Consider the following 288,358-nt stretch of genomic DNA (forward strand, 5'->3'; position numbering starts at 1 on the left):
CCGCAAGGGAAATACGCAAAGGTACACAAGGTGGCCGAACAGGAGTCCGATTCAGACGCTAGCAGTAATGAACTGGCTGGCTTAAGCAGTATTGAACTGGCTAGCTTAAGGGTACTCAACGTTGGTAAGGGTGCAGACCTCCAGACAATTTGGGTTACTCTTCAGATAGAAGGAGTCCAAGTAAAAATGGAATTGGACACTGGATCGGCATTGTCGGTCATGAATAAGAAAGATTACAGAAGGTTATTCCAACATATTCCCCTACAGGATACGGAGATTATATTGACAACCTACACGGGGCAGAGAGTGTACCCCATCGGGACAATAAAGGTTGCAGTGGCCAACAAGGGCGAAGGAAGTCAAATAATGGACTTATATGTGCTACCGGAGGGAGGTCCACCACTACTAGGCCGGGAGTGGTTTAGAAACATAAATATGGACTGGCATTCGCTAAAAGCCATAAAGAGTGAGAACTCGGTGCAGATAATCAGCCCAGACTCTAGAACTGATGATGGTAAGACCAACCCATGTGCAAAAGACAAAGTTTCAGCACAGAATTCCACTGAGCAACAACAACATAGTTTAACAGAGAATTCTGAGTCTGTCAAGTCTACTGATATGCACATTTTTGAGGGCCACTGGGCTCGAACTCAACTCCATTTCAAACTACAACAGCAATTAGAACAAATGATTCGCCGTTTTGAGCAAGAGATGAATGAAATAAAAAAGTTCTTTGTTACAGAGTGGGAGAATCTGGAAAGGCAACAGAAGCAACTGATGGAGAAAATGGAGCAGGAGCACACCAACCATCTGCGCGAGGAGGCCGAACGAATCAAAGCTGATTCAGGTTCTGAAGGTGCGTGCCATAATCTGGTGTCAGAAGAGTTAACGGTCAGCCAACTCCTTCATATGCTGAGGGACAAGACTCTGAAATGGGAAAAACTTGAACACGAGCTGCGATCTTCAAAGGGAAGGGGTTCGGAGCTCTCAAAAGTCATTGAGATGGCTGATGTGACGACACAGACTGAAACGACTGCAACAGAGCAGCCATTGGATGCCAAAAGTACGCTGACTCACGTCAATGTAGAACAACAGACCGCTGAAACAGCTGCTCCGGTAGAGGGATTGCATAGTCCGACCAATCAATCTCCAAAGGAAGTTGAAGTATTAAAATCACAAATGAGGTCACTAGTAAACGACTTGCTGAAAGCCCAGAAAAAGCTGGATGCAGAGGTACACATGAAGAAGTCTCTTCAGGAAAGATGTCTGGATTTGGAACAAGAGCTGGCTAACGTCCAGCTGGGTATGGAGGAAATAGACGACCCTCTCACTGGTCTAGCTCAGGACGACACCGAATATTACTATGACCTGGTGGACGACACCGAATATTACTATGACCTGGTGGACGACACCGAATATTACGATGTCCTGTCCTGCCCAGCTTGTAACTTCGACTCCCAAAGTGCAGAAATCATGGAGGAGCACCAAAAATCTACGGAACATCGGGAGAAGCTGGCTCTACGACGGAAACAGGAGGAAGAGAAGGAGGAACTGCGCATGCAGCTGGCAGCTGTGGCAGCTGACAATGGAGCCCAGAGAGTCTCCAAGAAGCAGAAAAGGAAAAGTAAAAACAGAAGATGACCCATCTGAACCATTATCACCTCTACCAGATCACACACGTGGTCCCTCCGAACGGAGCCAAATCAGTTCGGAAGTTCAAGCTGTTAAATCCATGAAAGGACTATTGAATGAGTAACGTGAACCGACTACACCACAGAGATTGAATCTGTGAACTGTTTTCCGCAGAGACTGAATCTGTGATATGTTACGTTAAACATGAAGTTATATATGTATATATGTTATTACGTTATGTTAAATGGGGGGATGACTATAAAGCTAAGAAGGGAGGAGTGTTGTGTATGTAACCTGTTCCACCTTAAGAGAGCTTAAGCCTGTTCCACCTTAAGAGATGTACTACTTTCTCGGGCTGCTGTAGACGTAATACCGGGGGTGAACACACCGGTATATAAGCACTGTGCAGTAATCTTGTATTCAGTATAGTCCCTACCTCCAACCAGTAAAGACCTGTTTGAGTTATACGTTTAAGTCTTTGTGTTAATTGTTCAATAGAATTAGAGGAGCGCAGATATCTCGGGGGGGGGGGCGGTTGTGGGGCTGGAGGAGATTACAGAGATAGGGAGGGCTGAGGCCATGGAGGGATTTGAAAACAAGGATGAGAATTTTGAAATCGAGACTTTGCTTAACCGGGAGCCAATGTAGGTCAGCGCGCACAGGGGTGATGGGTGAACGGGACTTGGTGCGAGTTATGACAGGGACAGCCGAGTTTTGGATGACCTCAAGTTTATGTAGGGTAGAATGTGGGAGGCCAGCCAGGAGTGCGTTGGAATAGTCAAGACTAGAGGTAACAAAGGCATGGTGAGGGTTTCAGCAATGGATGAGTTGAGGCAAGGTCGGAGACGGGCGATGTTACGGAGGTGGAAATAATACGGAGGTGGCCTAACTGAAAGATGAGGTGCTGCTCCTTGAGCTTACATGAGCTTTGTTGGAACAGTGTAGGAGATCGAGGAAGGAGAGGTCAGAGTGGGAGTGGAGCGGAGAATTAAAGTGACAGGTGACAGTGACAGCTTGGGGTCACACTTGTAGACTGAACGGAAGTGTTCCGCAAAGCGGTCACCCAATCTGTGTTTGGTCTCCCCAATGTAGAGGAGACTGCATCATGAGCAGCGAATACAGTATACTAAATTGAAAGAAGTACAAGTAAATCGCTGTTTCACCTGGAAGGAGTGTTTGGGGTCCTGGACGGTGGGAAGGGAGGAGGTAAAAGGGCAGGTGTTGCATCTCCTGCGCTTGCACGGGAAGGTGCCATGGGAAGGGGAGGGGTGTTGGGGGTGATTGAAGAGTGGACCAGGGTGTTGGGGGAGTGGTCCCTTCGGAATGCTGAAAGGGGAAGGGAAGGGAAGATATGTTTGGTGGTGGGATCACGCTGGAGGTGGTGGAAATGGCGGAGGATGATCCATTGAATGTGGAGGCTGGTGGGGTGGAAGGTGAGGACAAGGGGAAGCCTATCATGGTTCTGGATGGAGGGGAAGGGGGGAAAGCAGAAGTGTGGGAAATGGAACAGACTCGGTCGAGGGCCCTGTCAACCACATTAGAGGGGAACCTTCGGTTCAGGAAAAAAGAAGACATATCGGAAGCACTGGTATGGAAGGTGGCATCGTCAGAACAGTTGCAACGGAGAAACTGGGAGAATGGAATAGAGTCCTTACAGGAAGCAGTGTGGGTGGAAGTGTAAAACTAGCTGTGGGAGTCAGTGGGCTTATAGTGGATGTTGGCTGATAGCCTATCCTCAGAAATGGAGACAGAGAAGTCGAGGAAGGGAAGAGTCGGAGATGGACCATGTGAAGGTGGGGGAAGGGTGGAAATTGGAAGTAAAGTTGATGACATTTTCCACTTCAGGGCGAGAGCGGGAAACGGCACTGATACAGTCATCAATGTACCGGAAAAAGAGGTGAGGGAGGGGACTTAAGTAGGACTGTAACAAAGAATGTTGCACATTTCCCACGAAAAGGCAGGCATAGCTAGGACCCATGCTAGTTCCCACAGCAACACCTTTTATTTGGAGGAAATGAGTGGAATCAAAGGAGAAGATGTTCAATGTGACAACAAGTTCAACCAGGCGGAGGAGGATGGTGGTGGATGGGGATTGGTTGGGCCTCTATTCAAGAAGCGGAGCGCCCTCAAGCTGTCCTGGTGGTTGATGGAGGTGTAGAGGGATTAGGCGTCCATGGTGAAAAGGAGGCGGTTAGGGCCAGGAAACTGGAAACTGTTAATGGTGGAGGGTGTCGGTAGGTTGGCTTATGTTCACTTTGAAGTTTGTTGTGTTGAAGGATAATGTGCATTTATGTTGTGTTTTGTTCATGGAGATTATTATAGTCATACAGGAGTGGGTGCACTTATTATGTGTAGCCTTATTCAATTAGGTGATTAATATTGTCATGATCATGTCGTGGCAAAGAAGTCTATGTGCTGTAATGTCTTAGGACGGGTAGAGCATTGAAGAACTTGTCTGTTATTTGAAGGTGGGGTAGAAGGAGTTCAGGCTGTGGTAACAAAGATAGATGAAATACTTCTGTCATCAGTTGTACTCTGATACCTCTTGCAGCAGTCACCGAGGAGTTCTCAGAGTGATAGTCATCCTGATACTCTCCTCCATGTAGTTCTACCTCCAAAGTAACAAGCACAGACCTATGGAAAATACTTATCTCTGGATAACCCACACATATTTAATTTTAAGTATTAACAGTTTGTGGAATATCACAGCTCACTGTCTATTTCAGACTGATACAATAAAGGTTAAGGGGGAGAAATTGGGTGAGTAGCGCCACTTGTTAGCGCCTAAAGAGGCAGGCAGTGGCTGTAGCGCCACTGGCTGCGCCTCCCGCGATATTGAGTTGGGGCGATAATGGTGGCGTTAGCCTTTTGCGCTGTGTTGCCACCGATGACGTCATCGGTGTGCGCAACACCCCATTCGCGCCCCGTTCGCGATATTTGCGCCGTTCGCTACCTGCGCTCGGTTCACGGGGCCTTACTGTGCTGGCAGTGGCGCAAGTTAAGGTGGAGGTGCGGGGCGGCCGCCGAAACTGTCCCCGGCCTCCTGACCCCCACCCCCGCGGCATTGCCGGCTGTTTCCCGAGAGCCCGGCACTTCTCCTCGGTGCCGGGCTCTTTTGCCGGCATTCGCGATCGGGGATCGTGCTGTTGCAGGCCCCTCCCCCTTAACAATGGGAGGAAGGCCTGCAGTACCGCAGCGTGCCGTGCCGCAGCGTGTGGCGCTGCGGCACGTTGCGCTGTGATATTCAGTTTCAGCGCCCTAAGAGGGACGTGGAGCGCCTCGCCCCGTGTCCCTCGAGGGGCAATGAAACTGAATATCTGACGATCGCTGAAGCCTCGAACGCTGCGTTAAATCCTGCGCTCAGGCGGCTTTTGCGCCACTTTGGCGCCCCAACCCAATTTCTAGGCCTAAGTGTTTCATCCTAGGTCCATTAGCCATAATGGACCCCATTCATTTTGAGAACAGCAGTCTCCACACACAAGCGAGAAAATGTAGCCTGTTTTTATTGACATGACCTACTAGTGAATTCCTAAAAGGGAGGAAGTCAGTGTCATAGCCCTTCCTCTGGTTGGGAACACATAGAAAAAGACAAAGGGACAGAGGCAGTCTGGTTTTAAACAGGAGACACCAAGATGTTGGCCTGGGGCTCAGAGCTGGAAGCTAAGATGTTGGAGGTCAGTTTTTGCAGTTAGAAGTTGTCTAGAAAGAAAATTAATGCCAAAAACTAGCATGTCGTAACACAGAAGGAACATGGTGCATGGTTTATTATTTTTTCCCTTATTTTTGAGAGAAGTGAGATAGAGCTAAGTAAGTAGAATTTGATTCAATTGTTACTGCGTATTATATATCAGAATTACAATGGAAACAGGATGTTCAATCCAACCATTCTGTGTTGATAATTTATCCTCGTTTTGAGAGCAGTAATCCTAATCTCAGGTGTTTAGCCTCTCTCTTATAATCCCTTGCGTTTAATCTTGTATCTATGTCCCTTCATTCTAGACCCCTCACTCACTGGAAACAGTCTGCTTATATCTACTCTGGCCCATCCTTTCTGAATTTTAAACAACCCTATCAAATCACTCCATAATCTCCTGTTCTAACAAAAATTGCCTCAAGTTTTCCAAGTCTTCCATCATATCTGCAGTTCCTCATACAGTGAATCTGTGCTGTTCCCTCTCCATTTCCTCAATATTTTATTCATTTGTTTTCTGTTTCATAAAACAGATTAACAATTTGTTACTGGCCTCGTCTCACCAAGTATTTCTCAGTCCGCCTTAGAAAAGATTGGAGACGTACACACAAAAGCATCGGAGAAAGAATATCCGATTCAGATCACAAGTGGGTCCTATTGTTACACCCCTAGGTTATGCTATCATATAATTAAATATTGGGCAGCCGTGGTATAGGTGGGCAGGTGGATGTGTTCAGGGTGTTCAAACATCCCTAAATTTTTTATGATTTTTATTATCAGACCACTCCTTTCAAAAGAATGTGCCTTGGATCACTTGCTGGAACACAGAAACAACAGCTGTTCTAATGGAGCTAGTCAAGTCTGCAATTCAACCAGTGAAAAACAATTAATTAGGCTCAGGTTTTAAATATTCACCAGGATATTGCAGTGAATAGTAACTAGCTAAATGATAGACCAGTGACACATAACCAGTGCTTGGACTTTGTGCTTTAGAATTTTTGTCCAACTGTTAAATTAATAGAAGTAATAATGTTCCTATTTGAAAAATAAATATTTTGAAGTAGTTTTGGTTGGTCTGGGAAGTTCATATCCAAACACCCCCCCAAAAAAATCCTGCCTCCTCTAATGTTGGGCAGCATATGTACACTCTATTCAAAGTAAGACAAAGACACATTTCAATCAGTTATAAGTTACAGAACCAAAGTAGAGTTATGTGGTAGTGTGGCTGAGTGGTCTAAGGTGCTGGATTTAGATTCCAGCCTCCGCAGAAGCGTGGGTTCAAATCCCACTGCTGCCAGATATTGTGGATTACATAAATTTTGCCGCTTCACCAACAGAAGTAAACCAAGCAGGGCGGTTTGCTCCGTATTATTTCACTTCTTCACCGTTTTCTTCATGGAGCTTCATGCTAATCTTTCCCTTTCAGTTGTTATTGAGACACTTGGTCTGATTACAGGAGTGGACAACACCACTGTACTCAAGAGAATATTTGAGGCAGATATGAAACTTGTAGCACATTGTAACAATAGCACTATATATGATGAATCCCTACAGAGGAAGAAAATGAGCTAGGCGCATGGGACCTGTGGAAGATGCTTTAATCATACAAAGACTCCACAAGGCAATGTTGCTTTCTTCTTTATTCAGCAATCTTCACATATGACAAGAGGCTGGCCCACTAGTACCAAGAAGGAAGAGAATAACCCTCTTGGTCTCAATAAAACACACGGGGGTAGAAATGAGTCTGGGCCCATTTTACATTGGATTACATACAATAGGGTATACGGCACAGAAACAGGCCTCGGCCCAACCAGTCCATGTCGGCATCCACTTGAGCCTCCTCCCGTCTTTCCTCATCTCTCAGTATAACCTTCTCCCTTGTATGCTTATCTAGTCTCCCCTTAAAATGTATCTATACCATTCGTTTCAACCATTCTCTGTGGTAGCGAGTTCCACATTCTCACCACTCTCTGGGTAAAGAAGTTTCTTCTGAATTCACGATTTGATTTCTTGGTGACTATCTTATATTGATGGCCTCTAGTTTTGCTCTTCCCCACATGTGGAAACTCTCTCTGTATCCACTCTATCAAAACTTTTCATAATTTTAAAGACCTCTATTAGGTCACCCCTCAGCCTTCCCTTTGCAAGAGGAAAGAGACCCAGCCTGTTCATCCTTTCCTGATAGGAATAATCTCACATTTCTGGTATCATCTTTGTAAATCTTTTTTCTGCAGGAGCAGCATGCACCATACAGAGAGACCCGAGGCCAGCCCATATTTGGGCTTCGGCCACATTTAAATATTCCAGGTGAGCTGCTGGCGTCTGTTATGCCTCCGCAGGCAGCCCGCTCTTCTGCAGGGCTGAATTTAGGACCGCTTGCCTTGCAAGGAGCAGCAGCCCTCAGGAAATCCTGGGAGAGGGGCATTGGGAAGGGGGCAATGGCTGCTGGCAGAAGTACTGTGGATTGGATTCTAGAAAGGAGCACTCATTGCTCAATGAATGGAACCTTTGTTGGTGGCAATTCCTTTACGGATCTAGATTTTGCCCTATTGCCCCTTGAAATCTTTGCAGAGGAAGCTGGTCCCTTGGGCTTGGATAGCAACTCGAAGAAAACTAGACTCCAGCCGCTCAGCAACTTTCTCCAATGTCCACCTAGAGATTGCAGATGAGACTTTGGAATGCGTGGAGTGGTTTATGTATCTGGGATCATTGATCCACAAGTGTGCTGATGCACCAGGCAATGATGGACCTGGACAAGAGGATATGGTCATCACTTCTCCTGCCAACAAAACTTCGCTTGTATAATACGTGCATCACTCCAATTCTCCTATATGCATTGGAGACTTGGATTGTCTCACATGCAGACCAGGAAAGAATTGATGCAGATCAGTGGTATCTTCACACCTTCCACATTCGATTGTGTGATCGTGTTGCCAAGAAGGTCAGTAAGGTAACCTCCCCTAAGTATCACAGGATCAGGCACAAACCTGGCTCGACTGGTCATGTGAAAACTCCAGGGCACTCAGAATTTGTCCTCTGAAGAGTTGGAAACGCTCCCTGAAAGGCCAAGAAATACCTGGCTCTCAAATATTGCAGCTGCCCTCAAGTTCCAGAATATAGGGAGCTTCTCTGCCATGAGGAGAGCGGAGGACTGAGAGAGATGAAGACGTACGATCTAGCAAGCAACACTCTGAAGGAGTGTGCTACAATGACTGATGATTTAGACAGAAATAGAACAGATTATTCCAGTTAAATACTCTGGAGATGCATCCAAATACTTAATTAGCCCTATTGATAACAGCTTCACATTGATTGATTTTATTCAGTGTAATATCAGTAATAACACCCAAATCCTTTTCTTTTTCTACATTTTCCATGAGTGCTTCACCATGTGCATATTCCATACTACCTGGTCCATAGAAACATAGAAGCAGGAGTAGGCCATTCGGCCCCTCGAGCCTGCTCCGCCATTCAATGAGATCGTGGCTGATCATCCAAATTCAGTACCCCGTTCCTGCCTTCTCCCCATACCCCTTGATCCCCCTAGCCTTAAGAAATATATCCAACTCCTTCTTGAATATATCCAATGAATTGGCCTCTACTGCCTTCTGTGGTAGAGAATTCCACAGGTTCACCACTCTGGGTGAAGAAATTCCTCCTCATCTCTGTCCTAAATGGCTTACCCCTTATCCTTAGACTGGTTCTGGACTCCCTGACCATCAGGAACATCCTTCCTGCATCTAGTCTGTCTAGTCCTGTTAGAATTTTATAAGTTTCAGTGAGATCCCCTCATTCTTCTAAACTCCAGCGAGTATAAGCCCAATCGACCCAATCTCTCCTCATACGTCATTCCTGCCATCCCAGGTATCAGCCTGGTGAATCTTCGCTGCACTCCCTCCATGGCAAGAACATCCTTCCTCCGATAAAGTGACCAAAACTGCACACAATACTCAAGATGTGGTCTCACCTAGGCCCTGTACAACTGCAGCAAGACATCCTTGCTCCTGTACTCGAATCCTCTCGCTACAAAGGCCAACATACCATTTGCCTTCTTAACCGCCTGCTGCACCTGCATGCTTACCTTCAGCGACTGGTGCACAAGGACACCCAGGTCTCGTTGCACTTCCCCTTTTCCCAATCTATTGCCATTCAGATAATAATCTGCCTTCCTGTTTTTGACACCAAAGTGGATAACCTTGCATTTATCCACGTTATATTGCATCCGCTATGCTTCTGCCCAATCACCCAACCTGTCCAAATCATCCTGGAGTTTCTTGGCATCCTCCTCGCAGCACACACGCCCACCCAGCTTTGTGTCGTCTGCAAACTTGGAGATATTACATCTAGTTCCCTTGTCTAGATCATTTATATATTGTGAATAGCTGGGGTCCAAGGACCGAAATCTGCGGTACCCCACTAGTCACTGCCTGCCAATCGAAAAAAAAACCGTTTATTCTAACTCTTTGCTTTCAGTCTGCCAACCAGTTCTCTATCCAAGTCAATACCTTGCCCCCAATCCCATGTGCCTTAACTTTACACGCTAATCACTTATGCGGGACCTTATCGAAAGCCTTTTGAAAATCCAAATACACCACATCCACTGGTCCTCCCTCATCTATTTTACCAGTTACATCCTCAAAAAATTCCAGTAGAATGTTATCAATTAGCCTGACACCCATCATCCAAAAGAACGATTTGGTGGTGCCAGAAAATGTTGTTTTACAGGAAGTACCCTCCTCCATCTCATTTATGGATCATGATCAGTGGGAAACCCAGAGAAAGACACCTTTGGAGAACCACTACTCACTCTTGTAGCCATAGTCAGTTCAATAAAGTTGCAAATCAGCTATCCCGTTTAATTAAAGACTAAATGTCATTATGATATGGGTAATCACGTTCTCAAGATTGAAATGTAAACAACTTTGCTGGTTGGAAAAGAACCAACCTGCAGTATTGAGAAAAAAAGACTTGCATTTACAGGAAACTCTCTTTTAACCGGCACCTAAATAACCGGAAATCTCGGTTAACTGGCAAAATTCAGTAGTAGTTTCAGGTAAGTTTGACTTCATATTAGTGGCAGTTCCTGGATCTGTGGCTGTGTAACTGGGGTTCGTGCACTTGTTGCTAAGCAACAGGGACGCTTGGTCTGTAGCCGGAGTTCCTGCACATGTTGCTAAGCAACAGGGAAGCCTGGATTTGTTGCTGTGTACGGAGCTCTTGTCCGTTTTAACTATACCTCTCTGTAATCCGGACTTTTTGATAAACCGGCACCAAATAAAGAGTTTCCTGTATATAGCGCCTTTCATGACCACCAGACGTCCCAAAGCGCTTAACAGCCAACAAAGTACTTTTTGAAGTGTAGTCACTGTTGTAATGTAGGAAACATTATTATAATAAAGGATCTCACCATAGAAGATAGGAGCAGGAGTAGGCCATTCGGCCCCTCGAGCCTGCTCCGCCATTCAATGAGATCATGGCTGATCATCCAAACTCAGTACCGTCCCTGCCTTCTCTCCATATCCCTTTAGCCATAAACCTGCATTTTCTATGACTGCTTTAGGGTTTTCTTAAAATAGAAAGATTCTTTGAAAAGCAGCCGCTTACCATCTTTAATTCACTTTGGGCCTTTTTCTGTACACACACTAGTGAATCTTCTGTGATGATGCTCATGATAAGCCTTTTATAAAAGGAAAGGTCCTTTATACATTGTGAATGCATTATACTGCTGATATACTCTAGATGTGTATCTCTTCAAGAATACGTGTAATTCTATTACACTCTTGAAATGAATGTCTGGGCCAGTTATAGGACAAGATTCACCTCCCGTAGGACTGCTTAGGTGAGTCAGACAGGAAAAATATACCATCTATAAATCCAGAGATCCACAGAAGGATGGAATCTCCACCTACTACTGTGCCTGCCACTAACTCTCTCCCAAATCCCAGGGCTGGAGTTATTTACATAATTGGAGCAGGCTCATACTTGTAGCGGCACAAAACGGTCACCCCCACAGAAGCAGCCAAATGTTGAGTGGCACCTGCCCTGTTGATACGGGGAGCCCAAGGTCCATATCAGGTCAAAAAAGGGCAGCAAATGTAAAGATTTTGGGATACGTTAACTCGGTTTCTCTCTCCACGGATGCTGCCTGACCTGCTGAGTATTTTCAGCATTTTCTGTTCTTAAAGATTTTTTTGGGGGTGCTTTATAGCACAAAAAGAAATGGCAATCAATTCTCCTTGGATCAAATGCCATTTTGCTTTGCCTACTCTGGCCCTACTTGAGGCCTACATCTGCTCCCAGCAGACACAGATCCCAGTGGGCCTTTCAGGGGCACCTCAGGTGGAATTCCTGGGGAAACTCAGGAATACCCTGACATATCTCCAAACTGATGGGAGTGACATAACAAAAGGTGGGCAGATGTGCCTGTCCCTGGAGCGCAATTTTGTTGGTTTCAGTGAATGGAATGGAAAGCTGGCAGATCGGATTTTCACTCCAAATTATGGTCCAAAAACCGCGCCCCTTCTGATTCAGAGAATTGCAGAGTTAATGTGTTATTCGTACACTACAACTTACATTTATATACACTAAAATGGAAGTGTCCATCCCTTTAATTAACAGAATTACTGTTAAGTAAACAATGGATTCATATGGAGGTTAAAAGACAGCTGTTGGTAAATAAATTCCTACAGATGCCAATTAAGAGACTGCAGATATCCTGAAATAAAAGCAGAAAATGCCAGAAACACTCAGCAGGTCTTAAATGGAAAATAGAAGGTGGTTAAATGGCTGAAAAGGTTAGATAGGTGATTGAAGGAAAGTGGAATTAAGGGCAATGGGAACAGAGCAGGCACCTGGGATTAGGACTACTGCTAGTGGAGGATAAACACCAACATGGACTGGTTGGGTCGAATGGCCTGTTACCATCTTGTAATTTCTATGCAAAACTTCTATATTTATTAGGTAGAGATTATGATTTACAGAGCAAAGTCCAACGCAAGAAAATATTTTTTGGTCCATCGAGCCTGTGAATGATTATTCGATCATGGATGCTGGCTCCCCAAATTTAAGTGCAGTTAAAAATAGTGTTCTTCCTACTAAAAGAAATAGGAACTGGTTATCTCTAGCGCAAAAGCAGACAATGAAACAATTCCCATTCCACTTGCACGGCCGTAGATACAACTCCATTTAATTAACATAACCATTAAAATTTATTTAACAATATATTTACATGTATTTACATATTAATCAACAGGTAAATATTAAAATAAACAATGTACACTTTTAGAACTATAATTCAAAAAGCATTTGTGCTGAAAAAATATGTTCTGCTGCAGATTTTTCTTCAGGGTGTGGGGAAAGAAGGGGAGAAGAACAGGACACAGAAGTGAACCTGGTAATGCATGCATTGCATCGTAATTGTAATCTCGAACAGTTGCTGCAATGTAAAAAAAGCAAACCCAAACACATGCCCTAACAAACAAGATCAAACCACAGCACACTACAATCAATATAAAACCAACTATCAATTGCAACTTTGGTCCATTGAAACATTAGACAATTAATGGGCTATACAATCAAAATAACTATATAATTTTCTTTATACATATTTTAAACAATATTGTTAAATACAATGTTATTTACATCTGCGCAATGATATGTATAAAATAACTTATTTAAAACAAAAAAGACAAAATAATACATCTGTGCAGAATTTCCCCCCACCCCAAAAAAACAAACATTCTGTACAGTATTTAAGATCAGAACAGATAATGGTGAAATGAAAAAAGATGGGACTAATTTTTTTTTAAACTAATTTATCTATTCTTTTTAAAATTCAAATAAGTCTTATTCAGAGTACAGTGCTTGCCTCTTCATGGCAGTAAAACAATAAAAGCCCCACGGTGTACTTTATTAGGGTACAACTGCTCATTGGGAAATATAACAGAGCCTAGCTATAACGTGCTACTTGGGAGCCAGCCAAATAGCAGGTTACAGTGAGGAACATGGTATAAGAATCATAGGGAGGTGAGGGAAGAGGGAAAAAGAGTGGAATATCAGCAGGTCTATTAAGTTGCTTTTATATTGCTTTAGTTCCCTGGTAATGCCACTGGCTCCTGACATGTAGGTCTTGTGCAGCTGGTGGCAACATCAAAGCAAGCATATTGGATTCATTAAGGCCAATGACAGAGAACACTTTAAGATCAGGGTCTTCCCAGCTGCCAGCCTCATCAAACGCAGTAAATTACTTTGGTGCTGCACAAGACCTATGCATTGAGAACTGGTGGTTCTACTTCAGTGCTAAACCAATGTAAAGGCAGCTTTAAAGAACCCCAGTCTTCTCTCTCTCAGCCACTTCATTCTCTTTGGTGGGAACAAAATGGCTAACAAGACATCAAGGCCACTCCTTCGTTAACCCATGCTGAGGTTTGTTTGAGCAGTATGGCAAGCTCTACGCTTTGGCTCAGTTTTTCCCGTCTTCAAGATTACCCAACTGAGAATGGTAAACTTGCATAGCTTCTCTAACCTGCCCCACCTTCCAACCAGAAGCTTGAGTCAAGATCAGAATTTGAACTTGTGCCATGCATTTAATGGTCATATGCTCCAAACTTGTAGCTACTGGGATAATGTTTTATAAAACAGTGATACTGAACAAAGTGGCAGCAGCAGAGCAAGATATTGAATAGTGCTGGGAGAATGTTTTGCTTTAAATCACGTTGTGCAGCCATCGTTGCAGAGAATTGGTGTACTGAGCAAATAATGAACATCTATAGCAGAGCAGGTAGCTCAAGAAAGGAGAGTCCAACCTGTAGTCCTCAGGCTGCATGTGGCTCCTGAACCCCAGCAACTTAGTGCCATTTGTGTTTTTTGGTGGTTGTTTGGTGAATTTTGAGAGCCTGGAAGTTTGGAAGGGATTGTTCTCACCAATACTGTCTGACATGTAGATACATTCTAACACCCATCAGCAACTTGAGATGCAAGAAAATTAGTGGAAACACAAATTTAAACTTTCTTTGAGCTCCCTCACCCAAGGTTCCTTCACATGCACTGACTTGGCCCACAAAGACAAACACTTGGACACCCCTGGTTTAAGAGATCGGGAAAGTTTTTGTTTTTTTAAAGTAAGTTGATGAAAGGAGTCTGAAGTGCTCAAAACAATAAGGTGAATAATTTTAAAAGTGCAAGCATGTAAACAGAAAGTTTTTAAATACCATTAATTTTTGATTTTTGAAACATTTACAAAACCGGCAAGTGCTTCTTAATGCAGTAGTTTGTTTTGAATGGAGAGAAATAGATACAGTAATGTAAAGTATGGTATTTTCTTTGAAATTAGATAGACAAATTTAGGTTCTTGTTAGAATGCTATCCAAAAACAGATCTCTATATTTGAAGATGAAAAGCCTATGGTATTAGGAGCCATTGTTGTGTATTATAAATGAGGCAGCACTCGACCTGTGAGTGCTAAGGTGAGGTTCTACTGTACCATGAATTCCTTCTTGGGGACAGAGTATCACTTGTCTATGCCCCTATCACCTTGCAGCTGCCAGCGCTGCTGGTATGAACATAACGTTACATATGCAGCAAATGCCCCCATCTTGTAAACTTTAAAGTACAGGCCGATATTAAGAGTGAATGATACCTATTTATCAGCTACGACTGTTATACTACTGAAATACAGTAGTGGTTTCTGGTAAACAGTGATGGGAAGTCACAGTGCGTTAGTGCTGAATCGCTCATCATTATGCAGGAATGGTACACTGCACCTTCGTTGCCACAAGCACCCGAACCCTCAATTCCTCACTTATCTTCACAGTGCTCTGGAGCCAAATACACAAGCCTGTCTGTAACTGTCCTGTATCATTCAGCAGTGACTGTAACTAAATAATTTATGCACCTGCTTCAAACCTCCAAAACACATGCACAATCATATTGGTGTCAAGTCAAAGTCATCATTGACGTCAACAAGAGGGATGTAAAACTCAGGAATCTCAAAGATGCTCAAAGATTTGTGTGAAGAAGGATCAAGCTCTTGTAGTTTAAGCTGCCACTCTAGTCTTTGCACTGCATTCATTGCTGCAGCTTCGTGCTGCTGTCTCATAAGAAGGCATGTCTGCAATGGATTAATTGAAAAAAATGTTAATTGCAAGGTGAAATTAAAAGGCATCATTTAGAGTACTCAATTAACCAAAGTCTTTGGCCAAAACTTTATTTGAACACTGCATTTTCCAAATTTCTTACAATATGAAATGTTCTGGAAAGACAAGATGATTACTTTAGTTTGGAACTTTGTTCAACTGTCATATCCTTAAATAAATTATCAAGCGTTTATAAATCCTCACTTGTCCCATTCTCTACAGACAAACTTTCCCTCTAGACCCGTATCTCCAACATGTGTAGATATTACGCTGTCTTTGTTTTTCAACATTGAGCACAACTGAGCAAGACTGCGTAAAACGGAACCCAAACCGAACAGTTAAGGCTCAGTGGACAGTGGAGCTCCAATGGAACTTTTAGGTTTGCTGAGAACAAACACTCCGATGATTCATGGTGTTGCAGTAAGCTGCACTGAGGTTCTCTGCCACTGAGTACTAGGAGGCAGGTCTCCATCATCCTCCAGAGTTCCAACCTCAACTAAGCTGAACGGTAACCTGCGATCGCAAATTGAGCCTTCTCCACAGAGAGGGAAGGAAGGAAAGAAAACTGGAATGAGTCTCCAGGCTGTTTACAAAACTCCAAGTGGTCAGTTACACATCACATTACTCTAACTGATCTATAATTTCCAGGTTCATGTCTTACTCTTTCTTTCTTTGAATATTAGGATAACATTTACTATACTTGTGGGGTGGCAGTGCTGATTAAGGAAGACATTGTAGTGTTGGAAAGGGAGGATGTTCTTGAGGGGACAAGGACAGAATCCATTTGGTTAGAGTTGAGGAGCAAAAAGGGTATGATCACGCTATTGGGGGTATTCTATAGGCCTCCAAATAGTGAGAGGGAGGTAGAGGAGAAAATCTGCAGGGAAATCGCAGAGATATGCAAGAGCCATAGAGTGGTGATATTGGGGGACTTTAATTATCCAAATATCAATTGGGATAATGCTAGGGTAAAGGGAAAGGAGGGGGAGGAATTTCTGAAATGTGTTCAGGAGAATTTCCTTGACCAGTATGTTCTTGGCCCAACTAGGAAGGAGGCATTGCTGGAACTGGTGCTGGGGATTGAGGTGGGCCAGGGTGACCAAGTGTCTGTGGGAGAACACTTGGGTACGAGTGGTCATCGTATCATAAGATTTAGATTAGCAATGCAGAGGAGCAAGGTACAATCTAGAGTGGAATTTCTAAACTGGAATAGGGCTAACTTCAATAGGATGCGAAAGGATCCAGCCAGGGTAAAATGGAACCAAAGACTGACAGGAAAAACTGTAATGGAACAACGGGTGATCTTTAAGGAGATGTTCCAAGTACAGGCTAGGTACATTCCAACAAGAGGAAAGGGAACCAAAGCAAGGGCTCCTTGGATGACGAGGGAGATAGAGAAGATGATGAAACAAAAAAAAGAGGGTTTATGATGTCAGGTGAATTCTTCAAGGAGAACCAGACCAATTACAATAAGTTGAGAGGGGAAGTGAAGATGAAAATAAGATTGGCAAAGAGAGAATATGAGAGTAGAACGGTGGTGAACATAAAAGGGAACCCAAAAATCTTCTACCGGCATGTAAACAGTAAGCGGGTAGTAAAAGATGGGGTGGAGCCTATTAGAGACAAAGAAGGTGATAGAAATATGCTTAGAGGTGCAGGGTAAGGCTAGAATATTCAATAAGTAATTTGTATCAGTGTTTACTAAGGAGGTGGATGCTGACAAAATATCAGAAGAAGTGAAAAAGATAGAAGCAATGGAAGGGGTGAAAATTGATAGACAGGATGTACTAGAAAAGCTGGGTATGCTTAGAGTGAACAAGTTGCCTGGTCCAGATGACTTGCATCCCAGGTTGCTAAGGGAATTGGTGGAGGAGATAGCGGAAGGGCTTGCCATAATTTTTCAATCTTCCCTAGATGCAGGGGAAGTGCCTGAGGATTGGAAAGTGGCAAATGTGACACCATTGTTCAAGAAAGTGTGTAAAGACAATCCTACTAACTACAGGCTGGCCAGTTTAACATCAGTGGTGGGTAAAGTTTTAGAAACAATAATCAAGGAAAAAATTAACGGGCATTTGGAGAGGTTTAAGCTAATTAAGGAGAGCCAACACGGATTTGTAAAAGGCAGATCGTGTTTGACTAATCTAATTGAATTTTTTCATGAGGTAACAGAGGATTGATGAAGGGAGTGCAATGGATGTTGTCTACATGGATTTTCGGAAGTCATTTGACAAAGTACCACATAGAAGGCTGATTAACAAAATTGAGGCTCATGGAATAGGTGGGTCAGTGGCAGCTTGGATAAGGAATTGGCTTAAGGACAGAAAACAGCGAGTTGTGGTAAATGGCTGATTTTCAGAATGGAGGATGGTAGACAGTGGTGTTCCCCAAGGGTCAGTGCTAGGCCACTGCTTTTTTTTTGATATACCTGGATATTGGAACACAGTAGAATTTCTAAATTTGCCGATGACACCAAACTTGGGGGTGTGGCAAACAGTGATGATGATATCAATCAACTGAAACAGGACATAGGGCAGATGGAATTTAATACAGAGATGCATTTTGGCAGAAGGAACAGGGAGAGGCAATATACACATAATGGCACAGTTTTAAAGAGTGCGCAGGGACAGAGGGACCTGGGAGTTAATGTGCATAGGTCTCTGAAGGTGGCAGGACATATTGAGAGAGTGGTTAACAAAGCATATGGGATCTTGGGCTTCAAAAATAAATAGAGGTATTGAGTACAAAAGTAGAGAAGATATGCTGAACCTTTATAAAGCGCTGGTTAGGCCACAACTGGAGTATTGCATCCAGTTCTGGTCACCACACTTTAGGAAGGATGTGAAGGCCCTTGAGAGGGTGCAGAGGAGATTTACCAGAATGGTTCCAGGGATGGGGGATCTTAGCTACAAGAACAGGTTGGAGCAGCTGGATTTGTTTTCATTAGAGCAAAGGAGGTTGAGGGGTGATTTGATAGAGGTGTACAAGATTATGACATTTTGGATAGGCTAGACGGGGAAAGGCTGTTCCTACTAGTTGATGGTACAAGGACTAGGGGACACAGATTTAAGGTTTTGGGCAAGAGATACAGGGGGATGTGAGGAAAAACTTTTTTACACAGCGAGTGGTGATGACCTGGAATTTGCTGCTGACGGGCGTGGTGGAAGCGGAGGCACTCAATGTTTTCAAGGGGAGACTGAATAGGCCCTTGAAGGAAATAAACTTGCAGGGCTACGGGGATAGAGCAGGGGAATGGGACTGACTGGATTGCTCTACAGAGAGCCGGCACGGACTCGATGGGCTGAATGGCCTCCTTCTGTGCCGTTATGACTATGACTTCCAGGTATAGCACTCGTGCTTATGGAGCTCCCAGGGTCTTATTTCTCTCTTTAGAGTGTTTTCTGAATAGCTCTTGGTATGAATAGCATTTCATTATTGTGTATTTATTACACCTTATTTAAGTATCTCCTGAAAGAAACTTACCTTTAATTTGTCAAACTTATCATCGACATCCTGCAACCAGGACATAAATTGACGTGCATTGAATCGATCTCTCACCGATGTTTTGTTTTCATCACCCTAAAGCAAAGATTTTACAACATTAATTTGAAAAACAATTTTTCAAGAACATTTAATCAAAACATTCTTTCTTCAATGTTAAAGATACATCTATTTCACACAAATCCCTCCAAAAGCCCAATTTTCCTTTTCACCTGAGGGTCTTGAGGCATATTGTAAACTTCTGCATCCAGAAGCACAGTACAGGCACTAAAAGGCAAAGTCTGATTTGCTAGTGTCCTCGCTGCACGGTAATGGACTCTCATAACTTCCTGCTCATTTGACATAATGAGCTTCTCCTGAAAATAAACACAGATACAACATTCAAAAGAAAGATAATGTAACTGCTCCCTCAGTAATGTAATTATGTACATTTTAACTGTATACTTTGCAATACCAATAAGCTTTTGGGCATTTTTACTGTAGCACAATTTCAACCAACATTAAAGTAGTTAGTGGAAATATTTTGAACCTATCCAGTGTCTGACGAGAGTAATTTGCTAACAGGTTTGGTTAAAAACTTAATGGCCTGGATTTTGTGGTAGAAATAACAAGTGAGGCCATCAGTGCTCACCACTATTAAAAGTGCAAATTGGACAGCAACTTCCGGCGACTGCAACTGTGCAGTTAAACGCAGAAATCAGGAAGTTGTTATCTGAGTTTTCCTGCGCTTCCAAAGGCTGCACTATACTGGTATTTCGCCGAGAGACTCGGCATTGAAACACATGAAATGGGTTGAAGTTGCTGTACTCCCATGATATATACCCACTAAACACTGCCAAACGACCTCTCTGGCACTGAAAATTAACTTTTACAAGTGTGGAGTCTCATTCCTTCAGCTTTTAATTATAGTTGGAGATTTAAAACAAAATAATTTTTAAAAACTTTTTCTTTGTCTCTTATCTCTTAATCCTATTTTTTATTTCTCCCTCTTTATTTAGCTTTCTGTACATGATTTGACATTGAATTAAATATTCTTAACTGACACTTCCTGGTTCAGACTCTGCGCTGCTCATTAACCAGAGTGAAGAATCGTTAAAGAGATACACGGTTGCTTGCCCTGTTCACACAGGTCCCAGATCTCCTGTAGAGGGCGCTGTGCCGAAATGGCTTTCTAATCACAATGCAAAAGCCCATAGAAAGTCTGTGGCAAGTGTAAGTGTAATGAACGGCTGGCGCCCGTCATTCACCGCTGACCGCAAAATCCAGCCCAATGAATTCACAGGTGTAGTTATAGACAGATGTAAGCAGGTATAGCTTCTGGCTTCCCTACGTTGAGTCAAAAGTTTAGAACGCTGTGGCAATCTGTACAAATCCTGCCATGTGTTCAGAAGGACTTTTAATATTTAAGGATATGATTTTCAAGGCCATCCTTTAGGTAGGTTCTAAGGTAGTGTGGTTTATGGCTGGTTCTCAAACAACAGGTTGTAGTGATGGGTTTTAAATATGCATCATTTAAGGCAAAAAAGCTTCAATGCTCAAAAACATAGTCCTTTAAAAAAAAAGTACCCGTTCAATACTATGCTGTAATCGAAGCTTCATTCGAAAAACTTCCTGTTGCCTGAAGAGTTCTTTCAGTGCTTCACACAGTGATGGAGGAGGAGTTATCTAAAAAAACCACAGTATAAGCATAGTGATCAATATTAATGCAAGTGTTGTAACTTAAAACCATTTTATCAATTCATGCTGGTAAAATTCACCAGAAATAATAACACTTTTCTGTTACTCTTCCCCCAACTGATAAATCATATACCATAAGAATCTGGTCTTACTAGATTGAACACTCGCTGCAAATACCGGAAACTGGACATGAATAAAGGAGCAGCATATATTCCATATATATCATTCTAAACATCAAAGGGAAATATCTGTTTCTACATAAGCATTCTCCTGCTCGCCCACTGTAACAGTATTTTCTTTCTTAAAACTGCAGTATACATCCTGGGACCCAAGTTGTATAAAAGTCCACGTGTGTGACCTCATTAAGTTCCACTCCAGTGGCATCATTTAATGGAAAGGCTGGGCTGTTGACCGAATTCACCACTCAATGCCACTAAATATCTCAGTTCACGTGTGGGATTAGCATGTGACATTTTAGCAGAATACATTATAATTACCCTTTAAAGCAAAATAGTTACATTTCGTTTGCAGACTTCATAGTCACACTATCTAGATACCAGTGATAAAACACTACATTGTACAGGTAGACTATCCTTTATCCGAAAACCTCGGGACAAGCCGTGTTTCGGTTTTCGGAAAATTTCGGATTTCAGAAGGTATTTTATAAGACTGGGAAATTTGTCGGGGGGGTCGGCGGAGAAAAGAATATCGGACAGGCCGCTGCAGCTATCGGACGGGCCGCTGTATTGTCGGGTTCACTCTCCCGGTACCTCCTTCACACTGCCCGGCTCGGCCTGCAATCTCCTACCCAGGAGGGAACTCTGTGACCCTCTGCCCTGCTCAGCGTAAGTCGTGCGCCACTCTGGTCATGTCGTGCGCACGACTTACGCTGAACAAAAAGCTTTCGGTTTTTAGAGGTTTTCGGAAGTTCAGATAAAGGATAGTCTACCTGTACCTATTTTATGCCTTTCAAGATATATGTCTCAAAGGGTTAAACATTTTTTGTTAATTTTCAAAGTATAAAGCAATTATCTAAATTTGAAGTTATTATAGTGAATGTTTATAATGTCAGCATCCTGACCTGCTAAACGCTGATCTCAGGTAAAATTAACCATACCCATCATTAATGAATTATAACAGCATGTTCACTTTCTAGTCTTATAGGATTTTTGATATTCTTCAATTGCTTCCTGCACTGCCCTCGCCCAAAATAATGCCATATGTTGAGAAAACTACAATACCTCATTTACTAATGACTCCTGTAGCACTAAGTAAGAGAGCTACAGCCACACACTGAAATTAATACATATACATATACACACAGAAAATTGTATTAGGAAGGACTAACTAGAATTAGGCTTTGCTTTTAGTAAAGCTGTGTGGCCCGAAATCAAGGCAAAATTTTACGTTCTCTAAAGTGGTTTGGCTATGAAAAGGCAGGTCAGAATGTTATCACTACCTATCATCACCTTTTAGAAATGCGACTCTCATATCAACTAAAAGCCCTACACCTTAAAAAAAAAATCAACACCTCTGCAATTACATAGAATTTACAGCACACAAACAGGCCATTCGGCCCAGCTGGTCTATGTCAGTGTATATGCTCCACACACAAGCCTCCTCCCACCCCTCTTCATCTAACCCTATCAGCATATCCTTCTATTCCTTTCTCCCTCATGTACTTATCTAGCTTCCCCTGAAATGTATTTATGCTATTCACCTCAACTAGCAAGTACCATATTCTCACCACTCTCTGGATAAAGAAGTTTCTCCTGAATTCCTTATTGGGTTGATTAGTGACTATCTTGTATTTATGACCTCTAATTTTCATAGAATCATAGAAATTTACAGCACAGAAGGAGGCCATTCAGTCCATTGTGTTTGTGCCAGCCGAAAAAGAGCTATCCCGTCTAATCCCAGTTCCTGGTCCGTAGCCTTGTGGTCCAAGTGCATATCCAAGTACTTTTTAAATGTGCTGAGGGTTTCTGCCTCTACCATCCTTTCAGGCAGTGAGCTCCAGACCCACCACCACCCTCTGGGTGAAAACAGTTCTCCTCAACTCCCCTCTAATCCTTCTACCAATTACTTTAAATCTATGCCCCCTGGTTATTGACCTCACTGCCAAGGGAAATAGGTCCTTCCTATCCACTCTATCTAGACCCCTCATAATTTTATACACCTCAGTTAAATCTCCCCTCAGACTTGTCTGTTCCAAAGAAAAAAACCCAGCCTATCCAATCTTTCCTCATAGCTAAAATTCTCCTTCCTGGCAACATCCATGTAAATTTCTTCTGTACCCTCTCTAGTGCAATCACATCTTTCCTGTAATGTGGTGACCAGAACTGTACGCAGTACTCTAGCTGTGGCCTAACTAGTGTTTTGTACAGTTCAAGCATAAGCTCCCAGCTCTTATATTCTATGCCTTGGCTAATACAAGGAAAGCATCACGTATGCCTTATTAACCACCTTATATACCTTCAGGGATCTGTGGACATGCACTCAAAGGTCTCTCTGTTCCTCTACAATTCTCAGTATTCTACTATTTATTGTTTATTCCCTTGCCTTGTTAGCTCGCCCCAAAAAAGCATTACCTCACACTTCTCTGGATTGAATTCCATTTGTCACTTTTCTGCCCACCTGACCATCCCATTGATAACTTCCTGCAGTCTACAGCTTTCGTCCTCACTATCAACCACACGGCCAATTTTTGTATCATCTGCAAACGTCTTAATCATGCCCCTACATTGAAGTCTAAATTATTGATATATACCACAAAAAGCAAGGGACCTAGTATGGAGCCCTGTGGAACCCCACTGGAAACAGCCTTCCAGTCACAAAAACACCCATCGACCATTACCCTTTGCTTCCTGCCACTGAGCCAATTTTGGATCCAACTTGCTACTTTCCCTTGGATCCCATGGGCTTTTACTTTTCTGACCAGTATGCCATGTGGGACCTTATCAAAAGCCTTGCTAAGATCCATGTAGACTACATCAAATGCACTACCCTCATCAACCCTCCTTGTTACCTCCTCAAAAAGTTCAATCAAGTTAGTCAGACACGATCTTCCCTTAACAAATCCATGCTGACTGTCCTTGATTAATCCGTGTCTTTCTAAATGATGATGATGATGATTTTTGGACTCTCCCAAAAGTGGAAACATTTTCTCTACGTCTACCCTATCAAACCCCTTCATAATTTTAAAAAGACCTCTATTAGGTCATCCCTCAGCCTTCCCTTTTCTAGAGAAACAAGCCCCAGCCTGTTCAGTCTTTCCTGATAGTTATAACCTTTCAGTTCTGGTACCATCCTTGTAAATATTTTTTGCACGTTCTCCAGTGCCTCTATATCCTTTTTGTAATATGGATACCAGAACTGTGCAAAGTACGCAGTGTGGTCTAAACCAAGGTTCTATACAAGTTTCACATAACCTCTCTGCTTTTCAATTCTATTCCTCTATAATTAAACCCCAGTGCTTTGTTCGCAATATACCAAAATAAAGTTAAGAAAAATACAGAAAAATTGTTGATCTTTTGTCAAAAGTTCATTATTCTCCACTGCCTTCAATTTTCTACCCTGATCATTCCACTTCCAAAGACAGCAATTCATGCTGGCTTCTTGTTCCATAAGCTTGAAAACAGTTCTCCTCTAGCATCCCATGTGACCATTTACAGTGTGCAAATATGGCGAAATCAACCACCAAACAGGAACCCGATATCTCCTGGTATCCACACACTTATTTCCAGCAGAGGTTGCCCTCCTCCCTAGCTAAAAGTTGCTTAAGGCAGCCATGTCTCTCACACCGCCGTCCTATGAGATTAACTCATTCAGCACAGATTAGGGTTGAACTAGACACCTTCCTAGCTGCACGACAACAACAACTTGTATTTATACAGAGCCTTTAAACACAGAAACATAGAAGATAGGAGCAGGAGTAGGCCATTCGGCCCCTCGAGCCTGCTCCGCCATTCAATGAGATCATGGCTGATCATCCAAATTCAGTCATAGAGTCATAGAGTTTTACAGCACAGAAAGAGGCCCTTCGGCCCATCGTGTCCGCGCCGCCCATCCATCCCTGTCCAGTCTAATCCCATTTTCCAGCATTTGGTCCATAGCCTTGTATGCAATGGCATTTCAAGTGCTCATCCAAATGCTTCTTGAATGTTGTGAGGGTTCCTGCCTCCACCACCCTTTCAGGCATTGAGTACCACATTCCAACCACCCTCTGGGTGAAAAAGTTCCTCCTCAAATCCCCTCTAAATCTCCTGCCCCTTACCCTGAATCTATGCCCCTTTGTTATTGACCCCCCCACTAAGGGGAAAAGTTCCTCTTTATCTACCCTATCTATGCCCCTCATTATTTTGTACACCTCAATCAGGTCCCCCCTCAGCCTTCTCTGCTCCAAGGAAAACAACTCCAGCCTGTCCAGCCTCTCTTCATAGCTGAGGCGCTCCATCCCAGGTAACATCCTGGTGAATCTTCTCTGCACCCTCTCCAAAGCAATCACATCCTTCCTATAGTGAGGCGACCAGAACTGCACACATTACTCCAGCTGTGGCCTCACCAGCGTTTTGTACAGCTCCATCATAACCTCCCTGCTCTTATATTCTATGCCTCGGCTAATGAAGGCAAGTATCCCATATGCCTTTTTAACCACCTTATCTACCTGCTCCGCTGCCTTCAGGGATCTATGTACATGTACACCAAGGTCCCTCTGACCCTCTGTACTTCCTAGGGTCCTACCACTCATTGTGTATTCCCTTGCCTTATTTGTCCGTCCAAAATGCATCACCTCGCACTTTTCAGGGTTAAATTCCATTTGCCACTTTTCCGCCCATCTGACCAACCCGTTTATATCGTCCTGTAGCCGGAGGCTTTCCTCCTCGCAATTTACCACCCCACCAATTTTCGTGTCATCTGCGAACTTACTGATCATACCTTTTACATTCTCATCCAAATCATTTATGTAGATCACAAACAATAAGGGGCCCAGCACCGATCCCTGAGGTACCCCACTGGACACAGGCTTCCAGTCACAAAAGCAACCTTCGACCATCACCCTCTGCCTCCTGCCACTCAGCCAGTTTAGGATCCAACGCGCCAAGGCACCCTGGATCCCATGGGCTCTTACCTTCTTGACCAGTCTCCTATGCGGGACTTTGTCAAAAGCTTTACTGAAGTCCATGTAAACCACATCCACAGCATTTCCCTCATCCACCCCACTAGTCACCCCCTCGAAAAATTCGATCAGATTTGTTAGACATGATTTACCCTTGACAAAGCCATGCTGACTATCCCCGATTAATCCTTGCCTCTCCAAGTGGAGATTAATTTTGTCCCTCAGAATTTTTTCCAATAATTTCCCCACCACAGATGTTAGACTCACTGGCCTGTAATTCCCTGGTTTATCCCTGCTACCCTTCTTGAATAATGGTACTACGTTAGCTGTTCTCCAGTCCTCTGGTACATCCCCTGTGGCCAGAGAGGTTCTGAAAATTAGTGTCAGAGCCCCTGCAATCTCCTCCCTTGCCTCCCACAGCAGCCTGGGATACATCTCGTCCGGGCCTGGGGATTTATCCACTTTTTGGCCCGCTAAAACCGCTAGCACCTCCTCCCTCTCGATGCTATGTTCAAGTATGTCACAGTCCCCTTGCCCGATTTCTATGTCTGCATCGTCTTTCTCCATAGTGAACACAGATGCAAAAAATTCATTTAAAACCCCGCCTACATCCTCTGGCTCTACACACAGATTGCCACTTTGGTCCCTAATGGGCCCTACCCTTTCCCTGGTTATCCTCTTGCCCTTAATATACTTATAAAACATCTTAGGATTTTCCTTTATTTTGCTCGCCAGTGTTATTTCATGGCCCCTCCTCGCCCTCCTCATTTCTTTTTTAAGTATGCCCCTGCACTTTTTATACTCCTCTAGGGCTTCTTCTGTCTTTAGTCTTTTGTAACTGCCAAAAGCCCCCCTTTTATTTCTAATGCATTTTTGTATATCCCTTGTCATCCAAGGTTCCCTTTGCTTGTTGGTCCCACCCTTGACCTTTACAGGAACATGTTGGCGTTGTACTCTCTCTATTTCCCTTCTGAAAGTCTCCCACTGTTTTGATGTGGATTTTCCTATAAGCAGCTGCTCCCAGTCCACTTTGGCCAGATCCTGCCTTATCATATTAAAATCGGCCTTCCCCCAATTTAGAACCCTTATTTCCGGGCCGTCTTTGTCTTTTTCCATGACCACCTTAAATCTCACCGAATTATGGTCACTGTCGCCAAAATGCTCTCCTACTGACACTTGCACCACTTGCCCGGCTACATTCCCCAGAATTAGGTCCAGTACCGCCCCCTCTCTTGTAGGACTTTCTACATGTTGGCTCAAAAAGCTCTCCTGGATGCACTTTAAGAATTCTGCACCCTCTAAGCCTTTCACACTCTGACTGTCCCAATTTATATTGGGGAAGTTGAAATCCCCCACTATTATTACCCTATTATTTTCGCACTTCTCTGAGATTTGCCTACATATCTGTTCCTCTATCTCCCCGACTGTTTGGGGGCCTATAGTACACTCCCAGCAAAGTGCTTGCCCCCTTTTTGTTTTTAAGTTCTACCCATATGGCCTCATTAGAGGAACCCGCTAATATATCATCCCTCCTTACAGCAGTAATTGACTCCTTAATTAATATTGCAACACCCCCTCCCCTTTGACACCCCCCTCTGTCTCGCCTGAAGATTCTATACCCCGGAATATTGAGCTGCCAGTCCTGACCCTCCCTCAACCATGTCTCCGTGATAGCAACAATATCGTACTCCCATGTGTTCAACAACAACTTCAGTTCATCCACCTTATTTGCAAGACTCCTTGCATTAAAATAAATGCCTTCCAGCCCTGCCATATTCTCTTTTGCCTTCACATATTTGCTCTGCCTTCCCAGCTGACTTGTTTTTCCCTCTGTATTTGGCCGTAAATCACCCCCTACTATAGCTCCACTCTGTACCCCAACCCCCTGCCAAGTTAGTTTAAACCCTCCCCAGCAGTGCTAGCAAACCTCCCCGCAAGGATATTGGTTCCCCCCTGGTTCAGGTGTAAACCGTCCGACTTGTACAAGTCCCACCTTTCCCAGAAGCAGACCCAGTGATCCAGGAAACTAAAGCCCTCCCCCCTGCACCATCCCTTTAGCCACGCATTCATCTGTTCTATCTTCCTATTCCTATACTTACTAGCACATGGCACCGGGAGTAATCCAGAGATTACAACCTTTGAGGTCCTGCTCCTTAATCCTTCACCTAGCTCCCTAAATTCTTGCTGCAGGACCTCATCCCTCTTTTTACCTATGTCGTTGGTACCAATGTGGACCACGACCACTGGCTGTTCTCCCTCCCCCTCCAGAATGCCCTGCAGCCGCTCAGTGACATCCTTGACCCTGGCACCAGGGAGGCAACAAACCATCCTGGATTCACGTCTACGGCCACAGAAACGCCTATCTGTTCCCCTTACTATAGAATCCCCTACCACTATTGCTCTCCCACTCTTTTTCCCCCCTTCCTGGGCAGCAGGAGCACCCCCAGTGCCAGGAAGTTGGCCGCTGCTGCCTTCCCCTGGTGAGTCATCCCCCTCAACAGTATCCAAAGCGGTATACTTGTTTGAAAGGGGGATGTCCGCAGGGGTTCCCTGCACTACCTGCCTGCCTTTGTTGCTCCGCCTGATGGCCACCCCCTGTGCTGCCCTACCCTGAGGCGTGCACAACTCGCTAAACGTGTTATCCACGAGCCTTTCAGCATCGCGCACGCTCCAAAATTCATCCACCCGCAGCTCGAGCGCCGCAATGCGGTCTACAAGTAGCTGCAGCTGGATGCATTTCCCGCACACATGGTCGTCAGGGACACTGGCAGCATCCCTGACTTCCCACATAGAGCAGGAGGAGCAGAGCACGGGTCTGAACTCTCCTGCCATGACTTACCCCTTTAATTACTTTAAAAATTTTATTCAATACCCCAGTTACAGGTATGCTCTAGGGCGCTTTATTTACCAACTATCCCCACTACACCACAGAAATTTAACACCACAGAATTCAAGCTTGTATTGAAAAAAGAGAAATACTCACCAACCAATCACCTACCTGCTCCCTGGTGACGTCACACACTGATTACTTTTTACCTCTCTCCCCGCTGCTGAGTTGGTAAGCCTCGCCTCTCTCCGGTTTTTATACCGGTCTCACCTCGCTGCTCCCGCTGGTCCCGACTGGTCTCGGGCCTCGCCTCTCTCCGGTTTTTATACCGGTCTCACCACGCTGCTCCCGACTGGTCTCGGGCCTCGCTGGTCGCCGGGTTTTCTCCCGAGCTCCTCCTCGCTGCTCCCGCTGGTCCCGGGCCTCGCCTCTCTCCGGTTTTTATACCGGTCTCACCACGCTGCTCCCGACTGGTCTCGGGCCTCGCTGCCTGCCTTCTGCCTTCTCCCCATATCCCTTGATCCCTATAGCCTTAAGAAATATATCCAACTCCTTCTTGAATATATTTAATGAATTGGCCTCAACTGCCTTCTGTGGTAGAGAATTCCACAGGTTCACCACTCTCTGGGTGAAGAAATTCCTCCTCATCTCTGTCCTAAATGGCTTAACCCTTATCCTTAGACTGTGACCCCTGGTTCTGGACTCCCCCGCCATCGGGAACATCCTTCCTGCATCTAGTCTGTCTAGTCCTGTTAGAATTTTATAAGTTTCAATGAGATCCCCTCTCATTCTTCTAAACTCCAGCGAATAGAAGCCCAATCGACCCAATCTCTCCTCATATGTAATTCCTGCCATCCCAGGTATCAGTCTGGTGAATCTTCGCTGCAGTCCCTCCATGGCAAGAACATGCTTCCTCAGATAAGGCGACCAAAACTGCACACAATACTCAAGGTGTGGTCTCACCAAGGCCTTGTACAACTGCAGCAAGACATCCTTGCTCCTGTACTCGAATCTTCTTGCTATGAAGGCCAACATACCATTTGCCTTCTTAACCGCCTGCTGCACCTGCATGCTTACCTTCAGAGACTGGTGCACAAGGGCACCCAGGTCCTTCCTGTTTTTGACACCAAAGTGGATAACCTCGCATTTATTCACATTATACTGCATTTGCCAATCACCCAACCTGTCCAAAAAAATTCCAGTAGATTAGTCAAGCACGATTTACCTTTTGTAAATCCATGTTGACTTTGTCCGATCCTGTCACCGTTTTCCAAGTGCTCTGCTATTACATCTTTTATAATGGACTCTAGCATTTTCCCCACTACCGAGGTCAGGCTTACCAGTCTATAATTCCCCGTTTCCTCTCTACCACCTTTTTTGAATAGTGGGGTTACATTAGCTATCCTCCAATCCATGGGAACTGTTCCAGAGTCTATAGAATTTTGGAAGATGGCCAGCAATGCATCTACTATTTCTAGGGCCACTTCCTTAAGTACCCTAGGATGTAAATGATCAGGCCCTGGGGATTTATCGGCCTTCAGTCCTGTCAATTTCCCTAACACCATTTCCCTACAAATACTGATTTCATTCAGTTCCTCCCTCTCATTAGACCCTATGTTTCCCGACATCTCTGGGAGGTTATTTGTGTCCTCCTTTGTGAACACAGAACCAAAGTATGTATTTAATTGGTCAGCCATTTCTTTGTTCCCCATTATAAATTCCCCTAATTCTGACTGCAAGGGACCCACGCTTGACTTCACCAATCTTTTTCTCTTCACATATCTATAGAAGCTTTTACAGTCAGTTTTTATGTTCCCTGCAAGCTTACTCTCATACTCTTTTCCCCCCCTCTTAATTAATCCCTTTGTCCTCCTTTGCTGAATCCTAAACTGCTCCCAATCCTCAGGTTTGCTGCTTTTTCTGGCCAATTTATAGGTCCTCTCCTTGGACCTTATGCTATCCCTAATTTCCCTTGTTAGCCACGGTTGAGTCACCTTCTTTGTTTTATTTTTATGCCAAACAGGGATGAAGAAATTCTATACTTCATCCATGCGATCTTTAAATGTTTGCCATTGCCTATCCACCGGCAACCCTTTAAGTAATGTTCCCCAATCCATCCTAGCCAGCTTGCGCCTCATACCATCTTTAACATTGCAAAGTTCCTTGGGCTGTTTTACAAGAGCTTCATCAAACAAAATTTGACACCAAGCCACATAAGGTGATAGGGCAGATGAGCTTGGTCAAAAAGGTAGGTTTTCAGGAGCATCTTAAAGGAAGGAGGTGTAGAGAGGCGGAGAGGTTTAGGCAGGGAATTCCAGAGCATAGGGCCTTGGCAGCTGAAGGCACGGCCGCCAATGGTGGAGCAATTAAAATCCGGGATGCTCAAGAGGCCAGAATTAGAGCGCAGATATCTCGGAGGGTTGTAGGAGTTTACAGAGATAGGAAGGAGCGAGACCATGGAGGGATTTGAAAATAAGAATGAGAATTTTAAAATCGAAGCGCTGCTTAACTAGGAGCCAAGGCAGGTCAATGAGCACAGGGGTGATGGGTGAACAGGACTTGGTGCGAATTAGGATACAGGCAGCAAAGTTTTGGATGATCTAAAGTTTTCAGAGGGCAGAATGTGGGAGGCTGGCCAGGGGAGCATTGGAATAGTCAAGTTTAGAGGTAACAAAAGAATGGATGAGGGTTTCAGTCGCAGATGAGCTGAGCAGGGGCGGAGTCGGGCGATGCTCCGGAGGTGGAAATAGGTGGTCTTAGAGATGATGCAGATATGTGGTCGGAAGCTCATCTCGGGGTCAAATATGACACCAAGGTTGCAAATAGTCTGATTCAGCCTCAAACAGTTGCCAGAGAGAGGGATGGAGTCGGTGGCTAGGGAATGGAGTTTGTGGCATGGACAATGGTTTCGGTCTTCCCAATATTCAGTTGGAGGAAATTTCAGACTAGCAGTCTGATGATTTAGAGACAGTGGTGGGGTCGAGAGAGATGGTGGTGGTGAAGTAAAGCTGGGTGTCGTCGGCGTACATGTGGATGAGAAATAGGAGGGGGGCCAAGGATAGATCCAAAGATGTGCAGGTTAGGTTGATTTGGCTATGATAAATTGACCCTTAGTGTTAGGGGATTAAATATGTGGGGTTACGGGAATAGGGTGGGATATGTGTCGGTGCAGGCTCGATGGGCCGAAATGGCCTCTATCTGCACTGTAGATTCTGTGATTCTGTAATCCTTGGGGGACACCAGAGGTAATGGAGTGGGAGCGGGAAGAGAAGCCATTGCAGGTGATTCTCTGGCTATGATTGGATAGATAAGAATGGAACCAGGGAGGGGGAGGCTCCATGAATATCCCCATCCTCAATGATGGTGGAGCCCAGCACATGAGTGCAAAAGACAAGGCTGAAGCTTTTGCAACCATCTTCAGCCAGGAGTGCTGAGTGGATGATCCATATCGGCCAACTCCTGAGGTCCCACCATCACAGAAGCCAGTCTTCAGCCAATTCGATTCACTCCACGTAATATCAAGAAACAGCTGAGGGCACTGGATACAGCAAAGGCTATAGGCCCCGACAACATCCCAGCTATCGTGCTGAAGACTTGTGCTCCAGAACTAGCTGCGCCTCTAGCCAAGCTGTTTCAGTACAGCTACAACACTGGCATCTATTCGACAATGTGGAAAACTGCCCAGGTATGTCCTGTCTACAAAAAGCAGGACAAACCCAACCTGGCCAATTACCGCCCCATCAGTCTACTCTCAATCATCAGCAAAGTGATGGAAGGTGTCATCGACAGTGCTATCAAGCGGCACTTGCTCACCAATAACCTGTTCACTGATGCCCAGTTTGGGTTCCGTCAAGACCACTCGGCTCCCGACCTCATTGTAGTCTTGTTCCAAACATGGACAAAGGAGCTGAATTCCAGGTGAGGCGAGAGTGACTGCCCTCGACATCAAGGCAGCATTTGACCGAGTCTGGCAACAAGGAGCCCTAGTAAAACTGAAGTCAATGGGAATTGGGGGGGAAAACGCCCCACTGGCTGGAGTCATATCTAGCACAAAGGAAGATGGTTGTGGTGGTTGAAGGTGAATCATCACTGCCCCAGGACATCGCTGCAGGAGTTCCTCAGGGCAGTGTCCTAGGCCCAACCATCTTCAGCTGCTTCATCAATGACCTTCCCTCCAATATAAGGTCAGAAATGGGGATGTTCACTGATGACTGCACAGTGTTCAGCGCCATTCACAACTCCTCAGATAATGAAGCAGTCCATGCCCGCATGCAAAAAGACCTGGATGACGTTCAGGCTTGGGCTGATAAGTGGCAGGTAACATTCGCGCCCACAGATGTGCCAGACAATGACTATCTCCAACAACCGAGTTTAACCACCTCCCCTTGACATTCAACGACATTACCATCGCCAAATCCCCCACCATCAACATCCTGGGGGTCACCGTTGACCAGAAATTTAACTGGACCAGCCACATAAATACTGTGGCAACAAGAGCAGGTCAGAGGCTAGGAATTCTGCGGCGAGTGTCTCACCTCCTGACTCCCCAAAGCCTTTCCACCAGCTACAAGGCACAAGTAAAGAGTGTGATGGAATACTCTCCACTTGCCTGGATGAGTGCAGCTCCAACAACATAAGAAGCTCGACACGATCCAGGACAAAGCAGTCTGCTTGATTGGCACCCCACCCACCACCTTAAACATTCACTCCCTCCACCACCGGCGTACTGTGGCTGCAGTGTGTACCATCTACAAGATGCACTGCAGCAACTCACCAAGGCTTCTTCGGCAGCACCTCCTAAACCCACGACCTCTACCACCTAGAAGGACAAGGGCAGCAGGTGCCTGGGAACACCACCGCCTCCAAGTTCCCCTCCAAGTCACACACCATCCAGACTTAGAAGTATATCGCCGATCCTTCATAGTCGCTGGGTGAAAATCCTGGAACTCCCTACCTAACAGTACTGTGGGAGTACCTTCACCACACGGACTGCAGCGGTTCAAGAAGGCAGCTCACCACCACCTTCTCAAGGGCAATTAGGGATGGGCAATAAATGCTAGCCTTGCCAGCGACACCCACATCCCTTAAACGAATAAAGAAAAGTGCAGTCCCACCTAGCTGGACAACAGTGAAGGTGTGTTGGAGGAGGATGGTGTGGTCAACCGTGTCAAAGGTTGAAGACAAGTCGAGAAGGATGAGGATGGATAGTTTACCTTTGTCACAGTCACATAGGATGTCTTTTGTGACTTTGATAAGAGCTGTTTCGGTACAGTGACAGGGGCGGAAACCTGATCGGTAAGAAATCATGCCGAAACTTACACTGGTTTCAACGCTGATCTTGGTGATGAACATTAAAGTTTGAAGCCATCAAACCATCATTAATGCACATTAAGCACAGCATGTTTAAGAAACAATAATTACACAGGCTCTTCTCTTTTTTGATTTAATAGATTCTAATGCCATAAAAACATTCAAAGATAGAGAAAATAGCTATACAACACCAAAAATTGTGACTTCAATCGTGCTATGCCTAAAATTTTGTGCATAAATTTAAGCCGTTTCAAAACTGGAGTAAATGCAGGAAACTCGCATTCTTTTGCATTGGGGTAGAGCGCTGTTAAGTAGCCAAGTGAGGTTTAAGTAGCTGTAACTCTGGAGGGATGCAAATGATCGAGGAAATGTTCATTGTAGCGATGTTTTGGCTGTAAAACTGGCGTCAATCAGTTATCAGTTATATGCGAATAAAACAGCGCAACTCCACTCTTACACCATAGTTACACAGAAACCTTCCAGGAAATTCCAGCCTGGTGCATTTACCTGCTGCGGCTCAGCTTTTCCCAATCAGTCTCTATGTAGTCAACCATGAATGCAACTCAAAGTCCCCAAGTAAACACAGAACGGATTCACAAGTCCATTGTGTGCTCTTGTGAAGTACCATGTGGACAAAATGCAACAGAATCATACAATAGTAAAAGTTAAATTAAGACTTGCATTTATATAGCGCCTTACACGGCCACTGGACGTCTCCGAGTGCTTTACGGCCAACAAAGTTTCTGAAGTGGAGTCACTGTTGTAATGTGGGAAACGCGGCAGTCAATTTGCGCACAGCAAGGTCCCACAAACCGCAATGTGATAATGACCAGATAATGTTTTTGTTATGTTGGTTGAGGGATAAATATTGGCCAGGACACCGGGGATAACTTCCCTACTCTTCTTCGAAATAGGGCCACGGGATCTTTTATGTCCACTTGAGAGATCAGACGGGGCCTCGGTTTGATGTCTCATCCGAAAGACGGCACCTCCGACAGTGCAGCACTCCCTCAGCACTGCACTGGGAGTGTCAGCCTAGCTTTATGTGCTCAAGTCCCTGGAGTGGGACTTGAACCCACAACCTTCTGACTCAGAGGCGAGTGTGCTACCAACTGAGCCACAGCTGACAGTACAGAAGGAGGCCATTCGGCCCATCGAGTCTGCACCGGTTCTTTCGAAGAGCAATCCAGTTAGTCCCACTCTCCCGCTCTTTCCCCATATCCCTGCAATTCTTTATCCTTCAAGTATTTATCCAATTCCCTTTTGAAGGCTACTATTGAATCTGTATCCACTATCCTATCAGGCAGTGCATTCCAAATCCTAACCACTTATTGCTTAAAATTTTTTTCCCTCATGTCATCTTTGGTTCTTTGGACAATCGCCATAAATCTATGCCTTCTGGTTATCGACCCTTCAGCCATTGGAAACAGTTTCTCTTTATTTACTCCATCTAACCCATCATGATTTTAAACACCTCTATCAAATCACCTCTTAGCCCTCTCTGCTGTAAGGAGAACAACCTCAGCTTCTCTAATCTATCCACGTAACTGTATTCCAGTAAATCTCTTTTGTGCCCTCTCCAAAGCCTGTAGCATGAATCTATCATTTATTTATGGGCTAAACTTTCAAATCTTTTTTGAATAAACATTCCAGTAAACACAAACTGATAAATCCTTCATCTGGATCCAAGACTAATCTGGTAAATATTGAACGATACAGAACATGAAATTCAAATAATAAAAGTGCACATTCGCCTTGCCCCTCAGACCCAGTTATATAAGCAGATACATTATGCAGGAGGTAAATCTCACACTCCAACATCAGGGTAGAAATAGAAGGATATTTCAGATGAATAGGTGGCTAGAGGAATGGTGCAAGGGGGAGGGATTCAAATTCCTGGGACATTGGAACCGGTTCTGGGGGAGGTGGGACCAGTACAAACTGGACGGTTTGCACCTGGGCAGGACCGGGACCGATGTCCTAGGGGGAGTGTTTGCTGGTGCTGCTGGGGAGGGTTTAAACTAAAATGGCAGGGGGTTGGGAACCTGTGCAGGGAGACAGAGGAAAGGGAATCAAGGATAGATGCAAAAGACAGGGAGGAGAAAAGCAAAAGTGGAAGTCAGAAAATCAAGGGTGCAAATCAAACATGGCCGCAGTAAATAATAATTCTAAAAGGTCTAAGAGTGTTAAAAAAAACAAGCCTGAAGGCTTTGTGTCTTAATGAGAGGAGCATTCGTAATAAGGTGGATGAATTAGCTGCGCAAATAGATGTAAACGGATATGATGCAATTGGGATTACGGAGACATGGCTCCAGGGTGACCAAGGCTGGGAATTCAACATCCAGGGGTATTCCATATTCAGGAAAGACAGGCAAAAAGGAAAAGGAGGTGGGGTAGCATTGCTGGTTAAAGAGGGGATTAACACAATTGTAAGGAAGGATATTAGCTCTGATGATGTGGAATCTGTATGGGTAGAACTGAGAAATACCAAGGGGCAGAAAACATTAGTGGGAGTTGTATACAGACCCCCAAACAGTAATGCTGACGATTGTTCAGAAACAAGGATGATGTGGAAAGTCTGTGATCAGTATAGTATAATATAAATAGCAGAATTATCCCCAAATTATCTCGGCTACAGAGTTTATAGCATTTACAGAGGTACCACGCAATATGAAATGCCGTTGCTGCTTGTCTGACATCCAATATTGGATGAGAAATTTTCTCCAATTAAATACTGGGAAGACCAAAGTCATTTGCTTCGGTCCCTGCTACAAACTCAGTTCCATAGCCACCGATGCCATCCCTCACTGGCCACTGTCTGAGGCTGAACCAGACTGTTCACAACTTCGGTGTCCTATTTGACTCTGAGCGGAGCTTCTGACCCTCTCCATCACCAAGACTGCCTAATTCCACCTCCATAATATCGCCGATCTCCACCCCTGCCTCAGTCTATCTGCTGCTGAAACCCTCATACATCCTTTTGTTAACTCCAGACTCCACTATTCCAACGTTCTCCCGGCTGGCCTCCCAGCTTCCACCCTCCGCAAACTTGAGCTCGCCCAAAATTCTGCTGCCCGTTGCCTCAAGTTCCGTGCACACATCATCCCTGTGCTCGCTGGCCTACATCGACAGCCGTGCCTTCAGCTGTCTGGGCGCTAAGCTCTGGAATTCCCTCCCTAAACCGCGCCATCTCTCACCACGAACAGGTTCCTTAAAACCTACCTCTTTGATCAGGCTTTTGGTCACCTGTCCTAATATCTCCTTACATGGCTAGGGTCAAATTTTGAATGATGGCACTCCTGTGAAACGCCTAGGGACGTTTTACTAGGATAAAGGTGCTGTATAAATGCAAATTGTTGTTGATTTGCATAGCACCTGGATCCCTAATCTTGTGCATATAAGAATGTTCCCCCCCACCTGATTTCACTTCCTTTTTCCTATTTATTTTTGGTCTTTCTTGCTTGCAAAAATAGAGATTGTTAAAGCCATTCCTCACACCTTTACTAGTGTGTTTCCAAGACATGCAACAGGTTTTATTACACTTGTAACTCCGTAAAGAACTATAGAGAACAGTTTCACATAACAATGGAAGGGAAGGATGTTATTTGAAGATGTTTCACGTCACTCGGGCCATTTCAGGATTTTAACACAGGAGTAATCAATTACTTGCTTCTTGGCTTTTTTTCCCCCTATCAGTATTCCACTTAATGTCACATTAATGGAGCTGTACAATATATATTCTCTCTATGTCCTTCATCAAAACAAAAAGTAAAACACCCACTTTGAGTGTCTGAAGTTCATCTATCTATGCTGCCAACTGAGCAAATAACAACTTGTATTTGTATAGCGCCTTTAACATAGTAAAACGTCCCAAGACGCTGCACAGGAGTACTATAAGACAAAAAATGACACCGAGCCACATAAGGAGATATTAGGGCAGATGACCAAAAGCTTGGTCAAAGAGGTAGGTTTTAAGGAGCGTCTTAAAAGGAGGAAAGGGAGGTAGAGAGGTGGAGAGGTTTAGGGAGGGAATACCAGAGATTCAGGCCTAGGCACGGCTACCAATGGTTGAGCGATTATAATTAGGGATCCTCAAGAGGGCAGAATTAGAGGAGCGCAGATATCTCGGGTGGTTGAGGAGCTGAAGGAGATTACAGAGATAGGGAGGGGCAAGGCCATGGAGGGATTTGGAAACAAGGATGAGAATTTTGAAATCGAGGCGCTGCTTAACCAGGAGCCACTTATAGGTCAACGAGCACAGGGAGTGATGGGTGAACAGGACTTGGTGCGAGTTAGGACACGGGCAGCCGAGTTTTGGACGACCTCAAGTTTATGTAGGACAGAATGTGGGAGGCCAGCCAGGGGTGCATTGGAATAGTTAAGTCTAGAGGTAACAAAGAGGTAACAAGAATGGAACCAGGCGAGTGCAGTCCCACCCAGCTGGACGATGGCGGATACAGGCCAGCATTGCTACCTGAATCAGAAGGTTGTGGCTTCAAGCCCCACTGCTCGAAGAAATGTAGGACCTGATCTGTGAAATGCTTTAAGACACAGGTGAAAGGTACTATATAAATGCAATTTTTCTTTTTTCTATTAAAAAGCATCCTTCTTCATTTAAGGAGCCTGCTTCAGAAGGCCAGGTCCGAGGACTTGCCCGTGCCCAGTTTTTATGGGCAAGGAATGTGCTGCAGGTACAGCACAGGGTGGGACACTTTCTAATGTATTTCAATTATGCAAATTAGTAGCTCTGCCTCATTATTTGCTCAAAAATCACCTGTCGGGAAATGGGACGCCCCACAAATTGACCGAGTATCTAATTTTCTGACCCACACCTGCTGCCCGCGAGACCTTATGTTGCTGGCGGGGCCTTGCAAATCAGTGCTACTGTATTCCAGCACGAGTCAAAACCCTCATCAGGAGAAAAGCAGCAGTGAAGAATTAATGACAATAATATACTGTAGGTGTGACATTACACTATTATCTTATGCTTCAATTTTTCCAACTACATAGAATCTTAAGTTCCCTGTATATTGCCCCCACCCCAACGACAAAAATGGTTTCGGAAGGAACCCTGCAATGTAAAGACACTGCCATCAGTGGGAGCCATTTAGCAATGTTCTTGGACAACATCTTGGGCCCGGCTACAGGTAGACTATGGTTTGAGTGCAGACAAGTTGATTGGGTATTAAAGAAAACTGACTACATCCCGTTATGCAATTCCTTCCAATGGAAGCAGCTAAATGTAAAACATCCATTAAAATCCAACACTAAGGACGAAAGGGTTCACGTTATTCTGTACTCTACTTAAGCACTTTTTGAATAAATAATTCAAGCGAGATTGTTATAGTCAACTTGCAAACTAAGGTTACTGCTTTGAGTCACTTAAAATAACGAGCTCTATAAATTATTTTGAGAGAACACTTACAGTTGGTATGCAAAGCTTGCTCAAAGGGTTTCCATCCAGCAGGTATGATCCAGTGAATGTAACAAATTCATCGTAAAACTGTGGTGCTTGAGGAGTGACACTACATAGCACTTTACGCTTCTCTTCTATTTTCTTTCTAATGTGGAGATATTCATAGTAAGGGTTTGCCTTTTCTGAATGATAAGGTTGAATCTCTTCTAATTTTAAAGAATCTACAATGGCTGCCAGCGACTGCTGAGTCTTTTCCTTAGCCTGCTGCAATGTGGATTTCACTTGCGCAGGATGTGGAACTCGTGACATCTTTCGTTTATGGGGATGGTGCACCTGACCTTCTTCCTCCTCTGGAAACTTAGACTTGCTTTTCACAGGTGTGGAAGATTCGATATCTTTGTCAGACACCGGTGCACAGTTGACAGCAGACTGTTTGATTTGATTGGCTAATAGGTTTGCTCTGTTACGAGTAATCCTCTGAGGAATATCTTGTTCTGCTCGGTCAGCTTCCATTTGCTCATCTGACTCCTCTTTTGTTGACTCGGTGGACTGCCTTCGTTCATCTGGCGCTGCTTCATACATCATTACAGCATCTTGACCAGCAGTCGTAGAAAGTGGAGAAACTTCCATCTCCAATGAGGAATCTTGGTCCTGAGCTTTACTTTCCAAGGACTGAGGTTGGTCACTTACTGAATTTGTGTGTGCATGTTCAGTGGAAGGTATTGCTTCAGGTAGTTCTTCTCTTGGCTCAGACGGCATTTCATCAACTGAGGCTACTGGCATTTTGTCCAATACTGAGCTCTCCTGATTACATGTTGGCTCCTGACTGGTTGAAGTTATATTTTTTGCACTTTCTTCTGTCTTTTCTTGAGATTCAGTTAATATACTCTGCACAGTCCTCGTTTGGTCCACAAGGCTTTCGTTCATATTATTGCTATCCGATAATGCAGTGGATGATGGAGAGAAACTCTCTTCCAACCCTTGCATTTCATCTGGTTTGCAATAATTTGACACATCTTCCACAGTCTTCTGACTTGTAAGGTCAGCATTTATGTCATGAGGAGGATATTTAGCATCCTTCTCATCAGCCATTCCTGCACATTCTGCATGTGGTTTGCATGAACTTGAAGTCTGATCTGTATCTTGCAAAGGTTGAGTTTGTGGTAAATCTTCTTGGGGTGTACACTTTGGCCAAAAGAGCACGTGAGGGGCACTGTCACCGTCTAATGATGACCGCGTACAAGAAGAATTTGAAGAATGTGTAGGTGAAAAATAAGATGGTGCTTCTAGATTTGCCACTTGGGAAGACTCAGTGCAAGGTCTCTGTGGAGACTTAGATACCAGTTCCGATGTCAACTGGTCTGAACATCCCCACTCTGGTGAAACATGTTGTAATGGGCCGAAAATGTTTTTCTCACAAGTTGTCGAAGATGAATACCCATCATTATTACTGTGTGAAGGGACATCAAGCCTATCAGAAGACATTTCCAATGGTTTATCTGGCTGAATATCACCAATCAAACAGTTTAGTTGTGGCTGTACAACAGGCATCTGCTGAGAAGTATTCTGCATTATTACGCTGTTGGGATTTGCATCCTGTGATAAATAATTAGTGCTACTTGGCACAAAGACAGCTGGCGGCGTGGAAACAGAGAGCTGTAGACAGGTAGTACTATTAAATGTGGCCTCTTCAGTGCCACAGTCTGGAAGTGGTTCTGGTCGAGGAGAAGTACAGGCTTGGGGTTGTACTGCTGGTGAAAAACTATATTGTTTTTCACTTGAAAGCGGCAGATTACCTTCAAGTTGCTTGTGGGACAGTTTATCATGTTCATTTGCAACGGCTGGTACACTGCATCTCCGTATATCACCTACTAACCGGCATTCATTCTCGTATCTAGCATTGTCAGCAGAGACTGATCGCAGATAAGATCCTGAAAGTTTACTGGAATATGGCGATTTAAGTCGATCTGGCAAATCAGCTAAAACATCAGAGTCTCGGTCATATACAGCAGGTGATTTGGCACTGGACAGAAATACTGATTGAGAAAAGGAAGACTGAGACTCAGAACCTTCAATAGTGAAATCTGAATCATAGTCTGTTAAAGGTCGTGGCGTTGCTACAGCTGAAGTCTGACAGGAATCTTCTGAACTTGCAACAGAAATCATTGATATAGATCTTGAGGTAAGCCCCGCCCGATCACGTTCTTGTCTGGGAGATGCAGTTAAATTACTTTCACAACTTATGAAAGGTCTTGGTGTATCTGGCAAATTCTGTTTTGCATCAGTGGACAGTGATCTCACATTGTTAACGTCTTTCAGCTGCTTGTCTTTAGAGTGTGCCTCTGATGGATCTGAACTTTTCGATCTAGTAAGCTCTTTGCTAGCCGTTGAACTCTTCAGTTTTTCTCGTTCTTTTATTTTTGTGAGCTCAATGCCAGATCGATGCCTCTGTCGTTCCTTCTCTTTCAGCTTTATCTTCTCTTTGTGCTTTTTGTGCCATTGCTCAATCTCTAAATCCTTTAGACTTAGCATTCTTTCAAAACTGGTCTGCATTAAGTCATCGTTTACTAGTCTCTTCTCTTTTGGCCGCACATCCTTTGCAGCACTAGAGTCTTTAGACTTCAGTTTGTCAGCTTCTGCTTCTTTAAGCTTTGCTTTAACAGTGACATTTACTGGTACCCTCTCTTTTTGTCTGTCTTTTTCCTTCCTTTCTTTCTCTTTTGTTTCAGGAGTTTTAAGAAAGTCCTCTTTGATTTTATCCTTTGAGGAAAATAGTTTATCATGTGATGCTTTGCAGCTCTCAACAGTGCTGCGTTTCTTCTCCTCTTGTAAGTGCTTGGAGTTTGACACAGGGTCACCCTCTCTTTCCCTGGATTTCTCTTTCTTCTTCTCTTTTTCTAGATCTCTGTCTTTTTCTTTGACTTTAGCTTTGTCAGCTTTACTAGGAGTGACGTCTTGAGAGTCTTTTTCAGATAATTTAGCCTTCTTCTCAGTAGCATGCTTTTCTTTTTCCACTTTGTCCTTCATCCCACTGGAATGACGTTCCCTTTCACCTTTTTCTCTCTCATGTTTCTTCTCCAGTTTTTCTTTACTCTTTTCTTTCTCCTCAGGTTTTTTGACCGAGAATATATTCTTCAATTTATCATTTTCCCGGTGGATCTTTTCTGCAGTGGAATACAAGTTACTAGATCGATCTTTTTCTTTTGTTCTCTCTCCAGTGTCTTGTAATTTACTAAGTGTTTTTTCCTGCGATTTTTCATGGAGCTCGGATTTCTCTTTCTCCAATTTATTTTCGTGTTTTATTTTCTTCTCTCTATCAGAATATTTTTTCTCTAACTTTTCCAAGTCCCTCTCTTTAGTCGGGGACTTTTTTTCACTTTTCTCTTTGTTTTCCTTCTTCTCTCTATCTGGAGTATCAGGTTTGTCTTTCTCTGTACCTTTTTCTTTCTCAAATAACTCGGTATGCTCTTTCTTCACAAAGACACTTGAGTAAATTGAGTCGTCTTTGTCCGCAAGTACAATTTCCTTTCTTTCTTCCAGATTTGTAAGTTTAATTTCTTTTTCTTCTTTAGAGTGCTTTTCCTTTTTATTCTTTTTAGACTTTTCCTTCTCTCTGTCCTCTTTGGAAGATTTTTCTTCCTTACAATACTTCTCCTTTGTTTTCTCTTCTTTAATTGGAGTTTTATCTTTCAGTGACTTTTCTGATAGGACTAAATCAGAGGTTTCATCTTTGAGCGTTTCATTAGTGTCATCGTTTTTGAAGAAGTTCTCTTTCCAGTATTCTCTATCAAACTCAGGATATACTTTTTCACCCTCTTTTTGTCTGTGTTTTCCCTTTTCATTTTCATGTTCTTTTTTAATTTTGTTTTTCTCTTTATCTTTATGCTTTAGTTTATGCTTTTTTATAACTTTGCCATCCTTGTCAGTCTTCTTAAACACCTCTTCCACGTTATCAAACATGCCGGTCTCCTCCTCTTTGCTTCTCTGTCCAGACTTTTCGCCAAATTCTACATGCAGGTCCTTTTTGCGATGTTTAGTCTTTGTTTTGTACTTAAAAGACTTATTGCTGGAACTCTCAGAGGTGTAGTCGGAGTCTGTAAGGTGATCAAATCGCACAACTTCAGATTGAAAAGACATGTCTGAGGCTCCTGATGATGGGCCAGTTTTGGCATTTTCCTGTTTAAGTGGTTTTGCTCGTTTTTCACTTAACCCACATGTTTGCTTAGGTGACTTGGCAGTTGAAAGGTGGAATTGATGACCTGAAGAATCATCTTTCATACATAAAGACTTTCTGAATGAATCCTCCTCTCTTGTACGGTCTAATGAGTCCAAACCAGAGCAAGTGGAGAAAAGCATCAATTTAGCATTTTCCTTCTCTTCTTTCTCCTGCTTGAACTCCTGGTTCTCTTTGTTTTTACTTTGTTTCTTCATTTTCTTCTTCCCTTTTCCCTTCTCTTTCTGTTCAACAGTAACCAGGTTTTCTTTCTTAGTCCTTACATCAGATTTACTGCTATCTGGAACATCCAGAGAGCTTGTTGAACAAGTTTTTTTCTCTTGATGTATCTCGTCATCTGAGCTTTCAGAGCTAGATGAAACAAGAACTCTTGGCGATTTCTGCTTTTTAATTTTGAATGGTTTCTGCAATTCTAGCTTTGGTGGTGTTAAATAGCTGCTGTTCTCTTTCACAATGCTCTTTTTACCATCCTTTCTTCGAATCCTTTTCTGATCTACAAGCTTGCCCATTTCTTCCTCCTCTTCATCATCTTCCTCATCATCCTTGAATTCATATTCATCTAGGGCAGATGACGCAACTGATTTGCAGGGTGTCAATTGTTGGTTAGGATCAGTTTTTAATTCTTTTTCTACTTCAGAATCATCCACATTGTCATCCACACTGGACGGATTCACAGAAGGTAACTCTTCAGATTCTAGAAGAAAGTACAAAAAAATGAAGTTTACAGCAGGAAATTACACATTTTTCAAGTCCTATTGCAAAAATGTTCTAATGGTACTCACGGTATAACGACATATGAAACAATGTTTGTAAGATCACAGTAAGCCCCAATTAGGCATATTCCTATTATGTGCTTTTTTTTTACAAATGCCAAATGTTCCAATATTCATGTCTGTAAAGGATTATGTAATCAGTGTAAAAACCATAATCATTCAACAAACCCAAAGTTACATTATCAGGTACGTGTGCGTATAAAGAAAGAGTATGGGAGTTGCAATATTAGAGACCATACCACTAGAATGTGAGAACTTAAATAGTGAAGTGGTATACAAAGGGAATCCCTTTGGATTGACTATTAACAAGGGATCAGTCACACTACTGGAAGTGTACTATAGAGCAGTGGAGAGGAAATTGTGGATTAACTTTGTAGACAAATTAGCAATTGAGATAATGTAGATTTTAATTATTCAAAATTATACTGGCATATGGAAAATGTTTGTAGCGAGATAGGGGAGTTTTTTTTCTTTGCAGTGTGTTTAGGACTGTTTTTTCAGTCAATAGGTTGAAACTCCAGTGAGAAAAGAAGCACTATATTATCTGGTTCTGCATAATGATTACCTTAAAGGAGAGAAACACTTGGGAAGCAGTGATCATAAAATAATTAGGTTCAGTGTAAGAAGAGGGAAAAAAAATGAGGACAAGGGTAGCTACAGGAAGAAAGCAAATTAAGTGAGATTAAAAAGTGATCTTTTCTGGACTGAATGGAAGGAAAATTGGTAAATAGATCCACAGATTAGCAATGGTAAATATTTAAATAGGAGATAGAAAGTGTATATATTATGTACAGCCTGGTAATGAAAAAAAGAGTATGTTAAAGAATGGTTTTCCATAGATGAAGAGATTGGGCCGGCTGTTAGTTAAAACATTTTCTGCACCCTTCAGCTCAAATTTTTTGCGCCGTAACTTGCTGGAAGTGCAACCTGATAACGGCGTGGCCATAGCAATGGGGTTCTGGGAGCTTAATGAATGGCGGGACCAACACTCGCTCTCTTTAACCAATGAGATTTAATGATTAAGAAAGAAACAGAGCAACGACAGAGAAGAGGGTGAATTAGAGTCAAATCAGGTACAGAAAGAGAAATAGAGGGAAAGAAAGATTGGACAGAGAGAGAGAGAGAGAGAGAGAGAGAGAGAGAGAGAGAGAGAGAGAGAGAGGGGAAAAAAGAGACAGAAAGGAAAAACACATTTTAAATTTGACAATTATAGAATCTCTAACAACAATTGACTACATGCAGAAATGAAACTGAACAGTTTAAATTGTTTCCTTTTTAGGCCAGAGAGGTTGATTGGGATTGCATGAACAATGATGATGTTGTTAAAAACGTAACTACACTCAAGTTCCAGCCCCAACTTTCTGCGGTAAGTTTAATGGTCAATTAATGTGCAAATCCAGCAAGTTCTTAAAAATAACAGGGAGGCTAAGGGCAAGATGCCATTTGTGTGAAGCAACGGCATAAATCGAACAGCAAGTTCTGGAGATTCGCAACTCAGGGCGTATTTCTCAATCCTTTGAACTTGCTGGCCGAATTGTGCATTACTAACAGTGTGTGTGTCGTTAACACACCGTTCTTTTTCCAGCGAGATCCAGCCCATAAGGTCAGATCAAATTAGAAACTAAAAACAGCATGCATTATCTTTTGTCAAAATGCTTTTTTGTCTGTTTTTTGTTTTTCATACAGACCCCAGCATCTGCAACATTTGACCCCTTGTGACCCCATCTCATTGTTCTTTGATGTAATGTTTTCCTGACTAACCTGTTTGGACACCATTCACACCTTTGATCGCTGTGATTATCTCTCTGCCGAGGTGTGATAAATGGCAGTTAGAAAGATTACCTGTAAACATCTGACATTATTCTCTGACTATATAAGCTGTGTCTTTATGCATCTCTCCACTTCACCTGACGAAGGAGCAGCGCTCCGAAAGCTTGGTGATTTCAAATAAAACGGTTGGACTATAACCTGGTGTTGTGTGACTTCTTACATTTGTCCACCCCAGTCCAACTCCGGCATCTCCACACCACACCTTAAATAGTAAGATTTTAAATGGAGTAGAGAAGCAGATGGACCTTGATGTCAGATACACGGATATTAAAGGTTGCAGAGCAAGCAGATAAGATCACGCAAAAGATAAATGGAATCCATATAACTACAAAAGTTGACAACTCCAAAGTGTCTCTGAATATAAGCAGATAGCATGTGAAAAGCAATTACACTAAAAGTGCAGTGGGACATGGCTTGTAGATATAACCAACATCCCTTGACTTGTATTGGAGGAATAAACAGAAGAGACTGAACCAGCAGGAGGGGGGCAAAAGATTCCAGAAAAGTAGGGGGAGGGGGAAGAAACAGATGATGGAAGGCGGCATTGGTTACAAAATTCTTGTCCATAGTATGAGAATTTACAGTTCTGTAAATTACAACTTCTCTCATAACTTTGGAACTACTGAAATAATACAAAAGCAAAATACTGGGGATGCTGTAAATCTGAAATAAAAACAGAAAATGCTGGAAATACTTTAATTCTCCGCTCCACTCCCACTCTGACCTCTGTCCTTGGCATCTTACACTGTTCCAACAAAGCTCAACGCAAGCTCGAGGAACAGCACCTCATCTTTCGATTCGGCACTTTACTGTCTTCTGCACTCAACATCGAGTTCAACAATTTCAGACCATAACCTCTGCCCCTATTTTTTCCAGATGGCAGCTGTTGATGATTCTATCATTCTCATTTACACCTCTTCTAGATCTATCTTTTGTTTCTTTACCTGTCCCATTACCATCCCCTTTTGCTTTGTACAATCAAACCTTTTGTCAGTTAATCACTCCTGCCTTCCCCCCCTATCACAGACCTTCCCTTTTGTTCTTTCCACCCCTCCCACCCTTTCCCTGCCCCATGCACTTGTTTAAAATCTGTTACATCTCTAACTTTTTCCATTTGTGATAAAATGTCATTGACCCGAAACCTTAACTCTGTTTCTCTCTCCACAGATGCTGCCTGACCGGTTGAGTATTTCCAGCATGTTCTGTTTTTATTACTACTGAAATAATATTGACAGAAGGAAGCCAAAGGGGCAGGAGAGCAAAGATTTCCTAAACCAGCTGACTTTAGTGAATCCTTTGGAGATGAAAAATTGAGATTTCGGAGCTATTATTTTCCCCCAAAAGTGTTATCTGTAGACTACAAGACTTAAGATTTGTATTCTAGTTTTACTGCCAGCATTAAATAGAATTGAATGTATTCTCTTGTGAAATGTAATACATTTAACTGGAATATACAGGTAGAAGTCACTTAATATTATGAATAACTAGATTTATACTATGCTTCTACAATGCCAAAACTGCACAGAAAGGCTAGGATGTTGATTTTAAAAGGCTATCTCATAACCTGTACAACTGTCATCCTCCTCATCATCAGAAAGAGGAAGCTCCCCTTTCAGCAGCTGCTCCATTGCAGCTGAATCAGCCACATCCACAGGACGCTCTCCACGGTGATTCATCTGATACGCATCCCCACCATTGCGTAAAAGCAGTTTCACAATCTAGAGAGAAAGATATTAGGGTGAAAAGTTGAAAATTGCTGTTCCTACATACAAAGTTAACAGGCTTAGCGAAATTACGCTTTAAAGCAGTGTGGGAATACTATAAAGCTGAGCAAACCGTCAATCTTGGGAGTGTTTTGGGGCAGAAGTTTGTGTTCAAAATGTATTGTACTGATCACTTCTGAAAGGAAGATAGTGATGACTGGCGAGCCACATAACCTATATACTCCTGGAAGTTTTCTGATACTTTCACAACAAAGGTCAAAAGTAATTAGCAACTTGTATGCAGACTGTTTACTCCAACAATAATGCCCTTTGCTCACTGGAGTAGTATTGCCGAGATGGATGATTAAAGAACAAGCCATATGCCCACTTATGGTGTATGGCTAGTGAGAAAGAGGAAAATGAAATAGTAAATCTATATAATTTAAAGCCTTCCATTTAGTACATATTCATTGTATCACATCTTTCAAAAAAGTGGCAAATTGACTGTGGTCTCAGATGTCAAAAGTACTCCACTCTAGATGTCACACACACAGAGCAAACGTTGCGATTGGTTCAAATAAATGGTATGTATTAAGTTTCCAAATATCTGACTTATTAGGAATAAATCAAAAGGTATCAATGAGGAATGAGCAATCAACAGAAAACTGAGCAATCAAATCCATATTTTGTTTCAAAGCTACCATTCATAAATTAAACCACAAAAGCCACAAAACCAACTAATCAAATTGTTCAAATAATTTGTTCACATTGGTTTGGATCTTCCTTCTTCAATCAGGTCAATGTAAATAACTACAATTAACGTTTTTTGAATATAACAAACACAGAAAAATTACCCAATTCAGGGGAAAGGAAAAAACATCACTATATTTATCCATAAAATAAGTTAATTAATGTCAGAAAATGTCTAAGAGGTTTTCCCCAATAGGTGCGCTCTTGTTAATCTGTGTCTGTCTGTTAGAATACTCCAGCTGCTGTGGACAAATTCAATGGGGTCGATTTTAGTTCAGGTGCGGGGAATTGGCGGTTTCCCCGAATTTAGTGATTCCGACACGATTGTAAATGGGTCTGTGAGATTGATGCAAAATTAACACAATTGGCCAATTGATTTCCAGCATGTGGGAAGCCTTGGCAATTGAGTATTTCCAGTCAAAGTCGCAGAATATGACATCATCATTGCTGCTGCTTTTAAGGTCCAAAGCAAGCCTTGCTTCCTCTGCAGGCTTCCAACCTTCAACATTAAGATGGCACAGGAGCCTGCAGGAGGAACGGCCAGATCTGCGCCCAAATTTGATGAGGCTTCACTACAGGCATTACTGGATGGTGCTAGGGCCCACAGGGAGGTCCTCTTCCCTTCTTCAGGGAGGAAGAGGCCTCCCAGTCAGACCAAGGCTGTGTGGCTAGAGGTGGCAGGTCAAGTCAACTGCTTGGGGCTCACACGAAGAATGTGGTTGCAGTGCAGGAAAAGATTCCATGACCTTCTTCGCACTGGAAAAGTAAGTACTGTATGATGTTTCCATCACCCTCAATCTGATCCCCATTGCCTTTCCGCACCAGCACTCAGCAATCTCTTCCTGCACATCCCACTAGACACTCACATCCATGCACCCTTACCCATTCCCTCTCTCTCTATGCTCACATTCACAGAACTATGCCACCATGCAGCCCTCACACTCCCTCTCACTCTGATGCTTTGAACACAACTGACAACACACGGCGGGCCCTTGGTATTGCAACCTCACTCCATCTTTGTCTCCTTCTAAGTATCTATGCTATGCAATCTCTGCACTCACTCCTTCATTCTCAGTCAACCTCCATTTGTCTCCCACATTGCAGGAAAAGAGAGCTCACAACAGGAGAGAGCGAGCCAAGACAGGAGGAGGGCCGCCCTCATTAGCCCAGCTCACCCCCTGGGAGGAAGGCGTCCTGGAGATTGCCGGGGCTGACCAAGATGTGGACGTTGGGGAAGGACAGGCAGGAGCATCCCCGCAAGCTGGTGACAGAATAGTTTTCCATCTCTCTCATTGGCATTGCATGAGTCGCTGATAATGATTCTGAAGCTACATCATATGGACTTATGATCATCTGCAAAATGCAATGTGCATGTAACCTTGGCATCACATCTCTAACTTTTTCCTTCACTCCCCCACAGGACCATCAAGAGCCCCCGTCCCCACTCTGCAGGAGAAAGAGTCTGAGCAGCCAGACTCCTCAGAGGAATCTGCAACCTCTGAGGGCGCAGCGTCATCAGAAATAAGCGCACCCAGCATCAGCGCAGACACTCACACCTCGGTGGGACCTTCGGGACATAGAGTAGAGTTGCCACCTGGTGTATCACAGCTCACAAGTGAGCATCAGCAGATTATGGAGGCAGGGACAGCAGTGGAGAGTCCTCGTCGGAGGGCGCAGGACTCTGCCAGCTCAGCTCAGCAGCATGTCGACCCTCTGCCTCCTGGGTCCAGCCGTAAGATCAGAGGTGATGGAACTCCAGGTACAGATGCAGGAGTCTCTGGCAGGTTTTGTCTCTAGGGTCGCTGAGAGTGTGGAGCGAATGGAGGAGTCCATTGCGAACATGAGCAGAGCCTTTGTGGAGTCATTGGCACATGAGCGCATCAACACGGAAAGGATGGCTACCTACGTGGAAATGATTGCTGCCTCCATGGTAAGGCTGGCTACGGTAGAGGAGAGGAGGGCTACGGCCATGGAGGTGGTTAGTCGCCAGGGTATGGAAAACATGGTGAGTGTTCCGAATAGAATGACATCTCTTGAGGAGCGACGGGCATCTATTGAACAGAGAAACCAGACCTTCATGGAAGTCCTTCCGAGTAGGACTGCCATTGCAGATACGGGTCCCCATGGCCCCCTGATGTGCAGCAAGCTGCTCTCTAGCCACTTGCAGGCACTGAAGGGGACCTGACCCATGAGAGGGAGGTTGGTGGCAGACCTCAAGGAAGTGGGGGCTCCTCTCCAAGCGCTCACACTTCCATGCCACTGCAGAGCCCTCGGTCAGAGCCCCGCCGGAGTACACACCAAATGGAGATAGAGGTCTCAGCCCCTGCACAGCCACAGGAGCAGCAGACTGCTGGCAAGCCCTCACAGGCTCGCCATCCCAGAGGACGCCCACAAAAGGTGTCGAGACAGGAGCAGCAGGAAAGTGAGCATGGGGCCTCCACATCTGCTGAAGCCACAGGGGAACCACTACATAGGAGCACGCGCAAGAGGAAAATAAACCACAAATAGTCACAAGGGTAGTCACTTGGGTGAAATGCTGTGTATTTTGTGGAAATGCCATCAGATGTGCGTTTTTCATAAAAATTCTGATGGCAACTTCTGCAGTTGTGGCGTGTGTCATTTCGCGAATGGGGCTGGAGGTCCTCTAATGCCAAGAGGGGAAGGAAAAAAAGGCCTCCCATGCTTCTGGTAGGTGCCTCAGTTGAGGAAGCGCTGAGTGAGGGTGGCGAGAGGGGTCTCGCAGGAGGTCACACTGGAGATGGGTGTCAGGCTCCAAACTTCCACAGCTGTGGTTATGCCTTCTAAAAGTTCCCCCAGACCCGAGACAACAAAGTCCTGCCACCTGCAAATGATGACTGATCAAATATCCTCTTTAATGTTGGACCTGCAGCTGATAGTCAGCAAGCCAATAGTGTTCACGCCAGGTTTCACAGGAGTCATCCCCACCAGGCGCGTTTTACGTGGGAAAATGGTTAAACAGGCAAGGGCCTGTTAAAATGGGATTATAAAGACCAATCAGTGCTGTTTAAGGGCCCTAAAGACCAGTCCCGCCTGTTGCAGGTGGGACTGATTCGGGTCAGACACACCTAGGTTAAAATGGCGTGGAGGCGGGAACTAGGCTGGGGGGTTGGGAGGGGTCACGACCCCCAGGTTTTGTGATTTGAACCCCCCGCACGCCTAAAAGCCCGCCTCACGGCCCAATGAAAATCAAGGCCAATGTGTCTGAGACAGATGGAATTTGGAAGGCAAAGTTCTCACCCTGCTACCAGCCCCCGAGTTACAGTATGACAATCCAATAAAAAAAGGAATGGGGAGTTCAATCTCCTGTGGAGAAATTCTACGCATGCGAGAGAGATGCATCATGGGAGTTGTGGTCCTCATCCTGCTCCTATGGAATTACAGTATGTATAGTGTACTGTGACAAACCAGGCAGAAAATTCACAACATACTGCAAGGTGTAAGTGGTGCAAAAAAATTATTTATATAACAAGTGTTTTATACAGGTTTAGCCACTAATCAAGAATTCTGAGCTAACATTGCTGTTTGAGATAGGATTGTGTGTGTGTCTGGGAGTGAACAATATTTGCACCTGGGCCAGAGGGGAATGCTGATTAGGTGCTTTCACGCTGACTCAGACATTGCGGCCGGAGTCTGCCAGCCAGAGACCATGGGGAATGGTCTGTGCCGTAAAACTCTATGACCACTTGGTCAGGTGGTCATTGGAAACTTGACTATGGGGAAGAACCTACCTGGGTAGTGTAAGCGGATGATAGCTTCAGTAAGGGTTACAAATCCACCATGAACAGTAAAGAGGAGAAAAAAATCTCTGCTATAAAAATTATGAAAAAATATTTTAAGGAGAGAAGAACTAATGAAGTCCTTGTAGCTCAAGTAAATACAGAAAATCCAATGTGGGCGGCAGAGAAAAATGTTCAATATTTTTTACTGTAAAATACTGAAAATAAGAGGTTTTGGGAGAAAAGAACAAAGTTACATGCATCTTAAGCAAGTTTTCTAAACTAGCAGGTAAATAGGATTACAAATAGCAGATCTGCAAGGCCTGTATCTTTCAGCATCAGTCAGGTATGTAATAGCTTTATCTTCAGTCAGTCAGTTGTTGTATTGTTTTAAATAACTGGCTTTATTGCAGCAATGGGCTGTAACATAATGCAATATTCTTACGTTTTGGCTGAAGCAGGATTGCAGTAAACATCAAAAACAACACTAGAGGTCCCACACCGCCCGTACGCAATGCCTTGGATAGTGACCAGCTTCCTTTAAAAGTTCTTATGGTTATCAAAGTGACACTGAAAACCAAAATCCAGAAACTGTCTGTTCAGTTTCACCTTTTAAGGAACTGTCCTACTATTTCACAACACACTTAGTGTAAAATCATGAAAAATTAAACTACTAAAGCAACAACCTACTCATGTCCGAAAAAGTCATTATAGATTTTACGAGATATATAATGACGATGGGGGAGGCAGAATCAATGATCATTGGAGCTCCATCAATCCTTCTCCATATACAATATTCAAATTTAAGTTCCAGTGCTTTCCAATTTAAAGTCCAGTATTAACTTCATGCAACATAATAAATGGCTCATAAATCATAGTACATACATCTCTGTGTCCATTGCTTGCAGCATCATGCAATGGAGTATCATTATCAAGTCCCTGGGTGTTCACATCTGCTCCTGCTTGTATCAGCTGTTTAGCAACTTCATAGTAACCCAAGTTGCAGGCTTCATGTAGTGGGGTCCAGCCTTAGGTAACATGGGAAACAAGCAAAAAAAAAAACCACAATTATTGATTTCTACCTACTTTAATGGATAAAAAAAATTAAACTGAAAGTTCCTTGTCTCAATCACTGACTTCCAGAATCCAATGCTATGCATGAAATAAATTCTAATTATTTAACTCGAAGAATAATGGCAAAGATTACAAAAAATTATTTATTATTTAACCTGTGCAATGGATATTTTTGAGTGGAGAGAAATATTTACAACACATAGGATGCCATTTGGCCTGTTGCACGTGTTAGCTCTTAAACTGGACCTGCCTACTCTAATCCCATTTCCCTGTACTTCGCCATAACTTTTTAAATTTTCTTTTTCAAATATCTCTCCAATTTAATTTTAAATGCTGTTTATAGGCTCTGCTTCATTAGCTACCTGTGGCGAAGCATTTCATATTCTAATAAATCTTTGTGAAACAAATTCTTCTAAGCACCCCCTTTATTCTTGTGATAATCCAGAGTCTGAGCCCCTTGGTGCTAAATTCACCAACCATAGAAATATCTTTTATTTTAAAAACCCCAAATGCGTCACACTATCACTCAAACACATTTTGTTATTACTTTTGTACTCATATTGTCCATCAAAAACTTTAAAAAAAAACCTTGTTCCCCAAATATTCCTACTTAATTTCTTTCATTTATTCTGATTCCTTTAGCATCTGTAGATAAAATCAGTCTCCATTTCACTTGTGGGGGAGGAAGAGAGAAGAAACATTAGGGACAAAGTCAGTTTAAGATGTTTTAAAGCTTTTAACATCACAATACTAGCCACATGACCATTTCCCAACTCATGTATAAAGGAACAGATCGAGAAATTATACAACGCTCCATATTCCTTTGGTTCTGGTGCAATGGGAGGATGGAAGCATAAAGCCTACAAATAATTGTCAGAGGTCAACCACTGAGATTCAGAATCTCTGGGACTTGTGGTCAGACTGCAGCCACTCTGGAATCAAAAGTCCTAATGAAGGAGTACTTCAATGGCTGGGGAAGTATTTTTTAATCTTTCCTCTCTGATTCATATAACTACAACATTATTTGGGTAAAGACTCCTCAGGCTTTACCACTGGAGGTTTGGCTATACTCCTGACGACCAGAAGGGGTTGAGGAATAGTTCCAAATAGAATCACCAGCTGAACAAAACTCTTCAGGCATCTGCGCTCTCAATCTGGAAGTTGGATTACATCCACTCCGCAATGGGTCCTTGAGTAAACATAAAAGAAACATAACTGTGGGAGAATTAAATTCTCCAGTAGCCTGCAGAGGAGATGTCCAGGAAAGAAAGGAGGCCTAAAACTTTTCCTTCAAAAGAAATTCCAAGCCCATCTCGGCGATCGGTTTGCAGTGGAGATGCCCCGTTCTGTGCACCACCTATTTCAAGCCTGGGAGAGCACTCGGTGTTGGCCAATACCACCTGCTACCTGGATGCATTATGAATACATTGGCCCAGAAATTCAGCTCTCCACAGGCGAGTATGCACGGGGTACTCACCCGTAGGCCCAATGGAAATGCTGGTTTCCTGCATGCACTGCGCATGCGCGGGAAACCAGCACTTCCGATCCTCTGAACGAAGGGGTTCAGAGGTCGAATGCGCGCGCAGGGGAGGCTGCGCGTGCGCTTTGAACTTAGTTTTTTTTTTTTTTGCAGGTTTTCACACGAGGTTAAGCCTGCAGGATTTACACATTTAAAAAGCAGGCGTAAGGCCTGCTTTTTACAAGTGGTCAATTTATTAAAATTAAAACTTTTTTCCACAGGTTTATTATTTTTAAATACTTTAAAGCAAGGTAAGTTTATTTTTAGCCCCATTTTTATATAAAATTATTTTTTTCAAAAATTTAAATTGTTTAAAATAGTTATTTAATGTAATTTATAGTTTATTTAAAAAGTGTGATGTTTTAAAAAAATTTATTTGAAGGTTTACTGCTATTTTGGGGCCCGTAGTATTCATAAGTTTTCACAGGTCTTCCTGTTAATCTTATGAATGGGCTTTTCCCTCCTCCGATTGGCTGGCCATGGCTCATGTGATCCCAGGAGACGCATTGCACTAACTACGCCCCTGGGACACGCAAGCACAGCGCGCCGGCAGCTGGGCCAGGCCCCGGAGCGGAATTCCACGGGGCCCTAGAGCTCAACTGCCGGCGCGCAAGGTAAGTGCAGGTCGGGGGCTTGCACCCGCGGGAAGCCCCCGACCCGAATTTCTGGGCCAATAAGTTCTATAAGTGCTTGAGGGGAGGGGTGAGCATTTCCATTGCTGTTTTGCATCCAAAGGGTGCTTCTTTTTTTTCCAACAGTCAATGCAGATATGAATTTCACTAATGCTGACTGGAAAAAAGCCACCTCCAAATCACAATCAGAGGAACTAATGGAGTTCACACCATTGGACAAGTCCTACATACAGTGCATTCTCATTACTGCCACAATACAGCAAATCAGGCTTAAAGAGTGTGACACCGAGGATGAGCCACCTGTGCCCAGAAGCCTGGGCAATGCCTGCATTAGTGTTTGGGATGAAGTTCAATGGTGCCAAATCATAGATTGGTGGAGCACCCAAAGAAATGAAGCCAATTACTACTGGCAGGATAAAAGTGAATTCATGCATCCCTGGTTGATGCTAGCTCAAAAAAGCAATCCTCCTATTACAGGGAAACAGGGTGGTTGCTCTCGGTAGGATCTACAGCAAGAAAGACTTTCAAGCCCTTTGGATTTAAGCACTTTACCAAGAATGCTAGGACACTCAGTCGCCAATGGCTACTGTGTCGCGGTACACTTGTTAAAGTGCTTAAATTCAAAGGCCTTGGACACAACATAAACAAACTTCTGAATAAAAATGGGTAGAATGTACTGTGAAAAAATGTACTGTTCTTTAGCTGAAGAGAATGCAACAACTCTCTAAAATGCATGAGCTGATGTTAGAAAACTTCCAACAAGGAAAGAACAGGTGCAACAGCCCAGATAAAGTGCTGCGTGGGAAGGGCACGTGAATGATGTCAGGTCAAAAACAAGTCTTCAAGGGATTGTAGGGTCCTTAGAGACTATTTCCCCAATCAGCCATTCAGGTTTACTTTTGTTGAAAGATGCAGGAATGAAGAAGTTGATTTAAATATTTAACATTTATGGTTTAATACTTTATGGGGACATTGTATTCAATTTTAGATCAGCTTCTGCATTAGTGACAAATATTGGAGTGTCTGCTGTCTTTCATGCACGATAACATCTCCATCACACAATTTACAATAGTGAAATTCTATAACCCGATTTAAATCTGGAAAATTAACTTACCATTTAGTTGTGCTTAAATTGGTTATACTATTTTACCTAATTCCATTTACATTAGCAACAATGTAACAGACAACACATCTCTGACCAAGACTTGCCCCACCCCTCCTCTGAATATTTGCCAACTTCCTCACCCAGCCACCTCCTAAAAGGAGCTGGTTGTTCTCCATTACCTTTCACAAATAGCCATTACTCAAGTGAGCGCTTGGCAGGCTGCTTTGTCATGGGAGCAGCACAAGCAATTCTGATCCTATCCTCATCCACGTGCACTTCCCAGCAGGAATCTGTATTATGAGCAATGGGAACACTGGCTGATTTGTTTGCTCCCTAACAAAGGGGCACAGAGGTCAAATGCTACTCTGATTGAGATCAGCTAACTCAACACAGACCAGAAATTGAACTTGGGATCTTCCAGCCATGCATGGCTCAGCTACTACGGAGATAAACTCGCTGAGACATCAGAGGAAACCAAAGCCTCTAACCAACCATCAAGTAATAAGGGTGAACTAACAAACAAAATGCCAAAAAATCCTCACTTCTTTCAGTACAACCTCAAAGTCAGATATCGACATACCAGCAAAATCTTTGACATTAACATCAGCACCCTGACCGATGAGCTCTTTGACTTGCTTGGTTTCACCACGAATGGCTGCCATGTGTAATGGCGTTTCTCCTCGCTCATTTCGTTTATTAACTTTGTCTTTTTGTCTGGATGAGGAGCTTGGAGTCTTTTTCTGTCCTGGTGTTGCCTGAGATGGGTGGTTCGGAGTAGAATCTAATAAAGAGAATAAATTAAAACGTCTGTTCAGTTACTGTGGTAAATTGTGGCAATGTGTCAAACTGTCCAAATCTAAGTTTATTCCAACAGACAGGTTTGACTTTATACATGATACACAAAAAAGCATGAAGCATGTAGCTGTGCAGTCATTTTCTTACAAAAGTGTACAATTTCCTTGCTCCCTCTTACCAAATTGCTTTCTCCCTACATCTTCAGTATTGCTGACCAAGAGGATGAGCGACCGACTTCCACCAATACTGCTCTAAAACTACCTTCAGAGAGATTGAGAATTCAGTGCAATGAGGAATGAGATGCAAATCACATTTCATCACTGACAGACTACATTCTACCTCACCACTGTATTTTATTTTAAATATAAAAAGACTGCACTGAAACAGCTGTTTAAAGAAAACATTGAAATTTCCACTGATGATCTTTCTAAAATCAAGAGAATTTAAGGACTAAACTGTGTGTCTGTTAAAGGCCATAATATGGAAATCCATAATTATGAGTATGCAACTTCATATACATTGTTGGTTTGGATGGTCAATATGGATATGTAATGAATGCACAAAGAGAAAATAAGTGTGTAAAGGCAGGGGTGGGGAAAAGAGTGAGAGAAGCAACAAGACAGGAACACAATAACTATAGAATGGCTTTCTTAAACAATGTTGTTTTTGAAAACTGAAATATCAGGTACTAACGGTGCTGCAAGTTAGCATGCTATCCTGTCACTTCTGGAAACCAGGTTCAAATCCAGTTCAGGCTGATGGCATAAAAGTCTCTTCCCTCTGCCGGTTGTAAAGCTCTCCGGCGGAATGAGCTTGTGCAGTTTCTGGCAACACGTGCCATAGCACAAAACTTCTCCGTTAGCTTCCACAATGTTGGCTTCCTGAGCCATTCACACTAGAAAGGCGCTGAACTTTTGAAAAAGATGAATTATTCATGAGCACCATTCTTAATCACTATTTAGTGACCCCACTGGAAAAGTGTGAAAACTGGTGAGGAAGTACTGGGCTCAGCTGTGACACCCCCCGCCCTCCGGGTTTCACAGTTGAGCCCAGTACTTTTGGCAAGGTATCAAGAGTCCATGACTTTAGAATGGGGGAGGGGTGGGGGAGAAAAATAACGGCCCAATATTTAGCAATCTCACTGGAAGGAGCCTTAATGATGGTTGACCTGGGAAATGGGGGGTGGGGGGGATGCAGCATCAGGATCTGCTACTGGGATAGGGTAGAGAGAGAGTTACAGTGCACCTTTAACTTGTTAACCTAGACTGTCTGATGTGGAAATCTGCTGCCCAAAATGGAAAAAGCATTCCAACGGTCAGCAGTGGTATAACCCAGTTATCACAAACATACATAACAGTCCACATACTATTTAGATGTTAAGGACCAGAAATAATATTACCCCTTATATCTTTAAAATGTGCTGCCAAAATGGTGACTCCAAATAATATGAATCCTCCAACCATTATGTTTTTATAGTGACCCTGATGTGCTGCACGTTCCAATTTATAGCAGTACATTGTCTCATGAAAAACCAAATTAGTGTAGGGGCCTGGGCACAAGTCCTTATTTGGATATACCATACTGTCAAATTCAGAATTATGGGAAACCCTTATTACTGCACTGGTATGTGCAAGTGGTTCCAGCTGTTAGAAGACATTTCTTCCTAAAACAAAAAAGATCCATTTAATGTTTCTATCTGATGGGTCATTGCAAGACATATTGCCATTCTATCATAGGTGGGAGCTTTGACCAACTCACTTAAGGGCCACCACAATGAGAGTGAAGTTAAACAGGTCTCGCTTTCTGCATTTACTTTGCAGGGGCAGCAGACCCTAATCTAACTGAAGATTTGTGTGTGCCACTTGCTGTGCTCTTTTACTGTAAAGGTACCATAGCCCTCATTATTCTAACTAGCTCTGCATGACCAAAAATCTCACAGTAGTGTTTATCAGAGGGCAAGTTGAAAGACACCCTACCATATGATAATACACATTTATGCTATTTCTCACTACTGCAGCTGCAAATCTTACTCTATATCAGTGACCAGTTCTTGCTCTATACCAAAAGGTGCTATTTTATTCATTTCAGGATTTGTTTTATTTGATGAAAGATCAAGGGAATAAAAACATGTTCTGTCACCCCACATATGACAAAAGGAGAAAAGAAATACTCCAGAGATATGTAATGTTTCACTAAGTAAAGTGCTCCACCTTGTGGTTTAGCCAAGAGCCAGTGGAAGTCTTTTGTTGAGGAGCATCAAATTTGAATAATGGTTGAGACAGAGAATTCGTTTTTGCCTACGACTCTACAGAAGTTTATTCCATTTATTGATCATTCTGTGGAAGAACATTCTGAAATCAGTCATAATTTTGCCTTTTACTAGTTTGAACCTGTATCCACTTCTGCTACAGTCATGGTTTAGTTCGAAGCATTGTTCTGGATCTACCTTTCTATACAGTTTATTACCTTGCATACCTTTATATCACCTTTCAGTTGCCTGTCAAAGCTGAAAAGCCCAAGTTTCTTCATTCTTTGCTTCTAACTCAGTCCTCTTGACACCAGGAATCAGTGTCATGGCTCTTCTCTAAACTGGTGCTGGGGTTTGAATATCGCCCTAATTTCACAGTGACCAGAACTAGATGCAGTTCTCAAGGTATGGTTGACCAAAGCATGTCTCCCTTTGACTTTCTTTTAGATATATAGTTCAGCATTCCTTGTTTTAATCATTGCTACTTCAGTGACTGGCTAGGCTGGATCTGGTAAAGCACTGGATTTATCCCGAATTCATTCTGAGCTACTTTAACACCAATCAATACGAGGACTTGCACTGCTCATTTTTCGTTCTTTCTGCAGTGCCTTGCAGTTGTCCATATTAAATGTTATCTGCCACGGTTTGCCCACTTACATATCTTTGATCGTCATTTTGTAGTTCCCAAATTACTGTCTCATATTTAACTGCCCCTCCTAGTTTGGTAATGGCTGCAAATTTACATTAAGTTTCTGAATCCTTGTTGTTAACACATATTAGAAACCGTATCATAGCCTCGAACAACTTACCCGTCGCTTCCTATTCCCTCAGCTAATGTCTTATCCAGTCCCAAGTTTTACCCTGCATCCCACTGCTTTAAGCTTAAATAGTAGCCTGTGTCAAATGCTTTGTGAAAGTTAAGTATACCACATCTTATGGCTTTCCACAGTTCACTAAGGAAGTCACTTCCTCAAATTCTAACATTTTATATTTAACCCCATGGAACAGGTTTACATGCATTTTGACATGTAAATGAGCTTAGGACGGTGTTTAAACCAGTTGTAACACCTTCCCCAGTCCCAGTTCCTTTCAAAGACATAAAACCATTATCCCTTTTTAAGGGCCCCAACTGCTGCCTCTCATGCCCTGACATCCTTATTCAGTGACCGAGAAAAATGGACTGCAAGTTACTAGCTAGCCGAAAGAGAAACCAGTTACTGGCGGAAGATGTGAAGTGTGAGACCAGCCTACCATTAGAAAGTGCAACCAAGAGTGGGATATTGTTTTTCCTACAGATGCAATTAATGTTGCACTGTGATCAGACAAGTGGGCGTGACTACGATCACAGGTTCCAGTTCTACCAGGGCTCATCAAAGGCACAAGTAAAATGTTTAATGCATTAATTAAGTACTGTTAACAGAATTGCTAATGTTGCTACTGTACGCCGACTATAATTTTACCATCATTCTGGCAACGATTGCTTTTTATTAGAACCAAAGTTGACTATTTTGCCTGTTTTTTCAGCTGGCTTGAAGGTGCACTGGGGAAATTAATTCCCTAAATTTGATAAGAGAAAATTACAAAAAGAATGCATCCATATGTGAAAAACAAGAAATGTAACAAGATCAAGGCAAAAACAATTGATTAATAATCTAAGCAGAATTACTTTACCAGGAAACAACAGCAGTGAGGACAGTCTGAACTGAAGTCAGTTGAGGACTGCTGACCTACTTATAATTACTTATATATCAGAAGTTTAACCTTCCTCCTTCTTTATACCTCCACATACAAAGGAGAATCTGTGGAAAACTATGATTTTGGGGTGGGGTGGTGGGGAGAGATTAAAATACCATCAGGGACAATGTCCCTCTTAAGTTTCACACTTGAAGTCAAGTAATCTCCCACCAGCTCTGCGGACTCTCAGCCTTATTTATACAGCAACAGGCAAAGATCCTCATGCCTGTTGAAAGCACCGGTCTGACCTGGTCCATTAAGCTTGACCCTTACCAACATGATGTAACCTAGATGCACCATCAATCTCATCCCCCCCCTCTCCCCCTGAAGTCATGCAATTTCCTGGGAGGCGCAAATAACAGAAGGAAAAAAAATAGACCAATTTAGGAAATACTCGGAAATTCCACTGATCAATTATTGTTGATTTGATCAATAATCATCAATGTCAAGTTATCTTGATTCTTAAATAAATATAAAAGTTGAAGAAGATCAAACATTACAGGTCTGTAAAAATAGACTCCCTTCCCCCCACCCCCATACAAAACAAAAAAGACATCAAGACCACTCCAAGCAATAGCACATCAGAAAGAGAGACTATGATTGGCCTTATGTAAACTTTGTACGTGAAGGTTGATAAAAGAATGAGCAAGACTATGCCTCTGGTTAGTAATCTAGAGTTCTTCCTCATTTATTCAATTTCACCATACAAACAGGAAGTATACCACAATAGCATATAATACTGGAGGATAGTCTCCAGCATTACTAGACACCCTGAGGCCAACATAGACAGCTGGAGCACCAAAACACATATCCTTGAGTAGATAAATCAGAAAAGTGATGCTTTGAAAAAACATGAAAACTGCCCTAAGTAGGGTCCTTGGAAATATCCATCACTGAAACCCATACTATCCAATTAGATTACCTCAGCAATTTATATAATCCCAGTCAAACACAAGCTTTTAAGGGCAACATACCAGATTTGCCTATGAACTGAAAGATGGCTTTCTCTGTAAAGAATCCTGTAAGCTTAATTTATGCTCAGTGCAGTATGCAGTCTGAGAAGCAACACAGTGACAATAATCACTACCAGTCCCCCAACCAAATCCTACAAATGAAATGAGCTTGGAAGAGAAATATCCTATAAGAGGCTGAATGGTTATCTCTTGGATTTTTTGACATATATTGGCATTGATTAACTGTTGCCAAAACAAAAAGTAGCTCTGGGTTGGTGTTCAAGTCTATCTGTGTGGGTATTCAAGCTAGTACCAGGGAAACTGTCTCCAGTGAAGCAGAAAGCTGTGATAGTGGAAATTAAGCACATCATCTGGGCTTCGGCTGACATATTGGACGCCTTCCGTTGGCATCGGCATCAGTCCATGCTGGATGAGAGCGCTCCAGAGTCTGTATTGTGCCTGGAGGACATCTACATTGGTTGCTACTGGTTCCAAGGTCCACTCAAAAACTGAAGCACACCTCAGTAACCAAATGTTGGAGGATGTTGTGTATGCTGTCTTAGTGCCTTCTCCTCCAATACACAGGTTTCCATGGAATGGCACTTAAGTGGTACACAAAGTTCAGCTAAGCATTCCTAGAATATTCGATTTCCCACTGACTTGGGATTGAAGCAGCTTGTACAAAGTCTTCCATGCATCTAGATGAACTGAATTTGGAGACGTTAAAGGTCAGGATTCCTTTCCAGTAATTTTGGTGAACTCTATGAGCACAGGAACTGAGTTTTGAACAAACCTGATGAGCTAAAATAGTGATTGAATGAAGGAACCAGGACAAACTTTGTAGGTTCTCAATACCAGAACGATTCTGTGGCAATGTGAACATATTCTGAAGCTTAATATTGGTTTGAGGCAAGAAACAAAATCTGTATTACCACATAGCTCCAAAAAACAATGGTGCCAATTGGGCAGCAACTAACTTAAAAAAGATAAAATAAAACTGCAAAGAAAATCACAGAAAATGGTAAAAACCACGAAGCAACTGCAGAATTAATGAGAAAACAAATTTAAAAATCAAAAACACAGAGGAACTCACAAATTTTGTTCCTTTGTACAGCAAAACAGGTCAGCTATCTGTTGTGAGGTGGAGCATCAAAGCTAGGCTGAGATTCAACAGAGTAGGGAGGAAAAGCGCCTGACCTGAAATGTGAAAATACGAAAGGACACTGGCCCCAAAAATGATGCCCCCATGGGTTATTAGAGAGAATTTTTATTTGTACACGGAGGTTGACTGACTGAGGAAGAATCAATATTAGAATAGATAAAAGGGCAACAGAAAATCTGAATGTACATAATCAGAAAAGGGCATTTTTTCAGTTGTGTAAGACATAGATGAAGTGTTAATAACTAAGATAGGAGTCTAGATTTTTTCCCTTCCAAATACCACTTGTTTTTGGTAATAATGGAGTAAACTGGGGTGGCCCGCCTCCTGCCCAAACCTCATTTTATAAAATAGCCACTGGAGTTTTCCTTTGTCCGCCTTGCTGTATGCAAATGATGAGGCATGGGCTTGGACCAACGTTCCATTTCTGTCAGCCATCGTCTCTGCTTCCCCAGGAATAATGCCTGTATCGAAGAAGTGTTTGAAGTCTTTTGGTGGCAGGAGCCAGGCTGAAAATATGAATAAATCGAAGTCCTCCTTCAGTTGTTGATTCTTCTCTCTGCTGTTTCCTATCTCTTTCTGAAGGATTATTCTAAGTAGGCTTTTGTTTTGCAAGTTTTTCCTGTTTTACTGAACTACTGGCCTGCCCCTTTAAAGCAGTAGCAGCGAGTGAAACAGGATATCCCTCCCACACGGTAGTCATTTGGTCTTAAGAATCTATAATGTACGAAAACGATAGCTTGCATTATGAAAAAAAACTCAAGGAATTATTTTCAAGACTCTTGCACTAGATGGAATAAACCCTAAAATCCTCCAGAAAAGGTCTACTCGGTAAAACATCAGTTAAGCTCCCGCTACTGAAACTGCTGATTCATAATGAGGCGCGGTTCCACAGCTAACAGCAGCTCTCTAGTGTCTGACAAGTGGCATTCTTCACCTGTGAATTTAGACCACGAGTTTCTGCTGGCAATTCAATCATGACAAATCATAGCAACTGCTGCCTAAGGAACAGTACCCCAGTGAGGGAATCAGCACCTTCAGAAGAGAAGGAAGAACATTGGAGAGAAATTAAATAAAGCAAACATGGGTGGTTTCTTTTCTACACATGTTCTCAATATTAATGTGCTGTTAAGATTCAGAATGCCGGCATTAGATCCAATTTAGCAAGCTTATAATGGAAAATCTCTATGTACTTGCATGAAGGATCACTTTCAGTTAAACTTTAGTTCAAAAGTATTTGAAGAGTTTTGCATATTTTCCACAGCACTTCATGTTTGCCAATTTCAAAAAAGTACGATTAGCTTTGCATTATTATTGGCTATTCTAAACTTTAAAAAAAATCGTCACTGTTTATTATAAATTCTCTCGCTCCTTAGGAGCTCATAAATATTACACAATTATACAACTTAACAAGAAAAAAAATTATGGTTGGTATGACCTGGACTGTTATCTCTTGCAGTCATCTGCATCACTAGAGCCATCTGTTGACGTTCCGATAGTGGATACCCAATAAGTATGCCGCCAAGTGTGGCCTTGCAAATGGGAACAGATTTTTTGTTTCCAGGCTCCTTTTTCATTTTCTTTTTCTCAGGACCTTCCTTTTCTAAAAAAATGGAGTAAGTTACTTTTTTATATCTATTTCTAAAGCCTCACGCATCATTTCCACAGCTTAATTTGCTACAATCATTTATTAATGCACGATTTAAAAAAGCAATAGATGAAAATCACTCAACAATTCAAAATCACCTTTCCCGGGAGAAGATGCCTAGTCTACACTCAGCATCTGTCCAGCAGTTCACTATGTAGGGAGCTATGGGTATGGACCCATGTCCCATCATTCCATATTGCAGCATTGCTGAGAGGGGCCCTTGAGGAAGATAAAGTTTGGGATTGTGGCTCTTGACAAAGCTTTTAAGAAAGACAGCCCTCGCACCATGATCTGAATAGCTAACAGAGCAGACAATACAAGTTTGATGGTTTGAGATTTCAAATCTTGCCAACTGAAATGTATTAAAAAAAAATAAACAAGTCTCAAGTGAACAAATTACTTACAATACAAATTTCAGATTAAGCACACCATTTTATTCAGCACAACCTCCTCTGCATCAATGGAAGCAAATTAGAAACAAATTACTTTTTGGATTTTGGAGATGTTTTACAGTACTTTACAATCTTCCATTTGAGCTGTGGAATCTCCAAGGAGACTGAGGAAAATAAAGTCATATACTGGACTATACCATCAACTTACATATAATTAGGTTTACTGGGCACTTCCTTAGAAAGGCAATATGTATATTAATTTTGAAACTGTAATTTCAAAGAATTTAGGTATAATGCAATTCAGAAATGTGCCAATTTTAACTGCCATTTCCAACCTCCAATTCAAATAGTAATAATTATAGCTGAAGTTAAGCATAAAAATTACTTTAAGCTTTATTTTTTTTTAAAAAGCTGAATTCTGAAGCATTTCCAAAAATCAACTTTACACAATGACTCAATCTTTTAATTACACTACTTAGACAAAATATTTGAAAACATTTCATAGAATCATAGAATGGTTACAGCGTGGAAGGCGGCCATTCGGCCCATCCCGGCTCCTTGCAAGAGCACCTCAGCTAGTCCCACTCACCCGCCCTTTCCTCGTAGCCCTGTTTAGACTGTATGGTTAGCAGTAGTTACTGCTATAACAATCTATTATGGTCACCATCAGGAAACTCTCCTGGAATTTTTTCTATTTAATTTAGCTAAGATTGGTAAAAATGAGAGGACAAGTGCTGCTTCTCCCTTTAAAGTTTGCTCTCTCGTGTTGGCAGCAGCACGGCGAGCTGTAATTGTCCATAAATGCCCAGTTGAAGTATAACTTGCAGGTTTCGGGGTAATAGTAAAAAAATGACCGAGTTAGGATAACTTGACGTGAGCAAAAAGCATCATTGGTTAACTAGGTGGTACCGCGTGCTCCAAACATCTCTTTGCAGGGCAGAAAGCCTGAGCTGAGCAAGATAAGACAGCTAGTGTAGTGATTAACTGTATTCCTGTAGACAGCAGAGCCTTAGATGAGAATTGTATCACATGACTTCAGGAATGTACAATTAACTGTATCACATGACTTCAGGGGTGTACAAGTTTAAAATAGTTAAGCGAGGTTACCATGGATACAGAGGTATAGCGGAAGAGTGGCAAATGGAGAAACCTTGAAGAGATGAGGCCTACTGTCTGTACTACAGAACCAAACAAAGCCAGTTTTAGACATTTCTTAAACAAGTAGAGTAGCACACGGTGTTGCGGATGCCTTGTAGCCTGTGGCCAAAGTAGGTGTGTTATAGAAGGTGGCATAAAAAGAAAGTATACTGGTGTAATGTAGTCAGCTGGAACGGAAGAGTTTAAACTCAGGGTGTCCAAGGTTCCACCCAGCAGGCTGGCTGCAACCAGGAATGCAGGCACGCATCACTTGCATGTGTATTTGATTGATACATCAATGTAATATATTTCTTTAGTAAAATTGCTGAAACTAGCCTCTCGGACCTATTAATTAATGAGGTTAGCTCAAGTGGCTATATTCTTACATAACTCAGTTTCCATGGTAGAGCTGATTCACCTGTCCTCCCAAATGGGAGAAGGGGAAGTGCAAAGAGACCTGGGTGTTCTTGTGCATCAGTCGCTGAAGGTAAGCATGCAGGTGCAGCAGGCGGTTAAAGAAGGCAAATGGTATGTTGGCCTTCGTAGCAAGAGGGTTCGAGTACAAGAACAAGGATGTCTTGCTGCAGTTGTACAGGGCCTTGGTGAGACCGCACCTTGAGTATTGTGTGCAGTTTTGGTCACCTTACCGGAGGAAGGACGTTCTTGCCATGGAGGGAGTGCAGCGAAGATTCACCAGGCTGATACCTGGGATGGCAGGAATGACGTACGAGGAGAGATTGTGTCAACTGGCCTTATACTCACTGGAGACTGGAGTTTAGAAGATTGAGAGGGGATCTCATCGAAACCTATAAAATTCTGTCAGACCTGGACAGACTAGATGCAGAAAGGATGTTTCTGATGGCCGGGGAGTCCAGAACCAGGGGTCATAGTCTAAGGATAAGGGGTAAGCCATTTAGGACTGAAATGAGGAGGAATTTCTTCACCCAGAGAGTGGTGAACCTGTGGAATTCTCTGCCACAGAGGGCGGTGGAGGCCAGTTCATTAAGTATATTCAAGAAAGAGTTGGATATATTTCTTAAGGCTAAAGGGGTCAAGGGATATGGGGAGAAGGCAGGGACAGGGTACTGAATTTGGATGATCAGCCATGATCTCAGTGAATGGCGGAGCGGGCTCGAAGGGCCTACTCCTGCTCCTATCTTCTATGTTTCTATGCAACAGCAGAGACTGGTGGAACCAGCCATTTGAAGGTGTTCTACAATTTTTTTTTTTTTTTTTTTTGAATTGGGTCAAAAATACCATTAGAGCTGGAGATTTGAACTAGATGAGCTGCTTCTTTGTAGTCTACGTAGAACACAATTAAACAGGTCAATTCCTTTACAGTGCTTTATCTGAGCAGCAAGTGGGACTGACCATAGAATGCTGCTGTCAGACTGAAGCACACGATTGACTGAGAACTCAAAAAGGTAAACTAATGTCACAAAGAGTAAATATTAACGTAGAATTGGACATATTTTTTTCCAGTAACAGTTATTGGAGGAAGGGGAAGCGAAGCATTCACAAAAGTTAACAGCATTTACCAGAGTATGTCCTATAAGGTGGTATTAATCGTTCTCCCCAGGTTTCACTCGAGTGTCCTGGATCTGAATCTAAAGAGCAAGAGAAACAGAAAATGCAGAGAGTAAGAAAAATGTTTAACATTTAAATCACGTCCTTAGCAAAGGAAACCCTGTACTCTTTAATAAACTAGTGTCATTAGGAACTTCTAGCTTGATGGCAGTCTATTCAAAAACATTTTCTTCAAGATCTTGAACAACATTTTTGTGAGCTTTTAAATAGAGACTTGCATGTACACATTTTCAAATGATTACAGCCTAAGCAAGTACCAAAAATCCTTCCCTTGTCCAGCACGACGACAATATCACTGCAAACACCAACCAAAACTACTTGAGAGTTTGCCTCGGAGAGCCTGGCATCATTTTGGAGGAACTAAATTCTGTCCATCCACACTGATAATCAAATATATAATTATTTTTATTTGTTGAAGGATAAAGTTCTGAAAACTTCAAGCTAGTTAATTGAAGGAATTAAAAACAAGCTTGTGCAGTATTTTTCTTTAGCTCAGAGCTCTTTCTACCCCCCCCACCCAAGGTCAAATTACATTGTTTAAAAACATGTGTGCGCCTGTGAAGTCTATTTATAGATCCTTGCAGACCAACATTTCAGAAACTAAAATTTCCAGTCACGTGATTCTGTTAAGTGGAATGTCCACAACTGGCCAACGAGCAAAATTAGGTCATGTGACTCAAAACCAAGATAAAAGGGACTTTCCCTTCTGTATTAATAACATTTGTACAGCTGAACTAGAAAATGAGTTCTGCTTTATATTTAGACGGTCTAAAAAGTATGTTACCATGCAACATTTGTGCCATATTGGGAAAAATAACAGATGTTGATATAAATTATTTAGAACTATTTTCTCTACTGGATTCTACACTATGAAAATGAGCTCACAACCCTGGTAGCACCTGACAAACTACCAAGTTTTCTTGAAGTAGCTCTGAAAATATCTTTCAGTCTCTGACTAGCTCAGCCATTCTTATGGGGAAGGGAAAACAGGAATTATGAGTACGTGTGTTCATACGTTACAACAACAGTAACTACACTTCAAAAAAAAAAGTACTTCATTGGCTTTAAAGCACTTTGGGACATCCGGTGGTCATGAAAGACGCCATATAAATGCAAGTCTGTCTTTCTTTTGTGCAAAGGCCCATGTGTACCACGTGCCAACCATGAGCAGAAGCATTGTAGCTGCAAGTCAGTTTGGCTCAGAAGGTTGTGGGTTTGAGCTCCGAACGAAAGCTGACACCTTAGCGTAGCACTGAGGGAGTGTTGCTTTGCCAGAAGTGCAGTCTTTCAGAGAAGACATTAAACAGAATTTCATTTGTTCCCTCCATTCCCTCCCTCCTGTGACAGTGTGTCAAGTGTCGTCACAGCAAGAACAGAAGACAATCAACATGAAAAGGCAATTCAATCCATGGAGCCTGCTCTTTCCCACAGAGCACACAGTTTGTTCTAACAGGGGCTCTCCCAGACAATCTATCCAAGAAGATAAAACTCTTATAATTTATCCCAAACACTTCCCCTTCATGCTGTCCAAATGTCCCACTGTCTGAGGCTGAACCAGACTGTCCACAACGGTTCTATTTGGCCACGAGCTTCCAACCCCGTTTCTAATATCGCCCGTTTCCGCCCCTGCCTCAGCCCATCTGCTGCCGAAACCCATCTCCATGTTTTTGTTACCTCGACCCTTCCGTTCCGTTCCAATACACTCTTGGCCAGCCTCCCATCTTCCACCTTCTGTAAACTTGTTAATCCAAAACTCTGCTGTCCTAACTCGCACCAAGTCCCATTCACCCATCACCCCGGTACTTACCTACCTACATTGGCCTCCGGTCCAGCAACACCTAGAATTCAAAGTCCTCATCCTTCGGTTTAAATCCCTCCATGGCCTCGTCCCTCCTCATCTCTGTAACCTCTTCCAGCCCTACAAGCGTCCGACAACTTTACGCTCCTCCAATTCTGGCCTCTAGCGCATCCCCGATTTCCTTTGCTGAACCATTGACTGCCATGCCATCAGCTGTCTAGGCCCCAAGCTCTAAAATTCCCTCCCTAAACCTCTCCGCCTCGCTTTCCTCCTTTAAGACACTCCTTAAAATCTACCTCTTTCCTGTCCTAATAGCTCATGTGGCTCGGTGTCAAATTTTGTTTCATAACGCTCCTGTGAAGCACCTTGGGCCGTTTTACTATGTTAAAGGCACTACATAAATACAAGTTGTTGTTGTTGTCCCAATGCCCCAAGGTAATAGCCAACATTATCATTTTATTTTCAAATAATGTTATGAAGGAACACAGTTTTGGTTCAATAGATCATTTGTGCCAAATGTCAAAATTACAATGTACTTTTAGTAAGTAGTTAAAAAGCCTAATTTTTACTTCCCTATTTTCTCATCTCTCCCACGCAAACCTATAGGGCTGGAATTTGCAGTCGGAGGCTTACCTCCAGATTACGCCGCCAACCCCCAAAAAATACAAACCTACCTGCTGGCTTCCAGGCTTCGGAGAATTTGGGACCTGGGCCTGCAGGCGTATGCCTGCGTAAAGGCCCACGGATCCCAGGAGGTTCAGAATTGTTCCTGCAATCACATGGGCCAGGTTCTCCCATCAGAAAGGAGGATTCCATTGCTGTCATTCCCAAACGGTATCCCCTCATGACAAGCAATGGAATCCCCAAATAATTAAAGAATTTACACAATTCAAATCAAAATAAATGTTTCCATTTTCACATTTAATTAAAGGTCCCTTTAATGAAACATTTATAATAAAAAAAAAAATTTTTGAAAAATAATTTTAAATATTTTAATCCAGGCCAAAATTTACAAACTAATTTTAAATGTTTGTGGTTGATTTTTTATTATTAAATTTAACATTTATATTAACCCATACGCTGGTGGAAGCAGGCCCTACGTCTGCTTTTACCAGGCGTAAGGGTTTCGTGGGCATTTGCTGCACCAGTGAAAGTGATTTTACTTTCGGTTCGGAGGATCTGTCAAAGCGAACCTTGACCGATCGCAAGTTTCAGGTTTTCGCGCATGCGGAAACCCAGAGCTTGCGGGGCCTTTTACAAGGCTTCCAACGGCATACGTTGTGCGAACACAGTAATCAGCCCCATAAAAGGGGAAGTGCAACGAGACCTGGGTGTCCTTGTGCACCAGTCGCTGAAGGTAAGCATGCAGGTGCAGCAGGCGGTTAAGAAGGCAAATGGTATGTTGGCCTTCGTAGCGAGAGGGTTCGAGTACAGTGTGGTAAACCACTTTTATCGTTCACTATCGTTACACTATAGTTATCACTGTTATATCGTTACTCTATGGTTATCACTGTTCACACTGTTGTATCACTATACGAGGTCGCCTCTTGTCACGCTGTTATACCTGGGCTGACCACTGCTGACTCCGCCCACGGCTCCACCTACCTGCCCAGGTATAAAGGTGGTCGACTGGCTGGTACTCCTCCTTGTTGGATCCGATCACCCACGAGGGTGGGCTCTGTTATTTAGCCAATAAAAACCTATAGTTACTTTCTTAACTCGTCGCTTTTCATTGGATAAATTGATAGGTATATCAATTTTATTGGCTAAATTTTAAAATGTCGTTACTTGAGCAGCCAAACGACCAGCCAGACGCCCAGCTACAACAGCCACAGCAGCCGGCTTGGCTGCGAGCCCTCCGACCACCGTACCTGGATCTAAACCCACAGGCAGCAAACTCAGCCCTCGACTTCGAACACTGGCTGAGCTGTTTCGAGTCCTACCTGGGAGAATCCGGCGTGCCTCAGAAATCCAAGCTAAGAGTTCTGACCGCCCAAGTGAGCCCTAAAGTATTCGCACTCATTCGGGACCTTAAAACATACGAGGACACCATCAACCGGCTGAAACGACAGTACCAGAGCCCGGTAAATTCCATGTATGCCAGACACCTCCTAAGATCCCGCCCGCAACAACCAGGAGAGTCTGTAGATGAATTTTTACAGGCGCTACAAGCACTCGGCAGGGACTGTAACTTTAAAGCGGTAACGGCGGCAGAAAATACTGAAGACAATGTCCGCGATGCCTTCGTGAAAGGCCTGCGGTCCGACTACTCACGGCAAAGACTGCTTGAAGCAAAGGACCTCGACCTGGACAAAGCTGCAGCCCTCGCTCGCTCCCTAGAAGTGGCCCATCGGGACCTCGAGGCATATTCCAGGTACTGTAATTTGCGACCCTGGGACTCGGGACCGACCCCGACCGCAATACCCCCCGCAGCACCCCCCCGGGACCTACCTCAGCGTCGGCGTCCCGGACCCGATCGGGACCGCCACCCCCGGTACCGGCTGCGACATCGGACCCCCGCGATCGGGCCGCCGGCTGCTTCTTCTGCGGCCAGGTGAAACACCCGAGGGCGCGCTGCCCAGCCAGAAACGCGACCTGCTCGAGCTGCCTGAAGAAAGGCCACTTTGCAAAGGCCGGCAGAGGGAGATCAACAGAGGCCAGCAGTGCCTCATGCGAGCTGTGGGGGCGGCCATCTTCCATCAAGGCCACAGAGGCCAGCATCCCCACATGTGAGCCATGGGGCGGCCATCTTTGATCCAGGCAACCGACACCAGCAGTGCCTCATGTGAGTTGTGGCGGCAGCCATCTTCTCCGCCATTTTGTCCAACCTCGTGGGCGCCACCATTTTACCCACCACGCTCGACCGCCACCGTGCCTCCAGACCCGACCACCGCCTCACCCGCAGACGACAGCAACTCGCTCAGCTATACACTAGCCTCCGTCACACTGGACCAAGCCCGCCCGCACCACCTGTCCAAGTCCATGATGGACATCAAAGTAAACGGCCACGCCACGACCTGCCTGCCTGTTCGACAGCGGAAGCACGGAGAGTTTCATCCACCCAGACACGGTGAGCCACTACTCCCTCACGGTCCGGCCAACGCGCAACCGGATCTCGATGGCATCGAGGTGCCACGCCACAGACATCAGCGGCTACTGTGTTGTGACCCTGTCGGTTAAGGGCACGGAGTATAAAAATTTTAAACTCCTCGTCCTGTCCTCGCGCTGCCATCCTACTAGGTCTAGACTTCCAATCCCACCTCCAAAGCGTCACGCTAGCATACGGCGGACCCCTCCCCCCACTCACAGTCGACAACCAACAGATTTTAAACCGCCCACCGCGTAACACCTGCGGCCTATCCACCCTCAAGGTCCCGCCACCTTCCCTGTTCGCCAACCTCACCCCCGACTGCAAACCCGTCGCTACCAAGAGCAGGCGGTACAGCGCCGGGGACAGAGCTTTCATTAGCTCCGAGGTGCAGCGTCTCCTGAAGGAGGGCATCATCGAGGGGAGCACCAGCCCCTGGCGTGCCCAGGTCGTGGTCGTTAAGACCGGCAATAAAAACCGCCTGGTCATCGACTACAGCCAGACCATAAACAGGTACACCCAGCTGGACGCATACCCCCTTCCCCGCATATCTGATATGGTCAATCAGATCGCACAATACCGAGTATTCTCGACCATCGACCTTAAGTCGGCCTACCACCAACTCCCTATCCGCCCTGAGGACCGCCAGTATACCGCCTTCGAGGCGAATGGCCGCCTCTACCACTTCCTTAGGGTCCCCTTCGGCGTCACCAACGGGGTTTCGGTCTTCCAAAGGGAGATGGACCGGATGGTTGACCAGAACGGGCTGCACGCCACGTTCCCCTACCTAGATAACGTCACCATCTGCGGCCGCGACCGGCAGGACCATGATGTTAATCTGGAGAGATTCCTCCGTACGGCCCAACGGCTGAACCTCACCTACAATAAGGAGAAATGTGTGTTTAACACCTCGCGCCTTGCTATCCTCGGCTGTGTAGTAGAGAACGGAGTCATCGGCCCCGACCCCGAAAGAATGCGCCCCCTCATGGAGCTACCCCTCCCCCACCGTCCAAAGGCACTAAAGAGAACCCTGGGGCTCTTCGCCTACTATGCCCAATGGGTGCCCAATTATGCGGACAAAGCCAGACCCCTCATGAAGTCCACATCCTTCCCCCTTACGGAGGAAGCGTGCGCAGCCTTCTCCCTCATTAAGGGAGACATTGCCAAGGCCACAATGCACGCAGTGGATGAGTCCATCCCCTTCCAAGTGGAGAGCGACGCATCCGACTTCGCCCTAGCCGCTACCCTTAACCAGGAGGGGAGACCGGTGGCCTTCTTCTCAAGGACCCTACAGGGCCCTGAGATCCGACACTCGTCGGTCGAGAAGGAGGCCCAGGCGATTGTGGAGGCGGTACGACGCTGGAGGCATTACCTGGCAGGCAAACGATTTACCCTCCTCACCGACCAGCGTTCGGTCGCTTTTATGTTTAATAACAAGCTGAGGGGCAAAATCAAGAATGACAAGATCTTGAGGTGGAGAATCGAGCTCTCCACCTATGATTATGATATCTTGTACCGGCCAGGTAAGCTGAACGAACCCCCTGATGCTCTTTCACGAATTACATGCGCCAGCGCGCAAATTGATAGACTTCAGACCCTCCACAACGACCTCTGCCACCCCGGAGTCACCAGACTTTACCACTTCATTAAGGCCCGCAACCTGCCCTACTCCATCGAGGAGGTCAGGACCATGACCAGGAACTGCCAGACCTGTGCCGAGTGCAAACCGCACTTCTTTAGGCCGGACAGAGCAAGCCTGATCAAGGCCACCCGCCCCTTCGAGCGCCTGAGCATCGACTTTAAGGGGCCCCTCCCGTCCTCTGACCGCAATGTGTACTTCCTCAACATTGTTGATGAGTACTCCCCGTTTCCCCTTTGCCTTCCCCTGCCCAGACATGACCAGTACCACGGTCATTAAATGCCTGAACGACCTCTTCGCCTTGTTCGGGTTCCCAAACTATATACATAGTGACCGGGGCTCCTCCTTCATGAGCGAGGAACTCCGTCAGTTCCTACTAGCGTGAGGTATTGCTGCAAGCAGGACCACCAGCTACAACCCCCGAGGGAACGGGCAGGTGGAAAGAGAGACCGCGACGGTATGGAAGGCCGTCCTCTTAGCCTTAAAGTCTAAGGGCCTCCCAACTTCCTGCTGGCAGGAAGTCCTCCCGGCAGCGCTGCATTCCATCCGGTCACTACTGTGCACGGCCATTAACGCCACCCCCCACGAACGAATGTTTGGTTTCCCCAGGAAGTCGACTACAGGAACCACGCTACCAACCTGGCTGACCTCTCCGGGGCCCGTCCTGCTGCGAAAGCATGTGAGGGCCCATAAAACGGACTCCCATGTCGAGAGGGTGAACCTCCTGCACGCCAACCCCCAGTACGCCTATGTGGCATACCCAGACGGGCGGGAGGACACAGTCTCCTTACGAGACCTCGCACCCTCGGGCACTCCTGAGACACCACCGTTACCACCCCCCCCCCCCCCCCAATGCCGACGGCATGCCGGAACCCCACGAGCCTTCGCCGACCACGCAGACACCAGCATTAACACCGGATAATGCAACACCGCCGCTGCGACGATCAGAAAGGCTTACGAGGCCTCCGGACAGACTGACATACCAGAACTGGTAGTACACTTCACCCCGCCGGACTCAAATCTAAACAAGGGGTGAATGTGGAAAACCACTTTTATCGTTACACTATAGTTATCACTGTTATATCGTTACTCTATGGTTATCACTGTTCACACTGTTGTATCACTATACGAGGTCGCCTCTTGTCACGCTGTTATGCCTGGGCTGACCACTGCTGACTCCGCCCACGGCTCCACCTACCTGCCCAGGTATAAAGGTGGTCGACTGGCTGGTACTCCTCCTTGTTGGATCCAATCACCCACGAGGGTGGGCTCTGTTATTTAGCCAATAAAAACCTATAGTTACTTTCTTAACTCGTCGCTTTTCATTGGATAAATTGATAGGTATATCATACAGGAACAAGGATGTCTTGCTGCAGTTGTACAGGGCCTTGGTGAGACCACACCTTGAGTACTGTGTGCAGTTTTGGTCACCTTATCTGAGGAAGGATGCACTTGCCATGGAGGGAGTGCAGCAAAGATTCACCAGGCTGATACCTGGGATGGCAGGAATGATGTATGAGGAGAGATTGGGTCGATTGGGCTTATACTCACTGGAGTTTAGAAGAATGAGAGGGGATCTCATTGAAACTTATAAAATTCTAACAGGACTAGACAGACTAGATGCAGGAAGGATGTGCCCGATGGCCGGGGAGTCCAGAACCAGGGGTCACAGTCTAAGGATAAAGGGGTAAGCCATTTAGGACAGAGATGAGGAGGAATTTCTTCACCCAGAGAGTGGTGAACCTGTGGAATTCTCTACCACTAAAGGCAGTAGAGGCCAATTCATTAAATATAGTCAAGGAGTTAGATATATTTCTTAAGGCTAAAGGGATCAAGGGATATGGGGAGAAAGCAGGGACAGGGTACTGAATTTGGATAATCAGCCATGATCTCATTGAATGGCGGAGCAGGCTCGAGGGGCCGAATGGCCTACTCCTATCTTCTATGTTTCTTCTATGTAAAATCCAGGCCATTAACTCTCCACATTCATACTACTCTCAGGTCAGGATAGGTGATGGTTCAGCCCACAGATTTAGTCAGTGCTACTTTGTGGGTTACTCGAGAGAAAGTATACGAGTACTGCATAGAGCTCCCCTCACCTACACTACTTGCTCAAGACAGGAAAACCTCATTTTCCTGCAATGCCTATGACTTAGGCAATGATGGCAGAAATTGGCCTGGTTTCTTGCTGCTCTTGTTATAAGAACATAAGAAATAGGAACAGGAGTAGGCCATTTGACTCTTCGAGCCTGCTCTGCCATTCACTAAGATTATGGCTGATCTTCTACCTCATCTCCACTTTCCTGCACTCACCTACACTACTTGCTCAAGACAGGAAAACCTCATTTTCCTGCAATGCCTATGACTTAGGCAATGATGGCAGAAATTGGCCTGGTTTCTTGCTGCTCTTGTTATAAGAACATAAGAAATAGGAACAGGAGTAGGCCATTTGACTCTTCGAGCCTGCTCTGCCATTCACTAAGATTATGGCTGATCTTCTACCTCATCTCCACTTTCCTGCACTATCTCCATATCCCTTGATTCCCTTAATATTCAAAAATCTATCGATCTCTGTCTTGAATATACTCAACAACTGAGCCTCCACAGCCCTCTGGGGTAGAGAATTCCAAAGATTCACCACCCTCTAAGTGAACAAATGTCTCCTCATCTCAGTCCTAAATGGCCGACCCCTTATTCTGAGACTGTGACCCCTGGTTCCAGACTCCCCAGCCAGGGGAAACATCCTCCCTGCATCTGTTGTCAAGCCCTGTAAGAATTTTGTGTTTCAATAAGATCACCTCTCATTCTTCTAAGCTCTAGACAATATAGGCCTAGTCTACTCAATCTCTCCTCAAAGGACACTCCCCCTTCCATCCCAGGAACCAGTCTGGTGAACCTTCGATGCACTCCCCCTATGGCAAGTATATCCTTCCTTAGGTAAGGAGACCAAAACTGTACAAAATACTCCAGGTGTGGTCTCACCAGAGCCCTATATAATTGCAGTAAGACATCTTTACTCTTATACTCAAATCCTCTTGTAATTAAGGCCAACATACCATTTGCTTTCCTAATTGCTTGCTGTACCTGCATGTTAACTTTCAGTGATTCGTGTACAAGGACACCCAGGTCCCTCTGAACACCAACATTTCCCAATCTCACCATTTAAAAAACTCTGCTTTTCTATTTTTCCTACTAAAGTGGATAACTTCACATTTATTCAGTGACCCCTGTTGGATTCCAGGTCAGGACAAGACACACTAACTGTGATTCCCTGCCAAGGAAGAACAGCTCACTGATTATTCCTTTACCACCCAAGTGTCCTTGATGGAGCATTCCCTCTCAGCTCTGTGACCATCTCTCCAAAAACTCCCTGTTCGAATAACTCCAGTCGAGCAACAGTTCTCATAGCACTGAAACAGGCCCAAAATCACGAGTGGTACCCTCTATGATTGTACTGTGGTGCATTTTGTCCCCTCTTTTCTTTGACCTTTCACCAGTGTTCAATATGGGTGCCTCATGTCATCCATCTCTAATGACTCGCCTCTTTCTACTAGCTCCATGGGAGTGCTCATGCACAGTCCCACCTATCCAAACACAACCAGTGCAACTCCCGAAATGGTTTCTCTTCGCATCCCAACACTGCCACTTGTCCCTCAAGAATCTATCCATGGCCCCCTCCTACTTCTTAGCTACATGCTGCTCTTTGACATCATCCTCCACAGGCATGGGGTCAGCTTTCACATGTACACAGATGACACAGCTCTACATAGAGTCATAACAGCACAGGAGGCCATTTGGCCCATTGAGTCCGTGCCGGCTCTCTGTAGAGCAATCCAGAGGGTTTTGCAGTCGGGAAGGGACTGGGGGAGCACTATTTAAAGGCGACCGCATCCTGCCTTTTTTGTCGGCGAAATTTTTGTACCTGAGTGAGAGAAACACTGCAGGAGATATTCAAAGCTGTGTTGAGGAGTTTTGGGTACTGAGCAGCACTTTACAGGTTCTTTCTGATTTGATCTTCCTTGCATCGATTTAGAAGAGACTATGGGGGCTGCACTCTGAGCTCTTTCCCTGGGCCTCTCCATTGTTCTTTCCAACAGATTTGATGTACAGGTCTCTCCAGGTCGAGATTTAAGGCTGCAATGAGCAGGGTGTGGATGGAGAGCAAGATTGACCCTCCTCTTTAAGAACTGGCCGGCGCCATTGTGTCTGTGTTCCATTGTTGACTGACATCACATGAGCTTCGTCAACGCCTCGCTCTACGGCCTTTGTGCCTTAAGACGGGTGTGTAGCGCCTGATTTAGCGCTCCAATCATCTCCGGGGGCGATAAAAGCCAAGTTAACCTTTGCGCCCGGCCGATAATTGCACCCCAAATGGGGCGATACTGAATTTCTCCCCAAGTGTCTCCGCTTCCACCACTTCAGTCGGCAGGTCCTCGCCACTCACTGCGTAAAAAGGTTTTTCCTCACATCCTCCTGTATCTCTTGTCCAAAATCTTAAATCTGTGTCCCCTAGTCCTTGTACCATCAACTAGTGGGAAGTCTATTCCTGTCTAGCCTATCCAAACCTACCAAAATCTTGTACACCTCTATCAAATCACCCCTCAACCTCCTTTGCTCTAATGAAAACAAATCCAGCTTCTCCAACCTGTCTTTGTAGCAAAGATCCCCCATCCCCAGAACCATTCTGGTAAATCTCCTCTGCACCCTCTCAAGTGCCTTCACATCCTTCCTAAAGTGTGGTGACCAGAACTGGATGCAATACTCCAGTTGTGGCCTAACCAGCGCTTTATAAAGGTTCAGCATAACTTCTCTACTTTTGTACTCAATACCTCTATTTATGAAGCCCAAAATCCCATATGGTTTGCTAACCACTCTCTCACTATGTCCTGCCACCTTCAGGGACCTATGCACATTAACTCCTAGGTCCCTCTGTCCCTGTACACTCTTTAAAACGGTGCCATTAAGTGTATATTGCCTCTCCCTGTTCCTTCTGCCAAAATGCATCACCTGACACTTCCCTGTATTAAATTCCATCTGCCACTTGTCTGCCCGCCTTTCTATGTCCTGTTGCAGTCGATTGGTATCATCTCCACCACTTTTCTCGCCCACTTGATTGCCTCAGTTTTATCAGACTGCTTGTCCTAGATTAGTCACAATTCTTTCCTGCTCATCAGTAAGAACAAGGACAGCTTCTTTGACTCCTGCTACAGACTCCAGCCCCCTCCCTGCCTACACTCTCAGGCTTAACCAGACTATTGACAATCTTCGTGTCCTATTCAACTCAATGTTAAAACCAAGCTGAATTTTAAACCCCACATCCTAACCATTACCTAGATAGTGATGATAGTTTCACCTCACAACATTGCCCCCACCCCATCATTGTCATTTAGCTATCAGGACTCTTGTAGCATTCTCTAGTAGTATACAGTCTCATAAGCAGGTTTCAGTTAAGCACAGTACAGCTTCCTAATTAAGCCAGGAAGGCAACTACATTGCTGCAATTTAGTTATTTTTATTTTGCTGAACAATATAACACTATAAATCTGCATATAATCAGATATTACACAAAAGCAGTTTGCTTGGATTTGTTTGCCTCTGAATCAGTCCTGACTTGAAGTCAGGAGCGAGCTGGAGTTCAACATTTGCAGAGGAGGCAAGGTTAGACTTTGGAAAATTCTAATTGGAGCTCGATTTAAGAGCATAACAATTGGCTGTCAAAAGCATTGTATTTTTGGGGAAATTGAATGACTTTCACAATAAATTTGATGTATAGAGCTACACCAGTCTGATTTCTGACAAGCTATAAATATCAAACATTTCAATCAATCATTGTCATATTGTTAAAACACAGCTTGTAATGGAGCAAAACAAAGACATTTCATTTCACATCCAGTACTTTGTAAAGAGATGTTCGTTTTAATATAGCGACCCATCTGAAAAACTGAACATATTTAATAAATTGTATGCATTAACTTGGGTCAGAGAATACATTTTCCCCAATAACTTGTTGAATTTCACTTCAAAATTCAAATTATTTTAAGAGTGGAAGAAGGAGATATAAAAAGAAAAAAAGAAATTTTGGAGACACAGGTGTAACTTTATGACTGCACTTCCAGTAGGAAGCTACGCTGGCTGGGAGTGTACATCAGAAATTTTGGAACATTCTATGCATGGTTTTCCCGATACTGTAATTAAGTGGTTGGAAAATCATGCACATGTGCCTGAATTTCTAATATGCACAGCCAGCAGGCGAAGCTCCTTGCCATATGTGCCTGGTCTTAAAAGGACCCCCATATGTGGCTAAAGCTATACTTGATGTACTGTAATAACAAGTGATACTAATTCTGGGTGCTCAAAGGTGGAAAATTATATAATTACTAAGATTAACACCCCTCACCTTAATAAGTACCCACTTCCCCCCACAAAAAAAGATGTTTTCTACTTTTCACAGCATGCTTCAACCAAACTGTACTTGACTAATTCTGGTTGCATTGATCTCACTATATAGATTTTACCACATCTTTGCTTATTAATACAGAAATTTCTGAACTAAGATTTTCAAGCTTTATCATTTTTGTGAAACACATTTAGCAACTGTAACCGTCGCACAAGTTGAGAATCAAGGTTTCAGAGCCTAGTCACAGAAACTGCACCAAGATGGTTTCCCTGCCAAACATGAGCGCAGTAACTGTTTGTTAAAATGTCAAGTGAACAAATTGTTTTTACTGAAATTAAATATGGAGGAAGTACTTTTCAATCAACATTAGAGGATAAGCTCCTGCAAGGCATTGCTCTGAAGGTTCTTTTGGCACCTATTCAAACATTCTTTTATGTTTACCTTTTATTTATAATGATCTCCCTCTGATGTATTTTGCCTCCCCCACCAGTGTTTCCTGCCCAAGTTTCTCAATTGCTTTATTTCTAGATGAGATTGAACTGTACCTTACTGTATGGATGTTTAATTATTTTCATATTTCTTTAAACCACTAACAAAACTGGCCCATCTATTCCAAATCAACTGTAGTTCACAGATATGACAGCACAGCAAGTCTGTATCCTATACTATGCCATGGACAGTCTCTAAAATAGGGTTAAACTGCACATCTTTCACATTTAAAATGGCAGCCTTATTAAGGTTAAAAAAAAGTGTACGAAACAGGGAATTTTCTCCCTTGTTCCAACTCCTTACAAAAGACCATGCAAAATTTACACCGTTATGGACCTTCCCAATGTATTTAATCTTCTGGCAAGACAGGCAAATAGAGGCTACACAAAAATTTCTCAACTCCCCAGTAGATAGCTAAGGAAAAGTCCAGAATATCTAAGCAACTCTAAAACATACAAAAAGAAAATACTGCAAATGCTGGAAATCTGAAATAAAAACAGAAAATGCTGGAGATACTCAGCAGGTCAGGCAGCATCTGTGAAGAGAGAAACAGTGTTAACGTTTCAGGTCGATGACCTTTTGTCAGAACTGGAAAAAAGCAGGAAATGGAACAGATTCTTAAGCGAGTGTAGGGGCTGGGAAAGGGGGGAGGGGATGAAAGAACAAAAGGGAAGGTCTGTGATAGGATAGAAGACAAGAGAGGTTAAGAGACATTAAGAGATATTCAAGGCAAAAGGAGATGGTAATGGGACAGGTTAAGAAACAGAAGATGGCTCTAGATAATGTGTGAATTGCGCTGGCAGAATGAAAGACAGCTGCCATGTGGGAGAGAAGAAAAAAAAGAGTGGATAAAAAATATATAGGATAGGGGCCGAGGTTATGATCTGAAATTGTTGAACTCTGTCGAGTCCAGAAGGCTGTAAAGTGCCTAATCGAAAGATGAGGTCCTGTTCCTCGAGCTTACACTGAGCTTCAGTGGAACAGTGTAAGAGACCGAGGACGGTGAGGTCTGAGTGGGGGTGGAGCGGTGAATTAAAGTGACAAGCGACCGGAAGCTCGGGGTCCTCCTTACGGACTGAACGGAGGTGTTCCGCAAGCGGTCACCCGATCTGCGTTTGGTCTCCCCAATGTAGAGGAGACCACATCGTGAGCAGCGAATACTGTATACTAAATTGCAAGAAGTACAAGTAAATCGCTGTTTCACTTGGAAGGGGTGTTTGGGGCCCTGGACAGTGGGCAGGTATAAGGGCAGGTGTTGCATCTCCTGCGCTTGCACGGGAAATTGCCGGGTGTAGGGAAAGGGGTGTTGGGGGTGATAGAGGAGTGGACCAGGGTGTCGCGGAGGGAACGGTCCCTTCGGAATGCTGAAAGGGGAGGTGAGGGGAAGATGTGTTTGGTGGTGGGATCACACTGGAGGTGGCGGAAAATGATCGGTTGAATGTGGAGGCTGGTGGGGTGAAAGGTAAGGACAAGGGGAACATACAATATTGGTGGCCCCTATTCCAAACTTGGGTGCTCCTCCCAGCATATAGGTAAGTCACAGAATCACAGAAACCCCACAGTGCAGATAGAGGCCATTTCGGCCCATCGACACATATCCCACCCGATCCCCGTAACCCCACGTATTTAATCCCCCTAACACTAAGGGTCAATTTATCATAGCCAATCAACGTAACCCGCACATCTTTGGACTGTGGGAGGAAACCGGAGCACAGCTATGTTTATTCTTACAATTGTCCATTTGTTCTTAAATGGATATGTCTCCACTTTCTTTTTGGAAAAGGAGTCTGTCAGAGTAACTAATTGCATTAGTTGAGTCTATTCTGTGGCAAAACAAGTTCCTTTTAATTTTTAGTCTAGCTAAATGCTGTAGTCATCCTTTAGTTCTATGCTAAAAGTTAGTTCTCCCATGAAAACAATGAGTTCTGTGACCTTCGCAGCCTTCAACATGTCACAGTGTAGGCTTTCAACTGCTGATTAAACACAACCCTGGACAAACATTTTGTGCAGAACATCACCTGACATGACTTCACAAAATTCTGGTTTAGTATCAGGACGACAAGTGATCATCATTGTACACTATCCCCATTTACAGGTTTCATTGAACTGGAACTTCATAAAAGGTCAAGGGCACTGCTGGACATAACATCTGCTGCCTTAATTTAGTAGTTTAAAAAATAAAAGTGGCGACTGAGACACGTTGGTTGTTTGCATTGGCAACATTTAATATTTAGTGATCGGTCAGTATACTAATCTGCCTTTTAACAAGCTGCGCAGAGGACTGGGAGAGACAGTTACAGTTAGAAATAATACAGAATTAGGTGGGATCATAGAAAATACAAAGAGATCTAAAGTTAGGTTTGAGTGCATGTGCATAAAGTTGGTGGGCTGCAGGTGCAAATATTCACATGGGAATATAATGTCGTGGCAATAACGAAGACCTGGCTCAAAAAAGGGAGGATTGGCTGCTTAATATTCCTGGGTACAAGTTATTCAGAAAAGACAGGGAAGGGAAAAAAAAAGCAGTGGAAGCAGTTTTGATTAAGGAAAATATTACAGTGCTAGAGAGAATGTCCTTGACAGACAAAATATATTTGGTTGGAGTTAAGAAACAATAAAGGAGCTATTACACTACTTGGTGTATTTTATAGGCCACCAAATAGTGGGATGGAGATGGAGGAGCAGATTTGCAAAGAAATTACGGAGAGGTGCAAGAACTAAAGAGTAGTGATAATGGGAGACTTTAACTACCTCAATATTGAATGGGGCAGTGATTGTGTTAAGGGTAGAGAAAAGGGAGGAATTTCTGAAGTGTGTTCAGGAGAATTTTCTTGATCTGTATGTTTTCTGCCCAACAAGGAAGGAGGCATTGCTGGATCTAGTCCTGGGAAATGAAGTGGTTCAAGTGGAGAATGTCAGTTGGGAAGCATCTCGGGAACAGTGATCATAATATCGTAAGGTTTAGATTAGTTATGGAGAAGGACAAGGAGCAATCAGAATAAAAATACTTAACAGGAGGGGGGCTAATTTCAGCAAATTGAGGAGGGATCTGGCCCAGGTAAATTGGAGTCAAAGACTGGCAGGCAGAAAAGTAATGGCGCAATGGGCAGCCTTTAAAGAGGAGATGGTTCGGGTACAGTCTAGGTACATTCTCACAAGGGGGAAGGGGAGGACAACCAAAGCAAGAGTTTCCTGGATGACAAAGGAGTTAAGAGAGTAGGACGAAGCAGTAAAAAGGGGCATATGACAGATGTTAGCCTGATAATACAAGGGAGAATCAGGCTAAATATAAACAGTACAGAGAAGTGAAAAAGGAAATAAGAGGAACAGTACGAGAATAGATTGATGACTAACATAAAAGGGGATCCAAAGGTCTTCTATACACATTAACAGTAAAAAAGTTGCTGTAGGAGTGGTGGGGCCGATGAGGGACCAAAAGGGAGATCTTTTGGCGGAGTCAAAAGGGATGGCTGAGGTACTAAGTGAGTACTTTGCATCGGAGTTTACCAAAGAAGGGGACATTGGCAAACGAGGAGGTTGCCTGGATATTGGATGAGATAAAAATGGATAAAGGGGAGGTACTAGAAAGGCTGTCAGTATTTAAAGTGGATAAGTTACCAGGTCCGGATGGAATTTTCCTAGGTTGAGGGGGGGGGGGGGGGGGGGGGAAAGGGTAAAAATTGTGGAATCTTCCAATCCTCCTTAGACACAAGGGTGTTGCCAGAGTACTGGAGGATTGCAAATGTTACACCCTTGTTCAAAAAGGGGAGAAGGATAAACCTGGCAATTACAGGCCAGTCAGATTTATCGTCAATGGTGGGGAAACTTTTAGAAACAATAATTCGGGAGAAAATTAACAGCCATTTGGATAAGTATGGAATAATAAAGGAGAGCCAGCACGAATTTGATAAGGGCAAATTATGTTTGACTAACTTGATTGAGGTTTTTTTGATGAAGTAACAGAGGGTGGATGAGGGTGTATATGAACTTTCAAGAGGCAGTTGGTAAAATACCACATTTTAGGCTTGCTAGCAAAATTGAAGCCCAAGGGATAAAAGGGGCAGTAGCAGAAAGGATACAAGATTGACTAAGGGATAGAAAACAGACAGCTGTGGTGAATGGCTGTTTTTCCAGACTGGAGGGTGCTATACAGTGAAGTTCCTCAAGGTTCAGTACTAGGACCACTGCGATACATTAATGTCTTAGACTTTGGGGTACAGGGCACAATTTCAAAATTGGAAATGACGCAAAACTTGGAAGTGTAGTAAACAGTGAAGAAGATAGTAATAGACTTCAAGGGGACAGACGGGCTGGTGGAATGAGTGGACACATGGCAGATGAAATTCAACGCAGAAAAGCGAGAGGTGATACATTTTGGTAGGTAGGAAGAATGAGGAGAGACAATACAAGCTAAATGGTATAATTTTAAAGGGGGTGCAAGAACAGAGACCTGGGGTGTTTGTGCACAAATATTTGAAGGTGGTAGGACAGGTTAAAACAGTTAATAAAGCATATGGGATCCTGGGCTTTATAAATAGAGGCATAGAGTACAAAAGCCAGGAAGTTATGCTAAACCTATATAAAACACTAGTTCGGCCCCAGCTGGAGTAGTGTGTCCAATTCTGGGAACCACACTTTAGGAAGGATGTGAAGGCTTTATGGGAGGGTACAGAAGTGATTTACTAGAATGGTGCCAGGGATGAGGGATTACAGCTACGTGGATAGATTAGAGAAGCTGGTTGCTCTCCTTCGAGCAGAGGAGGCTAAGAGGAGATTTGATAGAGGTGTTTAAAATCATGAAGGGATAGAGTAAATAGAGAAAAACTGTTTCCAATGGCTGATGGGTCAATAACTAGAGGGCACAGATTTAAGGCGATTGTCCAAAGAACCAGAGGCGACATGAGGAAAAACATTTTTCTTTACGGAACGAGTAGTTACGATTTGGAATAACAACAGAAAATGCTGGAAAAACTCAGCAGGTCAGGCAACATCCGTGGAGAGAAATTTGAGTTGACGTTTCGGGTTGGACCCTTCTTCAAAACTGGAAAGAAAAGAAACTAGATCGGAGGCAGGGCTGCGATCGGACAAAAGAATAAAAGAAACAAAAGAAGTAAAAGAGATTAGAAGCTAGACGAGATGGTAATAGGCTGGGATTAGGTGTAAAGTGTACTGGCAGGGCAAAAGATAGCTGCCAGGTGTGAGAGAGAAACAAAAGGAAAAGGGGGGGGGGGGGGGGGGAAAAGGAGTGGAACAATTACAAGAGAAAATGAAATGGGGGCCGAGCTATGATCTGAAATTGTTGAACTCGATATTGAGTCCGGAAGGCTGCAGACTGCCTAATCGGAAGATGAGGTGCTGTTCCTCGAGTTTACGTTGAGCTTCCGTGGAACAATACAAGAGGCCAAGGACGGTGAGGTCCGAGTGGGAATGGAGCGGTGATTAAAATGACAGGCGACCGGAAGCTCGGGGTCACCCTCACGGACTGAACGGAGGTGTTCCGCAAAGCGGTCACCCAATCTGCGTTTGGTCTCCCCAATGTAGAGGAGACCGCATCGTGAGCAGCGAATACAGTATACTAGATTGCGAGAAGTACAAGTAACGATTTGGAATGCATGACCGATAGGGTGGTGGATACAGATTCAATAGTAGCCTTCAAAACAGAATTGGATAAACACCTGAAAGAGAAAAAAATTACAGGGATATGGGGAAAGAGCAGGGGAGTGGAACAAAATGGATTGCTCTTTGAAACATAGAAAAATAAGAGTAGGCCATGCGGCACCTCGAGCCTGCTCCGCCATTCAATGTGATCATGGCTGATCCTCTATCTCAATACCATATTCCTGCTCTCTCCCCACACCCCTTGATGCCTTGTGTCTAGAAATCTATCTATCTCCTTCTTAAATATATTCAGTGACTTGGCCTCCACAGCCTTCTGTGGTAGAGAATTCCACAGGTTCACCACCCACTGAGTGAAGAAATTTCTCCTCATCTCAGTCCTAAATGTCCTACCCCGTATCTTGAGACTGTGACCCCTCGTTCTAGACCCCCCACCACCACCACCCCGAGCCAGGGGAAACATCTTCCCTGCATCCAGTCTGTCTAGCCCGGTCAGAATTTTATACATTTCAATGAGATCCCCTCTCATTCTTCTAAACTCTAGTGAGTACAGGCCTAGTCGACCCAATCTCTCCTCATACGACAGTCCGGCCATCCCAGGAATCAGTCTGGTGAACCTTCACTGCACTCCCTCTATGGCAAGCATATCCTTTTTTAAGGTAAAGAGACCAAAACTTCACAGTACTCCAGGTGTGGTCTCACCTAGGCCCTGTACAACTGTAGCAAGACATCCTTGCTTCTGTACTCAAATCCTCTTGCAATGAAGGCCAACATACCATTTGTCTTCCGAACTGCTTGCTGCACCTGCATGTTTACTTTCAGTGACTGGTGTACAAGGACACCCAGGTCCCTCTGTACATCAGCATTTCCCAATCTATCACCATTTAAATAATACTCTGCCTTTCTGTTTTTCCTACCAAAGTGGATAACTTCACATTTATCCACGTTATCCTGCATTTGCCCACTCACTCAACTTGTCTAAATCACCTTGAAGCCTCTTTGCATCCTCCTCACAACCCCACCTAGTTTCGTGTCGCATTGATATATATATATATATATATATATGAATAGCTGGGGCCCAAGCACTGATCCCTGCAGTACCCCACTAGTCACTGCCTGCCACCCCGAAAAAGACCCATTTATTCCTATTCTCTATTTCCTGTCTGTTAACCAATTTTCAATCCATGCCAGTATATTACCCCCAATCCCATGTGCTTTAATTTTGCTCACTAACCTCTTATGAGACTTTATCAAAGGCCTTCTGAAAATCCAAATACACCACATCCACTGGTTCTCCCTTATCTATTCTACCAGTTACATCCTCAAAAAACTCCAGTAGGTTTGTCAAACACGATTTCCCTTTCATAAATCTATATTGACTTTGTCGAATCCCGTTGATATTTTCTAAGTGTCCTGTTATCACATCCTTTATAATAGACTCTAGCGTTTTCCCTACTACTGATGTTAGGCTAGCTGGTCTGTAGTTCCTGGTTTTCTCTCTTCCTTCCTTCTTTAAATAGTGAGGTTACGTTTGCCACCCTCCAATCTGCAGGAACTGTTCCATAATCTATAGAATTTTGGAAGATGACAGCCAATGCATCCCTTCCTTCTTAGGCAGTCCCTCGCAGCCGAGGATGACTTGCTTCCACATTAAAATTGAGTTCTCAGGTGACTGATGAGTCCAATGCGGGACCTACAGTCTCTGCCACAGGTGGGACAGATGGTGGTTGAAAGGGCGGGTGGGTGGGGTGCTTGGGTTGACGTGCGCTCCTTCCGCCTGGCTTCCGCTTGCTCCTGACGAAGAGACTCGAGGTATTCGGCGCCTTCCCGGATGCTTCTCCTCCACTTTGTGCAGTCTTGGGCCAGGGATTCCCAGGTATCGGTGGGGATGTTACACTTTCTCAAGGAGGCTTTGAGGGTGTCCTCGAAGCGTTTCCTCTGCTCACCTGGGGCTCTCTTGCCGTGTCGGAGCTCAGAGTACAGTGCTTGTTTTGGGAGTCTCGTATCGGGCATGCGGACAATGTGACCCGTCCATCGGAGCTGATCGAGCGTGGTCAAAGCTTGGATGCTGGGGATGTTGGCCTGAGCGAGAACACGGACATTGGTGCGCCTATCCTGCCAATGGATTTGCAGGATCTTGCGGAGGCAGCATTGGTGGTACCTCTCCAGTGCTTTGAGGTGCCTGCTGTACATGGTCCATGTCTCTGAGGCATACAGGAGGGCAGGTATTACTGCTGCTCTGTAGACCATGAGCTTGGTGCCGGGTTTGCGGTCCTGGTCTTCAAACACTCTCTTCCTCAGGCGACTGAAGGCTGCACTGGCACACTGAAAGCAGTGTTGGACTTAGTCATTGACGTCTGCCCTTGTTGACAGTAGGCTCCCGAGGTATGGAAAGTGGTCTACGTTGTCCAAGGCCTTGTCATGGATTTTGATAATTGGCAGGCAGGTTGGTAGATGACCTTTGTTTTACGGATGTTTAGTGTAAGGCCCGTGCTCTCGTACGCTTCGGTGAAGGTGTTAACGATGGTTCGGAGTTCCGACCAATGCATCCACTATTTTCATGGCTACCTCTTTCAGTACTCTGGGATGCAAATTATCAGGCCCTGGGGATTTATCAACTTTCAGTCCCATTAATTTCTCCAGCACTATGTTTTTACTAATACTAATTTCCTTTAATTCCTCCTTCTCACTAGACCCTTGGTTCCCTAGCATTTCTGGGAAGTTATTTGTGTCTCTTCCTTGAAGACAGAACCAAGTATTTGTTTAATTGCTCTGCCATTTCCTTGTTCCCCATTATAAATTCTCCCATTTCTGACTGTAAGGGACCTACATTTGTCTTCACTAATCTTTTTCTTTTTACATACTTGTAGAAGCTTTTATAATCTGCTTTTATGTTCCTTGCAAGTTTACTCTCATTCTATTTTTCCCCTCTTAATCAATCTCTTGGTCCTTTTTTGCTGAACTCTAAACTGCTCCCAATCCTCAAAGAGCCGGCGCAGAATCAATGGGCTGAATGGTCTCCTTCTGTGCTGTACTATTCTATGATTCTATGAAATAGACCAGAAGGCATGCCTGAGGCCCTGAGAGAGGGGCATTTCTGTGTGCTTGTGCATGTGCAGGAGAGGTGCACAGTGAAGGCATTTCTAACACATCATGGGTAACTTTAGCAATTTTTGTTTTTAATACTTGTGTTTAAAATTTTACTTGTGGGTTATCTAACTGAGTGAGGTGGGAACCAATGTGGACGGTCAAAACTGTATGGGAAATAAATGACAGCAATTTTATTGGTTGCTTTGTGGGGTTTGCAAATTGTTCATTGGCTAGTGTAAAATTAGTTTCACAAATCTAGGAGTTTAAAAAACAAATGAATCAGACATTTGAGCCAATCACCTTGACTCCCACCCTATGGGCATGGCACACATTTCCCCACAAACTATAGTCATTTTTTGCTATATGGATGCAAAACCTTTAATTATATATTGAAGATTGAGATTATATACACTAGTATGCACATTATAAAAACTCCCTGCTTTCTATACATTACAGTTTAGGCTACACATTACCATTAATATCTCACTCATGGTTCAGTGCATAATATGTTGGGTCACGCATATATTCTCCCGTCTCTACCAGACTGAAATGTCAAACATGATTGACTACTGGATTATAAATCCTGTTCAAATTGCTATTAAATTACAGACATAAAATAGTTGGCAATGATAACCTCAGTAGAATTTGCTAATAAAATAACCATGAGAGTGAAAATAATATTTTGTGAAGTGAGTTCATAAGGTGGTATGTGCTGAAAAATCGATGGTTGATAATGATGTTAACATTATTAAGATAAAGTTTTTACATGAAGATTTTTAGGCAGATCTGTACTTTGATAAACTTCCAAGGATTAAGCTGCAATTGTTGTGCCGGAAAGAAAAAATGTTTACACCTCCCCAAACCACAATCCCTTTCGGGTCTGGTTATTTTGCATTCCAGAAGATGACAACCATAAGTAATTGTAGCTACCTCAGTAGTTACAACATTCTTTCTGAAAGAAATTGCAAATGAGTTCTTTATTGCATTAATGCATTCATACGGTCACATTAGTAATTTCTCAAATAGTTCTTCATATGCTTTTAGCAGTGCTAAAAGAAAAATGTTCAAACAAATGTAAAAAATGAAAATGTTACACCTTTTTGAAAACAGCATGGATAAATAGATTCATTCTTTAAATATCCATTTATTGCTAAATGAGTCCTGTTTAGTTGCCTGTTGAACACACAAATTACCATGGAATCAGAACAGTGTTTCCACATGCTGGAAGACACCGAGGACACAATAAGGTACTATATTTTTGATTACGCCTCGGTGGAGTGCTTTGAGACGTTTTTCTACAGGTGTTATATAAATGCAAGTCATTGTTGTAGCTGTACACAAACACAATTTTTGTTTGTTTGTAGGTATAACTTGCAGGTATATACCAATACACAGAAAATCTACAATCTACCATGGGCCCACGAATGACAATGGGGAGGGGGGAAAGAGATGAAGTTCAGGAGAGGGAAGCTGAATGCATAGATCAGATTCAACTATTTCACACAAGAGTGTGGTGAATATTTGGGAGGCAATCAAGAGTGCATACATCACTTCTTATAAGAGGGAGGCAGTTGTGCATTTGGCTGGAAAATCATTAGACAGATTATAAGTAGTGAAATACTGTTTAGAATTTTGGGGCTGGCCACATGGACTAAACTCTTTTCCAGTACTTTACATTGCTCTGTTCCTAAGCTGTGTGTCCACAAACATAACTGGATGTTTTTTCTATTCTTCACAGTACACAAAAATTCTGAGGTATAATAATTTAAATCATCACATTCCTTCATCAAACAGTTTAAAAGGGATTGATTTACCTGTCTCGGATTCCCTCTGCTCACTCCTAGATGGACTAACAGTGAAAGGAAGTTTACGTTTCATAGAAGCTTTCTCTTTCACTTCTTTTTCCAATTCACTGCGGTCTATTTTAGGTGTCCTGTTGTAGGATGAAACCTTCTCTTTATTCTAAAAAGAGATAAGATAAAGATATTAATAGCAGAATATCAACAAGCGACAGTCTTGTTCATCAAATGCTATGGAAATTTAAACTTTATGGGGATAGAAATAATATGAAGGATAAAAACTGCTCTCTCTGGGAATGCGGAGGTTGGGGATGGAATTAAACGGGAAATTAGAGACGCATGCAATAAGGGTACAGCAGTTATCATGGGTGACTTTAATCTAACCAAATTAGTAACAATATACTGTGGAGGAGGAATACCTAGAGTGTATACGGGATGGTTTCCTGGACCAATCTGTCGAGGAACCAACTAGAGATCAGGCCATCTTAGACTGGGTATTATGTAATGAGAAAGGATTAATTAGCAATCCTGTTGTGCGAGGCCCCTTGGGGAGGAGCGATCATAATATGGTAGAATTCTTCATTAAGATGGAGAGTGAAGTAGTTGACTCAGAGACTAGGGTCCTGAATTTAAATAAAGGAAACTACGATGGTATGAGGCGCGAGTTGGCTAGGATGGATTGGGGAACGTTACTTAAAGGGTTGACGGTGAATAGGCAATGGCAAACATTTAAAGATCGCATGGATGAACTACAGAATTTGTTCATCCCCGTTTGGCATAAAAATAAAACAAAAAAGGTGACTCAACCATGGCTAACAAGGGAAATTAGGGATAGCATAAGATCCAAGGAGAGGACATATAATTTGGCCAGAAAAAGCAGCAAACTTGAGGATTGGGAGCAGTTTAGGATTCAGCAAAGGAGGACAAAGGGATTAATTAAGAGGGGGGAAATAGATTATGAGAGTAAGCTTGCAGGGAACATAAAAACTGACGGTAAAAGCTTCTATAGATATGTGAAGAGCAAAAGATTGGTGAAGTCAAGCATAGGTCCCTTGCAGTCAGAATCAGGGGAATTTATAATGGGGAACAAATAAATGGCAGAGCAATTAAATACATACATTGGTTGTCTTCAGAAAGGAGGACACAAAACCTCCCAGAGATGTCGGGGAACATAGGGTCTAATGAGAGGGAGGAATTGAATGAAATCAGTATTTGTAGGGAAATGGTATTAGGGAAATTGACGGGATTGAAGGCCGATAAATCCCCAGGGCCTGATAATCTACATCCTAGGGTACTTAAGGAAGTGGTCCTAGAAATAGTAGATGCATTGCTGGTCATCTTCCAAAATTCTATAGACTCTGGAACAGTTCCCATGGATTGGAGGATAGCTAATGTAACCCCACTATTTAAAAAAGGTGGTAGAGAGAAAACTGGGAATTATAAGTCTGACATCGGTAGTGGGGAAAATGTTAGAGTCCACAATAAAAGATGTAATAGCAGAGCACTTGGAAAACAGTGACAGGATCGGACAAAGTCAACATGGATTTACAAAAGGTAAATCGTGCTTGACTAATCTACTGGAATTTTTTGAGGATGTAACTGGCAGAACAGATAAGGGAGAACCAGTGGCTGTGGTGTATTTGGACTTTCAGAAAGCTTTCGATAAGGTCCTGCATAAGAGGTTAGCGTGCAAAGTTAAAGTACACGGGATTGGGGGTAAGGTACTGTCTTGGATAGAGAACTGGTTGGCAGACAGGAAGCAAAGAGTTGGAATAAATGGGTCTTTTTCTGAGTGGCAGGCAGTGACTAGTGGGGTACCGCAGGGATCGGTGCTAAGACCCTAGACGAGGGAACTAGATGTAATATCTCCAAGTTTGCAGATGACACAAAGCTGGGTGGGCGTGTGTGCTGTGAGGAGGATGCAGAGAAACTCCAGTATGATTTGGACAGGTTGGGTGATTATACTGCATTTGCCATGCATCTGCCCAATGTGGATAAATGTGAGGTTATCCACTTCGGTGGCAAAAACAGGAAGACAGATTATCTGAACGGCAATAGATTGGGAGAAGGGGAAGTGCAACGAGACCTGGGTGTCCTTGTGCACCAGTCGCTGAAGGTAAGCATGCAGATGCAGCAGGCAGTTAAGAAGGCAAATGGTATGTTGGCCTTCATAGCGAGAGGATTAGAGTACAGGAACAAGGATGTCTTGCTGCAGTTGTACAGGGCCTTGGTGAGACCACACCTTGTGTATTGTGTGCAGTTTTGGTCACCTTATCTGAGGAAGGATGTTGTTGCCATGGAGAGAGTGCAGCGAAGATTCACCAGACTGATACCTGGGATGGCAGGAATGACGTATGAGAAGAGATTGGGTCGATTGGGCTTATATTCACTAGAGTTTAGATGAATGAGAGGGGATCTCATTGAAACTTATAAAATTCTAACAGGACTAGACAGACTAGATGCAGGAAGGATGTTCCCAATGGTGGGGGAGTCCAGAACCAGAGGTCACAGTCTAATGATAAGGGGTAAGACATTTAGGACGGAGATGAGGAGGAATTTCTTTACCCAGAGAGTGGTGAACCTGTGGAATTCTCTACCACAGAAGGCAGTTGAGGCCAATTCATTAAATATATTCAAGAAGGAGTTAAGATATATTTCTTAAGGCTAAAGGGATCAAGGGATATGGGGAGAAAGCAGGGACGGGGTACTGAATTTGGATGATCAGCCATGATCTCATTAAATGGCGGAACAGGCTCGAAGGGCCGAATGACCTACTCCTGCTCCTATCTTCTATGTTTCTATGTTACTCGTTCTGATTAAAATCCTCAACTATTCCAAATTACTCTGCATTATAAGTGAACTAATGGCAAATTCTCCAACCCAACTTAATCAACTTCTTTGAAAACCCCCTATAGGAGGCAGTTAGTGTGTGGCGAAGGTTGGATTAAGGGACATTTGTCTTTGCCTCTTTTGCATGAGGTGTTCACAAATTCTATTACTGGCCTCTGCATTGGGTAGTCTTCTATTTTGCTGGCGTGCTTTTCACTATGCTGTCTGGTACATAGACCTTTTAATATGGCTTCCTTCCTGCTACTTTCAAGTCCAATTCGCCTAGGGATGGCTTTCCTACCTGGGAAAGGACATTTGAATGCCAGCATGTAGGTGTGGGGCGTTCTTGATTAACAATGCCACGATTGGCTTGAATTGGCCAATGCATTATATAAGGGGCCAGTATTGCTTCTTCCAGTTCCCTACTGTTGCACTGGTGGCCCAGTGATTGCCCACAAACAGGAATGCAAATTTCCTGCTTGGTGTCTGCATGGTCTAATCACAAAATGATACCTGTAATTACAGTCAAGTATATTAAATATGTGGACACCCAGATCGAGAGGTCCCACCACCCCCCCTTCCCCCTCATGACTCCAATTGCTTGGATTCCTTTTTTTTTTTTTATTTTTTTAAAAGAGATCCTTTGGGAGAAAAAGGGTTTTGTTCTAGATTGGTGACTTCCTGTACTTATAACAACATCTCATGGATTTACTAAGGACAAATAAAGAGATTCTTCCAGAATAATACATGGTACTTGATAAGGTTTACTTAATAAAATGTTTTAACAGCCTGACAGCATAGCAAGTGCCACTGCTGCTGTGGTATTCAATTTTTTGTCAAGAGGTATCATTGTAATTAATTTCCATGTTATATAAATGCAAGTTGTTGTTGTTGAAATTCTTCCTGTAGTACTCCGCTGGTGGAACTATATTGTTGGTGAGAGTGAGTGTAGGGGAGTGAGTGATTAAAAAGAGGAAAAAAATGAAAAAAAGCAAATAGGATTCTGTATACAGGGAATTCAATATAAAAGAAAGCACATGGGGTTGAATTTGTTAAGCCACAGTTGGGAGTATTTCTTGCAATTCTCAGCACTTGATTAAGGAAAAGACATCGGAGCTATGTAAAGTGTACAGCCAAGATTTACTAGAATACAAGGAATGAAAAGTTAGTTATAAAGAAAGGCGTGTGCCTTTCACAGGAACAGAGAAGGTTCTTGTTTATTCTGGGACAGATTAATATTTTTACTTAACTCCGCAAATAATAGTCTTGCATCATCAAAAAGAAAAACTTGCATTTATATCGTGCCTTTCACGACTCCAGGAAGACCCAAAGTGTTTTACAGGCAATGAAGTATTTTTGAAGTGCAGTCACTGTTGAAATGCAAGAAACGCAGCAGCCAATTTGCACACAGCAAGCTCCCATAAACAGCAATGTGATAATGACCAGATAATCTGTTTCAGTGATGTTGATTGAGGAATAAATATTGGCCAGGACACTGGGGATAACTCCCCTGCTCTTCTTCAAAATAGTGCCATAGGATCTTTTATGGCCAGCTGAGAGAGCAGACAGGGCCTCGGCTGATCACTTTATCCACAAGTGCAGCACTTCCTCAACACTGCACTGGAGTCAGCCTAGATTTTTGAACTCAAGGCTCTGGAGTGGAAATTGAACTCACAACCTTATGACTCAGAGGCGAGTCCTTCCCACTGAGCCACAGCTGACACTTCCCAAACAGCTGATGCCCCTTTCCCATGAAACAAACTACCTCACGCCGCCCTCCCCGGGTCTAACAGAGGTTTTCAAAATTATGATAGTTTTTGAGAAAGTAGATAATGAAAAATGGGTTCTAATGGCTGGCAAATTGGTAAAGACGGGACATAAACTCAGGATTGTCACTAGTAAAATGAAGGAGGAATTTAGGAGATTTTTTTCCCCAGAGAGGATGATTAGAACATGCAGTGCTTTACAGAAGTGGCTACAGAGACAGAAACTAAATCACTTAGGGAATTGGATAAGTATTTGAAAAGGAAAAATATAAAAGGAAACAGGGAAAGGACAGAAAAATGGGATATCAAATCATATAACTAACAACACAGAAGGAGAACATTTAGCCCAATGCACCTGTATTGATGCACCTCGTCAGCTGGAACTATCCACATGAATCCCATTCGAGTAGTTGGCTCCAGTTGAAGAGCTAGCAAAAGGCCTATGTGCAATGTACTGATTACTCTTCTGTGTTGTCATTTCTAAAGCTATGAAAACTGCATTCTCAAAAAAAATTTGGAGGGTGGAAAGGGAAGCTCGCAATGCAATCACAAGAAAATTAGTACGTTCCTCGAGAGTAACTGAACTAGTGAGTTTAAAATGAGGACCAGCAATATTAACACAAACACTGGCTCTTAACCAATAACCCACTAAAAACTTTCAGCATTAGGTGATTCATGGCATAACAGACATTTATGTTTCAGCCAGCCGATTCTTTTTGATCTCTGAAGGAAACAAGATGTGCATGATGGAAATGGCTGACTAACCCGACGAGAGAGTTTCCTTGTTGGCAAAAAAATTAAAAGAAATTTAACATGAAAAAAGTGTATTGCAAACAAAAAGTACTCCCTCTAGACTTTCCTTTCCCTTTAATGTAATGGCACAATTGAGAACAACAACTATTTTTATCCTATGGATTTTACCGTCTGATTTTTATATCATTGATGGCCGGCACAGACACGATGGGCTGAAGGGCTTCTTTCGGTGCTGTATAACTATGGCCTAGAAAGTCGGTGGGCTGCACCACCAGTTAGCGCCTAAAGAGGGCACTCAGTGGCTTTAGCGCCACTGGCCACGCCTCCCGCGATATTTAGCTGGGGCGCTAATGGCGGCATTAGCCTGTTGCGCTGCGCCGCCACCGATGACGTCATCGGCGTGCGCAGCGCCCCGATCTCGATATTCGGTAGTGCCCGCCTCTGTAGCGCCATTCACAAATCGCGCGGCCTACCTGTGGCGGCAGTGGCGCAAATTAAGGTGGAGGTGCGGGGTGGCCGTTTTTTTCGGCGGCCGCCTGCCAGCACCTCCATCCCCGGCCTCCTGCTCTCCCACCACGGCAGTGCCGGCTGTTTTCCGAGAGCCCGGCACCACTTCTCGGTGCCGGGCTCTTTTGCCGGCACTCGCGATCTCTGATCACGCTGGTGCAGGCCCCTCCCCCTTAAGAATGGGAGGAAGGCCTGCAGTACCGCAGCGCGCCGTGCTGCTGCGGCACGTTGTGCTGCGATATTCAGTTTCAGCGCCCTAAGAGGGACGCGGAGCGCCTCGAGCCTCGCCCCGTGTCCCTCTTGGGGCGTTCAAGCTGAATTTCCGGCGGTCGCAACTGCTCCGATCGCTGCGCTAATTCCGGCGCCCAGGCGAGCTTGGCGCCCCGTTTGCGGCTCCACCGAATTTCTCCCCCTATGACTCTATATCAACTTTTTTTTAGTTGCAATTTTATTTGCAAGAGTTAAGTAAAAATATTAATCTGTCCCAGGAGGAACAGAACACTGGGATGTTGAGTTGCAGAAGGTGCAAACAGTAGTTACAGAAGGGAAAGGCAAGTCAGAAGCTAGAATTGCTCCCTCAGAGCATGCCCACAATCAACAACCTGAGCTTCATGGAGAAAGCTGAATGGAAAACCGCCACAAAAATAAACCACACAAACATACTCTATTCAAAGAGCATTAAGTATATACACTAGTTTTGCAACAAGGGGCAACGTGAAAACAGACTCTTTTCCCAAATTGAGACACTTTTATACATGAGACTTGTGCAGGTCTCGAGACAAATACAATTGTGTAGTTCGGACAATGGGCACACGTGATTTCTTTTTAAAGCATAAAAATTAAAACGTTTCAGTGCAATTTTTGCATTACATAGCAAAAACGACTAGCAAGGGAAAAATACAAAAAGCACAGCAGGGTCCCACAAACAGTAATGAGATAAATGACCAGTTAATCTATTTTGGTGGCCTTGGTTGAGGAATAAATGTTGGCCAAGCCACCCCTGTGAACGCCCCTGCTCTTCTTTGAATAGTTCCATGCAATCTTTCACAAAAACCTAGACAGGGCCTCAGTTTAACATCGCATCCTAAAGATGACACCTTTGATGATGTAGCACCCTTTCAGTACTGCACTGAAGTTTCACACTAGATTATATGCACTTCTAAAATATCACACAGTTAGTTTGTCCCATGGGAAAGGAAAGTCAAGGTGCTAATTCAACACCAACTTGCATTTATATAGCATCTTTAATGTAGTAAAAATGCAAGTTCTTTCTTTCTAAAACACCCCAAGGTGCTTCACAGGAGTGTAATCAGACAAAAATATTCATGTGGGTCCATAATTCTGCCACTGTGATACGGGAGCTGGCTCATGGCTGTGGGCCAGCTCTCTCCTGCAATCCAAACTAAACAAATACTAATGTAAAAGCAGCTACTCTTGGCCAATAAACCACATATCTTAATATAGAATGCATCAAACATTAGAAATTTATTACTCCTTTACCATGGGAGTCTACTTCAAGAAAATTTATTACACTGCACTGGGTTTAAAAAAATACAAATTATACATTAAAAAAAAATAATACAAATTATAAATTTTAAAAGGGTGTTAAAATTGTGCTTTTTCCAATTAGAATTATTTTAGTTGCAAAATTTTAGTACTGTATTTTGTAACTCATAATTTGCATTAAAATTTCTGTTTCTATTGCACAATAGACTGGCTAAGGAGACTCGACCATTGTTCAAATGTTCAGCAGCTTAACTCAGGATTACAATGACTTCTGTTACTTTGCCAGGAGGAAGTACGGGCTGAAGAAAATAAGGAAGCCGGGTAACAACAAAACCAGCAGGTGTGGCTGAGACCAGGGCAGCATCACCAATTTGGTGTTTTTCCAAACTTGTGTGTGTCGAATCTCCTGCAAATATGTACTGTACACACATTCTCAGGTACCCCATGTCCTCACTTCTGAAAGACAGCATCAGCTACCAAAAAGAAAACAGTACAGATAATAAGAAAAAGCTGCAACTGCTGGAAATCTGAAACACAAAATGCTGGAAATATGTAGCAGGCCCTTCAACATCTGTAAAGACAAAAGATCAGGTTAACGCGCCTTACAAGGAATCTACACAAAATGTTAACCCTGTCTTTTTTCGTTACACAAACTGATGAACGTACTATGTACTTCCAGCATTTTATTATTTTATTAAGTTTATAGCAGGAGTGCATTCCATGGAGACAGCAGGCCACATAAATGTTGAAATCAATGTTCCCATTAATTTACATTATTCTCACGCTGTGGATACACATGGGTCCAGGTGTTCCAATTAAAGGATTTATCCACCAATTAAGTAACTGCACTAAGAAAATCCTTATCCTAAACTTCAAAGCCTTGATAATGTAGACAAGACAAACTAGTGAGCTGTAACAAAGCGCAAATGGAACTAAATCGCTGACAAATTTGCGGGCAAGCGGATTATAGTTTGGACACCCAGATATAAAGCAACAAAAATGGAGATAGTAAGTTAGCAAATAAATAGATAACTAACATCCCAAAAATAACAGACGGAAAGAAATCTCTTTTTGGAACCGGTTTGAAAACCTATGCACGAATATGGAGGAATGTACAGAACATCATGACACCGAAATGTAAGCAGCCACCTTTAAATCTGTTCTGTTGCTTTCCACTTCCTCCACTATCTCCAAGCATCTTCAGTCAAAAGTGGCAAGAGGACAATTCTACTCCGCATCTTGCCAAGGACCCGCACCATCAGAGACGATAGCGTCCAGCCAATTTGGCTTACTCCACGTGACATTAAAAGGCAGCCGATTGCACTGGACAACAAAGGCTATGGGCCCCAATAACATCTCAGCTGTAGTGTTGAAGACTTGTGCACCAGAACGAGCTGGCTGCCTAGCCAAGCTATTCCAGTGCCGTTATGCCACCAACATCCACTACACATTGTGGAAATTGCCCAGGTGCATCTTATCCACCAAAATCAGAACAAATCTAACCTGGCCATTTATCATTCTATCAACCTCCTCCCAATTATCAGCAAACTGTTTGAAGAAGTAATCAATAGTTTATTTTTAATTTATTCATTCAAGGGATGTGGGCATCGCTGGCAGCACCAGCATTTATTGCCCATCCCTCATTTCCCTCAAGAAGGCAGTAGCGAGCTGCCTTCTTGAACCGCTGCAGTCCCTGTGGTGAATGTGCTCCCTCAGTGCTGTTAGTTAGGGAGTTCCAGGATTTTGACCCAGCGATGAAGGAACAGCGATATACTTCCAAGTCAGGATAGTGTGTAACTCGGAGGGGAACTTGAAGATGGTGGTGTTCCCATGCGCCTGCTGCCTTGTCCTTCTAGGTGGTAAAGGTCACGGGTTTGGGAGGCACTATTGAAGAAGCTTGGTGAGTTGCTGCAATGTGTACCATCTACAAGATGCATTACAACCATGTTGCACTGGTGGTGGAGGGAGTGAATGTTTAAAGGTGATAGATGAGGTGCCGATCAAGTGGGCTGTTTCATCATAGAATGGTTACAGCAGGAGGCCAGTCGAGTCTGTGCCGGCTCTCTGCAAGAGCACTTCAGCTAGTCCCACTCCCCCGCCCTTTCCCTGTAGCCCTTCAATTTTTTTTTCCTTCAGATACTTATTCAATTCCCTTTTGAAAGCCACAACTGAATCTGCCTCCACCACCCCTTCAGGCAGTGCATTCCAGATCCTAACCACTCGCTGCGTAAAAATGTTTTTCCTCATGTCGCCTTTGGTCCTTCTGCCAATCACATTAAATCTGTGTCCTCTGGTTCTTCAGCCTTCTGCCAATGGGAGCAGTTTCTCTCTATCTACTCTGTCTAGATCCCTCATGATTTTGAACACCTCTATCAAATCTCCTCTCAACCTTCTCTGCTCTAAGGAGAACAACCCCAGCTTCTCTAGTCTATCCACGTAACTGAAGTCCCTCATCCCTGGAACCATTCTTGTAAATCTTTTCTGCACCCTCTCTAAGGCCTTCACATCCTTCCTAAAGTGTGGTGCCCAGAATTGGACACAATACTCCAGTTGAGGTCGAACCAATGTTTTATAATGGTTCATCATAACTTCCGTGCTTTTGTACTCTATGCCTCTATTTATGAAGCCCAGGAACCAGTATGCTTTTTTCACCACTTTCTCAACCTGCCCAGCCCACCTTGTCCTGGAGTGTTGTTGGAGCCCAGATTTACTATACACAGTGTGATTATAAAACCAGCTACGGTATGGTCACAAAATGTACAGGCCCCAGCACAATTTGGTATTTCATAGTAAGCCATTTAGTTGGACATGTTGAGCATCAAATCCACTAAGACTCCAAGGTCTTTTGCAACTTCATCTTTAGCTGGGAGCATGCGCTTCACCCATTTTCCATGTGCAGTACTTTATACTTGTCCACATTAAATTTCATCAGCCATTGTTCTGCCCGCTTATTTATTTTGTCCAACCCGTTCAGTAATCTGAGCTACCTCCTCGAGTTGGGCACGTCTATTAGCAGGTCTTCCCGTGGGGTACTCTGACTTCTGCCATTCATTTAATTTTGGCTCTTCGAGTTGGCAGATCCTGATTTTGAAAATGTACATATTCTGCCTTAGGTGAGGATTTTGTTCCAAACCCCACCCAGCTAGACTTTAGTAGGATTCATAATCCAGCATATTAACAGCAAAAACCAACATCGATGGGATGTAACCAACTGTCACTTTGCTGCCCGCAATGGCTTAGTACCTCCAGCAACCACTAAACCTGTTTCATAAGGCAACGGTTTACAAAATCAACAGAAATTTTCTCTTTCTAAATGGGAGGGGAAAGGAATTCTGTATATTGCATCAAACTTGCAAGCTGTCACTGACGAGGTAACAGTCAAACCTATAAAGATAAATCTAAGAATGCAAGACTCTAAAATGTATATTTTTTTTCCTTGCTTGACTTCGATAAGATGATTTTCTTCTCACCTGTGTCGATGGGTCACTTGCTCAGATTCAACTTGCCAATAGAAAGAGGTCTTCAAAATTATGAAAGGTTTTGATAGAGTGGATAGAGAGAATATTTCCACTTGTGGGGAAGGGCATAACTAGAGGCCATCAATATAAGATAGTCACCAAGAAATCCAATAGGGAATTCAGAAGAAACTTCTTTACCCAGAGAGTGGTGAGAATGTGGAACTTGCTACCACAGGGAGTGGTTGAAGTGAATAGTATAGATGCCTTTAAGGGGAGGCTAGACAAGCATATGAGGGAAAAGGGAATAGAGGGTTATGTTGATAGATTTAGATAAGGAAAGATGGGAGGAGGCTCGTGTGATCAAGTACTCATCACCTGATTGGGTACAGCAACAACAACATTCACTCAAGAAGCTTGACACCATCCAGGACAAAGTAGTCTGCTCGAGTGGCTCTCCGCCACTGAAATCTATTAACCACCTCCTCTGCCACTGCCGTACTACGGTTGCAGCATGTTCCATCTACAGCAAGGGTGTCAAACATGCCGAATCCGACCCTTGGTGTGTTGAGCTTAGGAATGGGACATGGATCTCCTGGGCGCTGCTTCTAAGCTCCATGTAAACTACGTGCTGCAGCAGCCGCCCGCCATCCTGCTCAGTTATGTCAGGGTTGACTAGAAACAGGACCAGCTGACTGAGGAGAGGAGAGAGAGGGGGAAGAGAGAGAGGGGGAGAGGGGAAAGAGGGGGGGAGGGAGAGAGAGAGAAGTGTGGAGTTGGGTTGGGCTGGAAGAGGGTGAAGGGATTAGGGTGAGGAGATTAAGACTGGGGGTGGGGTGGGATGGGGGAAGAGAGGAAGAGGTTGACAGGAGTCTGGGGTGTTGGGGGAGATTGGGACTTGGTTGAGGGGTGCCAGGCAAAGAGGACTGAGAATGGAGTGGGGCCCAGCATTTCCTGCAGAGCCAGGAATAGCAGCAACGTAATGACTGGGAACGGCGCTGAGAAAGGGGCGAGGTGAAACCTGGGGACTTTACTGTGGGTAAACAGTGAAAGACTGTTTCCACTGGTTGGTCAATAGGGAACAAAGGTATAGAGATTGCGGATTCTCATGCCCTGATTTTACATTGTAAGCTCTAACTGCCACAGTTCATGTCGGGCTAGGAGAGGAGGGGGAGAAGCACACAAAACAGCTGCAATCTGCAGCCCTACTCCCTCGGCTCCTCCAAATCCCCAAAACATTCCCGGGCTTGACACGCCTTGCTCAGAATTTCGCAGTTTGTAGCAAGGCCTGAAGCTCATCTTAAATTGGGTCTCAGGCCTCATTTTAATAATAGAGGTGAGCTGTTAGCTTCTGTCATGCCTCAGCTCTCCCAACATTGGGGATCAGATTTGGGCCTACCTGCATACTTCAGCGATAGCAATGGCACCAGAGACCCGGGAATGGCACTATAACTCCACCACGAGGAATAAAAGTGCCGCTACTTGGGGATCTCGGAACAGAGTTTGACTTCTAATTTGGCAGCCTTATTTCTGGAACATGCGTGTAGGGCAGCACATATTAAATGTGCAGTTTTCCCATGCCATTTGCTCTGAAATGCGCTTAGCAGGAGTGTGTTGTCACGCTGACATTAGAATTTTGCACACATGCAGTGACTCAGAATTGGCTTCGGAATTGCAAAGAAAAATCAAACGTGTGTGAAAATTGAGTCCACATGACTGGTGTGAAAACAATGATGAACTGGTCTCACGTTGTAATGTACTTCCATACACAATATCTTGGCCTCCCTGGAAAGATTCAAGACAAACCATATCTGGTCCTAAAACTACAATATCTGTTTAGTTCCAAAATGTAGAATGCAGTAAATTTAGCATTTTGAATATTTTGTCCTTAGTGCCAAAAACATCAGTGGAAACTAGCATGGAAGAAATAGAATAGCGTGTCTAACTATGTGATGGACATGAATTCAACTCCCTTACACAGTCAAAACTCATAATTCCTGCCAGATGACTGTTCTTCTCAGCCCAATAAGGCAATCAACACTCAACAACTGAAATTCAAATATTCCAAGCACATAGAATCAGACGAAAAAGGATACTGTGTTAATTCTAACAACTCTTTCTTTTTAAAATGGCTATTGAGAATGAGACTTCATGTGCAAAGTTCTTTCCTGAGATAGGAAATTCAAATTAATATAGTCAAATGGTAATCCAGGTCTGCAAATCTAAAAAGCAAATTTTAATTATTAATAAAATCCAAAAATATTCCTAGTTTTAGTAGGGGATTGTACATATGCAAAGGCAGTTGTGCAAACCTATTATTTACAATAAGATGCCACTTTAAAGCACGTCTTACCTTTCTTCCAGTCTGTTTTTCAACCATGTTGCTGTTGCATTCAGAACTTTCAGTCTGTGCTGTTCTGGAAGACCCAGATTTGGGCATTTTACAGCTTTTGTTCCTTTCTCCTCAGCTGCCTGTTTCAGGCAACAATATGGTCATCCTTTATCTGAAGAAACAGAAGTAGTAAAAGGTATTTTTCATACTGCATTCACAGCCTCAGAAGCGCAATTGACTTTCTTTAGATTAACTGGTGTCAGACACATGACATCCATCACCATGCTGAAAATGAATAAATCTGAACTATTAACTAGGTTATTAGTGAATTGGAACGATTAACTAGGTTAATAGTGAATCGGAACTATTGACATTTGCCTGAGAAGGAGTGGGCACACCTTCCCTGCAGGGACTTATCCCACTTACCCAAGCCCAGTAAATCAAGGCTGACAAGTGGCAAGTAACATTCGCACCACACAAGTGCCAGGCAATGACCATCTCCAACAAGCGAGACTCTAACCATCTCCCCATGACATTCAATGGCATTACCATCGCTGAATCCCCCACTATCAACATCCTGGGGGTTACCATTGATCAGAAACTGAACTGGACCAGCCAACTAAACACTGTGGCTACAAGAGCAGGCCAGAGGCTGGGAATTCTGCGGCGAGTGTCTCACCTCCTGACTCCCCAAAGCCTTTCCACCATCTACAAGGCACAAGTCAGGAGTGTGATGGAATGCTCTCCACTTGCCTGGATGAGTGCAGCTCCAACAACACTCAAGAAGCTCGACACCATTCAGGATAAAGCAGCCCGCTTGATTGGCACTCCATCCACCACCTTCAACATTCACGCCCTCCACCACCGGCGCACTGTGGCTGCAGTGTGTACCATCTACAAGATGCACTCAGCAACTCGCCAAAGCTCCTTCAACAGCACCTTCCAAACCCGCGACCTCTACCACTTAGAAGGACAAGGGCAGCAGACGCATGGGAACATCACCACCTACAAGTTCCCCTCCAAGCCACGCACCACCCTGACTTGGACCTGTATCGCCGTTCCTTCACTGTCGCTGGGCCAAAATCCTGGAACTCCCTTCCTAACAGCATTGTGGGTGTACCTACACCATATGGACTGCAGCGGTTCAAGGCGGCTCACCACCATCTTCTCAAGGGCAATTAGGGATGGGCACTAAATGCAGGCCTAGCCAGCGACGCCCACATCCCATCAATGAATAAAAAAAAATAAAAAAAATGCAGGCTGGCAAGAATCAAACCTTAGGGACTCCCAAGTATGTTTAGAAATACACCTGTTTAATTGGGTAAAACCAAAGCAGCCTAAACAGCACTGAGCATTGGTACGGTTCTCACAACTTGTTTAACTATTCCACCCCATCCATTAGGCCGCTGATTTACAAGATTGTCCGGAGCCGAGTAGGAAGAATTCTAGCTCCCAGTGACAAGTCTAACCCTCAAGATCCAAATGAACTACATCAGCTAGTCAATTATCAAATGTGCCTAGAGCACAGCAGACTGGGCTGGCTCAGGTATTAATTACTGAGTGAACCACAACAGATCAATCTGGTTCCAATCTCCCTTTACCAGGCTCCAACTTGACCCTGCTTACCATCTTCCTCCACCCCTCCCAAGCAAGAAAGTCATTATGACCCTTTATACCTTTTGCCACAAATCCACCTTAGTGCTTGGTCTTCAATCTCTTGCATGCCTCAGTCTTAAAGAAGGAGCTCTGTTTGGACGTGCACTTGGATGTCACAAGCTTAAATCTACAATGGGACGCGAGTCATTGAAGAGAAACAACAATGAGCGGAGCATCCCTCTCCCTTGCTGAGTGCTGTCCTGAAGAACTGTGTCCAATCCAAACTTGGCATCCACCAGAACCATCAATTAGAGATATGAGTCCTGAGCCCAAGCTACCTGATACTTCAAACGGTTCCCTCCTCAGGTACTGTCCATTTCCCTGTCAAAACTGCCATTATCACCCTATCTTCAAACCCCCACCCACCACCTTTATTGCCCCATCTCCAACGCCCTTAAACGCGCCATCTCCACCCAGATTTTTGCCCCTTCCACAGCACCAAAATGCTACTAACCAAAGTCACAAATGGCATTTTCTGTGACCAACACTTAGAATATCTTGCAGTGGCCCAAATGGTTGGGATATCCCAGCTTACTTTGCTCCAGCATTTTGGCTCGAGAGCGAATATGGAGAAAATGCTGAAGTTTCAAAACTATACCTAGGTAAGGGACTGGCTAGGAGACCCACAACCCAATATGCAAGGCCCTATTGTGGACTGGTCATGATAACATGTAAAGAACCAGACATTTACAGATAAGAGAGAACAATAACAATTAAGATGTTGCGTAAACAGCTCAGCTTGGCAGGATACCGAGTACATGCAGCGCAAGGTAGCCGAACAGTATAAGGGTAGAACTTAGCCTCTCCAAAAGATAGTGTGCTCTCATGGACAGTCTGAAGTCTTTTCACCTTAACTGTAGCCCGCAAAAGATTACAAATCTGATCAGCTTGAACTTCGTGGAGGAAACAGGTTGTATTAATTGCTGGTCATTTAATGTAATAATGTAGAACAGTTGTAGAAGGACAATACTGTTGTTATTAGTCAATGTATTTTAAAGCTTGTTGTTTAAAACCACTCGGTCCTGAATCACGCGGAGCTTATTGTTACAGGACTAACAACCTTTTGCTGTGACTGTAACCATGGGAAATCCACCAAAAAACACCGTTGCACATTATCCCTCATTTGCCTGACCTCTATCCAACCTTTGACATAATTAACCACATTTCCAATGGCTCTCCTCCATTGTTCAGCTTGTTCTCCGTCTTAGCTATCTGATAGTAGCCAGAGCACTTCTACCAATGGATTTTCTTCCCACCCTTGCACCACCACCTTGGAAGTCCTTCAAGGATCTTTCTTTTACGCCCTCATCTACATGGTGACATAATTTGCAAACATTAGACTAAGCCTCCACATGTAAACTGATGATGCCCACCTCTATCTCTCTCAACTCCTTCACTGCCTGTGCTGTTAGACGGTTTGTCCAATATCCAGTCTTGGATGAGCCATAAATTTCTCCAGCTAAACATTAGGAAGACCAAAGCCAGTGTCTTCGGCCCCCCACCACAAACTCTATACCCTTACAAACAACTCCATCCCCTTACCCAGACACTCAGAGGCTCAACCCAAGTGTTTGTAACCTCGGAGTCCTATCCGACCCCAAGCAGAGCTTCTGACCCCATAACTACAAAGTCTGCCCAACTCAGCTTATTTGCTGTCGAAAACCTTAAATATGCCTTAGTCACCCCACAGACTTGCTTATTCCAATGGTTTCCTGGCCAGCTTCCCATCCTCCACCCTCTGTAAATTTCAGCTCGCCAAAACTCTGCTGCCAGCATCCTATCCCACACCAAGTGCCGCTTACCCATCACCCTTATCCTTGCTGACGTATTTTGGCTCCTGGTCCTCCAACACAAAGTTAAAATTCTCATTCTTGTGTCCAAAGCCCTACATGGCTTCACCCTGTCCTATCTTAACCCCCAACCCTTGCCCCCTCTTAAGCTTTCTCTTGTACATCCCTTCCTCCACACGATTACATCCCTTCCTCCACACGCTTACTCTGCTTTTAATATTAGCAGTTTGTTTGAACATGTTGGATAACAAACAAACCAGTTACTTTATGCACGAAATAAAGTATATTTTAGAAAAAAATGACGGCGGCACATTGTAGACACATTTATTGACGTTATGGTTTGACAAAACACTGAAAAACTGCGTATTCATGCCATATTAATGCCATTGCTGTCGATACATACTATAAGAGCAATTAAGCTGACAGTAGGAGAAACAGCATTCGTGGGATACCACAGAAATTAATTTATGCTCAGCCACTGTAAGTGTGCAGCTAATCAGGGACTTCATATCTTGATTGCAAATGCTAGTTTATTTGCAGGTTAGGTGCCACCCAAAAATAAACAACTGCCAACCCAAATAGTTTATGTATTCAAGGTGGGTAGGAAAGTTCCCCAGTTATACAACTATAGAAAGAATCATTAAAGGAAAGGAATTCTTGGCAAGTAAAATCAAGGAAAACCCAAAGATGTTTTATAAATATATTAAGAGTAAGAGGATAACTAAAGAAAGGGTAGGGCCTATTAGAGATCATGAGGGTAATGTGTGTGTGGAGGCGGGAGACGTCGATAGGGTTCTTAATGAATACTTTGTGTCTGTTTTCACAAAGGAGAGGGGCGAAGCAGACATTGCTATCGGGGGGGGGGGGGGGGAGGAGCGTGAAATATTAGATGAAATAAACATAGTGAGAGAGGAAGTATTAAGGGGTTTAGCAGTTTTAAAAGTGGATAAATCCCCAGGCCCGGATGAAATGTATCCCAGGCTGTTAAGCGAAGTAAAAGAGGAAATAGCAGAGGCCCTGACCATCATTTTTCAATCCTCTCTGGCTTCAGGTGTGGTGCCAGAGGACAAGAGGACTGCTAATGTGGTACCCTTGTTTAAAAAGAGAGAAAAGGATAGACCGAGTAATTACAGGCCAGTCAGCCTAACCTCGGTGGTGGGAAAATTATTGGAAAGAATTCTGAAGGACAGGATAAATCTTCATTTAGAAAGACACGGATTAATCAAGGATAGTCAGCATGGATTTGTTAAGGGAAGGTCATGTGTGACAAACTTGATTGAATTTTTTTTTGAGGAGATAACAAGGAGGGTGGATGAGGTTAGTGCATTTGATGTAGCATATATGGACTTTAGCAAGGCTTCTGATAAGGTTCCACATGGCAGACTGGTCACAAAGTTAAAAGTCCATGGGATCCAGGGCAAGTGTCAAGTTGAATTCAAAACTGGCTCGGAGGCAGGAAGCAGAGGGTAATGGCTGATGGGTGTTTTTGTGACTGGAAGGCTGTTTCCAGTGGGGTTCCGCAGGGCTCAGTACTAGGTCCCTTGCTTTTTGTGGTAAATATCAATGATCTAGACTTGATTATAGGGGGTATGAGTAAGAAGTTTGCAGATGATACTAAAATCGGCTGTGTGGTTGATACTGAAGAAGGAAGCTGTAGACTGCAGGAAGATATCAATAAATTGGTCAGGTGAGCAGAACAGTGGCAAATGGAATTCAATCCGGAAAAGTGTGAGGTAATGCATTTGGGGAGGGCTAACAAGGAAAGAGAATACACATTAAATGGTAGGACACCGAGTAGTGTAGAGGAACAAAGGGACTTTAGAGTGCAGGTCCACAGATCCCTGAAGGTAGCAGGCCAGGTAGATAAGGCAGTTAAGGCGGCATACGGATTGCTTGCCTTTATTAGCCGTGGCATAGAATACAAGAGCAGGGGGGGGGTTATGCTTCAACTGTATAAAACACTAGTTAGGCCTCAGCTAGAGTACTGCGTGCAGTTCTGGTCACCACATTACAGGAAAGATGTGATTGCACTAGAGAGGGTACAGAGGAGATTTACAAGGATGCTGCCGGAAGTAGAGAATCTTAGCTATGAGGAAAGACTGGATAGGTTGGGTTTGTTTTCTTTGGAGCAGAGGAGGCTGAGAGGAGACCTTATTGAGGTGTATCAAATTGTGAGGGACCTAGATAAAGTGGATAGAAAGGATCTTTACAATCTATATTAACGATTTGGAGGAGGGGACCAAGTGCAACATATCCAAGTTTGCCGACGATACAAAGATGGGAGGGAAAGCAGTGAGTGAGGAGGACATAAAAAACCTGCAAAAGGACATAGACAGGCTAAGTGAGTGGGCAGAAATTTGGCAGATGGAATATAATGTTGGGAAGTGTGAGGTTATGCACTTTGGCAGAAAAAAATCAAAGAGCAAGTTATTATCTAAATGGAGAGAAACTGCTAAGTGCTACAGTACAAAGGGATCTGGGGGTCCTGGTGCATGAAACACAGAAGATTAGTATGCAGGTACAGCAGGTGATCAGGAAGGCCAATGGAATCTTGGCTTTTATTGCAAGGGGGATGGAGTATAAAAGCAGGGAAGTCTTGCTTCAGTTATACAGGGTATTGGTGAGGCCACACCTGGAATACTGTGTACAGTTTTGGTTTCCATATTTAAGAAAAGATATACTTGCTCTCGAGGCAGTTCAGAGAAGGTTCACTCGGTTGATTCCGGAGATGAGGGGGTTGACTTATGAGGAAGGGTTGAGTAGGTTGGGCCTCTACTCATTGGAATTCAGAAGAATGAGAGGCGATCTTATCGAAACATATAAGATTGCGAGGGGGCTTGATCGGGTGGATGCGGGGAGGATGTTTCCACTGATGGGTGAGACTAGAACTAGGGGGCATAATCTTAGAATAAGGGGCTGCCCTTTCAAAACTGAGATGGAGGAGAAACTTCTTCACTCAGAGGGTAGCGAATCTATGGAATTTGCTACCTCAGAGCTGTGGAAGCTGCGACATTAAATAAATTTAAAACGGAGATAGACAGTTTCCTAGCTGATAAGGGAATTAGGAGTTACGGGGAGCGGGCAGGGAAGTGGACGTGAGTCTAGATTCGGATCAGCCATGATCCTATTGAATGGCGGAGCAGGTCCGAGGGGCCGCATGGCCTACTCCTGCTCCTACTTCTTATGTTTATCTATTTCCCTTAGTAGAGGGGTCAAAAACCAGGGGGCACAGATTTAAAGTAATTGGTGGAAGGTTTAGCGGGGATTTGAGGGGAAATTTCTTCACCCAGAGGGTTGTGGGGGTCTGGAACTCACTGCCTGAAAGGGTGGTAGAGACAGAAACCCTAACCACATTTAAAAAGTGCACTTGGGATGCTGTAACCTGCAGGGCTACGAACCAAGAGTTGGGAAGTGGGATTAGGTTGGCTAGCTCTTTGTTGGCCCGCGCGGACATGATGGGCCGAAATGGCCTCCTTCCATGCTGTGGCATTCTAGGGAACGACTTGTATTTATCAGTCTCAGGTTACCCCAAAGCACTTTCCAGCCAATGAAGTACTTTTGAGTGTAGTCACTGCTGTAATGAAACGTGGCAGCCAACTTTCGCACTGCAGGGTCCCACAAACAGCAATGAGATACATGAGCAGACAATTTTATTTTCGTGATGTTGATTGAGGGATAAATATTAGCCAGGACACCGGGAGAACTCCCCCTGCTCTTCTGCGGATAGTGCTGTAGGATCTTTCACATCCACCCGAGAGGACAGACTGGTCCTCGGTTTAATATCTTATCCGAAAGATGGCACCTCCGACAGTGTAGCACTCTTTCAGTACTGCACTGGAGTGTCAGCCTCAATTATATGCTCAAGCCTCTGGAGTGTCACTTGAAAGAGAGCTACGCACTGAGCCAAAGCTGGCACTACAGCACTTAAATAAAACTTTCATTGTGGGTTATGAAAAAGAGAACCCAAATGGCAGAATGAGCTACATAGTTGAACACCTCTCATTCCCACAGTATATTAATATACTGAATAATTGAGGGAAAGATAAAGGGCGCCTAAAAATACACTGCAACAGACATTGAAAATGGCAATACGAGGCTTCAAGGACAAAATCTGTAAGGTCATTCATCCAGTCCAGTTCAGGTAGCTCCCTTCAAGAACTTAAAGCAAATATAATGATTGTATTTGCTGGAATCTACTAAGAAACTATTAGGAAGAATTAAACACCATTGCAAAATAAGTCCTATTAAACCTTTAGTATGGCTGCAGTATGTATATATTGTATAGCATACCATAGCACCGGCTGCAATGCAAATTTAAATATGCAATCACAACTTTCATGTATGGGCATGGACCTTTCAAAATGTCTGGGGAACTACATTGCTGGTGGGCCACAGCCAGAAAAAATATTGGACGCTACGGTTGGCTGGACTGCTGGAGAATACATATGCGGCACAATGGTGTAAGTAAATATGCTAAAAAGTCTTCAATTATTTACAGGTGAAGTTTTTATTTTAACAGCTTCTATCAAAGGCTGATTTCAGTTCAGATTTCATATACCAATTGCTTTCTCTTATTATGCTGTTAGGTAGGGAGTTCTAGGATTTTGACCCAGCGAAGATTAAGGAACAGCGATATACATTTCTTTGCAGCAAACTTCTTGGTTTCTGTTCATCCAGACTTGAGAATGTCTTTGCATGAAGTATATTGTCCCGTTCCTTGCTTCTCCTCCCAACATGCATTACCTGACACCTATTAACATTAAAACGCATCTTTCATCCGTTTGCCCATTTCATTACTTGCTCACCGAAATGTTTCCGCAGATTAGTTTTGAATTTACCCCCTTCAAGCGCAGGCTGTGTCCTCTGGTTCTGCTGTTCTGAGCAAGGTGAAACAGCTGGTCATGGTTTACATTATCTAGTCGCTTTAGAATCCTAAAAACAGCCATCATATCACCTCTTAACAATCTCTTTTCCAGTGAGATGTCGTCCAATTTATTGCCCTAATACAATCTCCTCCATCATTCTGTTTGTTCTCTTCTGTATCCTTTCAATAACTACAATATCCTTTTTGTACTGTGGCAACACACGATTCCAAGTGTCGTCGCACCAATGATTTATAAAGTGGCAGGACTACCTCACTATTTCAACTCAATATTGACCTTTTAATATATCCTAACATCCGATTTGCTTATGACACATGCTTCTTCCTCCATAAGGAATTACCAATGATATTAAGCAAGGAAAGGGTGCAAACATTATCATGGAATCATAGAATCGTATAGCACAAAAGGTGGCCATTTTGCCCATAGTGCCTGTGCCAGCTCTTCAAAAGAGCTATCCAATTAGTCCCACGCCCTTGCTCTTGCCCCAAGAGCTCTGCATATTTTTCCTTCGAGTATCTATCCAATTCTGATCCAATATTGAATCTGCTTCCATCATCCTTTCAGGCAGTGGATTCCAGGTCATAATAACTCGCCTAATCACTCCTCTGGTTCTTTTGGCAATTACTTTAAATCTGTGTCCTCTGATAACTGACCCTCCTCCCCTTAACTTTCTCTGCTCTAAAGAGAACAATCCCAGCTTCTCTAGTCTCTCCACATAACTGAAGTCCCTCATACCTGGTACCATTTGAATAAATCTCCTCTTCAAGCATTCCAAAGTGTTTACCTATTTCCTAAAGCGTGGTGCCCAGTACTCCAGCTGAGGCCTAACCAGCAATTTATAAAGGCTTAGCATACTTGCCTTGCTTTTGTACTCTATGCCTCTATTTATAAAGCCCAGGATCCCATATGCTTTTTTAACAGCATCAACTTGTCCTGTCACCTTCAAAGATTTGTGTGTGAACCCCCATGTCTTTGTTCCTGAAATTCCTTTAAAATTGTACCATTTAGTTTATATTGCCTATCTTCATTCTTCCTTTCAAAATGAATCACGATACACGTCTCTGCGTTAAATTTCATGTACCATTTCACCAATCTACCCGTGTCGTCATGAAGTCTGCTGCTATCCATCTCGCTGTTTGCGAGAATGTCTGAGCTTTGTGTCCTCATCAAACTTTGAAATTATGCCCATCATACCTAAAGAGCAGTGGTCCTAATACCGACCCCTGGGGGACACCACTGTACACTTTCCTCTAGACTGAAAAACTGTTCACCACTACTCTCTGCTTTCTGTGCCAGTCAATTATGTATCCTCGCAGCCACTGCCGTTTTAATCCCATGGGCTTTAATTTTGCTAACAAGTCTATTATGTGGACCTTATCAAAACATCTTTTGAAAGTCCATATACACAACACCAACCACACTACCCTCATCAACCCTCTCTTACTTCATCAAAGCACTCAATTAAATTTGTCAGATACAATTCGTCTTTAACAAATCCGTGCTGTCTGTTATTTATTAACCCATTTTTTTCCAAGTGACAATTAATTTTGTCCCGGATTATGATCTCTAGAAGTTCCCCCACCATCGACGTTAGGCTGGTCGGCCTGTAGTTACCCCTCTTCACCCCAGCCCCACTTTTTTTTTAAATATAAACAGGGGTGTAACATTTGCGATTTTCTGGTACCACTCCCATATGCAACAAGGATTGAAAGATTGTGGCCAGAGCCTCCGCTAGTTCCACCTGTACTTTCCTAAGCAACTTGGGATGCATCCTATCCGGACCGGGTGACTGAGCACTACCAACCTTTTAAGTACCTCCCCTTTATCTATTTTTATCCTATCCAATTTTTCTCCCCTCCTCCTTACTGTGACATTGGCAGATTTTGTGAAGACTTATGCAACATACTCATTTCGTACCTCAGCCATGCCAAATATAATTTAACCGAGTACATGAAGTTCAATGAAGGATAGAGGCCAGGCCGTTAAGCCACAGGACTCCATACCAAGATTGTTACAATTCAAGTACAGTGAGGCTGTGCCAACAGCAGTCGGAGACAGGCTCATAACTTCACTCACATTTAGCTGTGGCTGCATGCCAATCATTTTTCACCCTAGAGCTGCAGAAGCTAACTATGACCTCTGTAAAATGGAGAGATCTGAAAGATTGGGGACTGGAAAGTGCACGGCATCTCAGTGTGTTCTTGCCACACACAGATTTGTGCCAATGGACACATGCCTTGAAGCTCAATTTTAAGGATGCAAAAATAAAAGAAATGGAGTTTGGTGCAGTGACGACGATCTAAAGGACGTGTTAAAGATGCAGGTTAAAATCAGGACTTTTAAGGAGGCCTAGATATAGCGAGAAATTATAAAATTAATCTGGAGCCATTTCCGGTCTGAATTCTAGAAAAATTATTACTCTTCAAAGTAGAGATAACCTCAGCAAAATACTTTCATTCACATAGCGACCGTAACATAGTAAACCGTCCCACGGCAATTCACAGGAACGTAAACAGACAAACAATTGGCACCAACCCAAAGGAGACAACATTGGGACAGGAGAACAAAAGCTTGGCCCAAGAGCTGAAGTTTATGAAGGGTAGAAGATGGGTAGCCGGCCAGGAGAGTCTTGGTACCGCCAGACTCGACTATTCCAAGAGAAAAGTGGAGGCGCGGAGAGGTTTAGGGAGGGAATTACAGGTCTTGGGGCCGAGGCAGCTGAAGGCACGGCCGTCAATGGTGGGCGAAGGAAGTCGGGAATGCACAAGAGGCCAGAATTGGAGGGATGCAGAGTTCTCAGAATGTGGTCAGCTGGAGGTGGTTACGGAGATAGCGAGAGGCATGGAATACAAGAATGAGAATGTTAAATTCGAGGCGTTGGCGGATCAGGAGCCATTGTAGCACAGGGGTAATGGGTGAATGGGACTTGGTGCGAGTTAGATTAAGGGCAGCAGAGTTTTAGATGAGCTCAAGTTTATGAAGGGTAGAAGATGGGTAGCTGGCCAGGAGAGTATTGGAATAGTCGAGTCTGGAGGTAACAAAAGCAAGGAAGTTTCATAGCAAATGGGTTGGGGCTGAGGCCGAGAATGGCAATATTACGGAGGCGGTCTTGGTAATGGAGGGGGCACGGGGTCTGAAGCTCAGCTCAAAGTCAAATAGAGCGCAGACGCTGTGAACAGTCTTGTTCAGCCCGAGACAGTGACCATGGAGGGGGATGGAATCGCTGGCTAGGGAATGGAGTTTGTGGCGTGGGGGAGGGGCAAAGACAATGGCTTTGGTGTTCCCAATGTTTAATTGGAAGAAATTTCTGCTCGTCCAGTAGTGGATTTGGACAAGCAGCCTGACAACACAAAGGCAAGAGGGGTCAAGAGAGGTGATGGAAAGGTAGAGATGGGGGGTCACCAGCATACACTTGGAACCAGACGTTGTGTTTTCAGCTGATGTCGCAGAGGGGCAGCATTAAGAAAAATAGGAGAAGGATCAAGGATACATCCTTGGGGGACTCCAGAGTTAAGGATGTAGGGGTGGGAAGAGAATCCATTGTAGGAGATTCTCTGGCTACGACTGGATAGAGAATATTAGGAGAGGGAAGCCCCACTCAGCTGGACAACGGAGGATTGTTGGAGGAGGATAACGTGGTCAACAGTGTTGAAGGCAGTAGACAGGTCGAGAAGGATGAGCAGGGATAGTGCACCATGATCACAGTCACATACTATGTCATTTATGACTGATTGAGGCCATTTCAGTGCTGTGGCAGGGGCGGAAACCTGATTGGAGGTGTTCAAACAAACAGAGTTGCTCTATGGAAACATGAGGCAACAACATGTTCAAAGGCTTTGGACAGGAAAGGGAGGTTGGAGATCGGGTGATAGTTTGCAAGGACAGAGGGGTCAAAGGTAGGTTAATGAGGAGGGGCTTGATGGTGATAGATTTGAAAAAGGGGTGGGGAGGACAGCACCAGAGGAGAGGGAACCGTTTCCAATATCAGCAACACAGAACCATGAGATTTTTTTAATAGCTATTTTCAAATCTGTCAGTGATCACAGGGTTAAAATAAAAACAAGAATAGGCCTCAGCCAGTTAAGCAAAAGAAAATTCCCCACTCTGAAGTAGATAGAAATATCCTACTGTGAAGATCGACAGAAACATTTAGTACAAGCAACTTGCCACGTGCAAGAGGGGATAAGTGTCTGCTCGGCTCAGTGGCATTCTCACTTCTGAGTCAGAGAGCTGTGGGTTCAAGCCCCACTCTAGGATTTGAGCATAAGCTAGGCTGACACGTCACTGCAGTACACAAGCAGCATACAATGTCTGAAGGGTCATCTTTCAGCTGTGATGATAAACTGAGGCCCTGTCTGCATATTCAGGTGGACATAAAAGATTGCATGGCACTTTCTCCTCGTGTCCTGGTCAATATTCACCCATAAATCACCACCACCTTGCTCATCTTACTGCGGTTTGCTGTTGTCAAACTGGTTGCTGCTTTTGCCTGCAAAATAGTGACTACAGCTCAAAAGTAATTCAGTGGCTATGAAGCTACAGTGGCAGAAGGTAATCTGGAATAGGAAGGGTTCCTACTTCATGATTAATACCTAGTGACCCCAGCTGGAAAGCTTACATATTTGTGTGGATATCAGGTGAAAACAGGATCAGCCTAGCTGTGATTCTCCCAAGTCGAATAGCATGCCAACACTCATTACCGAAGCTCACACAAGGTGGTGCCTTTGGTTGAGGTATTAGAGGGTCATTGTCACCCGTAGTATTGTATCTTACCAAGTAGTTCAAATCTTCAGTAGATTAAGAGGAGAATGCCAAGCAGAGGAAAACTATTAAGAAATACAAAGAACAAAAAAGAGGGACATAAGGCTATTTTGGAGCATGCAATTTCCTTTTAAAAAAGAGAACTTATGGACTCTGCTTCAACAATGCAGCAGACAATTCCAAACATGAACCACCTGTGATTTTTTTTCCCGCCCTCCCACTTTAATTTTTGTGATTAACTTAACTATGTGCCCTTTTGTTACTGTTTCACTGACTACTGGAAACAATCCATTACCTTATCATAATAACTCTTCATAAAAGATGTCTTCACGATTAGGTCACCCTTAATGTCCTCAGCTCTAGTGAAAAAGCAGGTCATTGATGTGCAGGCTCTATGCAAACATCCCTCAGCAGAAAAATGTTCTTGCATCTACAAAATGTTTTTGTTAATGATATTTATCCTTCAATCAAGTGATCCAGAGTTCTGCTTTACACTGACAACTGATGTGTATATACTGATGCTGTGCCACCTTCACTATGGAATACAGCTTAATTCAAATAATCGACGTTTTTAAGCGCCAAATTCACACTTTGCTGTGATATTTATGTTGCTTAATTCAAATTATTGGATAATTCCATTTTTCTTTGAAGGGCAAGAAAGGACTTCAAATTATCAGAAATAGATCATCAGCCGCCAACCTCCTCTGCTTGACCTTCAACGGCATTACTATTGACTGGAAGCTTGTCTGGACTAGCCCTATCAATACAGAGACTACAAGCAGGACAAAGGTTAGATACTCTGAAATAAGTGACTCACCTCCTGAACCTTTAAAGTCTTTCCACTATCTAGAAGGCTCAAATCAGGAGTGTGATGGAAACTCAGCACTCGCCTGGACAAATGCAGCTGGAGCAACATTCAAGGTTCTCAACATCATCCAGGACAGAGCAGTCCACCTGATTAATGCTCCTGCTACTGGAATCAATATCAAACTCCTCTGTACTGTAGCTGCAGTATTTACTGTCTGCAAAATGTACTGCAGCAACTCACCAAGGTTACTTTGACACAGCTTCCAGCTTTATAACCGGGGTCAAGCAAGGCTGTGTCATCGCACCAACGCTCTTCTCGATCTTCCTTGCTGCAATGCTCCATCTCACCCTCGGTAAGCTCCCCACTGGAGTGGAGCTAATTTACAGAACAAACGTGAAACTGTTCAACCTCCGTCGCCTCCAGTCCAGATCCAAGGTCGTCCCATCCTCTGTCGTCGAATTACAGTATGCAGATGACGCTTGCGTCTGCGCTCACTTGGAGGTCGAACTCCAAACCATCGTCAACACCTTCACCGAAGCGTACGAGAGCATGGGCCTTACACTAAATATCCGTAAGACAAAGGTCCTCTACCTGCCTTCGCCACACGGTACTGTCCCCCGATTATCAAAATCCACGACAAGGCCTTGGACAACGTGGACCACTTTCCATACCTCGGGAGCCTACTGTCAACGACGAAGTCCAACATTGCCTTCAGTGTGCCAGTGCAGTCTTCGGTCGCCTGAGGAAGAGAGTGTTTGAAGACCAGGACCTCAAACCCGGCACTAAGCTCATGGTCTACAGAGCAGCAGTGATACCCGCCCTGCTGTATGCCTCAGAGACATGGACCATGTACAGCAGGCACCTCAAAGCACTGGAGAGGTAACACCAACGCTGCCTCCGCAAGATCCTGCAAATCCATTGGCAGGATAGGCGCACCAACGTCAGTGTTCTTGCTCAGGCCAACATCCCCAGCATCGAAGCTTTGACCATGCTCGATCAGCTCCGCTGGACGGGTCACATTGTCCGCATGCCCGATACGAGACTCCCAAAACAAGCGCTCTACTCAGAGCTACGGCACGGCAAGTGAGCCCCAGGTGGGCAGAGGAAACGCTTCAAGGACACCCTCAAAGCCTCCATGAAAAAGTGTAACATCCCCACCGACACCTGGGAATCCCTGGCCCAAGACCGCAGAAATTGGAGGAGAAGCATCCGGGAAGGCACAAACACCTCGAGTCTCTTCGCCGGGAGCAAGCGGAAGCCAAGCGCAGGCAGCACAAGGAGCGCACATCAACCCAAGCACCCCACCCACCCGCCCCTTCAACCACCGTCTGCCCCACCTGTGACAGAGACTGTAGGTCCCGCATTGGACTCATCAGTCACCTGAGAACTCATTTTTAATGTGGAAGCAAGTCATCCTCAGTTCTGAGGGACTGCCTAAGAAGATGACTGCAGCAACTCACCAAGGTTACATTGACACAGCTTCCAGCTTTATAACTTCCACCACCGAGAAAGATAAGAGCAGAAAAATCTTGGGAACTAGGAAGTGATGATATTCCCAAGTAACACACCACCCTGACTTGGGCATATACCGCCATTCTTTCATTGTTGCTAGGTTAAAATCCTGGAATTCCCTGCATAACACCATTATAAGAGCATCAACAACTTTCAATTATATAGCGCCTTTAACATAGTAAAATGTCCCAAGGCGCCTCACAGAAGCATGATCAAACAAAATTTGACACCGAGCCACACAGGAAGCTATTAGGACAGGACAGGGGACCAAAAGCTTGGCCAAAGAGGTGGATTTTAAGGAGTGTCTTAAAGGAGGAGTGGTAGAAGGCAGAGAGGTTTAGAGAGGGAATTCCAGAGCTTAGGGCCTAGGCAGCTGAAGGCATGGCCACCAATGCTGGAGCAATTAAAATCGGGGATGCACAAGACACCAGAATTGGAGGAGCGCAGAGATCTCATGGAGTTTTAGGAGATTTCAGAGATAGGGAGTGGCAAGGCCATGGAAGGATTTGAAAACAAGGATGATAATTTTAAAATCAAGGCGTTGCTGGACCGGGAGCCAATGTAGGTAAGTGAGCACAGGTGTGATGGCTGAACGGGACTTGGTGCGAGTTAGGATATGAGCAGAGAGTTTTGGATGAGCGGAAGTTTATGGCGGGTGGAAGATGGGAGGTCAGCCAGGGGAACATTGGAATGGTCAAGTCTAGAGGTAACAAAGGCATGGAGGAGCGGAGGCAGGAGCAGAGTCAGGTGATGGTATGGAGGTAGAAACCAGCACAAGGACTGAAGTGACTCAATGAGAAGGCTAGTCACCACCTTCGCAGGGCAACTCGGGATAGGCAATAAATATAGCTTCCCTAGTATCGCCCATATCTTTCTGAAATTCTTCATGTACTACTTGTCCCATTGGATTTCTGCTGAAAAACACAACATACTGGGATACAAAAAACATTCCCATTTGGGAAATAATGCACAGTATGAAAATACATCACTAGGATGATAATAAACAATATAACTACTACTCAGTCCTAAAATAAAAAAACAGACCAACAATCCACTGCAAGTCCATTCTTTCATTCCATCACCACAACAAACTCAAAACCAGAAATATAGGGAGGTTTTCGGGTTCCAGAATGTGGGTTAGTGATATGCCCCAAGAATGTGTGCTGGAACTGTTGTATTTTCCACTTATATAAAAGTTCATAGCATAAGTGGTATCAAAGTTTCCTAATGATAACAAATAAGGAGGCACAGTAAACGGTTAGGAAGATATAGATAGGTGGGTATACATGAAGCAGGTGCAGATAAATGTGTAGTACATTTTGGAAAAAAGTGAAAGCAAGTATGGTCTGTGTGGCAAGATTCTTAAGAGTGGAAGAACAAAGGCAAAGACATCCAGGATTGCTGATATACAGGTCTTTAAAACGGTGGGAGTACAGGTAGAAAAGGCAAGTGGGGTTCTGGGTTTTAGAAATAGGGACATTGAATACACAAGCCATGACTTTGATTTGTTACAGGAAGAATAAACAATGAAGTTAGAAGAAATCGTTCCATACAGAAGGTTATTAGAACAAGCATTGCTTTATCATAAGTGGCTATTGAGGTAGAAAGAATAACCTCTTTTAAAGAGAACTGGATGAGCATTTGAAAAAGAACTTGAGGTTACAGGGAAATGGAATTAAGAGTCGACAGCTCCAGCTGAAGGGCTTACAATTGCCCAAGTGCTATGCATCAAATAAGAACATAAAAAAAGAGCAGTAGGAGGCCATTCGGCCCCTCGAGCCTGCTCCACCATTCAATAAGATCATGGCTGATCTTCTACCTCATCTCCACTTTCCTGCACTATCCCCATATCCCTTGATTCCCTTAATATTTAAAAGTCTATCGATCTCTGTCTTGAATATACCCAATGACTGAGCCTCCACAGCCCTCTGGGGTAGAGAATTCCAAAGATTCACCACCCTTTGAGTGAAGAGATTTCTCCTCATCTCAGTCCTAAATGGCTGACCCCTTATTCTGAGACTGTGACCCCTGGTTCTAGACTCCCCAGCCAGGGAAACACCCTCCCTGCATCTATCCTGACAAACCCGTTAAGAATTTTGTATGTTTCAATGAGATCCCCTCTCATCCTTCTAAACTCCAGAGAATATAGGCCTAGTCTACTCAATCTGTCCTCATAGGACAATCCCCCCATTCCAGGAACTAGTCTGGTGAACCTTCATTGCACTCCCTCTATGGCAAGTATATCCTTCCTTAAGTAAGGAGACCAAAACTGTACACAATACTCCAGGTGTGGTCTCACCAGGGCCCTATATAATTGCAGTAAAACATCTTGGCCCAGAAATTCGGTGGGCTGCGCCACCAGTTAGCGCCTAAAGAGGGCACTCAGTGGCTTTAGAGCCACTGCCCACACCTCCCGCGATATTTAGCTGGGGCGCTAATGGCGGCGTTAGCCTGTTGCGCTGTGTCGCCACCGATGACGTCATCGGTGTGCGCAGCGCCCCGCTACCGCCCCGATCTCGATATTCGGTAGCGCCCGCCTCTGTAGCGCCGTTCGCTAGTCGCACCCGGTTCACGGGGCCTACCAGTGGCGCAAATTAAGGTGGAGGTGCGGGGCGGACGTTTTTTCCAGCGGCCGCCTGCCAGCACCTCCGTCCCCGGCCTCCTGATCTCCCCCCCCCACGGCAGTGCCGGCTGTTTTCCGAGAGCCTGGCACTTCTCCTCGGTGCCGGGCTCTTTTGCCGGCACTCGCGATCTCCGGTCGCGCTGGTGCAGGCCCCTCCCCCTTAAGAATGGGAGGAAGGCCTGCAGTACCGCAGCGCGCCGTGCCACAGCATGTGGTGCTGCAGCACGCTGCACTGTGATATTCAGTTTCAGCGCCTAAGAGGGACGCGGAGCGCCTCGAGCCTCGCCCCGTGTCCCTCTTGGGGCATTCAAGCTGAATTTCCGGTGGTCGCAACTGCTCCGATCGCTGCGCTAATTCCGGCGCCCAGGCGAGCTTGGCGCCCCGTTTGCGGCCCCACCGAATTTCTCCCCCCTTTACTCTTGTACTCAAATCCTCTTGTAATAAAGGCCAACATACCATTTGCTTTCTTAATTGCTTGCTGTACCTGCATGTTAACTTTCAGTGATTTGTGTACAAGGACATCCAGGTCACTCTGAACACCAACATTTCCCAATCTCTCACCATTTAAAATATACTCTACTTTTCTATTTTTCCTACCAAAGTGGATAACTTCACATTATATTCCATTTGCCATGTTCTTGCCCACTCACTTAGCCTTGCTATATCCCCTTGAAGCCTCTTTGCATCCTCCTCACAACTTACATTCCCACCCAGCTTTGTATCATCAGCAAACTTGGATATATTACATTTGGTCCCCTCATCCAAATCATTGATATAGATTGTGAATAGCTGAGGCCCAAGCACTGATCCTTGCGGTACCCCACTAGTTACAGCCTGCCAACCCGAAAATGACCCGTTTATTCCTACTCTCTGTTAACCAATCCTCAATCCACGCTAGTATATTACCCCCAATCCCATGAGTCCTAATTTTGTTTAATAACCTCTTCTGTGGCACCTTATCGAATGCCTTCTGAAAATACAAATACTCCAGATCCACTGGTTCACACTCATCTATTCTGCTAGCTACAACCTCAAAAAACTAAGACTTGTCAAACATTATTTCCCTTTCATAAATCAGTGTTGACTCTGCCCAATCCTATTTTTTTCCTAAGTGCCTTGTTACCATGTCCTTAATAATAGATTCTAGCATTTTCCCTACTACTGATGTCAGGCTAACTGGTCTGTAGTTCCCCATTTTCTCTCTCCCTACTTTATTAAATAGTGGGGTTACATTTGCTACCTTCCAATTCGGGGGGAAGCGTTCCGGACTCGATGGAATTTTGGAAGATGACAACCAATGCATCCACTATCTCTATAGCCACCTCTTTCAAAACCTTAGGATGTAGGCCATCGGGTCCAGGGGATTTATCGGCTTTCAGTCCCATTAATTTCTCCAGTACTATTTTTTTACTAATACTAATTTCTTTCAGTTCTTCATTCTCGCTAGATCCTTGGTTCTCCACTATTTCCAGGAGGTTTTTTGCATCTTCTTCCGTGAAGACAGACACAAAGTATTTGTTTAATTTCTCTGCCATTTCCTTATTCCCCATTATAATTTCTCCTGTCTCAGCCTGTAAGGGACTCACATTTACTTTTGCTAACTTTTCTTTTTACATATCTATAGAAGCTTTTACAGTCTGTTTTTATGTCTCCTGCTAGTTTACTCTCATATTCTATTTTCCCTTTCTTTATCAAATTCTTGGTCCTCCTTTGCTGAATTCTAAAATCCTCCCAATCCTTAGGCCTACTGCTCTTTTTGGCAACATAAGCCTCTTCCTTTGATCCAATACTATCTTTAACTTTTCTTGTTAGCCATGGTTGGACCACTTTTCCCGTAGGGTTTCTGTACCTTATAGGAATGTATATTTGTTGTAAATTATGCATTAATTCTTTAAATGCTAGCCATTGCTTGTCTACCGTCATACCTTTTAATGTAGTTTCCCAATCTACCTTAGCCAACTCGCACTTCATACCTACACAGTTTGCTTCGTTTGGATTTAAGACCCCAGTTTCGGATTTAACTAAATCACTTTCAAACTTAATATAAAATTCTATCATTATGGTCACTCTTCCCCAAGGGCCCCTTTACTACAAGGTTATTAATTTTTTTTATTCATTCCTGGGATGTGGGCGTCGCTGGCAAGGCCAGCATTTATTGCCTATCCCTAATTGCCCTCGAGAAGGTGGTGGTGTGCCGCCGCCATAAACCGCTGCAGTCCGTGTGGTGAAGGTACTCCCACAGTGCTGGTAGGGAGTGAGTGCCAGGATTTTAACCCAGCGACGATGAAGGAATGGTGATATATTTTTAAGTCAGGATGGTGTGTAACTTGGAGGGGAGTTTGCAAGGATGGTGTTCCCATGCGCCTGCTGCCCTTGCCCTTCTAGGTGGTTGAGGTTGCGGGTTTGGGAGGTGCTGCCGAAGAAGCCATGGCGAGTTGCTGCAGTGCATCTTGTAGATGGTACACACTGCAGCCACGGTACGCCGGTGGTGGAGTGCCAATCAAGCGGGCTGCTTTGTCCTGGATGATGTCAAGCTTCTAGAGTGTTGTTGGAGTTGCACTCATCCAGGCAAGTGGAGAGAATTAACCCTTTCTCATTGCACAATACAAGATCTAAAATAGCCTGTTCCCTAGTTGGTTCCGCAACATGCGGATCTGGAAAACTATCTTGCATACATTCCACGAATTTGTCCTCTACACTATTACTGCAAATTTGACTTGCCCAGTCTATATGTAGATTAAAGTCCCCAATGATTACTGTATACCCTTGTTACATACGCCTCTAATTTCCTGATTTATACTCTGCCCTACATTACAACTACTGTTTGGGGGCCTATAAACAACTCCCACCAATGTTTTCTGTCCCTTGCTGTTTCTTAGCTTCACCCAAACTGATTCTATTTCTTGATTTTCGGATCTAAGATCCTTTCTCTGTACTGTCTTTATCCCATCCTTTATCAGGGATACCCCTCCTCCTTTTCCATTTTGCCTATCTCTTCTAAAAGTTAAGTATCCTGGAATATTTAGTTCCCAACCATGGTCACTTTGCAATCACGTCTCCGTAATGGCTATTAGATCAATTTCTATCTCTGTTATTAATTCATCTATTTTTGTTGCGAATGCTTCGCGTATTCAGATATAGTGCCTTTAGCTTTGGCTTTTTTCTATTTTTCCCTGATGTCACCTTAGTCACTGATGCCCGATTACCTTTGTTACTCTGTCTGTCCCTTCTTGACCCACACTGCTTATTTTTACCCAAAACTCTGTTCTGCTCTAGAGCCTTGACAGTTCTTTTGCTGCTTTTAAATTTGCTCTTTCCTGAATCCTTCCACCCCCGCTTCATTAGTTTAAAGCCCTGTCTACTGCCCTAGTTATTCGATTCACCAGGACACGAAGTGGAGCCCGACCCAACGGAATAGCTCCCTCTTTCCCCAGTATCGGTGCCATGAAGCAAAAGCCCCGCCTCCCGTACCACTCTGAGCCACGCATTTAACCACCTAATCTGCTTATTCCTATGCCAATTGGCGCGTGGCTCAGGTAACAATCCAGAGATTATTACCTTTGAGGTTCTGCTTTTTAATTTGGACCCCAACTCCTCAAACTCTCTCAGCAGAACCTCATTTCTAGTTCTATCTATGTTGTTGGTTCCCACGACAACTGGATCCTCCCCATCCCACTCCAAGTTCTTCTCCAGCAGCGAGGAGATGTCTTTAACCCTGGCACTGGGTTATGGGTTACTGTGTTGTAATTTTTATGATTCTATGAATACTGCAATGTACACACGTGGGAGTATTCAGTTGCTTGCTGGTTTATGAAACCATATCACTTGATACTAGGAGAGTAGTTTCATGACAATTTTCTAGCAAGTAGAAAAATGCTGCAGTTACTCCCATAACTTGAGAGCCTCCTACAAAGCTGCTGCCCTGTTAATTACTTGGTCTATTAGAAGAAATTCTAAAGAAAAATTTGAAACAACTATCTTTGTAAATGCACAGAAAGGTTTTACACGAATTTCTTTTGCCAGCACTTGTGCAATGGACAAGCTAAGTAAGGAGGAAACCACTACAGCTGCATCCTTTTTAACATACTATCTCTATAGCCACCTCTTTCAAAACCTTAGGATGTAGGCCATCGGGTCCAGGGGATTTATCGGCTTTGAACTTGAACTTGGCAACAGAACTTTATTTATCTGGCTCTTGGACCCAGGGATTAAGTAGGTTTGGGCTAATTTAGAGGTTCAATCACTAACTATACAAAACAGGAATATTGGATCTGTACATGTTTACACAGCTCCGACACTTTTTGTATAGTAAATGGAATATTGATGAAGGATTAGCACGGCAAAATATAGACTCCCACACACATTACATCACGTGCCTGCCTGCTCATGGAAGAACTGCATAATACAATATTTGAGGACTGAACATCTACTGGGTTCTGTTAACCAATTATTTTATTACTTTGCTAAGAAGCTTAAAAGAATTAAAGCACAAAATTCACTGAAGATAGTAGGATAAAGCTCCTTTTACTTTGCCTCTACAATGTGCTGTAGCAGTGACTTCAGATAGCACCTTTACTGTACCAATGTGACCTTTGTATTTACTCAATCATTTTAACTTGTCAGTAAGGTTACCAATTAATGGCAAATTAGCAGTTTATGTTGTGGGCCCACCCCACTCTCAAAGTTTGAGACTACCCAAACTAATTTTATTGGTGCAGCCAGCCTGCCAGCAGAGAGAGAAGCCTCTCATACCATCAATCAGGGTTAAATCTGAACCCTAATCTCAAGAGCTGATTGGATGAGTTATAACCCACTACAAAACCCAATTCCCAAGAACAGATTTCTTAAACCAGAAAATTAGAAATTAATACTCATGCCAGGAGCTTTGGGCAGTGGAAAGACGCGACTGTTGATAAATAAAAAAAAGATGGAAAATGTTTATGTAAGTAGAACAAATGTTGTTAAATCAGACAGAAATGTTATCCAAAGTACAAAGAGAGAGAAAGCACATACTGACAAAATGCTCAAAGTTCAAAACAGTATTCACAAAACCTTTCTGCAACAAGCATAGGTGGTTTTAGAATGTAGGTTATGGCACGGGCACAAATAGGATTTAACGACTATTTGTGCAAAAATGGGTTTTTGGTATTTTATTGCTCATATACATTTTTCACTCATTCAATGCTGGCAGAACACTATTTCAGACACAGAGGAGCTGTATGGTTTAACATTAGCTTAATTAAGGCTTGTAAACTGAAGGCATTGATGGAATGCTTGCCCTTTGAACTCTCCAGCAGCAGGGTCCATTTTATCAGCAAAGTTACAAACCATGCATGGATATATTAAAACATAGTTCTCAGTTAGTGTGGCACTACATTCAAGAACTGGCAGAATAGCCTACTTGTTCAAAAACCTGATTACATGATCGCAGTTCTGATGTAAAACTAAGCAGATTGCTGAAGCGGCAGTGGGTTAGAAGAGAGGGAGGAGGGAGGGAGGAAACAGAGAAAATGAGGGAACAACTAGATATACCAACAGATATTCCACAATGCTGATAAGAGTAAGCTCCAAGATAGAATAAGGGAATCTTACAGCACAGGAGGAGGCCATTCAGCCCGTCATGCCTGTGCCGGAACTTTGAAAGAACTGTCCAATTTAGTCCCACACCCCAGCCTTTCCCCCCATAACCCTGCAAATTAGTCTTCAAGTACATGTCCAACTGCCCTTTCAGGCAGTACGTTCCAGATCTCAACCCCCTGTGTGAAGACATTTTTCCTCATTGCCCCTCTAGTTCTTTTGCCAATTATTTTAAATCGATGACCTTTGGTTACCGACCCACTTGCCAGGGGAAAGTTTCGCCCTACTCGCTCTATCAAAACTCCTCAATGTTTAATACCTCTATTAGGTCTCCCCTTAACCTTCTCTGCTCTAAGCAGAACAATTCCAGCTTCTCCAACCTCTCCACATAATTGAAGTCCCTCATCCCTGGTATCATCCTAGTAAACCTCCTCTGTACCCTCTCCAAGGCCTTGACATCCTTCGTAAAGTGTGGTGCCCAGAATTGAACACAATACTCCAGCTGAGGCCTAACCAGAGATTTGTAAAGTTTTAGCATGACTTCCTTGATTTTGCATGTACAAAGCCAAGCATCCCATACACTTTAACTGCCTTACTTGCCTTGCCACCTTCAAAGATTTGTGACTATGCGCCCCCAGGTCCCTCTGTTCTTGCACCCCCTCAAAATAGCACCAAAATAGTACTGCTTCTCCATGTTTCTCCCAAAGTGCATCACTTCACACTTACCCACGTTAAATTGCATCTGCCATATGTTCACCAGTGTCCATATGTCCTCCTGAGGTCTGTTACTATCCTGCTCTCTACTTACTATCACGTTGCCAAGTTTTGTACCATCCGCAAACTTCTAAATTGTATTCCCTACACCCAAGTTCAGGTCATTTATATACAAGAAAATAAATGGTCCCAATGCTGACTCTTGGGAGACCCCACTGCACACTTCTCTCTAGTCAGAAAAACATCCATTCACCACTACTTTCTGCCTCCTATCCCCGAGTCAAATTATGTACCCAAGTTACCACCGTCCCTTTAACACCATGTGTGTCTATTTTCCGAATAAGTCTGTTATGTGGTACTTTATCAAATGTCTTTTGATAAATTCTGAGTTCTTTGATGATGTAACAGAATCAGGTTAGTCAGAAATAAGTTGCCTTAACAAATCCATGCTGGCTGTCTCTTATTAACCCATGCTTCTCCAAGTGAGAATTCATTTTGTCCTTGACAATGGTCTCTACTTGTTTTCCCACCACTGACGTGAAGGCTGATTGGCCTATAGTTACCAGGTTTATTCCTCTCCCCTTCTTGAACAACTGTTATTTTGTAAGGAATTTTGCAGATTGGAAAGTGATGCAAGTTTTAGAACTGTCTCGTATTAAATGGCTGGCTATTTATTAAAAATGTGCGATTGCTAAAATCAATCAAGTTTACAGACATTCTGACCAAATAAGGCCAGAAGGGTTTGACCTGAAACATTGACTCTGTTTCTCTCTCCTCGGTGCTGCCTGACCTGCTGAGTGTTTCCAGCATTTGCTGCAGTTATTTATGGTATTACTACTGTTTGGAAAGATTTTCTCTATGTTGAAACTGATTGGCTTGCTTTCTGTTTTAAAAAACAATCTTTTGTTTTCCACCCAAAGATTGACACAGAAATTTGCAAAAAGACAGTGTGGTGGACAAACCGTATGCTGGATATCACAGAATCACAGAAACCTCACAGTGCAGATAGAGGCCATTTCGGCCCATCGAGCCTGCACCGACACATATCCCACCTGATCCCCATAACCCCTACACCAACACCAACACATATCCCACCCTATCCCCGTAACCCCACGTATTTAATCCCCCTAACGCTAAGGGTCAACTTTATCATAGCCAATCAACCTAACCCGCACATCTTTGGATGATACAGGGATGTTTCTGAATTTACTCACTGTATTCTAGAAAAAGATCCACTGGCCAAAGAAGAAATATTTTCATGATTTTCAAGTTTAATTAGTTGGCGGTAACAGACATACCACTATAACCTAAACCTTCTCCCAGCATATCCTCTCCTAATGGCTGTTGGGAAGTGCACTGGTTATTGTAGAACCATTCAGCATTTGAGTTAGTCAAACTTAGCCAGAGTGGCATTTCAGGTGCTGTAATTGCCTTTGGCAACCCTGGGCTTGGGAGGAAGTGGAAAGACTAGGAAGGAGCCAACTTGGGTACCTGCTCCTGTTTGCTACCCAGTAGCTCTTCCTGAAAAGTACGGTATGGACACTGGGAGAGGATAGGATCATCAGGCTATTGAACTGTGAGAGCCTCAGCTATACTGACCCTCAACACACAACGACTAGGTTCAGCCACTTAGGAAGGGTACCAGAGGATGGCAAAGTCACTACCTTTAAACAAGAGAAAGCCTAGTCATGCCCCCATGACCTTCAATTACACCATTAGCACCAAGTTCCCACCATCAACATCTTGGGAATCACTATTGACCAGCAGCTTAACTGGACCAGCCATATAAACACCATGGCTGCAAGAGCATAGAAACATAGAAGATAGGAGCAGGAGTAGGCAATTCGGCCCCTCGAGCCTGCTCCGCCATTCAATGCGATCATGGCTGATCATCCAAACTGATCATCCAAACTCAGTACCCTGTCCCTGCCTTCTCCCCATATCCCTTTAGCCTTAAGAAATATATCCAACTGCTTCTTGAATATATTTAATGAATTGGCCTCTACTGCCTTCTGTGGTAGAGAATTCCACAGGTTCACCACTCTCTGGGTGAAGAAATTCCTCCTCATCTCAGTCCTAAATGACTTACCCCTTATCCTTAGACTGTGACCCCTGGTTCTGGACTCCCCGACCATCAGGAACATCCTTCCTGCATCTAGTCTGTCCAGTCCTGTCAGAATTTTATAAGTTTCAATGAGATCCCCTCTCATTCTTCTAAACTCCAGCGAGTATAAGCCCAATCGATCCAATCTCTCCTCTTACGTCATTCCTGCCATCCCAGGTATCAGCCTGGTGAATCTTCGCTGCACTCCCTCCATGGCAAGAACATCCTTCCTCAGATAAGGTGACCAAAACTGCACACAATACTCAAGATGTGGTCTCACCAAGGCCCTGTACAACTGCAGCAAGACATCCTTGTTCCTGTACTCAAACCCTCTCGCTACGAAGGCCAACATACCATTTGCCTTCTTAACCGCCTGCTGCACCTGCATGCTTACCGTCAGCGACTGGTGCACAAGGACACCCAGGTCTCGTTGCACTTCCTTCTCCCAATCTATTGCCGTTCAGATAATAATCTGCCTTCCTGTTTTTGCCACCAAAGTGGATAACCTCGCAATTATCCATGTTATATTGCATCTGCCATGCTTCTGCCCAATCACCCAACCTGTCCAAATCATACTGGAGTTTCTCGGCATCCTCCTCACAGCACACACGTCCACCCAGCTTTGTATCGTCTGCAAACTTGGAGATATTACATCTAGTTCCCTCGTCTAGATCATTAATATACATTGTGAATAGCTGGGGTCCAAGGACCGGTCCCTGCGGGACCCCACTAGTCACTGCCTGCCACTCGGAAAAAGACCCGTTTATTCCAACTCTTTGCTTTCGGTCTGCCAACCAGTTCTCTATCCAAGTCAATGAGAATACCAAGGTCAAGGAAATAGAAACAAGAAACTGTGAAGGCAGCAAGAAGTAAAATAAACAGGCTAAACTGATCTTTGGCTGCTAATGTGGCTGGCGCCCACAATGTCACACCTTGCTGAAAGGAACAATGTAAGGCAGCGTGCAGAAGTTATACAGACAATAGGCGATCAGAAAACGCATTACCATGATCGCAAACGCATTACCATAATGTTTAGGTGATCGTGAACACATTACCAGGATGTTTACTTAGCTGTAACCTATTCAGTTAAATGTGACTTCTTTATTTCAAACTGCCAGGCCAGGAAATCAAATTAAATGTATACGTGCACAGCTCAGGATTGGTGCAGGAATATACGAGGTGTTAATGTCTTCTCAAATGCAAGTATAATAATGTAGCACACTGTATGACAAATTGCTTGCTCTGTTGGGTTCGTCAGACTCTTGCAGGAGTCGGTGCCGACATTTCAGAGTAAGACTCCGCGGAAAATAAATCGTTTGAATTCTCCAGTTGCATTCGACTCAGTGATTACTGAACCAGACTGAGGGTAAAAGAATCCGTTCTATCATCAATACCTTGCCCCCAATCCCATGTGCCTTAACTTTACACGCTAATCTCTTATGCGGAACCTTATCGAAAGCCTTCTGAAAGTCCAAATACACCACATCCACTGGTTCTCCCTTATCTATTTTACAGGTTACATCCTCAAAAAATTCCAGTAGATTAGTCAAGCACGATTTACCTTTTGTAAATCCATGTTGACTTTGTCTGAACCTGTCACTGTTTTCCAAGTGCTCTGTGTAGTGTATGTGCCTTTAAGAGCCCCATATGTGCTGCAATGCCGGTAATGGCCACTCGGGCTATATAAGCCTGTATATTGTGTTATATCCGTAGTATCCCTCCAGACTTTGCTTAGTAAACACCTATGAACCAACTCCTGTCTTCAGTGTCTCTATCAACACACGGACACTACAGTGGCAACGAAGTGGAAACGGACTTACCTACAATTCGGCAGCACCTCAAGGACATCGATTCCTCTGGCGTCCAGAAGAATCAAGAAGTGAAAGAAGCTGTTGTTTCACCAGCTGGCCAAGCTGGTGGCAGGTACTGCGGTAATCCTTCCTGGGCGTCAGGCTGGGGCTCCAGCGGCTGGCTCTACAGCTGGGCCAAGCAGCGAAAGCGGAGGCAAGCAGTAACAGACGGGGAGGGAGCACTCGGGAGACGGCCGCGGCTGCAAGCAGGTCGGCGTTCAGACCTACAGAGAGTCCGGCGGGAACGAGTCTCCAACTATAAATAAATAAATAAATTTAAAGAACGGAAACCGCGGGAAACAGCGTTGTCATCGGCAGCAGCGGCGGGAAGCGCCATATCTTTCTGCAGAAAAGAAAGAAAAGCGCGGGAAGAGCCATATCTTTTCTAAGATGCCTAATTCTGGCAATATTGATGCTTTTGATAATGAGATAGAGGATTGGACCACATATGTGGAAAGAGTGGAGGTATATTGCACCGCAAATGGAATAGAAGATGAGAAAAAAGCTTCAGTACTTCTGGATCTAATGGGCGCAAAGACATACAAGCTGTTATGAAACTTAATCACTCCAGCTGAACCGATGGACAAAAATTTTAAGGAGATTGTTGATACCCTACACTGCCAATTCGAGGTAGGACTGGCAGATTCTCTGCGAGACAAATTCGTCTGCGGTCCCCTAAGTGTAGAAACACAAAAAAGGCTATTTTCTGAGAAAGATTTAACACTGGACAACGCTTTCAGTGCAAGAGGAGCTGCAGAGATACAGCAAAGGCCACAGGACTTCGGCACCCATGAAATGACACGGGGTTGAGAGATGTTATCGCTGCGGCAGATCCACCCATGACCAGAGGGACTGCTGGTTCAAGATCAAAGCATGCAGGCAATGCGGAAAGATGGGACACATTACACGTGTGCGCCGATCTGGAAACAAAAAGTCCACTAACAGGAAAAGAATCAATAAGGAAAAGCACAGAAAGGTACAAATGATGACGGACAGTAGCTCCGAAGACCAGAAGAGCGATAGCGACTCCGGGAACAAGAGACTAAGCTCTCTCAAATTACATAATGTAATTGCCAAAGAAGATTACCAGACCATTTGGGTTACCCTCACAATAGCAGGGTCCCCAGTTAAAATGGAGCTAGATACAGGATCAGCTCTGACCATCATAAATCGACGGGATTACGAGCGGCTATTTCCGCATATACCTTTAAAAGACACATCCATTATCTTGAAAACATATACGGGGCAGAAAGTATACCCCAAAGGAAAAATAAGGGTGCCTGTTGTATACAACGGCAAGGAAATACAGAAGTTGTATTTATACGTTCTACAAGATGGTGGTCCACCACTGTTGGGACGTGAATGGATCAGGAAAATACATTTAGACTGGCACTCCATTCAGGCACTGACGGTGACCAGTAAGGGAAAAAATGACGACGACGTCATACCTGAACGATTAAAAGACATCTTGGCCAACGCCAAGGAAGTGTTTCAAGAGAAACTAGGAACCTTGAAAGGCATCACCGCCTCAATAAAAGTGGAAGATGCAGCAATTCCCAAGTTTATTAAGGCAAGACCGGTGCCATACGCAATTCGTCCAGCAGTCGAGGCAGAGCTGGAGAATTTGGAAAAGGCAGGCGTATTATCTATATATATAAAGCGGCTCTTCTGTCTGTCTGTCCGTTCTCTATACGTTTGAAAGTTACAGAGCGTACCGACGCGCGCGTCGCCTCAAAAGAGAGCTTGCGATTCCGGACCGGTCATAGGCGTATTTACGTTTCGGCCGGACAAAAACCGCGCCCGCGGTATCCGAAAAACGTTCAGCCTTCCGCTCATTAGCGACCGTGTGACGTCGAGGTCGACCAATCGGACGGCGGGTTCCTTCCTACAGTTGAGTGTCGAGTGACTCGACCATTGACCAATCCTACGCTTCGGTGACCTGACCGGTCGACCAATCGGTGCGTGTGTGGGCGGGCCTTATCCTTCTGAACCGAGGTGAGTGGCCGCCATCTTGATTTTTCACAATTTCCCCCCCCAAACTTTCTGTGTGTTAGGGAACTAAGGTAAATGTTTTAATGATGTGTTAGGGAATTAAATAACAATTTAATGGTGGGGGGGGGGGGGGAAGCCTCGGCAAATCGCGGGGGGGGGGGAGCCTCGGGAAATCGCGGGGGGCTTGCGCCGCCCGCACTGACCGCGCATACGCCGCCCGCCCGCCCACAGCGGCCGTCCATCAGCCGCGCGATACGCGGGGGACCTCAGCTCCGGACCTCAGGCGCTAGGCAGGGGGAGGGGCCGGAGAGAGGGACAGAGGGGAGGGGTGGGGGAGGGAGGGAGACGGGCGAGGGGAGGGAGGGAGGGAGACAGGGGAGGGGAGGGAGAGAAGGGGAGGGGAGATGACAGGGAGAGGGGGGACACACAGGGGCAGGGAGACCAAGCGCCCCAAAATTGCCCTCGCAACGCGGGGCTCCCCAGCTAGTCTAAAATAGATTGGAGCGAGTGGGCAACACCCATCGTCCCAGTCATGAAGAAAGCATTGAAGAATGATAAATCTGAAGAACAGAGAAAAATTCGCATCTGTGGCGACTTCAAGGTGACTGTAAACCCGGTTCTTCACACGGTACAGTATCCTCTTCCGAGGATAGAAGATATTTTCGCCTCACTATCCGGAGGGAAACGTTTCACCAAAATTGACTTAGCACAGGCATATCTACAAATGGAGGTTGAGGAGGCCTCTAAAAAGTATCTCACGATAAACACACACAAAGGCCTGTACCAGTACAATCGACTGGTTTTCGGAGTGGCATCAGCTCCGGCTATCTGGCAAAGAGCTATGGAGCAAGTCCTGCAAGGGATTCCGGGGACTCAATGCTACCTAGACGACATCCTTGTAACAGGAGAAAACAACAACGAGCACCTTGCCAATTTAGAGCAGGTGCTCACTAGGCTGAGAGAACGGGGCCTACGAGCAAATCGCCCCAAGTGCGAATTTTTCCGAAATCAAATATCATATTGTGGCCACATAATAAATAAGGAAGGGTTGCATAAGTCACCTGAAAAAATTGAAGCGGTCATAAAAGCCCCAGCACCTGAAAATGTTTCACAATCAAGGTCGTTCCTGGGATTAATAAATTACTATCATAAATTTTTACCGAACTTATCAACTCTTCTACACCCTCAATGAACTGCTACAAACAGGAGTAATTTGGAAATGGAACGAAGACTGCAAACGTGCCTTCCATAAATGCAAAGACTTAATCACATTCAAAGAAGTTTTGGCTCATTACAACCCATCACTGCCAATCAGACTGGCGTGCGATGCATCCCCTTACGGCATAGGAGCAGTATTATCGCTAAATTCCCTGATGGCTTGGAACGGCCGATAGCTTTTGCGTCACGCTCATTGAACTCAGCTGAGCGTAACTATGCCCAAATCGACAGGGAAGCACTCAGCCTGGTATGGGGAGTGAAGAAATTCAACCATTACCTACACAGACAAAAATTTACCTTGTTGACTGACCATCAACCCCTCATCTCCATATTCAACCCTAAAAAGGGTGTTCCCATTATGACAGCGCAAAGGCTACAGAGGTGGTCCCTTTTTCTGGGGGCACACCAATACAACATAGAATACAAAGGGTCAAAACAGCATGGGAATGCTGACGGTTTATCACGCCTACCGTTGACAACGGTAGAAGAGGCACCTACAGTAGACCCAGTGGAGATGTTCCACTCTACCATAGTGGAATGTCTACCAGTAACAAATTCTGCCATTGAAAGGGAAACAAGAAATGACCCGACTCTCTCACGGGTCTACGATTTAACAGTGAAGGGATGGCCAGCACATGACGAACCACTGTTGCCAGCATTCTCGCAAAGAAGAGAACAGCTGTCAGTGTGCCGAGGAACCTTGATGTGTGGATCCAGAGTGGTGATTCCACCCAAACTCCAGGATAAAGTGCTAAAGGAGCTTCACGAGGGGCATCTGGGTGGAGTGAAAATGAAGAACCTAGCCAGGGCGTTTGTATGGTGGCCAGGTATCGATGGAGACATCGAAGAAATGACCAAGAGCTGCCTAGGATGCCAGAAGGTCCAAAACGCTCCACCACAAGCCCCTCTACATCCATGGGAGTGGCCCTCATCTCGCTGGCAAAGGGTACACATCGACTTTGCTGGTCCATTTATGGACTCAATGTTCTTAATCGCGGTTGATGCACACTCCAAGTGGCCGGAGGTAATAAAGATGTCCTCCACCACCACGGAAAAAAACATCACAGTATTAAGGACCATATTTACCAGGAATGGACTGCCGGAACAGATCTGTTCTGATAATGGACCGCAATTTGTGTCCGAAGAATTCACGAAGTTCTTAAAAAACAATGGGGTTAAGCACTACACGTCCGTCCCATACCATCCCGCCACCAATGGATTGGCTGAAAGGTTTGTCCAGACCTTCAAGAAGGCCATGGGTAATGAAAACATAAAACTTCAGCACAAGGTGGATAACTTCTTGTTCGCATACAGGAATGCAACACATATGGTTACCAACCAAACTCCCGCCATGATGTTCTTCAATAGAAACCTAAGATGCCGGCTGGATTTGGTCAAGCCCAACATCAGAAGGGACGTGGAGAACCGGCAGTTTCAAGGCATGAATGAAAGGCCAACTAGAACCTTCCAGATAGGTCAACAAGTTTTGGCCCGCGACTACCGTACCGAGAAATGGCAGCCTGGAACTATCTGCACACGACTAGGACCACTGATGTATACCGTGGACATCGGAGAAAGCATAATAAGGCGCCATGCTGACCAAATCATAGAGTCACCCGAAAAGGGACAACCTACACCACAACTCTATACGCCGAACGATGAAGTAGAGATACCCATATCTACCTCCGATCCGGTGATACTGGAACCCAATGAACCCGACACTGGCATTCAAGCCGAATCAGCCTTGCCAAAAGAACCTACTACACCACCAGAAACTACTACACCACCGAGGCGTTATCCGGACCGAGTCAGGAAGCCTCCAGAGAGACTGACTTATAATTAATTAACTACAGCAATGTGTATATTATTTTTCTTATAACATGTAATTAATAATTACTTAAAATATGATGTACTGGTTAGCTAAAAGGGGAGGAATTGTAGTGTATGTGCCTTTAAGAGCCCCATATGTGCTGTAATGCCGGTAATGGCCACCCGGGCTATATAAGCCTGTATATTGTGTTATATCCGTAGTACCCCTCCAGACTTTGCTTAGTAAACACCTATGAACCAACTCCTGTCTTCAGTGTCTCTATCAACACACGGACACTACACTCTGCTATTACATCTTTTATAATGGACTCTAGCATTTTCCCCACTACCGATGTCAGGCTTACCGGTCTGTAATTCCCCATTTTCTCTCTACCACCTGTTTTGGATAGTGGGGTAACATTAGCTACCCTCTAATCTATGGGTACTGTTCCAGATTATATCGAATGTTAGATGATCAGCAATGCATCTATTACTTCTAGGGTCACTTCCTTAAGTACCCTGGGATGTAGATTATCAGGCCCTGGGGATTTATCGGCCTTCAATCCCATCAATTTCCCTAACACCATTTCCCTACAAATACTGATTTTCTTTCAGTTCCTCCCTTTCATCAGACCCTATGTTCCCCGACATCTCTGGGAGGTTATTTGTGTCCTCCTTTGTGAAGACAGAACCAAAATATGTATTTAATTGGTCAGTCATTTCTTTGTTCCCCATTATAAATTCCCCTGATTCTGACTGCAAGGGACCTACGCTTGACTTCACCAATCTTTTTCTCTTAGGGCAGGGCAGAGACAGGGTATTCTGCCAAGCGTGACTCACCTGCTGACCTCTCGTTAGAGTGTGCACGAAAGCCAACAGTGAGCTAGAAAGACTTGGGAGTGAACACTGTCCAGCCTCAAAGTTCAAGTGCAATGTTGGGAGGCTGCATTACCCACTGCCCCCAAGCAAGCAGCTGCCCAGTAAAAAACTAGGGCCAAGATGAAAGGGTTATGCAAAGCATTAATGAGACCTTACTTGGAGTACTTTGTACCATTTTTGACAACCCCCCACCTCAAGAACATCATGGCTCGAAGGAGGGTACAACGGAGGTCAGCAAGGATGATCCCTAATCCAAGATCAATGAGCTATGAAGATAGAATTGATGCCTTCAGTTTGGATTTGGAGAGGAGTAGCCTTAGAAGAGATCTAATACAGATTTGAAGTTATTAAGAGCAGCAACAATTTGCAAGCAAACAGTGATTGAGTTGGTGGGGCTGGGTAATCTTGGGGCTACCCAAATAAACAGCAAGCAGGGAGTGAAGTTCATTGTTCCAAAGTTTTACTTTTTTTTTAAAAAGGGTGATCGAGCTGTGAAGCAGAATTCCAGAGACAGTAGTGAGAACGGATTGCAGTCCTTCAAGAAGGCATTAGTCACATTTTTTTTTTTTTTTTTTTTTTTAAAAAGGATGGAACATATGGAAGGCAAGACTAATTATTCCAAAAATACTGAATGAGTCTGGGGCCTCCTGGGGTTTGCTTGATCGCCTGCGAGGATCAAGAGAGGAAGTTTTGACAAAAGATTCCTGAATGGGATACAGATCGCTTGTTGGGGGGTAGGGATGGGAAGAGAAAAAAAGACTGCAACAGTTAGGTACACAAGGAGATCCAACAAAAAATGGGGGAGGGGGGTGTTACCGTATGGGCCAGATGGCCTGCTCTCAAACTACTTGGATAACATGATGTAACAAAACACATTCCAGAAATGCACAAAAAAATTACACAACGCTTTAAAAAAAATTGGTAAGAGGTGATGAGACACACTTCACTACAAGTTCCGAAATACATATCAAAGGGACTTTCTCTGAACTTTGGAAATTTACTGTAGTGATATCACTTAAACCGCTCAGGAATTTTTTTTTTTGGTGGTTTGCGTGTGCCAATGTACCAAAGACCCAAAGGATCAGTAGGTACCAGTAAAAGGGAAAGGACTCCTTGTACACTTGGTGCAAGGCACATTACAGCATAAAACAAGAAGCACTAAACCAGAAATCAAAGTAGTTATGGTGCATAGAGGAAACTCCAATTCCAAAGAGACCTCAAACCACAAAGCTGATAAGTGTAGGTTTAAAAGAATGCAGGTTTAAAAGAATGCTGGCCATTAAAGCACTTAGCTGGGAAGAAGGAAAAGATAAGACTAGGTCATCCAGATTTATTTGGCATCCTTTTCACATAGTTATAAATAATCTTAAAATATACATGAAAATTATATGTAGTCTTTGTTGTGCACTTGCTTATAAAGAACTTAAGATAGTTTCATGTGCATTCCTTTGTGGGTTTCTAAATTTGCTGCTTGTGCTGCACATAATTATTCTCTTTCCAGGTCACTAATTTTTATACTAGACATTTAAACGGTCTAATTTCTAATTAAAGTATTAATAAGGATCATTACAATCAACTTTTATTGCCAATTAAAAATACATTCTTCAGGTTTTATTTCTAGTTTAAAAAAAGAAAGTCAATGAGGAAAAAGATTTTAAAAAACTGCAAATTTGGAGAAAATCAATTATATTTTGAACATCGCTAAAACTCAAGAAAACAAGCAAAACATAAATGCTGAGGTAATCTGGATCAACCTTTGATTGATGACCTCAGTCTTCAGGGGACTACCGGTGTGGTAACTGCAACACTGCACTGCTGTCCTTGCTCCCACACCCAACTAGGAATGGGAAAAGTAACATTTACTGCATTATAAATATATACAGCTGTATCTAAAAAAAAATCCAGATTACACAGCCTTCACTTTATTTCCTGCTGAAAAATTGAGTATTGCATCAGTGATGTCACCATATATGCTGCAGCATGCAATATGTTGGAGTCACAAATGTGATAGGGACTGGATTTATATAAGATATCAAGGGTGAATTGTTTCCCCCCCCCCCCCCCCCACTTAAATTCAGGAAAAAAAATGCATGAATTTATTGGTAGAAATCAGTAAAAAAATGATTTTAATGATTCCCAAGTATCAATGGGATTCTCCAAAATGGGGTGATTTGACAAAGGAGAGGATAATTATTTATTAATAGCTTCTCCACGTTTAGATGGCCTTTGCCTCGCAAAGAAAAATAGCAAAAATCAGATGCAAGAGATTTCAATTGAGAAATGTTGAAAACACAAGTGACAACGTGAAATAATAAAAAAAATAAAAACCCTTTGGGTGCACATTACAGTCCAACAATGTTTTGGCAAGCTTTAATATTGCTCTACAATACAATATACTATTATAAATCAGGAAGTATTAGCACAAAGAATATTTCATGCTGCCCAAGACTGCCAGAATTTAAATACAAAATTAATTTAACCGAGAAATTTTCTGGAAATAGCTAAATCTGTGGCAGCAACATTTTCCCAATTTACAATCTATTATTGTGTATAAGCAACAGGCACTTTTCCACACAAAAAAAAGTCGGAGTGTTTGACAGGAGGAAGAGGTGGACACTGAGCAGCAAATGAAGTAATTTTAGGAAAGGGAGACCAAAGCAGAGAGAGAGGAAGCAAAACAAAATGCTTTCAGAAGAGAATTTGAGGGCATGAGCATAGTGACTGAAAGAATGGCTTCAATGGACATAGGAAACCCAAGATCCAGGAGAGAGGAAGCCTAGAATCCAGTTAGAGGAAGAGAAGGCAGAGATGCTGTATATGGCTGGAGAAGTTTCCCCAAAATTGAGTTTGGTGAGGTTGTGGGGAGACTTAAAAGTAATGCACAGGGAGCAAATGGAATTGGTAGAGGACAGAGTAATGAGGATGCAGGACTTCGTATATCAGAGTAATATAAGCCAGTTGAATTGATAATGATGTATGTTGGAATCAACCAGATACATTTGAGCTTACTGAAAAAAAAATTGCATTCACAGGCAAGACTGCACGCCTTATGATCTGAAACGTAACCAAATGCATATAGTGTCTGAGATACAGCATAGCACAATCATTCCCTCTTACTGTAAACTTACATTTGTATAATATATTATATCTCATGCCACTTCAGAAAACACATCAAATCCTTCATAACAGACTAAACTATTAAACAGAATTATTCACAAATATAGTCGACACACCAAGCAGCACTGACAGTCCGATACATCATAGAAGACTGGAAACATTTCACAGAGTTAAACAAACTAGTCTACCCACAGAACTTGAGTTCCATATAAATATAGATTTGATAAAAATCCAGTGCAGCAATAGTCCTGCCACTGTTGCAATTCGCAATCCGGATTGCCTGGAGGATTGGATGCAGTGTGTAACCCATAGTGTTCTATCACCTCTGGAACCTGGATCTGAATTGAGCTTAAAGCAACAGGACAAAATTCTCTTTTCTGTAATGGCTGTAAAGGCCCTGCATAGAATGAGCTTATGTTACATTTTTGGGTTTTATACATATTTCTCATACTTTGTGGCAAGGAATATTGCCATAAAAAGAGTCCTCACTTACTCCGAACTGAAGTGTGACCTAATACGCACAATATCCTGTACTGTAGTACTGCCCAGCAGCCGAACAGAAACCCTTGCAAGCCTATGACAAGCCTTTACGCAACCTCCTAGACTTTGGAAAGCGGTACAATAAACATTAAGATGAAGTATAAACTACAGAACAAATTTATTAAAAGTCACAGATAACCAGTAGTATGGAGAATGAAACAGATCGCAGTAGCTTACAGAACTTTACCTACACCTTCTCAAAACAAAGAGCAAACTACAAAACCCTTCGCTAATTAGGAATACTAGAGATGAAATCACTTTTTGTAACATAACTTATACATGGGATTTTGTTAGACCCATGGAGTCATCTGCACCTAAAATTGTCAGAGACACAGAATTAGCAACACAGAAAATGTCTTCAGCTTTTATCTGCAGATTTCACCGAATAGATACCTTCTCTTAGGCAGTCCCTCGGAACCAAGGATGACTTGCTTCCACACTAAAAATGAGTTCGCAGGTGACTGATGAGTCCAATGCGGGACCTACAGTCTCTGTCACAGGTGGGGCAGACGGTGGTTGAAGGGGTGGGTGGGTGGGGTGTTTGGGTTGACGTGCGCTCCTTGCGCTGCCTGCACTTGGCTTCTGCTTGCTCCCGGCGAAGAAACTCGAGGTGTTCGCCGCCTTCCCGGATGCTTCTCCTCCACTTTGTGCGGTCTTGGGCCAGGGATTCCCAAGTGTCGGTGGGGATGTTACACTTTTTCAAGGAGGCTTTGAGGGTGTCCTTGAAGCGTTTCCTCTGCCCACCTGTGGCTCTCTTGCCATGCCAGAGCTCCGAGTAGAGCGCTTGTTTTAGGAGTCTCGTATTGGGCATGCGGACAATGTGACCCGTCCATCGGAGCTGATCGAGCGTGGTCAAAGCTTCGATGATCGGGATGTTGGCCTGAGCAAGAACACCGACGGTGGTGCGCCTATCCTGCCAGTGGATTTGCAGGATCTTGCGGAGTCAGCGTTGGTGGTACCTCTCCAGTGCTTTGAGGTGCCTGCTGTACATGGTCCATGTCTCTGAGGCATACAGCAGGGCGGGTATCACTGCTGCTCTGTAGACCATGGGCTTAGTGCCAGGTTTGAGGTCCTAAACACTCCTCAGGCGACTGAAGGTTGCACTGGCACACTGAAGGTGGTGTGGGCAGACATTGGAGGGCAGCCAAATTTGAGGAGGACACTCCATAATCCCTCACGGTTGACCATGAATAGATACCAATCCATTTGTCACTGTGCTGCAGACCTTTGACTTGATGGACCACTTGGAGAACAAAGCCAACAGTTAACCGACATGTTTCTGGTAAAGTAAATCTTATTCGAGCCATATCATCTCTGGGAGCTGATGAGCTGACATATAAAATGCACAGGTTTCGAATTGGAATATTTCTTTAAGTGAATCAGATTTTCACCCTGAAAAATACCTAAATTTAAAAAAATGGATAAAATGCTCCTTTTGCTAGTCAACACGATTCCCAGTCGTTCACGAGTCCACAGCACAAAACTGAAACTTTTGCACAGACAGGACCACAAAGTAAGTAGAAGTGCAAAAGTTGGAGCTCTCCTGTGGTGCAGAGTTAAAGCACAATGCTGGGGCACAGCTGAGTCAACTTCACATCTGACTAACGCTATGCGAGTGGGTAATGTTGGCTCCCATAGTGGAAGAGTATTCCATTCAGTCACCTCAACAAGCACAAAAATTCCTAACAAAAATATGCCAAGCATTCCCATTCAACTGCTTTCTGACCCTCCACTTTAGGCTGCCACGGGACATGGCCACGTCATGCCCATTGGTCCAGCTAATCTAGAGACAACACCCAGCTGAGTTATGGCTGCAAAACAGCAGAAGCTTTTTTTTCCCCCCAAAAGAAAGAATTTTCCAAGAGCTGATGGTACAATATACCTTCATTAAAAAATGACACTCCTTCTAAAGAGGAAGACTGAAGAAACATTGTGCTTATAGAATAATACGGCACAGAAATAGGCCATTTGGCACATCATACCTGCTCTTTGAAAGAGCTCTCCAATTAGCCCACTCCCCATCTCTTCCTCATAGCCCTGCAAATATTTCCTTTTCAAGTGTTTAATAATTCAATCAGCTTCCACCACCCTTTCAGGCAGTCCATTCCACATCATCATAACTCGCTGTGGAAACATTTTTTCCTTCATATTGTCTCTGGTTCTTTTGCCAAGTACAGTACATTAAATCAGTGCCCTCTGGTTACCAACCCTTCTGCCACTAGAAACAGTTTCTCCTTATTTACTCGATCAAATCCCTTCATGATTTTGAACACCTCTATCAAATTTCCCCTTAACCTTCTCTGCTTGAAGGAGAACAACCCCAGTTTTTCTAGTCTGCTAGAGAATTATTTTTGAAGGGTCAATGATGTACAGTAGACTGTTGTAACTTGACTTTGCAAGTGTAGTCAATGGAACACGTCCAGAGATTAAAAGTGAATATGTTGTCAGCTGTGGCTCAGTTGCAGCACTCTTGTCTCTGAGTCAGAAGGTTCTGGGTTCAAGTCCCACTCCAGGGACTTGAGCACAAAAATCTGGGCTGACACTCCAGTGCAGTACCGACTTTCGGATGAGACGTTAAACCAAGGCCATCTACCCTCTCAGGTGGACGTAAAAGATCCCATGGCACTATTTCGAAGGAGGGCAGGGGAGTCCACCTCAGTGTCCTGCCAATATATATATCCCTCTACCACCATCACAAACAGATTATCTCGTCAATACTACACTGCTGTACGTGGGACCCTGCTGTGCACAAATTGGCTACTGCGTTTTCGACGTTACAACAGTCAAAAGTACTTCATTGGCTGTAAAGTGCTTTGGAATGTCCAGAGGTCATGAATGGCACTATATAAATACAAATCTTCTATTTGTACCATCACTAACCTACATGCAAAACTCTATGTACAAGGTAAATTTCCAAAACTTAAGACAAGTTCACTTATTTTGCAGTTTTTCAACTGGGTGTCGGGGTGGCTGGATGGCAGGGTGGCTGTTTTGCAACTAGTAATACTATATGGCCATGAAACTATCACCCATCACCCCGAAGGCAGGCTGCATCCCTGGCTGGATACCCACCCACCCACATGACCCAAAACCAGCTTACAGCAATGCTATTGATGGTGTCACCGACTTCTCCAACAGTGTTGTAAATAGGTGATTTTTCCCTATCATCTTTGAAGGCAACAGTGCTGTTAGTAACAAAAGTAGAGGCTGCTGTTGTTGTTGGCTGCCATTTTTTCTGTCTGAGTGATGCAGCTTCCTGATCACTAAGCCTATATGGATCTTTTTCAGCAACTGGGAAGAAATGGCTTCCAGAAATAAAGTTGCAAATAACAATTTTAAAACAAATGCACATATACAAGTTGTACATGCAGGACGATCTGTTGCTCCAATGCTATGGAAACTGCCCTGCAACGTAAACAGGAAGGATTCCATTTAATTGGGAAACCCAGGACTAACAAGGCAAGGGAATACACAATGAATGGCAAGACCCTAGGCAAGACGGAGGGGCAGAGGGATCTGGGTGTGCAAGTACACAGACCCCTGAAGGCGGCGGAACAGGTGGATAAGGTGGTAAAAAAGGCATATGGGATACTTGCCTTCATTAGCCGAGGCATAGAATATAAGAGCAAGGAGGTTATGATGGAGCTGTATAAAACACTGGTTAGGCCACAGCTGGAATACTGTGTGCAGTTCTGGTCGCCACACTACAGGAAGGATGTGATCGCTTTGGAGAGAGTGCAGAGGAGATTCACCAGGATGTTACCAGGGCTGGAACGCTTCAGCTATGAAGAAAGACTGGGCAGATTGGGTTTGTTTTCCTTGGAGCAGAGGAGGCTGAGGGGGGACATGATTGAGGTGTACAAAATTATGAGGGGCATAGATAGGATGGATACTGAGGAGCTTTTTCCCTTAGTAGAAGGGTCAATAACTAGGGGGCATAGATTCAAGGTAAAGGGCGGGAGGTTTAGAGGGGATTTGAGAAAGAACTTTTTCACCCAGAGGGTGGTTGGAGTCTGGAACTCACTGCCTGAAAGGGTTGTGGAGGCTGGAACCCTCACAACATTTAAGAAGCATTTGGATGAGCACTTGAAATGCCATAACATACAAGGCTACGGACCAAATGCTGGAATATGGGATTAGATTAGACAGGGCTTGATGGCCGGCACGGACACGATGGGCCGAAGGGCCTCTATCCGTGCTGTATAACTCTATGACTCAGTGCTTCTTGAAGTGGTTCTGCACTATAAAGAGAAGATAAAATTGATGGTGTAGCAGCAGAAACATATGTTTAAAGTTCATAAGAAGTGAGGGTTGAAAGAAATTTCTCCTGCTCCCCCTCCAGTAGTGGACAGGCAGACGTTTCTGCAACCGCCAACATGAGTCCCACATGTGTTGCCTTCCCAGTGCCAGGGTAAATTAGATCACGGAGAGGGTGCAGAACAATGAGGGAGAAAGAGGAAACGGTTGGAAGTTATGGTCCACATAGGAATCAATGGCATAGGAAGGAAAAGAGTTGAGGTCCTGCAGTCAGAGTTTCTGGAGCTAGGGAGGAAGTTAAAAAGCAGGACCTCAAAAAGGTAGTAATCTCTGGATTGTACTCTCAGTGCCATGTGCTAATGAGTATAGGAACAGTAAGATAATACAGGCCAACGCATGGCTGGAGAGATGGTGCAGGAGGGATGGCTTCAGATTCCTGGGGAATTGGGGCTAGTTCCGGGACAGGAGGGACCTGTACAAGATGGCCGGGTTGCACCTCAACAGGGCTGGGACCAATGTGCTCACGGGCAGGTTAAATAGTGCTGTGGGGGAGGGTATTAACTAATTTGGCAGGGGGAGGTGCACCAGGGTGAAGCATTAGAGAGGAGAAACAAGGTGCACAGAGGACGAGGTAAGACAAAGAGAATTTGAGTAAAAAAAGTTCAGAAATAGGAGAGATCAGACGGGGATAAATGCGAGGTAGTCTAAAATGGGTTTGATGTGCATATGCGTAAATGCACGCAGTGTGATAAATTAGGTTGGGGAGCTACAGGCACAAGTCACCACGTGGGACTATGATATGGTGGCAATAACAGAGACCTGGCTCAAGGAAGGGGAGGATTGGGAACTTTATATATTCCTTGCTACAAGGTATTCAGGAAAGATAGGGAAGGAAAAAGAGGGGTGGTGACAGTATTGATCAAAGAGACAATTACAGTACCGGAAAGGGATAATTTAGTTGAGGGATTAAAGACAGAATCTATTTGGTTATAAATAAGGAACAATCGAGGAGCTATTAAGCTACTGGCTGTCTACTATAGGCCAAAGTGTGAGAATAGAGGAGGAAATTTGCAGGCAAATTTAAGAAAGTTGCAAGAACTAGAGTAGTGATAATGGGGGACTTTATTTTTTATTATTCGTTCCTAGGATGTGGGCGTCGCTGGCAGGGCCAGTATTTATTGCCATTCCCTAATTGCTTTCGAGAAGGTGGTGGTGAGCCGCCTTCTTGAACCGCTGCAGTCCATGTGGTGAAGGTAGTATAATTATCCTAATTATAGACTGGGATAGTAAGTGTAAAGTGCAGAGAGGGCGGAATTCCTGAAATATGTACAAGAGAGCTTTCTTGATCAGTATGTTTCCAGCCCAACAAGGAAGGAAGCAGTTCTGTATCTAGTTCTATGGAATGTAGTGGGGCAAGTAGAGCATGTTTCAATGGGGGAGCATTTGGGGAACAGTGATCAAAGTATCAGGTTTAGAGTAGTTATGGAAAAGGACAAAGAACATTCAGGCATGAAAATAATTAACTGGAGGACAGCTAACTTCAATGAGTTGAAAAGGGATCTGGCCCAGGTGAATTGGAGTTAAAGATTGGCAGACAAAACAGTAATTGAGCAATGGAAGGCCATCAAAGAGGAGATAGTTCAGGTACAGACTAGACACATTCCCACGAGGGGGCAAAGGAAGGGCATCCAAAGCTAGAGCTTCCTGGATGACTAAAAAGAGATATTAAAATAATACAGAAAAAGAGGCTTATGACAAATGTCACGTTCATAATACAGTAGTGAATCAAGCAGAATACAGAACATGCAGAGGAGAGCTGAAAAAAGAGGGGCTAAGAAAGTGTACTGAAGTCTTTTATAAACATATAAAGAACAAAAGGGTAGTCAAATTTGCAAATGACAACAAACTTGGAAATGCAGTTATCAGTGAGGAGGACAGCAGCAGACCTCAGGAGGACATAAACAGACTGGTGAAATGGGCAAACATATGGCAAATGAAATTTAATGCAGAGTAATGTGAACTGAAAGAAAAATGAGGAGAGGCAATATAAAATAAATGGCACAATTTTAAAGGGGGTGCAGGAACAGATACACCTGGGGAGGTTCAGATACACAAACCTGTCAATAAGGCTGTTAAAAAAGCATACGGGATTCTGGGTTTTATAAATAGAGGCACAGAGTACAAAAGCATGGAAGTTATGCTAAAGTGCATAGGGAGAAACTGTTTCTACTGGCAGGAGGGTTGGTAACCAGAGTCGAGAGATTTAAAATGAATGGTAAAAGAACCAGGTGTAGATGAGAATTCTTTTGACACACTGAGTTATGATGATCTGGAATGCATTGCCTGAAAAGGTGGTGGAAGCAGATTCAATAGTAACTTTCAAAGGGAATTGGATACACTTGAAAAGGGAAAATTTGCAGGGCTACGGCCAAGAGTAGGGGAGTGGGACTAATTGGATCGCTCTTTCAAAGAGCTGGTACATGCACGATGGGCCGAATGGCTGTCTTCTGTGCTGTAAGATTCTATGATTCTAAGGCAGCTGTTCACAACTAGCTTTCTTACAACAGAATTATTCAATGTAGGAAATGTCCCATTTCTTCCTTTGTTTTTCCCTCCCACATTTTATTAGACATAACTCAAGCTCTTAGCAACATTACTTTGGAAGAATACTCAAGCATGTAGGCACAAAATATTTCTTTAATTACTTCAATAAATACTTTAACTTTGCAGTTTTTACAGGAGAATGCCCATGTGGAGAGTTGCCACACTTTTCAACCTTGTATTATAAGCACTGATGAGATGGGACTTAAAATGAACAGAAATTTTCCATTTTTATGTTCTTAATAGATAGTTTACACAAAGACACCGTTGATCCTTATTAAAGGCAAAGGATAACATTACTTTCACCCACTTCTTTTCAGTAAACCTCATTACACAAAGCCATTCGAAAGCTGCATGAAATACACGTGGGGGCAGGGAAAGAGAGAAGGAAGAGATAGAAGTGAAAGAAGAAGTTATTTGGATTAAATAGATTCTTAAATGCTAGAAAATAAACATTAACAAACTGTTAGAAACATACAGCAGGTCTTCAGCATTTGTAAAGAGGAAAAAAGACAGAACCTTTATCAGCATCTTCAACATCCAAAATGTTAAACTATATTTTTCTCTTTACTATCTGTTTTCTGATCCCCGTATGTCCAGCATTTTGTATTTTTATTTATATTACTAACAAATCTATGGGGCTGGTCATGCTTAAGCCGAATAAAACATTTTTTTTTTTTTTTAAATATAAGGGTCATGTTGTACAATCTAATGCAGAATATATGATCTGCAGCTATGGTGAGTAGCATTCCTTCAAGGCCACAGTCTATGTGCTCGAGGCTGAAGGTCACAACCCTGGCTTTTCAGCTCAGACATTATACTCTAGCTCCTGCGTCAAATGACTTGCCTTCTTTTTGAAGCATGACAGAAATTTGCATATGATGGAGAAATGCATGGAAAGGAAATGTATGCGAGATGTACCGTTTTAAATTATTAATAGACAACTGGATCTTCTGCGTCATTGCTTATGTGACACTGGATAAGAGACTTCTGTAAGGAGCATATTATATAATTTAGTGCACAATTTATTAGTCTGCTGCTAAGGTGAAGATATGTTTCTTTAATGACACAAAGTTTAATTACTGTTAAGTAAACACTAGGTGATGTCCGAGTTTAATTGCTTTTTGGATTGCAGCGCACAACCCTGGCTTGCTTTCTTTATATAAAAATGTGTATAAAGTCAGAGAGAGGTTACAGACATTGTGACTCCTGCTTTTCTTTATACCTTTATTGAAATGTGACATAGAAATTGAGTCTGACACTTGGCATAATGGAGAAATGAGACAGAAAACTGGTACTAAACATGTGATTTTTCTATTAGTGAAGCAGCCACAAACACACACATAATAGAAACTATGTCTATTATTCCTTTCTCGTCATCGCAGCCAAAGTCAAGATTGTGAAGGTTACAAAAGAGATATATTTTAAATACTAATAAGAGATAGTTACATAAAAGGTGAACAACAACTTGTATTTATATAGCACCTTTAATGTAGTAAAACATCCAAAGGTGCTTCACAGGAGAATTATAAGACAAAAAATGTGACACAGAGCCACATAAGGAGAAATTAGGGCAGATGACCAAAAGCTTGGTCAAAGAGGTAGGTTTTAAAGGAGGAAAGAGAGGTGGAGAGGTTTAGGCAGGGAATTCCAGAGCTTCGGACCTAGGCAACAAAAGGCATGGCCACCAATGGTTGAGCGATTATAAATCAGAGATGCTCAAGAGGGCAGAACTGGAGGAGCACAGATCTCTCGGGGGGGGGGGGGGGGGGGCTGGAGATTACAGAGATAGGGAGGGGCGAGGCCGTGGAGGGATTTGAAAACAAGGATGAGAATTTTAAAATCAAGGCATTGCTTGGCCAGGAGTCAATGTAGGTCAGTGAGCACAAGGGTGATGGGCGAATGGAACTTGGTGAGAGTTAGAACAGGGGCAGCCGAGTTTCAGATGACCTCAAGTTTACGTAGGGTAGAATGTGGGAGGCCAGCCAGGAGTGCATTGGAATGGTCAAGTCTGGATGAGGGTTTCAGCAGCGGATGAGCGGAGGTAAGGCCGGAGACGGGCGATATTACGGAGGCAGAAATAAGCGGTCTTCGTTATGACGTGGATGTGTGGTTGGAAGCTCATTTCAAGGTCAAATATGACATCAAGGTTGCGAACCGTGTGGCTCAGCCTCAGACAGATGTTAGGGAAAGGGATGGAGTCAGTGGCGAAGGAATGGAATTTGTGGTGAGGACCGAAAACAATGGCTTTGGTCTTCCCAATATTTAATTGGAGAAAATTTCTGCTCATCCAGAACTGGATTTCGGACAATTTAGAGGCCTTGGAGGGGGTCAAGAGAAGTGGTGGTGAGGTAGAGCTAGGTGTCGTCAGCGTGAAAGTGGAAATTGGCACTGTGTTTTTGGATGATGTCGCCAAGGGGCAGCATGCAGATGAGAAATAAGAGAGGGCCAAGGATAGATCCTTGGGGACACTAGAGGCAACGATGCGGGAGCCGGAAGAGAAGCCGTTGCAGGTGATTCTCTGGCTACGATTAGATAGATAAGAATGGAACCAGGCAAGTGCAGTCCCACCCAGCTGGACGACGATGGAGAGGGATGGAGTGGTCAACCGTGTCAGAGGCTGCAGACAAGAAGGACGAGAAGGGATAGTTTACCTTTGTCACAGTCACAAAGGATGTCATTTGTGACTTTGATGAGAGCCGTCTCGGTTCTGTGGCGGGCGGAAAACTGATTGGAGGGATTCAAACATGGAGTTGCTGGAAAGGTGGGCATTGATTTGGGAGGCGACAACGCGTTCAAGGATTTGAGAGGAAAGGGAGGTTGGAAATGGGGCGGTAGTTTTCAAGGACAGAGGGGTCAAAGGTTTTTTTTTTTTTTTTTTTTTTTTTTTTTTTTTTTTTTTTTGAGTAGAGGGGTGATGACGGCAGATTTGAGGGACAGGGGGACAATGTCAGCTAACATGGGAGCCAGAAAAGGAAGTTGGGTGGTCAGAAGTTTGGTGGGAATAGGGTTGAGGGAGCAGGAGGTGGGTCTCGTGGACAAGATGAGCGTGGAGAGGTCATGAGGGGAGATTGGAGAGAAACTGGAGAAACAGAAAAAGCAAACAATAAAGGGTCCTATAATGGTAAATAATGACAATCTGTCCCTTATCCATCATTGACTGATACTCAAAGAAATAATGTTGTTCATCCAGCAAGTAAAATGGTACATACCAACTTAAAAGCACCTTAGTGATTGGCATAATACATCACTCAAATAACCTGCATGGCTAATCTATTGTATACTCAATTCTATTCACCACTTTCTACCAGCTGGATTTTTCTTTTGAAAGGTTGGTTGTAAGGAAAAAGCTTTCTTGTTGCAGAACCTACTCAAGGCAAAACACAAGTAGAACCTGTTATATCCACCTTCCCAGGCCTAATATTAATGCATATTTCAAAAGTCACATGTACAGCACGATTCATTATTTTAGTCACTATCTTTTAGTTTAGTTATGCAAATTAGAATTTTATATCTTTTCTATGACACAATGTTTCACATTGCCTTATCTGACATGGCTGCTTGCGTCTCTTCTCCTTACCTGCCCCTATCCTTTACCTGCTCGGTATGTATTGCCCAACTAGCTACTGGTGCCGCATAGGTTACGGATTATTTTTAAATTTTAAATCTACAATGTTTCTAGGTAGTGTTATTAATGGTAATAGTTCTATTTCACCATTACTTTCTAAAGTGTGTTAAAACTGCTAGTGCTATTGTGAACTTTGTGAATGAAAGCATAGTTACCATATATGGAAACATAGGAACAGGAGTAGGCCATTCAGTTCTTCTTTGTTCTTCTTTCGTATGGTAGTAGCAAAGCAAATCAAATGTTAATATCTAACTCAGATACCCAGGCCAAAGCTTCCGGTGTAACAGCCTGGATATCTTGTAGGCTGCCTGTGAATTTCCTCTGAGGGCAGTGCTCGATGCTGTGTTCCAGGGTCTGATTAGGAGCTCCACAGTCGCATGATGGGGTGCTTTAATCTTCCATCTATGGAGAAGGTGGCAGGATCTACCATGACCGGTTCTGAGGCGGTTGATGGTTGTCCACTGTTTGTAAGGAAGGTTTGATTCTTCAGGTTGTACTGTGGGGTCCTCTATAAGGAATCCATTCCGTACATCATAGTTCTTCCAAGCATTTCGCCATCGGTCATCAAGGCGGAGGGGAGATCGCTGAAGGGCTTTGGTCCAAAACGGCCTTCTAGATTGGAGACGGGTTGATGGTAGGTTGTTCAAGGCGGCCTGGATCAGCATGTCTTTGCTGGTGTAGCAGTTGTATTCTCTGGAGACTGCATATCCGCGACATAAGTGTGATGGTGCGATGTTTGCAAGCACAGGCAGCCAAGGTGTTGGTGTCGATAAAAGTGCACTGGTGATAATTCTCAGTAAGATTCAGTTGGACATCAATGGATTTGACATGCCAGGAAAGGCTGATCTACACATCAACTCCATTTACCCACCTTTGATCCATATGCCTAGATACCCTTACCTAACAAAAACCTATTGACTTCAGTCTTGAAAATTTCAATTGGCCCAGCATCCACAGCGAGTTCCAGATATCCACTACTCGGTGTGAAAAATTGCTTCCTGATTTCACTCCTAACTGGCTTAGCTCTAATTTTAGGGTTGTACTCCCTTGTTTTGGATTCCCCCACCAGAGGAAGTAGTTTCTCAGTATCTACCCTATAGAATCCCTTTATCATTTTAAAGGGAGTAGATTAACCCTCAACCTTCTATACTCAAGGGAATACAATACCAAGTCTATGCAACCTGTCCTGGGGAACACCGCTTGCGACATCCTGCCAATCAGAGAACACTGCCTTTATCCCTATTCTCTGTTTCCTATCTCCCAACCAATTCAGAATAACCCAAAACCAAATTACATTTGTTACCAAGTATTAAGTTTGCTTGAAAATGAAACAGCAGAATTTATCAATATCCCCTGTATTGCAAACATTTCATCCAAGTTATATACAAGGTCAAACACAGTGATTATGCATTATAAAGTTTGAAATATAAATTACTAGACAACAAGTACTAAAATCATTCAAAGCTTTATGAAAGTCAGCTGATTTATTCTTTACGAAGCAGCTTGAAACTAGAAAAGTGACAAGGTAGTGATTAAGGGAAGTCTACCAAAACTGCAGGAAGCCGTGTCAGGGAGAGCCACAGACGCATCACAATTCAGGTTAATAATTTCAGGACCAATATGGTATATCATTTACAAAATCTGTTTTTGCTAAATCTAAAAACATCAAATTCAGCTTACGTGGAACAAACCAACTGACCCTCAGAGAATCCAGTTAAGACATATTATCAGCTGCTAAATGTATTCATTTGAAACTGTTCACTCTGTTATTTTGGCGGAGACATTATCCAATTTATTTCAAATGTTGATACACTAGCAACCCATGGTATAATTTGGGTCTGGGTTTCAATATTTACTTCTTTGCAATTCTGGCATACCTTTGTTAAAGCAATAATGCTTAATGTTTGTTATGCAATTCTTCCTTATAACTGGAGAAAAACATCTTGCCCTCCTATCTTTGAAAATAAACTTTAAACTTCTTTTTAGTACCATCCATTTTTAAGCTACTGAAGATTCCCAAAGTGCACATCAATTTCAGAAAAGCAGTTGTGTGTTCACTTGAAGGTGATGCATCTAAAATGTGGTGTATTATAAAAACAGATTTACAAATAATGACAAAATAGATTCCAGTATTACAACCCATTCAGGACAGTTTTGAATGGAGGGAGGAGGGAGAAACAAGTTAAGGCCAAACATGACTAGCAAATGTCACTGTCTATGTTTTTATACTAAAGATGTATGCATTTTATGATCCATGACAGTTCATGTAGATTTCTGAAGCATCCAATCTAATTGAGAAAGAAGCAGAGAAATATTCAAAGTGAAAGGAATTCACATTTTGTATGGAAAGGGCTGTAGATAGAACATTTTGTATAATTTTAGCTTCATAAATGTTGTTTTGTAAATAGCAACATTTAGTAATTGACGAGTACCAGTGCTTGCCAATGCATAAGCAGCAGTAGCTTGGAGAGCTTGAATGAATAACATTTACACTAGTTATAAACTACTGAATAACTGTCCTTATTTTCATCCAGATACCAGAACAGGTTTCCAATGAAAATACAGGGGAAATCTTGTCTTTTCTCCATTCATGTTAAGGATGTTGGGGAGGGGTAATGGAACACCAATTACACTTTCACCCAATGTTATTGTTGCAGTTTGGGGTTTAGCCATCTTGTCCAAATGACCTGAAGACAGTTTCCATAAATGGATTGTGATAAGAACCAAAATAAGTAGCTTTCACTTTCTGCTTTACATAGCATGGATCTAACAATAACCCTGATTGCAGGAAGATGTATTGGAATTTGCCTAGGATCCCCACTACATTTTCAGTTTCTCAGATGACAGAACATTACATTAAACCAGCTTTGGTTTAATTTAATTAAATTAATTGATAATTAAAAACAGCAAATAAATTGGGCAGAATAAATAATTCTGCATATATGTAAGAAAAGACAGACAGACTTGCATTTATATAGCACCTTTCACGACCACCAGACGTCTCAAAGCCAATGAAGTACTTCTGAAGTGGAGTCACTGTTGTAATGTGGGAAACGTGGCAGCCAATTTGCACACAGCAAGGTCCCACAAACAGCAATGTGAAAATGACCAGATAATCTGTTTTTGTTATGTTGGTTGAGGGATAAATATTGGCCAGGACACCGGGGATAACTCCCCTGCTCTTCTTCGAAATAGTGCCATGGGATCTTTTACATCCACCTGAGAGAGCAGACGGGGCCTCGGTTTAATGTCTCATCCAAAAGACGGCACCTCCGACAGTGCAGCACTCCCTCAGCACTGCACTGGAGTGTCAGCCTAGCTTTATGTGCGCAAGTCCCTGGAGTGGGACTTGAACCCATAACCTTCTGACTCCGAGGCGAGTGTGCTACTGACTGAGCCACAGCTGACACTCCTGGGCCACAGCTGTATATCTTTTCTTCTTAGGCAGCCCCTTGGAACCGAGGATGACTTGCTTTCCACATTAAAAATGAGTTCTCAGGTGCCTGATGAGTCCAATGCGGGACCTACAGTCTCTGTCACAGGTGGGGCAGATGGTGGTTGAAGTGGTGGGTGGGGTGCTTGGGTTGACGTGCGCTTGGCTTCTGCTTGCTCCTGGCGAAGAGACTCAAGATGTTCGGCGCCTTCCCGGATGCTTCGCCTCCACTTTGTGCAGTCTTGGGCCAGGGATTCCCAGGTATCGGTGGGGATGTTACACTTTTTCAAGGAGGCTTTGAGGGTGTCCTTGAAGCGTTTCCTCTGCCCACCTGGGGCTCTCTTGCTGTGCCGGAGCGCCGAGTAGAGCGCTTGTTTTGGGAGTCTCTTATCGGGCATGCGGACAATGTGACCCGCCCATCGGAGCTGATAGAGCTTTGATGCTGGGGATGTTGGCCTGAGCAAGAACACCGACATTGGTGCGCCTATCCTGCCAATGGATTTGCAGGATCTTGCGGAGGCAGCGTTGGTGGTACCTCTGCAGTGCTTTGAGGTGCCTGCTGTACACGGTCCATGTCTCTGAGGCATACAGCAGGGCGGGTATCACTGCTGCTCTATACACATATACACAAACAGCTGGATACCTCATGCATGGGGATTCCCAGGGAATACACATGCCAAATGCTCAGAGTTCTTGCATCGAAACAATCTCAAGAAACTTAACAAAGATCCTCTGCATTGAATCCCACTATTCTTTTGACATTAGGACTGTCAATCAATCACAATAAATGCAATGCTACTTTGATGTGTGACAATAGCACAAAACCTCTTATTTGCAAGATCAGATCACAAATATCGTGTGAAAACCAAATGGCATGCAGGGGGGATGTGAGGGAAAACTTTTTTTACGCAGCGAGGGTTGATGATCTGGAATTCGCTGCTGACGGAAGTGGTGGAAGCGGAGACACTCAATGTTTTCAAGGGGAGGCTGGATAGGCACTTGAAGGAAATAAACGTGTAGGGCTACGGGGATAGAGTGGGGGAATGGGACTGATTGGATTGCTCTTCAGAGAGCTGGCACAGACTCGATGGGCCGAATGGCCTCCTTCTGTGCCGTTATGACTTCAAGTAGAGCTGAAGGAGGCTGCAAAGGTAGGGACAGACAAAGGCAAACAAGCATCCCTAAATAAGAATGATGATCTTGAATTTAATGCATTGGGGATGGGAAGGATAAGAACAAGGGCAACAGAGGAGCCAGACAGTGCAGGATAGGATGAGATTGAGTGTCCAGTATGTAGGATGGAGCTCAGAAGGCCAGTGAAGAGAGCGTTGAAGAAGTTGAGCCTGCAGGTAACAAAGGCATGAATGAGTGTTATGGTGACAATGATGTGAGGTGAGTGAGAAGCAGGTGGTGTAGCAGAGATGTAAATAGGCAGTTTTGGCAATGGTAAACAGGGCACCAAGGTTCCACAGCTTCTGACTGACGCAGAGCGAGCAGCCGAGCCGAGTCGAATCGAGGCTGTGATGTGGAGATTTTGATCGTAGCGGAGCAGCTTGTCTTTAGTTTTGTCCATTGGAAAAGTTTATGCTCTGATATCAGTTAAGCAATTGGGGGGTGCACTGTGGTTGTGGATTTCATCAGCAATCGAATCCTAGGCTTGCAGATGTGTTGCTGAAGGGCAGAATACCGATGAGGAGGTGCTTAATTCTCTTTCCTCCCCATTATTTTGAGAACTTCAATTCATCATTTCACAAATAGTGGCAACCACGCAATGGTGGTTATGTTACGGGACTAGTAATCCAGAGGCCTGGACTAATGATCCGTTCAAATCCCACCACGGCAGTTGGAGAATTTAAATAAATCTGGAATAAAAAGCTAGTATCAATAATGATTACCATGAAACGGCTTGTTGTAAAAACCCAACTGGTTCACTGATGTCTTTTAGGGAAAGAAACTTGCTGTTCTTACCTGGTCTGGCCTATATGTGACTCCTGACCCACAGTAATGTGGTTGACTCTTAAATGCCCTCTGAAATGACCTAGCAAGCCACTCAGTTGTATCAAACCACTACGACAAAGTTGATTTAAGAATAACGGACGGACAACCAGGCATCGACCTAGGCATTGGACTCAGACACGACAAATGTAAACCCAGGCCAGTCAACCCTGCAAAGTCCTCCGCACTGACATCTGGGCAAAATTGGGAGAGCTGTTCCACAGACTAGTCAAGCCTGACATAGTCATACACGCAGAGTCATACCTTTCAGCCAATGTCCCAGACTCCCCACCATCACCATCCTTGGATATGTCCTGTCCCACCGGTAGTAGTAGCAGTGGTATTCACTCGGGAGGGAAGAGGCCCTGGAAGTCCTCACCATTGACTCCGGACCCCATGAAGTTTCATGGCATCAAGTCAAACATGAGCAAGGAAACCTCCTGCTGATTACCATCTACTGCCCTCCCTCAGCTGATGAATCAGTACTCTTCCATATTGAACACCACTTGGAAGAATCACTGAGGGTAGCAAGGGCACAGCATGTACTCTGGGTGGGCGTTCAATGTCCTTCACCAAGAGTGGCTTGGTAGCACCACTACTGACCGAGCTGGCCGAGTCTTGAAGGATATAGCTGCCAGGCTGGGCCTGCAGCAGGTGGAGAGAGAACCAACACGAGGGAGAAACCTACTTGACCTCGTACTCACCAATCTACTGGTCACAGATATATCTGTCCATGACTGTAATGGTAGGAGTGACCACCGCACAGTCCTTGTGGAGACAAAGGCCCATCTTCACACTACCACTGTGCTAAATGGGATAGATTCAGAACAGATCTAGCAGCTCAAAACTGGGTATCCATGAGGCGCTGTGGGCCATCAGCAGCAGCAGAATTGTATTCCACCAGAATCTGTAACCTCATGGCCCAGCATATTCCTCACTCTACCATCATCATGCCAGGCGACCAAACCTGGTTCAATGAAGAGTGTAGGAAAAGCATGCCAGGAGCAGCACCAAGCGTACCTAAAAAGCTAGAACACAGGCCTACATGCATGCTAAACAGCAGAAGCATCTTGCTATAGACAGAGCTAAGAGATCCCATAACCAACAGATCGGATCAAAGCTCTGAAGTCCTGCCACACCCAGTCATGAATGGTGGTGGACAAACAAACAACTAAAGGGAAGAGGAGCCAACAAGAACATCCCCATCCTCAACGATGGTGGAGTCACTTGTGGGTGCAAAAGACAAGGCTGAAGCATTCACAACCATCTTCAGCCAGAAGTGCCGAGTGGAGGATCCATCTCGGCCTCCTCCCGAGGTCCCCGCCATCACAGATGCCAGTCTTCAGCCAATTCTATTCACTCCATGCGATATCAAGAAACAGCTGAGTGCACTGGACACGGCAAAGGCTACGGGCCCCGACAACATTCCGGCTGTCGTGCTGAAGACTTGTGCTCCAGAACGAGCCGCGCCTCTAGCTAAGCTATTCCAGTACAGCTACAACACTGGCATCAACCCGGCAAAAAAGGAAAATTGCCCAGGTGTTGTCCTGCCCACAAACGGCAGGACAAATCCAATCCGGCCAATTACCGCCCCATCAGCTTACTCCCAATCATCAGCAAAGTGATGGAAGATGTCCTCGACAGTGCTATCAAGCAAAGCTTACTTACCAATAACCTACTCACCGATGCCTAGTTTGGGTTCTGCCAGGATCACTTGGCTCCAGACCTCATGGCAGCCTTGGTCCACAACATAGACAAAAGAGCTGAATTCCAGAGGTGAGGGGAGAGTGACTGCCCTTGGCATCAAGGAACCAGAGTAAAACTGAAGTCAATAGGGATCAAGGGGAAAACTCTCCACTGGCTGGAGTCATACCTAGCACAAAGGAAGATGATTGTGGCTGTTGGAGGCCAATCATCTCAGCCCCAGGACACTGCTGCAAGAATTCCTCAGGGCAGTGTCCTAGGCCCAACCATCTTCAGCTGCTTCATCAATGACCTTCCCCACTTCTGACCTTATGATGGAGGGATGTTTGCTGATGATTGCACAGAGTTCAGATCCATTCGCAAATCCTCAGATAATCAAGCAGTCAGTACTCGCATGCAGCAAGACCTGGACAACAGTCAGGCTTGGGCTGATAAGTGGCAAATAACATTCGTGCCACAAGTGCCGGGCAATGACCAACGAGAGAGAATCTAACCACCACCCCATGACATTCAACGGCATTACCATTGTCAAATCTCCCACCATCAATATCCTGCGGGGTCACCATTGGCCAGAACCTCAACTGGACCAGCTCATAAATACTATGGCTACAAGAGCAGGTCAGAGGCTGGGTATTTTACAGTGAGTGACTCACCTCCTGACTAGGGTTGCGAAGGGGTGGAAAGTTTCCAGTAAATTTCCACAGGAAGTTTAGCTTGGGAATTTTGTCCAAAAAAGCACATGCTAGCATAATATTCATTTTTTCCCCCCGCAGGTCCTCTCTTAAAATTACTAACAGAGATGGAATCTTAATTATTAAGGAATTTCTTAATCAATATGTTTATCTTCTTACTTGGCTTGTTTTAATAATTACAAGTTTTATGTGTGACTGTGAACAAATGTGTCCTGATTGGTTGGATGAGTGGATGTAGCGTCGTGCGCGCACAGGTCATGCTCCCATCACATGGAGCATCAGGAAAAATTTACTCACCCTGTTGCAATCGTGATCAACCGCAGTTCGACACAGACGAATGCCCTTTATTTCTCTGCATAGAACAATGCCATGTTTACCGTCGGATGTGTGGAAGCATTTTACTCCGGCATTAAAGATGGAAAGACTGTGTACATGTGCAAACACTGTACAAAGCCATATGTAAAGAATGCCACAAAGATGCAGCAGCATTTATCCAAATGCAACAACTTCACTCAAAGCTCACAGCAGTCAGCCCAGAGTTCCTCTGCTTCCATTCAAGAAGATGATGGTTCACATTCAGCATCAGGCTCCTTATCATCAGCAACTCCTGGCCCACTTGGAAGGTTATTTGATACAATGGATAACCATAGCCAGAAGAATGCAGATGAGTGCCTTGCTCGAGCTGTATATGCGACAGGCTCACCCCGCATACGGTCCTCCCTTATTTGCTGGAGGCTGAATATAACAGAGTCCAAGAAAAGCTCAAAGAAACGATTGAGATGGCAGACTGTGTTGCAGTTATCTCAGATGAGTGGTCAAATGTACGAGGGGAGGGCATCATAAACTACACCGTCTCCACTCCTCTCCCAGTGTTCTTCAAGAGCACAGACACGAAGGACAACAGGCACATACATTGCTAATGAGCTGAAAGCGGTCATCAACAATCTTGGATCACAAAAGGTCTTTGCAGAAGTTACTGACAATGCTGCGAATATGAAGGCTGCTTGGGCTCAAGTGGAGGAGGCCTACCCTCATATTACGTCTATTGGGTGCGCAGCTCATGGGCTCAACCTGCTCCTCAAGGACATCGTGGGTTTGAGAACCATGGAAACACTGTACAAGAGAGCCAAGCAAGTTGTTAAGTAGAATAGCAAAATACTGCGGATGCTGGAAATCTGAAATAACAGAAAATGCTGGAAATACTCAGCAGGCCAGGCAGCATCCGTGGAGAGAGAAACAGAGTTAATGTTTCAGGTCTGGGACCCTTCATCAGAACTGGAAAAAGCTAGAGATGTAACAGATATTAAGCAGGTGCAGAGGCGGGGGTGGGGGGGGGGGGGGGGGGGGGGAGGGGCAGGAATAGAAAGAACATCCTGTACTTTTGTAAGAGGCAGGAAAGATGAAATGTTGCAAATGGGAGTGGCAAAAATCATACTGCATGAAAAATGGGGGCAGGGATAATTATCTGAAATTGTTGAACTCGATGTTGAGTCCAGCAGACTGTAAAGTGCCCAATCGAAAGATGGGGTGCTGTTCCTCGAGCTTACGTTGAGCTTCATTGCAACAATGTAATAGGCCGAGGACAGAGAGATCAGAGCGGGAGTGAAGCGGTGAATTAAAGTGACAGGCGACCGGAAGCTCAGGCTCACCCTTATGGACTGAACGGAGGTGTTCCGTAAAGCGGTCGCCCAATCTGTGTTTGGTCTCCCCAATGTAGAGGAGACCGCATCGTGAGCAGCGAATACAGTATATTAAATTGCTAGAAGTACAAGTAAATCGCTGTTTCACCTGGAAGGGGTGTTTGGGGCCCTGGACAGTGGGAAGGGAGGAGGTAAAAGGGCATGTGTTGCATCTCCTGCACTTGCACGGGAAGGTGCCAGGTGAAGGAGAAGGGCTGTTGGGGGTGATTGAGGAGTGGACCAGGATGCCGCAGAGGGAGCGGTCCCTTTGGAATACTGAAAGGGGAGGTGAGGGGAAGATGTGTTTGGTGGTGGGATCACGTTGGAGGTGGCGGAAATGGCGGAGGATGATCCGTTGAATGTGGAGGTGAAAGGTGAGGACAAGGGGAACCCTATCGTGATTCTGGGAGGGAGGGGAAGGGGTGAGAGCAGAAGTATGGGAAATAGAACGGACGCGGTCAAGGGCTGTGTCAACCACAGTAGAGGGGAATCCTCGGTTGAGGAAAAAGGAAGACATGTCGGAAGCACTGGTACGGAAAGTGGCATAGTCAGAATAGACGCGGCGGAGACGGAGAAACTGGGAGAACGGAAGAGAGTCCTTACAGGAAGCGGGGTGGGAGGAAGTGTAGTCCAGGTAGCTGTGGGAGTCGGTGGGCTTGTAGTGGATGTTTGTCGAAAGCCGATCACCAGAAATGGAGACGGAGAAGTCAAGGAAGGGAAGAATCGGAGATGGACCGTGTGATGGTGAGGGAAGGGTGGAAATTGGAAGTAAAGTGAATGAACTTATCTAGTTCAGGGCGAGAGCAGGAAACGGCACCAATACAGTCATCGATGTACCGGAAAAAGAGGTGAGGGAGGTGACCTGAGTAGGACTGGAACAAAGAATGTTCCACATGTCCCATGAACAGGCAGGCATAGCTAGGGCCCATGCGGGTTCCCATAGCAACACCTTTAATTTGGAGTGAGTGAGTGGAGTCAAAGGAGAAGTTCTTCAATGTGAAAACAAGTTCAGCCAGGCGGAGGAGGGTGGTGGTGGATGGGGACTGGTTGGGCCTCTGTTCAAGGAAGAAACGGAGTGCCCGAAGGCCGTCCTGGTTGGGGATGGAGGTGTAGAGGGATTGGACGTCCATAGTGAAAAGGAGACAGTTGGGGCCAGGAAACTGTTAAAGTGACGGAGGGCGTCGGAAAAGTCGCGAATGTAGGTGGGAAGAGACTGGACAAGGGGAGAAAAAAAGTCGAGATAGGAAGAGATAAGTTCTGTGGGGCAAGAACAGGCTGAAACGATGGGTCTACCAGGGCAGTCCTGTTTGTGGATCTTGGGAAGGAGGTAGAAGCGGGCTGTGCGGGGTTGGGGGACTATGAGGTTGGCGGCCATGGAGGGAAGATCTCCAGAGGAGATGAGGTCAGTGACACACTTGGAAACAATGGCTTGATGTTTGCTAGTGGGGTCATGGTCCAGGCGGAGGTAGGAAGAGGTGTTGGAGAGTTGGCGTTCAGCTTCCGCACGGTAGAGGTCAGTTCGCCAAACAACAACAGCACCACCCTTATCAGCAGGTTTAATGGTAATGTTAGGGTTGGATCGGAGCGCTGCAAGTTCAGAGGGAGGTAGGTTGGAGTGAGAGAGGGGAGCAGAGAAATGGAGATGGCCGATGTCATGTCAGCAGTTAGCAATGAAAAGATCTAGAGGAGGGTAAGAGGCCAGAGGGAGGGGTCCAAGTAGAACGAGAATTTAGAAAGCGGGAGAAAGGATCAGCCGTGCAGGGGGAAGAAGTGGGCACGGAGACGAAGGTGACGGAAGAAGAGCTCAGCATCGTGCCGAGCTCGAAATTAATTCAGATGGGGGCGTAAGGGGATGAAGCTCAGGCCTTTGCTGAGAACTGATCGTTCGGGGTCAGAGAGGGTAAGGTCAGAGGGGATAGTGAAAACACGGCAGGGGGTGAGATTGGAAGAAGGGATGGGATCAGAGGAAAGTAACGGGGAAGGTGGTTCTGGAGGGGCATTGGTGTCCGCGAGTTGATGAAGCTTGCGATCCTTGACATCAGAAAGGAAGAAAGAGTTTTTTGTTGAAGCGTCGGATGAGTCGAAGGATGAAATGGAACTGTGGACCCGGACAGCTTTGAAATAGAGTGCGTCGGTGCTGCTGAAGAGAGAGGTCGAGGTTGTTCATGTGGCGGCGCATGGCGTTGAGCGTGGATCTCAAGATACGGCGAGAGCAGTTATCTGTTACATCTCCAGCCTTTTCCAGTTCTGATGAAGGGTCCCAGACCTGAAACGTTAACTCGTGTTTCTCTCTCCACGGATGCTGCCTGGCCTGCTGAGTATTTCCAGCATTTTCTGTTGTTATTTAAGTTGTTAAGTATGTCAGGGGAAAACAGGTAGTTGCAGCAACCTACAACTACAAGCAAACGACAACACCACACTGAAGCTGCCCAGCAACACTAGATGGGGTGGCGTTGTCATAATGTACAACAGCCTTATGGAGGGTAAGGAGTCGCTGCAAGAAAAGGCAATATCCTAGTCTGGGGATATGGAAACCACCATCAAGAAAATATTGCTGGATGATGTGTTTTGGGAGAGTGGTTAGCAGCCTTAAAACTACTCTCACCAGCAGCATCTGCAATTGCTCAGATTGAAGGAGATGACGCTGTCTTGTCAGATGTTCTCAGGCTTTTTGCTGATTTAAAAGAACAAAATCAGCATTGCCCTACCCACATCCCTGCTGCTCAAAGCAGAGGAGAAGGCAATTGTTCAATTCATAATACGCGTCAGGAATTTTGTGTCAAGCCGATTCATGCTGCAGCATACATGCTGGACCCAAAGCATGTTGGGAGACCAATACTTTCTGGAGAACAGATCAACAGCGCTTACAGTGTGATTTCTACCCTCTCACGCAACCTCAATCTGGATGTAGGCAAAGTTCTGGGAAGTCTGGCAAAGTTCTCTACCAAGCAAGGTCTTTGGAATGGGGACGGGATATGGGAATCATGCAAGCATATCAGTGCACATTCCTGGTGGAAGGGACTTTGTGCATCTGAGGCCCTGTCACCCATTGCATCGGTGATACTCCAAATCCCACCTTCATCAGTGGCCTCTGAACGAAACTGGTCACTTTTTGGGAATACGCATACAAAGGTGCGCAACAGGCTGACTAACAAGAGAGTGGAGAAACTGGTGGCTATCCGGGCGAACCTACAACTTATTGAGCCAGATACAGAAGTGTCCACCACACAGCTAGACAGTGACAGAGGAGGAAATGGACACGTCAGAGAATCAGGAGGAGCAATGATGAGTAGAAGACTCATGAGTAGAAGACTCAAAGGGACAAAATAAGGACAAATTACAGGCTAAATAAGCTGACGCTCTTTATTTTAGATGGGTCTTTTTTGTGGGGGTTCAATAAAGTTCAAAATTATAATCTAAAAGTTTTGAAAGCCTGTTTTTATTTGCAAGCCTGTTTTTATTTGCATGGAACAGTATGTCTATTTTGATGACAAAGGTAATATAAGGGTCAGTGTGCAAAAAAACAAAATTCCCATAAATTCCCCAAACTCCCATAAATTCCTGAAAATTCCCATGGAAAGTTTCCTCTTTTAAAAATTCCCAGATTTCTGCAACCCTACTCCTGACTCACCAAAGCCTTTTCACCACCTACAAGGCACAAGTCAGGAGTGTGATGCAATACTCTCCACTTGCCTGGATGAGTGCAGCTCCAACAACACTCAAGAAGCTCGACACCATCCAGAACAAAGCAGCCCACTTATTCGGCACCCCATCCACCACCTTAATGTATTCACTCCCTCCACCATCAGCACAATATAGCTACAGAGCGTACCATCTACAAGATGCACTGCAGCAACTCACTGAGGCTTCTTCGACAGCACCTCCCAAACCCGTGACCTCTACCACCTAGGACAAAGGCAGCAGGCGCATGGGAACACCACCACCTCCAAGTCACACACCATCCTGACTTGGAAATAGAATGCCGCTCCTTCATCATCACTGGGACAAAATCCTGGAACTCCCTCCCTAACAGAACTGTGGGAGTACCTTCACCACACGGACTGCAGCGGTTCAAGGCGGCGGCTCACCTCCACCTTCTCAAGGGCAATTAGGGATGAGCAATAAATGTTGGCCTTGCCAGTGGCGCCCACATCCCATGAATTAATAAAATTAAACAATAAAAATCTAATAAGTATTGCTGAAACAGTATTTTTGGGAATGCCTCCTCTTCCATCGGGAATATGGTTCTGCTGTAAAGAATTCCAAGCTGATTGAATTTTACTTTAATAATTTATGCTCATTTCCACTTGCTACACTGCTACCATTATGCATTTAAAAACCAAGTTTCCTTTATTTTGCAAACAGGTCTCGGAGGCTTCCAAATTGATATTTGAGGTAATCAAGTGGCTGACATTTTATTAATTGAAAAACTCTTTAATTTTCAGATCAAACCACAAATGGAAACAGTCTAAATGTAGCAGATACTAGTCCTAACACACACAACATAAACTTCTCCCCCTGCATCCACCGTTCCCTGGAATTCACATCAGAACCAAACCAAAATTGTTCTTTCCCAGCCCAGATGAACCAATCTCGGTTGCATGTGTCAATGACCCTAGAGGTTTGTTTGGGGACTGAACCAATAGGTAGGAGCCATTCTCCTTCTGTCTCAAGAAGATCTCATTAACTCAGTCTTGTAACCCCAAGAGACTTCCTGTTCCCTCCCAATTTGATGGTAGATTCTCACCTTCCAAGCATTATAGAACATAGGTCTGTATTTTTGAGTACTGTCTACCCAGTGTAAGTACACAGGTAGTTTTATTTTGATCACCATACCAGGATTATAAGCCTTTGTCACTAACAATGCTGACGGAATCATTCTGCACAAGCACTGTTGGGCATTAACTTCCAACAGTAATCCCAAACATATGGCTACCCAGCTGCCTTGGCTCGAATATTCACCACTGTTCATCTCAACTTCTCAAAAGAGGGATATTTTAGGAAAGTGCCACAGTATGTGAAGGAATGCACCCTTTTGGACATCATAACACCCATGAGTAGCCTAGATTAGTCAGTCATTCATTGTGGAGTATTACAGAATCTTACATAATTAACCTCATACATACACTAGTAGATAGTATGAGTTTGTTCAAATTGTACACACCCAATTAGAGGGTGTGAATACAACTTCAAGATCCTTCTCACAGGTCATGGATTGCACCAGCTACTAGCTGGGACGAGGTGCCCATTAAAAATTGGAGTGGACACTGGCAGGGAATGAGAACTTCCTTTTTTTAATGGCGCACATGCGCAGGACTCCTCTGGTCAGATAACGTCACTTGCCGCGCACGTGCACTGAGCCATCTGAAATAGTCAATGCAGGTATGGGGAGAGGAGAGGACAGAGCAGAGAACATGAGCATGGAGGGAGGAGCATGGTGGTGGAGAATAAAGCGGGAACACAGCTCTTAGGTGGTCATTTCTGACCCCACTTGGAAAGCACTATGGGTGTAAGGAAAGGGCATGATCAAGTTCAGTTGTGATGTTCCCCACAGTAAAAGGTACAGGAAACTTTCGATTAACCGGCCCCTAAATAACTGGAAATGTCAGTTAACTGGCAAAATTCAGGAGTAGGTTCAGGTAACTTTATATTACTTTTTTTACTCCATTTGTTGCTGTGCAAGGGTGTGGCTGCAGCTGTTGCTAAGCTACAGAGATGCTTGCAACTTGTGCCGATTGTTCTGAAGCTGTTAGCAACAGGGTTTGTTGCTTTATACGGAGCTCTCAGCTCCGTATCTTTTACTATAGTGTTCGGTTATCTGGAATTTTTGATGAACCGGCACCACGTCGGTCCCGTCCGTGCCGGATAAAAGAAAGTTTCCTGTATTTGCCAACATACACTGCCATGTGAAGAATGGCTAATTGGGAGAGGTTTTGAGGACTGTTGGCACCAGAGGGACCACACCCACCATGAAATATTATCTTCAGGACAAGAGGGTTGAGAAATAAATTACACATTATTAAAAAAGAAAAAATATTGTGGGTTGAAGAGCAAGGAAGAGGTTTTGAAATCTGTGAGGAAATGCAAGTAGAAGGTCAACTTGAATATTTGCAAAAGTTGGGTTGGTGGGAACCAACCACAGCAATTGTACATAAAGTTGGAAGGGTTGGGTTAGGGTAGAAAAAAGAAATTTGATCGCGATAGGCTTAGAATATTCAAAATATTAAGGACTCTAGTGATTACACTAGACAGCATACGCAGTGTAATAACATACAGGCTCAAAGAAAGATCACCGGCTGTAGAATATAGTTATTAGTATGATGAGGAAAGCAAAACATCATCTTTCTGCCTAGAACAGGTAGAAATACTACCAGTTATTTGTGTTGAACTGCTCCCTTTTTTTCTCTTGGTTATTGTAATCAACAATTAGACTAAAACAGTTCTATCAAAACGATTTTAATAGAAAACTTTTTCAATTGTAATATGGAGGCTACAAATATAATCTTCTATGTGCAAAGTGTTTTCAATTTACATATATAGCAATTAAATAATATTGCTTGATTTAAGGGATGTCCATCATTGTTTAAATTAAGTCTATATATCATGTGCTATGGAAGAGCAACTAACCTACATCCATCTTAATTTTCCTCCCTTCTTAGTTAGACTCATGCTCGGGTACAGATCCATGGGATAACAGCAGCAGTGGTGACCTCACCCAAATAACCATTCTTCATTTGTAGACCTAGACAACAAATTTCAACCATGGGGGAGCATCAACACGGAGCCAGGTCGTGTCCGTGCCAACATCATACTTCACACACATTTCAGAAGGGTGACAGGACAGCAATAGAGAGTAGGAAACCACCTGGTAATATTTCTCACTAGCCCAGAGGCCCACTCCTTCCACGGCCCCACCAAGATAAGAATAAATCAAAAATAACAGCAGAAAGTGCTGGAAACACTCAGGTCAGGCAGCATTGAGGAGAGAGAAATAAAGTCAACGTTTTGGGTCGAACCCTTCGGCAGATTTCCAGCATCCGCAGTATTTTGCTAAAGAATACATCAAATTTGGGACCATCCTTTAAATGGCTCAATATCACACCAGGATATTTGTCCATTAAGCCACCAGAGAACCGGTCTATAAAAACATAATTTAAATAGACTGCAGTGCTGTCACATTCCCAGTTGACTTTTTTTTAAAAAAGGAATAAGCTTTCTTCCTACTCAAGTTTCCACTGGTCTGCAGACTGGAGGATCCTGGAGATTGCTGGTGCACGACTCCCTGGAGTCCACTGTTGTGTTAGAGCAGACGCTGAAATCTGAGACACAGACAGTGTGAAATTGCTAAACATTCAAGGACAGAGCAAGTGAATTAAGGTCAGTGAAACAGAGTCCAGTATTTCAACAAGAAAGAGGATATCTGACAGCACAAAATAAGAGCAATTCAGAGATCCGTAATCAGCAAGACACTTAATATGGGGTGGGGTGGGGTGGGGTGGAAAAAGAGGAAAAATTTAAAAAAATTACAGGCAGCGCCAACAGCTCAATTATGACAACAAAGTAAATTATGCAGACTAGGCTTAACTTTCTACTGAGCTTCTGATAACCCAAATATTCCACCCATAACATAATAACCAGTCTATCTAGAACCATCCTTTTTCAAATTAATTCCCAGAGTCGAAGTAATATATCCGTTTTCAGACACGACATTAAATAAAAGTCCTGTCTGCCCTCTTAGTTGGGCATAAAAGATCTTGTGGAATTGTTTGAAGAATAGTCGGGGTGTTCTCGCAGTGTCCATGTCAACATTTATCCCTCAACCAACACCACTAAAATGTTTTATGGGTAATTTCTCTCATTGCAGTTTGTGGGATCTTGCTGTGAGCAAATTGGATGCCACATTTCCCTGCATTATAACAGTGACTATACTTCAACAGCACTTCATTGCTAGTGAAGCCCTTTGGGATTTCCTGTCATTGTAAAGGCACACACCAGAAATTCTGTCGCACTTCTGCTTCGTTTTGGATTTTAAGTCGTAAGAAAGTCACTTTTGTACAGAACAAATACAATGATCAATTTTTGTCACACCATCCCTATCTGCAAACCTTATATATCCTGCTTTGCACAAAAATATATTCGGAGTGAAGACAATGCAATACTGAAGAGTGAGCTCCAGTATAAATGCTGAGATATGCAGTAATTGGCCATCCATAGCGGTCAACAGCAGCTTAAGCAGTTTAGGAACTGCAGTTAGTACAGTAATGACCATTACCGACAAAAGCAATCAGTCCCCTTAACACTTCCTTTAATAAATCATCTTGCAACTGGCAAGAATATTAATTAGAAACAGAAAGTGCAGAATAACATTTTTTTTTGTTGCAATAGTTGATGCTCATTCTGGACTTTCAGCTTCCTTTCATTATGTAGCTCAGACATTGCTGCAGATACATCTGAGCTAGTTTAGCTAAAAACATGGTAGAAGTAGGTCAAGTGGTTGATGAGTTTATGCATTAATCTCATTGCACAAAATTACAAAGAATTAAATATGGTGGTTTTATCAATGATAATAGATGCAATGTTATTATTGTGTTGCTTAAAATTCTGATTTACTGACAATCCCATAAACAGACCTTCAAATCTTTTTCTGAAAATCAGATTTTACTGTATTTATTTTCAAACTTGGAAACAATTTATATGAAGCCTTGAGGAAAAAACTATATCCAGGCAAAAAAAGCATTACCACAGAACTAAATTTGTTCTTCAATAAAATCATTTCAACAGTGGCAGAGTAAGAGGTGCTCCAGTCCATGAGATGGCAAAGGGAAGGCACAAATTTAAGATCATAAAAAGAATTTAAAAAAGGGAGGTTAGAAAAAATTCTTTGCATAGAAGGTGTCTATAAAGTGGAATTCTATGTCACAAACTGTTGCAGAAGCAGACCCCATAAATTCTTTAGTAAGGGAATTATACTAGTTGTTTGAAAAATAATATTAAAGGGTAAGGGGTACGAGCAAGGGAATGGGATTGAACCAAATTGGCAAAAACACTGGCATAGACTTAAGAATGCCAGTTTTTGTACTGCACCATTCTTTGATTCTACCGTGATTACATTTAGTCTGTTGAGAATATTTACCAGTTCAAATTATTAATTTTTGCAACCTTCAAAACCAAAACAATACATTTTCCAAAAACAAATCTATTTCACAGACTATTTCTCAAACTGTCGAGAAAGCAGCAGCAGGGCTGCATAATCTCCCAGCACCAACAACTACAGTCAGCAGGAGAGCAGTCTGGATTATGAAGTTCAGGGTTAGTAAGCAAGGATTCGTTTCTTGCTCGAGAAATCAGGACGGGGCATGATGGCATGAAGTAACAATAAAATGCATAAAAATCTGTGTTAATGGTCTACTATAATAGTTTAATTATACACGAATAGCGTGGATGATATTGCAATGAGAAATTAGATTACATACAAAATATGCTTGTTCTTATGGTGTCTCAGTGGGAAAATTAAAACAGTTTGCTTGTTAGAAATAGAATTGGTCAGAACTCATTACAAAGATGGAAATAAAATTCCAGTGGTTCAGGTAAAATTAGTTTTGTAAAATCATCCAAACCACAAGATTGTAAAGCTGTAACAGAATCATACACAAGGGTATTAGAACAGCCACCCAAAAAAGTATTACTAGGGTTGTGTAATATTACCAACTATTATAACAGAATTTTTTGTTGTTGAACAGCCACAAGCCGGGCGTGAACTAAGCAACCATAAAGAAAGTGATAGAGGGCGATTGGTGAGGGGGGGGGGGGGGGGGGGAGGAATAGCCAAGAACTGCAAAGCACAAACAGAAATACTCACCAATAAGGAAGGCAGGAAGGGAAATAAAGGAGGGTATGTGGGTAGGAATGAAAACCACACAAAACTGCATTTTTTGAGAGGATGATCGAATCCTCCAATGGCCCAGCCAGTTAAGGCAAGGCAGCAGCTGAGCCAGAAGCCACATTATGCAACTGGCGGTTGCTCTTCCTGTCACTACAGCCTATCCTCCCAAGAATTGGGGGTGGGAGGGGAACTTAGTCTGATTTTACTTTAATTCTAGTCTGTAATTAAATCAGAAAAAATAAGGTTTTGAAAACACATTTCCCCAACAACCTACTTTATTTACAGAAGATCACTGCCACATCAACACAAGCTCCTACCTGGTACAGGTGGTCAAGTTATTGAGTTTGTCCAAGTAGAAAACAAAACATAGTTTTGATCTGCTTCTCAAAAGTAACTCCCAAGACAAAGAAGTCAACAACTGAAGCAGGGACATGGCAAAATATTTTGCAGAATGTTGTAAATACATGCAAAAAAAAAACAAAATGTCCACAGATATAATTTAAATATTTATATCTATTGATACTTTCCATTAAACCCATTAGGTTTAATAATGTATTGGTGGCACCAATAGGTTACTATAAAATTCAGACAAGCCGAAAAGCTTTAATGTTGTGTCCATATACTGCTCTTAATGTATTACCTCAAACTGCTCCCAACACTATCGCCATTGCTGACAAAGCTGTAAGGGTCATTATTTTAATTTAGTTGAATACTGTACAAAATGCTCTCTACAGATACAACCCGAATTTGAAAGGGCCAAATCTACAAGATATTTTTCAAAGCTCAAGTGAATATAGTACAGAAATGCCATTTTCCCCACAGCACATTTGCTGAAATCTAATACTTTGCTATCTAAACTGCAATTCTTGAAGCCTAGCAACAATTCCTATTTGTACTTATATTTCTCACTGCTGGTTTGTCCACCCTCGATTTTACAGGCTTGGGAAGACCCATTTTCAGTGCTGCTCCCTTATTGGTGGATAAATTGCAGTATAACTTAGGGTTCAGATCGTGATCAGCCTCCCAACTTCCTGTAGTAAAAGAAAAGAACGAACTTGCATATATATAGCGGCTTTCATGACTTCAGTTCAGCCACTGCATCCCCATGACATTTCAGAAACTTGATACAAGTCTTTTTAATGTTAGAAGAAAACAGATACTTCCACCTGCATTCTCTTAACATTACAAGCGTTACAGAACAAATACAAGTATATTTCAGTGAGGTGGGGTTCTGTAGATGAACACAGACATTAGATCAATTTTACAGGCGCATGGGAACAACACCACCACCTACAAGTCACACGCCATCCTGACTTGGAAGTATATCGCCGTTCCTTCATTGTCGCAGGGTCAAAATCCTGGAACTCCTTCCCTAACAGCACTGTGGGAGTACCTTCACCACACGGACTGCAGCGGTTCAAGGCTGTGGCTCATTACCACCTTCTCAAGGGCAACTAGGGATGGGCAATAAATGCTGGCCTTGCCAGTGACGCCCACATCCCATAAATGAATAAAAGAGAATTACATATAATGTACAACACAAACAGGCAAATGTTACACCCCTGTTCAAAAAAGGAGGGATAAACCCAGGCAACCAAAGGCTAATCAATCCAGTGTCAGTGGTGAGGAAACTTCTAGAGACAATAAAGCAGGACAAAATGAATTGGTATTTGGAAAAATATGGGTGAATAATTGAAAGCCAGCAAAGATTTGTTAAAGGCAAATTGTGTTTGACAAACTTGACTCAGTTCTTTGATGAAGTAATGGAAAGGGTTGATGAGGGTAGTGCGGTTGATGTGTATATGGACTTTCAAAAGGCTTTTGATAAAGTACCACATAATAAACTTGTTAGCAAATTGAAGCCCATTGGATTAAAGGGGCAGTGGCTGCATTTTTTTTTTTTTTTAATTCATTCATTCGTGGGAAGTGTGCATTGCTGGCAACACCAGCATTTATTGCCAATCCCCACCTGCCCTTGAGAAAGTGGAGGTGATGCACCTTCTTGAACTGGTGCAGTCCAATGGTGAAGGTACTCAATGGTGCTGTTAGGGAGGGAGTTCAAGGATTGTGACCCAGTGGCGATGAAGGCGATATATTTCCAAGTCAGGATGGTGTGTGACTTGGAGGGGAACTTGGAGGTGGTGGCATTTCCAAGTACCTGCTGGTCTAATCCTTCTAGGTAGTAGAGGTAACAACAGAAAATGCTGGAAAAACTCAGCAGGTCAGGCAACATCCATGGACAGAAATTTGAGTTGACGTTTCGGGTTGACCCCTTCTTCAAAACTGGAAAGAAAAGATAGATCGGAGGCAGGGCTGCGATCGGACAAAAGAATAAAAGAAACAAAAGAAGCAAAAAAGAGACAATAAAAGGTGTTAGAAGCTAGACGAGATGGTAATAGGCTGAGATTGGGTGTAAAGTGTACTGGCAGGGCAAGGGATAGCTGCCAGGTGTGAGAGCGAAACAAAAGGAAAGGGGGGGGGGGGGGGAAAGGAGTGGAAAAATTACAAGAAAAAATGAAATGGGGGCCGAGTTTATGATCTGAAATTGTTGAACTCGATATTGAGTCCAGAAGGCTGCAGAGTGCCTAATCGGAAGATGAGGTGCTGTTCCTCGAGTTTACGTTGAGCTTCCGTGGAACAATGCAAGAGGCCAAGGACGGTGAGGTCCGAGTGGGAATGGAGCGTTGAATTAAAATGACAGGCGACCGGAAGCTCGGGGTCACTCTTACAAACTGAACGGAGGTGTTCCGCAAAGCGGTCACCCAATCTGCGTTTGGTCTCCCCAATGTAGAGGAGACCGCATCGTGAGCAGCGAATACAGTATACTAGATTGCAAGAAGTACAAGTAAATCGCTGTTTCACCTGGAAGGGGTGTTTGGGGCCCTGGACAGTGGGAAGGGGCGGGTATAGGGGCAGGTGTTACATCTCCTCCGCTTGCACGGGAAGGTGCCAGGCGAAGGGGAAGGGCTGTTTGGGGTGATAGAGGAGTGGACTAGGGTGTCCCGTGCAAGCGGAGGAGATGTAACACCTGCCCCTATACCTCCCCCCTTCCCACTGTCCAGGGCCCCAAACACCCCTTCCAGGTGAAACAGCGATTTACTTGTATTTCTCGCAATCTAGTATACTGTATTCACTGCTCACGATGCGGTCTCCTCTACATTGGAGAGACCAAACGCAGATTGGGTGACCGCTTTGCGGAACACCTCCGTTCAGTCCGTAAGAGTGACCCTGAGCTTCCGGTCGCCTGTCATTTTAATTCAACGCTCCATTCCCACTCGGACCTCACCGTCCTTGGACTCTTGTATTGTTCCACGGAAGCTCAACGTAAACTCGAGGAACAGCACCTCATCTTCCGATTAGGCACTCTGCAGCCTTCCGGACTCAATATCGAGTTCAACAATTTCAGATCATAACCTCGGCCCCCATTTCATTTTTTCTTGTAATTTTTCCACTCCTTTCCTCCCCCCCCCCCTTTCCTTTTGTTTCGCTCTCACACCTGGCAGCTATCCCTTGCCCTGCCAGTACACTTTACACCCAATCTCAGCCTATTACCATCTCGTCTAGCTTCTAACACCTTTTATTGTCTCTTTTTTACTTCTTTTGTTTCTTTTATTCTTTTGTCCGATCGCAGCCCTGCCTCCGATCTATCTTTTCTTTCCAGTTTTGAAGAAGGGGTCGACCCGAAACGTCAACTCAAATTTCTGTCCATGGATGTTGCCTGACCTGCTGAGTTTTTCCAGCATTTTCTGTGTTATTTCGGATTTCCAACATCCGCAGTATTTTGCTATCGTAGGTAGTAGAGGTCGCTGGTTTGGGCGACTTTAATCTTCATATAGACTGGACAAATCAGATTGGCTAAGGCAGTCTGGAGGAGTTCATAGAATGCATTCGGGACAGTTTCCTAGAACAATATGTCAAGGAACCAACCAGGGAACAGGCAATTTTAGATCTTGTATTGTGTAATGAGACAGGGTTAATTAGCAATCTCATAGTAAAGGATCCTCTGGGGCAGAGTGATCATAATATGATAGAATTTTACATTAATTTTGAGAGTGATTTGCCAAAGTCCAAAACTAGAGTCTTAAACTTAAATAAAGCCAATTACATAGGTATGAGGGGCGAGTTGGCTAAGGTAGATTGGAAAAATAGATTAAAAGGTAAGGAGGTAGATAAGCAGTGGCTAGCATTTAAAGAAATATTTCATAATTCTTAACAAAAATACATTCCATTGAGAAACAAAACCTCCATGAGAAAAGTGATCCAACCGTGGCTAACTAAAGAAGTTAAGGATAGCATTAGATTGAAAGAAGCAACTTATAATGCGGCAAAGAATAATAGTAAGCCTGAGAATTGGGAGTGTTTCAGAAACCCAACAAAGGTTGACCAAAAAATTGATAAAAAGGGAAAAAATAGAATGAGAAAACTAGCAAGAAATATAAAAACAGACGAGTTTCTACAAGTATGTAAAAAGAGTAGCAAAAGTAAACGGTGGTCCCTTAGAGGCGGAGACAAGAGTAATTATTATGGGGAATAAGGAAATAGCAGAAACGTTAAACAAATATTTTGTATCTGTCTTCACAGAAGACACAAAAAGCATACCAAAAATGGTGGGGAACCAAGGATCTAATGAGGGTGAGGAACTTAATGTAATTAATATAAAGTAGAGAAAAAGTACTAAAGAAACTAATGGGGCTAAAAGCCGGCAAATCCCCAGGACCCGACGGCCGACATCCTAGGGTTCTAAAAGAGGTGGCTGAAGAGATAGTGGATGCATTGGTTTTGATCTTCCAAAATTCCCTAGATTCTAGAACGGTCCCAGCGGATTGGAAACTCGCAAATGTAACACCGCTATTCAAGAATGAAGGGAGAGAAAAAAAAACAGGGAACTACAGGCCAGTTAGCCTGACATTAGTTGTTGGGAAAGTGCTGGAATCCATTGTTAAGGAAGTGGTATCAAGTCACTTAGAAAATCATAACATGATTAGGCAGAGTCAACATGGTTTTATGAAAGGGAAATCGTGTTTGACAAATTTATTAGAGTTTATTGAGGATGTAACTAGCAGGGTAAAGGGGAACCAGTGGATGTAGTATATTTGGGTTTCCAAAAGGCATTCGATAAGGTGCCACATAAAAGGTTATTACACAAGAGAAGGGCTCATGGGGTTGGGAGTAATATAGTAGCATGGATGGAGGATTGGTTAACAGACATAAAACAGAAAGTAGGGATAAACTGATCTTTTTCAGGTGGGCAGGATGTAACTAGTGGGGTGCCGCAAGGATCAGTGTTGGGGCCTCAGCTATTTACAGTCTATATATTAATAACCTAGATGAAGGAACTGAGTGTAATGTATCAAAGTTTGCTGATGATTCAAAGCTAGGTGGGACAGTAAGCTGTGAGGAGAACACAGTCTGCAAAGGGATATAGATAGACTGAGTGAGTGGGCAGTAAGGTGGCAGATGGAGTATAATGTAGGGAAATGCGAGGTTATTCACTTTGGTAGGAAGAATAGAAACAGAATATTTTTTAAATGGTGAGTAACTTTCAAATGTTGGTGTTCAGAGAGATTTGAGTGTCCTCGTGCAAGAAACACAGAAAGCTAGCATGCAGGTACAGCAAGCAATAAGGAAGGCAAATGGCATGTTGGCCTTTATTGCAAGGGAGTTGGAGTATAAGAGTAAGGAAGTCTTGCCACAATTGTACAGGGCCTTGGTGAGACCACCTGGAGTACTGTGCACAGTTTTGGTCTCCTTATCTAAGGAAGGATATACTTGCCTTGGAGGTGGTGCAACAAAGGCTCACTAGATTGATTCCTGGGATGAGAGGGCTGTCCTATGATGAGAGATTGTGTAGAATGGGCCTATACTCTCTGGAGTTTAGAAGAATGAGAGGTGATCTCATTGAAACATACAAAGGTTCTGAAGGGGATTGACAGGGTAGATGCTGAGAGGTTGTTTCCCCTGGCTGGAGTGTCTAGAACTAGGGGCATAGTCTCAGGATAAGGGGTAGGCCATTTAAGACTGAGATGAGGAGGATTTTCTTCACCCAGAGGGTTGTGAATGCTGAGTCGGAGTATATTCAAGGCTGAGACAGATAGATTTTTGGAATCAAGGGATATGGAGATCGGACGGGAAAGTGGAGTTGAGGTCGATGACCAGCCACGATCTTACTGAATGGCGGAGCAGGCTCGAGGGGCCGTATTGCCTACTCCTGCTCTTATTTCTTATGTAAGTCTTGATGAGTTTCTGCAGTGCATCTTGTAAATGGTACAAACTGCAGCCACGTTGCGCCACTGGTGGAGGAGGTGAACGTTTAGCAGTGGATGGGCTGCCAATTAAGCAGACTGCTTTGTCCTGGGTGGTGTCGAGCTTCTTGAGTGTTGTTGGAGCTGCACTCATCCAGGCAAGGGGAGAGTATTCTATCACACTCCTGACTTGTTCCTTTGTAGGCGGTGGAAAGGTTTTGGTGCGAGTCAGGAGGTGAGTCACTCGCTACAGAATACCCAGCCTCTTGCCCTACTCTTGTAGCTACAGTATTTATGTGGCTGGTCCAGTTGAGTTTCTGGTCAACGGTGATTCCCCAGGATGTTGATGGCAGGGGATTAGACGATGGTCATGCCATTGACTGTCAATGGGAGGTGGTTAGGCTCTCTCTTGTTGGAGATGGTCATTGCCTGGCACTTGTGTGACGTGAATGTTACTTGCCACTTATCAGCCCGAGCCTGGATGTTGTCCAGGTCCTGTTGCATGGGGGCATGGGCTGCATCATTATCTGAGGTATTGCGAATGGAACCAAACACTATGCAGTCATCAGCAAACATCCCCACTTCTGACCTTACGATGGAGGGAAGGTCATTGATGAAGCAGCTGAAGATGGCTGGCCGAGGAGACTGACCTGCAGAACCCCAGTAGCGATGTCCTGGGGCAGAGATGATTGACCTCCAACAACCACAATCATCTGCCTTTGTGCTAAGTATGACTCCAACCAGTGGAGTGTTTTCTCCCCAATCCCCATTGACTTCAATTTTACTAGCGCTCCTTGGTGCCACACTGCTGCCTCGATATCAAGGGCAGTCACCTCAACTCTGGAATTCAGATATTTTCTAATGCACAATTGCGCCACCACCTCTGGTGGGTCTGTCCTGCCGGTGGGACAGGAGATACCCAGGGATGGTGATGGATGAGTCTGGGACGTTGCCCGACAAGTATGATTCTGTGAGTATGACTGTTGCTCGACTAGTCTGTGGGACAGCTCTCTCAATTTTGGCACAAGTCCCCAGATGTTAGTGAGCAGACTTTGCAGGGAGACAAGGCTGGGTGTACTTTTTTGTAGCGATTTTATACAACCGGCCATTTCAGAGGGCAGTTAAGAGTGAACCACATTGCTGTGGGTCTGGAGTCACACATGGACGGTGGTTTCCTTTCCTAAAGGACATTAGGTGAACTAGTTGGGTTTTTACGACAATCAAATAGCTTCAATACTGATGCTAGCATTTTTTGTTCCAGATTATTATTTAAGTAACCAATTTCAAATTCTCAAACTGCCATGGATATGAACTCACGTGTCCGATTATTAGTCCAGGTGTCTGGATTATTAATACAAAAAAATACTGCAGATGCTGGAAATCTGAAATAAAAACAGAAAATGCTGGGAGATACTCAGCAGGTCAGGCAGCATCGGTGAAGAGAGTTCTGTCGATGACTTTTCGTCAGGGCCCATAGCCTTTGCTGTATCCAATGCGCTGAGCCGTTTCTTGATATCTCGTGGAGTGATTCGAATTGGCTGAAGACTGGCTTCTGTGATGGTGGGGACCTCAGGAGGAGGCTGATATGGAGTAGCAGTGAACTGTTGTTTTCCAGGCTGGGGGGAAGTATGTAGCGGTGCCCCCCAGGGACCACTGCTATTTTTAATATACATTAATGGCCAGGGCATAATTTCAACATTTGCAGATGACACGAAACACAGAAGTGTAGTGGACTGTGAGAAGGATGATAACAGATTTCAGGAGGACATGAACAGACTGGCTGGTGAAGCACGGCAGATGAAATTTGATGCAGAAAAGTATGAAGTGATTCATTTTGGTAGGAAGAATGAGGACAGGCAATATAAACTAAATGGTACAATTTTAAAGGGAGTGCAGGAACAGAGACACCTGGGGGTGTACGTACACAAGTCTTAGAAGGTGGCAGGACAAGTTGGGAAGGCTGTTAAAAAGGCAGAGGATCCTTGGCTTTATAAGTAGAGAGGCAGAGAGTACAAGAGGAAGGAGGTTATGCTAGACCTTTATAAAACACTGGTTATGCCCCAGCTGGAGTATTGTGGACAACTATGGGCACCACACTTTAGGAAAGATGTTAAGGCCTTAGAGTGCAGAGGAGATTTACTAGAATGGTACCAGGGATGAAAGACTTCAATTACGTGAAGAAACGAGAGAAACGGGTTGTTCTCTTTAGAGCAAAGAAAGTTAAGAGGTTTGATAGGAGGTGTTCAAAATCATCAGAGGTTTTGATAGAGTAAATAAGGAGAAACTGTTTCCAGTGGCAGAAGGGTCAGTAGCCAGAGGACACATTTAAAGTAAATGACAAAAGATCCAAGCGTGACATAGGGAATAAAAAAATGTACACAGCAAGTTATGATGATCTAGAATGCACTGCCTGAAAGGGTGGTGGAAGCAAATTTATTAGCTTTCAAAAGGGAATGAGATAAATATTTGAAAGGGGAAATTTTGCAGGGTATGGGGAAAGAGCAGGGGGAGTGGGGCTAATTGGAGAGCCCTCTCAAAGAGCCAGCACAGGCACGGTGGGCCGAATGGCCTCCTTCTGTCCATGCAGATGTTTTTGAAACTAAAAACAAACAAACATTTACCACTTGCAGGATAAATATAGAGAATAGTGAAAAGCTAAGAGGGAATATAAGAGAAAATTAGCATAAAATGAAAACCACGACATGAAGGCGTCTAGAGGCATATTAGTAGGTTGACAGTCAGGTTAGGGTAGGGCCTCTAAGAAATGAAAGATAAGTTTGTAGTGAACAGGGAGGGAATGGCAGAGATATTAATTGAGTAGTTAACTTCAGTTTATATAGGTGGTTTTTGGGATTATAAAATCACCAGAATGGGAGTACAGCAGTTACTGAAGGTTATCAGTCAAAGAGTAACATAGAAGATAGGAGCAGGAGTAGGCCATTCGGCCCCTCGAGCCTGCTCCGCCATTCAATGCGATCATGGCTGATCATCCAAATTCAGTACCCCGTCCCTGCTTTCTCCCCATACCCCTTGATCCCTTTAGCCTTAAGAACTATATCCAACTCCTTCTTGAATATATTTAATGTATTGGCCTCTACTGCCTTCTGTGGTAGAGAATTCCATAGGTTCACCACTCTCTGGGTGAAGAAATTCCTCCTCATCTTTGTCCTAAATGGCTTACCCCTTATCCTTAGACTGTGACCACTGGTTCTGGACTCCCCGGCCACCGGGAACATCCTTCCTGCATCTAGTCTGTCAAGTCCTGTTAGAATTTCATAAGTTTCAATGAGATCCCCTTTCATTCTTCTAAACTCCAGCGAATACAAGCCCAATCGACCCAATCTCTCCTCATACGTCATTCTTGCTATCCCAGGTATCAGCCTGGTGAATCTTCGCTGAACGCCCTCCATGGCAAGAACATCCTCCCTCAGATAAGGCGACCAAAACTGCACACAATACTCAAGGTGTGGTCTCACCAAGGCCCTGTATAACTACAGCAAGACATCCTTGTTCCTGTACTCAAACCCTCTCGCTACGAAGGCCAACATGCCATTTGCCTTCTGAACTGCCTGCTGCACCTGCATGCTTACTTTCAGCGACTGGTGCACAAGGACACCCAGGTCTTGTTGCACTTCCCCTTCTCCCAATCTATTGCCATTCAGATAATAATCCACCAAAGTGGGTAACCTCACATTTATCCACGTTATATTGCATCTGCCATGCTTTTGCCCAATCAGCCAACCTGTCCAAATCATCCTGGAATTTCTCGGCATCCTCCTCACAGCACACACGCCCACCCAGCTTTGTGTCGTCTGCAAATTTGGAGATATTACATCTAGTTCCCTTGTCTAGATCATTAATATATATTGTGAATAGCTGGGGGCCAAGGACCGATCCCTGCGGTACCCCACTAGTCACTGCCTGCCACTCGGAAAAAGACCAGCTTTTTCCAACTCTTTGCTTCCTGTCTGCCAACCAGTTTTCTATCCAAGTCAGTACCTTACCCCCAATCCCATGTGCTTTAACTTTACATGCTAATCTCTTAAACGGGACCTTATCGAAAGCCTTCTGAAAGTCCAAATACACCACATCCACTAGTTCTCCCTTATCTATTCTACCAGTTACATCCTCAAAAAATTCCAGTAGATTAGTCAAGCACGATTTACCTTTTGTAAATCCATGTTGACTTTGTCCGATCCCGTCACTGTTTTCCAAGTGCTCTGCTACTACATCTTTTATAATGGACTCTAGCATTTTCCCCACTACCAATGTCAGGCTTACCGGTCTATAATTCTCCGTTTTCTCTCTACCACCCTTTTTGAATAGTGGGGTTACATTAGCTACCTTCCAATCCATGGGAACTGTTCCAGAGTCTATAGAATTTTGGAAGATGACCAGCAATGCATCTACTATTTCTGGGGCCACTTCCTTAAGTACCCTAGGATGTAGATTATCAGGCCCTGGGGATTTATTGGCCTTCAATCCTGTCAATTTCCCGACAAATACTGATTTCATTCAGTTCCTCCCTTTCATCAGACCCTATGTTCCCCAACATCTCTGGGAGGTTATTTGTGTCCTCCTTTGTGAAGACAGAAGCAAAAGTATGCATTTATTTGGTCTGCCATTTCTTTGTTCCCCATTATAAATTCCCCTGATTCTGACTGCAAGGGACCTACACTTGACTTCACCAATCTTTTTCTCTTCACATATCTATAGAAGCTTTTACAGTCAATTTTTATGTTCCCTGAAAGCTTACTCTCATACTCTATTTTCCCCCTCTTAATTAATCCTTTTGTCCTCCTTTGCTGAATCCTAAACTGCTCCCAATCCTCAGCTTTGCTGCTTTTTTTGGCCAATTTATATGTCCTCTCCTTGGATCTTATGCTATCCCTAATTTCCCTTGTTAGCCACGGTTGAGTCACCTTCTTTGTTTTATTTTTATGCCAAACAGGGAGGAACAAATTCTGTAGTTCATCCATGCGGTCTTTGAATGTTTGCCATTGCCTATCCACCGTCAACCCTTTAAGTAACATTCCCCAATCCATCCTAGCCAACTCGCGCCTTATACCATCGTAGTTTCCTTTATTTAAATTCAGGACCCTAGTCTCAGTCAAATGCTTCACTCTCCCATCTTAATGAAGAATTCTATCATATTATGATCGCTCCGCCCCACGGAGCTTCGCACAACAAGGCTGCTAATTAATCCTCTCTCATTACATAATACCCAGTCTAAGATGGCCTGATCTCTAGTTGGTTCCTCGACATACTGGTCCAGGAAACCATCCCGTATACACTCCAGGAATTTCTCTGCCACAGAATTGTTACTAATTTGGTTAGCCCAATCTATATGTAGATTAAAGTCACCCATGATAACTGCTGTGCCCTTATTGCACACGTCTCTAATTTCCCGTTTAATGCCATCCCCAACCTCAGCATTACTGTTTGGGGGTCTGTATACAACTCCCACTAACGTTTTCTGACTCTTGGTATTTCTCAGCTCTACCCATACAGATTCCACATCATCAGCGCTAATATCCTTCCTTACTATTGTGTTAATCTCCTCTTTAACTAGCAATGCTACCCCACCTCCTTTTCCTTTTTGCCCGTCTTTCCTGAATATTGAATACCCCTGGGTGTTGAAGTCCCAGCCTTGGTCACCCTGGAGTCATGTCTCCGTAATCCCAATTATATCATATCCGTTTACATCTATTTGCGCAGCTAATTCATCCACCTTATTACGAATGCTCCTCGCATTAAGACACACAGCCTTCAGGCTTGTTTTTTTTTTTTTTTTTTTTTTTTTTTTAACTCTTAGACCTTTTAGAATTATTATTTCCTGTGGCCATGTTTGATTTACACCCTTGATTTCTCTGACTGCTACTTTTGCTTTTCTCCTTCTGGTCTTTTGCTTCTATCCTTGCTTTCCTTTCCGGTCTCCCTGCACAGGTTCCCAACCCCCTGCCATTTTAGTTTAAACCCTCCCCAACAGCTCTAGGAAACACTCCCCCTAGGACATCGGTCCCGGTCCTGCCCAGGTGCCAAATGTCCAGTTTGTACTGGTCCCACCTCCTCCAGATCCGGTTCCAATGTCTCAGGAATTTGAATCCCTCCCCCTTGCACCATTCTTGTAGCCACGTATTCATCTGAAATATCCTTCTATTTCTACTCTGACTAGCACTTGGCACTGGTAGCAATCCTGAGATTACTACCTTTGAGGTCCTATTTTTTAATTTACCTCCTAACTCCCTATATTCAGCTTTTAGGACCTCATCCCGGTTTTCACCTATATCGTTGGTACCTATATGCACCACGACAACTGGTTGTTCACCCTCCCCCTCCAGAATGCCCTGCAGCCGCTCAGAGACATCCTTGACCCTTGCACCAGGGAGGCAACATACCATCCTGGAGTCTCATTTGCGGCCACAGAAAGCGCCTATCTGTGCCCCCTACAATAGAATCCCCTATTACTATAGCTCTCCTGCTCTTTTTCCTCCCGTCCTGTGCAGCAGAACCACCCACGTTGCCATGAAGTTGGCTGCTGATGCCTTCCCCTGATAAGCCATCTCCCTCAACAATACCCAAATTGGTATATCTGTTTGAGAGGGGGATGGCCACAAGGGACCCCTGCACTATGTGCCTGCGCCTACTGCTCTGCCTGGTGGTCACAAAGAGTTGGAATAAACGGGTCTTTTTCCGAGTGGCAGGCAGTGACTAGTGGGGCACCGCAGGGATCGGTGCTAGGACCCCAGCTATTCACAATATATATTAATGATCTAGATGAGGGAACTAGATGTAATACCTCCAAGTTTGCAGACGACACAAAGCTAGGTAGGCGTGTGTGCCGTGAGGAGGATGCTAGAAACTCCAGTATGATTTGGACAGGCTGGGTGATTGGGCAGATGCAGTATAATGTGGATAAATGCGAGGTTATCCACTTGGTGGCAAAAACAGGAAGGCAGATTATCTGAACGGCAATAGATTGGGTGAAGGGGAAGTGCAACGAGACCTGGGTGTCCTTGTGCACCAGTCGCTGAAGGTAAGCATGCAGGTGCAGCAGGCGGTTAAGGCGGCAAATGGTATGTTGGCCTTCATAGCGAGAGGATTCGAGTACAGGAGCAAGGATGTCTTGCTGCAGTTGTACAGGGCCTTGGTGAGACCACACCTTGAGTATTGTGTGCAGTTTTGGTCACCTTATCTGAGGATGTTCTTGCCATGGAGGGAGTGCAGCAAAGATTCACCAGACTGATACCTGGGATGGCAGGAATGACGTATGAGGAGAGATTGGGCTTATATTCGCTGGAGTTCAGATGAATGAGAGGGGATCTCATTGATATAAAATTCTAACAGGACTAGACAGACTAGATGCAGGAAGGATGTTCCCGATGGCAGGGGAGTCCAGAACCAGGGGTCACAGTCTAAAGATAAGGGGTAAGCCATTTAGGACTGAGATGAGGAGGAATTTCTTCACCCAGAGTGGTGAACCTGTGGAATTCTCTACCACAAAAGGCAGTTGAGGCCAATTCATTAAAATATATTCAAGAAGGAGTTAGATATATTTCTTAAGGCTAAAGGGATCAAGGATATGGGGAGAAAGGAGGGACAGGGTGCTGAATTTGGATGATCAGCCATGATCTCATTAAATGGCAGAGCAGGCTCGAGGAGCCGAATGGCCTACTCCTGCTCCTATCTTCTATGTTTCTTCCTGTCTGCCAACCAGTTCTCTCTCCAAGTCAGTACCTTACCCCCAATCCCATGTGCTTTAACTTTACATGCTAATCTCTTATACGGGACCTTGTCGGAAGCCTTCTGAAAGTCCAAATACACCACATCCACTGGTTCTCCCTTATCTATTCTACCAGTTACATCCTCAAAAAATTCCAGTAGATTAGTCAAGAACGATTTACCTTTTGTAAATCCATGTTGACTTTGTCCGATCCCGTCACTGTTTTCCAAGTGCTCTGCTATTACATCTTTTATAATGGACTCTAGCATTTTTCCCCACTATCGATGTCAGGCTTACCGGTCTGTAATTCCCCGTTTTCTCTCTACCACCTTTTTTGAATAGTGGGGTAACATTAGCTACCCTCCAATCCATGGGAACTGTTCCAGAGTCTATAGAATTTTGGATGATGACCAGCAATGGGCTATTTCTAGGGCCACTTCCTTAAGTACCCTAGGATGTAGATTATCAGGCCCTGGGGATTTATCGACCTTCAATCCCGTCGATTTCCCTAACACTATTTCCCTACAAATACTGATTTCATTCAGTTCCTCCCTCTCATTAAACCCTATGTTGCCCGATATCTCTGGGATGTTATTTGTGTCCTCTTTTGTGAAGGCAGAACCAAAGTAATTGGTCAGCCAAAGTACCAAGGTCTTTAACAATAATTTGCAATTATACAGTGCCTTTAACATAATAAAACTAAGACATTTCACAGGAGGGCAATCAGACAAAAACTAACACCAAGTCCAAGGAAGAGATATTAGAACAGGTGACTAAAAGCTTGGTAAAAGAGGTAGGTTTAATGACAGTCTTAAATGAGGAGAAAGAGCTGGAGACACAGGGAGGGGAATTACAGAGCTTAGGGCCTAGACAGCTGAAGGCACAGCCGCCAATGGTACGGCGAAGTAAGTGGAGGATGCTCAACGGGCCAGATTTCGCAGAATGCAGAGTTCTTGGAGGGTTGTAGGGCTGGAGGAGGTTCCAGAGATAGGGAGGAGCGAGGGCATTGAATAAGAGGATGAAACTTTTAAAACTGAAGTACTTTTATGGAGTGGCAGAACATGGGTCTGAATCCATGAGTTCTCCCATGGCCACAGCTGAGCAGATGGAGGAGGGTGTCAGTTTTTTAAAATAACTTTTTATTTTTTCCACCACCCCCAAAAAAACATCACTTTATCAAGCTCCCTTTCATTGAATTTCACAATGAACAAGCATCAATCCTACTTTATTCGAATCATCTTATTCCAGCCAGCACTACTGACGGGATGAAACAGACCGATTCCACCGAAATCTACACAGGATACATCACATTTTACAGGCTGACATTTCTTCACTGCACAGTAAAATACGTTTCCAAGAGCCATTTTAAAGTTTTTTTCTGAGGTAGTCATTTGAGGAATAATAGTACTTGTGGGAGATTAAAGAAACCAGGTAAATGTGCAGCAAAAAACAAACACTCAGTGCACTAAAGATATTTACTTAACAAATGGGATGTTTTCATGTTCTACAGATAATGTAGGAAAATGTTTCTTTTGCAGAACGCACACAGTAAAATCATCTCCGTTTTCCATGGTAAGAAGTGTTTACAGGACTCAAAAGACAATATATAAGAAATAAGACTTTATATCTACTGCCTATATATGCACTGCTGGAGAAAAACTGCAAATAAAAGGAAACTACAGATAAGCATTTCCCATGACAATACGTGTACAAACAAGTTGGTGCAGAAATACCGAAGTACACAAACCCCAAGTGCCTTAGGTAAAAATGTGTTTACATTTTGTCAATTTCCACCATTTACAATAGGTATGGAAAGCTTTACAACTGGAATTTAATGCTACAATACTGTGAAAGCAACATCCGCATGCCAAAGCTTTAATTCAAACCAGTTTTTGTAATTGCTATCTGACCTGGAGTAACAAATTGAAAATAAATGCTCCTAAGCTTCTACCAATGCCATCAGGTTTATATTGCAGAATTTGTAACACTGGCCGAAGTAATGAAATGAGTTGTTCAAAAACTGCTTGTTCAAAAGTCACAACTGCACTTAAAAGTCCAACCATATACCTTTCCCAATATCAGGGGTTGGCCCATGCAGTTTGATGATGCAAAACAACAATGCTAGTCTGTACAGGCAGAACAAGTTTTCAGCCATTCAGGGTCAGAAAACACCTTACAATAGCAAAATACTGCAGATGCTGGAAATCTGAAATAACAGAAAATGCTGGTTTCCAACTTTACCAGTTCTAATGAAGGGTCACAGACCTGAAATGTTAACTGTTTCTCACTCCACCGATGCTGCTTGGCCTGCTGAGTGTTTCCAGCATTTTCTGTTGTTATTTCAGAAAACACCTTGTTTATATTAGACTATTAACAGTGGAGTCGGGGGTACTTCTGGTGGTAATGCTGCATTTATTAAGATGGTCACTATTTTAAGAATATAGATATGCCTTTACATTATTATAATACAGAACAAAGGCAGAACAGCTAATATAACCAAATTGGTTTAAACTGTTTGTTCGCATATCCTATCTTTTCCCCGCAATGATGCCGATAACAGAGTTACAAAGAGTCTACAGCACAGAAACAGGCCATTCGGCCCAAATGACATATGCCGGCATTTATGCTCCACACAAGCCTCCTCCCACCCTTCCTCATCTAACCCTATCAGCATACCCTTCTATTCCTTTCTCTGTCATGTGCTTAGCTAGCTTCCCCTTAAAGGCATCTATGCTATTTGTCTTAACTACTCCTTGTGGTAGCACGTGCCACATTCTTACCACTCTTTGGGCAAAGAAGTTCCTCCTGAATTCCATATTGGATTTATTAGTGACTATCTTATATTTATGACCTCTAGTTTTGGACTATTTCCTCCACATCTACCCTATCAAACCCTTTTATAAGCTTAAAGATCTCCATCAGGTCACCCCTCAGTCTTCACTTATCTCGAGAAAAAAGCCCCAGGCTGTTCAGCTTTTCTTGATATGTATATCCTCATGAAGAGGATGAATTTTAAAGCCGAAGACATTGTACTGTAATGATAGGCACATATAGATTATTAACTGAATAAGCTAGTTGGATAATAGAGCTAAATGGGTTGTTACATTAAAACACAGGTTTTTGATCGCAGTGGGGGGGGGGGGGGGGGGGTGCAAGAGAAAGAGATTACTGCAATATAAAAAGGTTCTTGTTGCTATAGAGCATAACAGCAAAGGTTTTCATAAAAGACTATAACTCGGGAAAAGCAATGATGGGAAGTAATGGTATGGTGTGACAAGACGAGAGACCCCGCATTAATCTAGCAATCTGTTCAAAGCTCCAAGGGTCATAGAACACCTAGTAGTATTAAGTCCAGCAGAAACTAGACCATAAAAGAAAATGGTATAAAGAGATACGTTTCACTCAGTAGTAGCTTTTGCCTACCTTCAAGACCAGGTAACAATTTCCCCTAGAAGTTCCCTGCACAGATGGTTTTAAATGTAGGGCTAAATAAAAGAAAGACTTGCATTTATATAGCGCCTTTCACGACCACCGGACGTCCTAAAGCACTTTACAGCCAATGAAGTACTTTTTGAAGTGTAGTCACTGTTGTAGTGTAGGAAATCTGTACTATTCTGAATGTTTTGAGGCACGGTGGCATAGTGGTTAGCACTGTTGCCTCACAGCGCCAGGGACCCGGGTTCAAATCCGGCCTCGGGCGACTGTCTGTGTGGAGTTTGCACATTCTCCCTGTGTCTGCGTGGGTTTCCTCCGGGTGCTCCGGTTTCCTCCCACAGTCCAAAGATGTGCGGGTTAGGTTGATTTGGCTATGATAAATTGACCCTTAGTGTTAGGGGATTAAATACGTGGGGTTACGGGGATACGGTGGGATATGTGTCGGTGCAGGCTCGATGGGCCGAAATGGCCTCTATCTGCACTGTGGGGATTCTGTGATAAATGAAGTTAATTCTCAGACATAGTACTGTCTTTAGCTTTTCAAATCTGCTAAAAAAGGAATTATAACTAGGCGCGATTAACTCTCCATACGAATGACAAGTGGCAACCAAGTACAGTAATGATGCACTGTACTGGCCAGACAAATCATGAGAATGGTGCCGAGACGACAAAGTTAATAACACAAAGAAAAAAAGCATAGTTAAGTCAGAATCTGAAATAGAACGTTCAACATTCCGGGTACACGCCCTTCACTTTGTCGAAACATTAACCGGTCTTTCTCTTTCAGGTTCTGACCTGTGTATTGTCAGCATTTTTTTATATTTCAAATTTCCAACATTTCTTTTTATCCTTTCATAAACTGTTTAGCAAGGCTAATTGCCCGTCACTTCTACTCAGAGAAGGTTGAAAACTGTGTTTAGTTTCAAACATTCAGCTTTTTGTTAATCTATTCTGATCTACACTGGGGACAAGTGGCCAGATAGCTGGAAAAATCAGACAGAAGAGAAAGGAAGTCTCCAAGAAATCACTGTGAGCAACTTCAGTACAGTACAAAGCCTATATCTACTTATAGTGCCTGTAATGAAATACTCCATCCCCATTTCTCTTGCTCCAGAATTAGTTTGTAATAATGGAGCCTAGTGCATTTTATGTTAATCTACTCCATTGCCCAAGCCTACTCCGCACATCAGAGATGTTGTTGACTCTTAAATTACAACTGAAGCAGCATCACAAGAGTGCTAGCTCTTAAGCACTTATGCCTGGAATCCAAGATCTCCTACAGTTGTATCTCCATATTTTTTTTTAAAATCAACAAGTCTGTACAGAATACCAATAGCAAAACCTCACGTCATTTCTCTTGCCTGTGAAACTGCTTTAAGCCCTTCTTCTGTGCAAACACTTAAAAGTGAACTGTCATTTTATGAACTAAAGGTTGCTGGAGGATGCAACAGGCTATGGTAAATCTGCAATTTGTGCAAATCTGCAATTTGTACAAATTTAAGACGTCCGTTTTCCTAGTAATCACCAGACTCAAACGAGAACAACACCTGTCTCCACCTGAACCCTGGCACCTATTTTTAAAGTCTTTGATACAAAATCAATTATCTTGATGTACTGATATTTAGTTTCTCCCCAGGGATATGAAAGTTATCTTTGATACAGCAATGTTTTACTTCAATATGTTTAATAGTCTATTCTTAACCACATATTGTAAAACTGCAGCTCCCTTGTTTATGGCAGCATCAGGAAGTTATTATGAGCAGCAGTACGTTCACATTAAAATCCATGCAGTGAATGATAGGGCAGCTCAGTGGGGGAAATTCAAATAATTTTAATGCACACGTGCTAACTTTATTTCTGCCCATTTGTACCATTGCACCATGACAGACCACTATCAGCAGCCTGAGACCAGATCAATGATTCCTTTTCCAATCAGCATGGGCTCTAACAACACATGCCACTTTTATATTGCAGAATCCAGAGCACCGCCAACAACATTGAAGCAACTTATTCAGAAACAGCTAGCAATTTTTAGTTTCTGACAACTGACCTTCCCCACCCACAATGAATATACCCTTCTTCACAGGCATAGCTAAGGTGGAAAATAGAATCAATTCTGCATCAGTATTATATTAAAGCTGTATTGTGTTATATTACTGCATATTAGTGTACAGTATATTGGGTTGAATGCTGCATTTTGACAGACCATTTTCAGAGGATTTCAAAGTGTGTATGTATGTTAACTCTCAGAAATGCTTCACATACAATGAATTAATTTGAAGTACAGGAAACTTTGTGCTATCCGGAGGTGAGCTATCTGGCAATCTGGAGCCACCGGCAAAAATCAGCCGCCTTTTTTTATTCTTTTTGTTTGTTTTTTTTGCTTTGTTTGAACAGTCAAGCTGTGCAAGGTCTGTAGCTATAGCAACAGCTTCATATACAGAGCTTGCAGGCCACACCCGAGTGTTTAGAAGCTGTTGCTAAGCAACAGTGTTTGTTGTCAAATACGGAGATAAGAATCTCCATATCTCTCAACATTAACTCTGGAGAGTACGGCAGTTTTGAGGCAACGGCAGCAGCTCGGTCCCGTGGGTGCCGGATAGCACAAAGTTTCCTGTAGTGACTCTTATGTAGGCAAATGCAGCAGCCATTTGGTACAAAGAAAGAACCTACAAAGAACAAGATGAAAGACCGTTTCATTGGTGGTATTGGTTATGGAAGGAATGCTACCAACAATACCAATTGCTGGACTTCGATTAGTGCCAAGGGATCTAGAACTTTCATTTGAACCATCAAAAACAGGCGATGGGGGCTCAATTTGTCACATCCAGAAGGCGGTTGATACTCTTTGTGGAACCTGTTTGCGCCAATAAAAGCGATAGAATTGGAGCAACCTATTGACATGGGTAGGGAATTGGTTAGGAGGTAGGAGGCAGAGAGTAAGGATATCTACTCCAATTGGCAGGATGTGAGTAGTGGTGTCCTCCAGGGATCAGGGGCCTCAGCTATTCATTATACTTATGAGCAGTAGTCAGCCATGGCTCAATGCTTAACACTCTCGTCTCTGAATAAGAAGGTTGTGGGTTTAAGTCCCACTCAAGTGACTTGAGCACATAAATCGAGCTTGACACTACAGTGCAGTACTGAAGGAGCGCTGCACTGTCGGAGGCATCGTCTTTCGAACAAGACATTAAAACGAGGCCCCATCTGCCCTCTCAGGTGGACGTAAAAGATCCCATGGCACTATTTTGAAGAAAAGGGGAGTTATCCCCAGTGTCCTGGCCAATATTTATCCCTCAACTGACATCACTAAAACAGATTATCTCGTTATCACACCAAAATATTTTGCAGTTTGTGGGACCTTGCTATGCACAAATTGGCTGCCCCGTTTCCTACATTTACAACAGTGGCTACACTTCAAAAGCACTTCATTGGCTGTAAAGCACATTGGGACATCCTGAAAGGTACTATATAAATGTAAGTTCGTTCTTTCTTTTATCAATGACTTAGATGAAGGAATAGAGAGTCGTATATCCAAGTTTGCTGACGACACAAAGTTAAGTGGCACAATTAAGTAGTGTAGATGGGAGAAGAAAGTTGCAATGGGGGTATTGATAGATTAAGTGAGTGTGGAAAAACTGTGGCAGATTCAATGTGGAAAGTGTTGGTCATCCTTTTTAGATGGAAGAAAGGCAGATCAGGAGTATCTTCTAAATGGTGGGAAACTAGGAACTGTGGAAAAGCAGATAGATTTAGGGTTCCATGTACAGAAATCACTAAAAGCAAGTGGACAAGTACAAAAATTAACTTAAAAGGTTAATGGAATGTTAGTTAGCCTTTATCTCAAGGGGGGCTGGAATACAAAGGGGTGGAAGTTATGCTACAGTTGTATAAAGCTCGGGTTACAGCGTTCAGTTTTGGCACTGCACCTCAGGAATGATATACTGGCTTGGAGGAGGGTGCAGTGTAGATTTAGCAGAGTGATACCAGGGATAAAAGGATTCAATTATGAGGACAGAATGCATAGACTAGGCTTGTATTCCCTTGAATATAGAAGACTAAGGGGTGATCTAATTGAGGTGGTGGGGGAGTCCAGAACAAGGGGGTAGAACCTTAAAATCAGAGCTAGGCCGCTCAGAGGTGATGTCAGAAAGCACTTCTTCACACAAAGGGTAGTGGAAATCTGGAACTCTCCCCTTCTAAAAAAAATAAATAAAACTGTTTTGGCTAGATCAATTGAAAATTTCAAAACTGAGATTGATAGATTTTTGTTAGGTATGTGTATTAAGGGATATGGAACCAAGGTGGGTAAAAGTTGAAATACAGATCAGCCAAATGAATTGCAGAATAGGCTCGAGGGGCTGAATGGCCTACTCCTGTTCCTATGCATCCAGAGGCATTGCACCTTTGACAATGCAGCATTCTTCAGTGCTCGATTATGCTCTGAAATCCTGGAGTTGGTTTTGAACTCTCAACGGTTAATGTTACAAACTGAGCTAAGGTGGCATTCTGTTTAAAATTTGAAAAGTTCAGAACACTCAATATCTTTCCCCAAAGTCATGGTTGAGATGAGGAATACGACTGGAAAAATATCAGCTGTATACCCTTGGCTGAATTTATGACAACATACTGGAGTGCTATATAGTGCCATCATGCCATTCTAAAATAATTCTGAAACTATCCAATCATTAACAATTGAAGTCAAAAACAATATAATGTAGTCCCAAAATACAATATACGAAAGTATTGCCAGAAATTTGCTCATCAATTTCCAACTTTGTACAGTCGTATGTAGCTTTGTTGTCCTTGTGTTGTAGGACAAGGCACTATTGTTAAAATTGTTTTACGGTACCAATTACAATTTCACCCCACGTCACACCAACATTCTATAGACAACTGGTCTCAACAAATGAGTTACACAGCAATTACTTCAATACAGATCATTCATTCTTTCCATCCGTTATCGATAAATGTAAATGCAAGTAAAAATGGAACTGTCTTATTGCTAAAAGAGAAAATTTAAAAAATCTTGGCGTAGCTACCATTACATTAGCAGGTGAAGAGTAGGAAAAAAAGTGCACTAAGCTGTTTATATAAACAAGTATACAGTTATACAAAGGATACAGCAGTAATATTAGTCATTTTGATTTAACATTTTCAAACGTGAAAAACCTTTTCATATACATTAAAAAACCTAGGTGTATATTGGCAAAAATATCTTGGCACAGTAACAAGATCCGCAAAATGCAGAGTACTTAATAATGCCAGTGCCGCATACAGCAGGAATAGTTTAATAGTGTCACGCTTGTACAATTTGTACAAATGTTAAAATACTGGTAGGAACTAGGAAATAATGTGCATTTTAAATATTAAACATATAAATATATACAACCCGAGATACAAGATTATTTTGTACTATACCGTTTACTATTAAAAGGACAGGAAAAGACCAGCTGCTCCATAAAGCCTGTTCTATTTCAGCATTGTATAACCCACTCACACCATCACCCCATTCCACCCCCTCCTCAATCTCCTGGGAGAGGCAAAAAAAAAATCAATATAACCTGCAGAAACAACAAAAAAGTATGGATGACCTATGCTTTTTAAAAAAAAAAGCAGCGGTGCCAATTTCACCAAAGTACGTCATCGCAAGGCAGAAAAGTTGCCGTGACAAGATGACAACTGTGGGGGTCATATGAAATACTGGCGCCTAAATGCACTGGAGCTAATATTTCTACTGCTAGACTGACATCTATAATCCAACTAATAGATGCTGGCATGCCATTTATGTTGGATGTTTGCAGGGGAGTGGCTGAAGACACTCCTTTGCCAACTGCTTTCAAATTCATCCTACCAAAGGAGGAAGCAGCTGCATTGGACAGAGTCGAGGATCCCACACAGGCACTGATACAAACTCAAAAACACTGAACGTCTGAGTTCTCTGTTGTGACTGCCAGCAGACGCGAGTTTTGATTCCATTGCAGTGCTGAGGAGGGATCATTATGACTAGTAGTTATTTATGCTATGCCAGAGGCTGCTGCTGTAGAAGTGATTGAGGAACAGTCCCAAGCGAGTGGGTCCAGTGTGTAGACGGATGTAGAGGAACCACCACAGCCATCATGTCTAATTTTGTACGACTGCTGATGAAATTTCTGACAACTAAGCCAGATGTCCCAATGATACATTTAGTGCAGTGAAATGTAATTGATAATTTTGTGGACAAGCATGCTGTGAGCAGGAAGCAACCCACAATCACCAAGTATTTTGTAGAATTGTAATTTATATAATTGTAAAATTAAAATTGTATAAATCTAACTACTAGATAATTTTAAATTATTGAACAGAAAACAACCTTGAATGAATAGGAGTTGAATGTACCAGCATTTACACAGTACACTGTTGGGGAAGCTGAAGAAGAGGGAGGATTTTTTTCTTAATCTTCATGCATTACTCAGAGTTCCCAGATACACACCAACATTATGCACAGACATGGATAATTAAAACAGGTTTCAAACTCTATTCTTCGTACCAATTTTTGATCTTGCCTTGTTCCATAAATTGCAAACCACTTGGCCACTTGGCATTAACACTGCACTTAGTATTCAAAAAAAAAAGCACTGGATTTGCAAGCTAATTTGCTAAATTGGAAATCTTTCTGGAATACTAAACAACCCAAACTTAAGAAAATGCACCTGTGCTTCCAGCTGGCTATAACGCCCCCCCGCCCCCAACAAAGTCGTTCATCTATGTCATCAAGCAATTTACAGTTCCGGAGTTTATTATTCACAAGAACGACCATGTGTGCTTCACTTCTGAATCCTATGTGTCAACAAACATACGCTCTACCTACTCTGCATGATTTCCCAGTCAATGGGTTACTCTACTTATTTTGGCTGCTGCATGGAGACTGGGTGAACAAAAATGAATCCAAAAATCCCCATTTAATTTAACCTTTCATTAAAGCTAGACCCATCCAGCTGTCATATGTGGACGAAAACGAAAAAAAGGCAACCACAGGAAGAGGAGCCAGGCATGAAAAGGTGGGTTTCCCTATCAGCTTTGTAAACCACCCATAAACTAAACAAGGTGGTTCAAAGTGCAGCAGGCAAAAGGAAGCAAATTCAGAAGTCAATTCCACCAACACGTTTTAATACTAACAGTGCAAATGCCAAGATATTGAGCTCCTCACATTAACAAAAGTCTAAGAAATATACCATTGCATTGCGCCCTGTACTGCAGGCAAAGATTTTGATTTTGCATTTATATTACAGAGAATCAATTCTGTAATAGTCTAAGGCTGCTAATGCTGTGAAATGCACCCAGCTGCTTTTGCAGAACATATTCCCTAGCACCAGAAAAAAAATCAATTGTGCAGCCACAAGTCATCAAAGAGTTGTTTTGAAGTCATACTTTGTAATCTGGACCTGTGGAAGATCGACGCAGACCAGCAAAAGAAAAACTGCTTACTGACATGCACACCATGGCCAGAAAAGATAGACTGCATTACCTTCAGCTATTGCTTCCAGCTGCACCACAAAACCCACTTCTTTAGTTGAACTTTGGCACCACCGGAAAACAGCAGCACAGCCTCATTTACTTCACCACACTGCTGCGGAGGCCAAGGCTGCTGTCAGCAATGCAAGGTAAATGTAGCTCTACTAAAAGCACAATCCATCACACACACACATTAAATCAATGCGTTTCCAATAGCTTCAACATATGGCATTTGCAATACAGGAAACTATCTTTTAACCGGCACCTAAATATCCAGAAATCTCTCTTAACCGGCAAAATTCAGGAGTAGGTTCAAGTAAGTTTTACTGTATATTAGTGGCCGTGTAACTGGGGTTCCTGCACCTGTGGCCGTGTAACCGGGACTCCTGCACCTGTGGCCGTGTAACCGGGACTCCTGCACCTGTGGCCGTGTAACCGGGACTCCTGCACCTGTGGCCGTGTACGGGGCGCTTGTACCTTGGTAAGTATACCTCTCTGTAATCCGGACTTTTTGATCAACTGGCATCATGCCGGTCCTGTCGGTGCCAGATAAAAAGAGTTTCCTGTATATTGCTGAATTTATTACTTGCGTAACAGAAGTTTACACCTATCTGTCTTCACCGGTTAGACCCAAGAACATAAGAAATAGGAGTAGGAGTAGGCCATTCAGCCCCTCGAGCCTGCTCCACCATTCAATAAGATCATGGCTGATCTTCGACCTCAACTCCACTTTCCTGCACTATCCCCATATCCCTCGATTCCATTAATATCCAAAAATCTATCGATCCCAGTCTTGAATGTACTCAATGACTGAGCCTCCACAGCCCTCTGGGGTAGAGAATTCCAAAGATTCACAACCCTCTGAGTGAAGACATTTCTCCTCATCTCAGTCCTAAATGGTCAACCCCTTCCTTATTCTGAGTCTGTGACCCCTGGTTATAGATTCCCCAGCCAGGGAAACATCTTCCCTGCATCTACCCTGTCAAGCCCTGTAAGAATTTTGTATGTTTCAATGAGATCACCTCTCATTCTTCTAAACTCTAGAGAATATAGGCCTAGTCTACTCAATCTCTCCTCATAGGATAATCCCCCCATCCCAGGAATCAGTTTGGTGAACCTTCGTTGCACTCCCTCTATGGCAAATAGATCCTTCCTTAGGTAAGGAGACCAAACTGTACACAATACTCCAGGTGTGGTCTAACCAGGGCCCTATATAATTGTAGTAAGACATCTTTACTCTTATACGCAAATCCTCTTGTAATACCATTTGCTTTCCGAATTGCTCGCTGTATCTGCATGCTAACTTTCAGTGATTCGTGTACAAGGACACCAACATTTCCCAATCTCTCACCATTTAAAAAATACTCTGCTTTTCTATTTCCCTAACAAAGTGAATAACTTCACATTTCTCCACATTATATTCAATTTGCCATGTTCTTGCCCACTCACTTAGCCTATATCCCCTTGAAGCCTCTTTGCATCCTCCTCACAACTTACATTCCCACCTAGCTTTGTATCATCAGCAAACGTGGATATTACATTTGGTCCCCTCATCCAAATCATTTGATAGACTGTGAGTAGCTGAGGCCCAAGCACTGACCCTTGCGGTACCCCACTAGTTACAGCCCGCCAACCCAAAAATTAACCATTTATTCCTACTCTCTATTTTCTGTCCGTTAACCAATCCTCAATTCATGCTAGCATATTACCCCCAATCCCATGAGCCCTAATGTTATTTAATAACCTCTTGTGTGGCACCTTATCGAATGCCTTCTGAAAATCCAAATAACCACATCTACTGGTTCCCCATCTCTATTCTGCTAGTTACAGCCTCAAAAAACTAACAGATTCATCAAACATAATTTCCCTTTCAGAAATCCATGTTGATTCTGACCAATCCTATTATTATTTTCTAAGTGCCCTGTTATCACGTCGTTAGATTCTAGCATTTTCCCTACTACTAATGTCAGGCTAACTGGTCTGTAGGTCCGTTTTCTCTCTCCCTCCTTTCTTAAATAGTGGGGTTACATTTGCTACCTTCCAATCTGTGGGAACCTGTTGGGCTGAATGGCCTGTTTCTGTGCTGTAAATTATCTGTACTATTGTGGAAGCACCGTCAGGTACTGTAGCAGTTCAAGAAGCTTGCCCACCAATACATTCTCAGAGCAATAGGTATAGACAATAAATGTGGCTTTAAAGACATAGAATAGTGCAGCACGGAAGGAGGCCATTCGGCCCATCAAGTCTGCGCCGGCTTTTTAAAGAGCAATCCAGTTGGTTCCATCCCCGGCTCTTTCCCCGTAACAGTGCAATTTTTTCTCCTTCAAGCATTTATCCAAAACCCTTTTGAAAGCCACTATTGAATCTCTTTCCACCACCCTATCAGGCAGTGCATTCCAAATCCTAACCATTCGTTGCTTAAAAAAAGGTTTTTCCTTATGTCACCTCTGGTTCTTTTGCTTTTTTTGCCAATCACATTAAATCTGTGCCCTCTGGTTATCGACCCTTCAGCATTGGAAATAGTTTTTGTATTACTCTATCTAAACCCTTCATGATTTTCAACACCTCTCTCAAATCTCCTCTTAGCCTTCTCGGCTCCAAGGAGAACAAACCCAGCTTCTCTACTCTGTCTATGGAACTGTAATCCCTTTTCCCTTGAATCATTCTAGTAAATCTCCTCTGTACCCTCTCCAAAGCCTTCACATCCTTCCTAAAGTTTAGCAGAACTTCCTAGCTTTTGTACACTATGGGCTGGATATTAACTCGGAAGCAGGGAGGGAACTGGATTGGGAAACCTGGAGGAACGGGGTTCCCCCAGGTCCTGCTGAATTTAACAGCAGGACTTGATTACCATTTTTTGTCTCCGTCTCCCGGCCACAGACAGCCAGATTGAGGGGCTGGCTGGCTATCGGGCGGGTAGGCCTTCGGCACCAGGCCATAGCCAGGGAGCAGAGAGTAGGGAGGGAGGGATTGGAGAGGCTGGAGCAGGGGGAGGAAGATGAGAGTCTGGAACCAGGCAACATTGGAGGCCGGAGCAGGGGGGTGATTGGAGTCCAGAGGCCACAAGGAAGATCAGAAGCCGGGATGAGCGGAGTCCAGAGGCCAGAGCAAGGGGAAGATCAGAAGGATTGGGGGTGAGAATGGAGGCGATCGGAAGGGTGGTGGTGAGGTGGGGTTGGGGGGCAGTGTGTGAAGCAGGCAAGCTGCAAGCTGGATCCAGCGGGTAAGTGAAAAAGCACTTACTTCCTGGATCCAGCACTCCTCTTGCCTTTAGCTGCCGGGTTTCCCCGAGGCTCAGGAAACCCGGCCGGCCAGGGCTAAAATGGTGGTTAAATATGAGGCACGCAGCCTCATTAGAATATTTAAATAGCCAACCAGCCTCTTGCGAGAGGTTTAGTTGCCCGCCCCCGTTAAAGTGGGCAGGTTGGAGGCGGGATTCAGATTTTAAAATGAACATCCCACCCAACCCCAACTCACCCGTTTCTGGGGTTAAAATTCCCCCCCTCCCCATGCCTCTATTTATAAAGCCCAGGATCCCATATGCTTTATAACTGGTTTGTTAACCTGTTCTGCCACCTTCAAAGATTTGTGCACAAACACCCCCAGGTCTCTGTTCTTGCACCTAACACATGAAAAGATAGGGAAAAAAACAGCTGATCCATCAAGCCTACCCTGTTGTGTTATGGTGTAACTTCTGTATACCGTCACCCCTAACCGCACTCTCTCCCATGCAATCTGCTGGGACAGGCAAATGAAAAACCAGAGAAAAATGCTAGGCCAAATAAGGAAAATTTCTGGGAATTCCTCTCCAAACCCCAAAAGCAATCAAGTACGTTTCAGAGACCATGGTGGATATGTTTGCCACTCAAGAACTTTTTATTTTAAACTTTCATTACACTACAATCATTTATCATCATCAGAGATGCCACCTTTATAAAACTCCCTCTGCCAAAAAGGCAGAGGGATGCTGGGTCAATTGAAATTTTCAAGACTGAGATTGATAGATTTTTATTAGGGAAGGTTATCAAGGAATATGGAACAAAGATGAGTAAATAGACTTTAGGTACACAGCAGTCATAGTCGAACAGGCGCGAGAGGCTAAATGGCCTACTCCTGTTCCTATGTAATAAAATATTCTAGGATTTAATTGTCTCTACTACTTGAGCTGATCTGCTTCTCCCAGGCTACGTGAAAATTAAAATCTCCCACTAAAACATGGATTTTAACTACAGGCTTACCTGAGCTCCATATTTATATCCCCCCTCCCCCAAAAAAACCAGCCACACTGTCAGGAAGTCAGTCAGTAGACAACTTCCAGCAGTCTTGCATCCTTTGCTGTTCCTTAGTTTTACCCAGTGTTTTCACTATGATCACGCTTACTGAAATCCTTTCTTTCAACTGCTGGAATTGTGTCTTTTATCAATATTGCTACACTCCGCCCTTTTCCAATTTCCCTGTCTATAGATTCTATAGCCTGGAATATTTAGCTTCCAGTCATGCACAGCTTGTAGTAAGATCTTTGCACCCTTTAAGCTGAATTTATGCTTCTAACTAATGTGTTTTATTTCTTATACTATGAGCATCTGTGTACAGAACTCTTATTTAGGTGGCAACATCCCTCCCCTGGCAACGCCCATTCCTGGACTTGTGATCACAACTGCAGAGAACACCCTCTTTCTCCATTATTATTGAACTTTTATAACTACAACTTTTCTGTTTTGCATCTTCCCCCCACACTCCACAGTGCCTTGGTTAACATTCTGGTCATCCTCCTCGCAGTCTTGTTCCTCATCACTACAGGTAGCAAGTACACTGTACTTGTTTAACAAGACCAGTTTCTGCGGTTCCTTCTTTTCTGTCTCCGCTAGGCTCTCCCTTGCCTTCTGATTATGTCATAGACTCCTCTTCCTATAACTTTTTAAAAATTAATTCTGGGGATTGTGGGGTTGCTGGCATGGCTGGCATGTGGTGATCCACCTTCTTGATCCGCTGCAGTCCGTGTGGTGAAGGTGCTCCTACAATGCTATTAGGGAGGGAGTGACAGGATTTTGACCCAGCAAAAATGGAAGAATGGTGAGATGTGCCCAAGTCAGGATGAAGTGTGATGGTGTTCTCATGCATGTGCTGCCCTTGCCCTTCTAGGTGGTGTTCGCAGGTTTGGGAAGTGCTGCCAAAGAAACCTTGGTGATTTGCTGCAGTGCATCTTGCAAATAGTACACACTGCAAACATGATACGCCGATGGTGGAGGAAATGGAAGTTTAAGCCAATCAAGCAGACTGCATTGTCCTGAATAGTGTCAAGACTGAGTGTTATTGAAGCTGCATCCAACCAGGAAATTGGAGAGTATTCTATCATACTCCAGGATTGTGCCTTGTAGGTGGTGGAAAGCCTTTGTGAAGTCAAGAGGTGAGCCATTCGCTGCAGAATACCCAGCCTCTGGCCTCCTCTTGTAGCCACGGCATGTATGTGGTTGGTCAGTACAGTTTCTGGACAATGATGGACCACCCCCCCCCACCCACCCACACCAAAAACATGTATTTATGTAGTACCAAAACGTCTCAAGGTGCTTCACATGAGCATTATCAAACAAAATTTGACACTGAGCCACATAAGGAGATATTAGGGCAGAAAGAGGTAGGTTTTAAGGAGCGTCTTAAAAGGAGGAAAGAGAGGCAGAGAGGCTTAGGGAGGGAATTCCAGAGCTTAGGCAGCTGAAGGAACGTCCACCAATGGCAGAGCAATTAAAATCGGGGATGGGCAAGAAGTCACAATTGGAGCAGCGCAGATACCCCGGAGGGTTGTAGGACTGGAGGAGATTGCAGAAATAGGGAGGGACGAGGCTACACCATGGAGGGATTTGAAAACAAAAACGAGAATTTTTAAATTGAGGCATTGCTTAACTGGGCGTCAATGTAGGTCAGCGAGCACAGGGGTGATGGGTGAACGGGACTTGGTGCAAGTTAGGACACAAGCAGCCAAGTTGGGGATGAGCTCAAGTTTACGGAGGGTGGAAGGTGGGAGGCTGGCCAGGAGTACGTTGGAATAATGAAGTCTAGCAGTAACAAAGGCATAGATGAGGGTTTCAGCAGCACGTGAGCCGAGGCAGAGGTGGAGTTACGCGATGTTATGGAGGTGGAAATTGGTGGTTTTAATGATGGCATGGATATATAGTCGAAAGCTCATCTCCCCCAGGATGTTGATGGTGGGGAACTCAGCGATGGTAATGCCACTGAATGTCATGGGGAGCTGGTTAGGCTCTCTCTTGTTGGAAATGGTCATTGCCTGTCACACATAGTACAAACATTACTTGCCATTTATCAGCCCAAGCCTGGATGCTATCCAAGTCTTGCTGCATTTAGGCATGCACTGCTTCATTATGCAGAATTATGAATGGAGCTGAACACTGTGCAATAATCAACAAACAGCCTCACTTCTGCCCTTATGAAGAAGGGAAGGTCATTGATGAAGCAACTGAAGATAGTTGGGCCTAGGACACTGCCCCGAGGAACTCCTGCAGCGATGTCCTGGCATGAGATGATTGCCTTGTACAACATACACAACCATCTTCCTTTGTGCCAGGAATGACCCCAGTTTTACTAGGGCTCCTTCGCGCCACAGCCAAATGCTGCCTTGATGTCAAGAGCAGTCACTCTCACCTCACCTAAATTCAGCTTTTGTTTTAATGTTTGGACCTCTCTATGTTGTGTGATGGTGTTCTGGAGTAAACCATCTATATATTCCTCCCCCTTCCTTATGCATCGGAGTGTCTCCAACTCACCTCTGAGTTGGAGTGACTCAACATAGACATTTCCCCCAAGTGTGGTTATTCTGGACAGGCTCACGGTCCACAAATCCCCACATACTGCAGTCCTGACACACGGCCTCTTCTGCCATTATCCACATTACTGTAATGCACACCACTTTCTCTCATTTTTGAGCATTTCAGATTGTTGAATTTTTTGATAAAACATTTTTGCAAAATGCATCCTTAAAGCTATTGTCTCAGATTTTTTGTTTGCATATAGGAACTCATTTTGAATTCTCAAATAAATATTTCTTGCTCTATGGTTTTAATTTCTTCCAGAAATCCATTTGAGCAATGTATCGTTTGTCTGCAGCTGCCGCTGCTCTCCGCTCACTGCCCCTGGAATTCTTGCCAATCATGGACAGAAAACCTGTTCCAACATGGTGATTAGCACTGGGAGTATTTTTTTTTTGTTCTTGGGAAGTTGGTAATGCTGGTGGGGAATGTAGAGGGATGGAAAGTATCAGAGGGCCACTAGCCTAACACATAGTTTAAGGGATTTTTTTTTTTTTAAACTTCGCAAAAGTGTAGACTTTTAGGAGATATGATTGCAGTCTATAAAATAATGAAAAGACGGTCCAAAAGGATAGGCTATTTGAGCTAGATAGGTTAGGGAGGACCTGGCGTCATATAAGTTATAAAAGCCTTAAACTAGGTTAGATGCTCGAAGGGTGCTTCTTTTTGCAGTCACAGACCTCTGGAATAAGTTGCAAGCATGTGCAGTATGCAGATTTCCTGCAAGCATTCAAAAGGGAGCTGGACAATTTTCTGAGAGTACAGACAATCAGAAGTCTGGAACTCAGTTTGTGACATTCAAAACCCCCCAATTATGGCCTTTCAACAAACTTGTCACTTTAAAAGAAAACAAACTAGGGTTTTGGGCTCCCTACTTGACTTTGTATCTTCCTTCCACCCCCACAACAAACACAAACAAAATGCTAATACTTATCATCACATCGCATACATGAATAACTAGCTGAAGTGCCCGGCGGTGCCGAGGCTTTTTCGAGGGCATGTTGTTGTTGGAAGAGAGAGAGAGCGAGCGACTGGGGGGGGGGGGGGGGGGGGGAGGAGGGAGGGAGGGAAGGGGGAGAAGGGGGGGAGGGGGGGGGGAGAGCGGGGAGGGAGGGAGGGCGCGGGGGAGGGCCCCTCCCCCCGAGGGTCGCGCCCCCCCCTCCCCCGAGGGTCGCCCCCCCCCCCCCCGGGTCGCAGCCCCCCCTCCCCCGAGGGTCGCGCCCCCCCCCCGAGGTGAAGACCGCCGATTGCGGCTGTGCAAGACGGCCGGGGGGCCGGTTGCCAGGGTGACGCTTGACGCTCAGCAAGCCCCGCCCCCCGGCCGAGCCAGAGAGAGACGCCGCGTCTCAGCTCCTGCTGCGCGCGCACCCTAGCGGCGCTGGGCTGAGGCTCGGCACTCAAGCCTTCGAGTGGGGCCGGGAGGTGCCTAGCTCGGGCGTGGGTGTGAAGGAGAAGCCGAGGCTTCGAGGCCTACCTGGAAAAACGGGGAAAGGTAGGAAAATTAATGAGATTAGATAAGTTAATTCGTTTCTAAATCATTTTTTTTTAAAACAATGTGTGTTTTAAAAGCAACGTTTTTTTTTAAGATGCAGAAAGCGGGAAAAAGGAAAAGTTTGGAATCAAGATGGCGGCGACTCACCTCTGTTCAGAACGATAAAGCCCAGCCACACACGCACCGATTGGCCCGGCGGCACACGCCAGCAACCCGGCGTACAATTGGTCGAGCTCGAGGTCACTCTGTCGCTAATGAGCGGATAATGAGATGCTAATGAGCAGAATGTTGAAGGTTTTTGGGATACCGCGGGCGCAATTTTAGCCCGGCCGAAACGTAAATACGCTTAAAACCGTCTCGGAAGCGTAAGCTTTCTTTGGAGGTAACGCGCGCGTAGGTATGCCCTGTAACTTTCGAGCGCATAGCCCGCCAGACGCACAGGCGATGACAGACAGAATGACAGATAGACAGACAGAATGACAGATAGACAGAAGTACTGATTTATATATATAGATGTCAGAGTGTGACCGGATTATCGTCAGAGAAGGGGAGGGCAGAAAACACGTAGGAAAAAAATTAAAGTTAGAGGCATCCTTTTTTTCTAGAAATCATACTGATGTAATATTAAGTTCTACTTCAGTATTGACTGGGTAGCCCATCATATCCATTCAGGAGGTCACTGAAACAGAATTTCATATTATATTGGGCAACTCTCCACAAAATGTCTGCTTTCCAGACAGCCTCTACTGTCGCTTGCACTGTGAAACTTAACTTTCTCCAGACACAAGTAAATTTCTTTTCCCACAACTGTTGATTAAAAGCTCGCCATGCCATAGTTAATCTTGGCCTCAAAATTAGCAAAATATACTTTAGAACATAAAAAATAGGAGCTGGAGTCGGCCATTTGACCCTTCAGGTCTGCTCCGCCATTCAACAAAATCATGGCTGATCATCTACCTCAACTCCACCTTCCCGTACTATCCCCATATCGCTTAATTCCCTTGCTCCCAAAAATTTATCGACCTCTGTCTTGAATATACTCAACAACTGAGCATCCACAGCTCTCTGGGGTAGAGAATTTCAAAGACTCACAACTCTCTGAGTGAAGAAATTTCTCCACATCTCAGTCCTAAATAGCCTACGTCTTATTCTGAGACTGTGACCCCGTGTTCTAGATTCCCCAACCAGGGGAAACATTTCCCAGCATTAACCCCGTCAAGCCCCTTAAGAATTTTATATGTTTCAATTAGATCACCTTTCATTCTTCTAAACTCTAAGGAATATAGGCCTAGTCTACTCAATCTCTCTTCATAGGGCAATCCCCTCATCCCAGGAACCAGTCTAATGAACATTTGCTGCACTCCCTCTAAGGCAAGTATGTCTTTCCTTAGGTAAGGAGACCAGAACTGTACACAGTACTCCAGGTGTGGCCTCATCAATGTCCTGTATAATTGTAGTAAGACTTCTTTACTCTTACACTGTAATCCCTTTGTAACAAAAGCCAACATACCATTTGCGTTCCTAATTGCTTGCTGTACCTGTACGTTACCTTTCTGTGATTCATGTATCAGCTTTAAGTCGGATGAGACCAATTGTTTAGAATGCATGGTAGATAGAATTCAAAACTATTAGATTATACACAATCTCTGCATTGGACAACCAGGTATCCCATCAGTTCCAGATTCTAGCAAATTTGAAACCAAAGTCTGCCTTATCACCAGCAATAGTTTGGTACAGGAAAAACAGCACTAGTTTCAAAGTAAATGTGGATGCAGAACCCTATATCTTACCAGGACCCAAAAGCTGTGGGTTTCCCTTTGTGTTTCGATCCTTCTACGACCTTAAAAGACAATGCTAAGCATCACCTAATCACTACTTCCCAAATTACACTACCTTCTCTTTTACTTTTATCCACCTTGGTGTTCTGCACTACATTAGGAGAGAAGTCAAAAATACAATTAGGGAGGCAAAGAGGAACTATGAAATTAACAATTAGGGAGGCAAAGAAGAACTATGAAATTAAATTATCAAAAGAACATAAAACAAAATAGTAAATTATTTTATAGGCACATCAATAAAAAAAAAGTTGGGATGGATTCGGGCCATTAAGGGATAGACAGGAAATGCCATAAGTAACAATGGAGAGATGGCAGAAATATTAAATAATTATTTTGCTGCAGTATTTACCAGGGAGCTAGAACAGATGGACATGACATTGGATGATGAGATTAGTAATTAGATAAGTGCATTTAAAATAAAAAAGGGGATATATTAAATAAACTAATCAAACTCAAAAAGTGGATAAAACCCCATGTCCGGATGGATTGCATCCATGCATTTTAAAAGAGATAGGGAAGAGAAAGCAGAGGCATTACGATGCATATTTAATAATTCATTATAAATAGGTGTAGTGCCAGAGGACTGGTAGATAGCTAGCGTAATACTGATATTTAAGGGGGATAGAACATGTCCAGGGAATTATAGACCAGTCAGCTTAACATCGGTGGTAGGAAAAATAATGGAATCCCTACTAAAAGGAGAAAATAGAAGAACTAGAAACCAAACATATAATAAGGAATAGTCAGCATGGAGTTCAAAAGGGAAAGTCTTGCTTGACCAACCAGAGAGAGTAGACAATGGCAATGCAGATGTAATTTATCTGGATTTTCAAAAGGCCTTCGATAAGGTACCCCCATAATAGACTGATGAACAAGGTCAGAGAATGCAGAGTCAGGGGACAAGTACCAGAATAGATAGCTGGCTGGCTTCAGGACTGAAAGCAGAGAGTAGGAGTAAAGGGTAGCTAGTCACAGTGGCAGAAGGTGGGTAGTGGTGTTCCACAAGGATCAGTGCTGGGACCACTGCTGTTTACAATTTGCATTAACGATTTAAACTTTGGAATCAAAAACACGATTTCTAAATTTGCGGATGACACCAAATTTTTTTTTTGGGGGGGGGGGGGGGGGGGGGAAAGAGAGATAGTCAATACTGCGGAGGACTGCAACAAATTACAGGAGGACATTAATAAACTTGCAGAATGGGCATATAATTGGCAAATGAAATTCAACGTATAAATGTGAGGTATTACATTTTGGCAGAAAGAATAGGGAGATCACATCACTTGCAGGGTGCGAGTCTAGGTGGGGTGGAGGAACAAAGGGATCGCGGAGTACAAATACACAAAACACTAAAAGTTGCGACACAGGTTAGCAAGACCATAAAAAGAAAACAAACCAAGCACTAGGGTTTATTTCTAGAGGTATAGAATTGAAAAGTAGGGAAGTTATGCTAAACCTGTATCGAACCTTGGTTAGACCACACGGAGTACTGTGTACAGTTCTGGTCGCCATATTATAAAAAGGATATAGAGGCACTGGAGAGGGGGCAGAAAAGATTTACAAGGATGATACCAGAAATGCGAGGGTGTACGTATCTGGACAGGATGAACAGCCTAGGTCTTTTTTCTCTTGAAAAAAGGCTGAGGGGTGACCTAATAAGAGGTCTTTAAAATTATGAAAGATTTTGATAGAGTGGATAGAGAGAGAATGTTTCCACCTGTGGGGAAGCACATAACTAGATGCCATCAATATAAGATCGTCACCAAGAAATCCAATAGGGAATTCAGAAGAAACTTCTTTACCCAAAGAGTGGTGAGAATGTGGAATTCGCTACCACAGGGAGTGGTTGAAGCGAATAGTATAAATGCATTTAAGGGGAGGCTGGACAAGCATATGAGGGAAAAGGGAATAGAGGGTTATGCTGATAGATTTAGATGAGGAAAGACGGGAGGAGGCTCGAGTGGAGCATAAATGCCAGCATGGACTGGTTGGGCCGAATGGCCTGTTTCTGTGCCGTATATCCTATGTAATGCCTTGACCCTTCATGTTTTTTTTTCTCAATTTAAAAAAAATGCAGCAGGAAGGAAACAATTAGCCATCTTACACAGAGAAAATAGTAATAATTCTGCCCCTTAAATTTTGTGGTCACACACTAATCACTCGCAGTGCAATTCTCTCATCTGGTGGAATTGTTTGTTGGGGGGGGGGGGGGGGGGAAAAGAGGTGGGAGAACACAGATTAAAAAATATACAACAAATAAAACTTGCAGAAGTAGCTGGAGCCCTTTCCTAACATGGTGCTTAGCATGGTGTGTTGCTAGAGTTCCAAACGTTGCAGAGAAAGCAGGTTTCAGCAGGATGGTGGTGACAATGCAGTTAGCTTCAAATCCAAAGCCTAAAGAGAAGGGAGAAAAAATATCTTGGCCCGATTGCTATCCAGAGGCCCTGTTAGAAATACAAGTACACCTATGTAAATGTTTGGCAAGGACAGAAATTAACTTGGTTTTCGCTTCTCAGTCTACTGACATCAACGTCACTGACCATGTAACTGTATTCAGAACAGAGAAAGAGTAAGGGTTAAATAAAAGGAAAAAAACACACCAGTATCATTTGTATACCGACAAAAGATGTCTGCTCTTAAAAACAAAATTGATCTTTATTCCTTGAACCTTGTAAGAGTAACAAATGGCACAGAAATTATCAACCTCAGCTTATTTCCTCAAGCACAATAGGGCTGTGAAAAGCAGCATCAATTGAAACTGATGACATGAAAACACCGCTTATGTTCAAGTCTGAAGACCTTTGCTTTATTTGAGAGCCCAGGTGAGATACTAAAATGGAATATGGCCAGACACCTGTGGAGTCTTTCCAAGATGTGAATTAAAATCTTTTAAAAATGGACACCTATTCTATAATTAAAATCCAAATTGGATAGTGAAATATTCAAAATCAAATGCACATATATGATTTTTTACATGTATAAAGCAGTTTCGCTCTAAAAATGTAAATATAGCCTTTTATCATATTAGATGAAAAGGGAACAAATCATTCTCCTATCCAACTGGTTCCCACCTACCTTCATATAATGACTGGATTAACTGGAGTGACAGACATGACTAAGCCAAGCGCATCAGTTACAGTATATACGTACTGCCCGAGAAACTGAATCAGACTGCTTGCCTGTTTGCAAAATGGCAGCCCTGCCAGAGTTTAAAATATAAATTGATTGATCAGTAGTAGTATAACATTAGAATATCAATATTATTAGTCGTGTTCCCTATTAATTTCCCCCAGTTACTAGTGCATTTATTGTAACCCCCAAAACATGGAATTTTCTTGTGTATTATCCTTATTACCTTTTTCAGTACCTTTCCATCTCTTTTTTCCTCCTTAATTTGCATGGGGGAAGTTTTTCTCCCATTAGCTGTAATTTACAAAATAAAACCCAATCACTGCAGCGTGTGTTACCTTCCTGAATTATTTAAACACTACCATATGTTGAAAGCGCATTTCAAAATAGTAACACTGTGTCATACAATCACATTATCTGAAAAAAAATTAAAATGCTTGCAAGAAATGCAGAAAAATAGGAAACGGATGGCTAGTTAGCTAAAATACTCTCCTTTCTGGGACTTGAGTTCAAGTCCAGCTGGTCTGATGGAATGAAAGTAAATTAGGTTGTCTTCCTAATCGCTGAAAGGGTCCAACAAGAAATTAGTTTAGATGGTTTCTATCCAGTAGTCAGTGGCTATGGGTCGACAAAATAATTCAGGACAAACTGGCTATTTCACTCGGAGACCATGAATTATGCTGGTATGGAAAATGCAAACAGGGGTGCCAGTTTGTAGTTAGACTAAGAAATATTGGGAAGAGACAACTATTCCCTGGCAACACATCCTATGCTGTATCCGCCTTGGAAATCTTGATGTTGACAGAAATGTTCCAAGGCTCCAAATTATCAGCCCCTTTCTTCATGAGGTAAAATGTTGTCCAGAAATAGAAAAATCAAAGTAGTATTCATCTTAGGTTCAGCATTGATAATCTGCTCCGGCTTCACTCAGTGTATAATGAAAACAATACCTAGCTTATCACCTAGAAATGTGTAAAAGTCTGATTAATTATTTTTGAAGGCAGTGATTGTTGTGAAGACAAACACAGCAGCCAATCTGTGCTAACATCCCAAAAAAGTTACTGGTTAAGGAAACCAAAACTCATACGTTCTATATGTTAACCTATAGAAAAATTACTCTCAAAACTAAACTCCGAACTGAATCTCAGAAGCTAGACCAAACAATTTGCCTTTAACATTAAGTGCACATTGCTCAGCAGCCCAATAAAACCAAAGGTACCAATTTATTCTCTGCACTTATTGCACAAAGGTGTACAATGATTCTGCAAAATGTATATGCATTTAATATTCTAAACATAATTTAAAAAATCAAACTGTTTTTGCAATTTTGTTCAAAAATATGCCCCTATACATCAGCTGAGGACATGATCCAGCTTGACGCTTGATTGGTAAGCATGCCCATCGACATTGGCCATGCAGGTTCAAATGTGAAGAGTAGGGACATAGACAAAGTAATGAAACTGTACCTATAAGTGAATTTAAAAAAATCAAAGGGAATAAACTTACTGGGCCTCATTATATTCTTATAAATCAGTGGCTTTCAAACCTCCAGGAAAAAATTTAAAGACATTGAAGGGGTGGTGTGGGGAAAAAAAACTTCAAACAACACTGGAAATTTCTTTAGTGCTCCTCAAATAAAGAAAACATAGGCAGGAAAAAGAAAAAAGGTGAAAATAGTGGCAGAGAAATTGGGAGGAAAAATTGTTGACAGCAGAAGCAGTGACTGAAAGAAATAGCCATTGATGGTGTAGTAGAGTGAATGGGAGGTAAAGAGTAACCCAGTGTTAGAAATGTGGAGGGGGAAAACCTCAGTGAAGCAAAGCTGTGGAGGAATATGAAAAAGGGGTTCTTGAAGTCAAATTGCTCGGACACCAAGATCCCGTGAAGCTTGGCAAGGATGGGGTTGATGAGTTTGCATGCTGTTTATGGATGAGATGATACAGGTCTCAGAATTATGAATAGAGTGGAAGTCTGTGGAGGATGGAGTGCAGGTGGCTGCGCAGAAAGTGTTGGAGGAATCAATTCTTGAGGTGAGGAAACTGCGATAAGGAATTTGTAGTCTTCTTTCGTATGGTCGTAGCAAAGCAAATCAAATGTCAATATCTAAGTCAAATATCCAGGCCAAACCTAGGATTTTGTAGTGAGGAAGAGGTGGGCCTACAACCAGACAATGCTGCAGATAAAAAGCACAAGGATAAGGGATGAAAAGTAGATACCTCCAGTTGAAGCGCCAGTACCAACATGGGCAATGGACTAAATGACCTGCCTCTGGTCTGTAATTTCTATGATTCTAGGTCTCAGCATTGGACAACACAGGATACAAAATTCAAATGAAACAGGATGTAGAGGTTCTAAATCTAGATTTAATCTGATAAGACTGATGGAGTTGAGTTTAGCAGCACATAGGTGGTGGTGGGAGCCTAAGGCAAAAAATTCAATTTTACCAACATTGAGCTTAAGGAAATTTAAACTCATCCATGATTTAATGATTCAGCTAAAATCTTTTTATTTTCAGCACTCCTTCAATCTGGTTTTCATTTTCCCTCCTGCCTGTCCCAGAGCAGTCATTAGATCTCTTCCAATGTTTTCCTCTTCTGTGCCCAGTCATCTATTTTGTCTTCTCAGGGTTACATACTTGATCCTTTTTTCTTCTTCATTTATATACTACCCCATAATGACATTATCTACAAGCACAGAGTCAGATTTTACCACAACACCCAATATTTAGCTGAAGAAAATTTTGACTCATCCATAATTGAATCATCAGACAGGCAGTTGGCATTGATGGTGCAGGCAGAGAGGTAGAGTTGGGTTATTGTGGTAGAAGCTGACCCTGTGTGCTTGTGGGTGTCACCAAATGAAGAGAGAACCTTGTATTTAGCTCTGTCTAGCCCACCCTCAATGCTATCCTGCTCCTGTACATCAAGAATGAGATAGGACAGTTTAAGAATACAGCCTTCAGCACAGATAAAAAATGTGTCCACTTAAATCAACTTGTATACCAAATGTGGTTCAAATTCAAAGACACAGGAAAGTGATATTTGGCTTGGATTCAAATCAGGCACTTAAAATAGTATTTTTCCATCAAACTGCAAGGAGAAAAAATCTGAAGTATCCAATTACTAAAGTCTGGAAGCTCACTCTATAAATGTCTATGAGATTTGCATTGTTCTAAAAAGCAGAAATGAAAATGCCTCTCACAAGAAACAATATCCAGCAGCAAGATTCCATATAACGAACAAGTACATAAATCACAGTGCTTTTTCCCGATGCTCTGCGTATTTTTTTTTTGGGGGGGGGGGGGGGGGGATAAATTAACGCAATCAGGGGCTGTCAGAGTCTGCAGTATGAAGTGTTTCATAGCATAGCCCTCATTTTAAGCCACAAATACCAGTTTACAAGAGCTCATCCAGTTTTACTAAAAGAGCGCAATAAAGCTTTTAAAAGCAACAGTTTACAGTAAACTGGATCTGATTCTCTTCGTGATCTAAATCCGATTTCACAGACACACAAAAAAAAATCACGATTTACGAAGATTTAAAATGTCTGCATTCCCGAGAGAATTGTAATTCGTACTACCAGACTGTTACATCGTAATTAAATCTAAGGAATTAAGTTAAATCTACTTCATCATTCCCTATATATTTCCAAAGCACGTTTAGATGATTATTAAAAAAAACTTCCATCTAATTATCAACAGATTTGATTTGAATGACTTTCCCTTTTTTCCTCCCCACAACGTTCCTCAACCAACCTGTGCCTCGATCATCCAACGCTTAAACTGAAATGGTTGACCAGTCTCAGTTTCTTCCTTTCGTGACACCAGCGTCATGTCATTATGAGATTACTGGTTTTACTGGTATTATTTGCCAAACGGATTCGGACAACCCAGCCAGCGACTATAAGCATAAAGCCATTTTAGTTCAGTATAGACGCGTCACCACTACCGTGCCTCAGAAAGCTGCAACATTTTTAAGAGAAATTGCTGCTGAATCATATCTCATTGTTTTCAAATTTCAGCGATCCAACAATCTTTGTAAACTATTCCCTTCAACAGAAACCTTAAAATCTCTTCAGCAGCATTTGGAAAAAAAACACAAACATATAGATTAACAAATAAGGGTCTCCCTCTCTACTGCAGTCGTCATTATACAGTTATCTGTGCAAAAAATTTACCCCACAATCATGAGGGGAGGAGAGGGAAGAGACTCTAAAATGGGGGCTGGGAAATGTAAAACAAAAATAATTTTTTTTTTTTTTTTAAAAGCGAAAGGTCGATAACATTAAATAATGTAAAAGTTTTTTTTCCTCCGCCACCCACCCCAATTAAAACAAAATAGAGAGAGATGCGCTTTGAGCAAAAGAGCAGCTCAAGCTCATCACACACGCCTCCTGTTTCAGTCAGTCCAACCGCACAACACACAATATCCGATTGCTATCACGGGCCTTCGCTTCGCTTTCGCTCGCTCGCTCGCTCGCTCTTTTCCATTAAAGCATCATTTTCGGCCTTTACCTTTTCGAAGGGACGTGTGAAGAAACGCGTTGAAAATTTCAGGACAGGGAGGAAGGAAGGAGGGGAGAAAAAAAAACCCAAATCACGTTGCAGAACCCCCCCCCCCAGGGAAAACACTAAAATAACTATAACGTCCTTTTGTTAACATTTATGTTATTATTATTATTATAAAGCGAGAGAAATTATAAACGACGAGACCTTTGATCAGGTTCCATCTCCGGGACGGCCTTTGACTTTCCGCGGGTCCAACGTTTCCGCGGGTTGGACGGATCCGCGTCACGTGACCCGCCAACCGAAGACTTTCGTTACGGGCCGTCTGATTGGCTGCTTTCCGGACGTCAACCCGGCCCCGGTCAACGATTTACAATTTAAAAGGAATCTCACGCCAGGAAGGAAAAATATATAATATATTCTGTTCAATTCTCCTGGATAGGCGACAGATATATATATATAATATATTTATTTTTTCCCTAAACAGTTTTTGTATTCTTCAAAGTTGAAGAACAACGGCAGCGAACCGCCAGTTCCCGGCATTCACCGGCGGCGCTTGGCGATCCGTGACGTAACGTCTCCGAAGAGACTGGAATGTTCTAGAAAAGGAAGGGGCTCTGCGGCGAGGCAAAGAGTTGGCAGTTGTCGAAAGATCCGCTTGAAAAACTTTTTACCATTTAAAAAAAAAAAAAAATTGCCAAGTTTGTTGGTTGGCTCAATTAGCTTATTTTTTTTTTTAAAAAGGACCCACGGAACGGTTGGTAAATTATAAGTCAGAATGTCGCTTTTTTTTGGTAGAGTGTGTGTGTGTGTCGATGGGGTTGACGACGCGCGATCCCTTGGGACGATGTTTTGTCGGTGGAGGCGGGTTGGCTGCTGCTGCTGTTTTTTTTGGAGGGGGGGGTGTTGGGAAGGGAGAGAATGTGCGCAGGCGCCGTAACTTGCGGCAGCCGTTGCCTGTGTGTGGGGGAGGGAAGGGTTTGCGCAGGCGCCGTAAATTGCGGTAGCCGCCGCTTGCGCTTTGCGTGAGGGGGGAGGATTTGCGCAGGCGCCGTAGCTTGCGGCAACTGTTGCTGGTGATTGATAGTGCAGGTGAAGGGTTTGCGCAGGCGCCGTAGCTTGCGGTAGCTGTGACGTGTGGGGGGGGAGGAAGAAGGGTATGCGCAGGCGCTGTAATTTGCGGTAGTCGTTTGTGACGAAGTAGGGTGTACGCAGGCGCAGAAGGTAAGCGATTGTGGGGGGAGGGGGGATGTCTGGTAACGGCTTGTCGCAGTGTACGTAGACGCTCGATGAAGAGGAGGAAGCGGCTGCTTGTGAGCACTGTGGGGGGAGGGGTGGAGTTAATGAACCTTTGGTCTCCTTGGATCTTGGAAGCGGTGCGCGCAGGCGCGGGCGGGGGATTCCCGTGGTTCCGATTGTACGATGGGGGAGATGGCGGACAATAGGCGCCAGCTGTAGTGGCGTGGCTGAAGTCTCGGTGGTTTGGTTGAGGCGAAATCCAGCCAATGCTCCCAATACACAATTTAGATAACGTTGCAGCTAAAGATTTATAGGTGGAAGTGTGCGCAGGTGCTAGGGAGGGGAGGGGGGACGCTATCAGTCTGGGAGCGTTGTGCGCACGCGCGGTCCTGGCTGGGAACTAAATCCAAGACTGCAATGGAGAAAGTCCATCAGCAGGTTGTTGGGAATGTGATAGCAAAATACTGCGGATGTTGGAAAGCCGAAATAACACAAAACGCTGGAAAAACTCAGTTGTTGGGCATGTTGCGGGCAAGAACTAATTTAGTTGTGTGAGGGGACGTTTTCAATCGTACAACTCCTTTTTTTGGAGTTTATTTTACTTTAGTGAGCAATATGTCGACAGGCAAAATGTAATCGTAATCCATGTAGCTGGAAAAACCCAAATTTGTGCTTTAGTTTATTTTTAAAGTAGAGCACGTACTTCCTGTATGTAAACATGTAGGTTGTGGCCTTGTAGGCAGCATTTTTAAATGTCGTATTGGTGGTTTCTGTATGCATAATGCAGTGTTTAATAAAGTTGTTATTGTGCATTAATATGGTTTTTGTGCATTAATATGGTTTGTGATTTTTTTAATTAAACTAAATTGGCACAGAAGGTTTGGAGTTTTTTGACTACATTGTCAATAATGTTTACATGATCTTTGGAAATGTCACAGAATGCAATCCTTTGAGCGATTTCTAGATTGTGTCGCACTTTCAATGGTATCTGCATTCATTTATTTTGTCTTTTCATGTCTAAATTTACAGTTCAGATTTGGTTTTAAATATTTTACATACCATTTTAAAATGTATGCTAGTGAGGAAAGAATAGATGTAGCTAATTCACTTTTTCGTTTTCTACGACTGGTCGAAAAATATATTTAACATCCACATTTCCACGTCTAATAGGAAACTGAAGCAATGCCATTTTGAGGGTTATTAGCTAGAAGAAAACACTTCGCCACCTTGACCTGGTAGTGTATAGCAAGTGTCCCTTTACCAATGCCCTTTTATTAACTAATTAATTTTAAGAATTTAAACAGCATATTGCAATTCACTTTTTTTTAATCCAATACAAACAGCAATTTGTGGTTTTATAATTGGGGGACTGTTCTGTTCACTGAGGCGGAAGACTTTTAAAAGACATACGCTATTTCTAGTTAAGCGGGGATAACCCACTGGCAGATGCTTCATTAATATGTATTTTTTTACAACTTGCTGTACTATAAATTTTGAATATTAGATGTGTGTTCTTGTAATGAAAATGTAATGGGTGTAGTATAAGTTTTATACTGTCATAACATTCTTCAAAGTGTTTGGATAAGGTGGTTGCTCGCAGAGCAGTAAATGCAACAAGGATCTGAAAAAAAACTAACATATTTTAAAATATAAGGAAAATGCCCTATTTCAAAATTTGTAGTCTTAATGGCACTTTGAATAAACTTAGTATTTTTCTCTTACCTAAGCAGTGTTTTGTAAAATACATTAAATCCTAAAAGCATTGATTTCTTGCTGAGGAATAGTTTGATGGGCATCAAGTGCCTATGTATTAATTCTTACAAGTCTAGGCAGTGAGTGTTAACTGGCTATTCATTAATGGCAATAGCAGTCAAGTCAGATCCTCTCTGCTCACCTGATATCCACACATACTTTCAGCAGGGTCACTCAAAACTGATCAAGAAGCTTGTCTTTTTTTTTCTTTCTTTCCCACCTTGGCACTGAGGCTAATTATACATTTTCTACCACTCCTGTCTTGAGATCTGCTTACTGATCACAAACTGGGAATTGAATGGAACTTTGGGTTTGTTCCAGTTACTGATGGTTGCTATACAATATTAAATGTTTTCGGAGGGAATATGTTAATGATTTAAATAGTGTAGGATGTTTTCCCTTCATTGACCTTTTTTATAAAACTTGTAGGGCAAGTACAAAATAGCATTCCTAGGTCTTGTTTCAGCGGCGGGGGGGGGGGAAACTGAACCAAAATCAGCAATAAAAACCCTAGCTAAATCACAACATATTTAAATGCTTGTGAAAGCATTCCAGTGGAATCTGCTTTTAGTGATTACATTGATCTAATGCTCAAATTGTGCTTGCCAAAACCACTTGCATTAACTGCATTTTCCATCCGTCATACTAATCCAGTTTTGTACTGGACTCTCCATTTTGCTTTGCCTTCTGACGATGTTACTGCCCACTGCCACCTTCTGACGATGTTACTGCCCACTGCCACCTTCTGATGATGTTACTGCCCACTGCCACCTTCTGATGTAGTTTTAATGCCAGTGAGCAGCTGAGACTAAACAGTTGACCAATAAACTAAAAGCTCTGTGATGCTGCTTATCCATTGTTAAAATCAGTGTTATCACTTGTACTTTTGAATGTTGTTCCATTTTTTGCTGTCAACCTAAAAGGGGGTGATTTCTGAGCAGAGCTTTAGGTTAACAGCAACAAATTGAGACTATTTAATACACAGCTTTTAAAACTTTTTATAAACCTTTAAAATAATGTATCTGCAGCACACAATAGCTTGCATAGAATCTGCAGCACAGAAACAGGCACTTCAGAAATCACAGAATCCCCACAGTGCAGATAGAGGCCATTTCGGCCCATCGAGCCTGCACCGACACATATCCCACCCTATCCCCGTAACCCCATGTATTTAATCCCCCTAACACTAAGGGTCAATTTATCCTAGCCAATCATCCTAACCCGCACATCTTTGGACTGTGGGAGGAAACCCACGCAAACACGGGGAGAATGTGCAAACTCCACACAGACAGTCACCCGAGGCCGGATTCGAACCCGGGTCCCTGGCGCTGTGAGGCAACAGTGCTAACCACTAGGCCACCGTGCTGCCCTTCAGCCCAGCTAGTCTGTGCTGGTGCTTGAACTCCAGGTGAATCTCCTCTCGGTCTTTCAGCATATCTTTCTGTTCCCTTTCCTCTCGTGTACATGTCTAGTTTCCTTTTAATATCTTGAGCTATTTGCCTCAAACACTTCATGTGGTAGCAAGTTCCACATTCTAACCTCTGAGTAAAGACATTTCTAATTTCCTATTGGATTTATTATTAACCATCTTGTATTTATGGCCCCCAGGTTTGGATTCTCCCACAAATGGAGACATTCTCTCCACATCTACCCTGTCCAACCCATTCATCATTTTAAAGACCTCTTATCAGGTCACCGCTAAGTCTTCCCTTTTCTAAAAGGGGGGGGGAGGAGAGGAGGAAAAAAAACCTGTTCAATCTTTCCTGATAGCTGTAATGTCTCCGTTCTGGTACCATTCTTGTTAATACCTTTTGCATTTTCTCCAGTGCTTCAATGTCTTTTTTATAGTATGGAGACCACAACTGTGCACAGTGCTCGAAGTGCAGCCTGACCAGGGTGCTATACAAATTTAACATTTTAACAAATTAGAATTTTATACCCCTAGAAATAAATCTGCTTTTTAAAAATGTTTTAATTGCTTTGCTGACCTGCTTTTAATGATTTATTCACCTGTATCCCTAGATCCCTTTGCTTTTTTTTATTTGCTTATGGGATGTGGGCGTCACTGGCAAGGCCAGCATTTATTGCCCATCCCTAATTGTCCTTGAGAAGGTGGTGGTGAACCGCCGCAGTCTGTGTGGTGAAGGTACTCCCACAGTGCTGTTAGGGAGGGAGTTCCAGGATTTTGACCCAGCGAAGATGAAGGATTGGCGATATACTTCTAAGTCAGGATGGTGTGTGACTTGGAGGGGAACTTGGAGGTGGTGGTGTTCCCATGTGCCTGCTGCCCTTGTCCTTCTAGGTGGAAGAGGTTGCGGGTTTGAGAGGTGCTGCTGAAGAACTCTTGGTGAGTTGCTGCAGTGCATCTTGTAGATGGTACACACTGCAGCCACGGTGCGCCAGTGGTGGAGGGAGTGAATGTTTAAAGTGGTGGATGGGGTGCCAATCAAGTGGGCTGCTTTATCCTGAATGGTGTCGAGCTTCTTGAGTGTTGTTGGAGCTGCACTCATCCAGGCAAGTGGAGAGTATTCCATCACACTCCTGACTTGTGCCTTGTAGATGGTGGAAAGGCTCTGGGGAGTCAGGAGGTGACTCGAGCAGTGCTGGGAAAAGGTTCAGGCCTCGTGACGAAAGCAAGATCAAAAGGGTAGGTTTTGAAGGAGGGGCGAGAGGTAGGGAGGCATAGAACACAGGGAGAGCATTCCAGGATATGGGACAGAGACACCATTGGTTGCTGTCTAGTATGGCAGCTAACTAAATGAGTAAAAGCAGAATAGTAGTCAGAAGTGGAAGGTTTTTTTAAAATGGCTCTAATTTATACCTCTACTCCATGGATCGTAAGTGGCATAAATAATATGAAATGCTGTATTCAGATCATTCGGTTAGTGAAATGTGTCATGGAAGCAAAAAATGCATAATTGCGTAGTGCTGCATTTGTTATTTTAAATTTGCTTCAATTCATTTTAGCTGCCATACTAGGTTAGTGAACCAAATACAGATAGCTGTGTGCTTTGATTTGTATTCCACAGTAAAGGAAAGCTGGTAGTTCCCCTATTGGCTCAGCCAGTGCACTGTCTAGTGTTTGTGTCCAGGAAGGTCCCAGGTTTGATGCCTTTACACTGAGGCTCACTGTCTAGGCGTACAAATTTTTTTTTAAATAGGTGAGATACTGACAGGTTACATGCACCTGCAGAGCCATACCCTAGCTTGAGGAGACGGGAGATAAAGTGGGGACTGGCTTTGTGTTGAAGTAATTTGTATCTTTAGTCTTTGTACACTGCTGCTGTTTTTTTTTGTTATACCATAACATCACTTTAATTTTGTATTAATGAGAAGTTGTCATTTTTAAGAGAGCCCCACTTCAATCTGCACGATTTAATTCCCATTTTAAAATTAGAATATTGCATTTTTTATACAACGTACTGTATAGATTAGCACTGTATTCTTATTTCTGAAATTGCTTTTCATATTTCCACACACTAGTGGCCACAAAAGGCAGCTATGTGTTTTTACTTTATGGATATCTGCTTTGTCAGTCTGGGCCACAAGGGCCGATTCTTTTTCTTCACTTTAAAGTTCTGATCTGCTTTTAGTTTTCCTTTCTGGAACATGAAGATAGTGTTCTGTAGTAGTATTTCTAATGCTCCCTCAGCTGAATCTGATTTTTTAAAATAAATGAAATACTGCATGTGTGTGGTGTAATATGATTCCACTAATGTTGCTGTCATTTTTGTGCATTTGTAATGTCAATCCCCTTAGTTACTTCTGTTCTACTCCCTCCCTGTCCAGTGTCCTCTATATGCACTTTAAGGGTTATCCTTTTGCCCAACTTGCTCTAGCTATAAATAATGGGCCTGTTAGGTCACAATTGAAACTGCAACAACTTTTCATTTACTGTTGACAGAATAATTAAATTTTGATTGTTGAATGAAGTGGCTAAAGAATGTTCCTCGTGCAGCTGTGCATTACCCTTTCGCAGGTGGACTTCTATGTTTTTAGTTATTTATTCACTGGGTGTGGGCATTGTTGGCAAGGCCAGCATTTATTGCCCATCACTAATTGCCCTTGAGAAGGTGGCAGTGAGCTGACTTCTTGAACCACTTTAGTCCATGTGATGCAGGTGCTTTCACCCTGTAGGGTAGGGTGCTTGATGACGAACATTTTACCGGAATGGTAAAACTAAAGGTATATCTTTGGAATACTTCTCCCTAGCATTGTTTTTAGCACTTGTGTATATTGTGGTTTTTATTTTAAATGGTACTCCACTAAATGCATGATGGGACAAGCCTAGTTTTGAGACCGAGGTGATGGTCCTGCCAATATTGGGGCAAGCTGGTCAACAAAATTGGTAGCTGTTTAAAATGATATTTAAATAAAAGCCATATGGATTTAAAAGTTGTGACCACCTGAGTCAGAAGGTTGTGGGTTCAAGTCCTACTCCAGTGACTTGAGCACAGAAATCTAGGCTGACACTCCAGTGCGGTGCTGAGGGAGTGCTGCACTGTCGGAGGTGCCGTCTTTCAGATGAGACGTTAAACCGAGGCCCCGTCTCTGCTCTCAGGTGGACGTAAAAGATCCCACAGCACTATTTCAAAAGAGCAGGGGAGTTACCCCTGGTGACCTGGGGCCAATATTTATCCCTCAATCAACATCACTTTAAAAAAAGCAGATTATCTGGTCATCGCCACACTGCTGTTTGTGGGAGCTTGCTGTGCGCAAATTAGCTGCCGTGTTTCCTACATTAAAACAGTGACTACACTTCAAAAAGTACTTTATTGGCTGTGAACCACTTTGGGAACGTCCGGTGGTTGTGGAAGGTGCTATATAAATGCAAGTCTTTTTTTACATGATCTTGACATACAGCTGTTTAAAAATTAAGCTGAAACACAGCACCAGGATTTATTTGGAGTTATGAAATCTCTTCTACAGGCCACGTCCCTGTGCCCCTTGAGTATAAAGGTGGACAGCATGCCACAGAACCTTCAGTTAGGCAATGTGCTGGCAGCCATGTAAGATCAGCTATTTTAATTGGATTCCAGGAGCTAGCTCCCAGTGTTTATGCTTCTCTGTTCTCAGTGGTATATTTGGAGACTCGGTTTTACCTAAGCTGCTGGGCAAACTGATCCAAAAGTATAGTACGAGCTGGCTCATGGATGCTGGGCTCCCAGAATCCAAATTAAATGAACAGTAGAAAAGCAGCTTCTCGTCCCTTATTCCCAAATTTTCCTTTGCCTTTCTCTTTCTCTCTCCCCCCCCCCCCCCCCCCCCAAAAAAAAATGTTTGCTTAAGTTTATTTGGGTTAGAAAGTTCCAGTGTTAGTGACAATTAACTACTTCATAGTAGGTATATGGTAAAAGAAAGATTGCATTTAAATAGCGCCTTTCACAACCTCCAGACATCCCAAAGTGCTTTACAATTGAAGTACATAAGAACATAAGAAGTAGGAGCAGGAGCAGGAGTAGGCCATACGGCCCCTCGGGCCTGCTCCGCCATTCAATAGGATCATGGCTGATCCGAATCTAGACTCATGTCCACTTCCCTGCCCTCTCCCCGTAACCCCTAATTCCCTTATCTGCTAGGAAACTGTCTATCTCCATTTTAAATTTATTTAATGTTGCAGCTTCCACAGCTCTCGGGTAGCAAATTCCATAGATTTACTACCCTCTGAATGAAGAAGTTTCTCCTCATCTCAGTTTTGAAAGGGCAGCCCCTTATTCTTAGATTATGCCCCCTAGTTCTAGTCTCACCCATCAGTGGAAACATCCTCACCGCATCCACCCGATCAAGCCCCCTCACAATCTTATATGTTTCGATAAGATCGCCTCTCATTCTTCTGAACTCCAATGAAGTGCAGTTACTGTTGTAATGAAGGAAATGCAGCAATGTGTTGAACTCGAGGAGAATAACTCTGCAAGGCGCTGGCAGCTATTCAACTTGACTTTGGAATCTTGTCGGTGTGTTAGAAGTAGCACTTTGACATTTACAGGGGCTGGCACCAGAATTATTGTATGCTGACCTTTTCTTAAACATGTCTGTAAATGTGAAACACCCTTTTTTTTTTAAATAAAAGGATCTTGCAAAGTTATATGTATACTTAACCTGTTCTGGATGGATTGACATTCACTTTTCTCAGTAATTCATTTCAAAGGAAATACATTGTAGTCACCTGAGATGAAAGTATTGTATTAAAAGCTGAGAATAATCTGGTAACATCTCTATTTTACAGTTACATTTTGGTACAAATCCAATTGATATTAGTCTGTAAATAAAATAACAACAGAAAATGCTGGAAAAACTCAGGTCAGGCAACATCCGTGGAGAGAAATTTGAGTTGACGTTTCGGGTCGAACCCTTCTTCAAAACTGGAAAGAAAAGAAATTAGATCGAAGGCAGGGCTGCGATCGGACAAAAGAAGTGAAAGAAACAAAAGAGCTAGACAAGATGGTAATAGGCTGAGATTAGGTGTAAAGTGTACTGGCAGGGCAAGAGATAGCTGCCAGGTGTGAGAGAAACAAAAGGAAAGGGGGGGGGGGAAAGGAGTGGTAAATAGTTTGACGATATACTTTAGAATGTTGCCAGTGCATTTTCATGTTACGTGCTGGAATCTGACTTGGAAATGTTTTTTATAGGGACCGTATTCAGTCTCTTCTCCAAAAGCAGTAAATTACCAGTTTTGACAAGAGGTCCACACCAAAATGTTAACTCTACTGTTCTTAACAGATGCTGTCTGACCTGAGTGTTTCCAGCATTTTTTGTTATTTTTAGTTTAATACAGCATGTTACATGATTGACAAATTTGAGAAGGTTTTTAAAAAGTAGGAAAGAAAGAACTTGCATTTACATAAAGTGCTTCACTGCCAATTAAGTACGATTGAATTACTTTTGTAGTGACTGTTGTAATCTAGAGAAATGTGTCTGCCAATTGGCAGACAGCAAGGTTCCCAAAACAGCAATGAGATAAATGACCAGATACATATTTTTGTGATGTATGGGGATAAACATTAGCTAGGACACTGGGAGAACTCCCTTGCTTTTCTTTGAATAGTGCCATGGGATCTTTTACATCCACCTGAGGCTTTGGTTCAACATCTCATCCAAAAGGCAGCACATTTGACAGTGCAGCTCTGCACTGAAATGTCTGCTTTGATTATGTGCTCAAATCCTGGATAGGGACTTGAATCCACAACCTTGTGATTCTGGTGAGAATGTTATTATTGAGGCAAGGCTGACGCCTAAACCATTGCCTCTGCCCTGCGCTGTTTAGATTTGTTTAAAAAATGGTCACAAGTGCTTTCTGCAACGTTGTAATCTGATTGCAACCATTTATAGCTCTCAACTACAAGTAACTTTATTTTTTTTTTTAAGTGAAAATTGAATATAACCTGACTTATCTACTCAACCATCAGTGGAAGATCACTACTCCATGTTAGGCTGGAATCAGGAACAGATAGTTCGGGAGGGGTCATAAGCCTGGAGAAGGTTAGAGGTAGGGACAGGCAAGGCTATGTAGGGGTTCAAGGACAAGAATTTGAATTTGAGGCAGGGTCTATGGATAATTTTCACTTATGGAACAGCAGCATACTTTTTTATGCTTCCAACGATCATACCATTGAAATATATTGCGTTGGAATCAAATGGTAAAGATACAGTAGGAAGGAAAAATAACTTTCTTCACGCCCACTCTACTTGTAATACTGCATGGCCGCCAATGAATGATGAAGCTGTAATTACACGAAGATGCTCGTGTAGACCTTGATTAGATTACTGTCTTAAATGTGACAGCAATTGGTTATATTTAGACAGTTGTGAACTGATTTTAAAAAAATTAATCTAGAACTTTATAGCTGCAGATGTTTGTCGTCCAAGACCTAATAACTCCATGGGGTAGGTTAGTACCAAAATATTTACTGTCCTATATTAAATTACCTATTTGGCAACATTGTTAAATTTCATCAAGTGACATTGACAGCTGCCATTAACACTGCTTCTGAATTTGTAAAATTCTTCCTTGTGTAGGGAATTGGCATACAAACTGGAAACGAGGCAAAAGGTACACACCAGTTTGGTACCACTTCTGTGCCATCTGCAATTCCATTCCGAAAAGCCGTCTCCCACAATGTCACGTCTGGAGACAAACAATAAACTAATTCAAATCAGTATGAGTTCTGCAGTTGTATAGATCTTAGATTAATGTAGATCACCTGTAATTCACCAGTGACTGATATGATCCATAAAGGTTTACTATAAATTATTGCTGTAATACTGTTTCAGGTTAAATTGTGTTTGATAAAGTAGTGAATTCTTCCCCATCCCACCTACTTATTGCTAAGTTATACTTGGTAACTGTACAGCATCGCTTTCTTCCTAATCCTCTGATTAGGCTGCTACCAGTATGTGTGTGGGGGTGGGGGGGGAGAAAGGTGTTGGCCAAGTTGTGAAATCGAGAAGTAAGATTTGTTGACAATTGTGTGCCATATCCAAATTTTCTAATTTTTCAATAGATGAATGCTGCTGGGTTGGATAGTTCCTAAAAATTCTTAAAACATAATATTGCCTTTGACTTGCAAAAGTGCAATAAAAATGGTCTAATTAAACATCCATTTAGTGAAAGTTAGGAACCTAAAGTGGACTAAATTGATAATGCTAAAGAGGATGGCAAAAGAGAGGAAATTGTACCAGGAACAAATTGTTATACAGGAAACCCTTTGGTATCCGGCACCGACGGGACCGGTGTGTTGCCGGTTGATCAAAAATTCCGGATGACGTTGAGGATTATCTACCGAGGGCTATTTTTAACAAAGAAAAATTTAAAAATCAAGAAATGTGCAGTATACAGTAATTGGGTACTCACCTACAGAATGTTGTTAAATGAATGGTGGAAGATGCTTGATTAAGTACAGTACTGCCAGTTGAGGGTAATGCAATGCAATGACTACCAGCAGCGTGGGAGCCACACAGTACCCCTGTAAAATGGCAGACCAGAAGAGACTACCGGCAGCGTGGGAGAGTCAGACTCCTGTTACAGGGGCATTGAGGTGTTCCGACTTCCAACAGCGCCAAGAAGCCGAGTAGTGGCAGTTTGGAGAAATACCCCCACTGACTAACTCGGCCACCGCGGGAGACTCGGACTCGGCAACATTGCTGGTTATTGAGGTGTTTTCGGAGTATGAATTTTGCCGGTTAAGAGAATTCTGGATATTTAGGTGCCGTTTAAATGAGATTTTCCTGTAAATCAACTGGGGACCGCTGGCAAAATCATTAATGTGGAAACTGATTTGTTGGCAGACTTAATTTTCCATTTTGGTGGTCTTGGTTTCCTATGCAAGCCATTTACCCATAAGTTTGAGTTTAATACTTATATTGTGGTCTTTAGAGTAGTCGATAAAAATCTGAATACAAGAATTATGAAGAGAATGCCTCTGGTACTCAAACCTGAAATAATGCAAGTGTAATTATGATGCTCTGCCACACAAACACTCTGATTTTAAATCAGAACTAGATGATGTGTGGGGAGTTAACTAGAGTAGTAGGGATTTATTGTATTCTAGTGTACCTGCTTATCCCCATATGTAGGAAAGCACCAATTAAGACATTTAAAACAAAATTATTTGTATGGCATGATCTGGTCAGTATTCAGTTTTCCCAATAGTTCTACCTCCCTCTGCTGGACAACTTCAGGGCATTTCAGAAGGAACCAACTTCAATGTTACCTGTACTATTGAAACAGCTTTGTTGGTCACCCTTAAAAGTTAGAGCAAATAATTTGTTGTCTACCTGGATGTTTTTTTAATTCATTCTTGGGATGTGAGGGTTGCTGGCATTTATTGGCTATTCCTAGTTGCCCTGGTGGAGGGCTGCCTTCTTGAACCACTGGTAACACTGCGTACCGGAGTGGCTTGCTAGGCCACTTCAGAGGGCAGTTAGGATGTTGGTGTGGGACTGAAGTCACGTACACCAGACCCGCTAAGGACAGCTATGCTTCCCTAAGGGACATTAGCGGACCAACTTTGGTCATTTTTACTAATGGCATTTTTTAATTTCCAGATTTTTTTTTTAATATGCTAAATTCAAATTCTCAAACTTCCATGGTAGGATTTGAACTCTCCTTCTCTGGATTATTGGTCCAGTAACGACCACTACACTACTGTGCCTGTTGAAATTCAAAGTATTCAGGGGACATAGTACCAATACATTGCCTAGCACTTAACCTAGTGTACATCTAGAACCTATGTTCTGGTATTGTAGAGACCACTTATGTACAGTGTCCTTGGCCCAACTATCTTCAGCTGCTTCATCAATTCCCTTCCCTCCATCATATGGTAAGCAGTGCGGCTGTCTACTGCTTGCACACTGTTCAGTTCCATTCACAATTCCTCATAATAAAGCAGTCCATGCTTACATGCAGCAAGCCTTAGGTAATTAACATTTGTGCTGCATAACTGCAAGGCAATGACCATCTCCAACAAGAAAGTTTAACCACCTCTCCTTGACATTACTATCACTAGGTCCCCCTACCATCAACATCCTGGGGTTCACCATTGACCAGAAATTCAACTGAATCAGCCACATAAATGTCATAGCTACTAGAGCTCAGAGGCTGTGGCGAGCAGCTCACCTCCTGGCAACTCAGCCTATCCACCACGCACAAGTCAGGACTGTGGTGGAATACTCTCACTTGCCTGGCTGTGTGCAGTTGCAACAACATGAAATTCAACACCATCCAGGACAAAGCAGTCTGCCTGATTGACAGCTGTCCACCACCGTAACAGCTACTCCCTCCATCACCACTGCAGTGTTAGCAACAGGATGCACTGCAAAAACTTGCCAAGGCTTCTTTGACAGCATGTCCCAAACCCCTGACTTCAACCACCTAGAAGGACAAGGGCAGCAGGTGCTTGGGAACATCATCACCTCCAAGTTCCCCTATGCCACACACCATTCTGACTTAAAACACTTATATTGCTGTTCCTTCAGTCACTGTCAAAATCCTGGAGCTCCCTACCTAACAGCACTCTGGGAGTATGTTCACCGCACAGACTGCAGCGGTTCAAGAAGGGCAACCAAGGACGGACAATAACATTTTTATAATAAATATTTAAATTAACTTTTAGTAAAGGAATTTGATGAATTATGCATTGATCTGGTGTGATCTGGTGCATAAATTGAGAAAGCATATTATGTATATATAATGCTGCAAATACTGCATTTCAGGATTTTTTGACCATTTTTCTAAAGGTTTGAAAATTTGTTACGTTAAGTTTTGAAAACATTGGATTTGCACTGGTTTAAGAAACGAGGCTGTGGTGGAGTGTGGCAGAGTCCCATTTGAGTCTGATCTTTGGCATCTGAGACACTTGTCATATTCCATCACCACGCTGTTGATCTTTGATAGCTTCAGTTTGCCCAAAATGGCACCAGCTTGTCACATCAGTGTGAATGCAATTACTGACTTCTTTCCTAAAATGCAACTTTCCACCTTCATGATGAAAGGAACTATCTTTTCCTGCAACCTCCATGTCTTTGTCAAAATACTCTATTTCTACAGGACGGTAACCAATGAGAACCAATACTTAACTGTAGAGTGCTCAACAGAAGAGAATTGACAACTTGGAGCCAAAAAGAATCAAAACATTCATCTAATTTTTGTCCAACAAATTGTATTGAAACTAACTTGTCATTTGCCTTCTAGGGTGCGGGCAAAAGTTCTGCCTCTCATGAGCTACTGAGGAAACTCCCAGACACAGTGGAAGCCTGGCATAACAAGGTCTCTGCCATTTATCTGGGGGTCCTGCCAGTCTCCCACCAAGGAATCTCGTATGTGCTAGTGATTTATCTGACTTTCCAGTCTTTGCAGAATGCTAGGAAATACAGAAGAGTCGCAAGCCAATAGCGAAAGGCAGCTCTAACTGAACCATCAGTGGCTGACTGCGAACGGCTTCCATGGTATCTCAGAAAGATGCTGGGTTTGGGCCTTTGCCAGAATAATAGGATCAACAACAGTAAGCTGATTGAATCACTGGCAGCAAAAGAACTTCTTGGACTTGGAGAACCAAGCTGGTCGATAAAGTGCTTGTTCAAAGTAGTCCCGTGACCTAATTAAAGCAAGGCGTAACAGTCACTGACCTCAAAGGGAACTACAATATATATTTCCATTGACTAAAGAATCTCAAAATTCCTATTTTGTACCAAATTTGTATTTTATCCCTCATTACGAAATCCAAAAGTAGCTACTGCTTCCAGATCTATACAGGTTGGTGAGTCTATTTGAACAGGAGGCTGTCTGATGCTTTATCATAGATGCCAACCATTGGAAATTTAATCTAACAGTCTGCGTTTTAGCCCAAGTGTCACCTTGTCAACATTTCATGAGGAAAAATACACTTTTTTTTCCCCAGCTTGGATTGGAAGCTGTCAGCATCACCGGCCCCGATTTCCTGCCAGCCGCCGGGTGGCTTGTCCGGGGGCCGAAAATCGCCTAAAAAGTGGGTCGCGGCCCCCCCCCCCCCCCCCCCCCTCCGGGCCTGATTCCCCGTCCTGTCCGACTTTCGAAACGCCGTTTCTCCGCGACCTGCTTCAGTCCCGGCCGCCGCTGGTGAGACTGCCCTTCGGAACACTAATCAGCAATTATTACCATCTTTAAACCTATTTTCAGGGGCCGTTGCGAATTTGGGGCTTTCCCCCACGTGAAACACGTCTGCGGGGAACCCCGTTGATGAGACCTGGCGTGAAGCTTGCCGGCTTGCTTGCTGTTAGCTGCAGGTCATTTGGGAAAGCTGCGATTTAAACAGAGCATTTGTATGGTGAAGGACCTTGTTGCTGAAGGCTTGGGGCTACTTCTTCAAGGCTTAGGCACAGCTGTGGGAGGTTGGAGCCTCACACACTTCTCCAATGTGATCTCCTGGGAAGCCCCTCTCGCCACCCTCACTCAGCACTTTCTCAGCGGAGGCATCTACGAGAAGCATGGGACGCCTTTTTTTCCTTCCCTTCTTGCCATTAGAGGATCTCCAGCGGCAGCAGCAGAACCAGGAACAGCACCAGGCTGCTGCTCACTCACCTGAAGCTGCACAGGCCAGAAGGCGCCAGCGCTTGGAAGTGGCTTGAGAGCACCTTGCTGCGCTTTAGGGGGCCATGGGGACCCGTATCTGTACTGGCAGTCCTACTCGGAAGGACTTCCATGAAGGTCTGGTTTCTCTGTTCAATAGATGGCCAACGCTCCTCAAGAGATGTCATTCTCTTATGAGCACTCGCCATGTTTTCCGTACCCTGGCGAGTTCTCTCCTCCATGGAGGTTGCCAACCTTTCCATAGTGATGCGTTCATGCGCCAATGACTCTACAAAGGCTCTGCTCATGGTCGCTTTTGATTCCTCCATTCGCTCCACACTCGCAGCGACCCTGGAGACAAAACCTGCCAGAGACTCCTGCATCTGTGCATGGAGATTGTCGAAATCTCGACTCTCAATGAGACCCTGAAACGATCAGCTCCGGTAGATGTTCTTTTAATAATTTTTTACTTGCTGCAAGGAGAGCGTCCCGCTCAGTCAAAGGCTAAGCAGAGACACTCTCCAGAATTACAGATTAACAACATATTTATACAGTAAACAGGTTATGGTTTCATCATGTGTCTTTCAAGTCAGACAAAGGGACAAAGAGTTCTTCAATCCTTAACTAAGTTTCTACATATTTCTAAAGTCTGGCATAGAGAAAGACTATTGATAATACAATGGGTAGTTATTTATTCTAGACTATTTAATTAAGACTATCCGTATTGTTTGGAATGTAGATACTTCATACAGTATGTTTCTTCTGTTAGCTGGTGGCCAAGCCTCTGGCCAGGTGGCTTGCGTAAGGTTCCCTTTACTCATGTAAATGGTCTTTGTTTACAACGCAGATAAGCAACGGTTTACAGTGTTTGGTCAAGGTTAACATGTTTAAGGAAGGAATAGAGGACATTTCTGCAGAGGCTTCTGGGAGGACCGGGACCCCATTTTGTTTGTCAAAAAGGGGCACATGTAACTATATTCAGCTTTAAAAGGTACATTTCCACAAGATCCATCACCTCTTTTGCGGATGGACCCAGAGGCAGAGGGTCGACATACAGCGCAGCTGAGCTGAGCTGGCAGAGTCCTGCGCCCTCTGACGAGACTCTCCACTGCTGTCCCTGTCTCCAGAATCTGCTGAGGCTCACTTGTGAGCTGTGAAACACCAGGTGGCAACACTACTCTATGTCCCGAAGGTCCCCCCGAGGTGTGAGTGTCTGCGCTGGTGCTGGGTGCGCTTACGTCTGACGCTGCGCCCTCAGAGGTTGGAGCTTCCTCTGAGGAGTCTGGCTGCACAGCCTCTTCCTCCTCCACAGTGGGGACGGGGGCTCTGGATGGTACTGTGGGGGAGTAAAGGAAGGAGTTAGAGATGTGATGCCAAGGTTACATGCACATTCGAGTTGACATCTGCTGACACCTGCATCCATGCAGCCTTGGTCTCAGTGGGAGGCCTCTTCCTGCCTGACCTAGGGAAGAGGACCTCCCTGTGGGCCCTAACCCCAACCAATAATGCTTGCAGTGAAGCTTCGTCTAATTTGGAGGCAGCTCGGGGTCTGGCACTGGCCACAGCTGCTGCAGGCTCCTCTGCCATCCTGTATGGTTCGTTTGGAAACCAACAGAGGAAACAATGCTTGCTGTGGACCTTGAAAGCACCACGATTGATGACATCATACTGTGGGGCTTTCTGACTAGAAATGGACAATTAGCAAGGCTGTCCACACGCTGGAAATTAATTGGCCACTTGAGGGAAAATTGCGTGCAGCTGGCTGACACTTTTTCTTTGTGTGTCAGAACCCCACATAATCCGACCATTTCCCACACAATCCACAAAATCGGGCCCAATGTTTCAGGTCGATGAACCTTCGTCAGAACAGAAAGTTCCGTCGTGTCATTTCAAGTTTAAGTATCCTTTTAACTATGTGATTATTGTTAATTACTGCCAATCAACTTCTCTGGCACTGGAAATTAACTACTGCAAGTAAGAATTCTCATTCCTTAATTGTTATTGGAGATTTTAAAATGCCAATTTAATTTTTTCTTTTCTGTCTCTTTTTTCTCTCTCGTAATCCAATCTTTCTCTTTTTCTGTACCTGATTTGACATTGAATTCACCCACTCTAAGTTACACTTCCTGCTCAGTCTTTGGACTGTTCGTTTCTTAATCTTTCAATCGGATTGGTTAAGGAGATTCCCTGTTGGTTGCCCTGTTTGATTTTAATCGCTCCACCATCGACAGCCATGCTTTCAGCTGCTAAGGCCCTAAGTTATGGAATTCCCTCCCTAAACCTCTCCGTCTCTCCACCTCTCTCGTTCCTCCTTTAAGAAGCTCATTAAAACCGACCTCTTTGACCAAGCTTTTGGTCATTGCCCCAATATCTCTTTATGTGGCTCGGTATTAAATTTTGTTTGATAACGCTCCTGTGAAGCACCTTAGGATGTTTTACTATGTTAAAGGTGCTATATAAATACAAGTTGTTGTTGATGTTGTCCACTCAGGTCCCAGAGGCCTGGTTTCCCTCACTGCAACAACAACAACAACTTGTATTTTTATAGCGCCTTTAACGTAGTAAAACATCCCAAGGCGCTGCACAGGAGTATTTTGAGACAACAATATTGACACCGAGCCACATAAGGATAAATTAGGGCAAGTGACCAAAAGCTTGGTCAAAGAGGTAGGTTTTAAGGAGCGTCTTAAAGGAGAAAAGAGAGATAGAGAGGTTTAGGCAGGGAATTCCAGAACTTAGGGCCCAGGCAACAGAAGGCGTGGCCACCAAAGGTTGAGCGATTATAATCAGGGATGCTCAAGAGGGCAGAATTAGAGGAGCGCAGATATCTCGGGGGTGGGGGGGGGGGGCGGTTGTGGGGCTGAAAGAGATTATGGAGATAGGGAGGGGTGAGGCCATGGAGGGATTTGAAAACAAGGATGAGAATTTTGAAATCAAGGCGTTGCTTAACTGGGAGCCAATGTAGGCCAGCGAGCACAGGGGAGATGGCTGAACGGGACTTGGTGCGAGTTAGGACACGGGCAGCCGAGTTTTGGATGACCTCAAGTTTACGTAGAGTGGAATGTGGGAGGCCAGCCAGGAATGCGTTGGAATAATCAAGTCTAGAGATAACAAAGGCATGGATGAGGGTATCTGCTCGCACTTTCAGCAACTTGCCACACAAAGAAATTAATAACCTAAATTGGCAAAGTGAAATGTAACCGACGGCAGGCACCCTGCCACAGCAAATTCTGGCCCATGTTTTTCATAACTCTGTTTGTAACATGCTTTTCATTCCATGTTTCAGGATGGAAGGACTGCACTGCACATCGCAGCAGCACATTCAAAGGATGAAATTGTTCGACTGTTGTTGGCCAAGAAATCGGACCCTAATCTGACGGGAGGGATACAGTTATTTTACGGACAATGTGTATTGCTTATTTACCTAAGATTACTCAACACCACTTAACTAATTGTCCATTTCTAGTCAAAGCCCCACAGTATGATGTCATCATTCGTGGTGCTTTCAAGGTCCATAGCAAGCACTGCATCCTCTGGTTCATTTGGAAGCCTTCATACAGGATGGCAGAGGAGCCTGCAGCAGCCGTGGCCAGTGCCAGACCCCGAGCTGCCTCCAAATTCGACGAAGCTTCACTGCAGGCATTATTGGATGGGGTTAGGGCCCACAGGGAGGTCCTCTTCCCTAGGTCAGGCAGGAAGAGGCCTCCCACTGAGACCAAGGCTGCATGGATGCAGGTGTCAGCAGATGTCAACTCGAATGTGCATGTCACCTTGGCATCACATCTCTAACTCCTTCCTTTACTCCCCCACAGTACCATCCAGAGCCCCTGTCCTCAGCTGTGGAGGAGGAAGAGGCTGTGCAGCCAGACTCCTCAGAGGAAGCTCCAACCTCTGAGGGCGCAGCGTCAGCAGAAGTAAGCGCACCCAGCACCAGCGCAGACCTTCGGGACATAGAGTAGTGTTGTCACCTGTAGGATTCGCAAAATTGAACATTGTCCTATAAGGGTCTATTGGCAGAAAAGGCCTTAATTTTAAAGACTGTTTTAAAAGAAGCCCAGAAAAAGGGGCACACAAAATGGCCACCAGACCCTGTGACCAGCTTTTTGGGACATTTTAAAATGGTTCCTGCAGTCCACAGACAGTTTTTGTGGATTCAGCTCACAGTAAATTCTGGAATGCAATTTCGGAGAATGCAAAACCAGACAGAACCCCATACATATGGATTGGATGCAGATCCAATCAGATCGGCCTGTAGATAAAGGCCATTAAAATGTTTACCCAGACAAAGGGAAACAGCCTCAAGTTCAAAGAGGGACATAAAGACCCATTAAAGACAAACAAGGTCATTCCAGACTAGAGATGGCAGTTACCGGCCAGCCCGAAAGTACTTTAAACACAATGACTACCCCTCTGTGCGACAAGCCTGCCAAAATTTAAACAAAGACTAACCTTGATATGGCGGGAGATAAGGGCCTCCATGAGAAGTATCACTGGAGACCTGAGGTAGCCATTAGGAGTTCAGAGAGAAGTGCGGAAGAGCAAGAAGAGCATTGTAGAGATCATTTTCGAGAGATCATTCGGGGGTCCGAAGAAGGTGCAGTTGGGTTAGGAGTTCGGGTTTGGTAGAGAGGCTGCTCAGACTCGGAAGAAGAAGATGATTCGGTAGACGATTGGGATCGGAGACGTTTTGAAGACTCAGAGTAGCCATTGGTGGTTCAGGTTGAGTCAGCGTCCAGACCCGGGGTAGCTATCGGGAGATCATCGTCAAACCCCGGGCCATTGACGAGACGAGAAGACGACGACCCTCCAAGAGGAAACCTTATGAACATGGTCAAACAGATGGGCTCTCTCCACACCGACGTCCAGGCCTGCTAACATCCAGCCTGTCCGTGTCCATTACCTTGAGGGAGAAAAGAGTGTGTCGCAGCCCGCTGCATTCCGCTGACCACGTGGAGACAGGACGCCTGAGAGGACCAAAACGCAGACTTCAAAACCTCTATTTTCTAACTGGGACTGGTGAGCATGTTTCTGGCCCCTCGTAATCTAATCTAGCTAGGTTTAGGGGGTGGGCATTTTAGGGGATAATTAACAATGAGTTGTTGTCCCTCTGTGTTTCCCTATTTCATGGTGAACCTTGTAAAGTATAATATGCCTGTGGATATATTGGTTAGTACTGTATTATGATTTGTTTTTCCCTCCCATGTACCTTACTGGCTTACATTCAATTTTTCTTTATGCAATAAAATTTCACTTTGTTTCATTAAACTTGGTCTGCAGAGTATTCTCTGCATTGTAGTTCCTGCCTCAAAGTCCAGTGTACAGAACCTAAGGGGTGAGTGGGTCGAACCACTCGGTAAATTACTGTGCAAAAGAGAGGTCTCACCAGAGAGAGAGACCTAGCAACAAAAAAAAACCCTTACACACCTGGTGTTTCACAGCTCACAAGTGAGCCTCAGCAGATTCTGGAGACAGGGACAGCAGTGGAGAGTCCTCGTCAGAGGGCGCAGGACTCTGCCAGCTCAGCTCAGCTGCGCTGCATGTCGACCCTCTGCCTCTGGGTCCATCCGCAAGAGAAGAGGTGATGGATCTCCATGCACAGATGCAGGAGTCTCTGGCAGGTTTTGTCTCCAGGGTCGCTGCGAGTGTGGAGCGAATGGCGGAGTCCATAGCGACCATGAGCAGAGCCTTTGTGGAGTCATTGGTGCATAAACGCATCACCATGGAAAGGTTGGCAACCTCCATGGAGGAGATAACTCGCCAGGGTACGGAAAACATGGTGAGTGCTCATAAAAGAATGACATCTCTTGAGCGTTGGCCATCTATTGAACAGAGAAACCAGATCTTCATGGAAGTCCTTCTGAGTAGGACTGCCAGTGCAGAAACGGGTCCCCATGGCCCCCTAAAGCGCAGTAACGTGCTCTCAAGCCACTTCCAAGCACTGGTCCCTTCTGGCCTGTGCAGCTTCAGGTGAGTGAGCAGCAGCCTGGTGCTCATCCTGCTGTTCCTGGTTCTGCTGCTGCCGCCTCTGCTGCTGGAGATCCTCTAATGGCAAGAAGGGAAGGAAAAAAAGGCGTCCCATGCTTCTCGTAGATGCCTCCGCTGAGGAAGCGCTGAGTGAGGGTGGTGAGAGAGGCTTCCCAGGAGATCATATTGGAGAAGTTTGTGAGGCTCCAACCTTCCACAGCTGTGCCTAAGCCTTGAAGAAGTAGCCCCAAGCCTTCAGCAACAAGGTCCTTCAACATACAAGTGCTGTCCTTTTAAATCGCAGCTTTTCCAAATGACCTGCAGCTAACAGCAAGTAAGCCGGCAAGCTTCATGCCAGGTTTCATCAGCGGCGTTCCCTGCAGGCGTGTTTGATGCGGGGAAAGCCCCAAAATCGACTTAAACAAGGTAATAATTGCTTATTAGTGTTCTGACGGCCAGTCCCGCCAGCGGCGGGCGGGACCGATTCGCGTCGCGGGGAAACGGCGGTCTGAAAGTTGGACAGGGCGGGGAATCTGGGGGGGGAGGGAGCGACCCGCTTTTTCGGCCCCTGGCCGCCTGGGAAGCCGCCCGCCGGCTGGCAGAAAATCGGGGCCATGATCTCATTGAAGCATATAAGATTCTGAGGGGGATTGAGGGTAGATGCTGAGAGATTGTTTCCCCTGGCTGGAGAGTCTAGAACTAGGGGCCATAGTCTCAGGATAAGAGACCGGCCTTTTAAGACTGAGATGAGGAGGAATTTCTTCACTCAGAGAAGAAATTCCTAGAAAGTTCTTTACCCCAGACAGCTGTGAATGCTCAGTCATTGAATATATTCAAGGCTGAGATAGATAGATTTGTGAAATCCAGAGGAATTAAGGGATATGGGGATAGGGCAGGAAAGTGGAGTTGAGGTTGAAGATCAGCCTTGATCTTATTGAATGGCGGAGCAGGCTTGAGGGGGCGTATGGCCTACTCCTGCTCCTAATTCTTCTGTTCTTATGTTATTATTTGCTCTCCCTTCCTTCTGTTTTGGTATTGTCTGCAAACTTGGAGGTTTTGTTCACTACGGTTGAATTTAAGTTGCATTGTCACGTTGAAGGAGCTAAGACATAAATTCCTACAACACCACCATCTGGTGTACAGACTCCCCAGTTGCCTGGTCCTTGATAAGTAAGTACATAGGAGCAGCCACTGTGAGATCAGGGGATGTGCCCAAAATAACTCATGAAAAATATAGTGCAGCCATTTCTGAGTCAACTCCAATAGGTATGAAAAAGAGAGCAGCGAGGAGTGGCGGCAGTTTAAAAGCGGCGGCAGCGAGGCGAGGCCCGACCACAGTGGCTGGACCTGGGTGAGAGCAGCGAGGAGCAGCGGCTGTTTAAAAGCGGCGGATTCAGCGAGGCTTACCAATTCAGCAGCAGGGGAGAGAGGTAAAAAGTAATCAAAGTGTGACGTCACCAGGAAGCAGGTAAGTGATTGGTTGGTAAGTATTTCTTTTTTAAACTTTAACTCTGATTTATAGTTTCTAAGGTCTCTCTCTGGTGTAGCGGGGACTGTTGGTAAACCATTTAACTGTAGTGTAATTAGTGGGATTGATTGATTTAAATTCAATTAATTAACGGGTAAGTCATGGCAGGACAGCCCGGCCACGTGATATGCTCCTCCTGCGATATGTGGGAACTCAGGGACACTTCCTGTGTCCCTGACAACTACATGTGCAGGAAGTGCATCCAGCTGCAGCTACTGACAGACCGCATTGCGGCACTGGAGCTGCGATTGGATGCATACTAGAGCGTTCGCGATGCTCAGGACATCGTGACTAGCACGTTTACGGAGTTGGACACACCGCAGGTAGAGGTTGGACAGGAAGAAAGGGAATGGGTGACCAACAGGCAGAGTACTAGCGCAGGCAGGTAGTGCAGGGGTCCCCTGTGGCCATCCCCCCTCTCCAACAGATACACCACTTTGAGTACTGTTGGGGGGGATGGCTTATCAGAGGAAGGCAGCAGCAGCCTGGTACCAGGGGTGGCTCTGCTGCACAGAATGGGAGGAAAAAGAGGGGTCGAGCTATAGTAATAGGGGATTCTATTGTAAGGGGAATACATAGGCGTTTCTGCGGCCGCAAACGAGACTCCAGGATGGTGTGTTGCCTCCCTGGTGCAAGGGTCAAGGATGTCTCCGAGCGGCTGCAGAACATCTTGGAAGGGGAGGGTGAACAGCCAGTTGTCGTGGTGCATATAGGCACCAACGATATAGATAAAAAGCGGGATGAGGTCCTAAAAGCGGAATATAGGGAGTTAGGAGGTAAATTAAAAAACAGGACCTCAAAGGTAGTAATCTCAGGATTGCTACCAGTGCCACGTGCGAGTCAGAGTAGAAATAGAAGGATACTTCAGATGAATACGTGGCTAGAGGAATGGTGCCAGGGGGAGGGATTCAAGTTCCTGGGACATTGGAATCGGTTCTGGGGGAGGTGGGACCAGTTCAAACCGGACGGTTTGCACCTGGGCAGGGCTGGAACCGATGTCCTAGGGTGAGTGTTTGCTAGTGCTGTGGGGGAGGGTTTAAACTAAAATGGCAGGGGGTTGGGAACCTGAGCAGGGAGACAGAGGAAAGGGAAACAAGGATAAAAGCAAAAGAAAGGAAGGAGAATAACAAAAGTGGCAGTCAGAGAAATCAACGGTTTAAATCAAACGTGGCCACAGAAAATAATAATTCTAATAGGTCTAAGAGCGTTAAAAAAACAAGCCTGAAGGCTTTGTGTCTTAATGCGAGGAGCATTTGTAATAAGGTGGATGAATTGGCTGCGCAGATAGAGGTAAATGAATATGATTTGGTTGGGATTACGGAAACGTGGCTCAAGGATGGCCAAGACTGGGAACTCAACATCCAGGGGTATTCGATATTCAGGAAAGATAGGCAAAAAGGAAAGGGAGGTGGGGTAGCATTACTGGTTAAAGAAGGGATTAACACAATTGTAATGAAGGATATTAGCTCTGATGATGTGGAATCTGTATGGGTAGAATTGAGAAGTACTAAGGGGAAAAAAACATTAGTGGGAGTGGTATATAGACCTCCAAACAGTAAGGCAGAGGTTGGGGATGGCATTAAAAGGGAAATTAAAGAAGCATGCAATAAGGGCACAGCAGTCATCATGGGTGACTTTAATCTACATATAGATTGGGCTAACCAAATTAGTAACAATACTGTGGAGGAGGAATTCCTGGAGTGTTTACGGGATGGTTTCCTGGACCAATATGTCGAGGAACCAACCAGAGATCAGGCCATCTTAGACTGGGTATTATGTAACGAGAAAGGATTAATTAGCAATCTTGTTGTACGAGGCCCCTTTGGTTGGAGCGATCATAATATGATCGAATTCTTCATTAAGATGGAGAATGAAGTAGTTGACTCAGAGACTAGGGTCCTCAATTTAAATAAAGGAATCGACGATGGTCTGAGGAGCGAGTTGGGTAGGATTGATTGGGGAATGGCACTCAAAGGGTTGATGGTGGATAGACAATGGCAAACATTCAAAGACCGAATGGATGAGCTACAGAATTTGTTCATCCCAGTTTGGCATAAAAATAAAACAAAAACGGTGACTCAACCGTGGCTAACAAGGGAAATTAGGGATAGCATAAGATCCAAGGAGAAGACATATAAATTGGCCAGAAAAAGCAATAATCCTGAGGATTGGGAGCAGTTTCGGATTCAACAAAGGAGGACAAAGGGATTAATTGAGAGAGGGAAAATAGAACATGAGAGTAAGCTATCAGGGAACATAAAAACTGACACAAAGCTTTTATAGATATGTGAAGAGAAAAAGATTGGTGAAGTCAAGCGTAGGTCCCTTGCAGTCAGAATCAGGGGAATTTATAATGGGGAACAAAGAAATGGCTGACCAACTAAATACATATTTTAGTTCTGTCTTCACAAAGGAGGACACAAATAACCTCCGAGAGATGCCGCGGAACATAGGGTCTGATGAAAGGGTGGAACTGAAAGAAATCAGTATTTGTAAGGAAATGGTGTTAGGAAAATTGATGGGACTGAAGGCCGATAAATCCCCAGGGCCTGATAATCTACATCCTAGGGTACTTAAGGAAGTGGCCCTAGAAATAGTAGATGCATTGCTGGTCATCTTCCAGAACTCGATAGACTCTGGAACAGTACCCATGGATTGGAGGGTAGCTAATGTTACCCCACTATTCAAAAAAGGTGGTAGAGAAAAAGTGGGGAATTATAGACCGGTAAGCCTGACATCGGTCGTGGGGAAAATGCTAGAGTCCATTATAAAAGATGTAATAGCAGAGCACTTGGAAAGCAGTGACAGGATCGGACAAAGTCAACATGGATTTACAAAAGGTAAATCATGCTTGACTAATCTACTGGAATTTTTTGAGGATGTAACTGGTAAAATAGATAAGGGAGAACCAGTGGATGTGGTGTATTTGGACTTTCAGAAGGCTTTTGATTAAGAGATTAACGTGCAAAATTAAGGCACATGGGATTGAGGGCAAGGTATTGACTTGGATAGAGAACTGGTTGGCGGACAGAAAGCAAAGAGTTGGAATAAACGAGTTGTTTTCCGAGTGGCAGGCAGTGACTAGTGGGGTACCGCAAGGATCGGTTCTAGGACCCCAGCTGTTCACAATATATATTAATGATCTGGACGAGGGAATTGGATGTAATATCTCCAAATTTGCAGACGACACAAAGCTGGGTGGGAGGGTATGCTGTGAGGAGGATGTCATGAAACTCCAGTACGATTTGGACAGGTTGGGTGATTGGGCAGAAACATGGCAAATGCACTATGATGTGGATAAATGTGAGGCTATCCACTTTGGTGGCAAAAACAGGAAGGCAGATTATTATTTGACTGGCAATAGATTGGGAGAAGGGGAAGTGCAAAGAGACCTGGGTGTTCTTGTGCACCAGTCGCTGAAGGTAAGCATGCAGGTGCAGCAGGCGGTTAAGAAGGCAAATGGTATGTTGGCCATCGTAGCAAGAGGGTTCGAGTACAGGAACAAGGATGTCTTTCTACAGTTGTACAGGGCCTTGGTGAGACCACACCTTGAGTATTGTGTGCGGTTTTGGTCGCCTTATCTGAGGAAGGACGTTCTTGCCATGGAAGGAGTGCAGCGAAGATTCACCAAGCTGATACCTGGGATGGCAGGAATGACGTATGAGGAGAGATTGTGTCGATTGGGCTTATATTCACTGGAGTTTAGAAGATTGAGAGGGGATCTCATCAAAACCTATAAAATTCTGTCAGGCCTGGACAGACTAGATGCAGGAAGGAGGCCTGGACAGACTAGATGCAGGCAGGATGTTTCTGATGGCCGGGGAGTCCAGAACCAGGGGTCATAGTCTAAGGATAAGGGGCAAGCCATTTAGGACTGAAATGAGGAGGAATTTCTTCACCCAGAGAGTGGTGAACCTGTGGAATTCTCTGCCACAGAGGGCGGTGGAGGCCAGTTCATTAAATATATTCAAGAAAGAGTTGGATATATTTCTTAAGGCTAAAGGGATCAAGGGGTATGGTGAGAAAGCAGGGACAGGGTACTGAATTTGGATGATCAGCCATGATCTCATTGAATGGCGGAGCAGGCTTGAAGGGCCGAATGGCCTACTCCTGCTCCTATCTTCTATGTTTCTATGTTAAAAATGTACATTTTTAAAAATTCAGTTTAAAAGAAAAATCTTTGAGCTGAGTAATTTTATTTTTCACTGCAGAAATGAGGAATGCGTACAATGTATACAACTGTTCTGTGAAGTTATAAACCAAGCAGCACTATGATGGTTTTTAGCTCTCGTAACTATGCTTACAAGGAACTATTCTTGCCCGCTGCAGTTCAGCTGCATTCTAATGTGTTCTTTGCCTCATTTAACTTATGGTAAAATGCCACATATCGCAGCGACTGGCCTCCAACAGTGACTGTAAATCTTGTGCAACCAGTAAATGTTAAGGGTTTGCTTTCTCTGATTTACGATGTTTTGCTGCGAATTAGCATAAAGCGTGTCCGTGTTACAAGAGATGCCCAGTACCATCAGGGACAATGACATGACCATTATTTAATGCTGCTTCACAATTGGATCAGCACGCCAAGCACTTTCAAGTTACAGGCGTGTATTTCTTCCTCCAACCTTTAGGATGCTGTTCTTTTTTTTGTTCATTTTGCAGTTGGTTTCCTTTTTCTCTTCAGATCTTCAGAGTCATTCTTTTCCTCCTATTTTTTCCCCTTCATGCTGAGTACATTTCTGTGAGTGTTGGCCAATTTTCAGTTCCTCAACCAAGCGGCCATTTTTTCATTGGCGAGCCTTGACTCTGAGCCTCAGCAGGTTATTCGGCCATAGAGGGAATCGTACCCATGCATGTCACTGGAGCATGTAACCTAGCCCAGGAGCACCGAGGCCCATCATAGCATCCAGGCTGCCAATTCGGCTGAGATCATCTCACTCATTAGCTGAGTGAGCTAGAGTGGAAGGTAGTGTAAACTTGAGGTCATCCAAAACTCGGCTGCCCGTGTCCTAACCCGCACCAAGTCCCGTTCACCCATCACCCCTGTGCCCGTTGACCTACATTGGCTCCCGGTTCAGCAGCGCCTTGATTTCAAAATTCTCATCCTTGTTTTCAAATCCCTCCATGGCCTCGCCCCTTCCTATCTCCGTAATCTCCTCCAGCCCCACAACCCCCCGAGATATCTGCACTCCTCTAATTCTGCCCTCTTGAGCATCCCTGATTATAATCGCTCAACCATTGGTGGCCGTGCCTTCTGTTGCCTAGGCGCTAAGCTCTGGAATTCCCTCCCTAAACCTCTCCACCTCTCTACCTCTCTTTTCTCCTTTTAAGACGCTCTTTAAAACCTACCTCTTTGACCAAGCTTTTGGTCACCTGCCCTAATTTATCCTTATGTGGATCGGTGTCAAATTTGTTGTCTTAAAATACTCCTGTGCAGTGCCTTGGGATGTTTTACTACATTAAAGGTGCTATATAAATACAAGTTGTTGTTGTTGTGTAATGAGTCTTGATTGCAAGTCGCTGAAGAAGCAGGGCGGAAGAGGAAAAGAGAAAAGTTCATAGTATCGCTATCAATGGAATGGAAAGGTTGCAATGAAGAGAGAGAGTGATTGAAGGCTAGAGGTGAAAGAATGATCACACATCCATCGCATGACAAATGATTTCTTGTATCCTGTCCAGTAGTGTGCAAGACGGGTGCTGGAAGAGCCTCTCAAACATGAATTCAAATCATGAACAAACGTGGGCTTTGTGAGAGTTAAAAACAAACCGTTAACCTTAGCTAAGGTGCTGTATGATGTCATAAACAAGCCACAAATGAAATCCGTTCTGTTACTGTTACATCATAAACTTCATTTTGGCAGTGAAGTGCCAGTTGATATTTCACTTCTAAAAGTGTCATCACTTGTGTGAAATATGGGATCAATGTAGAAGTAGACAGATGGCTTGCAGTTTTGTGTAATAAAGCTGTAAGTTAGCCTTTATTCTGACAGTTAAGCAGGGATAAACTCAGCTCACCATATCTATACGCAGACTCCTACCTAGAATAAAGGACGAGGACCCTTAACACCACTAAAAGATAATGAACCATGTGCTCTTCCTCTCACATGAAAATAGAGTGCTCCAAGAGATACCTGGCATTCAAGAATGGTGTTCGTTCAGGTGATTTGTTGCAGGATATAACATGCACACAAGTTCACAAATGGTTTTCCTTTCCTTTTGACGGGTTGGTTGAACAATTCGCCTGTCCGCTCCCATGTGGGTGGCAGCAGCACCTGTTTGGTGTGGAACTGTAGAGTTAAGGGATCTGAGCTGGGGACCTGCACAGGATCTGACTCGGAGTTGCAGGACACTTCAGCAACACTGGCACTTGAGGTTGCCTGGATGTTCCCTACCTTTAGGCCTTTGATCGTTCACTGGAGCTCTTGCGTGTCACGGCCGGCCTCTCTGATGGATGGAAGTGGGTGACTGGATGGAAGCAAATTGATTCAGTCGGTTGATTAGCGAGCCAATATTTATGGATTTCTGATTAAATTAACCACAGAAAACAAACTGCCAAAACAAAAATCTGCTCAATGCCTGTTAATTTTATGATGGTAGACCACCGTAAGTACATCTATTTATAAATAGTCCCCTGTTATTTTATTTTGAAACAGTTATTTTTGGAAAGAAGTCCTGTGGGTTGAGAAGTTGTTTCCATTTTATTAAAGATGTTTTTTGGCCTTGGAATCCAATGCTGAATGTTTCCTAGTGAAAGTTACCATGGAAATGGAACTCCCTGTGGGTGACAGCAAACAATCCCGGCATCTCTCTGCTTGCTGAGCATGTTTTCTGACTTAAGAAGATAGCACTGCTGATTAGTCAAGAGTGCCATGATGATTTGCAGCAGGTAAATAGCTGAGTGGAATTAAACCAGCAAGGGCTTTTCTTTTTGCCAAGAGTGAAATGCAGTAATCATGGAAATGTGTGCTAAAAGCAGGGGAGAAATGGCATAAAAAGTGTTGATGGACATTTGTGCTCTTTTGAGTTTTCTGGCAGTTCGTAAAATGTCTGATTAACGATAATAACTTTTTCATAAGAAGACAACATGTGTTTGTTAAGGACTTGGTAATGAGCTTTCAGGGAAAGATACAGCAGTTTCCCACTGAGAGAACTGAAAACAACCAGGACTTGTGTCTGCTCACCAACAGAGCTGGAGATAGTTAGACAAAGGGGTGCACTAGGATGTCGAAGTAGTATTGTGGCATTGACAAAATGAATAATCAGGCATTCAGAAGGAGTTCAAGGGCTCTGTTACACCATCTTCTGTTTGTAGCTGAGATATATTAAATGCACCACAAGGCAGTACAAACAATTTGACTTATTGCAGATCATGTTAACAATAGCAATCTGCATGTTGTCATGGTTTCTGTTTCTATGTATCTCTGAGGTACAGGTAGACTATCCTTTATCCGCACTTCTGAAAACCGAAAGTTTTTTTGTGGAGCGTAAGTCATGCGCACGACATAACCCGAGTGGCGCCAAACATGACCCGACGCGGCCGATGCTTTTCTGACCTAATTTGTGGGCCAGCTTAGCGTAGGAGTCAACCGATATCCGGCTTTCCCACAACTGGCGGCGGCAGTCGAGCCCCAGACCCCCGCTAAGTCAAGGAATTCAGATACGGAGCAGGGGGAGCTGTAAACAGACTGTGAGCGGCAGCACAGAGAAGCAGGAAGAGGAATGAGACACGGAACAGTCGCAAGAGGTAGCCTGAACTTTTAAAATTTATATTAAATACAAATACTAATTACCAAATTAATTTAATGTTCAGAGTTTCCCAGTCTGAAATAATACCTTCTGAAATCCGAAAACCGAAACACAGCTGGTCCCAAGGTTTTCGGATAAGGGATAGTCAACCTGTATTAGCCTGAAATTCTGGGGACTCGCTCTTGCTTGCAAGTGCTTGTATCTCACCTTTCTTTTTCTTCTCTTTACCCCTCTTGGGCCCTTATCCTGTCCCCGCTCCTTCCTGTCAGCCATTCATGCCACCATTCGTCTGCTGGGGCCTAATCCTACCAACCACCTTCCTGCTCACTGCACCCACCACTGCCCCCTGGACTGTGCCAGCACATCAACAATCACCACGGCTATCTGCACTTACAGCCAGAATGTCCATTCACTCACCAACAAGGTCCTAGCCATTCATGACCTTATTGTGGATAGTTGCATTGACATCATGGTTTTGACAGAAACTTGACTTATGAATGGCGGTATGGCCCTTATGGTCATATCACACCTTAGTCTCTTGCCCCCTACTCCTCTAGTACTGTCTCCTCCTTCGAGCACTTCTCCTCCTTCATGCTCCACCCTCTATCTCCATTGTCCCCCCAAAACCCCACCCTAAGTTTCTCACTGAGATATTTACCATCTTTCCTCCCTTAGCATCTGCATTCTCAGTCATTTCAATCTCAATCGCAACTCACCTTGCCCCCTCTCCTTCAATTTCACTGCCCTCCATCATCCCTTAACCTCTCCCTTCATATAAACTCACCACGCCCCTCGACCATGCGCCCATGGTCTCAATCACGGACAGGATCATCTCTGACCACTCCCTTGTATCCCTCGCCATTCACAGCCCCTTACTACAATTGTACAGGACTTCTATGTCTTTTCGAAGATTTTGACCATCTATTCAGTTGCCTCTGCCACATCCTCCCCGCACCCCCCCTCCCCCACCAACCATCTGCTTGTTTCTCTCATCTCTTCTCACCCCCTCCAAGCTCACCTAGTCCACAAGACCCACCTCCTGCTCTCTTGACCCCAATCCCACTGAACTGCTGGCCACCTAACCTCCCCTCCTGGCTCCCATACTAGCTGACATTGACACAGTACCTCTACTCAGGTACTGTCCTCTCCCTTTCAAAACTACTCTAATCACCTGTCTCCTCACAAAGCCCACCCTTAACCCCTCTGTCCTTGCAAACTACCACCCCATCTCCAACCTCCCTTTTTTCTCAAGTCCTTGAATGTATGGTTGCCTCCCAAATCAATTCTCATCTTTCCCTCAAATCCAGGTTTATATCTCTCCAGTTAGGTTTCTGCCCCAGCCACAGCACTTGAAACTGCCCTAACCAAAATCACCAATGACATCCTCTGTGTTTATATCCCTCCTCATCCTTCTCGATCTCTCTGCAGCCTTTGACATGGTTGACCACACCATCTTCTTCCAACACCGCTCGTCCTATCTTCTATATTTCTATGTTTCCATTTCAGCTCAGTTGGACTACCCTTGCTTGCTATCCAATCATAGCTAGAACATCTCCAGCAACGCCTTATCTTCCTGCCCTCAAACCATTAGCTCTCGAGTCCCGCAAGGATCTATCCTTGGCCCCCCTCCTCTTCCTCATTTACAAGATTCCCCGTGGTGACATTATCTGAGGACATGAGATTGGGTACATGTACACTGACAAAACCCAGCTCCAACGCTTCTCTCACCCTGCCACCCCCTCTGTGTTGTGAGCTGCAGTTTCCTCCAGGTTAACATTGGGGAAACCCAATTCATTGTCTTCAGCCCCCGCTACAAACTCCATACCCTAGTCACCAATTCCATCCTCCTCCCTGGCCACTGTCTCAAGTTGAACCAGACTGTTTGCAACTTTGGCATTCTATTCCGTCCCGAGCCCATATCCTCTCCATCACAAAGAACGCCTACTGCCACCTCCAAACCATTGCCAAACACCATCCCCCCCTCAGCCCATCTGCTGCTGAAACCTCATCCATGCCTCCAGACTTAACTATTCCAAAACTCTCCTGGTTATGCGGGTACGGGAGCACAGTGGTTACGTCACTGGACTAGTAATCCAGTAGGCCTGGACTAATGATCCAGAGGCATGAGTTCAAATCCCACTATGGCAGCTATTAAATAAAATCTGGCATAAAAAACTAGTATCAGTGATTGTGAAACCATTGGATTGTTGTAAAAACACTAATGTCCTTTAGGGAAGGAAATCTGCCGGTCTGGCCTATATGTGACTCCAGACTCACAGCAATTTGGTTGACTCTTAATTGCCCTCTGAAATGGCTGAGCAAGCCATGTATGTATTCAGAAAAGCACCACCTGCTTGTGGGATTAGGCAATAAATGCTGGCCTTGCTGGCAATAAAAGAAAATGCCTCCCGTCCTACATCCTCCATAAACTTCAGCGCATGCCTACACCTTATACCGTATCAAATTCTGTTCACCCATCACCTACATTGGCTCCCAATTCCCCCAACACCTCAAATTTAAATCCTTGCCCCTCCCTCTCTCTCTGTAGCCTCTTACGGCCCTACAATCTTTCAAAAACTCAGCATCCATTCAACTCTTGCCTCTCCCGGTATGTCTGACCTTGTGCAATTAGCCTCCTGCCTACCTTATTGAACACCTTCTGAAAGTCTACATACACCACAACTACTGCAGTCCCTTTATCTATACAATCAGTCACTTCTCCCAGGAAACTCAAATATGACGTGCCTATAAAAAAAAACCATGTTGCCCTTGATTATTCAATGCATCGCTACATTCTCGCTAATTATGACTTCCAAGAGTTTGCCCACAGCTGACATTAGACCAACTGGTCTATCGAAAAGATAGTAACAGGTGATAATTACAGTAAACCTCTTCTGTAGAAGAAGGTCTACTAAGTATTGTAAATCACCTTTTATTGTCACTGCCCTAATCCATGTACACAGGAAGAGAAGCACACAGTGTTAATACATTTTGTTCTCAAGTCTCTAGTATTAGTTATTTTAATTCATAATACATTGTATCCATAAGGCAACAAACATAATCCCATAGCATTCAGAGAGATCTCTTCAATGGTAGTAAGATGTTATTTGCGTAGTTCATTAATTCTGTGATCCTGGTTCCACTTAAAATTTTCTTCTGGAGCCTAGTGATTGGCAACAGTCTATTTCCATCCTTTCTTCTTATGCTTTTTGTTAGATTTCATCTTTGTTGGAGACCTACGTTGGACATTTTTCGGGGACATGTGTCTGTTAGGCTTTGCTATCTTGCCCCGTTTCTTGTGCCACTGACGGCAGCTACTATAGGTTGTGTAGGTTTTTGACTTAGTCATGCTTCCGTTTGTGTTCAAGCCCTGCTTTAAAATGATGAGGATTCATTTTTATAAATGTTTTGAGGGGTGTATTACATAGGGTGTGATGTGCACAATAGTCATAATCATTTTGGGACATTTTCTTGCCTTTTAAGGTACTGATATATGTATATTATGATGTATTTCCTATGGTATGAGATCACTGCTGTTGTATCCGTGTGTTAATGGAGACATGGAATGCAGGAGTTGGTTTAACAGGTGTTTACTGAACAAAGTCTGGAGGTGAACTAAAAGATACAAGACGCTATACAGGCTTATATACCCAAGTGGTCACTACCGGTATTACAGTACACAGGGGCTCTTAAAGGTACATACACTACAATTCCTCCCCTTTTAGATAATTAGTACATAACATTTCAAGTAATCATTAATTAACATGTTTACAAGAACAATAATCTACACATTTGCTGCAGTTAATCAATTATAAGTCAGTCTCTCTGGAGGCTTCCTGACTCGGTCCGGATAACGCCTCGGTGGTGTAGTAGTTTTCGGTGGTGTAGTAGGTTCTTTTGGCAAGGTCGATTCGGCTTGAATGCCAGTGTCGGGTTCATCTGGTTCCAGTATCACCGGATCAGAGGTAGATACTATGGGTATCTCTGCTTCATCATTAGGCGTATAGAGTTGTGGTGTAGGTTGTCCCTTTTCGGATGACTCTATGATCTGGTCAGCATGGCGCCTTATTATGCTTTCTCCAATGTCCACGGTATACATCAGCAGTCCTAGTCGTGTGCAAATAGTTCCAGGCTGCCATTTCTCGGTACGGTAGTCCCGGGCCAAAACTTGTTGACCTATCTGGAAGGTTCTAGTTGGCCTTTCATTCATGCCTTGAAATTGCTGGTTCTCTACGTCCCTTCTGATGTTTGGCTTGATCAAATCCAGCCGGCATCTTAGTCTTCTATTGAAAAACATCATGGCGGGAGTTTGGTTTGTAACCACATGTGTTGCATTCCTGTACGCAAACAAGAAGTTATCTACCTTATGGTGTAGATTTATGTCTTCATTACCCCATGGCCTTTATGGCCTTCTTGAAGGTCTGGACAAACCTTTCAGCTAATCCATTGGTGGCGGGATAGTATGGGGCGGATGTGTAGTGCTTAACCCCATTGTTTTTTAAGAACTTCCTGAATTCTTCGGACACAAATTGCAGTCCATTATCAGAACAGATCTGTTCAGGCAGCCCATTCCTGGCAAATATGGTCCTTAATACTGTGATGGTTTTTTCTGTGGTGGTGGAGGACATCTTTATTACCTCCGGCCACTTGGAGTGTGCATCCACCGCGATTAAGAACATTGAGTCCATAAATGGACCAGCAAAGTCGATATGTACCCTTTGCCATGGAGATGAGGGCCACTCCCATGGATGTAGAGGGGCTTGTGGTGGGGCGTTTTGGACCTTCTGGCATCCTAGACAGCTCTTGGTCATTTATTCGATGTCTCCATCGATACCTGGCCACCACACAAACGCTCTGGCTAGGTTCTTCATTTTCACTCCACCCAGATGCCCCTCGTGAAGCTCCTTTAGCACTTTATCCTGGAGTTTGGGTGGAATCACCACTCTGGATCCACACATCAAGGTTCCTCGGCACACTGACAGCTGTTCTCTTCTTTGCGAGAATACTGGTAACAGTGGTTCACCATGTGCTGGCCATCCCTTCACCGTTAAATCGTAGACTCGTGAGAGAGTCGGGTCATTTCTCGTTTCCTTTTCAATGGTAGAATTTGTTACTGGTAGACATTCCACTATGGTTGAGTGGAACATCTCCACTGGGTCCACTGTAGGTGCCTCTTCTACCGTTGGCAACGGTAGGCGCGATAAACGGTCAGCATTCCCATGCTGTTTTGATCCTTTGTATTCTATGTCATATTGGTGTGCCCCTAAGAAAAGGGACCACCTCTGTAGCCTTTGCGCTGTCATAATGGGAACGCCCTTTTTAGGGTTGAATATGGAGACGAGGGGTTGATGGTCAGTCAACAAGGTAAATTTTTGTCCGTGTAGGTAATGGTTGAATTTCTTCACTCCCCACACCAGGCTGAGTGCTTCCCTGTCGATCTGGGCATAGTTACGCTCAGCTGAGTTCAATGAGCGCGACGCAAAAGCTATCGGCCGCTCCGAGCCATCAGGGAATCTATGCGATAATACCGCTCCTACGCCGTAAGGGGATGCATCGCACGCCAGTCTGATTGGCAGTGATGGGTTGTAATGAGCCAACACTTCCTTGGACGTGATCAAGCCTTTGCATTTATGGAAGGCACGTTTACAGTCTTCACTCCATTTCCAAATTACTCCCGTTTGTAGCAGTGCGTTAAGAGGGTGCAGAACAGTTGACAAGTTCGGTAAAAATTTATGATAGTAATTTATCAATCCCAGGAACGACCTTAATTGTGAGACATTTTCAGGTGCTGGGGCTTTTATGACCGCTTCAATTTTTTCAGGTGACTTATGCAACCCTTCTTCGTTAATTATATGGCCACAATATGATATTTGTTTCTGGAAAAATTCGCACTTGGGGCAATTTGCTCGTAGGCCCCGTTCTCTCAGCCTAGTGAGCACCTGCTCCAAATTGGCAAGGTGCTCGTTGTCGTTTTCTCCTGTTACAAGGATGTCGTCTAGGTAGCATTGAGTCCCCGGAATCCCTTGCAGGACTTGCTCCATAGCTCTTTGCCAGATAGCTGGAGCTGATGCTACTCCGAAAACCAGTCGATTGTACTGGTACAGGCCTTTGTGTGTGTTTATCGTGAGATACTTTTTAGAGGCCTCCTCAACCTTCATCTGTAGATATGCCTGTGCCAAGTCAATTTTGGTGAAACGTTTCCCTCCGGATAGTGAGGCGAAAATATCTTCTATCCTCGGAAGAGGATACTGTACCGTGTGAAGGACCGGGTTTACAGTCACCTTGAAGTCCCCACAGATGCGAATTTTTCTCTGTTCTTCAGATTTATCATTATTCAACGTTTTCTTCATGACCAGGACGATGGGTGTTGCCCACTCGCTCCAATCTACCTTGGATAACACGCCTGCCTTTTCCAAATTCTCCAGCTCTGCCTCGACTGCTGGACGAATTGCGTATGGCACCGGCCTTGCCTTAAAAAACTTGGGAATTGCCGCATCTTCTACTTTTATTGAGGCGGTGATGCCTTTCAAGGTTCCTAGTTCCTGTTGAAACACTTCTTTGGCGTTGGCCAAGATGTCTTTTAATCGTTCAGGTATGACGTCATCATCATTTTTTTTCTTACTGGTCACCGTCAGTGCCTGAATGGAGTGCCAGTCTAAACGTATCTTTCTGATCCATTCACGTCCCAACAGCGGTGGACCACCATCTTGCAGAACGTATAAATACAACTTCTGTATTTCCTTGCCGTTGTATACAACAGGCACCCTTATTTTCCCTCTGGGGTATACTTTCTGCCCCGTATATGTCTTCAAGATAATGGATGTGTCTTTCAAAGGTATATGCGGAAATAGCCGCTCGTAATCCCGTCGACTTATGACGGTCAGAGCTGATCCTGTATCTAGCTCCATTTTAACTGGGGACCCCGCTATCGTGAGGGTAACCCAAATGGTCTGGTAATCTTCTTTGGCAAGTACATTATGTAATTTGAGACAGCTTAGTCTCTTGTTTCCGGAGTCGCTATTGCTCTTCTGGTCTTCGGAGCTACTGTCCGTCATCATTTGTACCTTTCTGTACTTTTCCTTATTGATTTTTTTCCTGTCAGTGGATTTTTTTTTTCCAGAGCGGCATACACGTGCAATGTGTCCCATCTTTCCGCATTGCCTGCATGCTTTGTCCTTGAACCAGCAGTCCCTCTGGTCATGGGTGGATCTGCCGCAGCGATAACATCTCTCGAAACCCCGTGTCATTTCATGGGTGCCGAAGTCCTGTGGCTTTTGCTGTATCTCTGCAGCTCCTCTTGCTGCTGCTTCGTATGATACAGCCACACTGAAAGCCTTGTCCAGTGTCAAATCTTTCTCAGAAAGTAGCCTTTTCTGTGTTCCTTCACTTAGGAGAGCGCAGACGAATTTGTCTCGTAGAGAATCTGCCAGTCCTGCCCCAAATTGGCAGTGCTTTGACAGCTTTCTTAATTCGGTGAGGTAACCAGCGTTACTTTCATTCTTGTGCTGATTCCTCTTGAAGAATTTGAATTGTTCCGCTATCAGCAGCGGTGTTGGGTTTAAGTGCTCCTGTAGGGTATCAACAATCTCCTTAAAATTCTTGTCCATCGGTTTGGCTGGATTGATTAAGTTTCGTAACAGCCCGTATGTCCTTGCGCCCATCAGATTTAGAAGTACCGATGCCTTTTTATCATCCTCTACTTCATTCGCTGTGCAATATACCTCCACTCTTTCCACATATGTGGTCCAATCCTCTATATCACTATCGAAAGCAGTAATATTGCCAGTCTTAGGCATCCTGAAAATCAAAAATGGCGCCTCCCGCGCTTTCCTTTCTTCCCTGCCGAGAAAAAAATGGCGCCTCCCGCGCTTTCCCGCCGCTGCCGCTGCTGACAACGCTGTTCTCCGCGGTTTTTATTTACACAGATATTTTTAATAGTTGGAGACTCGTTCCCGCCGGACTCTCTGGGTCTGTTCCCTCCCTCTGCTTGGTCCGAACGCCGACCTGCTTTGCAGCGCCGGCCGTCTCCCGAGTGCTCCACCCTCCGTCTCTGTTTGCCTCCGCCTTCCGACTCGCTGCTCGGCCCCGCTGCAGAGCCACCCGATTGAGCCCCAGCCCGCCGCCCAGGAAGGATTAGTGCAGTACCTGCAACCAGCCCGGCTAGCTGGTGAACTCAGTTTTTTTTGTTTGTTTTTTTTTTCTTCGACCTTCATCTGAGGAATCGATCTCCTTGAGGTGCTGCCGAATTGCAGGTAAGTCCGTTTCCAATTCATTGCCACTGTTGTATCCGTGTGTTAATGGAGACACGGAATGCAGGAGTTGGTTTAACAGGTGTTTACTGAACAAAGTCTGGAGGTGAACTAAAAGATACAAGACGCTATACAGGCTTATATACCCGAGTGGTCACTACCGGTATTACAGTACACAGGGGCTCTTAAAGGTACATACACTACAACTGCTTTACAACGTATCGTTCTATCACGCATATTCCTTTTGTGTATTGCACATTGCTGACGATATAGAAAACTGATTATCAAAAAAATACATTCAATTGTCTTCTAATTCTTTGTCGCTTCATCAGATTTAAGAAATTTGTAATGACAAATCTGTTTTAATTCAGCTGCTCGCATTGTGGTGACTCCCTAGCCCTCTCTAACCGTGCTGACTTTAATCCATCTCATCATGCTCCTCTTACATTATTTATCTGAATTGACTCTGATCCATCTAGTCTTACTTCCTTGCTTTATCTAACCATGTTCACTTTGATCCATCCAATCTTGCTCCCCTGTCTTCTCTAATCCAATAAATCTGAGATCTAATGCCATTTCTAAAATAGTAAATATTCCCTCCTCCCTCCCTCATATTTATGTTCATTAAGTCCTTGTTGGTAATAACCTCTTTCTTTTTGTCATTGCATCTATGATGCACAAACCATGGCTGACCTAATGTAAATACCTTGGTTTGAAATCCTGAATTTGTTTGAGCTCGCAGAACAAAGTAAAAAATGAAAATATGTCCCTCCCTACCCTACAGTAAACATAGTTCTCCCCTTGTCCAGTCTCTTCCCACCTACATCCGCGACTCTTCCGATGCCCTCCGCCACTAACAGTTTCCTGGCCCCAACCGCCTCCTTTTCACTATGGCCGTCCAATCCCTCTACACCTCCATCCCCCACCAGGATGGCCTGAGGGCACTCTGCTTCTTCCTTGAACAGAGGCCCAACCAGTCCCCATCCACCATCACCGTCCTCCGCCTGGCTGAACTTGTTCTCACATTGAACATTGGAGTCTTCTTTGACTCCACTCACTTTCTCCAAATCAAAGGTGTTGCTATGGGAACCCGTATGGGTCCTAGCTATGCCTGCCTTTTCGTGTGATATGTGGAACACTCTTTGTTCCAGTCCTACTCTGAGGAAGGATGTTCTTGCCATGGAGGGGGTGCAGCGGCGATTCACCAGGCTGATACCAGGAATGGCGGGAATGACCTATGAGGAGAGACTATGTAGTTTAGGGATGTACACACTGGAGTTTAGAAGATTGAGAGGGGACCTCATAGAAGTGTATAAAATTCTGACAGGTCTAGACAGACTGGATGCAGAAGGAATGTTTCCCTTGGCGGGTGAGAACAGAACTAGAGGACATAATTTAAGGATAAGGGCTAAACCATTTAGGACAGAGATGAGGGGGAATTTCTTCACTCAGAGAGTGGTGAACCTGTGGAACTCATTGCCACAGAGGGCAGTGTACGCCAGCTCATTAAATATATTTAAGAGGGAATTAGATATATTTCTACGGGCAAAAGGGGTTATGGGTTACGGAGAGAAGGCGGGGACGGGATACTGAATTAAAGGATCAGCCATGATCTCATCGAATGGCGGAGCAGGCACGAAGGGCCGAATGGCCTACTCCTGCTCCTATCTTCTATGTATCTATGTACTCGGGTCCCCTCCCTCACCTCTTTTTCCGGTACATTGATGACTGTATTGGTGCCGTTTCCTGCTCTTGCCCTGAACTAGATAATTTCATCCACTTTGCTTCCAATTTCCACCCTTCCCTCACCTTCACATGGTCCATCTCCGACTCTTCCCTTCCCTTCCTCGACATCTCCGTCTCCATCTCTGGGGGTAGGTTATTGACAAACATTCACTACAAGCCCACTGACTCCCACAGCTACCTGGACAACACTTCCTCCCACCCTGCTTCCTGTAAGGACTCTATTCCATTCTCCCAGTTTCTCCGTCTCCACCGCATCTGTTCTGACGATGCCACCTTCCATACCAGTGCTTCCGAAATGTCTTCCTTTTTCCTCAACCAAGGATTCCCCTCTACCGTGGTTGACATGGCCCTTGACCGTGTCCATTCTATCTCCCGCACTTCTGCCTTCACCCCTGCCCCTCCCTCCCGGAGCCATGATAGAGTTCCCCTTGTCTTCACCTTTCACCTCACCAGCCTCCACATTCAATGGATCATCCTCTGCCATTTCCACCACCTCTAGCGTGATCCCACCACCAAACACATCTTCCCCTCACCTCCTCTTTCAGCATTCCGAAGGGACCGCTCCCTCCGCGACACCCTGGTCCACTCCTCTATCACCCCCAGCACCCCTTCCCCTTCGCCCAGCACCTTCCCGTGTAAGCGCAGGAGATGCAACACATGCCCTTATACCTCCCCCCTTCCCACTGTCCAGGGCCCCAAACACCCCTTCCAGGTGAAACAGCAATTTACTTGTACTTCTTACAATTTAGTATACTGTATTCGCTGCTCACAATGTGGTCTCCTCTACATTGGGGAGACCAAACGCAGATTGGGTGACCGCTTTGCGGAACACCTCCGTTCAGTCCGTAAGGGGACCCCGAGCTTCCTGTCGCCTGTCACTTTAATTCTCCGCTCCACTCCCACTCAGACCTCACTGTCCTCGGCCTCTTGCATTGTTCCACTGAAGCTCAGCGTAAACTCGAGGAACAGCACCTCATCTTTCGATTAGGCACTTTACAGCCTTCTGGACTCAACAGAGTTCAACAATTTCAGATCATAACCTCGGCTCCTATCATATATATATTTTTTTATCCATACCTTTTGTTTGTGCCTTTTCTTCTCCCCCACATGGCAGCTGTCTTTCATTCTGCCAGTGCAATTTACACTTCATCTAGAGCCATCCTTTGTTTCTTAACCTGTCCCATTACCATCTCCTTTTGCCTTGAATATCTCTCAATGTCTCTCAATGTCTCTTAACCTCTCCTGCCTTCTATCTTATCACAGACCTTCCCTTTTGTTCTTTCATCCCCTCCTCCATTTCCTGCTTTTTTCCAGTTCTGACGAAGGGTCATCGACCTGAAACGTTAACTCTGTTTCTCTCTTCACAGATGCTGCCTGACCTGCTGAGTATCTCCAGCATTTTCTGTTTTTATTTCAGATTTCCAGCATCTGCAGTATTTTCTTTTTGTTTATTTTCTTTTTGTATTGTAGTTTTTCATGCACTGGGCTCATTTTGTGTATAGCCTTCTAATCTTACTTCATCATCGTGTATCCTTCCTTCTCAATACTCATTGGAATTACTGTTTTGATAGTTTCCTTTGCAGATCCTCTAGCTTGTATCTTCAACCAATTTCCCATCCATTTCTGGAAGAGGATAGACTTGCTGTATGATGTAATAGCTTAGAAGCACTATTGTACATGGTTTCCAACAACATTTCTGAGTCTCTGGTGAACTGACTCAGGTTTGCTAAGTCAGAAGGTGGAATCATCTTGGTTTATATTCTCTTCAGTTTAAAGACTTCTGGTTTATATTGATTTTGAAGTAGCTTCTTTTCTGATTGTAGCCTGCAGTCTGTGAGTCTCTAACTTTGAAAATTTGCATTGGGGTGTTAGACCAGCATCTTTTTCCCCCCTTAAATTTCAACTGATGTCCTGGGTTCTAAGGAATCTTAAACGTTCTAACATCTGAGGTTGCTGCTGATGGAAATATTGCTTGCATTGTGCAAATTTAGTTCACTCAGCCAAACCTCGCGTAAGTGTTTTCCGTGTGCTTTCCGTGCACACTGTTCCACACCAGCATTTATCTAACTCTGTGACAGACTACTTCTTTGTGCTAGACCATGGTCTCCTTTTTCTTCTGCGACATTAGCTGGCCAACATCCTTGACCTCATTATACCAATATACCTTCCCTTACTGCTCCAATTACCAGTTATCACGCTGATAAATAGTCCTCGTAAGTGTTTAGTATGCCATACCTCACACAGGTAGAATAATAGCTAACTACCTACCTGTTATATATAGAGACTGATTTTCCTTTTCTGTGGGCTCCAAGTACGATTATTTTCAGGGGTGCAAAGCTGAGGAAAAATGAAGGGAAACCTGTCGTGACGAGTCGCAGCCCTGATTGTGCAGACTGCCTGCCTGCCAGTGGCAGGTCTGGTGTTGTGCCTCAAGAGGGCATTCGTGTTTAAATTCCATTTAAATGGGGATCAAGAAACGTCACACTGCTGTGCTTTGGAAATGGTTATCGAGGGGTTTCACCGTGGTCAACATGTTGGCCAGCTGAGGAGTAGCTGAAGGCCACTCCCCACTTTGACAGAATGGAGGTCCCATTTGAAATACACTGTTTACATGTGTTATTTGGAGTAAGAGAAGGGATGTACAGGAAGCGCCCTTGGCTTGTAGGGTGCTGAAGCAACATTGGAGGAGGAGGGCACTTACCCACCTTTATAAAAAGAAAGAATTGCATTTATATAGCGCCTTTCGCAACTGCAGGGCGTCCCAAAGCGCTTTAGAGCCAACGAAGGACTTTTGAAGTTTAGTCACTGTTGTAATCACCTTTATCTAAACAGAAAAATCTATTGGCTCTGCAGGATTTCTCTGGATCTAACAGAGAAGCAAAGGCTTCACAGGCTTAAGCAGGAGATAGTCCAGAAGCTCTGCCGGAGGATCTGCAGGCACACACTCCAGGGCTGACACGGCACTGCCAGAGACAGTCAATGTAACAACCGTCTTGAATTTTATTTTTGCCTTGGGGTGTTTTCAGGTAGCCACTGGCAAAACTTCCAAGGTAAGTTAGTCATCAGTACATTGGTGCATTCAGCAAATGACTGATACGTCATTTGCCAATTGGACCCCAGGGAGCAACAGGCCCCAAGCCCTAGAGTTCTTCAGAATGATGGAATCCCCCAAAGTCCAGGGGGTAATAGATGGCACACTTATTCTCGGTGTCAGAATAAGGGGTCGACAGTCTCGGAATAAGGGGCCGACCATTTAGGACTGAGATGAGGAGAAATTTCTTCACTCAAAGGGTTGTGAATCTTTGGAATCGTTGAGTATATTCAAGACAGAGATCGATAGATTTTTGGATAATAAGGAACGCAAGGGATATGGGGATATTGCAGGAAGGTGGAGTTGAGGTAGAATATCAGCTATGATCTATTGAATGGTGGAGCAGGCTCTAAGAGTCAAATGGCCTACTCCTGCTGCTATTTCTTATGTTCTTTGTGCTCCTGATAATTGGAGTGCCTCTTCTATGAAGGTCTTCTACTCCGTAACTGTGCAGTTGTGTGTGATCATCTGTACGTCATCAAGCAAAGTAGTGTCAAATTACCACACAGCACTCAAGGTGCTTCCATTTGATGTCAGTCCGTCATACCTTCGTCTTTGCTGATCCTCGGCACGTTGCTGCCTTAGCTCATGGTGCCTCCGCAGCCTCCCTGCACATCAGCCAACCACAGATGTGATGCCAAAGCCTCCACCAGGGTCATCATGAGAAAAAGAACACCATTGCCACGCTTTAGCAACACTCCTGGTGCCTTGACAAATCAGGGGGCATCGTGCAGTACAATCCAGCCAAAGCTTGCAGAATCATTATAGGCTGTTGCATTCGGCACAACTTTGGGGGAGAAATTCGGTATCGCCCCGTTTGGGGCGCAATTATCGGCCGGGCGCAAAGTTTAGCGCCTGCCGCTAATTATCACCTCCGACTGCAAACTTTGCTTCTATCGCCCCTGGAGGTGATTGGAACGCTAAATCAGGCGCTACACACCTCTCTTAAGGCGCTAACACCGAGGAGCGAGGCACTACCTCAGAGCGCTGGCGAAGCTCATGTGATGTCAGTCAGCAATGGAACACAGACACACTGGCACCGGCCAGTTCTTAAAGGGGAGGGTCGATCTTGCTCTCCATCCACATCCTGCTCATTGCAGCCTTGATTCTCGGCCTGGAGAGACCTGTACATCAAATCTGCTGGAAAGAACAATGGAGAGGCCCAGGGAAAGAGCTCAGAGTGCAGCCCCCATAGTCTCTTCTAAATCGATGCAAGGAAGGTCAAATCAAAATGAACCTGCAAAGTGCTGCTCAGTACCCAAAACTCCTTCACACAGTGTTGAATCTCTCCAGAAATCTCTCTCTCTCTCTCTCAGAATGCGTGGTGCAAAAATGTCGCTGACAAAAAAAGCAGGAAGCGGCCGCCTTTAAATAGCGTTCCCCCAGTCCCTTCCTGACTGCAAAACGTTCCCCTCAACCTGTCGTTGCTAGTGGCAGGCGGAAAGGCAGGGAGCGCCACTCAATATCCGGTCTGGGGCGCTAGCAAGGCATTGCACGCTCGACTGACGCCACGATCTGTGGGCGCAGGAGATCGTGGCAGTAGTGTTTAGCGCCACCGCAAAATGTCTGGTCAATTTCGTGAGCAGCGCAAACATCACTGCGCCCGGGTGCTGGTTGCTTTGTGCCCCATTAGCGCCCTCTTAGGGTGCTAACGGGAGGCGCAAAGCAACTGAATTTTTCCCCCATTGTCTTTTAAAGAGGCACCATCTGGAGGAGCTGCAGCAGGAGCACTGCATGTTTCTCTACCTAATGCCTGTATGGCAGTGTTTCTCCTTCCTATGAGTAGGTGTATGTTGGGGTTTGATCACTTATTGCAATATGTCTTCCCAGTGGTGTCCCTATGGTTTGAACTTTGAGGTGGCTGCCAGCTGATTGTCTGTGAGAGAATCCTGGCCTCCAGGTGGCTGTCAATTGTTTCTATGACCATGGCTTCCAGATGGGTCAGTTTCAGCCTGCTGCCCTTCCGATGCTGCGGCAGCAACCTGGCTCTGCCTGCTTTCTGGCTGCCGTGAAGTCATTGGGTGGGAGAGTTGAGACTTGGGTGGAGGTGTTGCCATTGAGATGGACAGCAACATCACCCATTGCCAGCTCTGCCCAGGCCTTGATGGAAGTCTCCATGCCACTGTGCCCACTGATCAACAGGCAGTGGCACACCCATAGCAATCTCTCACCTCATACTTCTCAATGAGAAGGTGACATTACAATTGAAGGCCTGTCTGAGGGGCTGCAGCTCATTCCTGAGTTGCCTACAAGATCTCAATGCCATGCATGAGCGCCCAACACATGCAAGTTGTGAGAATTGTCCACACTAGCGGTCATGCACATTCCCCAGTGACTTCAACAAATACCTGTTGTACCGTTCTCCTGCAGTCTGTGTCTTATTATACACGGACACAACATTGGCGACAAGGCAAGTTCGAACCTACCTGCAACTCTGCATCACCTCCCGGGGGTTCGTTCCTGGAGATCAGTGGATTGGAGGTCAAGGCCAGAGACTCGGGCGTCGACCACGGGCAACCGCCCAGTCACCCAGCAGAGACTCGAGAATTGCGGGAGAGGCTGTCGAGAGCCAGGCTTGGCTTTCCAGTCGAGGTGGTCCAGCGAAACGGGCTGGCAACAGGTGGTGCGCAGACCCTTCCCGGACAGCGGCGGGCTAGAGCCCGACCGAGCGGCACAGCAAAGGGCCGAGCAGCGTCGACGGGGGAGAGAGAGGGCAGAGCGCACAGGGCGCAGCCGGTGTTCAGGGGCCGAGCAGCGTCGGAGAGAGAGACGCGCAAAAACTCGTGAGGCGCCGCCATTGCCACGAGGACCGCTGAGAGCAACGTTGGCAGCAGCACAGGAGAAGCGCGCGAAACCTACAGGGTGCCGCCATTGCCACGAGAACCGTCGGGAGCGGCGTTGGCAGCAGCGGGGGAGGAAGGAAAGCACGGGAGACGCCATTTTAAGCCATTGGGAGATGCCATTTTAAACCACACCCAAAATGCCGAAGAGTGGCAGTATCACCGCATTTGACAATGAAGTCGAAGATTGGACTACATATGTCGAACGAATAGAGGTATACTGCAAGGCAAATGAGGTGTCAGATGACAAGAAAGCGTCGGTATTGTTAAATTTAATGGGTGCAAAGACGTATGGTTTATTACGAAATCTAGTAACGCCAATGGAAAAGAGTTTTGAAGACGTAGTAACGATACTAAAGGAACATTTAAACCCCACACCGCTGCTGATAGCAGAAAGATTCAAGTTTCACAAACGGAACCAGCATAAGGATGAAAGCAATGCTGATTATTTAACAGAACTGCGCAAACTATCGAAACACTGCCAGTTTGGAGCGGGACTGGCAGATACCTTAAGGGACAAGTTTGTGTGTGGGCTTCAAAGTGAAGGAACCCAGAAACGGCTTTTATCTGAAAAGGACCTTACACTGGAAAAGGCTTTCAGCATTGCGGTATCATATGAAGCAGCAGCACAGGGCACTGCAGAGATACAACAGAGACCGCAAGAATATGGCACAAACGAAATGTCATATGGAACAGAGAAGTGCTATCGCTGCGGCAGAACAACACACGACCAGAATGATTGCTGGTTCAAAGACAAAGTGTGCAGACAGTGTGGAAAAGTAGGACACATAGCACGAGTCTGCAGGTCGGGAAAGAAAACCAGCAATAAGAAACCTACCAAAGAAAAGTACAAGAAGGTACATAAGATGACGGAGAATAGTTCAGACGAACAAAAGAGTGATAACGACTCCGAAAGCAGGGAACTGAGTTGTCTGAAACTACATAATGTGATCACAACGGAGGATCACCGAACTATTTGGGTCACTCTCAAGATAGCAGGAGTCCAGGTAAAGATGGAATTGGACACAGGATCAGCCCTAACAGTCATAAACCGACGGGACTACGAGCGGCTATTCTGAAGAAAACGCAAGCCCAAAATTTTTTAAGGCCAGACCGGTACCTTATGCGATCCGCCCAGCCATCGAGGCAGAGCTGGAGAGTCTGGAACATTCAGGTGTACTGGCCAAGGTAGACTGGAGCGAGTGGGCTACACCCATCGTCCCTGTGATGAAAAAGTCATTGAGCCTGGGGAACCAAGGAAGGTTCGCATCTGTGGGGACTTTAAGGTAACAGTGAACCCGGTCCTTCTCACCGTACAATATCCACTTCTGCGGATTGAAGATATTTTCGCTTCGCTATCTGGAGGGAAACGCTTCACTAAGATTGATCTGGCCCAGGCGTATCTGCAAATGGAGGTAGAAGAAGCATCAAAAAAATACCTCGCAATCAACACCCATAAAGGTCTCTACCAATACAACCGGCTGGTATTCGGGGTAGCATCAGCTCCGGCTATTTGGCAGAGGGCAATGGAACAAGTCCTGCAAGGGATCCCAGGGACCCAGTGTCCTGGTCACGGGCGAAAATGATGCACCAGCAGTGGATCCTGTCGAAATATTCCATTCGACTATAGTTGAATACCTACCAGTAACTAATGCTTGTATCGAAAAGGAAACCCGAAATGACCCGACACTGTCTCGGGTATATGATTTGACGGTGAAGGGATGGCCAGCTCATGGCGACTCTGTTGCCAGCATTCTCGACAAGGAGAGAACAGCTGTCAGTGTGCCGGGGAACCTTGATGTGTGGATCCCGAGTGGTAATTCCACCCAAGTTAAGGGATAGAGTGCTCAATGAGCTTCATGAGGGTCATCTGGGAGGGGTAAAAATGAAAAGCCTAGCCAGGGCTTGTGTGGTGGCCGGGAATCGATATACAAATCGAGGACCTGACCAAGAGCTGCTCAGGATGCCAGAAAGTCCAAAATGCACCACCACAGGCCCCTCTACACCCATGGGAGTGGCCCTCATCTCCATGGCAACGGGTGCATATTGATTTTGCTGGTCCATTCATGGACTCAATGTTTTTAATAGCCGTGGATGCGCACTTGAAATGGCCTGAGGTCATCAAAATGTCCTCCACCACCACGGAGAAAACGATTGCAGTCCTACAGACCATTTTTGCCAGGAACGGCTTGCCAGAACAGATTTGCTCCGACAACGGACCACAGTTTGTGTCCGAAGAGTTCCGGAGGTTCTTGAAAAAGAATGGGGTAAGGCATTACACATCCGCCCCGTATCATCCAGCCACAAATGGATTGGCTGAGAGGTTCGTACAAACCTTTAAGAAGGCAATAAAGGCTATGTACAATGACAACATTCTGCTGCAGCACAAGGTGGACAATTTCCTGTTCGCCTACCGGAATGCGACACATGCAGTCACCAACCAGGCCCCAGCCATGATGTTCTTTAACCGAAGGTTAAGATCTCGCCTGGATTTGCTCAGACCAAATGTACGAAGGGATGTTGAGAGTAAGCAATTCCAGCACATCCATGAGAAGCCAACAAGGAGCTTCAATGTAGGGCAACCAGTCTTGGCCTGCGACTACCGAACAGAAAAATGGCGGCCAGGAACGATATGTACACGGCAGGGCCCACTAATGTACACAGTGGACGTTGGGGAGAGCATCGTGAGATGCCATGCTGACCAGATCCTAGAGTCACAGGAACAAGTCAACCCCATGCCTCGCCCATACGTACCTGGTGATGAACCCGACGTACAGGTCGCATGTACCCCAGAAACAGTAGCATCGGAAGCTGATGAACCAACCGACGACAGGGGGCCAGAATCGCCTCCGCACCAAGAGCAAGACACTCGGGAAAGGCGCTATCCAGAAAGGATCAGGAAGCCTCCCCAAAGACTGAATATATAAATAGACTATTTTCAGCTAATGTTGCATGTTAAAAGTGTTAATTGTAATTAGTTTGATATTTAATTGTTAAATGAGTGTTATGGTACTGTTAATCTAAAAGGGGAGGAATTGTAATGTATATACCTTTAAGTGGGGAACAATCTTTTACAGCTCATGTATACTGCAGTACCGACAGTGACCACACCTGTATATAACACTGAGTAGTAATCTGTACAGATCAGTTCCATCGTGAGCCACGTTGAGTAAATGCCTGTTGTACCGTTCTCCTGCAGTCTGTGTCTTATTATACACGGACACAACAGCAAGTTCAGAGAATTGTGGCCTATATCTCTCAGTAGCTCACTTCCCATGCTCTCCACACCCACTTCTATCCCTACTCTCCCTGGCTTCCATCGTGTCCTCTACCACTTCGGCTGCCCACTGCCCCTCTACTTTTTAAGAGCCCATTTTGCTCAACCCCTAACCCTTCCTCTCACTTTCCCATTTAACCTTCATCCATTGCACCCCTCCAGGCACCCCCTTTCACCTGTTCTCCACTGCCCAATCCCCATTTCTACTGCTCTTCGCCCATACCCGCCCATTATTGTTTCCAGGCCCATAATCCTTCCTATTCTCCCATGACCTCTCTTCCAATCTGCCTTATCCATCCCTTGTGCAGTCTTATGCCCCTATGACATACCAGCCTCAGAGGAAAGCCTCAAGCTTATAAGCTGCCCCACATGCTTTTGGTCCCAGTCCTGTTTGCTTTCACCTGCCCTGTGCCCGCCCATCCTGGTGGCCATCCATTTACTGTTTTCACTGGGAATCCGGCAATTTGTTTTTAAACAGTCTCTTTAAATAGTGCTGCTTGCACTTTAAAAACAAATTGCCGATCTCCCAAAAGAAGACAATAGGTGGACTGGGAGCAGCGCAGGCTGGGACAAGGGCAGATAAACGAGGGAGAGTGAGCAGGCGTGGGAGTTGTCATCGGTGGGCCAGGGAGTATGGGTGTGCAGTGGTTAGAATGATCACTTGCAGCTCAGCCAGGGCCTTATTAAATGAATGGTATTAACACTGTGATCGTGCTCCTTCTGCTGGATGCATAGGCAATTACAGCACTACAACCTGGAATAATAGGGGATGAATTTAAATTCACAAGGTATTCCCTTGTCATTAACACATCCATTTTAAATGGGTTAAGCTGTTGTCCACAATTATCGGGAGTAAGGATTTTTAGATAATTGCTACAACAGCAACATGCATTTATATAATAACATAGAAAAATGCCCCAAGACACTTTGCTCAGATGTAATCAGACAAAAATCGATGGCGAGGCAAATTGAGGAGATGTTAGGAAGGGTAACTAATAGTGTGGTCAAATAAGTGGGGTTTAAGGAGGGTGTTTAAGGAGGAGAGGGTGGTGGAGAGTCAGAGAGGTTCAGGGAGGGAATTCCAGACCCTATCCATTTCTAGACGGCTGAAGACAATGGTGGACACTGGTGAGATGAAAGGAATGAGGAAATGCACGAGGCCAGAGTTGTCGGAATGCAGAGTTGTCGGAGAAGGAGTAGGCATTGGGTCAATAGTAGCATTACTGTTTCTGAGTCGGATATTTATGGGCTCAAGGCCACTCCAGGTACCTCCCCCCCGCAAGCAGGGACTGGAGTTCTCGGCCGCGATTTTCTCCTCTGTGTTGGGATGGGGGCGGGTCAGGTGGTTTCCGGCTTCCGGTCCCGCCCCCAGCTGCCTCCGCTCTGTAATCGGGATTTTCCCTTGCTTGGCCTTGTTGAGTCCACCCTGCGGGTTTGCCGGCCAATTAACGGGAAGCTGCTCTGATAATGTCATTTGATGACGCATCATCTGCCGGTTTCCTTAAAGGGACCATGCACAATTTTATTTTGACAGTTGGTTTTTCAGTGTTTGACAGCATTGAGGTGCTGCAAACATTGACAATCAATGCACAAAGGTGAACTCTTGCACCCAGGCTCTCCAATGACTCCCTCCATATGCTTATGAAGGGAGTCACCGTATACAGGGAGGTTCTCTTCCCTTCCAAGGGTGAAAGAGACCTTATCTTGCACCTTCACCCAACCCTCTCTATCTACTTTACCACTTCCCCATCTCACTAGGTCTGATTGTTTCATTGGCTCCGATGTTGCTGGAATAGATGGCAGCTGCAGGTGAGATGACAGAAGCGATCTGTCACTGGTGAGAGAGGTTCTCCCAATGAGGTGGCACTGGACATACAGTTGGATTTAGAAACTTGTAAGTTAAAGAAATCTGTATATGTATTAAAAATGCAGTAACCAACATTTTCTCGCTCTGAAACTCACCTTGTGCAACATTGCGTCCTTGACACCACTTTTGCAGCTGTCACCTTTTCACAAACATCACACCAGACTCACAACACGCCACACTTACCTGGCATGTTGTCCAGACGTCGTGAAACCCATTGCAAAAGGCTGGAAAATCGCAAAAGGCCCTAAAAACTGCTGACAAGTACCTGTTAATAGGCAATTTATTGCCTTTAATTCGTTTCCCGCCGCTAGGTGTCGGTTCCATTCGCAAATTGGGGACCGACACTTGGGGAAAGTTGTTTGGAGGCAGGTTGACGGCGGGTTCGGGACCCGCTGTCAATCAAAACGAATTTAACCTCTGACCCGCCTCCAAACCCGCCCTCTGAGCACTGGCAAAATCGTGGCCCTCATCTCTGGTTAACATCCAGTCAGGTATTAGTATCCGATGGGGCAAATCATAGCCACCATAGTTCTATTGAGCTGGAGGTCACTGAATACTGGGCTGGCAAAGGTTACAGAGATAGGGAGAGGGGAGTCCTTAAAGGGATTTAAACAGGAGGATGAGAGTTTTAAATTTGAAGCATTGGGGGAGCGGGAGCAAATGTAGGTCAGCAAGGGTGACGGGTGAATGGGACTTGATGCGGTATAGGATAGGGGCAGGAGGTTTTGGATGAGCTGAAGTTTATGGAGAATGCCAAACTCCCATTTGCCAATGATAGTTGAGTCTGGAGATGACAAAGGCAAGGCTGAGGGTTTCAGCAGTAGATGCGAAAGGCAGCGGTGGAGATGGGCGTGGAAGTAGGCGATCTTTGTGCTGGAGAGATTATGGAGTTGGAAGCTCAGTTTGGGGTCAAATGGGACGCCGAGGTTGTGAACAGTCTGGTTCAACCCATGACTTGGTCTTATGGTCACCTGTCCTAATATCTCCCTATGTGTCTGGGAGCAGCATGGATTTGTTGGCGAGGGCACGATGTTTGTGGCGGGACGGAAGACGACGGTTTTGGAGGAAATTGCGGCTCATCCAGGACTGTTAGAATTTGGGTTTCTCCTCAATCATATTTAATCATGCCCAATGGAAAAGCTTGCTTCCACTGACAAGCCCTTGCTCCCTATGAACTGAACTGTGGCTTTATGCTGGGGAGCAGTGCTTTGAGCAAACAATTAACTATTTACCCATTGGATGTATGCAAGCTATGTATATTTGATCTCTTCGAAATCAGTTGAAAATAACACACTGACAGGCCATATGATTCAGGCTAAAGGCTACTAATTAATTCTTATTAACTCATAAGCAAAAATAGATCAACCAGCAGAATGCTTGATTTTTCGCTGCTGCTTTAAAAAGTTCCAAAATAATGAAAAAAATCAAGGCTCCTGAGAAATTCTCTTCAAGAACCTTGGGCGATTCATCTGTGATCTTGACATGAGGGAAGAACTTCCCACAGCACTCCATCTCCAGTTATACTTCTCCCTTCCCTTTGATCTGCAGCCCGTGTCCTAACTCGCACCAAGTCCCGTTCACTCATCAGCCCCTGTGCTCACTGACCTACATTGGCTCCCGGTTAAGCAACGCCTCGATTTTAAAATTCTCATCCTTGTTTGCAAGTCCTTGTTTGGCCTCGTCCCTCCCTACCTCTGTAATCTCCTCCAGCCCTACAACCCCACGAGATTTCTGCGTTCCTCCAATTCTAATCTCTTAAACATCCCTGATTTGAATTGCTCCATCATTGGTTGCCGTGCTTTCAGCTGCCAAGGCCTAAACTCTAGAATTCCTTCCCTAAACCTCTCCGTCTCTCTACCTCTCTTTCCTCCTTTAAAACGCTCCTTTGACTGAGCTTTTGGTCATCTGACCTAATATCCTATGTGACTCGGTGTCAAATTTTGTTTGATAACGGTCCTGATAAGCACCTTAGGATGTTTTACAACATTAAAGGCGCTATATGAATGTTGTTGATCTAGGCTAGCACAAAGATAATCAGATATTGTTCATAATTATCAAAGCAAACCCACAGGGAAACATTTTTTGCAATGAACAACCTGTCAACCCAGCCAGGTTTTCACAGGTAGTAGGGCAACCTCTTAAACCCCAGACTCCATTTTCCTCCTGCAAGTCTGGTGACTCTTACAGTAGCCATGTCACATACCTAAGGAAACAAGCTGACCATTTGTCATGTGAAGAAGCTTCCAAGAACAGCAACTATATGTAGCATCATTTAACATAAAGAAACATCTCAAGGTATTTCGCCGGTCTTGTGGAGGTTTTAAAGGTGGATGGGAGAGGTGGAGAGGTTTAGGGTGGGAGTTCTAAAGGATAGAACTGAGCCAGCTGAAAGCTGTGTGGCCGATGGAGGGGGCAAAGGGGGAGACAGCCAGAGGAATGGAGCTTTTGAAAGAGGATTATATGGCTGGGAGATATTGCAGAGGCAGGTTAGGGAGGGTAATGACACAGAGGGGACTTATACATGAAGACAAGAATTTAGAAATAGATACATGTTGTCAGCCCCTTATTTTTGCCAGATTGTGAAAATTAGGGAGGGGTGAGCCTTGGCTCAATGGTAGCATTCCTGTCTCAAGTAAGGTTATGGGTTTGAGCTCCACTTCATTTAGCCTCACTGTGTCGCAGGTTGACATCCAGTCCAGTACTTGTATCTTGGGAGCGAAAATGGGTCTTTGTTATGGACACAACTCAGAGTGGAAGAAATGGATTGCCTCATATGGCTATTGGCACAGAAGAGAAAGAAAAAAAATTAGGTGCTTTTAAAATATCTTAAGCTTTGGTTTAGTGCCTCCAAAATTACATATGCCTTTTTCTATTAAATATTTGAAAGTAATTAGAATCAATGAGGGTACTGCTGTAAATAGTATGAATGCATGCTTGGTCTTGGCTTGTTGAGGATGGATTATTTTCTGGATCATTACTTTGTATTTTGAAGATTTTGAGTGGGACTCATTAGGGGCAAATAAGTGCTACTCCCTTATAAGGTACAATTTGCATTCATACTTATGGCATCAAATTGAATATGTAACACCTATTGATCTCCCAATGCATCGTGGGAGTGAATGATTATGAAATCAAGCAATATAAACCATCCAACATTCACACAAGTCTTGCACTAACTTTGTCTGTATACTTTTATCAGGGAATAAAAACGAGAGGTACACAATGGAATTAGATCAGTTTGCAAGTCTCTGGTACTTGTTTTATTTTATTCGTATTCAATTGATAATCTCTTTGACACAACTTGCCAATCACACATGTTTCCTCAAGGATAGTCGGTGCTTCAACGTTTCATTAAGACTTTTGTTTTTTGCTTTTAAAGTATTATCCACTTCATTATCTAACTTCAGCTTCATAATCTTTGGCGCCCTTTTGTTGGGTACATAACGAGGTCGACGCTGGGGTCTTGTTCTTCTGCCCCTCACCTTTCTCGCTCGCCTTGCTTTAGCATTCCGTTTGCAGGCACGATTCTGCCTCTGACGGTATCTTGACTTGGCCATGGTTTTGCTTTCACCTCTGCTTTATCAACAGATGACTTTTTTTTCTCTACTAAATGGTTGTCAATCTGTTACTTATATAGCTTACAATGTGTTGCGACACAATGTAACTTGAAATTTGTTTTGTGATACTGCATTACCTTTTAAGGTACTACATAACATAAGAAGTAGGAGCAGCAGTAGGCCATACGGCCCCTCAGGCTTGCTCCGCCATTCAATAGGATCATGGCTGATCCGAACCTAGACTCACGTCCACTTCCCTGCCCGCTCCCCGTAACCCCTAATTCTCTTATCAGCTAGGAAACTGTCTATCTCCGTTTTAAATTTATTTAATGTCGCAGCTTCCACAGCCCTCTTAGGTAACAAATTCCATAGATTTACTACCCTCTGAGTGAAGAAGTTTCTCCTCATCTCAGTTTTGAAACGGCAGCCCCTTATTCTAAGATTATGCCCCCTAGTTCTAGTCTCACCCATCAGTGGAAACATCCTCCCCGCATCCACCCGATCAAGCCCCCTCACAATCTTATATGTTTCGATAAGATCGCCTCTCATTCTTCTGAATTCCAATGAGTAGAGACCCAACCTACTCAACCTTTCCTCATAAATCAACCGCCTCATCTCCGGAATCAACCGAGTGAACCTTCTCTGAACTGCCTCGAGAGCAAGTATATCTTTTCTTAAATATGGAAACCGAAACTGTACGCAGTATTCCAGGTGTGGCCTCACCAGTACCCTGTATAACTGAAGCAAGACTTCCCTGCTTTTATACTCCATCCCCCTTGCAATAAAAGCCAAGATTCCATTGGCCTTCCTGATCACCTGCTGTACCTGCATACTAACCTTCTGTGTTTCATGCACCAGGACCCCCAGATCCCTTTGTACTGTAGCACTTTGCAGTTTCTCTCCATTTAGATAATAACTTGCTCTTTGATTTTTTCTGCCAAAGTGCATAACCTCACACTTTCCAACATTATATTCCATCTGCCAAATTTCTGCCCACTCACTTAGCCTGTCTATGTCCTTTTGCAGGTTTATTATGTCCTCCTCACTCACTGCTTTCCCTCCCATCTTTATCGTCGGCAAACTTGGATACGTTGCACTTGGTCCCCTCCTCCAAATTGTTAATATAGATTGTAAAGAGTTGGGGTCCCAGCACTGACCCCTGCGGAACACCACTAGTTACTGATTGCCAACCCGAGAATGAACCATTTATCCCAACTCTCTGTTTTCTGTTAGATAGCCAATCTTCCACCCATGCCAGTATATTACCCCCAATCCCGTGATTTTTTTATCTTGTGCAGTAGTCTTTTGTGTGGCACCTTGTCAAATGCCTTTTCGAAGTCCAAATATACCACATCCACTGGTTCCCCTTTATCCACCCTGTTTGTTACGTCCTCAAAGAATTTGAGCAAATTTGTCAAACATGACTTCCCCTTCATAAAACCATGCTGACTCTGTCTGATTAAATTATGCTTATCCAAATGTCCTGTCACTGCTTCCTTAATAATGGACTCCAACATTTTACCAACCACAGATGTTAGGCTAACTGGTCTATAGTTTCCAGTCTTTTGTCTACCTCCCTTTTTAAATAAGGGCATTACATTAGCAGTTTTCCAATCTGCTGGGGCCTTTCCTGAATCCAGGGAACTTTGGAAAATTACCACCAATGCCTCCGCAATCCCTACCGCCACTTCTCTCAAGACCCTAGGATGTAAGCCATCAGGTCCAGGGGATTTATCCGCCTTAAGTCTCATTATCTTACCGAGTACCAGCTCCTTAGTGATTGTAATCGTGTTTAGCTCCTCCCCCCCATAGCCCCCTGTGCATATGTGTCTCACATGATAAACCATGGGTGTTATGTCCTTATAAGGTATTTTTGTGTATGGTTTCCAGCCCTACTTGGTCTTATTAGTTTAGAGAAGTGACCATTGAGGTGAACCATTCTTCATTCGCCTGTTCCTTGAATTGTTTGGATTTCAGAAGTTTTGCCCATTTTGATTTTGCTCTCCTGGCTAATTTTCCAGCAATTACATTAGATGGTCAATCGAATGGTAGCACACACAAATATTGTTACTACACATTCTCGCCATTTTTTGCAGAGATTCATCTTACTGAGGTTTACATTCTTTTATTGATGGTAAAGTAACTGCTGCTTTGCCCAGTAGAGAAATGTTGTCACAAGAGGTTTGCAATGTTTTCAAATGTATTATTTTAATATTAGCAAGTTGAGTCAAATATAATATAAAACTTGACTTCCAGATCACACGAGAGCTGGCATGTGAAGTATCCAACTTGAGCTGAAACAATATGTGTCACAGAAATGTGTCAGAATATCAACATGGAAAATCATAAGCCTGATATTTACTCCATGCAGATATTTACATCCTTATAGTAATAGTTTATGGTTATTAAATAACATTTATTGGGCCGTATTTTCCGATCGGAGGCTTCCTGCGTGCGGAGGCCTCCGATCTGGAAAAAATCTACGCACTTACCTGAGGGCTCCCGAGGTGCGTATAGTTCAGTTCCTGGGCCTCTCGAACTCCAAGTTCGCAGGGCCCACGTATCCCAGGGGCGCAGGCGGTTCGCAAGCGTCTCTGGGATCACGTGGGCCATGGGGAGCCAATCAAAGAAGGGAATCTCCCTTCATACACTTGACAGATAGACCTGTCAAATATATGAATGGAGATCACCCCAAAAACACTTTAAAATATTTTTTAAATTAGTTGAAATTACAATAAATTAAATTTTAAACAAAAATTTAATTTTTTACAAAAAATAGTTTTTTACGGGGCTAAAAATAAATTTACCTTTTTTAAAAGTATTTTAAAATGATAAATGAGTGAAATTTTTTTTTTTAAATTTTAACTTTTTTCAACTCTTATCCTGGTAAAAACAAGCCTTACGTCTCCTTTTACCAGGCGTAAGATTTCTAAGGGTTTTCTGTGGGCGGAGGGTCTCCAGCCCGCAGAGGCCCTTCTCCAGGGTAGCTGGAGGACCTGTCAAGACCATTCTTGACAGATCGGAAATGCCGGTTTTTAGCGCATGCGCTGTGCATACCTGAAACCGGCATTTCCGATGTCCCTACGGGCGTGTACACAGCGCGTACCCATCCGTAGGGATCGGAATATCTGGGCCAACGAGTAACACATTAACTGTCACCCCTCTCAACTAATAGACCAACCATAATTTATATATACTAACCAGGCCTGTGGCCCCATAACTTTGTTTTAGGCAGTTAAAATGAGAGAAAGGCTTAATTAAGCACAAGATCATAACTGACTTGTGATTTTAGCACTCATGGGTTATTGTGGCTTCCTCCCTCGTGGAGGACATTTTCTCTTTCTCAGTTCCTCATTGAACATCCAGCATTCAAAATTAAAGTTATTGACTTTGAGCAACTATCTTAAGGGAAGTTCCTCCTCTTTCTTTGCTTTGCTTGAGCATGGTCTAGTCAATACTCCTACCACTCCCAACCACTAGCAACAGCAACCACCAGCCACCTACAGCTAAGGAGAGCTGGGTTCAAGTGGCTTGGCTAGATGAAAGTGATGGGACAGTAATTCACCTAAAAGGCTACAAGGGATTCAGGAAGGATAGAATAGGTCAAAGAGATGGGGAGGTTGCTATTTTTATCAGCAAGAAACTAACAGCTCTATTGAAACCCTTAAGGAGACACTGGGTTGTCCCAAAAGAATCTAACAAAAGTGCCCCCTTTTTAGAAGGGCACAACTAATAAAACCCAAATCATTAAAAAAAATGACAGAGGAAACTTAACAAATTAAATCATAATATTATGTCCTCTGTTGACCAAGCATTCCAGTCCCTGCGGTGCCCAACGCTCGCAGAAGGCCTTGAGCATACCGGCGGACACCACCTGCTCCATCGGCAGGGCTACCCGGGCACAGACAAAGCCACAGAGGCGGGCAATCCAGAGCGAGCACCACCCATGGGCCGCGTCCACCCTGGACTTTGGACGGCCACCTTTGAAGGGGAGTTCCTAGGGGTTTTTTTTGGAGAGGGTTGAATTTAAGATGAATGGTGTCAGGGTGCAGTGAACAACCCACCAGTAAAACCTAGTGGGATTGGTCTCTCCGTATTTAAAGGGGCACTCACCTGTAGGTAATTGGATCAGAGGATCTGTGTGCCATTGTGCTATTCGGATTGCCAGGAGAGTTTCCAGCTGCCGGATCGCTTCCTTCTCACTTACTTTGCCATACTTAACCTCAGTAACCTCTATCTGCTTATTGTGGCTGCCATTGTCGCCAGTTTAATTTGGATGGAGGAGCTGTTGATGGAAGGAAGAGGAGCAGCAGTGGCAGCCGCAGCAACAAGCATGCTCAGCAGCTGAGCCTATTAGAGGACAGTAGGTGACATGAATCAGTCATTCATGAAAGAAAGACTTACGAAATAATACTGAGCAGCCTACGGGTGGCGCTGTCCAGGGAGAGTATAAATAGTCGGGCATGGGCCCAGCTTGCACAGGACATTCTTAACAGGAACTAGTGACGGACACAACTAGACCTCCATGTTGTAAAACAGTTGATTAAAGCTTTGTTTAATGCTTAGACCAAGTGCCTAGTAGTTTTCTTACGTCAGTAGGTGAGGGGGCTGCTGGCAGGAGGCCCTAGACAAGCACACAGGGTGCACAGGCCAAGTCACTTGCTTCGAACTATCTAAAGATCAATGCCTCAGAAAGGCCGCGCTTCTCCAGGCAGGCTGTTGCAGACCTCTGCAGCCTCTTGCAACAGGACCTGCTGTGGCCAGGGGACCATGCTTTGCCGTTGGCTACGAAGTCACCACAGCCTTTATCTTCTTTGCCACTGGCTCTTTCCAGACCCTGCGGCAGGGGCCATGTCCCACATGCAGTACACAGCTGCATTAAGCAAGTCACTAGGGCCCTGTTCGCCAGGGCTAACCGGTACATCACCTTCCCCGTCGACCTCAACGTCAACAGGAGAGAGCTCGGGATTTACAGCAGTGGCTGGCTTCCCTCACGTCCAGAACATGTTGACATCAGGACACCAGCCAGCAGCATTCGTGAATAGGAAGGGCTGCCACGCCATTATTGTCCAGCTAGTCTCTGATCACAGAAACAAGATCATGCAAGTTGTACAAGATACCCAGGCAGCTGTCACAAAGTGCGACACTCAACCATCTCTATCCCGCACCACCCACCCCCCCCACCTCAACACTCAACCCTTCCACTAATGTGACAGGATAGCTGCTGGATACCCCCTACACACATAGTTCATGACACCCCCTCCACAAACCCAGCACACCTGAGCAACACAGATATAATCAAATCTACCAGGATGATTCCTAGGCACACTATAGTGCTTCTGCAACAGAGGTTCAGGTGTCTGGACAGGACTGGGGGCTCCCTACAATATGCGTCACAAAGTGTCTCCCACGTCACAGTGGTGTTGCTGCACCCTGCCTAACCCTGCCATACAGAGAGGCCTGCAGCAGTGCTCATCAGACAAGGAAAGCCAGGATAAAGACGAGGAAGCAGGATAAGAAGGAAGGCCACCTCTAGGGATGAGTTAATTGCTCAGCGATTCTGGTGCCCTGCCCATTTCCCCTGTCACTACAAGGCCTCTCCCTCCACTGGGGCCTTTACCGCCACTTCCCAGGGCCACCTTCTGCATGCCGATGGTAACTGAGGTTCTGTTGGGGACCAAGCCCTGCCTTGCCCATCGATATTTACCTGCAGTGGGTTGGGAATGAGGAGCTAGTGGTGGTCCCAGCAGTGACAGTGAGAGGGAAGTTTCCCGTTGGGGCAGTGAGGCAGTAGACCTCACTGCCCAAATGTTCTGACATTCTCTCCCACAATCCATAGAAACATAGAAGATAGGAGCAGGAGTAGGCCATTCGGCCCCTCGAGCCTGCTCCGCCATTCAATGCGATCGTGGCTGATCATCCAAATTCAGTACCCTGTCCCTGCTTTCTCCCCATATCCCTTGATACCTTTAGCCTTAAGAAATATATCCAACTCCTTCTTGAATATATTTAATGAATTGGCCTCTACTGCCTTCTGTGGTAGAGAATTCCATAGGTTCCATAGAGAATTCCATAGGTTCCATAGAGAATTCCATAGGTCCGCCTCGTCGTCCGCTGCTGCCGCTCTGAGGCCTACCTGGTCTCTACCGCTCTTTTAAACCTCGCTGCCGCTCAGCCGCCTCGTCTCCCGCAGGTCCACTTGGACAAGATGGCAGTTGACAAGAACCCCCAGAGTGTCATCTCAATCCCAGGAACCTCTCCCAGATACACAACTGACACCCTTCTCCTAGTACAATTGCAAAATACTGTGGATGCTGGAAATCTGAAATAACAACAGAAAATGCTGGAAGCACTCAGCAGGTCAGGCAGCATCCCTGGAGACCCTTCTCTAAGTCTCCTGTCTATGGAATTACACTGAGATCCAAGGAGAGGACATATAAATTGGCCAGAAAAAGCAGTAAACCTGAGGATTGGGAGCAGTTTAGGATTCAACAAAGGAGGACAAAGGGATTAATTAAGAAGGGGAAAATAGAGTATGAGAGTAAGCTTGCAGGGAACATAAAAACTGACTGTAAAAGCTTTTCTAGATATGTGAAGAGAAAAAGATTGGTGAAGTCAAGCGTAGGTCTCTTGCAGTCAGAATCAGAGGAATTTATAATGGGGAACAAAGAAATGGCAGACCAATTAAATACATATTTTGGTTCTGTCTTCACAAAGGAGGACACAAATAACCACCCAGAGATGTCGGGGAACATAGGGTCTGATGAAAGGGAGGAACTGAAAGAAATCAGTATTTGTAGGGAAATGGTATTAGGGAAATTGACGGGATTGAAGGCCGATAAATCCCCAGGGCCTGATAATCTACATCCTAGGGTACTTAAGGAAGTGGCCCTACAAATAGTAGATGCATTGCTGATCATCTTCCAACATGCGCTGGAATCTGGAACAGTACCCATGGATTGGAGGGTAGCTAATGTTACCCCACTATTCAAAAAAGGTGGTAGAGAGAAAACGGGGAATTACAGATCGGTAAGCCTGACATCGGTAGTCGGGAAAATGCTAGAGTCCATTATAAAAGATGTAATAGCAGAACACTTGGGAAACAGTGACAGGATCGGACAAAGTCAACATGGATTTACAAAAGGTAAATCGTGCTTGACTAATCTACTGGAATTTTTTGAGGATGTAACTGGTAAAATAGATAAGGGAGAACCAATGGATGTGGTGTATTTGGACTTTCAGAAGGCTTTCGATAAGGTCCCGCATAAGAGATTAGCGTGTAAAGTTAAGGCACATGGGATTGGGGGCAAGATATTGACTTGGATAGAGAACTGGTTGGCAGACAGAAAGCAAAGAGTTGGAATAAACGGGTCTTTTTCCGAGTGGCAGGCAGTGACTAGTGGGGTACCACAGGGATCGGTCCTTGGACCCCAGCTATTCACAATATATATAAATAATCTAGACAAGGGAACTAGATGTAATATCTCCAAGTTTGCAGACAACACAAAGCTGGGTGGGCGTGTGTGCTGTGAGGAGGATGCCGAGAAACTCCAGTATGATTTGGACAGGTTGGGTGATTGGGCAGAAGCATGGCAGATGCAATATAACGTGGATAAATGTGAGGTTATCCACTTTGGTGGCAAAAACAGGAAGGCAGATTATTATCTGAATGGCAATAGATTGGGAGAAGGGAAAGTGCAACGAGACCTGGGTGTCCTTGTGCACCAGTCGCTGAAGGTAAGCATGCAGGTGCAGCAGGCGGTTAAGAAGGCAAATGGTATGTTGGCCTTCGTAGCAAGAGGGTTTGAGTACAGGAACAAGGATGTCTTGCTGCAGTTGTACAGGGCCTTGGTGAGACCACATCTTGAGTATTGTGCGCAGTTTTGGTCACCTTATCTGAGGAAGGATGTTCTTGCCATGGAAGGAGTGCAGCGAAGATTCACCAGGCTGATACCTGGGATGGCAGGAATGACGTATGAGGAGAGATTGGGTCGATTGGGCTTATACTCGCTGGAGTTTAGAAGAATGAGAGGGGATCTCATTGAAACTTATAAAATTCTGACAGGACTGGACAGACTAGGTGCAGGAAGGATGTTCCCGATGGTCGGGGAGTCCAGAACCAGAGGTCACAGTCTAAGGATAAGGGGTAAGCCATTTAGGACTGAAATGAGGAGGAATTTCTTCACCCAGAGACTGGTGTTCTGCCCTCGCAACGCGATTCTATGCAGAGCTAGACAGATAGCGAACAACTCGATATCTTCCAATAAAATCACAAGGCTTGACTTTTCTTGTAACGCTTTACTGAACGATTCTAATTGTAAAACTGGAATACAACACAGAAATGGAAGCACACATTAGTATACAAGCGCATAACTGATATGTATACACAAATTTAGGTACGCCTGAGCAACACAGTACATTTAGTAAACTGGGAGGCATTCTCTTTAAATTAGCCCTGTACATAGTGCATCAAAATACAGCTACTAGTTAATCAGCTAGACAGAGAAAAGTTACAACTAAACATTTTCTACAACATGCAGTGCACACTAATCATCCATAGCATTCTAAAATACTTACAGACAAACAATTTCCAAGACTCAAGCATGGGGACAATACAACTGCTCGGAGCCTGTGCTGCTGTAGGAGCACCGTGGTGTAGGTCTGTGTCCCAGCGAGGACTCCACGAGGACTACGTAGCAGTCCTGTGGGGAGCGTGATGACCTCATCACGCTCGGTAGCGTTGTCCGCGCTTGGGGCGTCACGTGATGCGCGTGGTCGCGTTTCTGGCCGTGGAGGCCGAAGTCGGGAGCGGGAGCTGGAGGCCAGGCTGAGCCGATGCTTGCCGCGGGAGCGGAAGATCGCGTCGCTCCCGGCGGCTGGTAGATGCGGCCAAAGGCGCTAGGCCGGGCTGTGCCGGCAGCCTTTCTGGAAGGCCGAGTCGGGCCGGCAGCCGCCTCACGCACGTCACGTCGTACGTGCCGTGACGTCAGCACGCTACGTTGTACGTGACGTGACGTCAGCACGCTAAGGCGCGTCTTAAAGGGGCAATGGCCCTAAACGGTGAGTTAAAGGGGCAACGGCCCTAACAGGTAAGTTATACATATTTAAGTAGGTTATGTACATACAGTAAGGTTAAGTTAGAGGGAGAGACAGCACACTCCCCGCTTGGTACAATTCCATTTGTACCACTACAGATACAAAATAACCTGGAGAAAACGTCCTTTGGCTGCCACACGCTCAGAGTCCGTTCTCTAGATTTCTTCGGAAAGGAGGACTACGATCTCTGAGACTGGCCTCGGAAACACCTTGACAGTCTCTTCCTTGACGGTCTTCACCTCCACCTTGCGGACCCTCTTGTCCCTGCTCGGCAGAGTTTTGACGGCCAGTCCCACTGACCGTTCGTTTGTGTGCTTGGCTGTCTTTCAGCAAGACGACATCTCTCACTTTGACATTCGGCTTGTCTTCTGTCCATTTCCTACGGCTCTGTAGGGTGGGCGAATACTCTCCTCCCCATCTCTTCCAAGAAGTGTCTGCACGACACTGTACTTGCTTCCACTGCTTCCCGTGCAGCTCGGCCATGTCGAAGTTTCCAGAGGGAGCTGAAATAGCACTCATCTTTTGAGTCAGGAGCATCGCTGGGGTGGGGACTGCAGGCGTGTCTGGGTCGGTGGACCCCGGCACCAGGGTTCTCCTGAGCGAGCAGAGGCGCCCCGCAGCCTGCTCCCCGCTACTCGGAAGACGGCGTCCAGGAGGGCGAAACGGCAGGGGTGCCGCCCAGCTGTGTCTATCGTCCTTGGACCTTTCAAGCACTGAGCATCCTAGGCCATCTGTGCTCACAGTGGGACCTGCCTCTTCCTCACAGGCAGAGGAGGTTGACCTATGATGCTGCGTCATGTCGTCGTAGTCCTCCTTTACCTGGATCCTGTTTGGGCATGGGCTGAGACAGGATGTGCGACCGTTGCACGACACGTTTGCTTTATAGACGCTGACATCCGCTGGTTTGTGGACTGTTCCCAGGCAAACTCCACCCACGAGGACCCATCCCAAGTCAAGCCGCTGCGCATAGGGAGCATCGTGGGGCCCGTTGATGTGCTCACGTACCTTGTGCACCCTTAAGATGTCTCTTCCCAAGAGTAGGAGGATTGGAGCGTCCGGGTCCACAGCTGGAATCTTATTGGCAATTGGCTGTAGGTGGGGCTGATGGCGTGCGACCTCTGGGGAGGGGATTTCCGTCCTGTCCTCTGGCATCATGTCGCACTCAATCAAGGTGGGGAGGGGAAGCTGTAGTTTCCCATCCATGGACTCGATCATGAAGTTCCCGACTCTCCTACCCGTAGTCTCTGTTGTCCCTGCACAGGTTTTTAGCGTGTACGGAGCGGTGCTGGCCTTGACGTCGAAGAGATTGAAGAATTCCGTCTTCGCTAGGGACTTGTTGCTTTGCTCATCGAGCACTGCATACATTTTGATTGCCTTCTCCTTTCTCCCTGCAGGATATGCTTTAACCAAGCAGATTTTGGAGCATGAGCGTGGGCTGCTTGCATTTCCGCAAACCTCTGTACACTTGGAGGTGACTGAAGATGTGCTTTCGCTTTGCTCCCCGCTATCCTCTTTGTCAACCGCGGCGCTCTCGGTGGTTGACGGAGGAGGACCTGGATGCAGGGCTGCTATGTGTTTTTCGCTGTTGCACTCAAGGCACTTGATTGTCGCCTTGCAGTCTTTTGCCATGTGCGTAGTCGACCCACAACACCTGAAGCAGATGCGGTTCTCTTTCAGGTATGACGTGCGCTCATCAATGGGCTTGTCTCTAAAGCTTCGACACTTTTTGAGTGGGTGGGGCTTCTTGTGTATAGGACACTGACGATCTGGGTCATCCACTTCATTCCCAGCAGAACTGGATTGGTTGACTGAGGGTTCGGCTGGAACCTCTGTTTTGTGCACACTCACAGAGGCTTTGTTGCTGTCCTTTGTGGGTTTCTCTGTTCTCGAAGGAGCGTAACTGCTGGAGGTGGAGAAAGCGAAACTTGGATCATTCCTCACCCTTGCCTGTTGTTGGACAAACCTGGAGAAGAGAGAGAAGGGGGGAAATGCCACTCCATTTTCCTCCTTGTACTTGGATCCCTTAGCTATCCATTTCTCTTGAAGATTGTGGGGGAGCTTTTCCACTATTGGGTTTACCCCGCGAGCCGTATCCAAATACGAGAGGCCGGTCAGGTAACCTTCTCCCTTGGCACACTCCAGTTCGAGGAGAATGTCGCCCAGTTCTCTGAGCTCGACATTATCCTTGTTGGTTAGCTTCGGGAAGTCCTCAAGCTTCTTGAGCAGTGCGTGTTCGATGACTTCTGGTGTCCCATAACAGTCGTTGAGACGTTGCCAAACCAGGTGGAGGCCTGCTGTGGGATTGAGGACGTGCGCTGAGCGAATTCTCTTCGCCTGCCTTGACGACTCGGCTCCGAGCCACTTTGTCATCAAGTCTAGTTCTTCTCTGGCTGACAGATTCAAGTCCTTGGTGGTACTCAGGAAGGATGCTCTCCATGACCAATAATTTTCAGGACGGTCATCGAATTCTAGGAGGCCTGAACTTAACAATTCTCGGCGAGTAAGGTACCTGGCGAAGTCTTGTGCGCCTTGCGGCTCGGGCGAGGACTGCTTAGCTGGATTGGCCGAGTGTTGTGGAGGTCTCTGTAGGTGAGTCTTACTCGTTTCTTCTCTTTTGAGCTCAGTGTCTCCGAAAACGGGCCGTTTGTTGCTGGGGTGAGTAGCTAGTTCTACGTCGAGATACCTGAATGTTTCCTTTGAGAACACTTTGGAGTGTTGTTGGACATACTCATTTGTACGTTGCACTGGACTGAGGGGCTGTTCCAGGTCATATGTTTCCTGGCTGGGCTCCCCGCGTTCGCTCTCCTCATCTTCTTCATAAGCTGCGGCTTCGGCTTTAGCGGCAGCGGCAGCTCTCTGGCTTTGGAGAATGTGGAGAATGGCAGCGAGATCAGCTCTCTGCTTTACAAGGTCGGCTTTCTGCTTCATCATACTAGCTTCGAGGTCAGCTCTCTGCTTCATCGCACTAGCTTCGAGGTCAGCTCTCTGCTTCATCACACTAGCGTCGAGGTCGGCTCTCTGCTTCATGAGGTCAGCTTCTTTTTCAGCGAAGGACAATTGCGCTTGGGTGGCCTTTGCCTTGGCACGTGCTTTGGCGGCTGTAGAAGCTGTCGATGACGACGGTCTGCTGGACCGCCGAGATGACCTAGAGGATACTTTAGAGAACTGTGACTTGGCGTCGTTTGCTGGGAGAGCTGTCGGTGACGATGGTCTGCTGGACCGCCGAGATGTTCTAGAGGATACTTTAGAGAACTGTGACTTGGCGTCGTTTGCTGGGAGAGCTGTCGGTGACGACGGTCTGCTGGACCGCCGAGATGTTCTAGAGGCTGCTTTAGAGGACTGTGACTTGGCCTCGTTTGCTGGGAGAGGCTCATTCTTCTCGATTGGCTGGTCGACTTCCTCTAGAGTATATTGTTTTCCTGAGCGTAGACTCATGGTAGCTGAGTGGTATCTTCCTGTGCTTGAGCCCGCTGTGCTGCTGTCTTTTTACTGTTCTGCCCTCGCAACGCGATTCTATGCAGAGCTAGACAGATAGCGAACAACTCGATATCTTCCAATAAAATCACAAGGCTTGACTTTTCTTGAAACGCTTTACTGAACGATTCTAATTGTAAAACTGGAATACAACACAGAAATGGAAGCACACATTAGTATACAAGCGCATAACTGATATGTATACACAAATTTAGGTACGCCTGAGCAACACAGTACATTTAGTAAACTGGGAGGCATTCTCTTTAAATTAGCCCTGTACATAGTGCATCAAAATACAGCTACTAGTTAATCAGCTAGACAGAGAAAAGTTACAACTAAACATTTTCTACAACATGCAGTGCACACTAATCATCCATAGCATTCTAAAATACTTACAGACAAACAATTTCCAAGACTCAAGCATGGGGACAATACAACTGCTCGGAGCCTGTGCTGCTGTAGGAGCACCGTGGTGTAGGTCTGTGTCCCAGCGAGGACTCCACGAGGACTACGTAGCAGTCCTGTGGGGAGCGTGATGACCTCATCACGCTCGGTAGCGTTGTCCGCGCTTGGGGCGTCACGTGATGCGCGTGGTCGCGTTTCTGGCCGTGGAGGCCGAAGTCGGGAGCGGGAGCTGGAGGCCAGGCTGAGCCGATGCTTGCCGCGGGAGCGGAAGATCGCGTCGCTCCCGGCGGCTGGTAGATGCGGCCAAAGGCGCTAGGCCGGGCTGTGCCGGCAGCCTTTCTGGAAGGCCGAGTCGGGCCGGCAGCCGCCTCACGCACGTCACGTCGTACGTGCCGTGACGTCAGCACGCTACGTTGTACGTGACGTGACGTCAGCACGCTAAGGCGCGTCTTAAAGGGGCAATGGCCCTAAACGGTGAGTTAAAGGGGCAACGGCCCTAACAGGTAAGTTATACATATTTAAGTAGGTTATGTACATACAGTAAGGTTAAGTTAGAGGGAGAGACAGCACAACTGGTGAACCTATGGAATTCTCTACCACAGAAGGCAGTAGAGGCCAATTCATTAAATATATTCAAGAAGGAGTTGGATATATTTCTTAAGGCTAAAGGGATCAAGGGATATGGGGAGAAAGCAGGGACAGGGTACTGAATTTGGATGATCAGCCATGATTGCATTGAATGGCGGAGCAGGCTCGAGGGGCTGAATGGCCTACTCCTGCTTCTATCTTCTATGTTTCTATGAGATGAGGCACTAGAATAGATAGTCTGGCACATCAAATATCCTTCTTGGGATATGGGCATCACTGGCAGGGCTGGTATTTATTGCCCATCCCTCGTAGAAGAGGGTGATACAACTGAGTGACTGCTAGGCCACTTAAGAGGGCAGTTAAGAATCAACCATGTTGGTGTGTGACTGGAGTCACTTATAGGCCAGACCAGATGAGGACAGCAGGCTTCCTTTCCTAAAGGACATTAGTGAACCAGTTGGGTTTTCACACCAAGCTTCAGGGTCACTTTTTACTGATACTAGCTTTTTATTGAAGGGGTAATTACTAGTCCTAGCCCTTTTCGGGCTACCCTGGATCAGGCGTATTCCCCAGGCGTTCACCTTCAACTAAAGTTAGAGATAGCTGAATCCTATAAGACGCTTAATTGGGTCTAAAGGTCCAGACTATCTCTCCCTAAAGGAAAGGAGCAACTTGAAGATGTTACTGTCCTCCAGATAGCACTTTTAATAAGTTTAACTAGACTGTAACCTCCCAGATATTATGAGGGTCCAGAAAACTCTGCCAGAATTCTGCAACTCCTCACCAAAGAGTGTACAGAGATTGAGTTTGTGAGTTTGATACAGAAGTACTATGTGAGACAATTCTAAAAATATATATATGGCCCAGAAATTCGGGTCGGGGGCTTCCCGCGGGTGTAAGCCCCCGACCTGCACTTACCTAGCGTGCCGGCAGTTGAGCTGTGGGGCCCCGTGGAATTCCGATCCTGGGCCTGCTCCAAATACTGGCGCGCAGTGCTTGCGTATCCCAGGGGCGCAGTTAGTTCGATGCGTCCCCTGGGATCACGTGGGCCATGGGCAGCCAATCAGAGGAGGGAAAAGCCCATTCATAAGATTGACAGGAAGACCTGTCAAAACTTATAAATACTACGGCCCCAAAATAGCAGTAAACCTTCAAATAAATGTTTTTTAAAAATCACACTTTTTAAATAAACTATAAATTACATTAAATAACTATTTTAAACAATAATTTAAATTTTTGATTTTTTTTTTTTTATATTCTAACGGGGCTAAAAATAAACTTACCTTGCTTTAAAGTATTTAAAAGTAATAAACCTGTGGAAAAAATGTAATTTTAATTAATTGACCACTTACCTTGTAAAAAGCAGGCCTTACGCCTGCTTTTTACATTTCTAAATCCTGCAGGCTTACGATCCCGGGAAAACCTGCAAAAAAAACCTAAGTTCAATGCACACGCGCAGCCTCTCCTGCGCGCGCGTTCAACCTCTGAACCTCTTCGTTCAGAGGATCGGAAGTGCCGGTTTCCCGCTCATGCGCAGTGCATGCAGGAAACCGGCAATTCCATTCGGCCTACGGGTGACTTTGGGGAAGTCTGAAAATGTCCAGGGCTCAAACCTGTTACTCCAAGGGTTCCAAGGGGAACTTGATTGATCAGCTCTTTTAAGCAATGTATGAGTCACCTCTTTGAGGTAGCTATGTACAACAGACTGAACGATATTGCTGACATCAGAAAGACCCCGCGGCAAACAAATTTAAGGTGAATGAGTGTTATCTTTCTGCAGCCAACTACTAGACCACTCGTTTAGGGAACCATAGCCTCCACGGATCTTCAGTGTGGCCCGGAAATGTGTTGCAGTGCCGATAAATCAATAGCCAAGTAGATTCCCTCCTCCTCCTAATCATGTCTGGCCTCTCAGTCATCCTCAGTTGCCTCTTCTTTCATCTGCTTCTCTTCCTCCAAATATGCCCAGTGTAAAGGGATTGTGAATAATACGCCCGTACTGCGGAGAGGGATGGAAGTACCAATTAATTGCCAAGGCCTCCTTAAGGCTTCCGACCACACTTCCCCTTGACCAACAGCGCAGCTCCCAGAAAAATTGCAGTAAAATTCCCCCCCAAAAAAGTGAATCAAACTTATTTCACTAACTTTTGACTTCACTCTGTCCATTTGTACCTAGAAACTGCAGTTGGGGTCCTACAACTGGCGTATGAACTGAGGCGGAGGGGGGGGGGGGGGTGGCGGCAGAGTCGGGAGATGTAACAGAGGTGGGAATCGGAGGCCATAGTGATGGCGCGGATGTGTGGTCGGAGGCCTATCTCGGGATCAAATACGACACCAAGGTTGCGAACAGTCTGGTTCAGCCTCGGACAGTTGCCAGGAAGCGGGATGGTGTCGCTGGCGAGGGAACGGAGTTTGTGGTGGGGATACCGAAGACACTGGCTTCGGTCTTCCCAATATTTGGATGGAGGAAATTTCTGCCCATCCTGCGCTGGATGGAGGACAAGCAGTCTGACAGTGGGGGGGTCGAGAGAGGTGGTGGTGAGGTAGAGCTGGGTGTCATCATCCGAAAACGCAACATCAGGTTCCACATGTATGCTGACACTAAGAGCAGGGGAGTGGGACTAACTGGATTGCTCTTCAAAAGAGCAATCCATCGGCACAAGCTCGATGGGTCGAATGGCCTCCTTCTGTACTGTACTATTCTATGATTATACGATTCTAAATATTGGAGTCAGCCAAGCTACATAAGAGGAGCTGAAAATGGAAAATGAGTAAAACAGAGTGAAACACTGACAAAAATGATTAAAACTGCTTCAAAATGTACTTATCCTTTCTTAAAAGTGCTACAGAGCCTAGTTTTAGAAGCTGGGCAGTTGCACAGCACCTTTCAAAGTGGGGGACGAATCAGCTAGTTTCTATAATACAGGTCCTAAAGCTTTCTACTGGTGGGAACAGAAAGTCAATGTGCAGCCACCCATCATCATTAACTGATGCTAGTGTAGTGGGTATGGACCTGTTCTAGTAACTCAGAAGTCGTGATGTTAAATCTCACCAAGTTGTGAAACTAAGTTCAGTAATGCCATGCCCATGGTAGCTGTCAGTTTGTCATACAAACTGGCGCATTATGTTGTTCGGGGACA

General features: G+C 44.2%; 1 protein-coding gene, 1 long non-coding RNA gene and 1 other non-coding gene across 7 annotated transcripts; 2 read left to right on the plus strand and 1 right to left on the minus strand.

The window, feature by feature from the left end:
* Positions 1–6,538: 6,538 nt before the first annotated feature.
* Positions 6,539–6,620, plus strand: trnal-uag (transfer RNA leucine (anticodon UAG)). The gene has a single exon. It is a non-coding gene; the product is annotated as a tRNA-Leu (tRNA).
* A 5,856-nt stretch (positions 6,621–12,476) lies between these two features.
* Positions 12,477–216,090, minus strand: ankrd12 (ankyrin repeat domain 12). 5 transcript variants are annotated; one of them, XM_085992374.1, is made up of 14 exons: positions 215,968–216,090; positions 170,424–170,518; positions 105,399–105,549; positions 92,245–92,392; positions 68,265–68,333; positions 64,988–65,152; positions 57,241–57,441; positions 53,216–53,358; positions 47,705–47,858; positions 39,313–44,231; positions 20,521–20,619; positions 19,167–19,310; positions 18,937–19,032; positions 12,477–15,431 (listed from the first exon to the last, which is right to left on the minus strand). In XM_085992374.1, exons 3-14 carry the CDS (start codon positions 105,483–105,485, stop codon positions 15,246–15,248), a joined length of 6,411 nt encoding a protein of 2,136 aa, XP_085848500.1. In that variant the 5' UTR covers positions 105,486–105,549; positions 170,424–170,518; positions 215,968–216,090; the 3' UTR covers positions 12,477–15,245. The 5 variants fall into 5 exon arrangements, with proteins under 5 accessions (XP_085848500.1, XP_085848503.1, XP_085848499.1 ...); XM_085992377.1 differs by lacking the exon at positions 170,424–170,518 and having other exon boundaries at positions 64,994–65,152; positions 215,968–216,057; XM_085992373.1 differs by lacking the exon at positions 170,424–170,518 and having other exon boundaries at positions 215,968–216,057.
* A 60-nt stretch (positions 216,091–216,150) lies between these two features.
* Positions 216,151–237,058, plus strand: LOC147114596 (uncharacterized). The gene is made up of 2 exons (XR_015078962.1): positions 216,151–216,517; positions 235,080–237,058. It is a non-coding gene; the product is annotated as an uncharacterized LOC147114596 (long non-coding RNA).
* The last annotated feature ends 51,300 nt before the right edge of the window (positions 237,059–288,358 follow it).

This window comes from Somniosus microcephalus, chromosome 7 (assembly GCF_052327205.1).
Source record: "Somniosus microcephalus isolate GS21.2 chromosome 7, FLI_Smic_1.0, whole genome shotgun sequence".
In the NCBI taxonomy this organism is placed as follows: Eukaryota; Metazoa; Chordata; class Chondrichthyes; order Squaliformes; family Somniosidae; genus Somniosus; species Somniosus microcephalus.

Coding starts and splice junctions, on each gene's coding strand:
- ankrd12 (XM_085992374.1), bottom strand. CDS start 105,485: ATGCCCAAATCTGGGTCTTCCAGAACAGCACAGACTGAAAGTTCTGAA. Junction 65,153..68,264: donor ACCTTATAGGACATACTCTG/GTAAATGCTGTT, acceptor CCATTTTTTTAG/AAAAGGAAGGTCCTGAGAAA. Junction 53,359..57,240: donor TAATGTCAAAGATTTTGCTG/GTATGTCGATAT, acceptor ATGTTACCTAAG/GCTGGACCCCACTACATGAA.